Source organism: Engystomops pustulosus, chromosome 5, assembly GCF_040894005.1.
Source record: "Engystomops pustulosus chromosome 5, aEngPut4.maternal, whole genome shotgun sequence".
Lineage (NCBI taxonomy): Eukaryota > Metazoa > Chordata > Amphibia > Anura > Leptodactylidae > Engystomops > Engystomops pustulosus.
In genome coordinates this window covers 211,432,545-211,661,019 of record NC_092415.1, presented here as the reverse complement: position 1 = coordinate 211,661,019, position 228,475 = coordinate 211,432,545, and the positions used below count along the sequence as shown (strand labels likewise).

The following is a 228,475-nucleotide window of genomic DNA, read 5'->3' as shown; positions in this document are numbered from 1 at the left end:
TCTCCGTCCCGCGCCCATCACCCTGCGGCACCGCTCTCCGTCCCGCGCCATCACCCTGCGGCACCGCTCTCCGTCCCGCGCCATCACCCTGCGGCACCGCTCTCCTCCCGCGCCATCACCCTGCGGCACCGCTCTCCGTCCCGCGCCATCACCCTGCGGCACCGCTCTCCGTCCCGCGCCATCACCCTGCGGCACCGCTCTCCGTCCCGCGCCCATCACCCTGCGGCACCGCTCTCCGTCCCGCGCCATCACCCTGCGGCACCGCTCTCCGTCCCGCGCCATCACCCTGCGGCACCGCTCTCCGTCCCGCGCCATCACCCTGCGGCACCGCTCTCCGTCCCGCGCCATCACCCTGCGGCACCGCTCTCCGTCCCGCGCCATCACCCTGCGGCACCGCTCTCCGTCCCGCGCCATCACCCTGCGGCACCGCTCTCCGTCCCGCGCCATCACCCTGCGGCACCGCTCTCCGTCCCGCGCCATCACCCTGCGGCACCGCTCTCCGTCCCGCGCCATCACCCTGCGGCACCGCTCTCCGTCCCGCGCCATCACCCTGCGGCACCGCTCTCCGTCCCGCGCCATCACCCTGCGGCACCGCTCTCCGTCCCGCGCCATCACCCTGCGGCACCGCTCTCCGTCCCGCGCCATCACCCTGCGGCACCGCTCTCCGTCCCGCGCCATCACCCTGCGGCACCGCTCTCCGTCCCGCGCCATCACCCTGCGGCACCGCTCTCCGTCCCGCGCCATCACCCTGCGGCACCGCTCTCCGTCCCGCGCCATCACCCTGCGGCACCGCTCTCCGTCCCGCGCCATCACCCTGCGGCACCGCTCTCCGTCCCGCGCCATCACCCTGCGGCACCGCTCTCCGTCCCGCGCCATCACCCTGCGGCACCGCTCTCCGTCCCGCGCCATCACCCTGCGGCACCGCTCTCCGTCCCGCGCCATCACCCTGCGGCACCGCTCTCCGTCCCGCGCCATCACCCTGCGGCACCGCTCTCCGTCCCGCGCCATCACCCTGCGGCACCGCTCTCCGTCCCGCGCCATCACCCTGCGGCACCGCTCTCCGTCCCGCGCCATCACCCTGCGGCACCGCTCTCCGTCCCGCGCCATCACCCTGCGGCACCGCTCTCCGTCCCGCGCCATCACCCTGCGGCACCGCTCTCCGTCCCGCGCCATCACCCTGCGGCACCGCTCTCCGTCCCGCGCCATCACCCTGCGGCACCGCTCTCCGTCCCGCGCCATCACCCTGCGGCACCGCTCTCCGTCCCGCGCCATCACCCTGCGGCACCGCTCTCCGTCCCGCGCCATCACCTGCGGCACCGCTCTCCGTCCCGCGCCATCACCCTGCGGCACCGCTCTCCGTCCCGCGCCATCACCCTGCGGCACCGCTCTCCGTCCCGCGCCATCACCCTGCGGCACCGCTCTCCGTCCCGCGCCATCACCCTGCGGCACCGCTCTCCGTCCCGCGCCATCACCCTGCGGCACCGCTCTCCGTCCCGCGCCATCACCCTGCGGCACCGCTCTCCGTCCCGCGCCATCACCCTGCGGCACCGCTCTCCGTCCCGCGCCATCACCCTGCGGCACCGCTCTCCGTCCCGCGCCATCACCCTGCGGCACCGCTCTCCGTCCCGCGCCATCACCCTGCGGCACCGCTCTCCGTCCCGCGCCATCACCCTGCGGCACCGCTCTCCGTCCCGCGCCATCACCCTGCGGCACCGCTCTCCGTCCCGCGCCATCACCCTGCGGCACCGCTCTCCGTCCCGCGCCATCACCCTGCGGCACCGCTCTCCGTCCCGCGCCATCACCCTGCGGCACCGCTCTCCGTCCCGCGCCATCACCCTGCGGCACCGCTCTCCGTCCCGCGCCATCACCCTGCGGCACCGCTCTCCGTCCCGCGCCATCACCCTGCGGCACCGCTCTCCGTCCCGCGCCATCACCCTGCGGCACCGCTCTCCGTCCGCGCCATCACCCTGCGGCACCGCTCTCCGTCCCGCGCCATCACCCTGCGGCACCGCTCTCCGTCCCGCGCCATCACCCTGCGGCACCGCTCTCCGTCCCGCGCCATCACCCTGCGGCACCGCTCTCCGTCCGCGCCATCACCCTGCGGCACCGCTCTCCGTCCCGCGCCATCACCCTGCGGCACCGCTCTCCGTCCCGCGCCATCACCCTGCGGCACCGCTCTCCGTCCCGCGCCATCACCCTGCGGCACCGCTCTCCGTCCCGCGCCATCACCCTGCGGCACCGCTCTCCGTCCCGCGCCATCACCCTGCGGCACCGCTCTCCGTCCCGCGCCATCACCCTGCGGCACCGCTCTCCGTCCCGCGCCATCACCCTGCGGCACCGCTCTCCGTCCCGCGCCATCACCCTGCGGCACCGCTCTCCGTCCCGCGCCATCACCCTGCGGCACCGCTCTCCGTCCCGCGCCATCACCCTGCGGCACCGCTCTCCGTCCCGCGCCATCACCCTGCGGCACCGCTCTCCGTCCCGCGCCATCACCCTGCGGCACCGCTCTCCGTCCCGCGCCATCACCCTGCGGCACCGCTCTCCGTCCCGCGCCATCACCCTGCGGCACCGCTCTCCGTCCCGCGCCATCACCCTGCGGCACCGCTCTCCGTCCCGCGCCATCACCCTGCGGCACCGCTCTCCGTCCCGCGCCATCACCCTGCGGCACCGCTCTCCGTCCCGCGCCATCACCCTGCGGCACCGCTCTCCGTCCCGCGCCATCACCCTGCGGCACCGCTCTCCGTCCCGCGCCATCACCCTGCGGCACCGCTCTCCGTCCCGCGCCATCACCCTGCGGCACCGCTCTCCGTCCCGCGCCATCACCCTGCGGCACCGCTCTCCGTCCCGCGCCATCACCCTGCGGCACCGCTCTCCGTCCCGCGCCATCACCCTGCGGCACCGCTCTCCGTCCCGCGCCATCACCCTGCGGCACCGCTCTCCGTCCCGCGCCATCACCCTGCGGCACCGCTCTCCGTCCCGCGCCATCACCCTGCGGCACCGCTCTCCGTCCCGCGCCATCACCCTGCGGCACCGCTCTCCGTCCCGCGCCATCACCCTGCGGCACCGCTCTCCGTCCCGCGCCATCACCCTGCGGCACCGCTCTCCGTCCCGCGCCATCACCCTGCGGCACCGCTCTCCGTCCCGCGCCATCACCCTGCGGCACCGCTCTCCGTCCCGCGCCATCACCCTGCGGCACCGCTCTCCGTCCCGCGCCATCACCCTGCGGCACCGCTCTCCGTCCCGCGCCATCACCCTGCGGCACCGCTCTCCGTCCCGCGCCATCACCCTGCGGCACCGCTCTCCGTCCCGCGCCATCACCCTGCGGCACCGCTCTCCGTCCCGCGCCATCACCCTGCGGCACCGCTCTCCGTCCCGCGCCATCACCCTGCGGCACCGCTCTCCGTCCCGCGCCATCACCCTGCGGCACCGCTCTCCGTCCCGCGCCATCACCCTGCGGCACCGCTCTCCGTCCCGCGCCATCACCCTGCGGCACCGCTCTCCGTCCCGCGCCATCACCCTGCGGCACCGCTCTCCGTCCCGCGCCATCACCCTGCGGCACCGCTCTCCGTCCCGCGCCATCACCCTGCGGCACCGCTCTCCGTCCCGCGCCATCACCCTGCGGCACCGCTCTCCGTCCCGCGCCATCACCCTGCGGCACCGCTCTCCGTCCCGCGCCATCACCCTGCGGCACCGCTCTCCGTCCCGCGCCATCACCCTGCGGCACCGCTCTCCGTCCCGCGCCATCACCCTGCGGCACCGCTCTCCGTCCCGCGCCATCACCCTGCGGCACCGCTCTCCGTCCCGCGCCATCACCCTGCGGCACCGCTCTCCGTCCCGCGCCATCACCCTGCGGCACCGCTCTCCGTCCCGCGCCATCACCCTGCGGCACCGCTCTCCGTCCCGCGCCATCACCCTGCGGCACCGCTCTCCGTCCCGCGCCATCACCCTGCGGCACCGCTCTCCGTCCCGCGCCATCACCCTGCGGCACCGCTCTCCGTCCCGCGCCATCACCCTGCGGCACCGCTCTCCGTCCCGCGCCATCACCCTGCGGCACCGCTCTCCGTCCCGCGCCATCACCCTGCGGCACCGCTCTCCGTCCCGCGCCATCACCCTGCGGCACCGCTCTCCGTCCCGCGCCATCACCCTGCGGCACCGCTCTCCGTCCCGCGCCATCACCCTGCGGCACCGCTCTCCGTCCCGCGCCATCACCCTGCGGCACCGCTCTCCGTCCCGCGCCATCACCCTGCGGCACCGCTCTCCGTCCCGCGCCATCACCCTGCGGCACCGCTCTCCGTCCCGCGCCATCACCCTGCGGCACCGCTCTCCGTCCCGCGCCATCACCCTGCGGCACCGCTCTCCGTCCCGCGCCATCACCCTGCGGCACCGCTCTCCGTCCCGCGCCATCACCCTGCGGCACCGCTCTCCGTCCCGCGCCATCACCCTGCGGCACCGCTCTCCGTCCCGCGCCATCACCCTGCGGCACCGCTCTCCGTCCCGCGCCATCACCCTGCGGCACCGCTCTCCGTCCCGCGCCATCACCCTGCGGCACCGCTCTCCGTCCCGCGCCATCACCCTGCGGCACCGCTCTCCGTCCCGCGCCATCACCCTGCGGCACCGCTCTCCGTCCCGCGCCATCACCCTGCGGCACCGCTCTCCGTCCCGCGCCATCACCCTGCGGCACCGCTCTCCGTCCCGCGCCATCACCCTGCGGCACCGCTCTCCGTCCCGCGCCATCACCCTGCGGCACCGCTCTCCGTCCCGCGCCATCACCCTGCGGCACCGCTCTCCGTCCCGCGCCATCACCCTGCGGCACCGCTCTCCGTCCCGCGCCATCACCCTGCGGCACCGCTCTCCGTCCCGCGCCATCACCCTGCGGCACCGCTCTCCGTCCCGCGCCATCACCCTGCGGCACCGCTCTCCGTCCCGCGCCATCACCCTGCGGCACCGCTCTCCGTCCCGCGCCATCACCCTGCGGCACCGCTCTCCGTCCCGCGCCATCACCCTGCGGCACCGCTCTCCGTCCCGCGCCATCACCCTGCGGCACCGCTCTCCGTCCCGCGCCATCACCCTGCGGCACCGCTCTCCGTCCCGCGCCATCACCCTGCGGCACCGCTCTCCGTCCCGCGCCATCACCCTGCGGCACCGCTCTCCGTCCCGCGCCATCACCCTGCGGCACCGCTCTCCGTCCCGCGCCATCACCCTGCGGCACCGCTCTCCGTCCCGCGCCATCACCCTGCGGCACCGCTCTCCGTCCCGCGCCATCACCCTGCGGCACCGCTCTCCGTCCCGCGCCATCACCCTGCGGCACCGCTCTCCGTCCCGCGCCATCACCCTGCGGCACCGCTCTCCGTCCCGCGCCATCACCCTGCGGCACCGCTCTCCGTCCCGCGCCATCACCCTGCGGCACCGCTCTCCGTCCCGCGCCATCACCCTGCGGCACCGCTCTCCGTCCCGCGCCATCACCCTGCGGCACCGCTCTCCGTCCCGCGCCATCACCCTGCGGCACCGCTCTCCGTCCCGCGCCATCACCCTGCGGCACCGCTCTCCGTCCCGCGCCATCACCCTGCGGCACCGCTCTCCGTCCCGCGCCATCACCCTGCGGCACCGCTCTCCGTCCCGCGCCATCACCCTGCGGCACCGCTCTCCGTCCCGCGCCATCACCCTGCGGCACCGCTCTCCGTCCCGCGCCCATCACCCTGCGGCACCGCTCTCCGTCCCGCGCCATCACCCTGCGGCACCGCTCTCCGTCCCGCGCCATCACCCTGCGGCACCGCTCTCCGTCCCGCGCCATCACCCTGCGGCACCGCTCTCCGTCCCGCGCCATCACCCTGCGGCACCGCTCTCCGTCCCGCGCCATCACCCTGCGGCACCGCTCTCCGTCCCGCGCCATCACCCTGCGGCACCGCTCTCCGTCCCGCGCCATCACCCTGCGGCACCGCTCTCCGTCCCGCGCCATCACCCTGCGGCACCGCTCTCCGTCCCGCGCCATCACCCTGCGGCACCGCTCTCCGTCCCGCGCCATCACCCTGCGGCACCGCTCTCCGTCCCGCGCCATCACCCTGCGGCACCGCTCTCCGTCCCGCGCCATCACCCTGCGGCACCGCTCTCCGTCCCGCGCCATCACCCTGCGGCACCGCTCTCCGTCCCGCGCCATCACCCTGCGGCACCGCTCTCCGTCCCGCGCCATCACCCTGCGGCACCGCTCTCCGTCCCGCGCCATCACCCTGCGGCACCGCTCTCCGTCCCGCGCCATCACCCTGCGGCACCGCTCTCCGTCCCGCGCCATCACCCTGCGGCACCGCTCTCCGTCCCGCGCCATCACCCTGCGGCACCGCTCTCCGTCCCGCGCCATCACCCTGCGGCACCGCTCTCCGTCCCGCGCATCACCCTGCGGCACCGCTCTCCGTCCCGCGCCATCACCCTGCGGCACCGCTCTCCGTCCCGCGCCATCACCCTGCGGCACCGCTCTCCGTCCCGCGCCATCACCCTGCGGCACCGCTCTCCGTCCCGCGCCATCACCCTGCGGCACCGCTCTCCGTCCCGCGCCATCACCCTGCGGCACCGCTCTCCGTCCCGCGCCATCACCCTGCGGCACCGCTCTCCGTCCCGCGCCATCACCCTGCGGCACCGCTCTCCGTCCCGCGCCATCACCCTGCGGCACCGCTCTCCGTCCCGCGCCATCACCCTGCGGCACCGCTCTCCGTCCCGCGCCATCACCCTGCGGCACCGCTCTCCGTCCCGCGCCATCACCCTGCGGCACCGCTCTCCGTCCCGCGCCATCACCCTGCGGCACCGCTCTCCCGTCCCGCGCCATCACCCTGCGGCACCGCTCTCCGTCCCGCGCCATCACCCTGCGGCACCGCTCTCCGTCCCGCGCCATCACCCTGCGGCACCGCTCTCCGTCCCGCGCCATCACCCTGCGGCACCGCTCTCCGTCCCGCGCCATCACCCTGCGGCACCGCTCTCCGTCCCGCGCCATCACCCTGCGGCACCGCTCTCCGTCCCGCGCCATCACCCTGCGGCACCGCTCTCCGTCCCGCGCCATCACCCTGCGGCACCGCTCTCCGTCCCGCGCCATCTCACCCTGCGGCACCGCTCTCCGTCCCGCGCCATCACCCTGCGGCACCGCTCTCCGTCCCGCGCCATCACCCTGCGGCACCGCTCTCCGTCCCGCGCCATCACCCTGCGGCACCGCTCTCCGTCCCGCGCCATCACCCTGCGGCACCGCTCTCCGTCCCGCGCCATCACCCTGCGGCACCGCTCTCCGTCCCGCGCCATCACCCTGCGGCACCGCTCTCCGTCCCGCGCCATCACCCTGCGGCACCGCTCTCCGTCCCGCGCCATCACCCTGCGGCACCGCTCTCCGTCCCGCGCCATCACCCTGCGGCACCGCTCTCCGTCCCGCGCCATCACCCTGCGGCACCGCTCTCCGTCCCGCGCCATCACCCTGCGGCACCGCTCTCCGTCCCGCGCCATCACCCTGCGGCACCGCTCTCCGTCCCGCGCCATCACCCTGCGGCACCGCTCTCCGTCCCGCGCCATCACCCTGCGGCACCGCTCTCCGGTCCCGCGCCATCACCCTGCGGCACCGCTCTCCGTCCCGCGCCATCACCCTGCGGCACCGCTCTCCGTCCCGCGCCATCACCTGCGGCACCGCTCTCTCTTGTTTTTAGTAGTAAGTTTCACAACTATTTAGGCACAATGGAAATATCTTGGTGGCCATTGCAATGGGAAGGTCCTGTTAGGGCCGTAACTATAGGGGTAGCAGCTGCTATGGGGCCCGCAGTGTCAGGGGACCCGGCCACACTAACGATTGTTATATATATACAGTCATGGCCATAAATTTTGACACAATGTCCTATTGTCACATGATGTGTCCTCTGGTCTGTCAGATGTTTATCACATACAGAGATACAAGTGCAATCATATTATGGGGAGCAGAAGCTTTTATTGTCAGGTAGGAGGAGTTACTGCAGCCAGTCAGTATCTGCAGGACCTCTCCTTCTTCTTCAGGACCTCTGCAATTCTCCCCGGCAGCTCTCACTCACCTCCTGCACCAGATCCTGACTGATCGCCGTCCATTCCTGCACTATCACTGCTGCATTCTGTCACAATGTGTTGGGTTTTGTTTGTCCTCCGTCTCCTGATGATTGACCACAAGTTCTCAATGGGATAAGATCTGGGGAGTTTCCAGGCCATGGACCCAGAATCTCTGTGTTCTGTCCCCGGGCCATGGACCCAGAATCTCTGTGTTCTGTTCCCGGAGCCATGGACCCAGAATCTCTGTGTTCTGTTCCCGGAGCCATGGACCCAGAATCTCTGTGTTCTGTCCCCGGGCCATGGACCCAGAATCTCTGTGTTCTGTTCCCGGGCCATGGACCCAGAATCTCTGTGTTCTGTTCCCGGGCCATGGATCCAGAATCTCTGTGTTCTGTTCCCGGAGCCATGGACCCAGAATCTCTGTGTTCTGTTCCCGGAGCCATGGACCCAGAATCTCTGTGTTCTGTTCCCGGAGCCATGGACCCAGAATCTCTGTGTTCTGTTCCCTGAGCCATGGACCCAGAATCTCTGTGTTCTGTTCCCTGAGCCATGGACCCAGAATCTCTGTTCTGTTCCCGGGCCATGGATCCAGAATCTCTGTGTTCTGTTCCCGGGCCATGGAGCCAGAATCTCTGTGTTCTGTTCCCTGCACCATTTAGTTCTCCCCTTTATGGCCGGTGCTCCATCATGCTGGAGGAGGCTCTGCTCATCACCATCTGCTCCTGGAGGGTCGGGAGAAGCAGCTCCTGGAGGACATTCTGCTCCATTCTTTATTCATGGAGGTGTTTTTAGGCGATTTCCCCCCCCCCCCCCCCCCCCACATGAATGGCTGCAGGAGCTTTACAGGTGCAGGAGACAGGACTGGGGGCATCGCTCACCTTGTCTTCTCCCAACAATCGGAAAGGGGATTCATCAGAGACAATGCCTTTCCCCCAGTCCTCAGCGTCCACTCCCTGCACCTCCTGCAGAATATCCGTCTGTCCCCCAGTCCTCAGCGCCCACTCCCTGCACCTCCTGCAGAATATCCGTCTGTCCCCCAGTCCTCAGCGTCCACTCCCTGCACCTCCTGCAGAATATCCGTCTGTCCCCCAGTCCTCAGCGTCCACTCCCTGCACCTCCTGCAGAATATCCGTCTGTCCCTGATGGTTCCTGGAGAGAAGCGGCTTCTGTGCTGCCCTCCTGGACACCAGGCCTTGCTCCAGGAGTCTCCGCAGTGTCACAGTGCCTGCAGATGCCTCACACCTGCTGCTGCCATTCCTGAGCTCTGCGATGCTGGGAGCCCCATCCCCAAGCTGAGACACTTGTAAGAGACGCTCCTGGCGCTTGCTTCTTGGGCTCCTGGAGCCTTTTTGGTGACAATGGATCCTCTCTCCTTGGATTCCTTGATGATGCGATAGATTGGTGACTGAGGTGACATCTTTCTCGCTGCGATACTCTTCCCCGTGGCCAGTTTTGTGCAGTGCAATGATGACTGCACGTGATTCTTTAGAGATAACCATGGTTAACAGAAGAGAAACAATGATGCCAAGCACCAGCCTCCTTGTCCAGGGGTGGGATTGTTACTTAATCCTGACACATTGTCCCAGCCCTGTCCCCATCAGCCCCCGCACCTGTGTTACTGGAGACATCACTGACACCATGTTACCTGCTCCTATTATACTGCCCAGTGGTGATTGTTACTTACACATGACACATTGTCCCCAGCCCTGTCCCCATCAGCCCCCCGCACCTGTGTTACTGGAGACATCACTGACACCATGTTACCTGCTCCTATTATACTGCCCAGTGGTGATTGTTACTTACACATGACACATTGTCCCCAGCCCTGTCCCATCAGCCCCCGCACCTGTGTTACTGGAGACATCACTGACACCATGTTACCTGCTCCTATTATACTGCCCAGTGGTGATTGTTACTTACACATGACACATTGTCCCCAGCCCTGTCCCCATCAGCCCCCGCACCTGTGTTACTGGGGGACATCACTGACACCATGTTACCTGCTCCTATTATACTGCCCAGTGGTGATTGTTACTTACACATGACACATTGTCCCCAGCCCTGTCCCCATCAGCCCCCGCACCTGTGTTACTGGAGACATCACTGACACCATGTTACCTGCTCCTATTATACTGCCCAGTGGTGATTGTTACTTACACATGACACATTGTCCCCAGCCCTGTCCCCATCAGCCCCCGCACCTGTGTTACTGGAGACATCACTGACACCATGGCAGCTGCTCCGCCTAAGGCGCCTGCAATGAAGGTGAAATGTGTTTTTGGGGGAAAAGTTCATTTTCTAGGCAAATACTGACTGTGTAATGAATTGCTGATAAGCTGATCCCTCTTTATAACATTCTGGAGAATATGCAAATTACCATTATAACACCTGATGCCGGAGACTTTGTAACAATTGCCATTTGTATCATTCTCAGAATTTATGGCCAGGACTGTATTTGCTGCACATTGTACAGGGGGCACATTACCCACAGTACAGCTGAGCCTGGGGGACAGCGGGGGCGAGGACTCATGTTTGTGTACAATGTCTATATTTATACATTTTTAAGGGGAAGGGGCCCCCAGGCAGAAGTCTAAGGGCCGCAGCCTCTGCTGGTTATGTCACTGGGTGGAGGGACAATGAGAAGGTCCTGTTGTCCCATGATTGTCCTCGGCCCCGTCTTCTATACTTCCCAGTAAAGTCTTATATCTGCCGCTGTTACTTCCAGATAAAGTCGCCTGAGGACGCGCCCTGTGCGGGACGTGGTGGGTGATGATTGCTCGGCCTTGTCCTCTCCTCATCATCCCCCAGGAAGCTCCTGTTTATGTTGAGGGAGATTAAGGAGCTTGATTGGCATCTTGTGGGATGATGTGAGGCGGCTGCAGATCCTGCTGTCCTTCGGTCGGCTCCTTGCATCCTTGATGCAGTACAGATGTGCGCGGCTTTCATCTGCAGACCTTCATCTGGTGGTGGATGATGTCACCGATTGTCACCACAAAATCAGGGCAGGTAATGGGGTCACCTCATTTATCGGGGACATCACAGGTGACATTTCAGGTCCTTTCCATTCAAGTCATGTGACAGGTTTGGGGGGGGGGGGTGAGACATTTTATATAATACAGCTGATCCTCTACTGCAATGGTCACGATCGCAGAGGTCTCTGATCCCAGCCCAAAATCTCCTAAGTGGTTTACAGCAAAATGGTTCCCTCTGTGCCGATGCGATTATGGGTGAAATATGGAAATGCAGGTGTCCCTTGTGCTCTATATGGGTGTGGTGCAAATGTCAGATATTTGCTGATCCATGGCAATAAAGGGAGCATCCAGGAGGAGTCATGTGTTCATTCCAGAATCCTGGTTGCCTTGGGCCGGGAATAGGTAAGTGATGGCCTCTCCTGTGGCCTAGGGTGGGGAATAGGTAAGTGATGGCCTCTCCTGTGGCCTAGGGTGGGGAATAGGTAAGTGATGGCCTCTCCTGTGGCTTAGGGCAGGGAGTAGGTAAGTGATGGCCTCTCCTGTGGCTTAGGGCAGGGAGTAGGTAAGTGCTGGCCTCCACATTGGCTTAGGGCAAGGAGTAGGTAATTTCCGGCCTCTCCGGTGGCCAAGGGCAAGGAGTAGGTAAGTGCCGGCCTCCCTTGTGGACTAGGACGGGGAGTAGGTAAGAGCCGGCCTCCCTTGTGGACTAGGACGGGGAGTAGGTAAGAGCCGGCCTCCCTGGTAGCTTAGGGCAGGGAGAAGGTAAGAGCCGTCCTCCCTGGTAGCTTAGGGCAGGGAGTAGGTAAGTGCTGGCCTCCCCATTGGCTTAGGGCAAGGAGTAGGTAATTTCTGGCCTCCCCGGTGGCCAAGGGCAAGGAGTAGGTAAGTGTCGGCCTCCCTTGTGGACTAGGACGGGGAGTAGGTAAGAGCCGGCCTCCCTGGTAGCTTAGGGCAGGGAGTAGGTAAGAGCCGGCCACCCTGGTAGCTTAGGGCAGGGAGTAGGTAAGAGCCGGCCACCCTGGTAGCTTAGGGCAGGGAGTAGGTAAGAGCCGGCCTCCCTGGTAGCTTAGGGCAGGGAGTAGGTAAGAGCCGGCCTCCCTGGTAGCTTAGGGCAGGGAGTAGGTAAGAGCCGGCCTTCCTGGTGGCTTAGGGCAGGGAGTAGGTAAGTGTCGGCCTCCCTTGTGGACTAGGACGGGGAGTAGGTAAGAGCCGGCCTCCCTGGTAGCTTAGGGCAGGGAGTAGGTAAGAGCCGGCCTCCCTGGTAGCTTAGGGCAGGGAGTAGGTAAGTGTCGGCCTCCCTGGTAGCTTAGGGCAGGGAGTAGGTAAGAGCCGGCCTTCCTGGTGGCTTAGGGCAGGGAGTAGGTAAGAGCAGCCTCCCCTGTGGCTTAGGGCAGGGAGTGGGTAATTGCCGGTCTCCCCGGCGGCTTATGGCGGGGGATAGGTAAGTGCGGCCTTCCCTGTAACCTAGGGTGGGGAGTAGGTAAGTGCCGCCTTCCCTGTAACCTAGGGTGGGGAGTAGGTAAGTGCCGCCTTCCCTGTAACCTAGGGTGGGGAGTAGGTAAGTGCCGCCTTCCCTGTAACCTAGGGTGGGGAGTAGGTAAGTGCCGCCTTCCCTGTAACCTAGGGTGGTGAGTAGGTAAGTGCGGCCTTCCCTGTAACCTAGGGTGGGGAGTAGGTAAGTGCCGCCTTCCCTGTAACCTAGGGTGGGGAGTAGGTAAGTGCCGCCTTCCCTGTAACCTAGGGTGGGGAGTAGGTAAGTGCCGCCTTCCCTGTAACCTAGGGTGGGGAGTAGGTAAGTGCCGCCTTCCCTGTAACCTAGGGTGGTGAGTAGGTAAGTGCCGCCTTCCCTGTAACCTAGGGTGGTGAGTAGGTAAGTGCCGCCTTCCCTGTAACCTAAGGCGGGGAGTAGGTAAGTGCGGCCTTCCCTGTAACCTAAGGCGGGGAGTAGGTAAGTGCCGCCTTCCCTGTAACCTAAGGCGGGGAGTAGGTAAGTGCCGCCTTCCCTGTAACCTAAGGCGGGGAGTAGGTAAGTGCCGGCCTCCCCACTTAGAAAAAATTTTCTTATTTAAAGATAGAAAATTTGTTCCTTTTTTTAAAGTCACAATTATCAAAACATTTCAGTTTTCGGACACTTTTTTGTGACTGGTGAGTGACGAGGGGTGCAGCTTCATCAATGAGGTCTAAACCCGTGCCGCAAAAATCCAGACAAAACTCATCATTTTTATAGCACTAACTAAAAGGAGGCACAACCCCAACAACCCGGATTCTCTGGTTTGTCTCATCCTGAAGTCTGAAGAACAGACCCCGTAATATCTACTCTGAAGGTCAACACCCACGAATATCTGATCCAGTCCTGTCAATCCTGTCTTATAAAACCCAATCAGGACACTTCATCGAGAAAAAAGTTGCCCAATTGTCCCTATTTTTGATGCGATGTCCCTCTGTAGACAAGAGCAGAGGATTGTGGGCGGCAGACGAGGATTTTTTAGATTGTGAATTTCTTTCTATAGTTTTTGTCATGAAGCTAAGATGCTTGGATCCAGGATTTCCTGGTGAGGTTCTGTAGCCTTGGTCCTTATTTGGTCCAATATTATCCGGGAGGTTTCTTCTTTCTACGAGGGAGAGGATCAGGACATCTGCTTGAACGAGCACCAGGAGCTCAAGACGTAGATTCAGCTCCAATGTATAGAGACTTGTACCTCGGCACAAGGCGGTGGCTGTGCCGTACCTTGTACATGGGACAATATGGTGGTGACCCGCGATGGTCGCTGAACCCTGTGACCCGTCATTGGCTGCTGATGCAGGTGGCAAGTCTTGAGCTAAATAAGAAATAAGAGGATTTCCATCAACATCGTCATCTCCCGAATACCAATAAACTGTGCCGAGCCGACACCTCGACAAGGAAGAAGAAAGACAGGAGCAGGAAGACCTTGGTGGAGATCCCTGTCAGAACATCTCATGGAACATCTCACGGATGTCTAACATCGCCTGATCCCTTACTGATGACCCTACATCACACCCTAGATGGACCTTAGTGGTTTTGCACATCTTTTTTTGCCCGTCCACATAACTTTTTGGCCTCTCACCTAGTTACACCAGTCTCCCTGTTCCTCCTGGATCTTCTGGTTTGGCTCCATATCTCCTATCACGTCTAGAATCCTGTGCCCCGGCCGTGAGACAGGATACATCTGATTTCCTCCTTCGGACCTTTCCTTTTGGTTACCCAGTTTCTGGGGGCTCAGGGGGAGTTCTTTCATCCATCATTCAGTGTTTTTCAGATTGGTGTCCTGACGTGGTGAGCATAGGGTTTGTAACATCTGTCCCCGTTCAGGTTTCTGGGACAGAACATGATGCGCATTCTGTCCTGCTGTAGTCTGAACTCTGTCTTGTTTGTATCCTGGTTGTAACTGATTTTCACCACACCGGTCTGTCTCCTGTCTTTCTAGGCTGCAGACACTTAAAGAGTAACTGCCATATAAAAAAAAGCTTTTGATATGTTGTAGGGTTGGCAATTTAAAGCCCTTCTGCAATTGGATTAGTTACCCGAATCTTGCTCCTTGCTCCTCTATATAGCAGTCTTCCCCCTGCTATCGGCCTCCGTCAGATGGACATTGTGCTCTCTCTCTGTCTCTGTCCTGAAGATGGAGGGAAAATATACACTACCATTCAAAAGTTTGGGACCACCCAGACAATTTTGTGTTTTCCATGAAAACCCATACTTTTATTTTTCAGATTAGTTGTAAAATGAATAGAAAATATCGTCCAGACATTGACAAGGCTTGACAATTTTTTTCATTTGAAATAATAATTTACTTCTTCCATCAGAGAACGTTCCTTTGCTGCAGTTCCAGCATCACTGACCTTTGGCTTTTAGCTAGTGATTTGCAGAGGTCATCTGGAGAAATCCCCCCCCCCCCTTCTTCCAGAAGCTCCTCCCACAAGTTGGATCGGCTTTGATGGGCACTTTTTGCACCATACGGTTATGCTGCTCCCACAACAGCTCAATGGGGCAGAGATCTGGTGACCGGGTCGCTCCATTACAGATAGATACCAGCTGCTGCTTCTTCCCTGAATAGTTCTGCAGAATTTGGAGGCTTTGGGTCATTGTCTTGTTGTAGGATGACATGGGCTCCAATCAGGAGCTGCCCACAGGATACGGCCTGGCGCTGTATAACGGAGTGATAGCCTCCTTATTGCAAATCCCTCCGACCTTGTACACATCTCCCCCAGACTGTCACATGACCTCCGCCGTCACACGACCTCTGCCATTATATGACCTCTGCCGGCACACGACCTCTAACCATTCCCGGATCTCGAGGAATTGCCTCGTGAACAGTCAGTTTTGATGATTAAGTGCTTTACATCTTAATGCTGCGCAGTGTAGCGGTGGGAGATAACGTGGCGGCTCGGCTCCTATTGTACCTTTTCATGTGGGTTTCTTTATTACTGACTCGGAGTTGTCCCCTCTTGTGCCGTGTGCAGTGTATAGACTCCATCAGAGCAGCTCCAAACATGAGGACAAGCAAACTAACACATACAGCAGTGCACAGAGAACACACACGGGGCAGTCCTACCTTCATCAGCTTTCCTGCTCACTCTAGCAGATGTAAGGTAAGTGCATTCCTTCCCCTCTGATCTGTAGTTTCCTTTGGGGATAAGATATTATTATTATTATTATTATTATTATTATTATAGAAACATGAGCTCATAGAAAAAACAAACTACACCGTAAAGCAGCGCAGAGAGAACACACACCGGACCTTTGATTTATGCAGAGTTTATTGAACCTTCAGATCGGCCGAGTATTCACCTGCATCCCGATTCTCTGGACTGTCCGGCAGTGCCGGGGCGAGTGCTCGTTATCCCAGACTCCGCCCACTCATCTGTAGGGGCGGAGCTTCACTACTGAGCATCTGCAAAAAGTGCACCACATCCGTGTACATCCACAACCTGCATTCTTACATCAGGAACAGAACGCACATTTATACAACATTCCATCATTTCCACACAAAATATGGACTTCTATATTTGATCTTCTGACTCTTTCTTGTCTTCTGACTATACATTGGTGTCCTGATTCTGTACTGCATTGTCCTCTTGGTTTTGAGCCGTATTTATCTGTTTGTCACCTACTGCTCAGGGTGGGATGGGCGAGTAGGGACAGCGGGGGGAGGGTGAGAGCTCTCTGTGCGTTTCTGCAGGTCCACGTCTTCTCCTGAGGTCCGGTATTTTTTGGGAATGAGGTCTTCTTCTAGGTCTCCTCTGGATGAAGGTTTCCTGCTCTGGGAATTCAGTCTTCTTGAGGCGTTAGAACTACTAGAAGTCGATCTTTTATGTCTACTCCTAATGCTCCGGCAGATCTTCTCCTATGGAAAGCAGTTTTTTCAGTGGAGGGAAGGTAGAGCTCCATGAGGTTACGGGGGGATTATAGTGACCGGGGAGGGGTCACCACCTGTATAGAGCTGGGTGACGACCCCTCTGATGCCGCCATCACCGCTCCCTTGCATTGGGATCATTGGTTTTAATTACAAACATTCCATAAATATTAATTACAATTAATAAATTAACGAACATCAGAACTGTTCAGATATTTTCCCCTGAATGTCCCTTTTCCAATTGTCCTCCTTTCTGCCGGCAGAGAGGGCGGGGCTTCCCTGGCGGCCATGTTGGTCTGGGCTTTTCATAGCAGGTTCCGCATCCTCCGCGTTTGCTTGTCCACTTTGAGGATGGATCTGTCCGCGGAGCTCGTGATCTCATCCAGCGCCTCGCCCTGGCGCTCCAGCTCATCCTCCGCCTCCAGCGCCATGCTCTTCAGCCTAGTGAGGATCTGCCGAAAATAGCGCATGATTATTGGAGGATATAACCAAGGACCGGACCATATGACATAAAGGGGGGTGGATCATACCACTTCACACACAAAATGATTACAAATGTTTCTCTGTAGCCAAAGATTGTAAAAAATGATACTTTTAGTGGGGGACGTTACTAATTGTTACTAATGGCGGCCGGTGTGTGATGCCCCCGTGCGCGCGGCCGGCCCCGGACATCAGAGGGAGCGCGGCCGGCCCCGGACATCAGAGGGAGCGCGGCCGGCCCCGGACATCAGAGGGAGCGCGGCCGGCCCCGGACATCAGAGGGAGCGCGGCCGGCCCCGGACATCAGAGGGAGCGCGGCCGGCCCCGGACATCAGAGGGAGCGCGGCCGGCCCCGGACATCAGAGGGAGCGCGGCCGACAGCAGATATTAATCAGATAAGAGGTGACGCTTATCTCCCCCGCACCTGTGACTACGACCTTGGATTTTCCGGGTGATTTACGAGGCGACAGGCAGCGGCCGCTCTTTCATCTCTCGCACCTGACGACTGCCGGACATCAGGTCATATGACACAAAGCTCCAAACCCTCTGCATAGAGTAGTGGGATAAAGTACTGCAGTGACCACTAGGGGGAGCTCACCTTGTACTGTGATGTATAGACTACATGCCGTGAGCTCCCCCTAGTGGTGGCTGCCGGCGGCAGCATTTTACCCCACATCGCTGCAGCTCTGGAGCTTTGTACCCGACATACAAAGAACCAGATCTGTCTGTCAAAAATAACTAACATCAGCAGCTGAAAACCATCCGTGTCCTATAGGGCGAAACGGTGGCTCAGCGGTTAGCATTACACGCTAGGAGCACGGTGGCTCAGTGGTTAGCATTACACGCTAGGAGCACGGTGGCTCAGCGGTTAGCATTACACGCTAGGAGCACGGTGGCTCAGTGGTTAGCATTACACGCTAGGAGCGCGGCGGCTTCTGTTTTCTCCAGCTCCTCCGGTTTCCTCCCACACTCCATAACATACTGGTAGGTGTAGGGACTGATCTGGCGGCTCTGTGCAGCGCTGTGGAACCCCTGTACTGCTGGTTATGTCACGCGTTACCTTCCGAAGCTCCTGCACTTCAGTGTCGGTGACCTCATGGTCCTGGGTCATGACCTCGGCTCCTTCAGATCTGACAATGGTGTCCAGGAACCAGGAATCTACAGGAGAAAAAAATAACATGAAAAATAGAAAGCGCCACCTAGTGCAGGCACAGCGACACTGCAGGGAAGAAGCGATTTACAGAAGCTGCAAAGTCACCCAGCTCGCCAGAGACCCTGAACAGTATGAAAGAAATGTGTACTATTTGCAATCACTGCCTCTATCTCTGGCTTGGTCTCAGTCTCTACTGTATATTCAAAAGTTCATACATGAACCAGCAGGATCAGGATGAAAACAGAATAGAGTGCATCAGAAAAAGTGTCCTCCTCCTGTGCAGTCTCTGGGTGCAGTCTCTCTCTGTCTCTGGGTGCAGTCTCTCTCTGTCTCTGGGTGCAGTCTCTCTCTGTCTCTGGGTGCAGTCTCTCTCTGTCTCTGGGTGCAGTCTCTCTCTGTCTCTGGGTGCAGTCTCTCTCTGTCTCTGGGTGCAGTCTCTCTCTGTCTCTGGGTGCAGTCTCTCTCTGTCTCTGGGTGCAGTCTCTCTCTGTCTCTGGGTGCAGTCTCTCTCTGTCTCTGGGTGCAGTCTCTCTCTGTCTCTGGGTGCAGTCTCTCTCTGTCTCTGGGTGCAGTCTCTCTCTGTCTCTGGGTGCAGTCTCTCTCTGTCTCTGGGTGCAGTCTCTCTCTGTCTCTGGGTGCAGTCTCTCTCTGTCTCTGGGTGCAGTCTCTCTCTGTCTCTGGGTGCAGTCTCTCTCTGTCTCTGGGTGCAGTCTCTCTCTGTCTCTGGGTGCAGTCTCTGGGTGCAGTCTCTCTCTGTCTCTGGGTGCAGTCTCTCTCTGTCTCTGGGTGCAGTCTCTGGGTGCAGTCTCTCTATCTCTGGGTGCAGTCTCTCTATCTCTGGGTGCAGTCTCTCTCTGTCTCTGGGTTCAGTCTCTCTCTGTCTCTGGGTGCAGTCTCTCTCTGTCTCTGGGTGCAGTCTCTCTCTGTCTCTGGGTGCAGTCTCTGGGTGCAGTCTCTCTCTGTCTCTGGGTGCAGTCTCTCTCTGTCTCTGGGTGCAGTCTCTCTCTGTCTCTGGGTGCAGTCTCTCTCTGTCTCTGGGTTCAGTCTCTGGGTGCAGTCTCTCTCTATCTCTGGGTGCAGTCTCTCTCTGTCTCTGGGTGCAGTCTCTCTCTGTCTCTGGGTTCAGTCTCTGGGTGCAGTCTCTCTCTATCTCTGGGTGCAGTCTCTGGGTGCAGTCTCTCTCTTTCTCTGGGTGCAGTCTCTCTCTTTCTCTGGGTGCAGTCTCTCTCTTTCTGTCTCTGGGTGCAGTCTCTCTCTTTCTGTCTCTGGGTGCAGTCTCTCTCTTTCTGTCTCTGGGTGCAGTCTCTCTCTTTCTCTCTCTGGGTGCAGTCTCTCTCTTTCTCTCTCTGGGTGCAGTCTCTCTCTTTCTCTCTCTGGGTGCAGTCTCTCTCTTTCTCTCTCTGGGTGCAGTCTCTCTCTTTCTCTCTCTGGGTGCAGTCTCTCTCTTTCTCTCTCTGGGTGCAGTCTCTCTCTTTCTCTCTCTGGGTGCAGTCTCTCTCTTTCTCTCTCTGGGTGCAGTCTCTCTCTTTCTCTCTCTGGGTGCAGTCTCTCTCTTTCTCTCTCTGGGTGCAGTCTCTCTCTCTCTGGGTGCAGTCTCTCTCTCTCTGGGTGCAGTCTCTCTCTCTGTCTCTCTGGGTGCAGTCTCTCTCTCTGTCTCTCTGGGTGCAGTCTCTCTCTCTGTCTCTCTGGGTGCAGTCTCTTTCTCTGGGTGCAGTCTCTGGGTGCAGTCTCTCTCTGTCTCTCTGGGTGCAGTCTCTCTCTGTCTCTCTGGGTGCAGTCTCTCTCTGTCTCTCTGGGTGCAGTCTCCATGATCCCTCATACACGTCACAGCTGATATCACTGTATCCAGAGAGTGATGGACCCCGGGGGCGAGGAGCGGGGCTGCTGGTTATTGGGGTGCAGCTCTGACAACGTGCCCGGCTGTAGTCAGTATTGGGGGCGAGGAGCGGGGCTGCTGGTTATTGGGGTGCAGCTCTGACAACGTGCCCGGCTGTAGTCAGTATTGGGGGCGAGGAGCGGGGCTGCTGGTTATTGGGGTGCAGTTCTGACAACGTGCCCGGCTGTAGTCAGTATTGGGGGCGAGGAGCGGGGCTGCTGGTTATTGGGGTGCAGCTCTGACAACGTGCCCGGCTGTAGTCAGTATTGGGGGCGAGGAGCGGGGCTGCTGGTTATTGGGGTGCAGCTCTGACAACGTGCCCGGCTGTAGTCAGGATTGGGGGCGAGGAGCGGGGCTGCTGGTTATTGGGGTGCAGCTCTGACAACGTGCCCGGCTGTAGTCAGGATTGGGGGCGAGGAGCGGGGCTGCTGGTTATTGGGGCGCAGCTCTGACAACGTGCCCGGCTGTAGTCAGGATTGGGGGCGAGGAGCGGGGCTGCTGGTTATTGGGGCGCAGCTCTGACAATGTGCCCGGCTGTAGTCAGTATTGGGGGCGAGGAGCGGGGCTGCTGGTTATTGGGGCGCAGCTCTGACAACGTGCCCGGCTGTAGTCAGTATTGGGGGCGAGGAGCGGGGCTGCTGGTTATTGGGGCGCAGCTCTGACAACGTGCCCGGCTGTAGTCAGTATTGGGGGCGAGGAGCGGGGCTGCTGGTTATTGGGGTGCAGCTCTGACAACGTGCCCGGCTGTAGCCAGTATTGGGGGCGAGGAGCGGGGCTGCTGGTTATTGGGGTGCAGCTCTGACAACGTGCCCGGCTGTAGTCAGTATTGGGGGCGAGGAGCGGGGCTGCTGGTTATTGGGGTGCAGCTCTGACAACGTGCCCGGCTGTAGTCAGGATTGGGGGCGAGGAGCGGGGCTGCTGGTTATTGGGGTGCAGCTCTGACAACGTGCCCGGCTGTAGTCAGGATTGGGGGCGAGGAGTGGGGCTGCTGGTTATTGGGGTGCAGCTCTGACAATGTGCCCGGCTGTAGTCAGTATTGGGGGCGAGGAGCGGGGCTGCTGGTTATTGGGGCGCAGCTCTGACAACGTGCCCGGCTGTAGTCAGGATTGGGGGCGAGGAGCGGGGCTGCTGGTTATTGGGGCGCAGCTCTGACAACGTGCCCGGCTGTAGTCAGTATTGGGGGCGAGGAGCGGGGCTGCTGGTTATTGGGGCGCAGCTCTGACAACGTGCCCGGCTGTAGTCAGTATTGGGGGCGAGGAGCGGGGCTGCTGGTTATTGGGGTGCAGCTCTGACAACGTGCCCGGCTGTAGTCAGGATTGGGGGCGAGGAGCGGGGCTGCTGGTTATTGGGGTGCAGCTCTGACAACGTGCCCGGCTGTAGTCAGGATTGGGGGCGAGGAGCGGGGCTGCTGGTTATTGGGGTGCAGCTCTGACAACGTGCCCGGCTGTAGTCAGGATTGGGGGCGAGGAGCGGGGCTGCTGGTTATTGGGGCGCAGCTCTGACAACGTGCCCGGCTGTAGTCAGTATTGGGGGCGAGGAGCGGGGCTGCTGGTTATTGGGGCGCAGCTCTGACAACGTGCCCGGCTGTAGTCAGTATTGGGGGCGAGGAGCGGGGCTGCTGGTTATTGGGGCGCAGCTCTGACAACGTGCCCGGCTGTAGTCAGTATTGGGGGCGAGGAGCGGGGCTGCTGGTTATTGGGGCGCAGCTCTGACAACGTGCCCGGCTGTAGTCAGTATTGGGGGCGAGGAGCGGGGCTGCTGGTTATTGGGGCGCAGCTCTGACAACGTGCCCGGCTGTAGTCAGTATTGGGGGCGAGGAGCGGGGCTGCTGGTTATTGGGGCGCAGCTCTGACAACGTGCCCGGCTGTAGTCAGTATTGGGGGCGAGGAGCGGGGCTGCTGGTTATTGGGGCGCAGCTCTGACAACGTGCCCGGCTGTAGTCAGTATTGGGGGCGAGGAGCGGGGCTGCTGGTTATTGGGGCGCAGCTCTGACAACGTGCCCGGCTGTAGTCAGTATTGGGGGCGAGGAGCGGGGCTGCTGGTTATTGGGGTGCAGCTCTGACAACGTGCCCGGCTGTAGTCAGTATTGGGGGCGAGGAGCGGGGCTGCTGGTTATTGGGGTGCAGCTCTGACAACGTGCCCGGCTGTAGTCAGTATTGGGGGCGAGGAGCGGGGCTGCTGGTTATTGGGGTGCAGCTCTGACAACGTGCCCGGCTGTAGTCAGGATTGGGGGCGAGGAGCGGGGCTGCTGGTTATTGGGGTGCAGCTCTGACAACGTGCCCGGCTGTAGTCAGTATTGGGGGCGAGGAGCGGGGCTGCTGGTTATTGGGGTGCAGCTCTGACAACGTGCCCGGCTGTAGCCAGTATTGGGGGCGAGGAGCGGGGCTGCTGGTTATTGGGGTGCAGCTCTGACAACGTGCCCGGCTGTAGTCAGTATTGGGGGCGAGGAGCGGGGCTGCTGGTTATTGGGGTGCAGCTCTGACAACGTGCCCGGCTGTAGTCAGTATTGGGGGCGAGGAGCGGGGCTGCTGGTTATTGGGGTGCAGCTCTGACAACGTGCCCGGCTGTAGTCAGGATTGGGGGAGGGGGATTGCAGACTTGTTACATATTGCTATTATTTATCATGGCTGCAGAGGCGGTGGGGATGAAGGTGTCAGGAGCACAAGGACGCGGCGGTCATTACCGGGAGCGGCAGGTGTGAGGATGAAAGGGCTGTGGCGCTGCGCTGGTTAATGATTGCACTGCAGCCGTCAGCCCTGAAATATTGCTGTAGTTGTTACATTGTAAACTCTTATCCTCTAGTCACATCCAGAGCTGCGGCCCCATACGTCTTCACACCTTTGTCCTGTTTATTGCTGGGCTCTGGGGGGATGGAGTGCTATCCATCCCTCCTCCTGCCCCAGTGCTGGGCTCGCTGGGAGAGCCGCTCAGGGCCGGGGTACATGGAGCTGTGACTATTGGCTGCTGCAGCGGTGACTGGTGCAGGATTTGGGAGGATCGTGACCTACATGTACAGGACACGGGGAGGTCACATATTGTGTTCTGCAGGAGGAAGCTGCATCTCTGCTCATCCTGAGCCGCCTGCTTCATGAACAGAATGCAGATGTATCCAGTGCAGATAATATACAGACATAACAGACCCTCAGCTGTGAGATTACACAGGATGGGATCTTCAGCGGCCGTCACACAGCAGAGGTCGTGTCACCCACCTCCAAGGGCACCCACTGGGGGCTGAACCATCCACACCCAAATCAGATGCAAGAGATGAGAGAATAATACACAAGTGCAGCTCTGGGTGTGACTAGAGTATGAGTGGCATTGTGACTGGGGCTGTGTATGAGGAATAAGATACAGGTGCAGCTCTGGGTGTGACTAGAGTATGAGTGGCATTGTGACTGCGGCTGTGTATGAGGGATAAGATACAGGTGCAGCTCTGGGTGTGACTAGAGTACGAGTGGCATTGTGACTGCGGCTGTGTATGAGGAATAAGATACAGGTGCAGCTTTGGGTGTGACTAGAGTACGAGTGGCATTGTGACTGCGGCTGTGTATGAGGAATAAGATACAGGTGCAGCTTTGGGTGTGACTAGAGTATGAGTGGCATTGTGACTGCGGCTGTGTATGAGGGATAAGATACAGGTGCAGCTCTGGGTGTGACTAGAGTATGAGTGGCATTGTGACTGCGGCAGCTCTGGGTGTGACTAGAGACCTACCTGTCTGCCAGCCTGGACTCTTGTCTTGGGGGGAGGAGCTGTCGCTGTAGCCTGCGGCCTCGGGGGTGAGCTCCACCTTCTTGCTGTACTGCTGCAGCAGCAGTGGCAGGACGTGGGGCAGTCGGGCAGAGATGACCCGGTAGGTGAGGTCGGGTCGCCCGATGTTCCTCTGCCGCACGCTCATCTCATGGCCGCTCAGCACCCGGATGTCGTCCACGTCCTGGCGCTGGTATCGCTGCAGGGGGCGCTGCTCGCAGTCACACACCTCCAGGGCGGACAGCAGGAGGGTCAGGTGACCCGGCCGGAGCGTGGGGTCAGGGTGACGGGAGAAGACGATGGGGATAGTAGTGATGACCGCGTCCCTCACATCCCTCTGGGCCGGCGACTCCTTAGACGCTGATCTCTTCCAGAGACTCCGACTGAACGGCCACCAGGAGGGGGACTCCAGGACCGACAGCATCCTGCAGGGGGACAACACAGGAGCTCACCCAGCTTTCCCAGACTCCTGACAGAGTAACACGTACACATCCCCCTCTCAGGGGTCCACAAAGTGGAGTGACTACCAGTAATACATCACATCACATGTACTCACCCAGCTTTCCCAGACTCCTGAAGGAGTAACACATACACATCCCCCTATCAGGGGTCCAGGAAAGTTCTGTGACTACCAAAATTACATCACTTGTGCTCACCCAGCTTTCCCAGACTTCTGATGAAGTAACACATACACATCCCCCTATCAGCGGCCCAGGAAAGCTGAGTGACTACCAATAATACATTAGATTCCAGAGGGCTTTGCTACCCAGCTTTCCCGGACTCCTGCATGGTAGTTACAGGATGTATTCCCTGATGATGTACATAACCTGATGTGTTAACCCTTCAGGGGTCTGAATTATTAACCCCTTCCCTGGGCCTGGAGTAAACTGTATGAACATGGCGGCCCTGACCCCACACAAGAGAGCTCATCCTGCGCCCCCTGATTCATGAGAGGAAGCGGATGTGTCCTCACCCCTGAGGTCAAGCAAAGCGGATGACATCACACCCAACTTTCCAACGTTACTGAAAGGGAAATGACTGCAGGGATGAGGAGGACAAGGAATGACCACACACTCTGCAGCTCTGGCATTCCAATCATGCACCAGGAGGCTCAGGATGAGTCAGTGATTACAATGATGGGGGTAGTAGTTACCTGTGCACGGTGGCCATGTCCCCCTCTATCTCTGTCAGTCCGGTCATGACGTGGCTCCCCCTGGTGGTGCAGTACCACTGATTACAATGATGGGGGTAGTAGTTACCTGTGCACGGTGGCCATGTCCCCCTCTATCTCTGTCAGTCCGGTCATGACGTGGCTCCCCCTGGCGGTGCAGTACCACTGATTACACTGATGGGGGTAGTAGTTACCTGTGCACGGTGGCCATGTCCCCCTCTATCTCTGTCAGTCCGGTCATGACGTGGCTCCCCCTGGTGGTGCAGTACCACTGATTACAATGATGGGGGTAGTAGTTACCTGTGCACGGTGGCCATGTCCCCCTCTATCTCTGTCAGCCCGCTCATGATGTGGCTCCCCCTGGTGGTGTAGTACCACTGATTACAATGATGGGGGTAGTAGTTACCTGTGCACGGTGGCCATGTCCCCCTCTATCTCTGTCAGCCCGGTCATGATGTGGCTCCCCCTGGTGGTGCAGTACCACTGATTACAATGATGGGGGTAGTAGATACCTGTGCACGGTGGCCATGTCCCCCTCTATCTCTTGTCAGTTCGGTCATGACGTGGCTCCCCCTGGTGGTGCAGTACCACTGATTACAATGATGGGGGTAGTAGTTACCTGTGCACAGTGGCCATGTCCCCCTCTATCTCTGTCAGTTCGGTCATGACGTGGCTCCCCCTGGTGGTGCAGTACCACTGATTACAATGATGGGGGTAGTAGTTACCTGTGCACAGTGGCCATGTCCCCCTCTATCTCTGTCAGTTCGGTCATGACGTGGCTCCCCCTGGTGGTGCAGTACCACTGATTACAATGATGGGGGTAGTAGTTACCTGTGCACAGTGGCCATGTCCCCCTCTATCTTGCTCAGCCAGCTCATGACGTGGCTCCCCCTGGTGGTGCAGTACCACTGATTACAATGATGGGGGTAGTAGTTACCTGTGCACAGTGGCCATGTCCCCCTCTATCTCTGTCAGTCCGGTCATGATGTGGCTCCCCCTGGCGGTGCAGTACCACTGATTACAATGATGGGGGTAGTAGTTACCTGTGCACAGTGGCCATGTCACCCTCTATCTTGCTCAGTCCGGTCATGACGTGGCTCCCCCTGGTGGTGCAGTACCACTGATTACAATGATGGGGGTAGTAGTTACCTGTGCACGGTGGCCATGTCCCCCTCTATCTTGCTTAGTCCGGTCATGATGTGGCTCCCCCTGGTGGTGCAGTACCACTGATTACACTGATGGGGGTAGTAGTTACCTGTCCACAGTGGCCATGTCCCCCTCTATCTTGCTCAGCCAGCTCATGATGTGGCTCCCCCTGGTGGTGCAGTACCACTGATTACAATGATGGGGGTAGTAGTTACCTGTGCACAGTGGCCATGTCCCCCTCTCTCTGTCAGTCCGGTCATGATGAGGCTCCCCCTGGTGGTGCAGTACCACTGATTACAATGATGGGGGTAGTAGTTACCTGTGCACAGTGGCCATGTCCCCCTCTATCTCTGTCAGTCCGGTCATGATGTGGCTCCCCCTGGCGGTGCAGTACCACTGATTACAATGATGGGGGTAGTAGTTACCTGTGCACAGTGGCCATGTCACCCTCTATCTTGCTCAGTCCGGTCATGACGTGGCTCCCCCTGGTGGTGCAGTACCACTGATTACAATGATGGGGGTAGTAGTTACCTGTGCACGGTGGCCATGTCCCCCTCTATCTTGCTTAGTCCGGTCATGATGTGGCTCCCCCTGGTGGTGCAGTACCACTGATTACACTGATGGGGGTAGTAGTTACCTGTCCACAGTGGCCATGTCCCCCTCTATCTTGCTCAGCCAGCTCATGATGTGGCTCCCCCTGGTGGTGCAGTACCACTGATTACACTGATGGGGGTAGTAGTTACCTGTCCACGGTGGCCATGTCCCCCTCTATCTTGCTCAGCCAGCTCATGATGTGGCTCCCCCTGGTGGTGCAGTACCACTGATTACACTGATGGGGGTAGTAGTTACCTGTGCACGGTGGCCATGTCCCCCTCTATCTTGCTCAGCCCGCTCATGGTGTGGCTCCCCCTGGTGGTGCAGTACCACTGATTACAATGATGGGGGTAGTAGTTACCTGTGCACGGTGGCCATGTCCCCCTCTATCTCTGTCAGTCCGGTCATGATGTGGCTCCCCCTGGCGGTGCAGTACCACTGATTACAATGATGGGGGTAGTAGTTACCTGTCCACGGTGGCCATGTCCCTCTCTATCTCTGTCAGTTCGGTCATGATGTGGCTCCCCCTGGTGGTGCAGTACCACTGATTACAATGATGGGGGTAGTAGTTACCTGTGCACAGTGGCCATGTCCCCCTCTATCTCTGTCAGTCCGGTCATGATGTGGCTCCCCCTGGTGGTGCAGTACCACTGATTACAATGATGGGGGTAGTAGTTACCTGTGCACAGTGGCCATGTCCCCCTCTATCTTGCTCAGTCCGGTCATGATGTGGCTCCCCCTGGTGGTGCAGTACCACTGATTACAATGATGGGGGTAGTAGTTACCTGTCCACGGTGGCCATGTCCCACTCTATCTTGCTCAGTCCGGTCATGATGTGGCTCCCCCTGGCGGTGCAGTACCACTGATTACACTGATGGGGGTAGTAGTTACCTGTCCACAGTGGCCATGTCCCCCTCTATCTCTGTCAGTCCGGTCATGATGTGGCTCCCCCTGGTGGTGCAGTACCACTGATTACAATGATGGGGGTAGTAGTTACCTGTCCACGGTGGCCATGTCCCCCTCTATCTTGCTCAGTCCGGTCATGATGTGGCTCCCCCTGGCGGTGCAGTACCACTGATTACACTGATGGGGGTAGTAGTTACCTGTCCACGGTGGCCATGTCCCCCTCTATCTTGCTCAGTCCGGTCATGATGTGGCTCCCCCTGGTGGTGCAGTACCACTGATTACAATGATGGGGGTAGTAGTTACCTGTGCACGGTGGCCATGTCCCCCTCTATCTTGCTCAGTCCGGTCATGATGTGGCTCCCCCTGGCGGTGCAGTACCACTGATTACAATGATGGGGGTAGTAGTTACCTGTGCACAGTGGCCATGTCCCCCTCTATCTCTGTCAGTCCGGTCATGATGTGGCTCCCCCTGGTGGTGCAGTACCACTGATTACAATGATGGGGGGTAGTAGTTACCTGTCCACGGTGGCCATGTCCCCCTCTATCTCTGTCAGTCCGGTCATGATGTGGCTCCCCCTGGTGGTGCAGTACCACTGATTACAATGATGGGGGTAGTAGTTACATGTCCCCCTCTATCTCTGTCAGTTCGGTCATGATGTGGCTCCCCCTGGTGGTGCAGTACCACTGATTACAATGATGGGGGTAGTAGTTACCTGTGCACAGTGGCCATGTCCCCCTCCATCTTGCTCAGTCCGGTCATGATGTGGCTCCCCCTGGTGGTGCAGTACCACTGATTACACTGATGGGGGTAGTAGTTACCTGTCCACGGTGGCCATGTCCCCCTCTATCTTGCTCAGTCCGGTCATGATGTGGCTCCCCCTGGTGGTGCAGTACCACTGATTACAATGATGGGGGTAGTAGTTACCTGTGCACAGTGGCCATGTCCCCCTCTATCTCTGTCAGTCCGGTCATGATGTGGCTCCCCCTGGCGGTGCAGTACCACTGATTACACTGATGGGGGTAGTAGTTACCTGTCCACGGTGGCCATGTCCCCCTCCATCTCTGTCAGTCCGGTCATGATGTGGCTCCCCCTGGTGGTGCAGTACCACTGATTACAATGATGGGGGTAGTAGTTACCTGTGCACGGTGGCCATGTCCCCCTCTATCTTGCTCAGCCCGGTCATGACGTGGCTCCCCCTGGTGGTGCAGTACCACTGATTACAATGATGGGGGTAGTAGTTACCTGTGCACGGTGGCCATGTCCCCCTCTATCTCTGTCAGTCCGGTCATGATGTGGCTCCCTCTGGCGGTGCAGTACCACTGATTACAATGATGGGGGTAGTAGTTACCTGTGCACAGTGGCCATGTCCCCCTCTATCTTGCTCAGTCCGGTCATGATGTGGCTCCCCCTGGTGGTGCAGTACCACTGATTACAATGATGGGGGGTAGTAGTTACCTGTCCACGGTGGCCATGTCCCCCTCTATCTCTGTCAGTCCGGTCATGATGTGGCTCCCCCTGGTAATGCAGTACCACTGATTACACTGATGGGGGTAGTAGTTACATGTCCCCCTCTATCTCTGTCAGTTCGGTCATGATGTGGCTCCCCCTGGTGGTGCAGTACCACTGATTACAATGATGGGGGTAGTAGTTACCTGTGCACAGTGGCCATGTCCCCCTCTATCTTGCTCAGTCCGGTCATGATGTGGCTCCCCCTGGTGGTGCAGTACCACTGATTACACTGATGGGGGTAGTAGTTACCTGTCCACGGTGGCCATGTCCCCCTCTATCTTGCTCAGTCCGGTCATGATGTGGCTCCCCCTGGTGGTGCAGTACCACTGATTACAATGATGGGGGTAGTAGTTACCTGTCCACGGTGGCCATGTCCCTCTCTATCTCTGTCAGTTCGGTCATGATGTGGCTCCCCCTGGTGGTGCAGTACCACTGATTACAATGATGGGGGTAGTAGTTACCTGTCCACGGTGGCCATGTCCCCCTCTATCTCTGTCAGTCCGGTCATGATGTGGCTCCCCCTGGTGGTGCAGTACCACTGATTACAATGATAGGGGTAGTAGTTACCTGTGCACGGTGGCCATGTCCCCCTCTATCTTGCTCAGCCCGCTCATGATGTGGCTCCCCCTGGTGGTGCAGTACCACTGATTACACTGATGGGGGTAGTAGTTACCTGTCCACGGTGGCCATGTCCCCCTCTATCTTGCTCAGTTCGGTCATGATGTGGCTCCCCCTGGTGGTGCAGTACCACTGATTACACTGATGGGGGTAGTAGTTACCTGTCCACGGTGGCCATGTCCCCCTCTATCTTGCTCAGTCCGGTCATGATGTGGCTCCCCCTGGTGGTGCAGTACCACTGATTACAATGATGGGGGTAGTAGTTACCTGTGCACAGTGGCCATGTCCCCCTCTATCTCTGTCAGTCCGGTCATGATGTGGCTCCCCCTGGCGGTGCAGTACCACTGATTACACTGATGGGGGTAGTAGTTACCTGTCCACGGTGGCCATGTCCCCCTCCATCTCTGTCAGTCCGGTCATGATGTGGCTCCCCCTGGTGGTGCAGTACCACTGATTACAATGATGGGGGTAGTAGTTACCTGTGCACGGTGGCCATGTCCCCCTCTATCTTGCTCAGCCCGGTCATGACGTGGCTCCCCCTGGTGGTGCAGTACCACTGATTACAATGATGGGGGTAGTAGTTACCTGTGCACGGTGGCCATGTCCCCCTCTATCTCTGTCAGTCCGGTCATGATGTGGCTCCCCCTGGTGGTGCAGTACCATTGATTACAATGATGGGGGTAGTAGTTACCTGTGCACAGTGGCCATGTCCCCCTCTATCTTGCTCAGTCCGGTCATGATGTGGCTCCCCCTGGCGGTGCAGTACCACTGATTACAATGATGGGGGTAGTAGTTACCTGTGCACGGTGGCCACGTCCCCCTCTATCTTGCTCAGTCCGGTCATGATGTGGCTCCCCCTGGCGGTGCAGTACCATTGATTACAATGATGGGGGTAGTAGTTACCTGTCCACGGTGGCCATGTCCCCCTCTATCTTGCTCAGCCAGCTCATGATGTGGCTCCCCCTGGTGGTGCAGTACCACTGATTACAATGATGGGGGTAGTAGTTACCTGTCCACGGTGGCCATGTCCCCCTCTATCTCTGTCAGCCCACTCATGATGTGGCTCCCCCTGGCGGTGCAGTACCACTGATTACAATGATGGGGGTAGTAGTTACCTGTGCACGGTGGCCATGTCCCCCTCTATCTTGCTCAGTCCGGTCATGATGTGGCTCCCCCTGGTGGTGCAGTACCACTGATTACAATGATGGGGGTAGTAGTTACCTGTCCACGGTGGCCATGTCCCCCTCTATCTTGCTCAGCCCGGTCATGATGTTGCCCAGTTGCTCCCCCTGGTGGTGCAGTACCCGGGTGGTGTCCTCCATGCGATGCTGGGAGCCGGACACGATGCCGATCAGCTCCTTCCCCTTGGAGGTGTTGGGGGGTCCCTCCCCCCGGGGGGACAGCAGCCGCTCCCTCCAGAAGTGCTCCAGGACGCTGTAGACGGAGTTCCTGCTGGGGGCGAGTGAGCTGAACCAGTGCTTGGCTCCGCCCTGCTCCAGTACGGTGATGGAGCTGAAGATGTAGCTGGAGGTCTCCTTCCTGATGTCAGTGATGGAGGAGAGGGGAAGGGTGAGCAGCGCCTCCTCCGCTCCCTCCTCCTGGAAGCGCAGGTGAGTGGTGCTCACTGACAGCCTCCCCGCGCGCCATCGCTTCTCGCTGCTCAGGTAGTAGGAGCCCGGCCAGGTCTGGAGCGCAGGACCTTTACTCATCAGGGTCCAAGATCCTAGAGAAACCAGGGACAGCCGCAGTGTAAAGCAGGGAGGAGCAAGGGATGGACTTCAGATAGCACCGCCCCCCAGCCAGATAGCACCGCCCCCGAGCCAGATAGCACCGCCCCCGAGCCAGATAGCACCGCCCCCGAGCCAGATGGCACCGCCCCCGCGCCAGATAGCACCGCCCCCGCGCCAGATAGCACCGCCCCCGATCCAGGTAGGGGAATCCTCTGTATAGATGTGTGAGGAAGGGGAATCCTCTGTATAGATGTGTGGGGTCGGGGGAATCCTCTGTATAGATGTGTGAGGAAGGGGAATCCTCTGTATAGATGTGTGAGGTCGGGGGAATCCTCTGTATAGATGTGTGGGGTCGGGGAATCCTCTGTATAGATGTGTGAGGTCGGGGAATCCTCTGTATAGATGTGTGGGGTCGGGGGAATCCTCTGTATAGATGTGTGAGGTCAGGAATCCTCTGCATAGATGTGTGTGGTCGGGGAATCCTCTGCATAGATGTGTGAGGTCGGGGAATCCTCTGTATAGATGTGTGAGGTCAGGGAATCCTCTGTATAGATGTGTGGGGTCGGGGGAATCCTCTGTACAGATGTGTGAGGTCGGGGAATCCTCTGTATAGATGTGTGTGGTCGGGGAATCCTCTGTATAGATGTGTGAGGTCAGGGAATCCTCTGTATAGATGTGTGAGGTCGGGGGAATCCTCTGTATAGATGTGTGGGGTCGGGGGAATCCTCTGTACAGATGTGTGAGGTCGGGGAATCCTCTGTATAGATGTGTGGGGTCGGGGAATCCTCTGTATAGATGTGTGGGGTCGGGGAATCCTCTGTATAGATGTGTGGGGTCGGGGAATCCTCTGTATAGATGTGTGGGGTCGGGGAATCCTCTGTATAGATGTGTGTGGTCGGGGAATCCTCTGTATAGATGTGTGGGGTCGGGGAATCCTCTGTATAGATGTGTGGGGTCGGGGAATCCTCTGTATAGATGTGTGAGGTCAGGGAATCCTCCGTATAGATGTGTGAGGTCGGGGAATCCTCTGTATAGATGTGTGGGGTCGGGGAATCCTCTGTATAGATGTGTGGGGTCGGGGAATCCTCTGTATAGATGTGTGGGGTCGGGGGAATCCTCTGTATAGATGTGTGAGGTCGGGGGAATCCTCTGTATAGATGTGTGGGGTCGGGAATCCTCTGTATAGATGTGTGAGGTCGGGGAATCCTCCGTATAGATGTGTGGGGTCGGGGGAATCCTCTGTATAGATGTGTGGGGTCGGGGAATCCTCTGTATAGATGTGTGGGGTCGGGGAATCCTCTGTATAGATGTGTGGGGTCGGGGGAATCCTCTGTATAGATGTGTGGGGTCGGGGAATCCTCTGTATGGATGTGTGAGGTCGGGGAATCCTCTGTATAGATGTGTGGGGTCGGGGAATCCTCTGTATAGATGTGTGGGGTCGGGGGAATCCTCTGTATAGATGTGTGAGGTCGGGGGAATCCTCTGTATAGATGTGTGGGGTCGGGAATCCTCTGTATAGATGTGTGAGGTCGGGGGAATCCTCTGTATAGATGTGTGAGGTCGGGGGAATCCTCTGTATAGATATGTGGGGTCGGGGAATGCTCTCCCCGCTCCTCACACGTGTACGCGCACGCTCTCCCCGCTCCTCACACGTGTACGCGCACGCTCTCCCCTCTCCTCACACGTGTACGCGCACGCTCTCCCCGCTCCTCACACGTGTACGCGCACGCTCTCCCCGCTCCTCACACGTGTACGCGCACGCTCTCCCCGCTCCTCACACGTGTACGCGCACGCTCTCCCCGCTCCTCACACGTGTACACGCACGCTCTCCCCGCTCCTCACACATGTACACGCACGCTCTCCCCGCTCCTCACACATGTACACGCACGCTCTCCCCGCTCCTCATTCATGTACACGCACGCGCACGCTCTCCCCGCTCCTCATTCATGTACACGCACGCGCACGCTCTCCCCGCTCCTCATTCATGTACACGCACGCTCTCCCCGCTCCTCATTCATGTACACGCACGCTCTCCCCGGTCCTCGCAGTTACCTGGTTACAGGTGCGGATACAGATGTCTCTTGCAGTATCCGTGTTGTCAGTGGTCACGTGTTATTACTCATCACATGACCGTGCCATGGGCGGGGCTTCAGGTTTTCCGATGATACAGGAGAAGCAGATCGTGACGTCATCGTATGCACCACGTGACCGGTTTGTGCAGCCTGCAAATGTATCCGCCCGGAAACTGCAGCGCCGCGGAACCGTAAGTGCTTGGAGCGAGACCGGGGACCTGGGGGGAGGACACACAGGAGAGGAGCCCTAAGACATCCAGGGGCCCCTAGAGGACACACAGGATAGGGGCCATAATAATACATCCAGGGGCCACTAGAGGACACACAGGAGAGGGGCCCTAAGACATCCAGGGGCTCCTAGAGGACACACAGGAGAGGGGCCCTAATACATCCAGGGGCCCCTAGAGGACACACAGGAGCGGGGCCCTAAGACATCCAGGGGCCCCTAGAGGACACACAGGAGAGGGGGCATAATACATCCAGGGGCCCCTAGAGGACACACAGGCGAGGGGCCCTAATGCATCCAGGGGCCCCTAGAGGACACACAGGCGAGGGGCCCTAATGCATCCAGGGGCCCCTAGAGGACACACAGGAGAGGGGCCCTAATACATCCAGGGGCCCCTAGAGGACACAGTGGAGAGGGGCCCTAATACATCCAGGGGCCCCTAGAGGACCCACAGGTGAGGGGGCATAATACATCTAGGGGCTCCTAGAGGACACACAGGAGAGGGGCCCTAATACATCCAGGGGCCCCTAGAGGACACACAGGAGAGGGGCCCTGATCTGTAGGGTTTATATGAAGCCCCTGATTATATGGCACGGGGCCCTTCTAATAGCCTGTGGCCCCTGGTGTACAGTGGATGGAGGTAACTTCTGCTATTCTGCAGGTTGTGTCTTATGGCCGGGGAGAAGCCGCTCGTTATTTCCCGGATACGAGACCCTGATGCGTTCAGCTACGATGAATTCTTCCGTAGATTCCTGGTCGCCAACGCTCCGTGTCTCTTCTCCGCGGAATTCTCCCGCTCCTGGCGCAGCCGCCGCTCCTGGGTCACGTCTGATAACAAACCCAACTGGACGCACCTGCTGGAAGTGTACGGTACGTGCTGTGGGGGTCAGTAATCTATAGTAATCACCCGGTGATGTCATCACTGGTCATGGGCGGAGCCATTGCAGGAGAACCGATCCTCACTATGTCATGTGATGTCATCACTGGTCCTGGGCGGAGCCATGGCAGGAGAACCGATCCTCGCTATGTCATGTGATGTCATCACTGGTCCTGGGCGGAGCCATGGCGGGAGAACCGATCCTCACTATGTCATGTGATGTCATCACTGGTCCTGGGCGGAGCCATGGCAGGAGAACCGATCCTCGCTATGTCATGTGATGTCATCACTGGTCCTGGGCGGAGTCATGGCAGGAGAACCGATCCTCACTATGTCATGTGATGTCACTGGTTGTGGGCGGAGCCATGGTGATGTCATTATCCAGTTACCAGCCGTTGATTTTCATACTTGATTCATTTCAGGTGACGCCATTGTTCCCGTGGCAAATTGTGATGTGAAGGAATATAACGCCAACCCCAAAGAGCTCCTCCCCCTGCGAGAATATGTCGCCTACTGGAGGGAATACATTGAGAACGGCCACCGCTCCCCCAGGGGCTGCCTCTACCTGAAGGACTGGCACATGAGGAGGTACAAGGCGACTGTTCTTACACCCCTCCCCCAGGACTCTGCCCCTCCCCGTTCAAGGAGTCCTGTTCCTGTGTGTGCTGTACCTCCCTCCCCCGGGAGTGTCCTGTACCTCCCTCGCAGTAGTCCTGCCCCTCCCCCCGTGTGTGACCTCTGTGTCTCCTCCTCTGTGCAGGGAGTTCTCGGGTCAGGACGTCTATGACCTTCCAGTCTACTTCTCCTCTGATTGGCTGAACGAGTACTGGGACGCCATTGGCAAGGACGACTACCGCTTTGTGTATATGGGCCCCGCGGGCTCCTGGTATGTACAGCGTCATAGGATTTCCTGTTCTTTCTTGTAGTTTGTTACAGTGTATCAGTGCAGGTACATTCACATTGCCCCGCCCTCAGGACGCCTTTCCACGCCGACGTCTTCCGCTCCTATAGTTGGTCGGCAAATATCTGTGGTCGGAAGCGATGGCTGCTGTTCCCGCCCGGTGCAGAGGATCTTCTCCGTGATCCCAGCGGACGCCTTCCATATGACGTGACCGCCCAGTCCCTCCAGAACCACGGCCCCCGACCCATGGAGGTGATCCAGGAGGCCGGGGAGATCATCTTTGTGCCCAGCGGATGGCACCATCAGGTCTACAATCTGGTGAGGACAATCATAAGACACAGAGGAAGCTCCGCACTGCGGAGCTCAAAGGGTTAACTCTGCCCCCATCTTCTAGGAGGACACAATCTCCATCAACCACAACTGGGTGAATGGCTGCAACGTGGCGGCCATGTGGAGCCTCCTGCAGGAGGAGCTGAGCGCTGCACAGAGGGAGGTCAGCGAGTGGAGGACAACTATGGAGGACTGGGACCAGCACTGCCAGGTACTAGACCGCCGGAGGCGCGCAGACTGATCCCAGCCACATGCACACTGACCAATCACAGCTCATTTTTCACAATTTTTGCTAACAGCTTCCGAGTGATGAAAGTTGCATTTCTAATTGGTTACAATGTCATTGTCTATTAGACAATTCATCCTCCCTGACATCTCCCAGATCCGCCCCCGGCCCCCTCTCTGTCCCCCTTTTCTATTGGTCTCTTGTCTCCTGCAGATAATCCTGAGATCCTGCTGCGGCATGGACTACGCTGAGTTCTACACCTTCCTGCAGATCATCGCAGAACACAGGATCCACGCTCTGCAGGGCCCCCAGCTCATGCCCCCGGGGCCCCAACACCTTCTGTACGACCTCAGGAAGATCACAGATGTTCTGCTCCTATTAATGGACAACGAAGATTTCCAAAAACTGGACCCAAAAACATTAAACCCCCGACCCGAAAATCTACTGAGCGCCATCCGGAGGATCACAGAGAGGAAGGAGGAGGAGTAAAGCGGACATGGACCCGACTGTATCACACAGGATGAGATACACGGGAGACTGTATGGCACAGGACGAGATGAGATACACGGGAGACTGTATCGCACAGGACGAGATGAGATACACGGGAAACTGTATCGCACAGGACGAGATGAGATACACGGGAAACTGTATCGCACAGGACGAGATGAGATACACGGGAGACTGTATCGCACAGGACGAGATGAGATACACGGGAGACTGTATCACACAGGACGAGATGAGATACACGGGAGACTGTATCGCACAGGACGAGATGAGATACACGGGAGACTATCGCACAGGACAAGATGAGATACACGGGAGACTGTATCGCACAGGACGAGATGAGATACACGGGAGACTGTATCGCACAGGACGAGATTAGATACACGGGAGACTGTATTGCAAAATGATATAATTAGATACACAGCTCAGCAGTCAGTATCACACAGGGTGGGATTAGATACACAGCTCAGCAGGCTGTATCACACAGGATAGGATTAGATACACAGCTCAGCAGGCTGTATCACACAGGATAGGATTAGATACACAGCTCAGCAGACTGTATCACACAGGATAGGATTAGATACACAGTTCAGCAGGCAGTATCACACAGGATGGGATTAGATACACAGCTCAGCAGTATCACACAGGAGAGGATTAGATACACAGATCAGCAGGCAGTATCACCCAGGAGAGGATTAGATACACAGCTCAGCAGACTGTATGACACAGGATAGGATTAGATACACAGCTCAGCAGACAGTATCACACAGGATAGGATTAGATACACAGCTCAGCAGTCAGTATCACACAGGATAGGATTAGATACACAGCTCAGCAGACAGTATCACACAGGATAGGATTAGATACACAGCTCAGCAGACAGTATCCCACAGGAGAGGATTAGAAACACAGCTCAGCAGTCAGTATCACACAGGACGGGATTAGATACACAGCTCAGCAGTATCACACAGGAGAGGATTGGATACACAGCTCAGCAGACAGTATCACACAGGATGGGATTAGATACACAGCTCAGCAGACAGTATCACACAGGAGAGGATTAGATACACAGCTCAGCAGTCAGTATCACACAGGACGGGATTAGATACACAGCTCAGCAGTATCACACAGGAGAGGATTGGATACACAGCTCAGCAGACAGTATCACACAGGATGGGATTAGATACACAGCTCAGCAGACAGTATCACACAGGATAGGATTAGATACACAGCTCAGCAGACAGTATCACACAGGAGAGGATTAGATACACAGCTCAGCAGACAGTATCACACAGGATGGGAATAGATACACAGCTCAGCAGACAGTATCACACAGGAGAGGATTAGATACACAGCTCAGCAGACAGTATCACACAGGAGAGGATTAGATACACAGCTCAGCAGACAGTATCACACAGGATGGGAATAGATACACAGCTCAGCAGACAGTATCACACAGGAGAGGATTAGATACACAGCTCAGCAGACAGTATCACACAGGAGAGGATTAGATACACAGCTCAGCAGTCAGTATCACACAGGATAGGATTAGATACACAGCTCAGCAGACAGGATTAGATACACAGCTCAGCAGGCAGTATCACACAGGATGGGATTAGATACGCGCTCGGCTCTGCTGTATTTGCATTGAGGTTAGTGGATACCGTATGACGCCCCATGTACAGACACTGAACCAGCAGGGGGCAGCACTGAGACCTCCTGTAGTAAAACTGTGCAGCTCTTGATGTGACTAGAGCAGTGATTTTCAACCTGTGTGCCGCGGCACACTAGTGTGCCGCGACACAAGGTTGAGTGTGCCGCGGGGGAAAGTTGGCTGCCCCGGTGTCGAGCTGCCGCCGCGCCCCCGTATTTCTTCCCCATACTTACCTCCAAGTCCCACGTCGGCGATCCGCCCGTCTTCTGTAGCTCCTGTACCGCGCGGCCCATGTCACGTGACTGACGCGACCTGACGTCAGGTCGCGTCAGTCACGTGACCAGAGGCGCGCGGTGCAGGAGCTACAGAAGGTGAGCGGATCGCCATTAGGAGAGAAGTTACGCGGAAGAAGACATCAAGGGTAAGTATATAGGGTTATTATTTGTATAAGGAAGGTAGCTAGGGTTTTTTTTTTATTAGTAAAGGTAGGCTGGGGCTTTTTATTTGTTAAGGGTGGCCTCTAGGGCCTTTTAATTAGTAAAGGGGGGCCTCTAGGGCCTTTTAATTAGTAAAGGGTGGCCTCTAGGGCCTTTTAATTAGTAAAGGGGGGCCTCTAGGGCCTTTTAATTAGTAAAGGGGGGCCTCTAGGGCCTTTTAATTAGTAAAGGGGGGCCTCTAGGGCCTTTTAATTAGTAAAGGGGGGCCTCTAGGGCCTTTTAATTAGTAAAGGGGGGCCTCTAGGGCCTTTTAATTAGTAAAGGGGGGCCTCTAGGGCCTTTTAATTAGTAAAGGGGGGCCTCTAGGGCCTTTTAATTAGTAAAGGGGGGCCTCTAGGGCCTTTTAATTAGTAAAGGGGGGCCTCTAGGGCCTTTTAATTAGTAAAGGGGGGCCTCTAGGGCCTTTTAATTAGTAAAGGGGGGCCTCTAGGGCCTTTTAATTAGTAAAGGGGGGCCTCTAGGGCCTTTTAATTAGTAAAGGGGGGCCTCTAGGGCCTTTTAATTAGTAAAGGGGGGCCTCTAGGGCCTTTTAATTAGTAAAGGGGGGCCTCTAGGGCCTTTTAATTAGTAAAGGGGGGCCTCTAGGGCCTTTTAATTAGTAAAGGGGGGCCTCTAGGGCCTTTTAATTAGTAAAGGGGGGCCTCTAGGGCCTTTTAATTAGTAAAGGGGGGCCTCTAGGGCCTTTTAATTAGTAAAGGGGGACCTCTAGGGCCTTTTAATTAGTAAAGGGGGGCCTCTAGGGCCTTTTAATTAGTAAAGGGGGGCCTCTAGGGCCTTTTAATTAGTAAAGGGGGGCCTCTAGGGCCTTTTAATTAGTAAAGGGGGGCCTCTAGGGCCTTTTAATTAGTAAAGGGGGGCCTCTAGGGCCTTTTAATTAGTAAAGGGGGGCCTCTAGGGCCTTTTAATTAGTAAAGGGGGGCCTCTAGGGCCTTTTAATTAGTAAAGGGGGGCCTCTAGGGCCTTTTAATTAGTAAAGGGGGGCCTCTAGGGCCTTTTAATTAGTAAAGGGGGGCCTCTAGGGCCTTTTAATTAGTAAAGGGGGGCCTCTAGGGCCTTTTAATTAGTAAAGGGGGGCCTCTAGGGCCTTTTAATTAGTAAAGGGGGGCCTCTAGGGCCTTTTAATTAGTAAAGGGGGGCCTCTAGGGCCTTTTAATTAGTAAAGGGGGGCCTCTAGGGCCTTTTAATTAGTAAAGGGGGGCCTCTAGGGCCTTTTAATTAGTAAAGGGGGGCCTCTAGGGCCTTTTAATTAGTAAAGGGGGAGCTCTAGGGCCTTTTTATTAGTAAAGGGAGGCAGCTAGGGCCTTTTTATTAGTAAAGGGAGGCAGCTAGGGCCTTTTTATTAGTAAAGGGAGGCAGCTAGGGCCTTTTTATTAGTAAAGGGAGGCAGCTAGGGCCTTTTTATTAGTAAAGGGAGGCAGCTAGGGCCTTTTTATTAGTAAAGGGAGGCAGCTAGGGCCTTTTTATTAGTAAAGGGAGGCAGCTAGGGCCTTTTTATTAGTAAAGGGAGGCAGCTAGGGCCTTTTTATTAGTAAAGGGAGGCAGCTAGGGCCTTTTTATTAGTAAAGGGAGGCAGCTAGGGCCTTTTTATTAGTAAAGGGAGGCAGCTAGGGCCTTTTTATTAGTAAAGGGAGGCAGCTAGGGCCTTTTTATTAGTAAAGTGAGGGAGCTAGGGCCTTTTTATTAGTAAAGGGAGGCAGCTAGGGCCTTTTTATTAGTAAAGGGAGGCAGCTAGGGCCTTTTTATTAGTAAAGGGAGGCAGCTAGGGCCTTTTTATTAGTAAAGGGAGGGAGCTAGGGCCTTTTTATTAGTAAAGGGAGGCAGCTAGGGCCTTTTTATTAGTAAAGGGAGGCAGCTAGGGCCTTTTTATTAGTAAAGGGAGGCAGCTAGGGCCTTTTTATTAGTAAAGGGAGGCAGCTAGGGCCTTTTTATTAGTAAAGGGAGGCAGCTAGGGCCTTTTTATTAGTAAAGGGAGGCAGCCAGGGCCTTTTTATTAGTAAAGGGAGGCAGCCAGGGGCTTTTTATTAGTAAAGGGAGGCAGCCAGGGGCTTTTTATTAGTAAAGGGAGGCAGCCAGGGGCTTTTTATTAGTAAAGGGAGGCAGCCAGGGGCTTTTTATTAGTAAAGGGAGGCAGCCAGGGGCTTTTTATTAGTAAAGTGAGGCAGCTAGGGGCTTTTTATTAGTAAAGTGAGGCAGCTAGGGGCTTTTTATTAGTAAAGGGAGGCAGCTAGGGGCTTTTTATTAGTAAAGGGAGGCAGCTAGGGGCTTTTTATTAGTAAAGGGAGGCAGCTAGGGGCTTTTTATTAGTAAAGGGAGGCAGCTAGGGGCTTTTTATTAGTAAAGGGAGGCAGCTAGGGGCTTTTTATTAGTAAAGGGAGGCCTTTTATGACTGTTTTAGTGTCATTTTGTGCTATTTTGGTTGGTGGTGTGCCCCAGGATTTTCTAAGTATAAAAAGTGTGCCGCGGCTCAAAAAAGGTTGAAAATCACTGGACTAGAGGATGGGACGTGACGTCTGACAATGCGGTGGATACTGACGGCAGCTTTAGCTGTGAATGGAAAACTTGACACAAAGTAAGAGAAGCAGATAATCCGGATTATTTACAGATTTATTTAGAAAACTTTTAACCCTTCACACACGTGGGCTCTCTTGTCGCCCCGGCTGTAGTGTGAAGAGAATCTGCTATAAATATGCAACTACATAATAAATAACCCTGCACGACTCTTAAAGGGACATCGGCCACTACCCCTTTAAATATTCTACGTTTGAACATCGGCTTCTCTAAGCAGCACTAAATCCATAGCAATTTTGTTCCGTAGTGTAAGGGTTAATGTGTCACCCGCTCGCCCTGTGCCTCGCTCTGGGTAATCGCTGCAGTTCTCCTCCTGACCCGCAGGTGCTGGCGATTCTGTCTATAGAAGGGTTAAAATGAATTTTCATAATAAATAGAGAAAAAGTTTGGTCTCAATAAAACTGTGGAGTCCCCGTCCTGGCCTGCAGGGGGCGCTGCGGATTTAGCTGCAGTTCTTCTCTTGGTTTTGCTGCAGTTCCATTTCTCACCAGCAGAGGTGCTGTGGACTTTGCAATCCCCTAAAACCATCCTGAAGAAGTGCGTCATCATCGCCAGGAGGAGGGGCTTATTAATAATGAGGGCGGAGACATCTTATTGCTGCTGAAATCATTTGAAAAAACGCACCTCTTCTTTCTGAATGTGCTCGTAACAAGACTGCGGAGACAACAGGAGGTTAGAGATATGTCAGGTAGTCACAGCCCCGCCCCCTGCCTGTATATCCTGTGTGAGAGGTAGTCACAGCCCCGCCCCCTGCCTGTATATCCTGTGTGAGGAGTAGTCACAGCCCCGCCCCCTGCCTGTATATCCTGTGTGAGAGGTAGTCACAGCCCCACCCCCTGCCTGTGTATCCTGTGTGATGCCCCGCCCCTGCCTGTGTATCCGGTGTGATGCCCCGCCCCCTGCCTGTGTATCCGGTGTGATGCCCCGCCCCCTGCCTGTGTATCCGGTGTGGTGCCCCGCCCCCTGCCTGTGTATCCGGTGTGGTGCCCCGCCCCCTGCCTGTATATCCGGTGTGATGCCCCGCCCCCTGCCTGTATATCCAGTGTGATGCCCCGCCCCCTGCCTGTATATCCAGTGTGATGCCCCGCCCCCTGCCTGTATATCCGGTGTGATGCCCCGCCCCCTGCCTGTATATCCGGTGTGATGCCCCGCCCCCTGCCTGTATATCCGGTGTGATGCCCCGCCCCCTGCCTGTATATCCGGTGTGATGCCCCGCCCCCTGCCTGTATATCCAGTGTGATGCCCCGCCCCCTGCCTGTATATCCAGTGTGATGCCCCGCCCCTGCCTGTATATCCTGTGTGATGCCCCGCCCCCTGCCTGTATATCCTGTGTGATGCCCCGCCCCCTGCCTGTGTATCCGGTGTGATGCCCCGCCCCCTGCCTGTATATCCAGTGTGATGCCCCGCCCCCTGCCTGTATATCCTGTAAGATGTCCCGCCCCCTGCCTGTATATCCTGTAAGATGCCCCGCCCCCTGCCTGTATATCCTGTGTGATGCCCCGCCCCCTGCCTGTATATCCTGTGTGATGCCCCGCCCCCTGCCTGTATATCCTGTGTGATGCCCCGCCCCCTGCCTGTATATCCTGTGTGATGCCCCGCCCCCTGCCTGTATATCCTGTGTGAGGCCCCGCCCCCTGCCTATGACATCACGCACCTCCAGCGCTGTTAGCAGGAAGTCATTGATCCCTCCTTGGTTGATGGGATCCATCAGGTCCTGGATAAAGTGGATCTCTGCTCCTAAGTGCTGGATCCTGGGGAAGACACATATAGAGGGGTCAGGGGGGTGTTGTCATGTGATCATTCTTAGCCAATCACAACTTATAAATATGTGATGTGACTGGAGCTGCAGCCCCCTGACCCTGGTGGTCCTGGTGCCAGTTCTGTGTGATCCATTACCTGCCTCTACAGCTCCCCCTGTAGGCCTCAATGATAACCTAGGACCCCCCTGTGTGCACCCTCATAGGACAGCAAAGGTAGGTAGGTGGTCACAGCCCCACCCCCTGCCTGTATATCCTGTGTCACAGACATCCCCTTTAATAGGAATCACATGATCAGTAGGAGCCTCACCCAGCGCGGGACACCACGTATATCAGCAGGGGCAGCAGGTCGTCCATGGGCAGCTTATAGTCCCTACTAAGCACCCGGGACACCGTCTTCTCTATCTCCTGATACGTCTTCAGGATGATCTCCAGCTTCTCCTTCGGGTCCACGGTGGAGCTGAGAAACATGAAAAATGTCACCAACCAGACTGTGCTGGGGTGTCACCTCACACTGCTGTGCTCTGTGCTCTCTGCAGCCAGTGTTATGTATTGTCCCTGGAGGGATGTGTAATCAGACCTCACACTGCTGTGCTCTGTGCCAGTGTTATGTAGTGTCCCTGGAGGGATGTGTAATCAGACCTCACACTGCTGTGCTCTGTGCTCTCTGCAGTCAGTGTTATGTATTATCCCTGGAGAGATGTGTAATCAGACCTCACACTGCTGTGCTCTGTGCCCTCTGCAGCCAGTGTTATGTATTGTCCCTGGAGAGATGTGTAATCAGACCTCACACTGCTGTGCTCTGTGCCCTCTGCAGCCAGTGTTATGTATTGTCCCTGGAGAGATGTATAATCAGACCTCACACTGCTGTGCTCTGTGCTCTCTGCAGCCAGTGTCATGTATTGTCCCTGGAGAGATGTATAATCAGACCTCACACTGCTGTGCTCTGTGCTCTCTGCAGCCAGTGTAATGTATTGTCCCTGGAGAGATGTGTGATTATACCTCACACTGCTGTGCTCTGTGCTCTCTGCAGCCAGTGTTATGTACTGTCCCTGGAGAGATGTGTAATCAGACCTCACACTGCTGTGCTCTGTGCTCTCTGCAGCCAGTGTTATGTATTGTCCCTGGAGAGATGTGTAATCAGACCTCACACTGCTGTGCTCTGTGCTCTCTGCAGCCAGTGTTATGCATTGTCCCTGGAGAGATGTGTAATCAGACCTCACACTGCTGTGCTCTGCACTCTCTGCAGCCAGTGTTATGTATTGTCCCTGGAGGGATGTGTAATCAGACCTCACACTGCTGTGCTCTGTGCTCTCTGCAGCCAGTGTTATGTATTGTCCCTGGAGGGATGTGTAATCAGACCTCACACTGCTGTGCTCTGTGCAGCCAGTGTTATGTATTGTCCCTGGAGAGATGTGTAATCAGACCTCACACTGCTGTGCTCGGTGCTCTCTGCAGCCTGTGTTATGTATTGTCCCTGGAGAGATGTGTAATCAGACCTCACACTGCTGTGCTCTGTGCTCTCTGCAGCCAGTGTTATGTATTGTCCATGGGGAGATGTGTAATCAGACCTCACACTGCTGTGCTCTGTGCTCTCTGCAGCCAGTGTTATGTATTGTACCTGGAGAGATGTGTAATCAGACCTCACACTGCTGTGCTCTGTACTCTCTGCAGCCAGTGCTATGTATTATCCCTGGAGAGATGTGTAATCAGACCTCACACTGCTGTGCTCTGTGCTCTCTGCAGCCAGTGTTATGTATTGTCCCTGGAGATATGTGTAATCAGACCTCACACTGCTGTGCTCTGTGCTCTCTGCAGTCAGTGTTATGTATTATCCCTGGAGAGATGTGTAATCAGACCTCACACTGCTGTGCTCTGTGCCCTCTGCAGCCAGTGTTATGTATTGTCCCTGGAGAGATGTGTAATCAGACCTCACACTGCTGTGCTCTGTGCCCTCTGCAGCCAGTGTTATGTATTGTCCCTGGAGAGATGTATAATCAGACCTCACACTGCTGTGCTCTGTGCTCTCTGCAGCCAGTGTCATGTATTGTCCCTGGAGAGATGTATAATCAGACCTCACACTGCTGTGCTCTGTGCTCTCTGCAGCCAGTGTAATGTATTGTCCCTGGAGAGATGTGTGATTATACCTCACACTGCTGTGCTCTGTGCTCTCTGCAGCCAGTGTTATGTACTGTCCCTGGAGAGATGTGTAATCAGACCTCACACTGCTGTGCTCTGTGCTCTCTGCAGCCAGTGTTATGTATTGTCCCTGGAGAGATGTGTAATCAGACCTCACACTGCTGTGCTCTGTGCTCTCTGCAGCCAGTGTTATGCATTGTCCCTGGAGAGATGTGTAATCAGACCTCACACTGCTGTGCTCTGCACTCTCTGCAGCCAGTGTTATGTATTGTCCCTGGAGGGATGTGTAATCAGACCTCACACTGCTGTGCTCTGTGCTCTCTGCAGCCAGTGTTATGTATTGTCCCTGGAGGGATGTGTAATCAGACCTCACACTGCTGTGCTCTGTGCAGCCAGTGTTATGTATTGTCCCTGGAGAGATGTGTAATCAGACCTCACACTGCTGTGCTCGGTGCTCTCTGCAGCCTGTGTTATGTATTGTCCCTGGAGAGATGTGTAATCAGACCTCACACTGCTGTGCTCTGTGCTCTCTGCAGCCAGTGTTATGTATTGTCCATGGGGAGATGTGTAATCAGACCTCACACTGCTGTGCTCTGTGCTCTCTGCAGCCAGTGTTATGTATTGTACCTGGAGAGATGTGTAATCAGACCTCACACTGCTGTGCTCTGTACTCTCTGCAGCCAGTGCTATGTATTATCCCTGGAGAGATGTGTAATCAGACCTCACACTGCTGTGCTCTGTGCTCTCTGCAGCCAGTGTTATGTATTGTCCCTGGAGATATGTGTAATCAGACCTCACACTGCTGTGCTCTGTGCTCTCTGCAGCCAGTGTTATGTATTGTCCCTGGAGAGATGTGTAATCAGACCTCACACTGCTGTGCTCTGTGCTCTCTGCAGCCTGTGTTATGTATTGTCCCTGGAGAGATGTGTAATCAGACCTCACACTGCTGTGCTCTGTGCTCTCTGCAGCCTGTGTTATGTATTGTCCCTGGAGAGATGTGTAATCAGACCTCACACTGCTGTGCTCTGTGCTCTCTGCAGCCAGTGTTATGTATTGTCCCTGGAGAGATGTGTAATCAGACCTCACACTGCTGTGCTCTGTGCTCTCTGCAGCCAGTGTTATGTATTGTCCCTGGAGAGATGTGTAATCAGGCCTCTGTGTATTTTGTTAGGAGCAGCAGGACTGTGAAATATGAATTTATATTCTGGGATTGTATTGGGGGGGGGGGGGTGTCCTCACACTGCTTTGCTCTGTGCTCTCTGCATTGCACTGCTCCCCAAACTCTGGAACAAGCTGCCATCAGAAAGTGTCTTGTACCAGTTATCACTTTATAACTATGACAGATTGTAACATTGTGTCAGTTCTCTCATAAGTGACAACCAATAGTAACCACAGGTCACAGGGTCACAGAGGATCCGCGAGGTCACGGCACACGAGGTCACGGCTATGTAACAATGGGGTGTAACTTATCCAGAAATCTTCACTTGTACAAGAATTGTCAGGAAATCCCAGTCCATACTTCCCCTTAACAACCCCCCCAACCCCCCCCCCCCCCCACAGGCCACTGGATTAACCCCCGGGCTCCCGAGGCCCCAGGACTTACATGATCTTCTGTAAACACTCAATGGCCGACTGGAAGCATTTGTGTCTCACGATGGAATATCTCTAAGAGGAGAAGAAAAGAGTCACTGAGCAATCATCAGGTTATACTCCAGTCACACCCAGAGCTGCACTCACTATTCTGCATTCACATGTCATCCTCCAGTCATGCCCAGAGCTGCACTCACTATTCTGCATTCACATGTCATCCTCCAGTCACGCCCAGAGCTGCACTCACTATTCTGCATTCACATGTCATCCTCCAGCCACACCCAGAGCTGCACTCACTATTCTGCATTCACATGTCATCCTCCAGCCACACCCAGAGCTGCACTCACTATTCTGCATTCACATGTCATCCTCCAGTCACACCCAGAGCTGCACTCACTATTCTGCATTCACATGTCATCCTCCAGTCACGCCCAGAGCTGCACTCACTATTCTGCATTCACATGTCATCCTCCAGCCACACCCAGAGCTGCACTCACTATTCTGCATTCACATGTCATCCTCCAGTCACACCCAGAGCTGCACTCACTATTCTGCATTCACATGTCATCCTCCAGTCACGCCCAGAGCTGCACTCACTATTCTGCATTCACATGTCATCCTCCAGTCACGCCCAGAGCTGCACTCACTATTCTGCATTCACATGTCATCCTCCAGCCACACCCAGAGCTGCACTCACTATTCTGCATTCACATGTCATCCTCCAGTCACACCCAGAGCTGCACTCACTATTCTGCATTCACATATCATCCTCCAGTCACACCCAGAGCTGCACTCACTATTCTGCATTCACATATCATCCTCCAGTCACACCCAGAGCTGCACTCACTATTCTGCATTCACATGTCATCTTCCAGTCACATCCAGAGCTGCACTCACTATTCTGCATTCACATGTCATCCTCCAGTCACACCCAGAGCTGCACTCACTATTCTGCATTCACATGTCATCCTCCAGTCACACCCAGAGCTGCACTCACTATTCTGCATTCACATATCATCCTCCAGTCACACGCAGAGCTGCACTCACTATTCTGCATTCACATGTCATCCTCCAGTCACATCCAGAGCTGCACTCACTATTCTGCATTCACATGTCATCCTCCAGCCACACCCAGAGCTGCACTCACTATTCTGCATTCACATGTCATCCTCCAGTCATGCCCAGAGCTGCACTCACTATTCTGCATTCACATGTCATCCTCCAGTCATGCCCAGAGCTGCACTCACTATTCTGCATTCACATGTCATCCTCCAGTCACGCCCAGAGCTGCACTCACTATTCTGCATTCACATGTCATCCGCCAGTCACACCCAGAGCTGCACTCACTATTCTGCATTCACATGTCATCCTCCAGTCACACCCAGAGCTGCACTCACTATTCTGCTGTTACATCAAGTCTTATCCTCTAGTTACATACAGAGCTGCACTGACTATTCCTGCTATTCTCTAGTCACATATGAACCCTTCACACTAGGAGGAGATGTAGGAGGGGGGGGGGGGGGTGAATATAATCTCACACCCTGTAATAGTTATTGCCCCGCAGTCCATACCCCAGATCTCACCTTCCTCCGGGGGCGGGGTGTGGGCGGAGCTGCATCCTGCATGGTCAGTGTCCGAGCCTGAGGGCGGGAGAACCGGGGAGGGGCCATCGTTTTTGCCACATAATAATATATTACACTGCAGGAACCAAGCGGGGGAGGGGGGGGACATGCATCCTGGGGTCGGGGGGCACACGCATCCATAGCCTGGGGGCACATGCTGTGATGATGGGGGAGGGGGGCACACGCATCCATAGCCTGGGGGCACATGCTGTGATGATGGGGGAGGGGGGCACACGCATCCATAGCCTGGGGGCACCTGCTGTGATGGGGAACACACGTATCCTCGGGCCAGGGGGCACCTGCTGTGATGGAGGGGGGGAGGGCACCTGCTGTGATGATTGGGGAGGAGGGCACCTGCTGTGATGATTGGGGAGGTGGGCACCTGCTGTGATGATGGGGGAGGGGGGCACCTGCTGTGATGATGGGGGAGGGGGGCACCTGCTGTGATGATGGGGGAGGGGGGCACCTGCTGTGATGATGGGGGAGGGGGGCACCTGCTGTGATGATGGGGGAGGGGGGCACCTGCTGTGATGATTGGGGAGGGGGGCACCTGCTGTGATGGGGAACACACGTATCCTCGGGCCAGGGGGCACCTGCTGTGATGGGGAACACGCGTATCCTCGGGCCAGGGGGCACCTGCTGTGATGGAGGGGGGAGGGCACCTGCTGTGATGATTGGGGAGGAGGGCACCTGCTGTGATGATTGGGGAGGAGGGCACCTGCTGTGATGATTGGGGAGGAGGGCACCTGCTGTGATGATTGGGGAGGGGGGCACCTGCTGTGATGATGGGGGAGGGGGGGCACCTGCTGTGATGATGGGGGAGGGGGGGCACCTGCTGTGATGATGGGGGAGGGGGGCACCTGCTGTGATGATGGGGGAGGGGGGCACCTGCTGTGATGATGGGGGAGGGGGGCACAGCCTAAGGTCAGGGGGGTAGATGCTGAGATATCAGATACAAGGAGGTAGGTACCGCTCCTGCAGATTAGCGGCTTCTGTATTGGCTCCTCCAGAGGCTCCGGCGATGACTGCACTGAGCTATGAATCATTCGCTTGTACTGTGGGGTACGCCTGACTAATTAAGGAAGGTGCCCCTAGACTGGTGGCTGCTCTTTTTAGATTACTCAAGGTTAAGGTCAAGGGCTGGTGGCACTTTAATTAAGGGGTGGGTTATAGCTCATCCACTCCCTACTACCTCATAGTTATTCACGCCTACTGGCGTGAGGTATTTAAGCTGGTGTAAGGGGTGGGTGCTTCCTCTTTGTCACAAGCTTGGCAGAGAAGCGGTCCCGCCCTCCCGCCCTATTTGTGTGTTTGTTTTCTTGTTAATTTATTGTTCTTTTAGTTTCCTCAAGTCACAGCTGGCGGAAAGTGAGCAATGGAGGTGAAGGCTCGGTTGGCCGACTTGGCAGCTGGGAGTCCAGCTGGCATACAGCGGCCGGGCCAATGGAACGAGTTCACAATCAAGTGCCTTCAAGAGTTTAAGAGTTTTTGGAAATTGTTATTTAAAAAATAAAGCTGTGACCAATTTTTATACCCAACAAAAGAAGAGTCTGCGTGTGTTTTATGGTTATTCGTTTGGTAATGTGGTTTAGTATTAAAGGGCCTGAGAGAGTTCATAATGGTTTATTGGGATCCATGACACCCAGTCTTTGGGCTCTCGGCTGTCACTGATCAGGGGTGCGGGGCCCCCCAAGCTGCTGCCAGTGTCACCTGCAGATAGGTGCCCCTCGCTGTACAGAGAGCCCCGGGGCCCCTCTCCTCCCTGTACACAAACCCCCGGGGCCCCTCTCCTCTCCTCCCTGTACAGAGAGCCCCGGGGCCCCTCTCCTCTCCTCCCTGTACAGAGAGCCCCGGGGCCCCTCTCCTCCCTGTACACAAACCCCCGGGGCCCCTCTCCTCTCCTCCCTGTACACAGACCCCCGGGGCCCCTCTCCTCTCCTCTCTGTACACAGAACCCCGGGGCCCCTCTCCTCTCCTCTCTGTACACAGACCCCCGGGGCCCCTCTCCTCCCTGTACACAAACCCCCGGGGCCCCTCTCCTCTCCTCTCTGTACACAGACCCCCGGGGCCCCTCTCCTCCCTGTACACAAACCCCCGGGGCCCCTCTCCTCTCCTCCCTGTACACAGACCCCCGGGGCCCCTCTCCTCCCTGTACACAGAGCCCCGGGGCCCCTCTCCTCCCTGTACACAGACCCCCGGGGCCCCTCTCCTCCCTGTACACAGACCCCCGGGGCCCCTCTCCTCCCTGTACACAGAGCCCCGGGGCCCCTCTCCTCCCTGTACACAGAGCCCCGGGGCCCCTCTCCTCCCTGTACACAGACCCCCGGGGCCCCTCTCCTCCCTGTACACAGACCCCCGGGGCCCCTCTCCTCTCTGTACACAGACCCCCGGGGCCCCTCTCCTCTCTGTACACAGACCCCCGGGGCCCCTCTCCTCTCTGTACACAGACCCCCGGGGCCCCTCTCCTCTCTGTACACAGAGCCCCGGGGCCCCTCTCCTCCCTGTACACAGAGCCCCGGGGCCCCTCTCCTCCCTGTATACAGACCCCCGGGGCCCCTCTCCTCCCTGTACACAGACCCCCGGGGCCCCTCTCCTCCCTGTACACAGACCCCCGGGGCCCCTCTCCTCTCCTCCCTGTACACAGACCCCCGGGGCCCCTCTCCTCTCCTCTCTGTACACAGACCCCGGGGGCCCTCTCCTCCCTGTACACAGACCCCCGGGGCCCCTCTCCTCTCCTCTCTGTACACAGACCCCGGGGGCCCTCTCCTCTCTGTACACAGACCCCCGGGGCCCCTCTCCTCCCTGTACACAGAGCCCCGGGGCCCCTCTCCTCTCTGTACACAGAACCCCGGGGCCCCTCTCCTCTCTGTACACAGACCCCCGGGGCCCCTCTCCTCTCTGTACACAGACCCCCGGGGCCCCTCTCCTCTCTGTACACAGAGCCCCGGGGCCCCTCTCCTCCTGTACACAGACCCCCGGGGCCCTCTCCTCCCTGTACACAGACCCCCGGGGCCCCTCTCCTCTCTGTACACAGACCCCCGGGGCCCCTCTCCTCTCCTCCCTGTACACAGACCCCCGGGGCCCTCTCCTCCCTGTACACAGACCCCCGGGGCCCCTCTCCTCTCCTCCCTGTACAGGGGCCCCTCTCCTCCTGTACACAGAGCCCCGGGGCCCCTCTCCTCCCTGTACACAAGACCCCCGGAGCCCCTCTCCTCTCTGTGCCTGTGAATTATGGCGCCCCCTGAGGGTGACCTGTGTATCTCACCCTGGGGGGGCAAAAACTTGCATTTCTTCTGGCACCTGTGCAGAGCATCGCTGCAGAGTGCAATGTGCTGCAGAGTGCAATGTGCTGCAGAGTGCAATGTGCTGCAGAGTCACATGTATAGACTAAGCTCCACACAACATCACCGCAACCCAAACTGCAAATCACCCGCAAGGAGGAGGAGCCTCTGACCTCACCCCTCTTACCTGATTGGCTGTCAGCTTCACATCCTTCAAGGGCCACAACTGCCTGTAGCAACCAGAGAAGAGAAATTATAATCTATTACTCTCTGTTATCAGCCATTACACCCCGGGGAGAGGAGACTGTACAGGGGGGATACAATCTATTACTCTCTGTTATCAGCCATTACATCCCGGGGAGAGGAGACTGTACAGGGGGATACAATCTATTACTCTCTGTTATCAGCCATTACATCCCGGGGAGAGAGGAGACTGTACAGGGGGATACAATCTATTACTCTCTGTTATCAGCCATTACACCCCGGGGGGAGGAGACTGTACAGGGGGATACAATCTATTACTCTCTGTTATCAGCCATTAAATCCCGGGAGAGGAGACTGTACAGGGGGGGATACAATCTATTACTCTCTGTTATCAGCCATTACACCCCGGGGAGAGGAGACTGTACAGGGGGGGGGGGGATACAATCTATTACCCTCTGTTATCAGCCATTACACCCCGGGGAGAGGAGACTGTACAGGGGGGGATACAATCTATTACTCTCTGTTATCAGCCATTACATCCCGGGGAGAGGAGACTGTACAGGGGGATACCATCTATTACTCTCTGTTATCAGCCATTATACCCCGGGGAGAGGAGACTGTACAGGGGGGATACAATCTATTACTCTCTGTTATCAGCCATTACACCCGGGGAGAGGAGACTGTACAAGGGGGATACAATCTATTACTCTCTGTTATCAGCCATTACACCCCGGGGAGAGGAGACTGTACAGGGGGATACAATCTATTACTCTCTGTTATCAGCCATTACACCCCGGGGAGAGGAGACTGTACAGGGGGATACAATCTATTACTCTCTGTTATCAGCCATTACATCCCGGGGAGAGGAGACTGTACAGGGGGATACAATCTATTACTCTCTGTTATCAGCCATTACATCCCGGGAGAGGAGACTGTACAGGGGGATACAATCTATTACTCTCTGTTATCAGCCATTACATCCCGGGGAGAGGAGACTGTACAGGGGGGGGGGATACAATCTATTACTCTCTGTTATCAGCCATTGCACCCCGGGGAGAGGAGACTGTACAGGGGGGGATACAATCTATTACTCTCTGTTATCAGCCATTACACCCCGGGGAGAGGAGACTGTACAGGGGGGGGATACAATCTATTACTCTCTGTTATCAGCCATTACACCCCGGGGAGAGGAGACTGTACAGGGGGGGGGGATACAATCTATTACTCTCTGTTATCAGCCATTGCACCCCGGGGAGAGGAGACTGTACAGGGGGGATACAATCTATTACTCTCTGTTATCAGCCATTACATCCCGGGGAGAGGAGACTGTACAGGGGGGGATACAATCTATTACTCTCTGTTATCAGCCATTACATCCCGGGAGAGGAGACTGTACAGGGGGGATACAATCTATTACTCTCTGTTATCAGCCATTACATCCCGGGAGAGGAGACTGTACAGGGGGGATACAATCTATTACTCTCTGTTATCAGCCATTACATCCCGGGGAGAGGAGACTGTACAGGGGGGATACAATCTATTACTCTCTGTTATCAGCCATTACATCCCGGGGAGAGGAGACTGTACAGGGGGGATACAATCTATTACTCTCTGTTATCAGCCATTACATCCCGGGGAGAGGAGACTGTACAGGGGGATACAATCTATTACTCTCTGTTATCAGCCATTACATCCCGGGGAGAGGAGACTGTACAGGGGGATACAATCTATTACTCTCTGTTATCAGCCATTACATCCCGGGGAGAGGAGACTCTACAGGGGGGGATACAATCTATTACTCTCTGTTATCAGCCATTACACCCCGGGGAGAGGAGACTGTACAGGGGGGATACAATCTATTACTCTCTGTTATCAGCCATTACATCCCGGGGAGAGGAGACTGTACAGGGGGGGATACAATCTATTACTCTCTGTTATCAGCCATTACATCCCGGGGAGAGGAGACTGTACAGGGGGGGATACAATCTATTACTCTCTGTTATCAGCCATTACACCCCAGGGAGAGGAGACTGTACAGGGGGATACAATCTATTACTCTCTGTTATCAGCCATTACACCCCGGGAGAGGAGACTGTACAGGGGGGGGGGGATACAATCTATTACTCTCTGTTATCCGCCATTACATCCCGGGGAGAGGAGACTGTACAGGGGGATACAATCTATTACTCTCTGTTATCAGCCATTACATCCCGGGAGAGGAGACTGTACAGGGGGGGGATACAATCTATTACTCTCTGTTATCAGCCATTACACCCCGGGGAGAGGAGACTGTACAGGGGGGATACAATCTATTACTCTCTGTTATCAGCCATTACACCCCGGGGAGAGGAGACTGTACAGGGGGGGGGGGATACAATCTATTACTCTCTGTTATCAGCCATTACACCCCGGGGAGAGGAGACTGTACAGGGGGGATACAGTCTATTACTCTCTGTTATCAGCCATTACATCCCGGGGAGAGGAGACTGTACAGGGGGATACAATCTATTTCTCTCTGTTATCAGCCATTACACCCCGGGGAGAGGAGACTGTACAGGGGGGGGGATACAATCTATTACTCTCTGTTATCAGCCATCACACCCCGGGGAGAGGAGACTGTACAGGGGGGGATACAATCTATTACTCTCTGTTATCAGCCATTACACCCCGGGGAGAGGAGACTGTACAGGGGGGGGGATACAATCTATTACTCTCTGTTATCAGCCATTACACCCCGGGGAGAGGAGACTGTACCAGGGGGGATACAATCTATTACTCTCTGTTATCAGCCATTACACCCCGGGGAGAGGAGACTGTACAGGGGGATATAATCTATTACTCTCTGTTATCAGCCATTACATCCCGGGGAGAGGAGACTGTACAGGGGGATACAATCTATTACTCTCTGTTATCAGCCATTACACCCCGGGGAGAGGAGACTGTACAGGGGATACAATCTATTACTCTCTGTTATCAGCCATTACATCCCGGGGAGAGGAGACTGTACAGGGGGGATACAATCTATTACTATCTGTTATCAGCCATTACACCCCGGGGAGAGGAGACTGTACAGGGGGATACAATCTATTACTCTCTGTTATCAGCCATTACATCCCGGGGAGAGGAGACTCTACAGGGGGGGATACAATCTATTACTCTCTGTTATCAGCCATTACACCCCGGGGAGAGGAGACTGTACAGGGGGGGATACAATCTATTACTCTCTGTATCAGCCATTACACCCCGGGGAGAGGAGACTGTACAGGGGGGGATACAATCTATTACTCTCTGTTATCAGCCATTACACCCCGGGGAGAGGAGACTGTACAGGGGGGATACAATCTATTACTCTCTGTTATCAGCCATTACATTCCCGGGGAGAGGAGACTGTACAGGGGGATACAATCTATTACTCTCTGTTATCAGCCATTACATCCCGGGGAGAGGAGACTGTACAGGGGGGATACAATCTATTACTCTCTGTTATCAGCCATTACACCCCGGGGAGAGGGGGGATACAATCTATTACTCTCTGTTATCAGCCATTACACCCCGGGGAGAGGAGACTGTACAGGGGGGGGATACAATCTATTACTCTCTGTTATCAGCCATTACATCCCGGGGAGAGGAGACTGTACAGGGGGGGGATACAATCTATTACTCTCTGTTATCAGCCATTACATCCCGGGGAGAGGAGACTGTACAGGGGGATACAATCTATTACTCTCTGTTATCAGCCATTACATCCCGGGGAGAGGAGACTGTACAGGGGGGGATACAATCTATTACTCTCTGTTTATCAGCCATTACACCCCGGGGAGAGGAGACTGTACAGGGGATACAACTATTACTCTCTGTTATCAGCCATTACATCCCGGGGAGAGGAGACTGTACAGGGGGGATACAATCTATTACTCTCTGTTATCAGCCATTACACCCCGGGGAGAGGAGACTGTACAGGGGATACAATCTATTAATCTCTGTTATCAGCCATTACATCCCGGGGAGAGGAGACTGTACAGGGGGATACAATCTATTAATCTCTGTTATCAGCCATTACATCCGGGGAGAGGAGACTGTACAGGGGGATACAATTCTATTACTCTCTGTTATCAGCCATTACACCCCGGGGAGAGGAGACTGTACAGGGGGGGATACAATCTATTACTCTCTGTTATCAGCCATTACATCCCGGGGAGAGGAGACTGTACAGGGGGGGGATACAATCTATTACTCTCTGTTATCAGCCATTACATCCCGGGGAGAGGAGACTGTACAGGGGGGGGGGGGTACAATTTATTACTCTCTGTTATCAGCCATTACATCCCGGGGAGAGGAGACTGTACAGGGGGGGGGATACAATCTATTACTCTCTGTTATCAGCCATTACACCCCGGGGAGAGGAGACTGTACAGGGGGATACAATCTATTACTCTCTGTTATCAGCCATTACATCCCGGGGAGAGGAGACTGTACAGGGGGGGATACAATCTATTACTCTCTGTTATCAGCCATTACACCCCGGGGAGAGGAGACTGTACAGGGGGGATACAATCTATTACTCTCTGTTATCAGCCATTACATCCCGGGGGGAGGAGACTGTACAGGGGGGGGATACAATCTATTACTCTCTGTTATCAGCCATTACATCCCGACTGTACAGGGGGGATACAATCTATTACTCTCTGTTATCAGCCATTACATCCCGGGGAGAGGAGACTGTACAGGGGGATACAATCTATTACTCTCTGTTATCAGCCATTACACCCCGGGGAGAGGAGACTGTACAGGGGGGGATACAATCTATTACTCTCTGTTATCAGCCATTACACCCCGGGGAGAGGAGACTGTACAGGGGATACAATCTATTACTCTCTGTTATCAGCCATTACACCCGGGGAGAGGAGACTGTACAGGGGGGATACAATCTATTACTCTCTGTTATCAGCCATGTTGTCTGTATACTCACTTCTGTACATCCAGAAACTCCAGCAGTTTGGTGTCGGTCAGGTGCCCCAGGCGCACTATTCCCTGCCAGTAGAGGGCGTCCTCCTGCTCCTGATACAACATGTAGAGCATGAAGAGGTCGGGGTGGAATCGGGGCAGGATTGCGGGGAGGATGACGGTGAACGGGTTCAGGTCCTCACTGAAATATAGAAGTTATACACGGGATATAGAGAGGAGTATCTGCCCCTGCGCCCTTACAGACCCCCCCCCCTCCCCTCCCCCACTGGATAATGTGGATTAATCAGGGGTAGTTTTACCTCATCTCATCATCTGCTCCCCTAGAGAGGTGTTGGATGTTTCTTTCTGATTTCATGGCGAGTATTGCTCTGAGAGAGAGAGAGGATAGACATCACTAACCCCCCCCGCACACCAGGGATTATATCACTAACCCCCCACACACCAGGGACTATATCACTTACCTCCCTTCCCGCACACCAGGGATTATATCCCTACCCCCCCCCCTGCACACCAGAGATTATATCCCTAACCCCCCCCCCCTCCTGCACACCAGGGATTATATCACTAACCCCCCCACACACCAGGGATTATATCACTAACCCCCCCACACACCAGGGATTATATCACTGACCCCCCCCCCCTGCACACCAGGGATTATATCCCTACCCCCCCCCCTGCACACCAGGGATTATATCCCTACCCCCCCCTGCACACCAGGGATTATATCCCTACCCCCCCCCCTGCACACCAGGGATTATATCCCTACCCCCCCCCCCCTGCACACCAGGGATTATATCCCTACCCCCCCCCCCCCTGCACACCAGGGATTATATCCCCCCCCCCCCCCTGCACACCAGGGATTATATCCCCCCCCCCCCCCCTGCACACCAGGGATTATATTCCTAACCCCCCCCCTCCCCCGCACACCAGGGATTATCTCAATAAACCCCCAAATGCACAACAATGGGGATACATCTAGTAGACACCAGGGACACTGCCATTAACCCCCTAGCTGCCAGGCATGGAGACCTGAGGAGCTCCCACAGCTTGCGGCCGTAGTGCAGGACCTCCTCCCGGGCCATGGCCACGAGGTGCAGGTTGGCCCCGAGTCCGGAGTACGTGGCCTGAAACACCAGCAGCAGCAGCTTCAGCACCTTCTTCAGGGGATGATGGGACGTGTCCAGGGCCTGCAATACAGAGAGGAGATCACCGGAGTATAGCCACGGAGGCCCCGCCCACTGCAGGACACGCCCATCTGACCAATTGGGTATCAACTGACATGAATGGGGGAGGAGCCAAACATCCGGGGGAAATGTCCCTTTAAGAGACTTTACCTTCTCCAGGAAACTCGTCAGAGATTGTGACTCCAGACTCAGCGTCTTCAGAACGTCCTCAATCGTCTCCGTGTCCTTCTCACCGCCCCTGAGAACACAAGGGGCGTCACCTCCACGTGCCTGAGCCACAGAGACAGTAACATCCAGCCTCCCCGCCACGTGCCCGAGCCACAGAGATACAAACATCCAGCCTCCCAGCCACGTGCCCGAGCCACAGAGACAGTAACATCCAGCCTCCCCACCACGTGCCCAAGCCACAGAGACAGTAACATCCAGCCTCCCCACCACGTGCCCGAGCCACAGAGATACAAACATCCAGCCTCCCAGCCACGTGCCCGAGCCACAGAGACAGTAACATCCAGCCTCCCCACCACGTGCCCAAGCCACAGAGACCGTAACATCCAGCCTCCCCACCACGTGCCCGAGCCACAGAGACAGTAACATCCAGCCTCCCAGCCACGTGCCCGAGCCACAGAGACCGTAACATCCAGCCTCCCCACCACGTGCCCGAGCCACAGAGACAGTAACATCCAGCCTCCCCACCACGTGCCCGAGCCACAGAGACAGTAACATCCAGCCTCCCCACCACGTGCCCGAGCAACAGAGACAGCAACATCCAGCCTCCCTGCCACGTGCCCGAGCCACAGAGACAGTAACATCCAGCCTCCCTGCCACGTGCCAGAGCCACAGAGACAGTAACATCCAGCCTCCCAGCCACGTGCCCGAGCCACAGAGACCGTAACATCCAGCCTCCCCACCACGTGCCCGAGCCACAGAGACAGTAACATCCAGCCTCCCCACCACGTGCCCGAGCCACAGAGACCGTAACATCCAGCCTCCCCACCACGTGCCCGAGCAACAGAGACAGTAACATCCAGCCTCCCCACCACGTGCCCGAGCCACAGAGACAGTAACATCCAGCCTCCCCACCACGTGCCCATGCCACAGAGACAGTAACATCCAGCCTCCCCGCCACGTGCCCGAGCCACAGAGACAGTAACATCCAGCCTCCCCACCACGTGCCCGAGCCACAGAGACAGTAACATCCAGCCTCCCCACCACGTGCCCGAGCCACAGAGACAGTAACATCCAGCCTCCCCGCCACGTGCCCGAGCCACAGAGATACAAACATCCAGCCTCCCAGCCACGTGCCCGAGCCACAGAGACAGTAACATCCAGCCTCCCCACCACGTGCCCAAGCCACAGAGACAGTAACATCCAGCCTCCCCACCACGTGCCCGAGCCACAGAGATACAAACATCCAGCCTCCCAGCCACGTGCCCGAGCCACAGAGACAGTAACATCCAGCCTCCCCACCACGTGCCCAAGCCACAGAGACCGTAACATCCAGCCTCCCCACCACGTGCCCGAGCCACAGAGACAGTAACATCCAGCCTCCCAGCCACGTGCCCGAGCCACAGAGACCGTAACATCCAGCCTCCCCACCACGTGCCCGAGCCACAGAGACAGTAACATCCAGCCTCCCCACCACGTGCCCGAGCCACAGAGACAGTAACATCCAGCCTCCCCACCACGTGCCCGAGCAACAGAGACAGCAACATCCAGCCTCCCTGCCACGTGCCCGAGCCACAGAGACAGTAACATCCAGCCTCCCTGCCACGTGCCAGAGCCACAGAGACAGTAACATCCAGCCTCCCCACCACGTGCCCGAGCCACAGAGATAGTAACATCCAGCCTCCTCGCCACGTGCCCGAGCCAAAGAGATACTAACATCCAGCCTCCCCCCCACGTGCCCGAGCAACAGAGACAGTAACATCCAGCCTCCCCACCACGTGCCCGAGCCACAGAGACAGTAACATCCAGCCTCCCCACCACGTGCCCGAGCCACAGAGACAGTAACATCCAGCCTCCCCGCCACGTGCCCGAGCCACAGAGACAGTAACATCCAGCCTCCCCGCCACGTGCCCGAGCCACAGAGACAGTAACATCCAGCCTCCCAGCCACGTGCCCGAGCAACAGAGATCCTAACATCCAGCCTCCCAGCCTCGTGCCCGAGCCACAGAGACCGTAACATCCAGCCTCCCCACCACGTGCCCGAGCAACAGAGACAGTAACATCCAGCCTCCCCACCACGTGCCCGAGCCACAGAGACAGTAACATCCAGCCTCCCCACCACGTGCCCATGCCACAGAGACAGTAACATCCAGCCTCCCCGCCACGTGCCCGAGCCACAGAGACAGTAACATCCAGCCTCCCCACCACGTGCCCGAGCCACAGAGACAGTAACATCCAGCCTCCCCACCACGTGCCCGAGCCACAGAGACAGTAACATCCAGCCTCCCCGCCACGTGCCCGAGCCCCAGAGACCGTAACATCCAGCCTCACGGCCACGTGCCCGAGCCCCAGAGACCGTAACATCCAGCCTCACGGCCACGTGCCCGAGCCCCAGAGACCGTAACATCCAGCCTCCCCGCCACGTGCCCGAGCCCCAGAGACCGTAACATCCAGCCTCACGGCCACGTGCCCGAGCCCCAGAGACCGTAACATCCAGCCTCACGGCCACGTGCCCGAGCCACAGAGATACCAACATCCAGCCTCCCCCCCACGTGCCCGAGTAACAGAGACCGTAACATCCAGCCTCACGGCCACGTTCCCGAGCAACAGAGATGCTAACATCCAGCCTACCCGCCATGTGTCCGAGCAACAGAGACAGTAACATCCAGCCTCACGGCCACATGCCCGAGCCACAGAGACAGTAACATCCAGCCTCCCAGCCACGTGCCTGAGCAACAGAGATACTAACATCCAGCCTCCCCGCCACGTGCCCGAGCAACAGAGATACCAACATCCAGCCTCCCCGCCACGTGCCCGAGCAACAGAGATACCAACATCCAGCCTCCCCGCCACGTGCCCGAGCAACAGAGATACCAACATCCAGCCTCCCCGCCACGTGCCTTGTCCCCGCCTCATGCTTGAGCAACAGAGACACTAATTGTATATAGTTATTAGTGTTTTTGTCCTGAAATGCGTCAGTAATAAGTAGATGTAATAACGGAGCAGCGCTTGGCGTCCATGAGGCGCTGCAGGTCCATGGCCGCTTATACATTCTATTCCTCCGCACTATTATACGCTATTATTATCCACTCACCTCTGACAGTACAGATAATCCTGAGACTTCTTCTTGCTGGAGCGGACGTGGAATCCCAGGAACACTTCCTCCATTTCTCTCTTACATCCGGATTCCAGGTAATTGTGGAACTGCTGGAATATTCCCTGCCAGCGCTCCTCCACCGGGAATGAGCCGGAGCCAAACTGACTGCGGGGGAGAGAAGGGACAGAGCGCCCCCTATGGAGGTTATATCAGGAAGACCCTGACCACCAGGCAGAGAAGAGACCATGGATTTACATGGATGGTGGAATCACCACTAGGTGGCGCTGTATAACTGGGATATATCAGTAACCTCCTCACCACTAGGTGGCACTGTATAACTGGGATATATCAGTAACCTCCTCACCACTAGGTGGCGCTGTATAACTGGGATATATCAGTAACCTCCTCACCACTAGGTGGCGCTGTATAACTGGGATATATCAGTAACCTCCTCACCACTAGGTGGCGCTGTATAACTGGGATATATCAGTATTCTCCTCACCACTAGGTGGCGCTGTATAACTGGGATATATCAGTAACCTCCTCACCACTAGGTGGCGCTGTATAACTGGGATATATCAGTAACCTCCTCACCACTAGGTGGCGCTGTATAACTGGGATATATCAGTGATCTCCTCCTCACCACTAGGTGGCGCTGTATAACTGGGATATATCAGTACCCTCCTCACCACTAGGTGGCGCTGTATAACTGGGGTATATCAGTAACCTCCTCCCCACTAGGTGGCGCTGTATAACTGGGATATATCAGTAACCTCCTCACCACTAGGTGGCGCTGTATAACTGGGATATATCAGTAACCTCCTCCCCACTAGGTGGCGCTGTATAACTGGGATATATCAGTAACCTCCTCACCACTAGGTGGCGCTGTATAACTGGGATATATCAGTGATCTCCTCCCCACTAGGTGGCGCTGTATAACTGGTATATATCAGTAACCTCCTCCCCACTAGGTGGCGCTGTATAACTGGTATATATCAGTAACCTCCTCACCACTAGGTGGCGCTGTATAACTGGGATATATCAGTGATCTCCTCCCCACTAGGTGGCGCTGTATAACTGGGATATATCAGTAACCTCCTCACCACTAGGTGGCGCTGTATAACTGGGATATATCAGTGACCTCCTCACCACTAGGTGGCGCTGTATAACTGGGATATATCAGTGATCTCCTCTCCACTAGGTGGCGCTGTATAACTGGGATATATCAGTAACCTCCTCACCACTAGGTGGCGCTGTATAACTGGGATATATCAATGATCTCCTCACCACTAGGTGGCGCTGTATAACTGGGATATATCAGTAACCTCCTCTCCACTAGGTGGCGCTGTATAACTGGGATATATCAGTATTCTCCTCCCCACTAGGTGGCGCCGTATAACTGGGATATATCAGTAACCTCCTCCTCACCACTAGGTGGCGCTGTATAACTGGGGTATATCAGTAACCTCCTCCCCACTAGGTGGCGCTGTATAACTGGGATATATCAGTAACCTCCTCACCACTAGGTGGCGCTGTATAACTGGGATATATCAGTAACCTCCTCCCCACTAGGTGGCGCTGTATAACTGGGATATATCAGTGACCTCCTCACCACTAGGTGGCGCTGTATAACTGGGATATATCAGTGACCTCCTCCCCACTAGGTGGCGCTGTATAACTGGGATATATCAGTAACCTCCTCCCCACTAGGTGGCGCTGTATAACTGGGATATATCAGTAACCTCCTCACCACTAGGTGGCGCTGTATAACTGGTATATATCAGTGATCTCCTCCCCACTAGGTGGCGCTGTATAACTGGGATATATCAGTGACCTCCTCCCCACTAGGTGGCGCTGTATAACTGGGATATATCAGTGACCTCCTCACCACTAGGTGGCGCTGTATAACTGGGATATATCAGTGACCTCCTCACCACTAGGTGGCGCTGTATAACTGGGGTATATCAGTAACCTCCTCCCCACTAGGTGGCGCTGTATAACTGGGATATATCAGTGACCTCCTCCCCACTAGGTGGCGCTGTATAACTGGGATATATCAGTGACCTCCTCCCCACTAGGTGGCGCTGTATAACTGGGATATATCAGTAACCTCCTCACCACTAGGTGGCGCTGTATAACTGGGATATATCAGTAACCTCCTCCCCACTAGGTGGCGCTGTATAACTGGGATATATCAGTATTCTCCTCACCACTAGGTGGCGCTGTATAACTGGGATATATCAGTGATCTCCTCCCCACTAGGTGGCGCTGTATAACGGGGATATATCAGTAACCTCCTCACCACTAGGTGGCGCTGTATAACTGGGATATATCAGTAACCTCCTCACCACTAGGTGGCACTGTATAACTGGGATATATCAGTAACCTCCTCACCACTAGGTGGCGCTGTATAACTGGGATATATCAGTGACCTCCTCACCACTAGGTGGCGCTGTATAACTGGGGTATATCAGTAACCTCCTCACCACTAGGTGGCGCTGTATAACTGGGATATATCAGTAACCTCCTCACCACTAGGTGGCGCTGTATAACTGGGATATATCAGTGACCTCCTCACCACTAGGTGGCGCTGTATAACTGGGATATATCAGTGACCTCCTCACCACTAGGTGGCGCTGTATAACTGGGATATATCAGTGACCTCCTCCCCACTAGGTGGCGCTGTATAACTGGGATATATCAGTAACCTCCTCTCCACTAGGTGGCGCTGTATAACTGGGATATATCAGTATCCTCCTCACCACTAGGTGGCGCTGTATAACTGGGATATATCAGTAACCTCCTCCCCACTAGGTGGCGCTGTATAACTGGGATATATCAGTATTCTCCTCACCACTAGGTGGCGCTGTATAACTGGGATATATCAGTGATCTCCTCCCCACTAGGTGGCGCTGTATAACGGGGATATATCAGTAACCTCCTCACCACTAGGTGGCGCTGTATAACTGGGATATATCAGTAACCTCCTCACCACTAGGTGGCACTGTATAACTGGGATATATCAGTAACCTCCTCACCACTAGGTGGCGCTGTATAACTGGGATATATCAGTGACCTCCTCACCACTAGGTGGCGCTGTATAACTGGGGTATATCAGTAACCTCCTCACCACTAGGTGGCGCTGTATAACTGGGATATATCAGTAACCTCCTCACCACTAGGTGGCGCTGTATAACTGGGATATATCAGTGACCTCCTCACCACTAGGTGGCGCTGTATAACTGGGATATATCAGTGACCTCCTCCCCACTAGGTGGCGCTGTATAACTGGGATATATCAGTAACCTCCTCACCACTAGGTGGCGCTGTATAACTGGGATATATCAGTAACCTCCTCCTCACCACTAGGTGGCGCTGTATAACGGGGATATATCAGTAACCTCCTCCCCACTAGGTGGCGCTGTATAACTGGGATATATCAGTAACCTCCTCACCACTAGGTGGCGCTGTATAACTGGGATATATCAGTAACCTCCTCCCCACTAGGTGGCGCTGTATAACTGGGATATATCAGTAACCTCCTCACCACTAGGTGGCGCCGTATAACTGGTATATATCAGTAATCTCCTCACCACTAGGTGGCGCTGTATAACTGGGATATATCAGTGACCTCCTCACCACTAGGTGGCGCTGTATAACTGGGATATATCAGTAACCTCCTCACCACTAGGTGGCGCTCCACTTACTGATTACTCACAATTTCCTCTGTAGGGTCTCGTCCTGGTGGTCGGTGCTGAGGACCCCCTGGGTCTGGAGGCCGCTGTGCGTCGTCTTATTGAAGGTTCCCACCAGAGTGAAGCCGTTAGAGAAGGTGAGTTTTCCCTGTAAAGAAGAAGAAATATACATTGTGGGAGGGGCATAAGCGAACCCAAACAAGTGTTCATACAGGGCTCCCTGGTTCAGGAGTAGAAATTCAGAACTACAGAGAGGACTAACAGAGAGCAGCCCAAAATAGAAGAGCAAGACACAAACCTTCCCAGATAAGAGACAATCCTCAGTGAACGCGCCCTCGTACAGGGTGTTATCTTCTGTAATCAGGACACCCGGACCCTGGGAGATCAATATACACAGATTATACACCACCACTAGGGGGAGCTCACTACATACACATTATACACCACCACTAGGGGGAGATCACTACATACACATTATACACCACCACTAGGGGGAGATCACTACATACACATTATACACCACCACTAGGAGGAGATCACTACATACACATTATACACCACCACTAGGAGGAGATCACTACATACACATTATACACCACCACTAGGGGGAGATCACTACATACACATTATACACCACCACTAGGGGGAGCTCACTACATACAGATTATACACCACCACTAGGAGGAGATCACTACATACACATTATACCCCACCACTAGGGGGAGCTCACTACATACAGATTATACACCACCACTAGGAGGAGATCACTACATACACATTATACACCACCACTAGGGGGAGATCACTACATACAGATTATACACCACCACTAGGAGGAGATCACTACATACACATTATACACCACCACTAGGAGGAGATCACTGCATACACATTATACACCACCACTAGGGGGAGCTCACTACATACACATTATACACCACCACTAGGGGGAGCTCACTACATACAGATTATACACCACCACTAGGAGGAGATCACTACATACAGATTATACACCACCACTAGGAGGAGATCACTACATACACATTATACACCACCACTAGGGGGAGCTCACTACATACAGATTATACACCACCACTAGGAGGAGATCACTACATACAGATTATACACCACCACTAGGAGGAGATCACTACATACAGATTATACACCACCACTAGGAGGAGATCACTACATACACATTATACACCACCACTAGGAGGAGATCACTGCATACACATTATACACCACCACTAGGGGGAGCTCACTACATACACATTATACACCACCACTAGGGGGAGATCACTACATACACATTATACACCACCACTAGGGGGAGATCACTACATACAGATTATACACCACCACTAGGTGGAGATCACTACATACACATTATACACCACCACTAGGAGGAGATCACTACATACAGATTATACACCACCACTAGGGGGAGATCACTACATACACATTATACACCACCACTAGGAGGAGATCACTACATACACATTATACACCACCACTAGGGGGAGATCACTACATACACATTATACACCACCACTAGGAGGAGATCACTACATACACATTATACACCACCACTAGGAGGAGATCACTACATACACATTATACACCACCACTAGGAGGAGATCACTACATACAGATTATACACCACCACTAGGGGGAGATCACTACATACACATTATACACCACCACTAGGAGGAGATCACTACATACACATTATACACCACCACTAGGGGGAGATCACTACATACACATTATACACCACCACTAGGGGGAGATCACTACATACAGATTATACACCACCACTAGGGGGAGATCACTACATACACATTATACACCACCACTAGGGGGAGATCACTACATACACATTATACACCACCACTAGGAGGAGATCACTACATACAGATTATACACCACCACTAGGGGGAGATCACTACATACAGATTATACACCACCACTAGGGGGAGATCACTACATACACATTATACACCACCACTAGGGGGAGATCACTACATACAGATTATACACCACCACTAGGGGGAGATCACTACATACACATTATACACCACCACTAGGAGGAGATCACTACATACAGATTATACACCACCACTAGGGGGAGATCACTACATACACATTATACACCACCACTAGGGGGAGCTCACTACATACAGATTATACACCACCACTAGGAGGAGATCACTACATACAGATTATACACCACCACTAGGGGGAGCTCACTACATACAGATTATACACCACCACTAGGAGGAGCTCACTACATACACATTATACAGCACCACTAGGAGGAGATCACTACATACACATTATACACCACCACTAGGGGGAGATCACTACATACAGATTATACACCACCGCTAGGGGGAGATCACTACATACAGATTATACACCACCACTAGGGGGAGCTCACTACATACAGATTATACACCACCACTAGGGGGAGATCACTACATACAGATTATACACCACCACTAGGGGGAGATCACTACATACACATTATACACCACCACTAGGAGGAGATCACTACATACACATTATACACCACCACTAGGGGGAGATCACTACATACACATTATACACCATCACTAGGGGGAGATCACTACATACAGATTATACACCACTACTAGGGGGAGATTACTACATACACATTATACACCACCACTAGGGGGAGCTCACTACATACACATTATACACCACCAGTAGGGGGAGATCACTACATACAGATTATACACCACCACTAGGGGGAGATCACTACATACACATTATACACCACCACTAGGGGGAGCTCACTACATACAGATTATACACCACCACTAGGAGGAGATCACTACATACACATTATACACCACCACTAGGGGGAGCTCACTACATACAGATTATACACCACCACTAGGGGGAGATCACTACATACAGATTATACACCACCACTAGGGGGAGATCACTACATACACATTATACACCACCACTAGGGGGAGCTCACTACATACAGATTATACACCACCACTAGGGGGAGATCACTACATACAGATTATACACCACCACTAGGGGGAGATCACTACATACACATTATACACCACTAGGGGGAGCTCACTACATACACATTATACACCACCACTAGGAGGAGATCACTACATACACATTATACACCACCACTAGGGGGAGCTCACTACATACAGATTATACACCACCACTAGGAGGAGATCACTACATACAGATTATACACCACCACTAGGGGGAGATCACTACATACACATTATACACCACCACTAGGAGGAGATCACTACATACACATTATACACCACCACTAGGGGGAGATCACTACATACACATTATACACCACCACTAGGAGGAGATCACTACATACAGATTATACACCACCACTAGGGGGGATCACTACATACAGATTATACACCACCACTAGGAGGAGATCACTACATACAGATTATACACCACCACTAGGGGGAGCTCACTACATACAGCTTATACACCACCACTAGGAGGAGATCATTACATACACATTATACACCACCACTAGGAGGAGATCATTACATACACATTATACACCACCACTAGGAGGAGATCATTACATACACATTATACACCACCACTAGGAGGAGATCACTACATACACATTATACACCACCACTAGGAGGAGATCACTACATACACATTATACACCACCACTAGGAGGAGCTCACTACATACAGATTATACACCACCACTAGGAGGAGATCACTACATACACATTATACACCACCACTAGGGGGAGATCACTACATACACATTATACACCACCACTAGGAGGAGCTCACTACATACACATTATACATCACCACTAGGAGGAGCTCACTACATACACATTATACACCACCACTAGGGGGAGATCACTACATACAGATTATACACCACCACTAGGAGGATATCACTACATACAGATTATACACCACCACTAGGGGGAGATAACTACATACACATTATACACCACCACTAGGGGGAGATCACTACATACAGATTATACACCACCACTAGGAGGATATCACTACATACAGATTATACACCACCACTAGGGGGAGATAACTACATACACATTATACACCACCACTAGGGGGAGATCACTACATACAGATTATACACCACCACTAGGGGGAGCTCACTACATACAGATTATACACCACCACTAGGGGGAGATCACTACATACAGATTATACACCACCACTAGGGGGAGATCACTACATACACATTATACACCACCACTAGGAGGAGATCACTACATACAGATAATACACCACCACTAGGGGGAGCTCACTACATACACATTATACACCACCACTAGGGGGGAGATCACTACATACAAATTATACACCACCACTAGGGGGAGATCACTACATACAGATTATACACCACCACTAGGAGGAGATCACTACATACAGATTATACACCACCACTAGGTGGAGATCACTACATACACATTATACACCACCACTAGGGGGAGATCACTACATACAGATAATACACCACCACTAGGGGGAGCTCACTACATACACATTATACACCACCACTAGGGGGGAGATCACTACATACAGATTATACACCACCACTAGGAGGAGATCACTACATACACATTATACACCACCACTAGGGGGGGATCACTACATACAGATTATACACCACCACTAGGAGGAGATCACTACATACAGATTATACACCACCACTAGGAGGAGATCACTACATACACATTATACATCACCACTAGGAGGAGCTCACTACATACACATTATATACCACCACTAGGGGGAGATCACTACATACACATTATACACCACCACTAGGGGGAGATCACTACATACAGATTATACACCACCACTAGGAGGAGATCACTACATACACATTATACACCACCACTAGGGGGAGATCACTACATACACATTATACACCACCACTAGGAGGAGATCACTACATACAGATTATACACCACCACTAGGGGGAGCTCACTACATACAGATTATACACCACCACTAGGAGGAGATCACTACATACAGATTATACACCACCACTAGGTGGAGATCACTACATACACATTATACACCACCACTAGGGGGAGATCACTACATACACATTATACACCACCACTAGGAGGAGATCACTACATACAGATTATACACCACCACTAGGGGGAGGTCACTACATACACATTATACACCACCACTAGGGGGAGATCACTACATACAGATTATACACCAGCACTAGGGGGAGATCACTACATACACATTATACACCACCACTAGGAGGAGATCACTACATACACATTATACACCACCACTAGGGGGAGATCACTACATACACATTATACACCACCACTAGGGGGAGATCACTACATACACATTATACACCACCACTAGGAGGAGATCACTACATACAGATTATACACCACCACTAGGGGGAGATCACTACATACAGATTATACACCACCACTAGGAGGAGATCACTACATACACATTATACACCACCACTAGGAGGAGATCACTACATACAGATTATACACCACCACTAGGAGGAGATCACTACATACAGATTATACACCACCACTAGGAGGAGATCACTACATACAGATTATACACCACCACTAGGGGGGATCACTACATACAGATTATACACCACCACTAGGGGGAGATCACTACATACACATTATACACCACCACTAGGGGGAGATCACTACATACAGATAATACACCACCACTAGGGGGAGCTCACTACATACACATTATACACCACCACTAGGGGGGAGATCACTACATACAGATTATACACCACCACTAGGAGGAGATCACTACATACAGATTATACACCACCACTAGGGGGAGATCACTACATACAGATTATACACCACCACTAGGGGGAGATCACTACATACACATTATACACCACCACTAGGGGGAGATTACTACATACACATTATACACCACCACTAGGAGGAGATCACTACATACAGATTATACACCACCACTAGGGGGAGGTCACTACATACACATTATACACCACCACTAGGGGGAGATCACTACATACACATTATACATCACCACTAGGGGGAGATCACTACATACATATTGTACACCACCACTAGGAGGAGATCACTACATACACATTATACACCACCACTAGGGGGAGATCACTACATACACATTATACACCACCACTAGGAGGAGATCACTACATACACATTATACATCACCACTAGGGGGAGATCACTACATACATATTGTACACCACCACTAGGAGGAGATCACTACATACACATTATACACCACCACTAGGGGGAGGTCACTACATACACATTATACACCACCACTAGGGGGAGATCACTACATACACATTATACATCACCACTAGGAGGAGATCACTACATACATATTGTACACCACCACTAGGAGGAGATCACTACATACACATTATACACCACCACTAGGGGGAGATCACTACATACACATTATACACCACCACTAGGAGGAGATCACTACATACAGATTATACACCACCACTAGGGGGAGATCACTACATACAGATTATACACCACCACTAGGAGGAGATCACTACATACACATTATACACCACCACTAGGAGGAGATCACTACATACACATTATACACCACCACTAGGAGGAGATCACTACATACAGATTATACACCACCACTAGGAGGAGATCACTACATACACATTATACACCACCACTAGGGGGAGATTACTACATACACATTATACACCACCACTAGGAGGAGATCACTACATACAGATTATACACCACCACTAGGGGGAGATAACTACATACAGATTATACACCACCACTAGGGGGAGATCACTACATACACATTATACACCACCACTAGGGGGAGATCACTACATACACATTATACACCACCACTAGGAGGAGATCACTACATACAGATTATACACCACCACTAGGAGGAGATCACTACATACACATTATACACCACCACTAGGGGAGCTCACTACATACAGATTATACACCACCACTAGGAGGAGATCACTACATACAGATTATACACCACCACTAGGAGGAGATCACTACATACAGATTATACACCACCACTAGGAGGAGATCACTACATACACATTATACACCACCACTAGGAGGAGATCACTACATACACATTATACACCACCACTAGGCGGAGATCACTACATACACATTATACACCACCACTAGGAGGAGATCACTACATACACATTATACACCACCACTAGGAGGAGATCACTACATACACATTATACACCACCACTAGGGGGAGATCACTACAAACACATTATACACCACCACTAGGGGGAGCTCACTACATACAGATTATACACCACCACTAGGAGGAGATCACTACATACAGATTATACACCACCACTAGGGGGAGCTCACTACATACAGATTATATACCACCACTAGGAGGAGCTCACTACATACAGATTATACACCACCACTAGGAGGAGATCACTACATACACATTATACACCACCACTAGGGGGAGATCACTACATACACATTATACACCACCACTAGGAGGAGATCACTACATACACATTATACACCACCACTAGGAGGAGATCACTACATACATATTATACACCACCACTAGGGGGAGATCACTACATACACATTATACACCACCACTAGGGGAAGATCACTACATGCACATTATACACCACCACTAGGGGGAGATCACTACATACAGATTATACACCACCACTAGGGGGAGATCACTACATACACATTATACACCACCACTAGGGGAAGATCACTACATACACATTATACACCACCACTAGGGGAAGATCACTACATACACATTATACACCACCACTAGGGGGAGATCACTACATACACATTATACACCACCACTAGGAGGAGATCACTACATACACATTATACACCACCACTAGGGGGAGATTACTACATACACATTATACACCACCACTAGGGGAAGATCACTACATACACATTATACACCACCACTAGGGGAAGATCACTACATACACATTATACACCACCACTAGGAGGAGATCACTACATACACATTATACACCACCACTAGGGGGAGATTACTACATACACATTATACACCACCACTAGGGGAAGATCACTACATGCACATTATACACCACCACTAGGAGGAGATCACTACATACACATTATACACCACCACTAGGAGGAGATCACTACATACACATTATACACCACCACTAGGGGGAGATCACTACATACACATTATACACCACCACTAGGGGGAGATCACTACATACATATTATACACCACCACTAGGGGGAGATCACTACATACACATTATACACCACCACTAGGGGGAGATCACTACATACATATTATACACCACCACTAGGAGGAGATCACTACATACATATTATACACCACCACTAGGAGGAGATCACTACATACACATTATACACCACCACTAGGAGGAGATCACTACATACAGATTATACACCACCACTAGGAGGAGATCACTACATACACATTATACACCACCACTAGGGGGAGATCACTACATACACATTATACACCACCACTAGGGGGAGATCACTACATACACATTATACACCACCACTAGGGGGAGATCACTACATACACATTATACACCACCACTAGGAGGAGCTCACTACATACAGATTATACACCACCACTAGGAGGAGCTCACTACATACACATTATACACCACCACTAGGAGGAGATCACTACATACACATTATACACCACCACTAGGAGGAGATCACTACATACACATTATACACCACCACTAGGAGGAGATCACTACATACACATTATACACCACCACTAGGGGGAGATCACTACATACACATTATACACCACCACTAGGGGGAGATCACTACATACAGATTATACACCACCACTAGGGGGAGCTCACTACATACACATTATACACCACCACTAGGAGGAGATCACTACATACAGATTATACACCACCACTAGGGGGAGATCACTACATACACATTATACACCACCACTAGGGGGAGATCACTACATACACATTATACACCACCACTAGGAGGAGCTCACTACATACAGATTATACACCACCACTAGGAGGAGCTCACTACATACACATTATACACCACCACTAGGGGGAGATCACTACATACACATTATACACCACCACTAGGGGGAGATCACTACATACAGATTATACACCACCACTAGGGGGAGCTCACTACATACACATTATACACCACCACTAGGAGGAGATCACTACATACAGATTATACACCACCACTAGGGGGAGATCACTACATACACATTATACACCACCACTAGGAGGAGATCACTACATACAGATTATACACCACCACTAGGGGGAGATCACTACATACACATTATACACCACCACTAGGAGAAGATCACTACATACAGATTATACACCACCACTAGGGGGAGATCACTACATACAGATTATACACCACCACTAGGGGGAGCTCACTACATACACATTATACACCACCACTAGGAGGAGATCACTACATACAGATTATACACCACCACTAGGAGGAGATCACTACATACAGATTATACACCACCACTAGGAGGAGATCACTACATACACATTATACACCACCACTAGGAGGAGATCACTACATACACATTATACACCATCACTAGGGGGAGATCACTACATACACATTATACACCACCACTAGGGGGAGATCACTACATACACATTATACACCACCACTAGGAGGAGATCACTACATACACATTATACACCACCACTAGGAGGAGATCACTACATACACATTATACACCACCACTAGGGGGAGATCACTACATACAGATTATACACCACCACTAGGGGGAGATCACTACATACAGATTATACACCACCACTAGGAGGAGATCACTACATACACATTATACACCACCACTAGGGGGAGATCACTACATACACATTATACACCACCACTAGGGGGAGATCACTACATACACATTATACACCACCACTAGGAGGAGATCACTACATACAGATTATACACCACCACTAGGGGGAGATCACTACATACACATTATACACCACCACTAGGGGGAGATCACTACATACACATTATACACCACCACTAGGAGGAGATCACTACATACAGATTATACACCACCACTAGGGGGAGATCACTACATACACATTATACACCACCACTAGGGGGAGATCACTACATACAGATTATACACCACCACTAGGAGAAGGTCACTACATACAGATTATACACCACCACTAGGAGGAGATCACTACATACACATTATACACCACCACTAGGGGGAGATCACTACATACACATTATACACCACCACTAGGAGGAGATCACTACATACAGATTATACACCACCACTAGGGGGAGATCACTACATACAGATTATACACCACCACTAGGGGGAGATCACTACATACACATTATACACCACCACTAGGAGGAGATCACTACATACAGATTATACACCACCACTAGGGGGAGATCACTACATACACATTATACACCACCACTAGGGGGAGGTCACTACATACACATTATACACCACCACTAGGGGGAGATCACTACATACACATTATACACCACCACTAGGAGGAGATCACTACATACAGATTATACACCACCACTAGGGGGAGATCACTACATACAGATTATACACCACCACTAGGAGGAGATCACTACATACACATTATACACCACCACTAGGAGGAGATCACTACATACAGATTATACACCACCACTAGGGGGAGATCACTACATACAGATTATACACCACCACTAGGGGGAGATCACTACATACACATTATACACCACCACTAGGGGGAGGTCACTACATACACATTATACACCACCACTAGGGGGAGATCACTACATACACATTATACACCACCACTAGGAGGAGATCACTACATACAGATTATACACCACCACTAGGGGGAGATCACTACATACAGATTATACACCACCACTAGGAGGAGATCACTACATACTGATTATACACCACCACTAGGAGGAGATTACTACATACAGATTATACAACACCACTAGGGGGAGATCACCACATACAGATTATACACCACCACTAGGGGGAGATCACTACATACATATTATACACCACCACTAGGAGGAGATCACTACATACACATTATACACCACCACTAGTGGGAGATCACTACATACACATTATACACCACCACTAGGAGGAGATCACTACATACACATTATACACCACCACTAGGAGGAGATCACTACATACAGATTATACACCACCACTAGGGGGAGATCACTACATACAGATTATACACCACCACTAGGAGGAGATCACTACATACTGATTATACACCACCACTAGGGGGAGATCACTACATACAGATTATACAACACCACTAGGGGGAGATCACCACATACAGATTATACACCACCACTAGGAGGAGATCACTACATACAGATTATACACCACCACTAGGGGGAGATCACTACATACAGATTATACACCACCACTAGGAGGAGCTCACTACATACAGATTATACACCACCACTAGGGGGAGATCACTACATACACATTATACACCACCACTAGGGGGAGATCACTACATACAGATTATACACCACCACTAGGAGGAGCTCACTACATACACATTATACACCACCACTAGGGGGAGATCACTACATACACATTATACACCACCACTAGGGGGAGATCACTACATACACATTATACACCACCACTAGGGGGAGATCACTACATACAGATTATACACCACCACTAGGAGGAGATCACTACATACAGATTATACACCACCACTAGGAGGAGATCACTACATACAGATTATACACCACCACTAGGGGGAGATCATTACATACAGATTATACACCACCACTAGGGGGAGATCACTACATACACATTATACACCACCACTAGGGGGAGATCACTACATACACATTATACACCACCACTAGGGGGAGATCACTACATACAGATTATACACCACCACTAGGGGGAGATCACTACATACAGATTATACACCACCACTAGGAGGAGATCACTACATACAGATTATACACCACCACTAGGGGGAGATCACTACATACACATTATACACCACCACTAGGGGGAGATCACTACATACACATTATACATCACCACTAGGGGGAGATCACTACATACACATTATACACCACCACTAGGAGGAGATCACTACATACAGATTATACACCACCACTAGGAGGAGATCACTACATACACATTATACACCACCACTAGGAGGAGATCACTACATACACATTATACACCACCACTAGGGGGAGATCACTACATACACATTATACACCACCACTAGGAGGAGATCACTACATACACATTATACACCACCACTAGGGGGAGATCACTACATACACATTATACACCACCACTAGGGGGAGAGCACTACATACAGATTATACACCACCACTAGGAGGAGATCACTACATACAGATTATACATCACCACTAGGAGGAGATCACTACATACACATTATACACCACCACTAGGGGGAGATCACTACATACACATTATACACCACCACTAGGGGGAGAGCACTACATACAGATTATACACCACCACTAGGAGGAGATCACTACATACAGATTATACACCACCACTAGGAGGAGATCACTACATACAGATTATACACCACCACTAGGAGGAGATCTCTACATACAGATTATACACCACCACTAGGAGGAGATCACTACATACAGATTATACACCACCACTAGGGGGAGATCCCTACATACACATTATACACCACCACTAGGAGGAGATCACTACATACACATTATACACCACCACTAGGGGCAGTTACTCCTTCCTTACCACCAGTTTGTTGCTGATGAAGCCCCCCTGGTAACAGGCCCCCGTGTTGTGGAGGACGATGCCGGGGCCGTGCCTCTGGTTCTCCTGCCACATCCCGATGTATCTCTCGCTGCTGCAGGAAGAGAATGACTCTGTTTTTTGTTCTCTAGTCACAGCCAGAGCTGCAGTCTTGTGGGCCCCTTACTTGTCAGACTTCTCCCAGACTCCGTACCCCGACCTCTTGTCCCTCTGCCAGTTTCCCGTGTACTTCCAGGAGGGGCCTGTGGGGGGCGCCTGGTTCTCTAAGACGCCAAATCCGTGCCGCATGTTATCCTTGTAGTAACCCTTATACACCGACTCATCCGCGAACCTGCAGGATACGGAGAGGCCTCACTATACACCCCCCGCCAGGTACAGGGGGCACGGGGGACCCCCCAATACTTACTCACAGATCCCGTACCCCTGGATGGCACCGCTTCTCCAGTGACATTTATAACAATCGTATCGATCACCCGAAGCGTCCGGGATCAGACAAATCCCAAAGCTGCAAGACACGAGCATCACCAGTCATGGGGGGGGGGGGGGGGCAGTGTTATGGGGGATGTGGAGGTCAGTGTTATGGGGGATGTGGGGGTCAGTGTTATGGGGGGATGTGGAGGTCAGTGTTATGGGGGGATGTGGAGGTCAGTGTTATGGGGGGATGTGGGGGTCAGTGTTATGGGGGGATGTGGGGGTCAGTGTTATGAGGGATGTGGGGGTCAGTGTTATGGGGGATGTGGAGGTTAGTGTTATGGGGGGATGTGGGGGTCAGTGTTATGGGGGGATGTGGAGGTCAGTGTTATGGGGGGATGTGGGGGTCAGTGTTATGGGGGGGATGTGGAGGTCAGTGTTATGGGGGGATGTGGAGGTCAGTGTTATGGGGGATGTGGGGGTCAGTGTTATGGGGGGATGTGGGGGTCAGTGTTATGGGGGGGATGTGGAGGTCAGTGTTATGGGGGATGTGGAGGTCAGTGTTATGGGGGATGTGGGGGTCAGTGTTATGGGGGATGTGGAGGTCAGTGTTATGGGGGATGTGGAGGTCAGTGTTATGGGGGATGTGGAGGTCAGTGTTATGGGGGGATGTGGGGGTCAGTGTTATGGGAGGATGTGGAGGTCAGTGTTATGGGGAGGATGTGGGGGTCAGTGTTATGGGGGATGTGGAGGTCAGTGTTATGGTGGGATGTGGGGGTCAGTGTTATGGTGGGATGTGGGGGTCAGTGTTATGGGGGGATGTGGGGGTCAGTGTTATGGGGGGGATGTGGAGGTCAGTGTTATGGGGGATGTGGGGGTCAGTGTTATGGTGGGATGTGGGGGTCAGTGTTATGGTGGGATGTGGGGGTCAGTGTTATGGGGGGATGTGGGGGTCAGTGTTATGGGGGGGATGTGGGGGTCAGTGTTATGGGGGATGTGGGGGTCAGTGTTATGTTGTGGGGGGTCAGTGTTATGGGGGGATGTGGGGGTCAGTGTTATGGGGGGATGTGGAGGTCAGTGTTATGGGGGATGTGGAGGTCAGTGTTATGGGGGGATGTGGAGGTCAGTGTTATGGGGGATGTGGAGGTCAGTGTTATGGGGGGATGTGGGGGTCAGTGTTATGGGGGGATGTGGGGGTCAGTGTTATGGGGGGATGTGGAGGTCAGTGTTATGGGGGATGTGGAGGTCAGTGTTATGGGGGGATGTGGAGGTCAGTGTTATGGGGGGTGTGGAGGTCAGTGTTATGGGGGATGTGGAGGTCAGTGTTATGGGGGGGTATGTGGGGGTCAGTGTTATGGGGGTATGTGGGGGTCAGTGTTATGGGGTATGTGGAGGTCAGTGTTATGGGGGATGTGGAGGTCAGTGTTATGGGGGGATGTGGGGGTCAGTGTTATGGGGAATGTGGGGGTCAGTGTTATGGGGAATGTGGGGGTCAGTGTTATGGGGGGATGTGGGGGTCAGTGTTATGGGGGGATGTGGAGGTCAGTGTTATGGGGGGGATGTGGAGGTCAGTGTTATGGGGGGGATGTGGAGGTCAGTGTTATGGGAGGATGTGGGGGTCAGTGTTATGGGGGATGTGGTGGTCAGTGTTATGGGGGGATGTGGAGGTCAGTGTTATGGGGGATGTGGAGGTCAGTGTTATGGGGGATGTGGGGGTCAGTGTTATGGGGAATGTGGAGGTCAGTGTTATGGGGGGATGTGGGGGGCAGTGTTATGGGGGATGTGGGGGTCAGTGTTATGGGGAATGTGGGGGTCAGTGTTATGGGGGGATGTGGGGGTCAGTGTTATGGGGGGATGTGGAGGTCAGTGTTATGGGGGGGATGTGGAGGTCAGTGTTATGGGGGGGATGTGGGGGTCAGTGTTATGGGGGATGTGGGGGTCAGTGTTATGGGGGGATGTGGGGGTCAGTGTTATGGGGGGATGTGGGGGTCAGTGTTATGGGGGGATGTGGGGGTCAGTGTTATGGGGGATTTGGAGGTCAGTGTTATGGGGGATGTGGGGGTCAGTGTTATGGGGGATGTGGGGGGTCAGTGTTATGGGGGATATGGGGGTCAGTGTTATGGGGGATGTGGAGGTCAGTGTTATGGGGGATGTGGAGGTCAGTGTTATGGGGGATGTGGGGGTCAGTGTTATGGGGGATGTGGAGGTCAGTGTTATGGGGGATGTGGAGGTCAGTGTTATGGGGGATGTGGGGGTCAGTGTTATGGGGGGATGTGGGGGTCAGTGTTATGGGGGGATGTGGGGGTCAGTGTTATGGGGGATGTGGAGGTCAGTGTTATGGGGGGATGTGGGGGTCAGTGTTATGAGGGATGTGGGGGTCAGTGTTATTGGGGATGTGGAGGTCAGTGTTATGGGGGATGTGGAGGTCAGTGTTATGGGGGGATGTGGGGGTCAGTGTTATGGGGGGATGTGGGGGTCAGTGTTATGGGGGGATGTGGGGGTCAGTGTTATGGGGGGATGTGGGGGTCAGTGTTATGGGGGGATGTGGAGGTCAGTGTTATGGGGGATGTGGGGGGTCAGTGTTATGGGGGGATGTGGAGGTCAGTGTTATGGGGGGATGTGGAGGTCAGTGTTATGGGGGGATGTGGGGGTCAGTGTTATGGGGGATGTGGAGGTCAGTGTTATGGGGGGATGTGGAGGTCAGTGTTATGGGGGATGTGGGGGTCAGTGTTATGGGGGATGTGGAGGTCAGTGTTATGGGGGATGTGGAGGTCAGTGTTATGGGGGGATGTGGAGGTCAGTGTTATGGGGGATGTGGGGGCAGTGTTATGGGAGGATGTGGGGGTCAGTGTTATGGGGAATGTGGGGGTCAGTGTTATGGGGAATGTGGGGGTCAGTGTTATGGGGGGATGTGGAGGTCAGTGTTATGGGGGGGATGTGGAGGTCAGTGTTATGGGGGGATGTGGGGGTCAGTGTTATGGGGGATGTGGGGGTCAGTGTTATGGGGGATGTGGAGGTCAGTGTTATGGGGGGATGTGGGGGTCAGTGTTATGGGGGGGATGTGGAGGTCAGTGTTATGGGGGGATGTGGGGGTCAGTGTTATGGGGGATGTGGGGGTCAGTGTTATGGGGGGATGTGGAGGTCAGTGTTATGGGGGGATGTGGGGGTCAGTGTTATGGGGGGATGTGGAGGTCAGTGTTATGGGGGGGATGTGGGGGTCAGTGTTATGGGGGGATGTGGAGGTCAGTGTTATGGGGGGATGTGGGGGTCAGTGTTATGGGGGATGTGGAGGTCAGTGTTATGGGGGGATGTGGAGGTCAGTGTTATGGGGGGGATGTGGAGGTCAGTGTTATGGGGGGGATGTGGGGGTCAGTGTTATGGGGGATGTGGAGGTCAGTGTTATGGGGAATGTGGGGGTCAGTGTTATGGGGAATGTGGGGGTCAGTGTTATGGGGGGATGTGGAGGTCAGTGTTATGGGGGGGATGTGGAGGTCAGTGTTATGGGGGGATGTGGGGGTCAGTGTTATGGGGGATGTGGGGGTCAGTGTTATGGGGGATGTGGGGGGCAGTGTTATGGGGGGATGTGGGGGTCAGTGTTATGGGGGATGTGGGGGTCAGTGTTATGGGGGATGTGGAGGTCAGTGTTATGGGGGGATGTGGAGGTCAGTGTTATGGGGGATGTGGGGGTCAGTGTTATGGGGGATGTGGAGGTCAGTGTTATGGGGGATGTGGGGGTCAGTGTTATGGGGGGGATGTGGGGGTCAGTGTTATGGGGGATGTGGAGGTCAGTGTTATGGGGGGATGTGGGGGTCAGTGTTATGGGGGGATGTGGGGGTCAGTGTTATGGGGGATGTGGGGGTCAGTGTTATGGGGGGATGTGGAGGTCAGTGTTATGGGGGGATGTGGAGGTCAGTGTTATGGGGGGATGTGGGGGTCAGTGTTATGGGGGGATGTGGGGGTCAGTGTTATGGGGGATGTGGGGGTCAGTGTTATGGGGGGATGTGGGGGTCAGTGTTATGGGGGGATGTGGGGGTCAGTGTTATGGGGGGATGTGGGGGTCAGTGTTATGGGGGGATGTGGGGGTCAGTGTTATGGGGGGATGTGGGGGTCAGTGTTATGGGGGGGATGTGGGGGTCAGTGTTATGGGGGGATGTGGGGGTCAGTGTTATGGGGGGATGTGGGGGTCAGTGTTATGGGGGGATGTGGAGGTCAGTGTTATGGGGGCTGTGCGGGTCAGTGTTATGGGGGATGTGGAGGTCAGTGTTATGGGGGATGTGGAGGTCAGTGTTATGGGGGATGTGGAGGTCAGTGTTATGGGGGGATGTGGAGGTCAGTGTTATGGGGGATGTGGGGGTCAGTGTTATGGGGGGATGTGGAGGTCAGTGTTATGGGGGGATGTGGAGGTCAGTGTTATGGGGGGATGTGGAGGTCAGTGTTATGGGGGGATGTGGGGGTCAGTGTTATGGGGGGATGTGGGGGTCAGTGTTATGGGGGATGTGGGGGGTCAGTGTTATGGGGGGATGTGGAGGTCAGTGTTATGGGGGGATGTGGAGGTCAGTGTTATGGGGGATGTGGAGGTCAGTGTTATGGGGGATGTGGAGGTCAGTGTTATGGGGGGATGTGGGGGTCAGTGTTATGGGGGGATGTGGTGGTCAGTGTTATGGGGGGATGTGGTGGTCAGTGTTATGGGGGATGTGGAGGTCAGTGTTATGGGGGATGTGGAGGTCAGTGTTATGGGGGGATGTGGAGGTCAGTGTTATGGGGGATGTGGAGGTCAGTGTTATGGGGGGATGTGGGGGTCAGTGTTATGGGGGATGTGGGGGTCAGTGTTATGGGGGGATGTGGAGGTCAGTGTTATGGGGGGATGTGGAGGTCAGTGTTATGGGGGATGTGGGGGTCAGTGTTATGGGGAGGATGTGGAGGTCAGTGTTATGGGGGATGTGGGGGTCAGTGTTATGGGGGATGTGGAGGTCAGTGTTATGGGGGGATGTGGAGGTCAGTGTTATGGGGAGGATGTGGAGGTCAGTGTTATGGGGGATGTGGAGGTCAGAGTTATGGGGGGATGTGGGGGTCAGTGTTATGGGGGGATGTGGAGGTCAGTGTTATGGGGAGGATGTGGAGGTCAGTGTTATGGGGGGATGTGGAGGTCAGTGTTATGGGGGGATGTGGAGGTCAGTGTTATGGGGGATGTGGAGGTCAGTGTTATGGGGGATGTGGAGGTCAGTGTTATGGGGGATGTGGGGGTCAGTGTTATGGGGGATGTGGAGGTCAGTGTTATGGGGGATGTGGGGGTCAGTGTTATGGGGGATGTGGGGGTCAGTGTTATGGGGGGGGGGATGTGGAGGTCAGTGTTATGGGGGATGTGGGGGTCAGTGTTATGGGGGGATGTGGAGGTCAGTGTTATGGGGGATGTGGGGGTCAGTGTTGTGGGGGTCAGTGTTATGGGGGATGTGGAGGTCAGTGTTATGGGGGGATGTGGAGGTCAGTGTTATGGGGGATGTGGGGGTCAGTGTTGTGGGGGTCAGTGTTATGGGGGATGTGGAGGTCAGTGTTATGGGGGGATGTGGAGGTCAGTGTTATGGGGGGATGTGGAGGTCAGTGTTATGGGGGGGATGTGGAGGTCAGTGTTATGGGGGGGATGTGGGGGTCAGTGTTATGGGGGGATGTGGAGGTCAGTGTTATGGGGGATGTGGGGGTCAGTGTTGTGGGGGTCAGTGTTATGGGGGATGTGGAGGTCAGTGTTATGGGGGGATGTGGAGGTCAGTGTTATGGGGGATGTGGGGGTCAGTGTTATGGGGGATGTGGAGGTCAGTGTTATGGGGGATGTGGGGGTCAGTGTTATGGGGGGGATGTGGGGGTCAGTGTTATGGGGGATGTGGAGGTCAGTGTTATGGGGGGATGTGGGGGTTAGTGTTATGGGGGATGTGGGGGTCAGTGTTATGGGGGATGTGGGGGTCAGTGTTATGGGGGGGGGATGTGGAGGTCAGTGTTATGGGGGATGTGGGGGGGTCAGTGTGTTGCAGCCTCTCACCCGTCTTCTTGTCCATACTTGAAGTCTCCCGTGTAGTTGCGTCCATTCGGCCACCTCAGTGTTCCCCTGTGGGGGAGGGTTTTTAGATTTTTTATATATTATTTGTTATACCAGATTTTGTTAGTAATTTGATGTCCCCGGGATGTGACGAGTAGTGTCCCCCATGACGGCCCCCTGGTGGTCACATTGGTCGTCACCCCCAGGTCGCAGAAGGTCACTCACGTGCCGTGCGGCTTCCCCCAGGACATGTCCCCCTCATACACCGCGTTCCTGAAGCGGCCCTCGCTCCTATACGTGTACGAGCACAGACGCAACGTCGGGGGGTCACTGGATTCTCCCAATCTCCCCCATAAAGGGAAATCCCGTCTCCCCTCCAGACTCTGCCGGATCATCTGGTTCATCTTCCAGGACCACAGCACCTGGAACCGGAGCAGCAGATTGAGCAGTGACTAGAGGATCCAAGGGTAAATCACAGACCGAGCAGAAAACCCGCAACTATTATCCCCACCAAGTCCTGTGCCCCCCATGTGCCCCCCCTGCCCCCCCGTGCCACCCATAGCCCCCCAGCCCCCCCCCCTGTGCCACCAGCTCCTAGCCTCTGCCCAACTCAACCTAACTATGCGCCTGGGACCCTACAATAACCTGTGGAGGAGCAATGTCACCTTATGTTTCGGCTCCTTACAGGAAAAGAAGAATTCGTCCTCCGGAGTCACAACCCGCAACACCAGGCTGAAACAGAGCAATGGGGACAAAGTGATTGTATCCCCCCTGTACAGTCTCCTCTCCCCGGGATGTAATGGCTGATAACAGAGAGTAATAGATTGTATCCCCCCCCTGTACAGTCTCCTCTCCCCGGGATGTAATGGCTGATAACAGAGAGTAATAGATTGTATCCCCCCTGTACAGTCTCCTCTCCCCGGGATGTAATGGCTGATAACAGAGAGTAATAGATTGTATCCCCCTGTACAGTCTCCTCTCCCCGGGATGTAATGGCTGATAACAGAGAGTAATAGATTGTATCCCCCCCTGTACAGTCTCCTCTCCCCGGGATGTAATGGCTGATAACAGAGAGTAATAGATTGTATCCCCCCCTGTACAGTCTCCTCTCCCCGGGATGTAATGGCTGATAACAGAGAGTAATAGACTGTATACCCCCCCCCCCCTGTACAGTCTCCTCTCCCCGGGATGTAATGGCTGATAACAGAGAGTAATAGATTGTATCCCCCCTGTACAGTCTCCTCTCCCCGGGGTGTAATGGCTGATAACAGAGAGTAATAGATTGTATCCCCCTGTACAGTCTCCTCTGCCCGGGATGTAATGGCTGATAACAGAGAGTAATAGATTGTATCCCCCCCCTGTACAGTCTCCTCTCCCCGGGATGTAATGGCTGATAACAGAGAGTAATAGATTGTATCCCCCTGTACAGTCTCCTCTCCCCGGGATGTAATGGCTGATAACAGAGAGTAATAGATTGTATCCCCCTGTATAGTCTCCTCTGCCCGGGATGTAATGGCTGATAACAGAGAGTAATAGATTGTATCCCCCTGTACAGTCTCCTCTGCCCGGGATGTAATGGCTGATAACAGAGAGTAATAGATTGTATCCCCCCCTGTACAGTCTCCTCTCCCCGGGATGTAATGGCTGATAACAGAGAGTAATAGATTGTATCCCCCCTGTACAGTCTCCTCTCCCCGGGATGTAATGGCTGATAACAGAGAGTAATAGACTGTATACCCCCCCCCCCTGTACAGTCTCCTCTCCCCGGGATGTAATGGCTGATAACAGAGAGTAATAGATTGTATCCCCCTGTACAGTCTCCTCTGCACGGGATGTAATGGCTGATAACAGAGAGTAATAGATTGTATCCCCCCCTGTACAGTCTCCTCTCCCCGGGATGTAATGGCTGATAACAGAGAGTAATAGATTGTATCCCCCCCTGTACAGTCTCCTCTCCCCGGGATGTAATGGCTGATAACAGAGAGTAATAGATTGTATCCCCCCTGTACAGTCTCCTCTCCCCGGGGTGTAATGGCTGATAACAGAGAGTAATAGATTGTATCCCCCTTGTACAGTCTCCTCTCCCCGGGATGTAATGGCTGATAACAGAGAGTAATAGATTGTATCCCCCTGTACAGTCTCCTCTCCCCGGGATGTAATGGCTGATAACAGAGAGTAATAGATTGTATCCCCCCTGTACAGTCTCCTCTCCCCGGGATGTAATGGCTGATAACAGAGAGTAATAGATTGTATCCCCCCTGTACAGTCTCCTCTCCCCGGGGTGTAATGGCTGATAACAGAGAGTAATAGATTGTATCCCCCCCTGTACAGTCTCCTCTCCCCGGGGTATAATGGCTGATAACAGAGAGTAATAGATTGTATCCCCCCTGTACAGTCTCCTCTCCCCGGGGTGTAATGGCTGATAACAGAGAGTAATAGATTGTATCCCCCTGTACAGTCTCCTCTCCCCGGGATGTAATGGCTGATAACAGAGAGTAATAGATTGTATCCCCCCCTGTACAGTCTCCTCTCCCCGGGATGTAATGGCTGATAACAGAGAGTAATAGATTGTATCCCCCCTGTACAGTCTCCTCTCCCCGGGATGTAATGGCTGATAACAGAGAGTAATAGATTGTATCCCCACTGTACAGTCTCCTCTCCCCGGGGTGTAATGGCTGATAACAGAGAGTAATAGATTGTATCCCCCCCCTGTACAGTCTCCTCTCCCCGGGATGTAATGGCTGATAACAGAGAGTAATAGATTGTATCCCCCTGTACAGTCTCCTCCCCCCGGGGTATAATGGCTGATAACAGAGAGTAATAGATTGTATCCCCCCCCTGTACAGTCTCCTCTCCCCGGGATGTAATGGCTGATAACAGAGAGTAATAGATTGTATCCCCCCCCCTGTACAGTCTCCTCTCCCCGGGGTGTAATGGCTGATAACAGAGAGTAATAGATTGTATCCCCCCCCTGTACAGTCTCCTCTCCCCGGGATGTAATGGCTGATAACAGAGAGTAATAGATTGTATCCCCCTGTACAGTCTCCTCCCCCCGGGGTATAATGGCTGATAACAGAGAGTAATAGATTGTATCCCCCTGTACAGTCTCCTCTCCCCGGGGTGTAATGGCTGATAACAGAGAGTAATAGATTGTATCCCCCCCCTGTACAGTCTCCTCTCCCCGGGATGTAATGGCTGATAACAGAGAGTAATAGATTGTATCCCCATGTACAGTCTCCTCCCCCCGGGGTATAATGGCTGATAACAGAGAGTAATAGATTGTATCCCCCTGTACAGTCTCCTCTCCCCGGGATGTAATGGCTGATAACAGAGAGTAATAGATTGTATCCTCCCCTGTACAGTCTCCTCTCCCCGGGGTGTAATGGCTGATAACAGAGAGTAATAGATTGTATCCCCCTGTACAGTCTCCTCTCCCCGGGATGTAATGGCTGATAACAGAGAGTAATAGATTGTATCCCCCCCTGTACAGTCTCCTCTCCCCGGGATGTAATGGCTGATAACAGAGAGTAATAGATTGTATCCCCCCCTGTACAGTCTCCTCTCCCCGGGGTGTAATGGCTGATAACAGAGAGTAATAGATTGTATCCCCCCCCCCTGTACAGTCTCCTCTCCCCGGGGTGTAATGGCTGATAACAGAGAGTAATAGATTGTATCCCCCCTGTACAGTCTCCTCTCCCCGGGGTGTAATGGCTGATAACAGAGAGTAATAGATTGCATCCCCCCTGTACAGTCTCCTCCCCCGGGGTATAATGGCTGATAACAGAGAGTAATAGATTGTATCCTCCCCTGTACAGTCTCCTCTCCCCGGGATGTAATGGCTGATAACAGAGAGTAATAGATTGTATCCCCCCTGTACAGTCTCCTCTCCCCGGGGTGTAATGGCTGATAACAGAGAGTAATAGATTGTATCCCCCCCCCCTGTACAGTCTCCTCTCCCCGGGATGTAATGGCTGATAACAGAGAGTAATAGATTGTATCCCCCCTGTACAGTCTCCTCTCCCCGGGATGTAATGGCTGATAACAGAGAGTAATAGATTGTATCCCCCCTGTACAGTCTCCTCTCCCCGGGGTATAATGGCTGATAACAGAGAGTAATAGATTGTATCCCCCCCTGTACAGTCTCCTCTCCCCGGGGTGTAATGGCTGATAACAGAGAGTAATAGATTGTATCCCCCCCTGTACAGTCTCCTCTCCCGGGATGTAATGGCTGATAACAGAGAGTAATAGATTGTATCCCCCTGTACAGTCTCCTCTCCCCGGGATGTAATGGCTGATAACAGAGAGTAATAGATTGTATCCCCCCTGTACAGTCTCCTCTCCCCGGGGTATAATGGCTGATAACAGAGAGTAATAGATTGTATCCCCCCCTGTACAGTCTCCTCTCCCCGGAATGTAATGGCTGATAACAGAGAGTAATAGATTGTATCGCCCCCCCCCCTGTACAGTCTCCTCTCCCCGGGATGTAATGGCTGATAACAGAGAGTAATAGATTGTATCTCCCTGTACAGTCTCCTCTCCCCGGGATGTAATGGCTGATAACAGAGAGTAATAGATTGTATCCCCCCCCCCCTGTACAGTCTCCTCTCCCCGGGATGTAATGGCTGATAACAGAGAGTAATAGATTGTATCCCCCCTGTACAGTCTCCTCTCCCCGGGGTATAATGGCTGATAACAGAGAGTAATAGATTGTATCCCCCCCCTGTACAGTCTCCTCTCCCCGGGATGTAATGGCTGATAACAGAGAGTAATAGATTGTATCCCCCTCCCTGTACAGTCTCCTCTCCCCGGGATGTAATGGCTGATAACAGAGAGTAATAGATTGTATCCCCCCCTGTACAGTCTCCTCTCCCCGGGATGTAATGGCTGATAACAGAGTAATAGATTGTATCCCCCCCCTGTACAGTCTCCTCTCCCCGGGATGTAATGGCTGATAACAGAGAGTAATAGATTGTATCCCCCCCTGTACAGTCTCCTCTCCCCGGAATGTAATGGCTGATAACAGAGAGTAATAGATTGTATCCCCCCCTGTACAGTCTCCTCTCCCCGGGGTGTAATGGCTGATAACAGAGAGTAATAGATTGTATCCCCCCTGTACAGTCTCCTCTCCCTGGGATGTAATGGCTGATAACAGAGAGTAATAGATTGTATCCCCCCCCCTCTGTACAGTCTCCTCTCCCCGGGATGTAATGGCTGATAACAGAGAGTAATAGATTGTATCCCCCCCCTGTACAGTCTCCTCTCCCCGGGGTGTAATGGCTGATAACAGAGAGTAATAGATTGTATCCCCCCCTGTACAGTCTCCTCTCCCCGGGATGTAATGGCTGATAACAGAGAGTAATAGATTGTATCCCCCCCTGTACAGTCTCCTCTCCCCGGGGTGTAATGGCTGATAACAGAGAGTAATAGATTGTATCCCCCCCTGTACAGTCTCCTCTCCCCGGGATGTAATGGCTGATAACAGAGAGTAATAGATTGTATCCCCCCCTGTACAGTCTCCTCTCCCCGGGATGTAATGGCTGATAACAGAGAGTAATAGATTGTATCCCCCCTGTACAGTCTCCTCTCCCCGGGGTATAATGGCTGATAACAGAGAGTAATAGATTGTATCCCCCCTGTACAGTCTCCTCTCCCCGGGGTATAATGGCTGATAACAGAGAGTAATAGATTGTATCCCCCCCCTGTACAGTCTCCTCTCCCCGGGGTGTAATGGCTGATAACAGAGAGTAATAGATTGTATCCCCCCTGTACAGTCTCCTCTCCCCGGGATGTAATGGCTGATAACAGAGAGTAATAGATTGTATCCCCCTGTACAGTCTCCTCTCCCCGGGGTATAATGGCTGATAACAGAGAGTAATAGATTGTATCCTCCTGTACAGTCTCCTCTCCCCGGGATGTAATGGCTGATAACAGAGAGTAATAGATTGTATCCTCCCCTGTACAGTCTCCTCTCCCCGGGGTGTAATGGCTGATAACAGAGAGTAATAGATTGTATCCCCCCTGTACAGTCTCCTCTCCCCGGGGTATAATGGCTGATAACAGAGAGTAATAGATTGTATCCCCCCCCCCCTGTACAGTCTCCTCTCCCCGGGATGTAATGGCTGATAACAGAGAGTAATAGATTGTATCCCCCTGTACAGTCTCCTCTCCCCGGGATGTAATGGCTGATAACAGAGAGTAATAGATTGTATCCCCCCCTGTACAGTCTCCTCTCCCCGGGGTGTAATGGCTGATAACAGAGAGTAATAGATTGTATCCCCCCTGTACAGTCTCCTCTCCCCGGGATGTAATGGCTGATAACAGAGAGTAATAGATTGTATCCCCCTGTACAGTCTCCTCTCCCCGGGATGTAATGGCTGATAACAGAGAGTAATAGATTGTATCCCCCTGTACAGTCTCCTCTCCCCGGGGTATAATGGCTGATAACAGAGAGTAATAGATTGTATCCCCCCCTGTACAGTCTCCTCTCCCCGGGGTATAATGGCTGATAACAGAGAGTAATAGATTGTATCCCCCCCTGTACAGTCTCCTCTCCCCGGGGTGTAATGGCTGATAACAGAGAGTAATAGATTGTATCCCCCCCTGTAGAGTCTCCTCTCCCCGGGGTGTAATGGCTGATAACAGAGAGTAATAGATTGTATCCCCCCCTGTACAGTCTCCTCTCCCCGGGATGTAATGGCTGATAACAGAGAGTAATAGATTGTATCCCCCTGTACAGTCTCCTCTCCCCGGGATGTAATGGCTGATAACAGAGAGTAATAGATTGTATCCTCCCCTGTACAGTCTCCTCTCCCCGGGATGTAATGGCTGATAACAGAGAGTAATAGATTGTATCCCCCCTGTACAGTCTCCTCTCCCCGGGATGTAATGGCTGATAACAGAGAGTAATAGATTGTATCCCCCTGTACAGTCTCCTCTCCCCGGGGTGTAATGGCTGATAACAGAGAGTAATAGATTGTATCCCCCCTGTACAGTCTCCTCTCCCCGGGATGTAATGGCTGATAACAGAGAGTAATAGATTGTATCCCCCCTGTACAGTCTCCTCTCCCCGGGATGTAATGGCTGATAACAGAGAGTAATAGATTGTATCCCCCTGTACAGTCTCCTCTCCCCGGGGTGTAATGGCTGATAACAGAGAGTAATAGATTGTATCCCCCCCCCCCCTGTACAGTCTCCTCTCCCCGGCATGTAATGGCTGATAACAGAGAGTAATAGATTGTATCCCCCCTGTACAGTCTCCTCTCCCCGGGGTGTAATGGCTGATAACAGAGAGTAATAGATTGTATCCCCCCTGTACAGTCTCCTCTCCCCGGGGTGTAATGGCTGATAACAGAGAGTAATAGATTGTATCCCCCCCTGTACAGTCTCCTCTCCCCGGGGTGTAATGGCTGATAACAGAGAGTAATAGATTGTATCCCCCCTGTACAGTCTCCTCTCCCCGGGGTGTAATGGCTGATAACAGAGAGTAATAGATTGTATCCCCCTGTACAGTCTCCTCTCCCCGGGATGTAATGGCTGATAACAGAGAGTAATAGATTGTATCCCCCCCCCTGTACAGTCTCCTCTCCCCGGGGTGTAATGGCTGATAACAGAGAGTAATAGATTGTATCCCCCCTGTACAGTCTCCTCTCCCCGGGGTGTAATGGCTGATAACAGAGAGTAATAGATTGTATCCCCCCCCTGTACAGTCTCCTCTCCCCGGGATGTAATGGCTGATAACAGAGAGTAATAGATTGTATCCCCCTGTACAGTCTCCTCTCCCCGGGATGTAATGGCTGATAACAGAGAGTAATAGATTGTATCCCCCTGTACAGTCTCCTCTCCCCGGGATGTAATGGCTGATAACAGAGAGTAATAGATTGTATCCTCCTGTACAGTCTCCTCTCCCGGGATGTAATGGCTGATAACAGAGAGTAATAGATTGTATCCCCCCCTGTACAGTCTCCTCTCCCCGGGGTGTAATGGCTGATAACAGAGAGTAATAGATTGTATCCCCCTGTACAGTCTCCTCTCCCCGGGGTGTAATGGCTGATAACAGAGAGTAATAGATTGTATCCCCCCCTGTACAGTCTCCTCTCCCCGGGGTGTAATGGCTGATAACAGAGAGTAATAGATTGTATCCCCCTGTACAGTCTCCTCTCCCCGGGGTGTAATGGCTGATAACAGAGAGTAATAGATTGTATCCCCCCCTGTACAGTCTCCTCTCCCCGGGGTGTAATGGCTGATAACAGAGAGTAATAGATTGTGTCTCTTACTTGTTCTCTTCTGATTTCTGATTGGTCGCTGTGTCCATCCATACTGTTTGCAGGTGACAGATATGAGGTTCATTCCCCTTTAAAAACAAGATATTGTTTAGCACTGCAGAGGGTCTGTGACAGTGTATCAGTCAGCGCCGTGTACGGTCCTCTCCTGCGCTGCAGAGGGTCTGTGACAGTGTATCAGTCAGCGCCGTGTACGGTCCTCTCCTGCGCTGCAGAGGGTCTGTGACAGTGTATCAGTCAGCGCCGTGTACGGTCCTCTCCTGCGCTGCAGAGGGTCTGTGACAGTGTATCAGTCAGCGCCGTGTACGGTCCTCTCCTGCGCTGCAGAGGATCTGTGACAGTGTATCAGTCAGCGCCGTGTACGGTCCTCTCCTACGCTGCAGAGGATCTGTGACAGTGTATCAGTCAGCGCCGTGTACGGTCCTCTCCTACGCTGCAGAGGGTCTGTGACAGTGTATCAGTCAGGGCCGTGTACGGTGCTCTCCTGCGCTGCAGAGGGTCTGTGACAGTGTATCAGTCAGGGCCGTGTACGGTCCTCTCCTACGCTGCAGAGGATCTGTGACAGTGTGTCAGTCAGCGCCGTGTGCTGTCCTCTCCTGCGCTGCAGAGGGTCTGTGACAGGGTAACAGTCAGCGCCGTGTACGGTCCTCTCCTGCGCTGCAGAGGGTCTGTGACAGTGTATCAGTCAGCGCTGTGTACGGTGCTCTCCTGCGCTGCAGAGGGTCTGTGACAGTGTATCAGTCAGCGCTGTGTGGCGTCCTCTCCTGCGATGCAGAGGGTCTGTGACAGTGTATCAGTCAGCGCCGTGTACGGTCCTCTCCTGCGCTGCAGAGGGTCTGTGACAGTGTGTCAGTCAGCGCTGTGTACGGTCCTGCGCTGCAGAGGATCTGTGACAGTGTATCAGTCAGCGCTGTGTGGGGTCACCTGCAGGAGGACCAGGACATCGCTGAAGAGCAGCACGCGGTCGTATCTCCCCGGCGTCACCGTCACCAGGACGTTCTTACTGTCTTCCTGTAGTCTCCGGCCCGGGGTGCACAGAGCCGCCTAAAATACAGGGGTACAGGGGGTCAGCACCCCAAGATATCAGGACAGGACCAGCACAGGGGAGGAGCATGAACATGGCTGAGCTATAGGCACCGCATGTACCATACACCCCCTACACGTCTCATATACCCCCTATACATCTCACACACATGTATCATACACCCCCTATACATCTCACACACACATCATATACACATGTATCATACACCCCCTATACATCTCACACACACATCATATACACATGTATCATACACCCCCTATACATCTCACACACACATCATACACATGTATCATACACCCCTATACATCTCACACACACATCATACACACGTATCATACACCCCCTATACATCTCACACACATGTATCATACACCCCCTATACATCTCACACACACATCATACACATGTATCATACACCCCTATACATCTCACACACACATCATACACACATGTATCATACACCCCCTATACATCTCACACACATGTATCATACACCCCCTATACATCTCACACACATCATATACACATGTATCATACACCCCCTATACATCTCACACACACATCATACACACATGTATCATACACCCCCTATACATCTCACACACACATCATATACACATGTATCATACACCCCCTATACATCTCACACACACATCATACCCACATGTATCATACACCCCCTATACATCTCACACACACATCATATACACATGTATCATACACCCCTATACATCTCTACACGCATCATATACACATGTATCATACACCCCCTATACATCTCACACACACATCATATACACATGTATCATACACCCCCTATACATCTCACACACACATCATATACACATGTATCATACACCCCCTATACATCTCACACACACATCATACACATGTATCATACACCCCTATACATCTCACACACACATCATATACACATGTATTATACACCCCCTATACATCACACACACACATCATATACACATGTATCATACACCCCCTATACATCTCACACACACATCATATACACATGTATCATACACCCCCTATACATCTCACACACACATCATACCCACATGTATCATACACCCCCTATACATCTCACACACACATCATATACACATGTATCATACACCCCTATACATCTCACACACACATCATACCCACATGTATCATACACCCCCTATACATCTCACACACACATCATATACACATGTATCATACACCCCCTATACATCTCACACACACATCATATACACATGTATCATACACCCCCTATACATCTCACACACACATCATACCCACATGTATCATACACCCCCTATACATCTCACACACACATCATATACACATGTATCATACACCCCTATACATCTCTACACGCATCATATACACATGTATCATACACCCCCTATACATCTCACACACACATCATATACACATGTATCATACACCCCCTATACATCTCACACACACATCATACCCACATGTATCATACACCCCCTATACATCTCACACACACATCATATACACATGTATCATACACCCCTATACATCTCTACACGCATCATATACACATGTATCATACACCCCCTATACATCTCACACACACATCATATACACATGTATCATACACCCCCTATACATCTCACACACACATCATACCCACATGTATCATACACCCCCTATACATCTCACACACACATCATATACACATGTATCATACACCCCTATACATCTCTACACGCATCATATACACATGTATCATACACCCCCTATACATCTCACACACACATCATATACACATGTATCATACACCCCTATACATCTCTACACGCATCATATACACATGTATCATACACCCCCTATACATCTCACACACACATCATATACACATGTATCATACACCCCCTATACATCTCACACACACATCATACACATGTATCATACACCCCTATACATCTCACACACACATCATATACACATGTATTATACACCCCCCATACATCACACACACATCATATACACATGTATCATACACCCCCCATACATCTCACACACACATCATATACACATGTATCATACACCCCCTATACATCTCACACACACATCATATACACATGTATCATACACCCCCTATACATCTCTACACACATCATATACACATGTATCATACACCCCCTATACATCTCACACACACATCATACACACATGTATCATACACCCCCTATACATCTCACACACACATCATATACACATGTATCATACACCCCCTATACATCTCACACACACATCATATACACATGTATCATACACCCCCTATACATCTCACACACACATCATATACACATGTATCATACACCCCCTATACATCTCACACACACATCATACCCACATGTATCATACACCCCCTATACATCTCACACACACATCATATACACATGTATCATACACCCCTATACATCTCACACACACATCATACCCACATGTATCATACACCCCCTATACATCTCACACACACATCATATACACATGTATCATACACCCCCTATACATCTCTACACACATCATATACACATGTATCATACACCCCCTATACATCTCACACACACATCATACACACATGTATCATACACCCCCTATACATCTCACACACACATCATATACACATGTATCATACACCCCCTATACATCTCACACACACATCATATACACATGTATCATACACCCCCTATACATCTCACACACACATCATATACACATGTATCATACACCCCCTATACATCTCACACACACATCATATACACATGTATCATACACCCCCTATACATCTCACACACACATCATATACACATGTATCATACACCCCCTATACATCTCACACACACATCATATACACATGTATCATACACCCCCTATACATCTCACACACATCATATACACATGTATCATACACCCCCTATACATCTCATACACACATCATACACATGTATCATACACCCCCAATACATCTCACACACACATCATATACATGTATCATACACCCCCTATACATCTCACACACACATCATACACATGTATCATACACCCCCTATACATCTCACACACACACATCATATACACATGTACCATACACCCCCTATACATCTCACACACATCATATACACATGTATCATACACCCCCTATACATCTCACACACACATCATATACACATGTATCATACACCCCCTATACATCTCACACACACATCATATACACATGTATCATACACCCCCTATACATCTCACACACACACATCATATACACATGTATCATACACCCCCTATACATCTCACACACACATCATATACACATGTATCATACATCCCCTATACATCTCACACACACATCATATACACATGTATCATACACCCCCTATACATCTCACACACATCATATACACATGTATCATACACCCCCTATACATCTCACACACACATCATATACACATGTATCATACACCCCCTATACATCTCACACACACATCATATACACATGTATCATACACCCCCTATACATCTCACACACACATCATACACATGTATCATACACCCCCTATACATCTCACACACACATCATACACACATGTATCATACACCCCCTATACATCTCACACACACATCATATACACATGTATCATACACCCCCTATACATCTCACACACACACATCATATACACATGTATCATACACCCCCTATACATCTCACACACACATCATATACACATGTATCATACACCCCCTATACATCTCACACACACATCATATACACATGTATCATACACCCCCTATACACCTCACACACACATCATATACACATGTATCATACACCCCCTATACATCTCATTCACACATCATATACACATGTATCATACACCCCCTATACATCTCACACACACATCATATACACATGTATCATACACCCCCCTATACATCTCACACACACATCATATACACATGTATCATACACCCCCTATACATCTCTACACACATCATATACACATGTATCATACACCCCCTATACATCTCACACACATGTATCATACACCCCCTATACATCTCACACACACACATCATATACACATGTATCATACACCACTATACATCTCACACACATCATATACACATGTATCATACACCCCCTATACACCTTACACACACATCATACACACATGTATCATACACCCCCTATACATCTCACACACATGTATCATACACCCCCTATACATCTCACACACACATCATATACACATGTATCATACACCCCCTATACACCTCACACACACATCATATACACATGTATCATACAACCCCTATACATCTCACACACACATCATATACACATGTATCATACACCCCCTATACATCTCACACACATCATATACACATGTATCATACACCCCCTATACATCTCTACACACATCATATACACATGTATCATACACCCCCTATACATCTCACACACATCATATACACATGTATCATACACCCCCTATACACCTCACACACACATCATATACACATGTATCATACACCCCCTATACATCTCACACACATGTATCATACACCCCCTATACATCTCACACACACATCATATACACATGTATCATACACCCCCTATACATCTCACACACATGTATCATACACCCCCTATACATCTCATACACACATCATATACACATGTATCATACACCCCCTATACATCTCACACACACATCATATACACATGTATCATACACCCCCTATACATCTCACACACACACATCATATACACATGTATCATACACCCCCTATACATCTCATACACATCATATACACATGTATCATACACCCCCTATACATCTCACACACACATCATATACGCATGTATCATACACCCCCTATACATCTCACACACATCATATACACATGTATCATACACCCCCTATACATCTCACACACACATCATATGCACATGTGTCATACACCCCCTATACATCTCACACATCATATGCACATGTATCATACACCCCCTATACATCTCACACACACATCATACACACATGTATCATACACCCCCTATACATCTCATACACACATCATATACACATGTATCATACACCCCCTATACACCTCACACACACATCATATACACATGTATCATACACCCCCTATACATCTCACACACACATCATACACATGTATCATACACCCCCTATACACCTCACACACACACACATCATATACACATGTATCATACAACCCCTATACACCTCACACACACATCATATACACATGTATCATACACCCCCTATACATCACACACACACATCATATACACATGTATCATACAACCCCTATACACCTCACACACACATCATATACACATGTATCATACACCCCCTATACATCTCACACACACATCATATACACATGTATCATACACCCCCTATACATCTCACACACACATCATATGCACATGTATCATACACCCCCTATACATCTCACACACACATCATACACACATGTATCATACACCCCCTATACATCTCATACACACATCATATACACATGTATCATACACCCCCTATACATCTCACACACACATCATACACACATGTATCATACACCCCCTATACATCTCATACACACATCATATACACATGTATCATACACCCCCTATACATCTCACACACACATCATATACACATGTATCATACACCCCCTATACATCTCACACACACATCATATACACATGTATCATACACCCCCTATACATCTCACACACACATCATATACACATGTATCATACACCCCCTATACATCTCACACACACATCATATACACATGTATCATACACCCCCTATACATCTCACACACACATCATATACACATGTATCATACACCCCCTATACATCTCACACACACATCATATACACATGTATCATACACCCCCTATACATCTCACACACACATCATACACATGTATCATACACCCCCTATACATCTCACACACACATCATATACACATGTATCATACACCCCCCATACATCTCACACACACATCATACACACATGTATCATACACCCCCCTATACATCTCACACACACATCATACACACATGTATCATACACCCCCTATACATCTCACACACACATCATATACACATGTATCATACACCCCCTTTACATCTCACACACACATCATATACACATGTATCATACACCCCCTATACATCTCACACACACACATCATATGCACATGTATCATACACCCCCTATACATCTCACACACACATCATATACACATGTACCATACACCCCCTATACATCTCACACACACATCATATGCACATGTATCATACACCCCCTATACATCTCACACACACATCATATACACATGTATCATACACCCCCTATACATCTCACACACACATCATATACACATGTATCATACACCCCCTATACATCTCACACACACATCATATACACATGTACCATACACCCCCTATACACCTCACACACACACATCATATACACATGTATCATACACCCCCTATACATCTCACACACATCATATACACATGTATCATACACCCCCTATACACCTCACACACACATCATACACACATGTATCATACACCCCCTATACATCTCACACACATGTATCATACACCCCCTATACATCTCACACACACATCATATACACATGTATCATACACCCCCTATACACCTCACACACACATCATATACACATGTATCATACAACCCCTATACATCTCACACACACATCATATACACATGTATCATACACCCCCTATACACCTCACACACACATCATATACACATGTATCATACACCCCCTATACATCTCACACACATGTATCATACACCCCCTATACATCTCACACACACATCATATACACATGTATCATACACCCCCTATACATCTCACACACATGTATCATACACCCCCTATACATCTCATACACACATCATATACACATGTATCATACACCCCCTATACATCTCACACACACATCATATACACATGTATCATACACCCCCTATACATCTCACACACACACATCATATACACATGTATCATACACCCCCTATACATCTCACACACATGTATCATACACCCCCTATACATCTCACACACACATCATACACACATGTATCATACACCCCCTATACATCTCACACACACATCATATACACATGTATCATACACCCCCTATACATCTCACACACACATCATATACGCATGTATCATACACCCCCTATACATCTCACACACATCATATACACATGTATCATACACCCCCTATACATCTCACACACACATCATATGCACATGTATCATACACCCCCTATACATCTCACACACACATCATATGCACATGTATCATACACCCCCTATACATCTCATACACACATCATATACACATGTATCATACACCCCCTATACGCCTCACACACACATCATATACACATGTATCATACAACCCCTATACATCTCACACACACATCATATACACATGTATCATACACCCCCTATACACCTCACACACACACACATCATATACACATGTATCATACAACCCCTATACATCTCACACACACATCATATACACATGTATCATACACCCCCTATACACCTCACACACACATCATATACACATGTATCATACACCCCCTATACACCTCACACACACATCATATACACATGTATCATACACCCCCTATACACCTCACACACACATCATATACACATGTATCATACACCCCCTATACATCTCACACACATGTATCATACACCCCCTATACATCTCACACACACATCATATACACATGTATCATACACCCCCTATACATCTCACACACATGTATCATACACCCCCTATACATCTCATACACACATCATATACACATGTATCATACACCCCCTATACATCTCACACACACATCATATACACATGTATCATACACCCCCTATACATCTCACACACACATCATATACACATGTATCATACACCCCCTATACATCTCATACACATCATATACACATGTATCATACACCCCCTATACATCTCACACACACATCATATACACATGTATCATACACCCCCTATACATCTCATACACATCATATACACATGTATCATACACCCCCTATACATCTCACACACACATCATATACACATGTATCATACACCCCCTATACATCTCATACACATCATATACACATGTATCATACACCCCCTATACATCTCACACACACATCATATACACATGTATCATACACCCCCTATACATCTCACACACACATCATATACACATGTATCATACACCCCCTATACATCTCACACACACATCATATACACATGTATCATACACCCCCTATACATCTCACACACACATCATATACGCATGTATCATACACCCCTATACATCTCACACACACATCATATACACATGTATCATACACCCCCTATACATCTCACACACACATCATATACACATGTATCATACACCCCCCTATACATCTCACACACACATCATATACACATGTATCATACACCCCCTATACACCTCATACACACATCATATACACATGTATCATACACCCCCTATACATCTCATTCACACATCATATACACATGTATCATACACCCCCTATACATCTCACACACACATCATATACACATGTATCATACACCCCCTATACATCTCTACACACATCATATACACATGTATCATACACCCCCTATACATCTCACACACACATCATATACACATGTATCATACACCCCCTATACATCTCACACACACATCATATACACATGTATCATACACCCCCTATACATCTCACACACACATCATATGCACATGTACCATACACCCCCTATACATCTCACACACACATCATATACACATGTATCATACACCCCCTATACATCTCACACACACATCATATACACATGTATCATACACCCCCTATACATCTCACACACACATCATATGCACATGTACCATACACCCCCTATACATCTCACACACACATCATACACATGTATCATACACCCCCTATACATCTCACACACACATCATATACACATGTATCATACACCCCCTATACACCTCATACACACATCATATACACATGTAATATACCCCCCCTACACATCTCACACACACATCATATACACATGTATCATACACCCCCTACACATCTCACACACACATCATATACACATGTATCATACACCCCCTATACATCTCACACACACATCATACACACATGTATCATACACCCCCTATACACCTCACACACATCATATACACATGTATCATACACCCCCTATACATCTCACACACACATCATATACACATGTATCATACACCCCCTATACACCTCACACACATGTATCATACACCCCCTATACATCTCACACACACATCATATACACATGTATCATACACCCCCTATACACCTCACACACACATCATATACACATGTATCATACACCCCCTATACATCTCATACACACATCATATACACATGTATCATACACCCCCTATACACCTCACACACACATCATATACACATGTATCATACACCCCCTATACATCTCACACACATCATATACACATGTATCATACACCCCCTATACATCTCACACACACATCATATACACATGTATCATACACCCCTATACATCTCACACACACATCATATACACATGTATCATACACCCCCTATACATCTCACACACACATCATATACACATGTATCATACACCCCCTATACATCTCACACACACATCATATACACATGTATCATACACCCCCTATACATCTCACACACACATCATATACACATGTATCATACACCCCCTATACATCTCACACACATCATATACACATGTATCATACACCCCCTATACATCTCACACACACATCATATACACATGTATCATACACCCCTATACATCTCACACACACATCATATACACATGTATCATACACCCCCTATACATCTCACACACACATCATATACACATGTATCATACACCCCCTATACATCTCACACACACATCATATACACATGTATCATACACCCCCTATACATCTCACACACACATCATATACACATGTATCATACACCCCCTATACATCTCACACACATCATATACACACCACATGTATCATACACCCCTATACATCTCACACACACATCATATACACATGTATCATACACCCCTATACATCTCACACACATCATATACACATGTATCATACACCCCCTATACATCTCACACACACATCATATACACATGTATCATACACCCCCTATACATCTCATACACACACAGCACGTACACGCCTCACACGCGCGCTCCCTACCCCCAGGCGGCCGGACACGGAGCTCCAGAGCATTTTGGTCTGTGTGGCCTCGTCCATCGTCTGACTGATAAACGTCTGTAATCTGACAAACGCAGCGACAGAATCCGTAAGAGACGCGTCCTGTACGAGAGAAACCAAAGGATCAGCTGCAGAGCTGCAGGTGCGTTACAATGTGTTCTGAGCCTCCAGCTACTACTTATCCCATACCTCCCAACTTTTGGGCGAGAGAAAGAGGGGCAAAAAGCCCCTCCCCCTTTTCTAAACCACGCCCATTGCCACACCCACAAGCATAATATAATATTGACCTTGATGATCCCCACATAGAACAATGCCCCTTACTTTTCCTTCAACCCCCCGTGGACCCGTATAATTACACTTAATGCAACTCTGCAACATATAAAACCCCTCTTTAATTTTATCCTCCCTTTATATTTGGTTTTCCACTTTTATTTAATCTCCCAAATTTATACATAATCCTATCTGTACCCCTACCCCCACCCCTCCTCACATGGTGTGGTCCCAGTTCTCTATCCTCCTCATTCTGTGGCCTCCTGTTATCCATCCTCCTCCTGTCCTCCATCCTTCTCCAGTATCCTCCATCCTCCTCCTGTCCTCCATCCTTCTCCAGTATCCTCCTCCTGTGGCCTCCTGTCCTCCATCCTTCTCCAGTATCCTCCATCCTCCTCCTGTCCTCCATCCTTCTCCAGTATCCTCCTCCTGTGGCCTCCTGTCCTCCATCCTTCTCCAGTATCCTCCATCCTCCTCCTGTCTTCCAACCTCCTTCTGTATCCTCCATCCTTCTCCAGTATCCTCCTGTCCTCCATCCTTCTCCAGTATCCTCCATCCTCCTCCTGTATCCTCCTGTCCTCCATCCTTCTCCAGTATCCTCCATCCTCCTCCTGCCCTCCATCCTTCTCCAGTATCCTCCATCCTCCTCCTGTCCTCCATCCTTCTCCAGTATCCTCCTCCTGTGGTCTCCTGTCCTCCATCCTTCTCCAGTATCCTCCATCCTCCTCCTGTCCTCCATCCTCCTCCTGTATCATCCTGTCCTCCATCCTTCTCCAGTATCCTCCATCCTCCTCCTGTCCTCCATCCTTCTCCAGTATCCTCCACCCTCCTCCTGTCCTCTATCCTCCTCCTGCCCTCCATCTCGTCCTGTCCTCCATCCTTCTCCAGTATCCTCCTGTCCTCCATCCTTCTCCAGTATCCTCCATCCTCCTCCTGTATCCTCCTGTCCTCCATCCTTCTCCAGTATCCTCCATCCTCCTCCTGTCCTCCATCCTTCTCCAGTATCCTCAATCCTCCTCCTGTATCCTCCTGTCCTCCATCCTTCTCCAGTATCCTCCATCCTCCTCCTGTCCTCCATCCTCCTCCTGTCCTCCATCCTCCTCCAGTATCCTCCATCCTCCTCCAGTATCCTCCATCCTTCTACAGTATCCTCCATCCTCCTCCCGTATCCTCCTGTCCTCCATCCTTCTCCAGTATCCTCCATCCTCCTCCTGTATCCTCCTCCTGTCCTCTATCCTCCTCCTGTATCCTCCTGTCCTCCATCCTCCTCCTGCCCTCCATCCTCCTCCTGTAGTGTCCTTTCCTCCCTCCTCCTGTAGCCTCCTCCTGTAGCCTACTGTCCTCCATCCTCCTCCTGTGCCCCCCTGTCCTCCATCCTCCTCCTGTGGCCTCCAGCTTCCTCTTGTAGCTCCTGCACCTCCTGTATCTCCCTGTTCTCCATCCTCCTTCTGTAGCTCATGTCCACCATCCTCCTTCTGTAGCTCATGTCCACCATCCTCCTCCTGTGACCTCCATCCTCCTCCTGTGACCTCCATCCTCCTCCTGTGGCCTCCATCCTCCTCCTGCAGCTCCTGTCCTCCAGCCTCTTTCGGTGTCCTCCAGCAACCTCCTCCCGTGTCCCCCAGCAGCCTTCACCTGTCCCCCCAGCAGCCTCCTCCTGTCCCCCAGCAGCCTCCTCCTGTCCCCCAGCAGCCTTCACTGTCCCCCAGAAGCCTCCTCCTGTCCCCCAGCAGCCTCCTCCTGTCCCCCAGCAGCCTCCTCCTGTCCCCCAGCAGCCTTCACTGTCCCCCAGAAGCCTCCTCCTGTCCCCAGCAGCCTCCTCCTGTCCCCCAGCAGCCTCCTCCTGTCCCCCAGCAGCCTCCTCCTGTCCCCCAGTAGCCTCCTCCTGTCCCCCAGTAGCCTCCTCCTGTCCCCCAGTAGCCTCCTCCTGTCCCCCAGCAGCCTCCACTGCCCCCCAGTAGCCTCCACTGCCCCCCAGTAGCCTCCACTGTCCCCCAGTAGCCTCCTCCTGTCCCCCAGCAGCCTTCACTGTCCCCCAGTAGCCTCCTACTGTCCCCCAGTAGCCTCCACTGTCCCCCAGTAGCCTCCACTGTCCCCCAGTAGCCTCCTCCTGTCCCCCAGCAGCCTTCACTGCCCCTCAGTAGCCTCCTCCTGTCCCCCAGTAGCCTCCACTGTCCCCCAGTAGCCTCCTCCTGTCCCCCAGTAGCCTCCTCCTGTCCCCCAGTAGCCTTCACTGTCCCCCAGTAGCCTCCTCCTGTCCCCCAGCAGCCTTCACTGCCCCCCAGTAGCCTCCTCCTGTCCCCCATTAGCCTCCACTGTCCCCCAGTAGCCTCCTCCTGTCCCCCAGTAGCCTTCACTGCCCCCCAGTAGCCTCCTCCTGTCCCCCAGCAGCCTTCAACAGTGCCCTGCAGTGCCTCTTCCTGTAGCCCCCTGTCCTCTCAGGTCCTCTCAGGTTCTTACCTCCTTCTCCCGGGCTCCGACTTGACTCGCGGAGGGGGCGGGGCCAGCCGGGGGCGGAGCTACAGTCTCACATGACTTCATCATGTGAGGAGGTAGCAGGGGCTGGTCCCGCCTCCTCCTGGCTCCGATGCTTCCGCTGCTCTGCAGCTCTTATCTACGGGGCGAGGAGGAGGCGGGACAAAGCGGGGGAGAGGGGGGGGATCCGTGACATTCTCCCAACCGCCCGTGACGCGTGTACAGAGCCCAAAAAACGGGACTGTCACGTCAAAAACGGGACGGTTGGGAGGTATGCTTATCCTAACAGCAGGGGGCGCCGTCACCAGCCACACACTCCTCATACATGCACCTGCAGTGAGGAGCGATCATTCACGTCAGCTTTGGGTGTGACTAGAGTGTAAGGTTATCCGTCAATCCTAGCAGCACTGGGTGTGACTAGAGACACAGCATAATACTGGTGCCATAGTGTGCCAGAAAGCACTACCACTCCCAGCCTCCAGGGGACTACCACTCCCAACTTCCTGCAGCAGGACATTCACTCAATAGGTATTGCAGCTTTGGGTGTGAATGGAGCAGAAGGCATGATGTACCTGTGAGAAGGCTGCGGTCAGCCGGGACAGCAGCAGTGAGTACTGCTGCACCTGATTCCTGAACGGCTCAATGAGGACCCTCTGCAGCATCACATGGGTGGGGGTCTCCGATCGCTCCCCAATCAGCTGCAGGACGAGCTTCTTATTGCCCTTCCAGTAGCTGCTGAAGATAAAAACAGCAAATCTCAGGACGCGTTCACATGACACATGACCATCACTGCTACATTGTATGCAGGAGACTAGGAAAGCTGCGTGGCAGCCCCTGCAGGAGGTGTAACCTCTGCTATTTATGGGTCTGCAAGTCCCGGGCATAAGATCAACCGGTGAGAGGTTCAGTTATATCCCAAATATTATATAATAGTATCCAATCCTTCATTCATTAACTGATCTACCTGGATGCAACACAAAGGGCAAGATCTATCAGTAGCACAATGTCCTCCCCTCATCCTCACAGACTGTAAGCTCTTGTGTCCCCCCCTCATCCTCATAGACTGTAAGCTCTTGTGTCCCCCCCTCATCCTCATCCTCATAGACTGTAAGCTCTTGTGTCACCCCTCATCCTCATAGACTGTAAGCTCTTGTGTCACCATCTCATCATCATAGACTGTAAGCTCTTGTGTCACCCCCTCATCCTCATAGACTGTAAGCTCTTGTGTCACCCCCTCATCCTCATAGACTGTAAGCTCTAGTGCCCCCCCCCTCATCCTCATAGACTGTAAGCTCTTGTGTCACCCCTCATCCTCATAGACTGTAAGCTCTTGTGTCCCCCCCTCATCCTCATAGACTGTAAGCTCTTGTGTCACCCCTCATCCTCATAGACTGTAAGCTCTTGTGTCACCCCTCATCCTCACAGACTGTAAGCTCTTGTGTCCTCCCTCATCCTCATAGACTGTAAGCTCTTGTCACCCCCTCATCCTCATAGACTGTAAGCTCTTGTGTCACCTCCTCATCCTCATAGACTGTAAGCTCTTGTCACCCCCTCATCCTCATAGACTGTAAGCTCTTGTGTTCCCCTCATCCTCATAGACTGTAAGCTCTTGTGTCACCCCTCATCCTCATAGACTGTAAGCTCTTGTTTCACCCCCTCATCCTCATAGACTGTAAGCTCTTGTGTCACCCCCTCATCCTCATAGACTGTAAGCTCTTGTGTTCCCCTCATCCTCATAGACTGTAAGCTCTTGTGTCCTCCTCATCCTCATAGACTGTAAGCTCTTGTGTCACCCCTCATCCTCATAGACTGTAAGCTCTTGTGTCCTCCTCATCCTCATAGACTGTAAGCTCTTGTGTGCCCCCCTCATTCTCATCCTCATAGACTGTAGGCTCTTGTGTCAGCCCTCATCCTCATAGACTGTAAGCTCTTGTGTCACCCATCATCCTCATAGACTGTAAGCTCTTGTGTCCCCCCCTCATCCTCATAGACTGTAAGCTCTTGTGTCACCCCCTCATCCTCATAGACTGTAAGCTCTTGTGTCCCCCCCCCCCTCATCCTCATAGACTGTAAGCTCTTGTGTCACCCCCTCATCCTCATAGACTGTAAGCTCTTGTGCCCCCCCCCCTCATCCTCATAGACTGTAAGCTCTTGTGTCCCCCCCTCATCCTCATAGACTGTAAGCTCTTGTGTCACCCCCTCATCCTCATAGACTGTAAGCTCTTGTGTCCCCCCCTCATCCTTATAGACTGTAAGCTCTTGTGTCCCCCCTCATCCTCATAGACTGTAAGCTCTTGTGTCACCCCCTCATCCTCATAGACTGTAAGCTCTTGTGTCCCCCCTCATCCTCATAGACTGTAAGCTCTTGTGTCACCCCCTCATCCTCATAGACTGTAAGCTCTTGTGTCCCCCCCCCCCTCATCCTCATAGGCTGTAAGCTCTTGTGTCCCCCCTCATCCTCATAGACTGTAAGCTCTTGTGTCCCCCCCCCCTCATCCTCATAGACTGTAAGCTCTTGTGTCCCCCCCTCATCCTCATAGACTGTAAGCTCTTGTGTCACCCCCTCATCCTCATAGACTGTAAGCTCTTGTGTCACCCCCTCATCCTTATAGACTGTAAGCTCTTGTGTCCCCCTTCATCCTCATAGACTGTAAGCTCTTGTGTCCCCCCTCATCCTCATAGACTGTAAGCTCTTGTGTCCCCCCCTCATCCTCATAGACTGTAAGCTCTTGTGTGCCCCCTCATCCTCATAGACTGTAAGCTCTTGTGTCCCCCCTCATCCTCATAGACTGTAAGCTCTAGTGTCACCTCCTCATCCTCATAGACTGTAAGCTCTTGTGTCACCCCCTCATCCTCATAGACTGTAAGCTCTTGTGTCACCCCCTCATCATCATAGACTGTAAGCTCTTGTGTCACCCCCTCATCCTCATAGACTGTAAGCTCTTGTGTCACCCCCTCATCCTCATAGACTGAAAGCTCTTGTGTCCCCCCCTCATCCTCATAGACTGTAAGCTCTTGTGTCCCCCCCTCATCCTCATCCTCATAGACTGTAAGCTCTTGTGTCACCCCCTCATCCTCATAGACTGTAAGCTCTTGTGTCACCCCCTCATCCTCATAGACTGTAAGCTCTAGTGCCCCCCCTCATCCTCATAGACTGTAAGCTCTTGTGTCACCCCTCATCCTCATAGACTGTAAGCTCTTGTGTCACCCCCTCATCCTCATAGACTGTAAGCTCTTGTGTCACCCCCTCATCCTTATAGACTGTAAGCTCTTGTGTCCCCCTTCATCCTCATAGACTGTAAGCTCTTGTGTCCCCCCTCATCCTCATAGACTGTAAGCTCTTGTGTCCCCCCTCATCCTCATAGACTGTAAGCTCTTGTGTCCCCCCTCATCCTCATAGACTGTAAGCTCTTGTGTCCCCCCTCATCCTCATAGACTGTAAGCTCTAGTGTCACCTCCTCATCCTCATAGACTGTAAGCTCTTGTGTCACCCCCTCATCATCATAGACTGTAAGCTCTTGTGTCACCCCCTCATCCTCATAGACTGTAAGCTCTTGTGTCACCCCCTCATCCTCATAGACTGTAAGCTCTTGTGTCCCCCCCTCATCCTCATAGACTGTAAGCTCTTGTGTCCCCCCCTCATCCTCATCCTCATAGACTGTAAGCTCTTGTGTCACCCCCTCATCCTCATAGACTGTAAGCTCTTGTGTCACCCCCTCATCCTCATAGACTGTAAGCTCTAGTGCCCCCCCTCATCCTCATAGACTGTAAGCTCTTGTGTCACCCCTCATCCTCATAGACTGTAAGCTCTTGTGTCACCCCTCATCCTCATAGACTGTAAGCTCTTGTGTCCTCCCTCATCCTCATAGACTGTAAGCTCTTGTGTCCTCCCTCATCCTCATAGACTGTAAGCTCTTGTGTCACCCCTCATCCTCATAGACTGTAAGCTCTTGTGTCACCCCTCATCCTCACAGACTGTAAGCTCTTGTGTCCTCCCTCATCCTCATAGACTGTAAGCTCTTGTCACCCCCTCATCCTCATAGACTGTAAGCTCTTGTGTCCCCCCTCATCCTCATAGACTGGAAGCTCTTGTGTCCCCCCCTCATCCTCATAGACTGTAAGCTCTTGTGTCCCCCCTCATCCTCATAGACTGTAAGCTCTTGTGTCCCCCCTCATCCTCATAGACTGTAAGCTCTAGTGTCACCCCCTCATCCTCATAGACTGTAAGCTCTAGTGTCACCCCCTCATCCTCATAAACTGTAAGCTCTTGTGTCACCCCCTCATCCTCATAGACTGTAAGCTCTTGTGTCACCCCCTCATCCTCATAGACTGTAAGCTCTTGTGTCACCCCCTCATCCTCATAGACTGTAAGCTCTTGTGTCACCCCCTCATCCTCATAGACTGTAAGCTCTTGTGTCCCCCCCCCCTCATCCTCATAGACTGTAAGCTCTTGTGTCACCCCCTCATCCTCATAGACTGTAAGCTCTTGTCCCCCCCCCTCATCCTCATAGACTGTAAGCTCTTGTCCCCCCCCCTCATCCTCATAGACTGTAAGCTCTTGTGTCCCCCCTCATCCTCATAGACTGTAAGCTCTTGTGTCACCCCCTCATCCTCATAGACTGTAAGCTCTTGTGTCCCCCCCCCCCTCATCCTCATAGGCTGTAAGCTCTTGTGTCACCCCCTCATCCTTATAGACTGTAAGCTCTTATGTTCCCCCTCATCCTCATAGACTGTAAGCCCTTGTGCCCCCCCCCCCTCATCCTCATAGACTGTAAGCTCTTGTGTCCCCCCCTCATCCTCATAGACTGTAAGCTCTTGTGTCACCCCCTCATCCTCATAGACTGTAAGCTCTTGTGTCACCCCCTCATCCTTATAGACTGTAAGCTCTTGTGTCCCCCTTCATCCTCATAGACTGTAAGCTCTTGTGTCCCCCCTCATCCTCATAGACTGTAAGCTCTTGTGTCCCCCCTCATCCTCATAGACTGTAAGCTCTAGTGTCACCCCCTCATCCTCATAGACTGTAAGCTCTAGTGTCACCCCCTCATCCTCATAAACTGTAAGCTCTTGTGTCACCCCCTCATCCTCATAGACTGTAAGCTCTTGTGTCACCCCCTCATCCTCATAGACTGTAAGCTCTTGTGTCACCCCCTCATCCTCATAGACTGTAAGCTCTTGTGTCACCCCCTCATCCTCATAGACTGTAAGCTCTTGTGTCACCCCCTCATCCTCATAGACTGTAAGCTCTTGTGTCCCCCCCCCCTCATCCTCATAGACTGTAAGCTCTTGTGTCACCCCCTCATCCTCATAGACTGTAAGCTCTTGTCCCCCCCCCTCATCCTCATAGACTGTAAGCTCTTGTGATCAGGGCCCTCCCCCTATATGGCTGTTACTGATTTGTACCGCGCTATGGAATATGACGGCGCTATAGATGGGTATTAGTAATGGAGGGATTCGGGGGTCTCTCACCTGGATTGTTTCGCCGCTCGCTCACATCCCTTCATCACCAGGAAATCTGTAAATGCTGCGACGTATCTACAGGAGACAGAAGATTCCACAAAATACTCTGCGCTGCTGTGAGCGACATGTGAGACACAACCTAAAGGTTACATTATACATGTGCAAATGTCTGATCCCCTCCTGTGTGATACTGCTGAGCTGTGTATCTAATCCCATCCTGTGTGATACTGACTGCTGAGCTGTGTATCTAATCCTATCCTGTGTGATACAGTCTGCTGAGCTGTGTATCCAATCCTGTCCTGTGTGATACTGCTGAGCTGTGTATCTAATCCCCTCCTGTGTGATACTGCTGAGCTGTGTATCTAATCCTATCCTGTGTGATACTGTCTGCTGAGCTGTGTATCTAATCCTCTCCCGTGTGATACTCCTGAGCTGTGTATCTAATCCTATCCTGTGTGATACTGCTGAGCTGTGTATCTAATCCTCTCCTGTGTGATACTGCTGAGCTGTGTATCTAATCCTATCCTGTGTGATACTGTCTGCTGAGCTGTGTATCTAATCCCATCCTGTGTGATACTGACTGCTGAGCTGTGTATCTAATCCCATCCTGTGTGATACTGACTGCTGAGCTGTGTATCTAATCCCATCCTGTGTGATACTGACTGCTGAGCTGTGTATCTAATCCCATCCTGTGTGATACTGACTGCTGAGCTGTGTATCTAATCCCATCCTGTGTGATACTGACTGCTGAGCTGTGTATCCAATCCTGTCCTGTGTGATACTGCCTGCTGAGCTGTGTATCTAATCCCCTCCTGTGTGATACTGTCTGCTGAGCTGTGTATCTAATCCTCTCCTGTGTGATACTGTCTGCTGAGCTGTGTATCTAATCCTATCCTATGTGATACTGCCTGCTGAGCTGTGTATCTAATCCCATCCTGTGTAATACTGACTGCTGAGCTGTGTATCCAATCCCGTCCTGTGTGATACTGCCTGCTGAGCTGTGTATCTAATCCTCTCCTGTGTGATACTGTCTGCTGAGCTGTGTATCTAATCCTCTCCTGTGTGATACTGTCTGCTGAGCTGTGTATCTAATCCCCTCCTGTGTGATACTGCCTGCTGAGCTGTGTATCTAATCCCCTCCTGTGTGATACTGTCTGCTGAGCTGTGTATCTAATCCTCTCCTGTGTGATACTGCCTGCTGAGCTGTGTGTCTAATCCTCTCCTGTGTGATACTGCTGAGCTGTGTATCTAATCCCCTCCTGTGTGATACTGCTGAGCTGTGTATCCAATCCTCTCCTGTGTGATACTGCTGAGCTGTGTATCCAATCCTCTCCTGTGTGATACTGCTGAGCTGTGTATCTAATCCTCTCCTGTGTGATACTGACTGAGCTGTGTATCTAATCCTATCCTGTGTGATACTGCTGAGCTGTGTAACTAATCCTATCCTGTGTGATACTGTCTGCTGAGCTATGTATCTAATCCTATCCTGTGTGATACTGTCTGCTGTGCTGTGTATCTAACCCCCTCCTGTGTGATACTGTCTGCTGAGCTGTGTATCTAATCCCCTCCTGTGTGATACTGTCTGCTGAGCTGTGTATCTAATCCCCTCCTGTGTGATACTGTCTGCTGAGCTGTGTATCTAATCCTCTCCTGTGTGATACTGTCTGCTGAGCTGTGTATCTAATCCTGTCCTGTGTTATACTGACTGCTGAGCTGTGTATCTAATCCTGTCCTGTGTGATACTGTCTGCTGAGCTGTGTATCCAATCCTCTCCTGTGTGATAATGTCTGCTGAGCTGTGTATCTAATCCTCTCCTGTGTGATACTGACTGCTGAGCTGTATCTAATCCCCTCCTGTGTGATACTGTCTGCTGAGCTGTGTATCTAATCCCCTCCTGTGTGATACTGTCTGCTGAGCTGTGTATCTAATCCTCTCCTGTGTGATACTGTCTGCTGAGCTGTGTATCTAATCCTGTCCTGTGTTATACTGACTGCTGAGCTGTGTATCTAATCCTATCCTGTGTGATACTGCTGAGCTGTGTATCCAATCCTCTCCTGTGTGATACTGCTGAGCTGTGTATCTAATCCTCTCCTGTGTGATACTGCTGAGCTGTGTATCTAATCCCGTCCTGTGTGATACTGCTGAGCTGTGTATCCAATCCTCTCCTGTGTGATACTGCTGAGCTGTGTATCTAATCCTATCCTGTGTGATACTGTCTGCTGAGCTGTGTATCTAATCCTCTCCTGTGTGATACTGCTGAGCTGTGTATCCAATCCTCTCCTGTGTGATACTGCTGAGCTGTGTATCTAATCCTATCCTGTGTGATACTGCCTGCTGAGCTGTGTATCTAATCCTATCCTGTGTGATACTGCTGAGCTGTGTATCCAATCCTGTCCTGTGTGATACTGCTGAGCTGTGTATCTAATCCCGTCCTGTGTGATACTGACTGCTGAGCTGTGTATCTAATCCTATCCTGTGTGATACTGACTGCTGAGCTATGTATCTAATCCTCTCCTGTGTGATACTGCTGAGCCGTGTATCTAATCCTGTCCTGTGTGATACTGACTGAGCTGTGTATCTAATCCTATCCTGTGTGATACTGCTGAGCTGTGTATCTAATCCTATCCTGTGTGATACGGTCTGCTGAGCCGTGTATCTAATCCTGTCCTGTGTGATACTGACTGAGCTGTGTATCTAATCCTATCCTGTGTGATACTGCTGAGCTGTGTATCCAATCCTCTCCTGTGTGATACTGCCTGCTGAGCTGTGTATCTAATCCTCTCCTGTGTGATACTGCTGAGCTGTGTATCTAATCCTCCCCCGTGTGATACGTCCTGGGGGTCACCTGGTGTACGCCTGGAGCAGCGGCGCCTCTTCTGTGATGATGTGAATCTCCTTCATTTCCGCTTCTTCTTTGTGTCTTCTCTTTAGTGTTTGATAATTTTCTGCAGTCACATCCCAGACCCCGAGGAAAGCGACAGAGAGGTTCTGCAGCAGCTGCAGGCAACCTCCCCCCGAGTCATCTGGAGAATAGAGACTGTCATATACAGGGGGCGGGGCTGTGACTACCTCTCACACAGGATATACAGGCAGGGGGCGGGGCTGTGACTACCTCTCACACAGGATATACAGGCAGGGGGCGGGGCTGTGACTACCTCTCACACAGGATATACAGGCAGGGGGCGGGGCTGTGACTACCTCTCACACAGGATATACAGGCAGGGGGCGGGGCTGTGACTACCTCTCACACAGGATATACAGGCAGGGGGCGGGGGCTGTGACTACCCCTCACACAGGATATATAGGCAGGGGGCGGGGCTACCCCTCACACAGGATATACAGGCAGGGGGCGGGGCTGTGACTACCTCTCACACAGGATATACAGGCAGGGGACAGGGCTGTGACTACTCCTCACACAGGATATACAGGCAGGGGACAGGGCTGTGACTACCTCTCACACAGGATATACAGGCAGGGGGCGGGGCTGTGACTACCTCTCACACAGGATATACAGGCAGGGGGCGGGGCTGTGACCACCTCTCACACAGGATATACAGGCAGGGGCGGGGCTGTGACCACCTCTCACACAGGATATACAGGCAGGGGGCGGGGCTGTGACCACCTCTCACACAGGATATACAGGCAGGGGGCGGGGCTGTGACCACCTCTCACACAGGATATACAGGCAGGGGGCGGGGCTGTGACTACCTCTCACACGGGATATACAGGCAGGGGGCGGGGCTGTGACTACCTCTCACACAGGATATATAGGCAGGGGGCGGGGCTGTGACTACCTCTCACACAGGATATACAGGCAGGGGGCGGGGCTGTGACTACCTCTCACACGGGATATACAGGCAGGGGGCGGGGCTCTGACTACTGTGGGTGGGGCTTATCACTTACCTGTGGCCTGTAACATGGGGTTCAGGACGATGCTGTTGATCTGGGACAGGGAGGATAAGAATTCCTCTTCTGATTGGAGGAGACTTTGTCTTTCGGTGCGCAGGAGGTTCTGCAGGGGATTATTATATAACGTTACAGGCGACTCCTGGGCCGGAAGTCAGAACTTTATATCTATAAGCTTTCCTCTTCTGCTCCACTCACACCCAGAGCTGCGGTCAGGAGTATGTGCTGTACATGTTTGGATGCAGCTCTGGATGTGACTAGAGTAAAGCCAATGTAAATCAGGAGGAGGAGGCCATGGAGTCTCCTCCCTCTGAAGGGACATGAGTCGGGGGGGGGGCGGCCGAATATTGAGGAGGGACAAAAGTTTTACAAAAGTTTTACCTTCATGTTGGACTCATCTAGAGGCCTCCTGACCTCCTTACTGGCGGGGTCACGCCGGGCCAGCCTCCGGGACAGTGAGGTGGCGCTGGGCCTGGACATGGCGGAGGGTCCTCGGGTTCAGCATGGGGGGGGGTCAGAAATCCATCCACTGAGGATAGAGAAGAGTAGAAGCAGGAGGTCAGCAGAGGTCGTCACAGTGTAACAGGCACAAGGATCACTAATCCCTGCTTACTATGGAGGTCATGTAATGCTGCTCACTCTGGAGGGAGGAGGAGGTCATGTAATGCTGCTCACTCTGGAGGGAGAGGGAGGTCATGCAATGCTGCTCACTCTGGGGGGGGGGTCATGTAATGCTGCTCACTCTGGAGGGAGAGGGAGGTCATGTAATGCTGCTCACTCTGGGGGGGGGGGGTCATGTAATGCTGCTGCTCACTCTGGAGGGAGAGGGAGGTCATGTAATGCTGCTCACTCTGGAGGGAGAGGGAGGTCATGTAATGCTGCTGCTCACTCTGGAGGGAGAGGGAGGTCATGCAATGCTGCTCACTCTGGAGGGAGAAGGAGGTCATGTAATGCTGCTGCTCACTCTGGAGGGAGAGGGAGGTCATGTAATGCTGCTCACTCTGGAGGGAGGAGGAGGTCATGTAATGCTGCTCACTCTGGAGGGAGGAGGAGGTCATGTAATGCTGCGGCTCACTCTGGAGGGAGGAGGAGGTCATGTAATGCTGCTACTCACTCTGGAGGGAGAGGGAGGTCATGTAATGCTGCTCACTCTGGAGGGAGGAGGAGGTCATGTAATGCTGCTCACTCTGGAGGGAGGAGGAGGTCATGTAATGCTGCGGCTCACTCTGGAGGGAGGAGGAGGTCATGTAATGCTGCGGCTCACTCTGGAGGGAGAGGGAGGTCATGTAATGCTGCTGCTCACTCTGGAGGGAGAGGGAGGTCATGTAATGCTGCTGCTCACTCTGGAGGGAGAGGGAGGTCATGTAATGCTGCTGCTCACTCTGGAGGGAGAGGGAGGTCATGTAATGCTGCTGCTCACTCTGGAGGGAGAGGGAGGTCATGCAATGCTGCTCACTCTGGAGGGAGAAGGAGGTCATGTAATGCTGCTGCTCACTCTGGAGGGAGAGGGAGGTCATGTAATGCTGCTCACTCTGGAGGGAGGAGGAGGTCATGTAATGCTGCGGCTCACTCTGGAGGGAGAGGGAGGTCATGTAATGCTGCTGCTCACTCTGGGGGGGGGGGGTCATGTAATGCTGCTGCTCACTCTGGAGGGAGAGGGAGGTCATGTAATGCTGCTGCTCACTCTGGAGGGAGAGGGAGGTCATGCAATGCTGCTCACTCTGGAGGGAGAAGGAGGTCATGTAATGCTGCTGCTCACTCTGGAGGGAGAGGGAGGTCATGTAATGCTGCTCACTCTGGAGGGGGAGGTCATGTAATGCTGCTGCTCACTCTGGGGGGGGGTCATGTAATGCTGCTGCTCACTCTGGGGGGGGGGTCATGTAATGCTGCTGCTCACTCTGGGGGGGGTCATGTAATGCTGCTGCTCACTCTGGAGGGAGAGGGAGGTCATGTAATGCTGCTCACTCTGGAGGGGGAGGGAGGTCATGTAATGCTGCTGCTCACTCTGGGGGGGGGGTCATGTAATGCTGCTGCTCACTCTGGGGGGAGAGAGAGGGGTAGGCATAGCTTCCAAACAGATGGTGGGACAGTGCCTAAAATTCAAGACTGTACCACCATCCCGCACAGTTGGGAGAATGTCCCATGTGTTTTGGCTCCTGGTCCCCACCCGACTCACTGGAGAGCAAAGCTGAGACCAGGATGTCTGGTGCCTCCACAGCTCTGTGCTGTGCTCTACTGGTTAGAGACGTGTGGAGGTAGGTCCTCCCTTGGGTGGCCCCGCCCCCTCCTCTGTCATTTAAGAACCCAGGGAGAAGAAGCAGGAGTGCTGGCGAACAAGGAAAGGTATTGACAAAGTTTTCATACCCAGGAACAGGGGATGACAGGAGGCCACAATATGAGGAGGATGGAGGACAGGAGGCCACAGTATGAGGAGGATGGAGGACAGGAGGCCACAGTATGAGGAGGAGGGAGGACAGGAGGCCACAGTATGAGGAGGATGGAGGACAGGAGGCCACAGTATGAGGAGGATGGAGGACAGGGGGGCACAGTATGAGGGGGATGGAGGACAGGAGGCCACAGTATGAGGAGGATGGAGGACAGGAGGCCACAGTATGAGGAGGATGGAGGACAGGGGGGCACAGTATGAGGAGGATGGAGGACAGGAGGCCACAGTATGAGGAGGATGGAGGACAGGAGGCCACAGTATGAGGAGGATGGAGGACAGGAGGCCACAGTATGAGGAGGATGGAGGACAGGGGGGCACAGTATGAGGGGGATGGAGGACAGGAGGCCACAGTATGAGGAGGATGGAGGACAGGAGGCCACAGTATGAGGAGGATGGAGGACAGGAGGCCACAGTATGAGGAGGATGGAGGACAGGAGGCCACAGTATGAGGAGGATGGAGGACAGGAGGCCACAGTATGAGGAGGATGGAGGACAGGAGGCCACAGTATGAGGAGGATGGAGGACAGGAGGCCACAGTATGAGGAGGATGGAGGACAGGAGGCCACAGTATGAGGAGGATGGAGGACAGGAGGCCACAGTATGAGGAGGATGGAGGACAGGAGGTCACAGTATGAGGAGGATGGAGGACAGGAGGTCACAGTATGAGGAGGATGGAGGACAGGAGGTCACAGTATGAGGAGGATGGAGGACAGGAGGTCACAGTATGAGGAGGATGGAGGACAGGAGGTCACAGTATGAGGAGGATGGAGGACAGGAGGTCACAGTATGAGGAGGATGGAGGACAGGAGGTCACAGTATGAGGAGGATGGAGGACAGGAGGCCACAGTATGAGGAGGATGGAGGACAGGAGGCCACAGTATGAGGAGGATGGAGGACAGGAGGCCACAGTATGAGGAGGATGGAGGACAGGAGGCCACAGTATGAGGAGGATGGAGGACAGGAGGCCACAGTATGAGGAGGATGGAGGACAGGAGGCCACAGTATGAGGAGGATGGAGGACAGGAGGCCACAGTATGAGGAGGATGGAGGACAGGAGGCCACAGTATGAGGAGGATGGAGGACAGGAGGCCACAGTATGAGGAGGATGGAGGACAGGAGGCCACAGTATGAGGAGGATGGAGGACAGGAGGCCACAGTATGAGGAGGATGGAGGACAGGAGGCCACAGTATGAGGAGGATGGAGGACAGGAGGCCACAGTATGAGGAGGATGGAGGACAGGAGGCCACAGTATGAGGAGGATGGAGGACAGGAGGCCACAGTATGAGGAGGATGGAGGACAGGAGGCCACAGTATGAGGAGGATGGAGGACAGGAGGCCACAGTATGAGGAGGATGGAGGACAGGAGGCCACAGTATGAGGAGGATGGAGGACAGGAGGCCACAGTATGAGGAGGATGGAGGACAGGAGGCCACAGTATGAGGAGGATGGAGGACAGGAGGCCACAGTATGAGGAGGATGGAGGACAGGAGGCCACAGTATGAGGAGGATGGAGGACAGGAGGTCACAGTATGAGGAGGATGGAGGACAGGAGGCCACAGTATGAGGAGGATGGAGGACAGGAGGTCACAGTATGAGGAGGATGGAGGACAGGAGGCCACAGTATGAGGAGGATGGAGGACAGGAGGCCACATTATGGGGAGGATGGAGGACAGGAGGCCACAGTATGGGCAGGATGGAGGACGGGAGGTCACAGTACGAGGAGGATGGAGGACGGGAGGTCACAGTACGAGGGGGATGGAGGACGGGAGGTCACAGTACGAGGGGGATGGAGGACGGGAGGTCACAGTACGAGGGGGATGGAGGACGGGGGGCCACAGTACGAGGGGGATGGAGGACGGGGGGCCACAGTACGAGGGGGATGGAGGACGGGGGGCCACAGTACGAGGGGGATGGAGGACGGGGGGCCACAGTACGAGGGGGATGGAGGACGGGGGGCCACAGTACGAGGGGGACGGAGGACGGGGGGCCACAGTACGAGGGGGACGGAGGACGGGGGGCCACAGTACGAGGGGGACGGAGGACGGGGGGCCACAGTACGAGGGGGACGGAGGACGGGGGGCCACAGTACGAGGGGGACGGAGGACGGGGGGCCACAGTACGAGGGGGACGGAGGACGGGGGGCCACAGTACGAGGGGGACGGAGGACGGGGGGCCACAGTACGAGGGGGACGGAGGACGGGGGGCCACAGTACGAGGGGGACGGAGGACGGGGGGCCACAGTACGAGGGGGACGGAGGACGGGGGGCCACAGTACGAGGGGGACGGAGGACGGGGGGCCACAGTACGAGGGGGACGGAGGACGGGGGGCCACAGTACGAGGGGGACGGAGGACGGGGGGCCACAGTACGAGGGGGATGGAGGACGGGGGGCCACAGTACGAGGGGGATGGAGGACGGGGGGCCACAGTACGAGGGGGATGGAGGACGGGGGGCCACAGTACGAGGGGGATGGAGGACGGGGGGCCACAGTACGAGGGGGATGGAGGACGGGGGGCCACAGTACGAGGGGGATGGAGGACGGGGGGCCACAGTACGAGGGGGATGGAGGACGGGGGGCCACAGTACGAGGGGGATGGAGGACGGGGGGCCACAGTACGAGGGGGATGGAGGACGGGGGGCCACAGTACGAGGGGGATGGAGGACGGGGGGCCACAGTACGAGGGGGATGGAGGACGGGGGGCCACAGTACGAGGGGGATGGAGGACGGGGGGCCACAGTACGAGGGGGATGGAGGACGGGGGGCCACAGTACGAGGGGGATGGAGGACGGGGGGCCACAGTACGAGGGGGATGGAGGACGGGGGGCCACAGTACGAGGGGGATGGAGGACGGGGGGCCACAGTACGAGGGGGATGGAGGACGGGGGGCCACAGTACGAGGGGGATGGAGGACGGGGGGCCACAGTACGAGGGGGATGGAGGACGGGGGGCCACAGTACGAGGGGGATGGAGGACGGGGGGCCACAGTACGAGGGGGATGGAGGACGGGGGGCCACAGTACGAGGGGGATGGAGGACGGGGGGCCACAGTACGAGGGGGATGGAGGACGGGGGGCCACAGTACGAGGGGGATGGAGGACGGGGGGCCACAGTACGAGGGGGATGGAGGACGGGGGGCCACAGTACGAGGGGGATGGAGGACGGGGGGCCACAGTACGAGGGGGATGGAGGACGGGGGGCCACAGTACGAGGGGGATGGAGGACGGGGGGCCACAGTACGAGGGGGATGGAGGACGGGGGGCCACAGTACGAGGGGGATGGAGGACGGGGGGCCACAGTACGAGGGGGATGGAGGACGGGGGGCCACAGTACGAGGGGGATGGAGGACGGGGGGCCACAGTACGAGGGGGATGGAGGACGGGGGGCCACAGTACGAGGGGGATGGAGGACGGGGGGCCACAGTACGAGGGGGATGGAGGACGGGGGGCCACAGTACGAGGGGGATGGAGGACGGGGGGCCACAGTACGAGGGGGATGGAGGACGGGGGGCCACAGTACGAGGGGGATGGAGGACGGGGGGCCACAGTACGAGGGGGATGGAGGACGGGGGGCCACAGTACGAGGGGGATGGAGGACGGGGGGCCACAGTACGAGGGGGATGGAGGACGGGGGGCCACAGTACGAGGGGGATGGAGGACGGGGGGCCACAGTACGAGGGGGATGGAGGACGGGGGGCCACAGTACGAGGGGGATGGAGGACGGGGGGCCACAGTACGAGGGGGATGGAGGACGGGGGGCCACAGTACGAGGGGGATGGAGGACGGGGGGCCACAGTACGAGGGGGATGGAGGACGGGGGGCCACAGTACGAGGGGGATGGAGGACGGGGGGCCACAGTACGAGGGGGATGGAGGACGGGGGGCCCGGCATGTACATTCATTGTGCAGCGCTGTGGTATATGCTGTTGCTATGAATACAGAAGCGATATTATATTAAATATGTTATGTTATATCTTATGACTCTGAGTGGAGGGTGTCCCAGCGCTGCACCAGGGGCTGCACCAATATTATCAGGTGCTACACTCAGCTTCATGGGGAATGGAGGATGTGTCCCTTCTGCGGCTTTTGATCTGCGGTTTCAGGACCTTCACGTGCCCGGAGAACACATGTAGGAGGGTTTCGTGGTTCTCAGCATGAAATTCAGTGGGTAGTTTTTGTGGCCATGGGCCCCCCAGGCAGCTTGGGCCCCGGACTGCCACCCAAACAGGCTACACAATACTCCACTCCTGCCTGTACCCCGCCCCTGCAGCTGACACCCATCCCTTCACCTACGCCCCATCAACTGCTCCAGGGCTGAGATTACAGGGATGACTAATCACTGGCAGGAGAAGACAGGACAAAGATCTCCTCATTTCACATGAAGTCCTGGAGACTTCCCTATAGAGAGAGAGAGAGTCCTATATATCTATATACCAAGGATGAAATGCATCCCATCCCCAGCAATAATGTCCAACCCCCTGGAGCTACGGGCACTGGTTACCCCCTATCCAATATATATGTACACTGCACAGTACTACTACTCCTATCCAATATATATGTACACTGCACAGTACTACTACTCCTATCCTGTATATATGTACACTGCACAGTACTACTACTCCTATCCTGTATATATGGGCACGGCACAGTACTACTACTCCTATCCTGTATATATGTACACTGCACAGTACTACTACTCCTATCCTGTATATATGTACACTGCACAGTACTACTACTCCTATCCTGTATATATGTACACTGCACAGTACTACTACTCCTATCCTGTATATATGGGCACGGCACAGTACTACTACTCCTATCCAATATATATGTACACTGCACAGTACTACTACTCCTATCCTGTATATATGGATACGGCACAGTACTACTACTCCTATCCTGTATATATGGACACAGCACAGTACTACTACTCCTATCCTGTATATATGGGCACAGCACAGTACTACTACTCCTATCCTGTATATATGGGCACAGCACAGTACTATTACTCCTATCCAATATATATGTACACTGCACAGTACTACTACTCCTATCCTGTATATATGGACACAGCACAGTACTACTACTCCTATCCTGTATATATGGGCACAGCACAGTACTACTACTCCTATCCTGTATATATGGGCACAGCACAGTACTACTACTCCTATCCTGTATATATGGGCACTGCACAGTACTACTACTCCTATCCTGTATATATGGACACAGCACAGTACTACTACTCCTATTCTGTATATATGGGCACAGCACAGTACTACTACTCCTATCCTGCATATATGGGCACAGCACAGTACTACTACTCCTATCCTGTATATTTGGACACAGCACAGTACTACTGCTCCTATCCTGTATATATAGGCACAGCACAGTACTACTACTCCTATCCTGTATATATGGGCACAGCACAGTACTACTACTCCTATCCTGTATATATGGGCACAGCACAGTACTACTACTCCTATCCTGTATATATGGGCACAGCACAGTACTACTACTCCTATCCTGTATATATGGACACAGCACATTACTACTACTCCTATCCTGTATATATAGACACAGCGCAGTACTACTACTCCTATCCTGTATATATGGGCACAGCACAGTACTACTACTCCTATCCTGTATATATGGGCACAGCACAGTACTACTACTCCTATCCTGTATATATGGGCACAGCACAGTACTACTACTCCTATCCTGTATATATGAGCACAGCACAGTACTACTACTCCTATCCTGTATATATGAGCACAGTACTACTACTCCTATCCTGTATATATGAGCACAGTACTACTACTCCTATCCTGTATATATGAGCACAGTACTACTACTCCTATCCTGCATATATGAGCACAGTACTACTACTACTATCCTGTATATGTGGGCACAGTACTACTACTCCTATCCTGTATATATGGGCACAGTACTACTACTCCTACCCTGTATATTCTTCTTAGTGACACTTGTGACCATCAATGAGCAGGAAATGTGGCAATAAAGATGTGGAAATGTCAGAGGGGGGGGGGCGGTAGATGATACCCCCCTCTTCTGGCCTCCCCCCTCTTCTGGCCTCCCCCCTCTTCTGGCCTTCCCCCTCTTCTGGCCTTCCCCCTCTTCTGGCCTTCCCCCTCTTCTGGCCCTCCCCCTCTTCTGCCCCCCCCCTCTTCTGGCCCTCCCCCTCTTCTGGCCCTCCCCCTCTTCTGGCCCTCCCCCTCTTCTGGCCCTCCCCCTCTTCTGGCCCTCCCCTCTTCTGGCCCCTCCCCTCTTCTGGCCCCCCCCTCTTCTGGCCCCCCTCTCTTCTGGCCCCCCTCTCTTCTGGCTCCCCCCCTCTTCTGGCTCCCCCCCTCTTCTGGCCTCCCCCCCCCCCCTCTCCTGGCCTCCCCCCCCCCCCTCTCCTGGCCTCCCCCTCCTCTTCTGCCCCCCCCCCTCTTCTGGCCCCTTTGCCTACCTTCACCCTCTGCCTCTGGGTAAGTGTGAGCTGCCGGTACTTCCGGTTTAGTGATTTATGTGCTATTGGGTCCATCTTCCCGGTCCCGGTCCTATTTTGGACGGATTATTCATTTGAAATCATTTTTTCTGGCACATTTTGATTTTGAGGCATATGGAGGAGGGGGGGGGGCATAGGTACTCTGTGTCAGTCCCACTCTCCCCCTGGGACACCTTGGTTCCCCTTATGGTCACACTTCTGTGTATTATTTTGGGATGTTAGGGTTAGTTATTTCTCTGTTTTGGATGATTCTGCATATCTCGGCTTTATTGGTTTTTTTAAACTTGATAAATCTGCCATTGATAACTTAATTATCCGGATGACCCCGCCTCTGCCTGATGACATCACAACATATAACACACCCCCTCCTGTGCTCCCCCCTCCCCCAGCTGTAGCCCCTCCCCCTCTCCTCACTTTTCCTCTTAGTTGATAAAAAGTTTCCTCTCACAACAAACACAAATGCAGAGTGACAGCACGGGGACGACATGGAGACAGCACGGGGACAACACGAGGACACCACGGGGACAGCACGGGGACGACATGGGGACAGCACGGGGACAACATGGAGACAGCACGGGGACAACATGGAGACAGTACGGGGACAGCACGGGGACGACACAAGGACAGCACGGGGACGACACAAGGACAGCACGGGGACAGCACAAGGACAACACGGGGACAACACAAGGACAGCACAAGGACAACACGGGGACAACACAAGGACAGCACGGGGACAACATGGAGACAGCACGGGGACAACACAAGGACAGCATGGGGACAGCACGGGGACAACACAAGGACAGCACGGGGACGACACGGGGGACAGCACGGGGACGACAAGAAGACAGCACGGGGACGACAAGAAGACAGCACGGGGACGACATGGGGACAGCACGGGGACAACATGGAGACAGCACGGGGACAACATGGAGACAGTACGGGGACAGCACGGGGACGACACAAGGACAGCACGGGGACGACACAAGGACAGCACGGGGACAGCACAAGGACAACACGGGGACAACACAAGGACAGCACAAGGACAACACGGGGACAACACAAGGACAGCACGGGGACAACATGGAGACAGCACGGGGACAACACAAGGACAGCATGGGGACAGCACGGGGACAACACAAGGACAGCACGGGGACAGCACGGGGACGACACGGGGGACAGCACGGGGACGACAAGAAGACAGCACGGGGACGACAAGAAGACAGCACGGGGACGACAAGAAGACAGCACGGGGACGACAAGAAGACAGCACGGGGACAACAAGAAGACAGCACGGGGACAACAAGAAGACAGCACGGGGACAACAAGAAGACAGCACGGGGACGACAAGAAGACAGCACGGGGACGACAAGAAGACAGCACGGGGACAACAAGAAGACAGCACGGGGACAACAAGAAGACAGCACGGGGACAACAAGAAGACAGCACGGGGACAACACGGGGGACAGCACGAGGACAACACGGGGACAACACGAGGACAACACGAGGACAACACGGGGACAGCACAAGGACAACACGGGGACAACACAAGGACAGCACGGGGACAGCACAGGGACAACACAAGGACAGCACGGGGACAACATGGAGACAGCACGGGGACAACAGAAGGACAGCACGGGGACAACATGGAGACAGCACGGGGACAACATGGAGACAGCACGGGGACAGCACGGGGACGACACGGGGGACAGCACGGGGACAACAAGAAGACAGCACGGGGACGACAAGAAGACAGCACGGGGACAACAAGAAGACAGCACGGGGACAACACAAGGACGACACGGGAGACAACACGAGGACAACACGGGGACAACACGAGGACAACACGGAGACAGCACGGGGACAACACGGAGACAGCACGGGGACAACACGGAGACAGCACGGGGACAGCACGGGGACAACACGGGGACAACACAAGGACAGCACGGGGACAACATGGAGACAACACGGGGACAACATGGAGACAACACGGGGACAACATGGAGACAGCACGGGGACAACAAGAAGACAGCACGGGGACAACACAAGGACAGCACGGGGACAACACAAGGACAGCACGGGGACAACAAGAAGACGACACGGGGACAACATCGAGACAGCACGGGGACAACAAGAAGACAACACGAGGACGACACGGGGACAACAAGAAGACGACACGGGGACAACATGGAGACAGCACGGGGACGTCAAGAAGACAACACGAGGACGACACGGGGACAGCATGGGGACAACAAGAAGACGACACGGGGACAACAAGAAGACGACACGGGGACAACACGGGGACGATACGGAGACAGCACAGGAACGACACAAGTACGACACGGGGACAACATGGAGACAACACAGGGACAGCACAGGGACGATACGGAGACAACGTGGAAACAACACAAGGACGACACGGGGACTACGCGGAGACGACACAGGGAACAGGGACAACTCCCCCTCCACACCTCGTGCTGCGCTGCCGGCTCACACCCCGCACCCTCCTCCAGGGCCCCGGGGCCGGTGTAAGGTTCCTTGTGTCCTCCACCTGCCGCCTTCTCTCACCTCTTACTGCATTAGATGAGCCTCAGGTCCTGCGGGTGGCAGTAGACACTGCGGTTCTGGAATTCTATTCATAAACCCAACAGAACCAAAGAATCCAGAGAGGAGAGCGGTGGGAATCAGGATGTAGCATGCGGCTGCGCCCCCCCCCCCTGGACTATATTAAGCCGCTGACACAAATAACCGCTCACAAGTGTCATCTAGAATTAGACTCCACACACACAAAGCCCCTCGTCCCCCGCTCTGTATAATGAGGGTCCGCACATCGTGCGCCCAATATTAACAGAAACACGACAAACCGGGGATTATAACCGTATTATACCGCCCAGACTCCTGGACCCATGGAACGAGTGACTGCAAGCATACCCTGCATCCAGATAATACCGCCACATAGTGCTCAAATACTCCCACTATACTGCATCCAGATAATACCGCCACATAGTGCTCAAATACTCCCTCTATACTGCATCCAGATAATACTGTCACGTAGTGCTTGAATACTCCCACTATACTGCATCCAGATAATACCGCCACGTAGTGCTCAAATACTCACTATACTGCATCCAGATAATACTGCCACATAGTGCTCAAATACTCCCCCTATACTGCATCCAGATAATACCGCCACATAGTGCTCAAATACTCCCCCTATACTGCATCCAGATAATACCGCCACGTAGTGCTCAAATACTCCCCCTATACTGCATCCAGATAATACCGCCACGTAGTGCTCAAATACTCCGCCTATACTGCATTCAGATAATACCGCCACATAGTGCTCAAATAATCCCACTATACTGCATCCAGATAATACTGTCACGTAGTGCTTGAATACTCCCACTATACTGCATCCAGATAATACCGCCACGTAGTGCTCAAATACTCACTATACTGCATCCAGATAATACTGCCACATAGTGCTCAAATACTCCCACTATACTGCATCCAGATAATACCACCACATAGTGCTCAAATACTCCCCCTATACTGCATCCAGATAATACCGCCACATAGTGCTCAAATAATCCCACTATACTGCATCCAGATAATACCACCACATAGTGCTCAAATAATCCCACTATACTGCATCCAGATAATACTGCCACATAGTGCTCAAATACTCCCACTACACTGCATCCAGATAATACCACAACGTAGTGCTCAAATACTCCCACTATACTGCATCCAGATAATACTGCCACATAGTGCTCAAATACTCCCACTATACTGCATCCAGATAATACTGCCACCTAGTGCTCAAATACTCCCACTATACTGCATCCAGATAATACTGCCACATAGTGCTCAAATACTCCCACTACACTGCATCCAGATAATACCACAACGTAGTGCTCAAATACTCCCACTATACTGCATCCAGATAATACTGCCACATAGTGCTCAAATACTCCCACTATACTGCATCCAGATAATACCGCCACATAGTGCTCAAATACTCCCACTATACTGCATCCAGATAATACTGACACATAGTGCTCAAATACTCCCACTAAACTGCATCCAGATAATACCGCCACATAGTGCTCAAATATTCCCACTATACTGCATCCAGATAATACCGCCACATAGTGCTCAAATACTCCCTCTATACTGCATCCAGATAATACTGTCACGTAGTGCTTGAATACTCCCACTATACTGCATCCAGATAATACCGCCACGTAGTGCTCAAATACTCACTATACTGCATCCAGATAATACTGCCACATAGTGCTCAAATACTCCCACTATACTGCATCCAGATAATACCACCACATAGTGCTCAAATACTCCCCCTATACTGCATCCAGATAATACCGCCACATAGTGCTCAAATAATCCCACTATACTGCATCCAGATAATACTGTCACGTAGTGCTTGAATACTCCCACTATACTGCATCCAGATAATACCGCCACGTAGTGCTCAAATACTCACTATACTGCATCCAGATAATACTGCCACATAGTGCTCAAATACTCCCACTATACTGCATCCAGATAATACCACCACATAGTGCTCAAATACTCCCCCTATACTGCATCCAGATAATACCGCCACATAGTGCTCAAATAATCCCACTATACTGCATCCAGATAATACCACCACATAGTGCTCAAATAATCCCACTATACTGCATCCAGATAATACTGCCACATAGTGCTCAAATACTCCCACTATACTGCATCCAGATAATACCGCCACATAGTGCTCAAATACTCCCCCTATACTGCATCCAGATAATACCGCCACATAGTGCTCAAATACTCCCCCTATACTGCATCCAGATAATACCGCCACATAGTGCTCAAATAATCCCACTATACTGCATCCAGATAATACCACCACATAGTGCTCAAATAATCCCACTATACTGCATCCAGATAATACTGCCACATAGTGCTCAAATACTCCCACTACACTGCATCCAGATAATACCACAACGTAGTGCTCAAATACTCCCACTATACTGCATCCAGATAATACTGCCACATAGTGCTCAAATACTCCCACTATACTGCATCCAGATAATACTGCCACCTAGTGCTCAAATACTCCCACTATACTGCATCCAGATAATACTGCCACATAGTGCTCAAATACTCCCACTACACTGCATCCAGATAATACCACAACGTAGTGCTCAAATACTCCCACTATACTGCATCCAGATAATACTGCCACATAGTGCTCAAATACTCCCACTATACTGCATCCAGATAATACCGCCACATAGTGCTCAAATACTCCCACTATACTGCATCCAGATAATACTGACACATAGGGGGTCATTTACTAAGGGCCCGATTCGCGTTTTCCCGACGTGTTACCCGAATATTTCCGATTTGCGCCGCTTGTACATGAATTGCCCCGGGTTTTTGGCGCACGCGATCGGATTGTGGCGCATCGGGGCCGGCATGCGCGCGACAGAAATCGGGGGGGCGTGGCCGAACGAAAACCCGACGTATTCGGAAAAACCGCCGCATTTAAAAACCGAAAATGTGTCGCTTGGGGAGCGCTCACCTTCACCTTCTATGGGATGGTGCATTCCGGGGCGCTAAGATTATTTTCGGCGCTGCAGCGCCACCTGGTGGACGGCGGAGGAACTACCATCTTAAATCCCAGCCGGACCCGAATCCTGTGCAGAGAACGCGCCGCTGGATCGCGAATGGGCCGGGTAAGTAAATGTGCCCCATAGTGCTCAAATACTCCCACTAAACTGCATCCAGATAATACCGCCACATAGTGCTCAAATACTCCCACTAAACTGCATCCAGATAATACCGCCACATAGTGCTCAAATACTCCCACTACACTGCATCCAGATAATACCGCCACATAGTGCTCAAATACTCCCACTACACTGCATCAAGATAATACCGCCACGTAGTGCTCAAATACCCCCACTACACTGCATCCAGATAATACCGCTACATAGTGCTCAAATACTCCCACTATACTGCATCCAGATAATACCGCCACATAGTGCTCAAATACTCCCACTATACTGCATCCAGATAATACTGCCACATAGTGCTCAAATACTCCCACTACACTGCATCCAGATAATACCACAACGTAGTGCTCAAATACTCCCACTATACTGCATCCAGATAATACTGCCACATAGTGCTCAAATACTCCCACTATACTGCATCCAGATAATACCGCCACATAGTGCTCAAATACTCCCACTATACTGCATCCAGATAATACTGACACATAGTGCTCAAATACTCCCACTAAACTGCATCCAGATAATACCGCCACATAGTGCTCAAATACTCCCACTAAACTGCATCCAGATAATACCGCCACATAGTGCTCAAATACTCCCACTACACTGCATCCAGATAATACCGCCACATAGTGCTCAAATACTCCCACTACACTGCATCCAGATAATACCGCCACGTAGTGCTCAAATACCCCCACTACACTGCATCCAGATAATACCGCCACATAGTGCTCAAATACTCCCACTATACTGCATCCAGATAATACCGCCACATAGTGCTCAAATACTCCCACTATACTGCATCCAGATAATACCGCCACATAGTGCTCAAATACTCCCACTATACTGCATCCAGATAATACTGACACATAGTGCTCAAATACTCCCACTAAACTGCATCCAGATAATACCGCCACATAGTGCTCAAATACTCCCACTAAACTGCATCCAGATAATACCGCCACATAGTGCTCAAATACTCCCACTACACTGCATCCAGATAATACCGCCACATAGTGCTCAAATACTCCCACTACACTGCATCCAGATAATACCGCCACGTAGTGCTCAAATACCCCCACTACACTGCATCCAGATAATACCGCCACATAGTGCTCAAATACTCCCACTATACTGCATCCAGATAATACCGCCAGGCTGTATCACCATATATTCTCCCACCCCACAGATTTCAGGGGTTTTACCTCTTTTGCCCCGGGGCAGGTCTTGTAGTTTCCTCTGCAGGAGAAGATTCAGTGACCGTCAGTATTTTGCTTTTCTCAGAAATTGTTACATGAAAACTTCTTATAATCTGGGAAAAGGAAACAAATTGTCAGCAGATTCCACCGGATTATGCAACGTCTACAGCCGGACACAGAGTTACCAAATCCATGACATAGCATCAGGTTATACCTCAGAGCTGCACTCACTATTCTGCTGCAAGTGCAGTCACTGTACAGACGTGACATTAATAAAGGGCAGTATTATAGTAGTTATATTCCTGTACATAGGGGGCAGTATTATAGTAGTTATATTCCTGTACATAGGGGGCAGTATTATAGTAGTTATATTCCTGTACATAGGGGGCAGTATTATAGTAGTTATATTCTTGTACATAGGGGGCAGTATTATAGTAGTTATATTTCTGTACATAGGGGCAGTATTATAGTAGTTATATTCTTGTACATAGGGGGCAGTATTATAGTAGTTATATTCTTGTACATAGGAGGCAGTATTATAGTAGTTATATTCTTGTACATAGGGGGCAGTATTATAGTAGTTATATTCTTGTACATAGGGGGCAGTATTATAGTAGTTATATTCCTGTACATAGGGGGCAGTATTATAGTAGTTATATTCTTGTACATAGGGGGCAGTATTATAGTAGTTATATTTCTGTACATAGGGGCAGTATTATAGTAGTTATATTCTTGTACATAGGGGGCAGTATTATAGTAGTTATATTCTTGTACATAGGGGGCAGTATTATAGTAGTTATATTTCTGTACATAGGGGCAGTATTATAGTAGTTATATTCCTGTACATAGGGGGCAGTATTATAGTAGTTATATTCCTGTACATAGGGGGCAGTATTATAGTAGTTATATTCCTGTACATAGGGGGCAGTATTATAGTAGTTATATTCTTGTACATAGGGGGCAGTATTATAGTAGTTATATTCCTGTACATAGGGGGCAGTATTATAGTAGTTATATTCCTGTACATAGGGGGCAGTATTATAGTAGTTATATTCCTGTACATAGGGGCAGTATTATAGTAGTTATATTCCTGTACATAGGGGGCAGTATTATAGTAGTTATATTCTTGTACATAGGAGGCAGTATTATAGTAGTTATATTCCTGTACATAGGGGGCAGTATTATAGTAGTTATATTCTTGTACATAGGGGGCAGTATTATAGTAGTTATATTCTTGTACATAGGAGGCAGTATTATAGTAGTTATATTCCTGTACATAGGGGGCAGTATTATAGTAGTTATATTCTTGTACATAGGGGGCAGTATTATAGTAGTTATATTCTTGTACATAGGGGGCAGTATTATAGTAGTTATATTCCTGTACATAGGGGGCAGTATTATAGTAGTTATATTCTTGTACATAGGGGGCAGTATTATAGTAGGTATATTCCTGTACATAGGGGGCAGTATTATAGTAGTTATATTCCTGTACATAGGGGGCAGTATTATAGTAGTTATATTCCTGTACATAGGGGGCAGTATTATAGTAGTTATATTCTTGTACATAGGGGGCAGTATTATAGTAGTTATATCCCTGTACATAGGGGGCAGTATTATAGGAGTTATATTCCTGTACATAGGGGGTAGTATTATAGTAGTTATATTCCTGTACATAGGGGGCAGTATTATAGTAGTTATATCCCTGTACATAGGGGGCAGTATTATAGGAGTTATATTCCTGTACATAGGGGGCAGTATTATAGTAGTTATATTCTTGTACATAGGGGGCAGTATTATAGTAGTTATATCCCTGTACATAGGGGGCAGTATTATAGTAGTTATATTCTTGTACATAGGGGGCAGTATTATAGTAGTTATATTCCTGTACATAGGGGGCAGTATTATAGTAGTTATATTCTTGTACATAGGGGGCAGTATTATAGTAGTTATATCCCTGTACATAGGGGGCAGTATTATAGGAGTTATATTCCTGTACATAGGGGGCAGTATTATAGTAGTTATATTCTTGTACATAGGGGGCAGTATTATAGTAGTTATATCCCTGTACATAGGGGGCAGTATTATAGTAGTTATATTCTTGTACATAGGGGGCAGTATTATAGTAGTTATATTCCTGTACATAGGGGGCAGTATTATAGTAGTTATATTCCTGTACATAGGGGGCAGTATTATAGTAGTTATATTCTTGTACATAGGGGGCAGTATTATAGTAGTTATATTCCTGTACATAGGGGGCAGTATTATAGTAGTTATATTCCTGTACATAGGGGGCAGTATTATAGTAGTTATATTCTTGTACATAGGCGGCAGTATTATAGTAGTTATATTCCTGTACATAGGGGGCAGTATTATAGTAGTTATATTCTTGTACATAGGGGGCAGTATTATAGGAGTTATATCCCTTGTACAGAAGGATTTACATTTATTTATCATTTTAGTAAAAAAGGGATAACACATCACCATAATCTTACAGTTACATATTCTGAATATATCGTCTGTTCATGGGGTTTCAGGTGTGGACTGTGACATTTCGGAGGTGGCACCTTCCTCTTCAGACGCCTCCAGAACGTTGCGGTCCACACTTGTTCATTGTGGACGATGAATGAAAAGAAGTTTGGTGATTTATTAGCGCTTTATACTGAAATGTGAAATAAATGTGAAGAGTTTTTCTTGCAGATCTTTTTGTGCTGAGGCGCACAGGGGGCGGGCCTCGGCCAGATCGCATAGGCGTTTCCAGAGAAATGCATGTGATTGGGTTATCAATCTCATGCGTTTCCTAGAAAACGCATACGCGATCAGGTCAAGGCCCGCCCCCTGTGCGCCAGAAACGGGTTATAAACGTGACGCTAGCGGAACGAGTGACCACGGCCTGAATGTAGAGTGTCCAGAAAGGCTTCTTACTGTTGTTTTTGAAAAACTAAACAAACTTCACATTCGCTACAATGTTTCATTTACAAACCCTTTTTTTGCTGGACAATTCATTGAGCAGATCTGGTTCATCCAAACCTTGTGTGTTCCCCCAAATGCACGGCTTGTCTCATTCACACCTTCAGTTTTGGGGTATCAATGACGTGCCCCCCCCACCCCTATATTAATGCTTTGTGTTTGGTGGATATACAGTGTTGTATACAGCTGTATACCCCACTCTCCCATCCGCTATGTAGACAATGGTTTCCTACTCTCTATTACAATGGTTTGGTGTCTGCCTCCTACGTTTGCCGCTTGGCTTCGGCTTCTTGCTGATATTAACCATTAGGTGACTGCAGGACACATAATTGCTGACAACTCGCTGTTTGAGCGGCAGCAGTAACTTAATACTTACAATTAATAACTGGTCATGAGTAAAGTTTACGTCCTAGTTCTATGTGATGGTGGGAAAGCTGGGTGGGAAAGCTGGGTGAGGATCAGCACAAGCCCCGTGTAACCTGACATGTTGTATTGTCACCCAACTCTCCTTGACTCATTTATGCTTCAGGAAAGGAGCGGCCTCATGGGGTTGGGAGCGAGTCAGTAAATTTATAACTGAGCACTTTGCTGTAACCTCTCAGGCCACAATCAATTCCTTTTACTGGAATCAACAGAACAAAAGTCACACAAGTGCATGACGGAGCAGAGCAGGTCCAGGTCTCTGGATTAGGGGGGCACCGGACCACCGGCACCGTCATCACTCACTAACCTGGGAGGGAGAAAGGAAACAACAGGCGACATCTCCCTCATCTCCTGTAACACAATTACATTTCACCAATAATAATAAAGATAAACAAAAGAAAACAAATAGATACAAAATAAAAACAACAAACATCTGAATGCAAAAGTGTGTGGGGTCCTGTATGTGATCTATAGAGGTAACGATCTGCGGGGAGTCCTAAAGATGATGTATAGAGGTAACGCTCTGCAGATGGGGGTCCTATACATGACATATAGAGGTAACGCTCTGCAGATGGGGGTCCTATACATGACATATAGAGGTAACGCTCTGCAGATGGGGGTCCTGTATGTGATCTATAGAGGTAACGATCTGCGGGGAGTCCTAAAGATGATGTATAGAGGTAACGCTCTGCAGATGGGGGTCCTATACATGACATATAGAGGTAACGATCTGTGGGGAGTCCTAAAGATGATGTATAGGGGTAATGAGGTGCAGGTGGGGATCTCAGAGATGATGTAAAGAGTTAACGCTCTGCAGATGGGGATCCTATACATGACATATAGAGGTAACGCTCTGCAGATGGGGATCCTATACATGACATATAGAGGTAACGCTCTGCAGATGGGGATCGTATAAGTGACATATAGAGGTAACGCTCTGCAGATGGGGACTGTATAGATGACATATAGAGGTAACGCTCTGCAGGAAGGGGTCCTATAGATGACATATAGAGGTAACGCTCTGCAGATGGGGACTGTATAGATGACATATAGAGGTAACGCTCTGCAGGAAGGGGTCCTATAGATGACATATAGAGGTAACGCTCTGCGGATGGGAATTGTATAGAGGACATATAGAGGTAACGCTCTGCAGATGGGGACTGTATAGATTACATATAGAGGTAACGCTCTGCAGGAAGGGGTCCTATAGATGACATATAGAGGTAACGCTCTGCGGATGGGAATTGTATAGAGGACATATAGAGGTAACGCTCTGCAGATGAGAATTGTATAGAGAATATATAGAGGTAACGCTCTGCAGATGGGGATTGTATAGATGACCTATAGAGGTAACGCTCTGCAGGAAGGGGTCCTATAGATGACCTATAGAGGTAACGCTCTGCAGGAAGGGGTCCTATAGATGACATATAGAGGTAACGCTCTGCAGGTAGGGGTCCTATAGATGACATATAGAGGTAACGCTCTGCAGATGGGGACTGTATAGATTACATATAGAGGTAACGCTCTGCAGGAAGGGGTCCTATAGATGACATATAGAGGTAACGCTCTGCAGATGAGAATTGTATAGAGGACATATAGAGGTAACGCTCTGCAGGAAGGGGTCCTATAGATGACATATAGAGGTAACGCTCTGCAGATGAGAATTGTATAGAGGACATATAGAGGTAACGCTCTGCAGATGGGGACTGTATAGATTACATATAGAGGTAACGCTCTGCAGGAAGGGGTCCTATAGATGACATATAGAGGTAACGCTCTGCAGATGGGGACTGTATAGATGACATATAGAGGTAACGCTCTGCAGATGGGGACTGTATAGATGACATATAGAGGTAACGCTCTGCAGGAAGGGGTCCTATAGATGACATATAGAGGTAACACTCTGCAGGAAGGGGTCCTATAGATGACATATAGAGGTAACGCTCTGCAGGAAGGGGTCCTATAGATGACATATAGAGGTAACGCTCTGCAGATGGGGATTGTATAGATGACCTATAGAGGTAACGCTCTGCAGATGGGAATTTTATAGAGGACATATAGAGGTAACGCTCTGCAGATGGGGACTGTATAGATGACCTATAGAGGTAATGCTCTGCAGGAAGGGGTCCTATAGATGACATATAGAGGTAACGCTCTGCAGGAAGGGGTCCTATAGATGACATATAGAGGTAATGCTCTGCAGATGGGGATTGTATAGATGACCTATAGAGGTAACGCTCTGCAGGAAGGGGTCCTATAGATGACATATAGAGGTAATGCTCTGCAGATGGGGATTGTATAGATGACCTATAGAGGTAACGCTCTGCAGGAAGGGGTCCTATAGATGACATATAGAGGTAACGCTCTGCAGATGGGGATTGTATAGATGACCTATAGAGGTAACGCTCTGCAGAGGCCTGGCATCCATTGGGGGATCAGCAGTTGGGATGTGACATGCTGAGTGCGGCCCCTTACATGCACACACATGACACACACATGACCTTCCTTACCTTTCCTCTTGCCTGGATATATTTCGTGATTAGTTCCCCTGATTATGGATAAGAAGTGAGGGAGATGCGTCCGTGTGACACCACGATCTACCTTTCTCCTTCCTCCTCCTCCTCCTCCTCCAGGTGTTCTGCACTTCTTGTAGTTAAATGTTTCAAGTTCCAACAACTTAACTACTAAGACCATAAACAAGGAAGTTGTGTCATCTCCCAGGGTGCACTGCTCTGCTCACATTCCTGCTGGAGTGGCAGGCAGGGCAGGGTGGTAGCAGGCTGAGGGCAGGCAAGGCAGGGTGGTAGCAGGCAGGGCAGGGTGCCAGGCGTGGTAGCAGGCAGGGCAGGGGGGTAACAGGCAGGGCAGGGTGGCAGCAGGCAGGACAGGGTGATATGCAGGCAGTGCAGGGTGGTAGCAGGCAGGGCAGGGGGGTAGCAGGCTGAGGGCAGGCAGAGCAGGGTGGTAGCAGGCAGGGTAGGGTGGCAGCAGGCAGGGCAGGGTGGTGGCAGGCAGGACAGGGTGATATGCAGGCAGCGCAGGGTGGCAGCAGGCAGGGCAAGGTAGGGTGGCGGCAGGCAGGGTAGGGTGGCGGCAGGCAGGTCAGGGTGGCAGCAGGTGTGGGGCAGGCAGTAGAGAGCAGGCAGGGTGGTAGCAGGTGGGGGGCAGGCAGTAGGGAGCAGGCAGGGTGGCAGCAGGTGGGGGGGGGGCAAGCAGTAGGGGGCAGGCAGTAGGGAGCAGGTGGGGGGCAGGCAGTAGGGAGCAGGCGGGGGGCAGGCAGTAGGGAGCAGGCAGGGTGGTAGCAGGTGGGGGCAGGCAGTAGGGAGCAGGAAGGTGGGGGGCAGGCAGGGTGGCAGCAGGTGGGGGGGCAGCAGGCGAGGGACAGGCAGTAGGGAGCAGGCAGGGTGGCAGCAGGTGGGGGGGCAAGCATTAGGGAGCAGGTGAGGGGCAGGCAGTAGGGAGCAGGCAGGGTGGCAGCAGGCGGGGGGCACGCAGTAGGGAGCAGGTAGGGTGGTAGCAGGTGGGGGGCAGTCAGTAGGGAGCAGTCAGTGTGGCAGCAGGCAGGGGGCAGGCAGTAGGGAGCAGGTGGGGGCAGCAGGTGGACGGGGGGGGGGCAGGCAGGTGGGGGGCAGGCAGGGTGGCAGCAGGTGGGGGGGCAGCAGGCGAGGGGCAGGCAGTAGGGAGCAGGCAGGGTGGCAGCAGGTGGGGGGGGCAAGCAGTAGGGAGCAGGTGGGGGGGCAGCAGGCGAGGGGCAGGCAGGGTGGCAGCAGGCGGGGGGCAGGCAGTAGGGAGCAGGTAGGGTGGTAGCAGGTGGGCGGGGGGGGCAGCAGGTGGGGGGCAGCAGGCGGGGGGCAGGTAGTAGGGAGCAGGTGGGGGCAGCAGGTGGACGGGGGTGGGGCAGCAGGTGGGGGGCAGCAGGCGAGGGGCAGGCAGGGTGGCAGCAGGCGGGGGGCAGGCAGTAGGGAGCAGGTAGGGTGGTAGCAGGTGGGCGGGGGGGGCAGCAGGCGGGGGGCAGCAGGCGGGGGGCAGGTAGTAGGGAGCAGGTGGGGGCAGCAGGTGGACGGGGGTGGGGCAGCAGGTGGGGGGGGGCAGCAGGCGGGGGGCAGGTAGTAGGGAGCAGGTGGGGGCAGCAGGTGGACGGGGGTGGGGCAGCAGGTGGGGGGGGCAGCAGGCAGGCAGAAGACTTGGCAGTCTGACACTTAAGACATTTATAATTAAACTTGACCCTGCGGCTCCTTCCAGATGAGACTCTTAATAACCGGAGCTCCGGGGGTCAGGAATCTCCTCTCCACTCAAAGTCTCCAGGAAATAGAAGATTCTGTTTAACCCTTTCTTATTCATATCTGCTCCTGGGAAAGCTGGATGAGGATTACTATGAAGTATTGGACGAGCTTCCACCTTCCATAGGATTGCAGGACTTCTGGTTGGAAAGTCTGTGATGTATCTGAATGGAGCAGTGATGGTGGATCTATAGACAGGGGGGGGGCAGCAGGGTGCTGGGGGGGGGGGGTCAGGGGTCACTTTGCTGATACAATGTTTCTACAGTTAGTGGATCTTGTGGCCCCAGACTCCCGGTACGTGGCCCTATATTAGTGGAAGCTGCAGCCACCATTCTCCAGTATCACTTGGCACCAGGCTGGGGGGCGCAGCTCCTGGGTCACAGCGCTGGCACCTCGCAGCGCTCTCTACTCTACTATTGGTGTCCTCAGGTGCTGATGATTTAAACCCGTGACAGAGCAGGGACTAATAAGTTACTAAATTGTCATATTGGCACTCGGTGCTATCACTGTCCTATAGGAATGTGGCGCCTCCTTGTGGCAGAACATGATATTACAGTTCCAAGGAATTTGGTTAAGTAACAGAGCAGAAATAGTTAAATATAATTAGCACTGGCAGCCCCTGCTTGTTCACAATCTTTTCATACTGGGACTGACCTGGAGAGGATCAGTGATCGGCATAAACACTTCCCACAATGCACTGCAACATGTACAACAAGGTATCAATGAGATGAGATGATCTTCAGCCTGGGAGCTCCCAGGTCAGCAGCCGGATAATAAGTGGTAATATGTTGGGGGGCAGCTGGGTGCTGGGGCAGTAGGCTGCTGGGGGGGCAGCGTGGTGCTTGGGGGGGCAGCAGGGTGCTGGGGCAGTAGGCTGCTGGGGGGAGGGGGGGGGGGCACCAGGAGTCACATGGTCCAATATTTCCTCTAATTCCAGAACATTCCTCGATTAGGGCAGATTTTTATGATTCCATCCACTTCACAGAAGCCTCCAGATCCCATCAGAGACGAGGCGGAGGCTTCAGCGGAGTCTCATTTCCCGGAGGCGACGCTTTCATGTGGATGATGGCGAGTCGGACGCCGGCGATTACCATAACGACTAATCTGCATCAGGGAGATAAGGACAAGTTATTAATGGAAGGATTCATGTAGGAGATGAGCGATCGCTTTCTATGTGACCCCAAAGGGGAAACCAGACATCACTTACCTCCAACAATCACACACAGAATAGAAGGAGATTAGGAGCGCGGTGCAAGATGTTTCCATGTCCCGCCACAGTGTAACACCCCCCCCCCCCCCAAAGACCCCCACAACATCCAGTCCAGAGCAAACACAATATATCATCACTTATGAACCCCAAATTGTATAATGGTGTCGTGTCTAATTTCCCCTGACCCCAACCCCTCCCCCCACAAGGACTGGCTGGTTTTGTGCCCTTGTATACTTTTTTATTTAGAGGACACAGAAAATATTTGTATTCAGAGTGTTCTATAATATTAAGTCACAGGATAAAATTCACAGAGGTTTCAGTGTGGACAGTTATGAGGATTATATATATTTTAGGAGCACAGTGTGGGAGATGTGATGCTGAAAGCTGAATACAGCAGCAATAAGTCAATGGGGACCAACAGCATCGCACACGTATAGTGAAGACTTTAGGTCCTGTCAGGCAGAACGGGGCCAGGGACCTGCAAACATGATACATACAGATATACATACCCTGTTTCCCCGAAAATAAGACAGCGTCTTATACTAATTTTTGCTCCTTAGGAGGCACTAGGTCTTATTTTTTCATGAACACGAATTTGCATCTATTGGTGAACAAAAAAATCAACTTCTCAAACATCGTTATAACTCTCCAAACTGTGAATTATTTGCATATTTGGCCCCAATATCTCATATTTGGCGCTTTCCTTAAATGACCCCTTCATGTCCATGTAGCTGCTCGTAGCGATGATTTTACTCTGCAAATTCTTGCCCTGTGTCACAACCTATTGGAGCATCTAAAAGATTTACTAATACTAATATACGGCTCGCGGTGAGACGCAGCAATCACTGCCGCTAGGTCTTATATTCGGGGGAGCAGGGTATATACATACATACATGTTCACACTAAGTCCTCATGCACATCAATGTATGGCCATAACCCGGATAAGGAGGTCACCCCTCCCCTCTCCCCAGAAAGCTGAGCGGCTGCGCCATAAAACGGCAAAATATACGACATTTCCTATATTTCACACAGCAGCCGCCCAGCTCCGGTGCAGCGAGACAGCGGGTGCTCAGCACCCCGTGACCGGGTGCCAGAGATGTCTACGGGGGCCAGGCTGAGGCTGCAAATTGTGCGTCCATTAGACATTATCACACCCAGGACCCTCACTGTCCATGGTCCCGGGAGCCATACGTTGGGGCAGATTTACTTACCCGGTCCATTCGCGATCCAGCGGCGCGTTCTCTGCGCTGGATTCGGGTCTTCCGGCGATTCACTAAGGTCGTGCGCCCAATGTCCACCAGGTGTCGCTGCTGCGCTGAAGTCCGTCAGAGTTCACCATCCTATCCTGGGTGCAGGTAAGCGTGTGTCAAGCGACACTTTTTTTTAAAAAAATTACCGCGGCTTTTCCAAATCCGTCGGGTTTTCCAACGGCCCCCTGATTTCCGTCTCGTGCGCAAATCGGTAATAATCGGGAAACCCAACGAAAAATAGCGATTCAGGCCCTTAGTAAATGACCCCCATTGTGTGTCATAGGAAGATTAGATTGTGAGCTCCTGGGGTCAATGATGATGGGAGTGATACATATATTATTAGATGGCTTAGACTGTGAGCTCCTGGGGTCAGGGATGATGGGAGTGATGCATTGTGTGTGATGGGGACATTAGATTGTGAGCTCCTGGGGTCAATGATGATGGGAGTGATACATATATTATTAGATGGCTTAGACTGTGAGCTCCTGGGGTCAGGAATGATGGGAGTGATACCTATATTATTAGATGGCTTAGATTGTGAGCTCCTGGGGTCAGGGATGATGGGAGTGATACATATATTATTAGATGGCTTAGACTGTGAGCTCCTGGGGTCAGGAATGATGGGAGTGATACATATATTATTAGATGGCTTAGACTGTGAGCTCCTGGGGTCAGGAATGATGGGAGTGGTACCTATATTATTAGATGGCTTAGACTGTGAGCTCCTGGGGTCAGGAATGATGGGAGTGATACCTATATTATTAGATGGCTTAGATTGTGAGCTCCTGGGGTCAGGGATGATGGGAGTGATACATATATTATTAGATGGCTTAGACTGTGAGCTCCTGGGGTCAGGAATGATGGGAGTGATACCTGTATTATTAGATGGCTTAGACTGTGAGCTCCTGGGGTCAGGAATGATGGGAGTGATACCTATATTATTAGATGGCTTAGATTGTGAGCTCCTGGGTTCAGGAATGATGGGAGTGGTACCTATATTATTAGATGGCTCAGATTGTGAGCTCCTGGGGTCAGGGATGATGGGAGTGGTACCTATATTATTAGATGGCTTAGATTGTGAGCTCCTGGGTTCAGTCTTCAGTGTATGGATTTTTTGGGCTGCACCTCGGTCCCTCTGGGTCTTTCCAGAACATGTTATCATTCACATGTGGCCTCTGGAGCTTCCCTGCCCCCTCCCAGTGTAAATGACACCAGGCTCATTAATTAATGATCCCCCCGGGAGGTGGCAGAGGCTGCTGGGTGCTCACCAGTCACTGGCTGCAGGCGCCCACCGCCCCCCAGGCTGCTCCCCTGCTGCTGCTGCTGCTGGGGCTGGACACAGGGAAGGAAGATGGCGAGGACCCAGGAGCTGAGGATCCTGCTGCCACATCTGCTCTACATCCTGGCTGTCAGATGTGCACAGGCTCAGATGGTGGAGGTGAGACGAGCTGCAGCACACAGACTGTTACACCCTCACACACCCGGGCTCTTCCTTGTTACATTGTTGCCAGTTTTGTTTTGTTGTTTTTGTAAGAAACTTTCAACAAGGGAATTTTCTCCTGACACATAGTGACAGCCTGTGCTGTGAGCAGTCTGTGTGCACTGTGTGTATAGGAGGATTTCTATCCCCCCTGCTCTAGGATTGGATCTTCTCTGTGTGTGATTGTATATGGAATATTCTATAGGATCCGCTATATGTCTATTGCTATGGAGATTCCTATCACTGATATTATGGATACAAGTTGTAGGGGTTTCAGGGGATTCCCCTTGTCTGTCTTGGGGGATTCTTGATGCTGGGACCCCCTTATCCTGAGCATAGTGAGGTCTGTGTCTGGGATATATAGTAATAGATACAGTATAGGGTCTGTATTCTCTGGGTTTGGGGACTGTTATTTTTGAGATGATGTGACATTTTTATGGAAATATGAGAAACTTCAAGGCTCCACTTCTGCTTTATGGACTGGTGCTTCCTCTGGGGGGCGCTGTGCAGGCAGGTGTTCAGGGTGCTGGACCATCAACCCACAACTACTAGGAGTATCACAAGTTGTCACAATCCTCATCACACCCCCCACCACCCTCACCGGCTTATTGATCTCTCCAGTCATTAATGTCCATCATTTACATTCAGTTGTAATAATCCTAGTTCTGCTATCAGCTGAGGGTTTGTTACTATGTATCCAGTCTAAACAATGCTCACAGTTTGCACCCCAGACTGATGCATTGTAGAATAGTATGTGTCTGACACTGGTTTCATCTCACAGAGCATTGTCTATACTGGATACAATTGTATCAAACCTTCAGCTATTAGAAGCCCCTGCTACGTACACGAATGTTACAATGTAAAAGTCTCACAGAACGTTGTCCAGTCATGATACAGATGTAACCCAGTGATCTGCAGTCCCCTCTATCCCTGACATTCCCCATTATATAGGGGGGTCCGCAGTCCCCTCTATCCCTGACATACCCCATTATATAGGGGGGTCCGCAGTCCCCTCTATCCCTGACATACCCCATTATATAGGGGGGTCCGCAGTCCCCTCTATCCCTGACATACCCCATTATATAGCAGGGTCCACAGTCCCCTCTACTCCTGACATACCCCATTATATAGCGGGGTCCGCAGTCCCCTCTACACCTGACATACCCCATTATATAGGGGGCTCCGCAGTCCCCTCTTCTCCTGACATACCCCATTATATAGTGGGGTCCACAGTCTCCTCTACTCCGGACATACCCCATTATATAGGGGGGTCCGCAGTCCCCTCCACTCCTGACATACCCCATTATATAGGGGGGTCCACAGTCCCTTCTATCCCTGACATACCCCATTATATAGCAGGGTCCGCAGTCCCTTCTATCCCTGGCATACCCCATTATATAGGGGGGTCCGCAGTCCCCTTTACTCCTGACATACCCCATTATATAGGGGGGTCCGCAGTCCCCTCTACTCCTGACATACCCCATTATATAGGGGGTCCACAGTCCCCTCTACTCCTGACATACCCCATTATATAGGGGGTCCACAGTCCCCTCTACTCCTGACATACCCCATTATATAGGGGGGTCCACAGTCCCCTCTACTCCTGACATACCCCATTATATAGGGGGCTCCGCAGTCCCCTCTACTCCTGACATACCCCATTATATAAGGGGGGTCCACAGTCCCCTCTACTCCTGACATACCCCATTATATAGGGGGTCCGCAGTCCCCTTTACTCCTGACATACCCCATTATATAGGGGGGTCCACAGTCCCCTCTACTCCTGTTATACCACATTATATAGGGGGGTCCACAGTCCCCTCTACTCCTGACATACCCCATTATATAGGGGGGTCCGCAGTCCCTTCTATCCCTGACATACCCCATTATATAGGGGGGTCCACAGTCCCTTCTATCCCTAACATACCCCATTATATAGGGGGGTCCGCAGTCCCCTCTACTCCTGACATACCCCATTATATAGGGGGGTCCACAGTCCCTTCTATCCGTGACATACCCCATTATATAGGGGGGTCCGCAGTCCCCTCTACTCCTGACATACCCCATTATATAGGGGGGTCCACAGTCCCCTCCACTCCTGACATATCCCATTATATAGGGGGGTCCACAGTCCCCTCTATCCCTGACATACCCCATTATATAGGGGGGTCTGCAGTCCCCTCTATCCCTGACATACCCCATTATATAGTGGGGTCCACAGTCTCCTTTACTCCTGACATATACCATTATATAGGGGGGTCCACAGTCCCCTCTACTCCTGACATACCCCATTATATAGGGGGGTCCACAGTCCCCTTTACTCCTGACATACCCCATTATATAGGGGGGTCCGCAGTCCCCTCTACTCCTGACATACCCCATTATATAGGGGGGTCCACAGTCCGCTCTACTCCTGACATACCCCATTATATAGGGGGGTCCGCAGTCCCCTTTACTCCTGACATACCCCATTATATAGGGGGGTCCACAGTCCCCTCTACTCCTGACATACCCCATTATATAGGGGGTCCACAGTCCCCTCTACTCCTGACATACCCCATTATATAGGGGGGTCCGCAGTCCCCTCTACTCCTGACATTCCCCATTATATAGGAGGGTCCACAGTCCCCTCTACTCCTGACATTCCCCATTATATAGGAGGGTCCACAGTCCCCTTTACTCCTGACATACCCCATTATATAGGGGGGTCCACAGTCCCCTCTACTCCTGACATACCCCATTATATAGGGGGTCCACAGTCCCCTCTACTCCTGTTATACCCCATTATATAGGGGGGTCCACAGTCCCCTCTACTCCTGACATTCCCCATTATATAGGAGGGTCCACAGTCCCCTCTACTCCTGACATACCCCATTATATAGCGGGGTCCGCAGTCCCATCTACTCCTGACATACCCCATTATATAGGGGGTCCACAGTCCCCTCTACTCCTGACATACCCCATTATATAGGGGGGTCCACAGTCCCCTCTACTCCTGACATACCCCATTATATAGCGGGGTCCGCAGTCCCCTCCACTCCTGACATACCCCATTATATAGGGGGGTCCGCAGTCCCCTCTACTCCTGACATACCCCATTATATAGGGGGGTCCACAGTCCCCTCTACTCCTGACATACCCCATTATATAGGGGGGTCCACAGTCCCCTCTACTCCTGACATACCCCATTATATACCAGGGTCCGCAGTCCCCTCTATCCCTGACATACCCCATTATATAGGGGGGTCCGCAGTCCCCTCTATCCCTGACATACCCCATTATATAGGGGGGTCCGCAGTCCCCTCTATCCCTGACATACCCCATTATATAGGGGGGTCCGCAGTCCCCTCCACTCCTGACATACCCCATTATATAGCGGGGTCCGCAGTCCCCTCTACTCCTGACATACCCCATTATATAGCGGGGTCCGCAGTCCCCTCTACTCCTGACATACCCCATGATATAGGGGGGTCCACAGTCCCCTCTACTCCTGTTATACCACATTATATAGGGGGGTCCACAGTCCCCTCTACTCCTGACATACCCCATTATATAGGGGGGTCCACAGTCCCTTCTATCCCTGACATACCCCATTATATAGGGGGGTCCACAGTCCCCTCTACTCCTGACATACCCCATTATATAGGGGGGTCCACAGTCTCCTCCACTCCTGACATACCCCATTATATAGGGGGCTCCGCAGTCCCCTCTACTCCTGACATACCCCATTATATAGGGGGGTCCACAGTCCCCTCTACTCCTGACATACCCCATTATATAGGGGGGTCCACAGTCCCCTTTACTCCTGACATACCCCATTATATAGCGGGGTCCGCAGTCCCCTCTACTCCTGCTATACCCCATTATATAAGGGGGTCCACAGTCCCCTCTACTCCTGACATACCACATTATATAGGGGGGTCCGCAGTCCCCTCTACTCCTGACATACCACATTATATAAGGGGGTCCACAGTCCCCTCTACTCCTGACATACCACATTATATAGGGGGGTCCACAGTCCCCTCTACTCCTGACATACCCCATTATATAGGGGGGTCCGCAGTCCCCTTTACTCCTGACATACCCCATTATATAGGGGGGTCCGCAGTCCCCTCTACTCCTGACATACCCCATTATATAGGGGGCTCCACAGTCACCTCCACTCCTGACCTACCCCATTATATAGGAGGGTCCGCAGTCCCCTCCACTCCTGACATACCCCATTATATAGGGGGGTCCACATTCCCCTCTACCCCTGACATACCCCATTATATAGGGGGGTCCGCAGTCCCCTCTTCTCCTGACATATCCCATTATATAGGGGGGTCCACAGTCCCCTTTACTCCTGACATACCCCATTATATAGGGGGGTCCACAGTCCCCTCTACTCCTGACATACCCCATTATATAGGGGGGTCCACATTCCCCTCTACTCCTGACATACCCCATTATATAGGGGGGTCCGCAGTCCCCTCTACTCCTGACATACCCCATTATATAGGGGGTCCACAGTCCCTTCTATCCCTGACATACCTCATTATATAGGGGGGTCCACAGTCCCCTCTACTCCTGACATACCCCATTATATAGGGGGGTCTACAGTCCCCTCTACTCCTGACATACCCCATGATATAGGGGGTCCACAGTCTCCTCCACTCCTGACATACCCCATTATATAGCGGGGTCCGCAGTCCCCTCTACTCCTGACATACCCCATTATATAGGGGGCTCCACAGTCCCCTCTACTCCTGACATACCCCATTATATAGGGGGGTCCACAGTCCCCTCCACTCCTGACATATCCCATTATATAGCAGGGTCCGCAGTCCCTTCTATCCCTGGCATACCCCATTATATAGGGGGGTCCACATTCCCCTCTACTCCTGACATACCCCATTATATAGGGGGGTCCACAGTCCCCTCTACTCCTGACATACCCCATTATATAGGGGGGTCCACAGTCCCCTCTACTCCTGACATACCCCATTATATAGGGGGGTCCGCAGTCCCCTCCACTCCTGACATATCCCATTATATAGGGGGGTCCACAGTCCCCTCTACTCCTGACATATCCCATTATATAGGGGGGTCCACAGTCCCCTCTACTCCTGACATATCCCATTATATAGGGGGGTCCACAGTCCCCTCTACTCCTGACATACCCCATTATATAGGGGGGTCCGCAGTCCCCTCTACTCCTGACATACCCCATTATATAGGGGGGTCCACAGTCCCCTCTACTCCTGACATACCCCATTATATAGGGGGGTCCGCAGTCCCCTCTACTCCTGACATATCCCATTATATAGGGGGGTCCACAGTCCCCTCTACTCCTGACATTCCCCATTATATAGCGGGGTCCACAGTCCCCTCCACTCCTGACATACCCCATTATATAGGGGGGTCCGCAGTCCCCTCTACTCCTGACATATCCCATTATATAGGGGGGTCCACAGTCCCCTTTACTCCTGACATACCCCATTATATAGGGGGGTCCACAGTCCCCTCTACTCCTGACATACCCCATTATATAGGGGGGTCCACATTCCCCTCTACTCCTGACATACCCCATTATATAGGGGGGTCCGCAGTCCCCTCTACTCCTGACATACCCCATTATATAGGGGGGTCCACAGTCCCTTCTATCCCTGACATACCCCATTATATAGGGGGGTCCACAGTCCCCTCTACTCCTGACATACCCCATTATATAGGGGGGTGTTGAGATGTGGGGTCTTCTGGCCGTTAAAAAAAAATAAATCTTTACTCAGGCTTCAGGTCCAAAGAAAAGGCTTGCATTTATTTGCACAAAAATAAAATGTACAGAACAAAAATGCTGATAATTCAGGGGATAGATTGCAGCTACCTTGGAACAAGCAGCTCCCCTGTGGTCAGATCAGACACTCTGACCTAGAGACAATCCATGTACACACAGGTGTCATTAAATACCCAACTATTTCCCTTGAGTTTTAAAGGGATACACCCCTGGGTTGCACCTTTAACAACAAACATCACACAAAGATATATTTCTTACTTAATATACATAATGCCACAATACAATATAATACACAATATAAAAATAAAAGGGGAGTTTACAATATACACAAAGTAACCAAAGTTAGAAATGCAAACATAAACCACATGGCTTCAGCTCAGCATCACCTGGCAGTAATCAGATGCAGCTATATAACCCCAGCTCACCCTCTGCTCAGGTTTTGCACACACACAGGTAAGATCAGGTAATGCTGAGTGGTGGCTGCTGAACTGGTTTGTCTGGTGAAACAATAGTGACAGAGACAAAGGTTTGCTGGCCAGCAGGAGGAGAAAAAGAAGAAAAGTTACAAACACACAGAGAAGACAAACAGTTCACCATTCACCCCTCAACATTCCTCCCTGCTTAAGTGGAAGCTTGCCCTTCCACAAAGTAGTTCTCTTGGACTTGGGTACCAAATCGGGATAAGTGATCGGCATTCTTATGCCGACTCCCTGGTTTGTACTGTACCAAGAACCGGTAAGGCTGTAAGCCCAAGTACCAACGTGTTAGACGAGCATTGTTACCCTTCATTGTATTCAACCAAAATAAAGGATGATGGTCAGAAATTAACACAAATTCTTTACCCAATAGATAATAACGTAGACTTTCTATGGCCCATTTTATGGCTAAACATTCCTTTTCTATTGTAGAATAGTTTAGTTCTCTGGGGAACAGTTTTCTGCTAATATACAGAATTGGATGTTCTTCTCCATCCTGCATTTGGCAGAGAACAGCCCCGATACCCCTTTCTGAGGCATCAACCTGGACTTGAAATGGCAGAGTAAAATTCGGGTTATTTAATACAGGTGCACTACACAATTTCTCTTTTAAAGTATTAAATGCTTTTTCACACTCAGGTGTCCATTCCACAAGGTTCTTTTTTGTTTTCTTTGTAAGATCACTTAAAGGGGCGGCTAAATCAGAAAAATTTGGAATAAATCGGCGGTAATAGCCAGCCAGCCCTAAAAATGACCTCACTTCCTTCTTTGTTTTTGGAGTTGGGGCATCCTTTACAGCTGTGATTTTTGAAATTTCTGGTTTAATTTTCCCACCACCTACAATGTATCCAAGATAAGAGGTTTCTTTCTGAGCTATGGTACATTTTGTTGGATTGATTGTAAGTCCAGCTTTAGCCAAGGCTGAGATGACATTTTCCAGATGCAAAAGATGAGACTTCCAATCAGAACTAAAGACAATGACATCATCAAGGTAAGCGGCACAGTATGAGGAGTGTGGTCTGATTACTGTATCCATTAGCCTTTGGAATGTAGCAGGGGCATTATGGAGGCCAAATGGCATACAGGTAAACTGAAACAAGCCCTGTGGGGTGGCAAAAGCTGTTTTTTCACGGGAATTACCTTCAAGTGGTATCTGCCAATAGCCCTTAGTCAGATCAAATGTAGATATATACTGGGCTTTTCCCAAGCTACTTATTAGGTCATCAATATGGGGCATAGGGTAGCTGTCAAATTTTGAGATCTGATTGAGTTTTCTAAAATCAATACAGAATCTAATGTCCCCATTTTTCTTGGGTACAACAACAATGGGGGAGCACCAAGGACTGCAGGATGGTTCAATGACCCCTAATTTTAGCATGTTTTGAACTTCCATGTCCATCACAGGCTTCAGTTTTTCAGGCACCCTGTAGGGTTTCTGACGTATTGGTTTGGCATCACCAGTGTCAATCACATGTTGGACTAACTTGGTGTGACCTGGTGTAGAGACAAAGGTGTGTTCATGCTTCTGCAACAAATGGTCTAAGTCTTTATTCTGGTCATCAGAAAGTTCACTTCCCCTCTGAATATCAGAGACATGAGAACTAACGGGGGACAGAATAGAATAAGCCTGATCAAGAAGATTTGGATGACATTCTGAAAGAATTGTACAGGCCACATTTGGTCTATCAACCCATTTTTTAAGTAGATTGGCATGGAAGATTTTCTTTTCCTGAACCCTGCCAGGCATAAAAATCTCATAATCTACTGGACCAGTTTGACGCAAGACATCAAAGGGTCCCTGCCACTTTGCTAGCAATTTGTTATCAGATGTTGGCAGTAACAGTAGAACCTTATCCCCGGGTATAAAACATTTATCTTTAGCATTTTTATCATACCATTGTTTCATGTGGGATTGTGCATCTGTAACATTGACCTTCACAAACTCTGCTAACTCGGCAAGTTTGTCCCTCATTGAGATGACATACTCCACTAAGGTTTTTTGGTCTGGGCTAGGGTTTTCCCAGTGTTCTTTGATCACATCCAGTGGTCCCCTTGGTCTTCTACCATAGAGTAACTCAAAGGGAGAAAAACCAGTGGATGCCTGTGGAACCTCTCTATAGGCAAACAAAACATATGGGAGCAACTGATCCCATTGTTTTGGATATTGTTCCACAAACTTGCAAAGCATTCTTTTAAGCGTCTGGTTGAAGCGCTCCACCAAGCCATCTGTTTGTGGATGATAGGGAGCAGTTCTTACTGCCTGGATTCCTAAAAGCTGATGGATTTGCTTCATTAAGTTGGACTGAAAATTTGAACCTTGGTCTGTTAGAATTGTGTGAGGAATACCCATCTGACTGAAAAACTTCATCAGTTCCTCTGCAATTCTTTTTGTGGTGATAGTTCTTAAGGGAATAGCCTCTGGATAGCGGGTCATGTAATCACTTATAACTAAAATATATTGGTTACCTTTTTTACTTTTTTCAAGAGGACCAACTATATCCAGAGCTATTCTTTCAAAGGGAGTATCAACCACAGGTACAGGGATCAGCTTACATTTTTTGTTACCTGGGGAAACAAACTGACATTCAGGACAAGAGTCACAAAAACTGGCAACATCTGCATGTACTTTAGGCCAAAAGAATCGAGTTAGTATCCTTGACAGTGTTTTATTCCTACCCAGGTGTCCAGATAGCGGTATACTATGAGATACTTTCAGAATTGACTCCCTGTATTCAGAGGGAACCACAAGTTGCCATACTTTTTCTTTTGTCTTTGGATGCTCACAAACCCTATACAAGAGGTCATTTTTTAAAGTGTACATAGGAAACTGTTTGGGTTCCCCTTCATTTTTAACCTGAGAAAATGCTGAAGCAAGGGTGCCATCTTGTTTTTGTTTAACGGACATATTTTCCCACTTTAGGGATCCTTTTTCTAAGAGAGAATGCGCAGACCGCCATTTCGCACGAGAAAGGCGCATTTCTCTCCTAGAAAGGTGACCTTTGCCACTACCATGGAAAACATCATCGTGCAATGGAAATATGTCACCCAGAGATTCTGCATCAGACACCTTTTTAACTTGAGACCTTGTGGTCACAGCAGAAGTTACACTGTCACTTTTAATCATGCTACAAAAACCAGGTAGGTCTTGGCCCAAAACCACAGGATATGGCAATTTTGGGACAATTCCCATTTCTAAAGACACTTCTACATCAGCTATTTGTATAGGTATCACAGTTTTAGGGTACATCTTTTTATCACCATGCACACAGGTTAGGAACAAATGACCTGTAGTATTAGCAGAGTCCACCAAGTCTGATCTTATCAGAGACTGCTGGCTCCCAGTATCAATCAGGGCAGTCACAGTCTGGGAGTTAACAGTAACAGGTTGTAAATAGTCTCTCACAAGTCCTACACAATTTGCTGCAGACCCTTTAACTTTTTTGCTAGCTATATTGGTACAGTCTTTAGCATAATGTCCAGCTTTACCACAGGCAAAGCAAGTAAGGTCTTTATGCTGACCTTTAGATTTTACAGTCTCATGTTTTGGCTTATCAGTGATAGTATTGAAAGAAGGTCTTACCACACTTGGCTTCTGGACCAGTCCTTTCCTTGCAAGCAGATAATTTTCAGCGAGTGTCACAGCTTGCTCACCACTATCAGGCTGATGTTCCTTTACCCATATTCGCATTGGTGTAGGAAGAACCTCCAGAAACTGTTCAAGGATGATGGTCTCCAACACCTGCTGGACAGTCTTGCCCTCTGGGGGAATCCACTTGGAACATAGTTCACTCAGCTGGGTGTAGGCCTCTCTAGGTCCATCTTTATCTTGGTAACTGTAGGTCCGGAATTTTTGGCGAAAGGTTTCTGTATGTATGTTGTATCGTCTTAAAATTGCAGTTTTGACTTTTTTATAATTTTCAGCGTCATCAGTCCTCATCTGGCTATATGCCTGCTGTGCTTTGCTGGTGAGGAATGGCACTAAATGAAGGACCCATTGATCTTCAGGCCACTTGTTTGCTTGAGCCACTCTTTCAAATACTTTTAGATATGACTCTATATCATCAGTCTCTGTTAGCTTGGTCAGCTTTAATTTTGTGGCAGGAGAAAGATTTTGCTGCATGGCTTGTAGTGCCTGGATAAACTGTTCATCTCTCCTTGCTCTTTCCACCTCTTGTTGCTTGATGTCAATTCTGCGTTGCTCCTCCTCCTTGTCTCGCCTCCATTGCTCTTTTTCACGGTAGAATTTTTCCTCCTCTTTTCTACGTTGATCACTTAACTCTTGGCGCTGGACCAACCATACAAGGAGTTCCTCCATGCTTTTTGGAGCAGTTGCACTCACTGGTGGATCAGTACCAGCTGCAGCGCCCTCCTCTGGAATCACAGGTTTGCATACCTCTGGCTGGGTGCTCTCCATCTCCAATACAGGAACTGCTTTTGCCTTTTGGCGAGATCCTTCTACCAGTTTGGGACGTGCAGATGCTTTAGCGCGCTGCGGTGGTCTAGCAGACTGCGTCGTTATAAACCTCCTGGTACGTCCTGCCATCAGCTGAGTAGTAAACTGTACTTAGTCCAGTACAAACAGCCATCCCACTGCTGCCACCATATGTTGAGATGTGGGGTCTTCTGGCCGTTAAAAAAAAATAAATCTTTACTCAGGCTTCAGGTCCAAAGAAAAGGCTTGCATTTATTTGCACAAAAATAAAATGTACAGAACAAAAATGCTGATAATTCAGGGGATAGATTGCAGCTACCTTGGAACAAGCAGCTCCCCTGTGGTCAGATCAGACACTCTGACCTAGAGACAATCCATGTACACACAGGTGTCATTAAATACCCAACTATTTCCCTTGAGTTTTAAAGGGATACACCCCTGGGTTGCACCTTTAACAACAAACATCACACAAAGATATATTTCTTACTTAATATACATAATGCCACAATACAATATAATACACAATATAAAAATAAAAGGGGAGTTTACAATATACACAAAGTAACCAAAGTTAGAAATGCAAACATAAACCACATGGCTTCAGCTCAGCATCACCTGGCAGTAATCAGATGCAGCTATATAACCCCAGCTCACCCTCTGCTCAGGTTTTGCACACACACAGGTAAGATCAGGTAATGCTGAGTGGTGGCTGCTGAACTGGTTTGTCTGGTGAAACAATAGTGACAGAGACAAAGGTTTGCTGGCCAGCAGGAGGAGAAAAAGAAGAAAAGTTACAAACACACAGAGAAGACAAACAGTTCACCATTCACCCCTCAACAGGGGGTCTACAGTCCCCTCTACTCCTGACATACCCCATGATATAGGGGGTCCACAGTCTCCTCCACTCCTGACATACCCCATTATATAGGGGGGTCCGCAGTCCTGGAGGACATTCTGCTCCATTCTTTATTCATGGAGGTGTTTTTAGGCCGATCCCCTTGGCTGAAAAGCCGCCCCCCCCCCCCCCCCCCCCCACATGAATGGCTGCAGGAGCTTTACAGGTGCAGGAGACAGGACTGGGGGCATCGCTCACCTTGTCTTCTCCCAACAATCGGAAAGGGGATTCATCAGAGACAATGACTTCCCTCCCCCCCAGTCCTCAGCGTCCACTCCCTGCACCTCCTGCAGAATATCCGTCTGTCCCCCAGTCCTCAGCGTCCACTCCCTGCACCTCCTGCAGAATATCCGTCTGTCCCCCAGTCCTCAGCGTCCACTCCCTGCACCTCCTGCAGAATATCCGTCTGTCCCCCAGTCCTCAGCGTCCACTCCCTGCACCTCCTGCAGAATATCCGTCTGTCCCCCAGTCCTCAGCGTCCACTCCCTGCACCTCCTGCAGAATATCCGTCTGTCCCCCAGTCCTCAGCGTCCACTCCCTGCACCTCCTGCAGAATATCCGTCTGTCCCCCAGTCCTCAGCGTCCACTCCCTGCACCTCCTGCAGAATATCCGTCTGTCCCCCAGTACTCAGCGTCCACTCCCTGCACCTCCTGCAGAATATCCGTCTGTCCCCCAGTCCTCAGCGTCCACTCCCTGCACCTCCTGCAGAATATCCGTCTGTCCCCCAGTCCTCAGCGTCCGCTCCCTGCACCTCCTGCAGAATATCCGTATGTCCCCCAGTCCTCAGCATCCACTCCCTGCACCTCCTGCAGAATATCCGTCTGTCCTGATGGTTCCTGGAGAGAAGCGGCTTCTGTGCTGCCCTCCTGGACACCAGGCCTTGCTCCAGGAGTCTCCGCAGTGTCACAGTGCGTGCAGATGCCTCACACCTGCCGCTGCCATTCCTGAGCTCTGCGATGCTGGGAGCCCCATCCCCAAGCTGAGACACTTGTAAGAGACGCTCCTGGCGCTTGCTGGTCCTTCTTGGGCTCCTGGAGCCTTTTTGGTAACAATGGAACCTCTCTCCTTGGATTCCTTGATGATGCGATAGATCGGTGACTGAGGTGACATCTTTCTCGCTGCGATGCTCTTCCCTGTTCGGCCAGTTTTGTGCAGAGCAATGATGACTGCACGTGTTTCTTTAGAGATAACCATGGGTAACAGAAGAGAAACAATGATGCCAAGCACCAGCCTCCTTGTAAAGTGTCCAGGGGTGTGATTGTTACTTAATCCTGACAGATTGATCTCCAGCCCTGTCCTCATCAGCACTCATTTTAAGGCGCCTGCAATGAAGGTGAAATGTGTTTTGGGGGAAAAAGTTCATTTCTAGGCAAATATCGACTTGCTGTAACTTGCAAATAATTAATTGCTGTTAAGCTGATCACTCTTTAGTGCTGTGAGCACTTTCGGGAGGAGTCTGTTGGAGTTAGGGTCTCCGTCCATGCACCAGGATATGTGGGTTGTTTAAAAGGACGTTCAAAGGATGGACTGTGATTATGCTTATGCAAGTTTACAAATACATTTACAAATATGTTAACATACTCACGTTACCTTGCGATCTGAAAATGCAAGCTCTTTGAACTTTATCATAGCAAATATATGGTCAATTTATCGAAAAATGTGAATGTTTTATGAGAAATTATGAAGTAAAAGGAAGACCAGAAAACTTGTGTGGTCAGTTTTGCTCATGGACACTATTCACATGATGTGTCCACAGTGAGCCCCGAGAGTCCCTGTATGCCTGTATCATCGCTATGGGCAGATGCCTCAGTCTGAACGCTACGGCCTCTAAGGCCATCAATAGGTTTGCAGCCTTCACCTAATTCTATCCATTGCCATGGTCCTCTCCCTATATGTGGACTGTCAGATGGCACATCCAGGGGTAGGTTCCTCTCCCTATTCTATCCTGTTTCTGGGCTGTCAGATGGCACAGCCAGGGGTTAGACCACCATCTGCGTTGCAAGGTTTAGAAACGTTTCCGGGGCTTCCCCTTTACCCCAAATCTAATCCCTGAATAAAGCTTTGATCTTGTGGAATCTGGTGAAGGGAATCCATCCGAGGAATAATGAAGATCATACAATAGTGGGGGCGACACGTTCTGCTGCCACTAAGGGTTCGATAGCAATTGCAAATATCAATGGGTATAAGGGGCTGTAATCGGTATGTAAGTAGCCCTCCATACACAAGACCTATCTAGGTCAATCACCTCATAATCCTACTACTGGTATTTGAACATTGTCCAGTCATCTGCCGGGTCTCCATTACACTGCGGAGGAGATGGAGGATGTAGACAGCCATTCTCTGTCGGGTCTCCATTACACTGCGGAGGAGATGGAGGGTGTAGGCAGCCATTCTCTGCCAGGTCTCCATTACACTGCGGAGGAGATGGAGGGTGTAGACAGCCATTCTCTGTCGGGTCTCCATTACACTGCGGAGGAGATGGAGGGTGTAGGCAGCCATTCTCTGCCAGGTCTCCATTACACTGCGGAGGAGATGGAGGGTGTAGGCAGCCATTCTCTGCCCGGGTCTCCATTACACTGCGGAGGAGATGGAGGATGTAGGCAGCCATTCTGTGCCCGGGTCTCCATTACACTGCGGAGGAGATGGAGGATGTAGGCAGCCATTCTGTGCAGGGTCTCCATTACACTGCGGAGGAGATGGAGGATGTAGGCAGCCATTCTCTGCCCGGGTCTCCATTACACTGCGGAGGAGATGGAGGGTGTAGGCAGCCATTCTCTGTCATGTCTCCATTACACTGCGGAGGAGATGGAGGTTGTAGGCAGCCATTCTCTGTCATGTCTCCATTACACTGCGGAGGAGATGGAGGTTGTAGGCAGCCATTCTCTGCCCGGGTCTCCAATACACTGCGGAGGAGATGGAGGATGTAGGCAGCCATTCTCTGCCCGGTCTCCATTACACTGCGGAGGAGATGGAGGGTGTAGGCAGCCATTCTCTGCCCGGTCTCCATTACACTGCGGAGGAGATGGAGGATGTAGGCAGCCATTCTCTGCCCGGTCTCCATTACACTGCGGAGGAGATGGAGGATGTAGGCAGCCATTCTCTGTCATGTCTCCATTACACTGCGGAGGAGATGGAGGATGTAGGCAGCCATTCTCTGTCATGTCTCCATTACACTGCGGAGGAGATGGAGGTTGTAGGCAGCCATTCTCTGTCATGTCTCCATTACACTGCGGAGGAGATGGAGGTTGTAGGCAGCCATTCTCTGCCGGGTCTCCATCACACTGCGGAGGAGATGGAGGTTGTAGGCAGCCATTCTCTGCCCGGGTCTCCATTACACTGCGGAGGAGATGGAGGATGTAGGCAGCCATTCTCTGCCGGGTCTCCATTACACTGCGGAGGAGATGGAGGATGTAGGCAGCCATTCTCTGCCAGGTCTCCATTACACTGCGGAGTTGATGGAGGATGTAGGCAGCCATTCTCTGCCAGGTCTCCATTACACTGCGGAGGAGATGGAGGGTGTAGGCAGCCATTCTCTGCCAGGTCTCCATTACACTGCGGAGGAGATGGAGGATGTAGGCAGCCATTCTCTGTCATGTCTCCATTACACTGCGGAGGAGATGGAGGATGTAGGCAGCCATTCTCTGCCATGTCTCCATTACACTGCGGAGGGGATGGAGGTTGTAGGCAGCCATTCTCTGCCAGGTCTCCATTACACTGCGGAGGAGATGGAGGGTGTAGGCAGCCATTCTCTGCCAGGTCTCCATTACACTGCGGAGGAGATGGAGGATGTAGGCAGCCATTCTCTGTCAGGTCTCCATTACACTGCGGAGGAGATGGAGTATGTAGGCAGCCATTCTCTGTAGGGTCTCCATTACACTGCGGAGGAGATGGAGGATGTAGGCAGCCATTCTCTGCCAGGTCTCCATTACACTGCGGAGGAGATGGAGGATGTAGGGAGCCATTCTCTGCCAGGTCTCCATTACACTGCGGAGGAGATGGAGGATGTAGGCAGCCATTCTCTGTAGGGTCTCCATTACACTGCGGAGGAGATGGAGGATGTAGGGAGCCATTCTCTGCCAGGTCTCCATTACACTGCGGAGGAGATGGAGGGTGTAGGCAGCCATTCTGTGCAGGGTCTCCATTACACTGCGGAGGAGATGGAGGATGTAGGCAGCCATTCTCTGTCATGTCTCCATTACACTGCGGAGGAGATGGAGGTTGTAGGCAGCCATTCTCTGCCAGGTCTCCATTACACTGCGGAGGAGATGGAGGATGTAGGCAGCCATTCTCTGCCATGTCTCCATTACACTGCGGAGGAGATGGAGGATGTAGGCAGCCATTCTCTGTCAGGTCTCCATTACACTGCGGAGGAGATGGAGGATGTAGGCAGCCATTCTCTGCCCGGTCTCCATTACACTGCGGAGGAGATGGAGGGTGTAGACAGCCATTCTCTGCCATGTCTCCATTATACTGCGGAGGAGATGGAGGGTGTAGGCAGCCATTCTCTGTAGGGTCTCCATTACACTGCGGAGGTGATGGAGGTTGTAGGCAGCCATTCTCTGTCAGGTCTCCATTACACTGCGGAGGAGATGGAGGTTGTAGGCAGCCATTCTCTGTCATGTCTCCATTACACTGCGGAGGTGATGGAGGTTGTAGGCAGCCATTCTCTGTCAGGTCTCCATTACACTGCGGAGGAGATGGAGGATGTAGGCAGCCATTCTCTGCCGGGTCTCCATTACACTGCGGAGGAGATGGAGGTTGTAGGCAGCCATTCTCTGTAGGGTCTCCATTACACTGCGGAGGTGATGGAGGTTGTAGGCAGCCATTCTCTGTCAGGTCTCCATTACACTGCGGAGGAGATGGAGGATGTAGGCAGCCATTCTCTGTCATGTCTCCATTACACTGCGGAGGAGATGGAGTATGTAGGCAGCCATTCTCTGCCATGTCTTCATTACACTGCGGAGGAGATGGAGGTTGTAGGCAGCCATTCTCTGTTATGTCTTCATTACACTGCGGAGGAGATGGAGGGTGTAGGCAGCCATTCTCTGCCGGGTCTCCATTACACTGCGGAGGAGATGGAGGATGTAGGCAGCCATTCACTGTCGGGTCTCCATTACACTGCGGAGGAGATGGAGGATGTAGGCAGCCATTCTCTGCCGGGTCTCCATTACACTGCGGAGGAGATGGAGGTTGTAGGCAGCCATTCTCTGCCGGGTCTCCATTACACTGCGGAGGAGATGGAGGATGTAGGCAGCCATTCTCTGCCAGGTCTCCATTACACTGCGGAGGAGATGGAGGATGTAGGGAGCCATTCTCTGTCATGTCTCCATTACACTGCGGAGGAGATGGAGTATGTAGGCAGCCATTCTCTGCCATGTCTTCATTACACTGCGGAGGAGATGGAGGTTGTAGGCAGCCATTCTCTGTTATGTCTTCATTACACTGCGGAGGAGATGGAGGGTGTAGGCAGCCATTCTCTGCCGGGTCTCCATTACACTGCGGAGGAGATGGAGGATGTAGGCAGCCATTCACTGTCGGGTCTCCATTACACTGCGGAGGAGATGGAGGATGTAGGCAGCCATTCTCTGCCGGGTCTCCATTACACTGCGGAGGAGATGGAGGTTGTAGGCAGCCATTCTCTGCCGGGTCTCCATTACACTGCGGAGGAGATGGAGGATGTAGGCAGCCATTCTCTGCCAGGTCTCCATTACACTGCGGAGGAGATGGAGGATGTAGGGAGCCATTCTCTGCCAGGTCTCCATTACACTGCGGAGGAGATGGAGGATGTAGGCAGCCATTCTCTGTCATGTCTCCATTACACTGCGGAGGAGATGGAGTATGTAGGCAGCCATTCTCTGCCATGTCTTCATTACACTGCGGAGGAGATGGAGGTTGTAGGCAGCCATTCTCTGCCATGTCTTCATTACACTGCGGAGGAGATGGAGGTTGTAGGCAGCCATTCTCTGTAGGGTCTCCATTACACTGCGGAGGTGATGGAGGTTGTAGGCAGCCATTCTCTGTCGGGTCTCCATTACACTGCGGAGGAGATGGAGGATGTAGGCAGCCATTCTCTGTCATGTCTCCATTACACTGCGGAGGAGATGGAGGTTGTAGGCAGCCATTCTCTGTCATGTCTCCATTACACTGCGGAGGACATGGAGGATGTAGACAGCCATTCTCTGCCAGGTCTCCATTACACTGCGGAGGAGATGGAGGATGTAGGCAGCCATTCTCTGTCATGTCTCCATTACACTGCGGAGGAGATGGAGGATGTAGACAGCCATTCTCTGCCAGGTCTCCATTACACTGCGGAGGAGATGGAGGATGTAGACAGCCATTCTCTGCCGGGTCTCCATTACACTGCGGAGGAGATGGAGGATGTAGGCAGCCATTCTCTGCCGGGTATCCATTACACTGCGGAGGACATGGAGGATGTAGGCAGCCATTCTCTGCCAGGTCTCCATTATACTGCGGAGGAGGAGATTGAGGGTGTAGGCAGCCATTCTCTGCCGGGTCTCCATTACACTGCGGAGGAGGAGATGGAGGTTGTAGACAGCCATTCTCTGCCGGGTCTCCATTACACTGCGGAGGAGATGGAGGATGTAGGCAGCCATTCTCTGCCAGGTCTCCATTACACTGCGGAGGAGATGGAGGATGTAGGGAGCCATTCTCTGCCAGGTCTCCATTACACTGCGGAGGAGATGGAGGGTGTAGGCAGCCATTCTCTGTCGGGTCTCCATTACACTGCGGAGGAGATGGAGGTTGTAGGCAGCCATTCTCTGCCGGGTCTCCATTACACTGCGGAGGAGATGGAGGATGTAGGCAGCCATTCTCTGCCGGGTCTCCATCACACTGCGGAGGAGATGGAGGTTGTAGGCAGCCATTCTCTGTCAGGTCTCCATTACACTGCGGAGGAGATGGAGGATGTAGGCAGCCATTCTCTGCCGGGTCTCCATTACACTGCGGAGGAGATGGAGGTTGTAGGCAGCCATTCTCTGTAGGGTCTCCATTACACTGCGGAGGTGATGGAGGTTGTAGGCAGCCATTCTCTGTCAGGTCTCCATTACACTGCGGAGGAGATGGAGGATGTAGGCAGCCATTCTCTTCCATGTCTCCATTACACTGCGGAGGAGATGGAGGTTGTAGGCAGCCATTCTCTGCCAGGTCTCCATTACACTGCAGAGGAGATGGAGGGTGTAGGCAGCCATTCTCCATCAGGTCTCCATTACACTGCGGAGGAGATGGGGGTTGTAGGCAGCCATTCTCTGTCGGGTCTCCATTACACTGCGTAGGAGATGGAGGATGTAGGCAGCCATTCTCTGCCGGGTCTCCATTACACTGCGGAGGAGATGGAGGATGTTGGCAGCCATTCTCTGCCGGGTCTCCATTACACTGCGGAGGAGATGGAGGATGTTGGCAGCCATTCTCTGCCGGGTCTCCATTACACTGCGGAGGAGATGGAGGGTGTAGGCAGCCATTCTCTGCCGGGTCTCCATTACACTGCGGAGGAGATGGAGGATGTAGGCAGCCATTCTCTGCCAGGTCTCCATTACACTGCGGAGGAGATGGAGGATGTTGGCAGCCATTCTCTGCCGGGTCTCCATTACACTGCGGAGGAGATGGAGGATGTAGGCAGCCATTCTCTGTCATGTCTCCATTACACTGCGGAGGAGATGGAGGGTGTAGGCAGCCATGCTCTGCCAGGTCTCCATTACACTGCGGAGGTGATGGAGGATGTAGGCAGCCATTCTCTGCCCAGTCTCCATTACACTGCGGAGGAGATGGAGGATGTAGGCAGCCATTCTCTGTCATGTCTCCATTACACTGCGGAGGAGATGGAGGGTGTAGGCAGCCATTCTCTGCCCAGTCTCCATTACACTGCGGAGGAGATGGAGGATGTAGGCAGCCATTCTCTGCCAGGTCTCCATTACACTGCGGAGGAGATGGAGGATGTAGGCAGCCATTCTCTGCCCGGTCTCCATTACACTGCGGAGGAGATGGAGGATGTAGGCAGCCATTCTCTGCCCGGTCTCCATTACACTGCGGAGGAGATGGAGGATGTAGGCAGCCATTCTCTGCCAGGTCTCCATTACACTGCGGAGGAGATGGAGGTTGCAGGCAGCCATTCTCTGCCAGGTCTCCATTACACTGCGGAGGAGATGGAGGATGTAGGCAGCCATTCTCTGCCAGGTCTCCATTACACTGCGGAGGAGATGGAGGATGTAGGCAGCCATTCTCTGCCAGGTCTCCATTACACTGCGGAGGAGATGGAGGATGTAGGCAGCCATTCTCTGCCCGGTCTCCATTACACTGCGGAGGAGATGGAGGATGTAGGCAGCCATTCTCTGCCCGGTCTCCATTACACTGCGGAGGAGATGGAGGATGTAGGCAGCCATTCTCTGCCAGGTCTCCATTACACTGCGGAGGAGATGGAGGTTGCAGGCAGCCATTCTCTGCCAGGTCTCCATTACACTGCGGAGGAGATGGAGGATGTAGGCAGCCATTCTCTGCCAGGTCTCCATTACACTGCGGAGGAGATGGAGGATGTAGGCAGCCATTCTCTGCCAGGTCTCCATTACACTGCGGAGGAGATGGAGGATGTAGGCAGCCATTCTCTGCCAGGTCTCCATTACACTGCGGAGGAGATGGAGGGTGTAGGCAGCCATTCTCTGCCAGGTCTCCATTACACTGCGGAGGAGATGGAGGATGTAGGATGTATGAATAGTGCTCACTGGCTGAGACCTCTTCATACACACTGGGTGTTCGATGCATAATGCAGCAAACACCTATTAATGGTGCTGGCGGCGGCGCGTGATTTCATTGATTAGGGTCATGACAGCCTGGTCTGTATAGACTCCAGGACTTGTCATTTATGAAGGTCCGATACCATATGCCAGTGGCACATTGTGATAGATCCTGTGCAAAAGGGTTAAATTACCCTAGGGGTGTCTCAAGAATTGTAAATTCAAATCACCCCCCTGGAACTGATATAATAAAATCATAAACGTGTTTAGTATCGCCTCTTCCCATGAGTCCCAACCTAGAAATATTTGAAAAACGTTTATTCCATTCTGTGAACCCCGTAATGGAAAATAGGGCCCAAATGTCCACAACCCCACTTTTTTGTCACTTTATGACCCATAAAAATTTTAATAAAAGGCGACCAAAACGTTGTACAGTCCCCAAAATGGTATTAATGTAAATGTCATCTCATAGCGCTCCGCGCACCAAGTATAACAGAGGTATGTCTCCCAGAATGTGGCAAAATGAAGAATTTTTTTTGTCCAAAATATTTACATTTTTTAAAACCTAATAAATTCTATACATTTCATGTCTCTGTGATTGTACGGAGCATAGAATAAAGGGGAGGGGTCATTCCGAGCGCACTGTGAAATCTGCATAAACTGGGCCCAAAAGAAAATGATGCCGATGTCCTATTGTCAATTTTACCGCATTTCTTTCGGCTTACCAGTACACGGCATGGAATATTTAGGAATATTTAGGAATATTGGAATATTTTTGGAATTTTGAAAGTGGGAAGTGAAAAATGGAAATGCAAAAATTAAAAAGGGGCTGGTCGTTAAGGGGTTAAGTCACGTCTGGTAAAATAGAAGCAAAATAGCAGAATATTCTGGCACTGAGGGGGATCCCATTTGGCTCGGGGTTCATGGGAAGTGAAGTATTTAACACTTTAGCTGCCTATACAGACAGCAGTCACAGAGCCCCTGACCTCACACTACATCTTCTGCGCACTCCCGGCTCTGCTGCATGTCCTCCGTCTTCCCGGGCTGAAGTTCTGTGCTGATAGCAGGGCTGGTGTGATGCACCTGCTACTGATGAGTGAAGCTCCCAGCATGTTGTAGCAGCCTGTACCAGAGCTCTATTACTATCTGCCCTGGGGGCAGCCTGAGGACACGGGGTCTGCATGTTCTCTGAGCCGGGGAGTTAATAGGGGAGGTGCCGATGCTGGAGACAGGGAGACAGCACAAGGACGGAAGCGAGACTTGGGGGTTGGACACCGAGGGAAAATCCGGGACATTCTTCCAACTGTACGGGACAGCAGGACAGAGGTGAAAAAACGAAACTGTCCTGCCGAATTCGGGATGTGCCGCTCCCCACTGCCGCTGTCCCACTCCCCGGCCCGGACTCACCTCTCCACGCTCCTGGCTGTTCTCCTGCTGGGCCGTGCTCTCCCACTGCTAGGGCGTGCGCGCCGACTCTTTAAGACTTAAAGGGCCAGCGGCCTCCTGATTGGCTCTTGCTAATCTGCCTCGCCCTTTTATCCGGCACCTCCCTTCACTCCCCACCGGATCTACAGCATCAATTCCTGCTTAGAGAAAGCCCTCCAGTGTTTCCTGTGTTCCTCTGTGTGCCAGCGTTACCAGCATTCCTCCGTGTTTCCTGTGTTCCTCTGTGTGCCAGTGTTACCAGCATTCCTCCGTGTTTCCTGTGTTCCTCTGTGTGCCAGTGTTACCAGCATTCCTCCGTGTTTCCTGTGTTCCTCTGTGTGCCAGTGTTACCAGCATTCCTCTGTGTTTCCTGTGTTCCTCTGTGTGCCAGTGTTACCAGTATTCCTCCGTGTTTCCTGTGTTCCTCTGTGTGCCAGTGTTACCAGCATTCCTCCGTGTTTCCTGTGTTCCTCTGTGTGCCAGTGTTACCAGCATTCCTCCGTGTTTCCTGTGTTCCTCTGTGTGCCAGTGTTACCAGCATTCCTCCGTGTTTCCTGTGTTCCTCTGTGTGCCAGTGTTACCAGCATTCCTCTGTGTTTCCTGTGTTCCTCTGTGTGCCAGTGTTACCAGCATTCCTCCGTGTTTCCTGTGTTCCTCTGTGTGCCAGTGTTACCAGCATTCCTCCGTGTTTCCTGTGTTCCTCTGTGTGCCAGTGTTACCAGCATTCCTCCGTGTTTCCTGTGTTCCTCTGTGTGCCAGTGTTACCAGCATTCCTCAGTGTTTCCTGTGTTCCTCTGTGTGCCAGCGTTACCAGCATTCCTCTGTGTTTCCTGTGTTCCTCTGTGTGCCAGCGTTACCAGCATTCCTCTGTGTTTCCTGTGTTCCTCTGTGTGCCAGTGTTACCAGTATTCCTCCGTGTTTCCTGTGTTCCTCTGTGTGCCAGTGTTACCAGTATTCCTCCGTGTTTCCTGTGTTCCTCTGTGTGCCAGCGTTACCAGTATTCCTCCGTGTTTCCTGTGTTCCTCTGTGTGCCAGCGTTACCAGCATTCCTCCGTGTTTCCTGTGTTCCTCTGTGTGCCAGCGTTACCAGCATTCCTCCGTGTTGCCAGCGTTACCAGCATTCCTCTGTGTTTCCTGTGTTCCTCTGTGTGCCAGCGTTACCAGCATTCCTCTGTGTTTCCTGTGTTCCTCTGTGTGCCAGTGTTACCAGCATTCCTCCGTGTTTCCTGTGTGCCAGTGTTACCAGCATTCCTCCGTGTTTCCTGTGTTCCTCTGTGTGCCAGTGTTACCAGCATTCCTCCGTGTTTCCTGTGTTCCTCTGTGTGCCAGTGTTACCAGCATTCCTCCGTGTTTCCTGTGTTCCTCTGTGTGCCAGCGTTACCAGCATTCCTCCGTGTTTCCTGTGTTCCTCTGTGTGCCAGCGTTACCGGCATTCCTCCGTGTTTCCTGTGTTCCTCTGTGTGCCAGTGTTACCGGCATTCCTCCGTGTTTCCTGTGTTCCTCTGTGTGCCAGTGTTACCAGCATTCCTCCGTGTTTCCTGTGTTCCTCTGTGTGCCAGTGTTACCAGCATTCCTCCGTGTTTCCTGTGTTCCTCTGTGTGCCAGTGTTACCAGTATTCCTCCGTGTTTCCTGTGTTCCTCTGTGTGCCAGTGTTACCAGCATTCCTCCGTGTTTCCTGTGTTCCTCTGTGTGCCAGCGTTACCAGCATTCCTCCGTGTTTCCTGTGTTCCTCTGTGTGCCAGCGTTACCAGCATTCCTCCGTGTTTCCTGTGTGCCAGTGTTACCAGCATTCCTCCGTGTTTCCTGTGTTCCTCTGTGTGCCAGCGTTACCAGCATTCCTCCGTGTTTCCTGTGTTCCTCTGTGTGCCAGTGTTACCAGCATTCCTCCGTGTTTCCTGTGTTCCTCTGTGTGCCAGCATTCCTCCGTGTTTCCTGTGTGCCAGTGTTACCAGCATTCCTCCGTGTTTCCTGTGTTCCTCTGTGTGCCAGCGTTACCAGCATTCCTCCGTGTTTCCTGTGTTCCTCTGTGTGCCAGTGTTACCAGCATTCCTCCGTGTTTCCTGTGTTCCTCTGTGTGCCAGCGTTACCAGCATTCCTCCGTGTTTCCTGTGTTCCTCTGTGTGCCAGTGTTACCAGCATTCCTCCGTGTTTCCTGTGTTCCTCTGTGTGCCAGTGTTACCAGCATTCCTCCGTGTTTCCTGTGTTCCTCTGTGTGCCAGCATTCCTCCGTGTTTCCTGTGTGCCAGTGTTACCAGTATTCCTCCGTGTTTCCTGTGTTCCTCTGTGTGCCAGTGTTACCAGCATTCCTCCGTGTTTCCTGTGTTCCTCTGTGTGCCAGTGTTACCAGCATTCCTCCGTGTTTCCTGTGTTCCTCTGTGTGCCAGTGTTACCAGCATTCCTCCGTGTTTCCTGTGTTCCTCTGTGTGCCAGTGTTACCAGCATTCCTCCGTGTTTCCTGTGTTCCTCTGTGTGCCAGTGTTACCAGCATTCCTCCGTGTTTCCTGTGTTCCTCTGTGTGCCAGCGTTACCAGTATTCCTCCGTGTTTCCTGTGTTCCTCTGTGTGCCAGTGTTACCAGTATTCCTCCGTGTTTCCTGTGTTCCTCTGTGTGCCAGTGTTACCAGCATTCCTCCGTGTTTCCTGTGTTCCTCTGTGTGCCAGTGTTACCAGCATTCCTCCGTGTTTCCTGTGTTCCTCTGTGTGCCAGTGTTACCAGTATTCCTCCGTGTTTCCTGTGTTCCCCTGTGTGCCAGTGTTACCAGTATTCCTCCGTGTTTCCTGCTGTTATCTCAGGTTTGGACTGTTACCTGCATTCCCTGCTGCACTACCTTGGCTGCCACCACGGGCCTCATACCATCTCCAGCGCTGGTCCTGAGGGTCCACAGACTCTTCCAAGAGACTTTCCATCCTCAAGTGTCACATTTATTGTACTAACAACATAACAAGGGGGGATGTGGGGGTCAGTGTTATGGGGGGGATGTGGGGGTCAGTGTTATGGGGGGGATGTGGGGGTCAGTGTTATGGGGGGGATGTGGGGGTCAGTGTTATGGGGGGATGTGGAGGTCAGTGTTATGGGGGGATGTGGAGGTCAGTGTTATGGGGGGATGTGGAGGTCAGTGTTATGGGGGGATGTGGAGGTCAGTGTTATGGGGGGATGTGGGGGTCAGTGTTATGGGGGGGATGTGGAGGTCAGTGTTATGGGGGGGGATGTGGAGGTCAGTGTTATGGGGGGGATGTGGGGGTCAGTGTTATGGGGGGGATGTGGGGGTCAGTGTTATGGGGGGGATGTGGAGGTCAGTGTTATGGGGGATGTGGAGGTCAGTGTTATGGGGGATGTGGGGGTCAGTGTTATGGGGGGATGTGGAGGTCAGTGTTATGGGGGGATGTGGGGGTCAGTGTTATGGGGGGGATGTGGAGGTCAGTGTTATGGGGGATGTGGAGGTCAGTGTTATGGGGGGGGGATGTGGAGGTCAGTGTTATGGGGGATGTGGAGGTCAGTGTTATGGGGGGATGTGGGGGTCAGTGTTATGGGGGGGATGTGGGGGTCAGTGTTATGGGGGGGATGTGGAGGTCAGTGTTATGGGGGATGTGGAGGTCAGTGTTATGGGGGATGTGGAGGTCAGTGTTATGGGGGGATGTGGGGGTCAGTGTTATGGGGGGATGTGGGGGTCAGTGTTATGGGGGGATGTGGGGGTCAGTGTTATGGGGGGATGTGGGGGTCAGTGTTATGGGGGATGTGGGGGTCAGTGTTATGGGGGGATGTGGGGGTCAGTGTTATGGGGGGATGTGGGGGTCAGTGTTATGGGGGATGTGGGGGTCAGTGTTATGGGGGATGTGGAGGTCAGTGTTATGGGGGATGTGGGGGTCAGTGTTATGTGGGGATGTGGGGGTCAGTGTTATGTGGGATGTGGGGGTCAGTGTTATGGGGGATGTGGGGGTCAGTGTTATGGGGGATGTGGAGGTCAGTGTTATGGGGGATGTGGGGGTCAGTGTTATGTGGGGATGTGGAGGTCAGTGTTATGGGGGGATGTGGGGGTCAGTGTTATGGGGGATGTGGGGGTCAGTGTTATGGGGAATGTGGGGGTCAGTGTTATGGGGGGATGTGGAGGTCAGTGTTATGGGGGATGTGGAGGTCAGTGTTATGGGGGGATGTGGGGGTCAGTGTTATGGGGGGATGTGGAGGTCAGTGTTATGGGGGGATGTGGGGGTCAGTGTTATGGGGGGATGTGGAGGTCAGTGTTATGGGGGGATGTGGGGGTCAGTGTTATGGGGGGGATGTGGGGGTCAGTGTTATGGGGGGGATGTGGGGGTCAGTGTTATGGGGGGATGTGGGGGTCAGTGTTATGGGGGGATGTGGGGGTCAGTGTTATGGGGGATGTGGGGGTCAGTGTTATGGGGGATGTGGAGGTCAGTGTTATGGGGGGATGTGGGGGTCAGTGTTATGGGGGATGTGGAGGTCAGTGTTATGGGGGGATGTGGAGGTCAGTGTTATGGGGGATGTGGGGGGCAGTGTTATGGGGGGGGGGCAGTGTTATGGGGGGGATGGGGGGGCAGTGTTATGGGGGGGATGTGGGGGTCAGTGTTATGGGGGGGATGTGGGGGTCAGTGTTATGGGGGATGTGGGGGTCAGTGTTATGGGGGGATGTGGGGGTCAGTGTTATGGGGGATGTGGGGGTCAGTGTTATGGAGGGTGTGGAGGTCAGTGTTATGGGGGATGTGGAGGTCAGTGTTATGGGGGGGGATGTGGAGGTCAGTGTTATGGGGGGATGTGGGGGTCAGTGTTATGGGGGATGTGGGGGTCAGTGTTATGGGGGATGTGGGGGTCAGTGTTATGGGGGGGATGTGGGGGTCAGTGTTATGGGGGATGTGGAGGTCAGTGTTATGGGGGATGTGGGGGTCAGTGTTATGGGGGGGGGGCAGTGTTATGGGGGGGATGTGGGGGTCAGTGTTATGGGGGATGTGGAGGTCAGTGTTATGGGGGATGTGGAGGTCAGTGTTATGGGGGGATGTGGGGGTCAGTGTTATGGGGGGATGTGGGGGTCAGTGTTATGGGGGGATGTGGGGGTCAGTGTTATGGGGGGATGTGGGGGTCAGTGTTATGGGGGGATGTGGGGGTCAGTGTTATGGGGGATGTGGAGGTCAGTGTTATGGGGGGGGATGTGGAGGTCAGTGTTATGGGGGGATGTGGGGGTCAGTGTTGTGGGGGTCAGTGTTATGGGGGATGTGGAGGTCAGTGTTATGGGGGATGTGGGGGTCAGTGTTATGGGGGATGTGGGGGTCAGTGTTATGGGGGGGATGTGGAGGTCAGTGTTATGGGGGGATGTGGAGGTCAGTGTTATGGGGGGATGTGGAGGTCAGTGTTATGGGGGGATGTGGAGGTCAGTGTTATGGGGGGATGTGGGGGTCAGTGTTATGGGGGGATGTGGGGGTCAGTGTTATGGGGGGATGTGGGGGTCAGTGTTATGGGGGGATGTGGGGGTCAGTGTTATGGGGGGATGTGGGGGTCAGTGTTATGGGGGGATGTGGGGGTCAGTGTTATGGGGGGATGTGGAGGTCAGTGTTATGGGGGGATGTGGGGGTCAGTGTTATGGGGGGATGTGGAGGTCACTGTTAATAATCAAAACTAATGTCATCCCCCCTCACCTCCTCCACACTCTCCCATGATGCACTGCACTCGGGAATAAATTAGCCTCCTCATGTTTCCACAATTCTGGGAATATTGCAGATTCTCTTCCCTCCTAAAGAGAACAATCAAAAATAGCAAAAAAACATTTATTACCGTTTGTTTTTACAGAAATGTTATACTGATGTCATTGTCACCAGTCCCTGGAGAAGGGAAGAGAAGCCGGGATCAGGCATAATGGCGCCATCATCTGCTCGCGCTATAGCAGTATTATGGGGGGTGTTATACAGTCAGTGTATGGGGGGGGTGTTATACAGTCAGTGTATGGGGGGGGTGTTATACAGTCAGTGTATGGGGGGGGTGTTATACAGTCAGTGTATGGGGGTGTTATACAGTCAGTGTATGGAGGTGTTATACAGTCAGTGTATGGGAGGTGTTATACAGTCAGTGTATGGGGGGGGTGTTATACAGTCAGTGTATGGGGGGGGTGTTATACAGTCAGTGTATGGGGGGTGTTATACAGTCAGTGTATGGGGGGGGTGTTATACAGTCAGTGTATGGGGGTGTTATACAGTCAGTGTATGGGGAGGTGTTATACAGTCAGTGTATGGGGGGTGTTATACAGTCAGTGTATGGAGGGTGTTATACAGTCAGTGTATGGAGGTGTTATACAGTCAGTGTATGGAGGGTGTTATACAGTCAGTGTATGGGGGTGTTATACAGTCAGTGTATGGAGGTGTTATACAGTCAGTGTATGGGGAGGTGTTATACAGTCAGTGTATGGGGGGTGTTATACAGTCAGTGTATGGGAGGTGTTATACAGTCAGTGTATGGGGGGTGTTATACAGTCAGTGTATGGGGGGTGTTATACAGTCAGTGTATGGGGGGTGTTATACAGTCAGTGTATGGGGGGTGTTATACAGTCAGTGTATGGGGGGTGTTATACAGTCAGTGTATGGAGGTGTTATACAGTCAGTGTATGGGAGGTGTTATACAGTCGGTGTATGGGGGGTGTTATACAGTCGGTGTATGGAGGTGTTATACAGTCAGTGTATGGGGGGTGTTATACAGTCAGTGTATGGAGGTGTTATACAGTCAGTGTATGGGGGTGTGTTATACAGTCAGTGTATGGGGGTGTGATACAGTCAGTGTATGGGAGGTGTTATACAGTCAGTGTATGGAGGTGTTATACAGTCAGTGTATGGGGGTGTTATACAGTCAGTGTATGGAGGTGTTATACAGTCAGTGTATGGAGGTGTTATACAGTCAGTGTATGGGGGGTGTTATACAGTCAGTGTATGGGGGTGTTATACAGTCAGTGTATGGGGGGTGTTATACAGTCAGTGTATGGGGGGTGTTATACAGTCAGTGTATGGGGGTGTTATACAGTCAGTGTATGGAGGTGTTATACAGTCAGTGTATGGAGGTGTTATACAGTCAGTGTATGGGGGGTGTTATACAGTCAGTGTATGGGAGGTGTTATACAGTCAGTGTATGGGGGTGTTATACAGTCAGTGTATGGGGGGGTGTTATACAGTCAGTGTATGGGGGGGTGTTATACAGTCAGTGTATGGGGGGTGTTATACAGTCAGTGTATGGAGGTGTTATACAGTCAGTGTATGGAGGTGTTATACAGTCAGTGTATGGGGGGTGTTATACAGTCAGTGTATGGGGGTGTTATACAGTCAGTGTATGGAGGTGTTATACAGTCAGTGTATGGGGGTGTTATACAGTCAGTGTATGGAGGTGTTATACAGTCAGTGTATGGGGGTGTGTTATACAGTCAGTGTATGGGGGGGTGTTATACAGTCAGTGTATGGGGGTGTGTTATACAGTCAGTGTATGGGGGTGTTATACAGTCAGTGTATGGGAGGTGTTACATACCTCCCAACTTTTCACAAATAGAAAGAGGGACATTAACCACGCCCTTGGCCACACCCCCTAGCCACACCCCCTTCTCGCTGTTCAGTGATTGTTTTCTTTCAAAGCTGAATTTTACAAAGGTGATCACATAATTTTTGAAAGACTCAGAGTGCGGTTACATGTACCACTAGCGCTACATTTACAAACGCAACGCTAGTGTATTGGGCGCGTCTTGGCTCAATCGCATTTGCGTTTCCAATGAAAGCATGTGATCGCTAAGCAATCACATGGAAATGCAAATGAGATGGGGCCGAGGCATTCGCTCATGCGCTAGTGTTACGTGTGTAAACACTACCCTAGTGGTGCGTGTGACCGCACCTCGATGTGTATACATGCAATATGCAATAGTGTCCTCAAGAATGCCCACACGTGCCCATCTGCTTCTTGGCACCATCTGAATGGTGAGCAATAAGCTACATTCACACGATGTATGCCTGCTGTAACGTAGTATGGCGGGCATACACCGGCGCTGGGGAGAGGAGCAGGGGATGAGCACAGCTCCCCCCCGCCGCTCTCCATAGGGATATACAGCGCACGGCCCCGTATCACATAGAAAGATGGGACATATCCTATCTTTCTATGGGCTACTGAACAGTATGGTGCCGCACGTGTGCTGTACCGTAACGCTCCCGTACAGGGCCGTGAGCCCATAGAAGTGTATGGGGGACGTATATCGGCCGTATATATGTCCCCCATACGTTCATGTGAATGCAGCCTCAGTCTGGTGTGGAGTTACAGACATTAGTTTAATCCTGCATCATTAATGGCCCGTTTAATTTTTGCATTTTTCAATCCTGAGCTTTTTATATTTCTCCATGTACAGAGCTGTGTGATGGGATACCAAATTTGTAGGTTTTATAATGTTTTCATACATTTACAAAAATGAATCTTCTGGCGCTAAGAACTTTTTCATACTTCAGTGCACGTGGTTGTGGTTGGGGTCATTGTTTGCGAGATGAGATGCCATTTTCAATGCTACCATTTTTAGGACTGTAAGACCTTTTGATCACTTTTTATTACATCTTTAATATTTTGCAAAATGGCAAAAAAGTGGCATTTTTTGACTTGGACGCTATTTTCCGTTACAGAGTTAAACTCTGGGAATAACTGTTATTATATTTTGATAGATTGGACATTTTCGGACGCGGCAGTACCTAATGTGTTCATGATTTTTACTATTTATTTATATTTATAGGGAAAGAGGTGATTTGAATATTTATGGGCTTTGTTTATTTTATTTTTTTTACAATTTTTCAGATTATCAAGGGTACTTTAACCCTAGGTTGTCTGATTAATCCTACCATATACTGCCATACTACAGTATACTACAGTATGGCAGTATATGGGGATTTTCCCAATCATCTATTACTATGTGTAAATCGCACATTGTAATAGATCGGTTACAATCAGACAGGTGTGGAAATGCTTAGTAACCTGTGAACTTTCAGTCATGAAAGTTCACAGGTTATAGCGAGGGTGCAAGCGCCACTGTCCACCTCTCTTTCATGCCCTCTTGGCATGGAAAAGGTGTGAGGAGCAAAATAATCGCAATGTCTGGAGATTTACAAGGCGTTGCGATTATTTCAGGGCTTGTACATCACAAAACTGACACACAAGCCCTGATAAATGTCTTCTATCATACAGTCACTGACCTTACTCACTGATGGGAGTGGTTGTCCTCCCTGGTCCCTGCTGTGGAGATGGTCAGAGTAGAGGTGGCAGCGATGTGGTCTCTGTCTGTGCTGCCTCCCTCCCCCTCCACAGGTATCAGGAGCTGCAGTGGAGTCTCCTATGGCCGGGTCACCTCTCCTGGAAAGAGGAGGGGGGGGGAACAAGCAGGAGCTGCAGGGGAGTCTCCTATGGCCGGGTCACCTCTCCTGGAAAGAGGAGGAGGGGGAACAAGCAGGAGCTGCAGGTGAGTCTCCTATGGCCGGGTCCTGCTGTTTCCCTGGACGATACCTGCACTGACAGCTCTCACAGGGGGGGAGGGGGAACAAGCAGGAGCTGCAGGGGAGTCTCCTATGGCCGGGTCCTGCTGTGCCCGGTGCTGATACCTGCACTGACTCCGGACACGAGGCTCTCACAGGGGGGAGGGTCCGGCCCGGGGGAGGAGGAGGGGGGAGTGCTGGGAGCTGTCAGCTCACTTCCTTGCAGCCGCGCTGCTCCAGAGCCCGTGTCTCTGCATCTACAGCAGTGTGTCCCGGGACCAGGAGACGGGACTTCGTCTCTCGGTCCGGGACAATGGCAGGAAAAGCGTGAATATCTCTCAACCGCCCGGGGCAGCGGGACATTGGTGTAAAACCGTGAATGTCACGCTGAAACCGGGACGGTTGGGAGGTATGGTGTTATACAGTCAGTGTATGGGGGTGTTATACAGTCAGTGTATAGGGAGGTGTTATACAGTCAGTGTATGGGGGGTGTTATACAGTCAGTGTATGGAGGTGTTATACAGTCAGTGTATGGGGGTGTTATACAGTCAGTGTATGGGGGTGTTATACAGTCAGTGTATGGAGGTGTTATACAGTCAGTGTATGGGGGGTGTTATACAGTCAGTGTATGGGGGTGTTATACAGTCAGTGTATGGGGGGTGTTATACAGTCAGTGTATGGGGGTGTTATACAGTCAGTGTATGGGGGTGTTATACAGTCAGTGTATGGGGGTGTTATACAGTCAGTGTATGGGGGTGTTATACAGTCAGTGTATGGGAGGTGTTATACAGTCAGTGTATGGGGGGTGTTATACAGTCAGTGTATGGGGGTGTTATACAGTCAGTGTATGGGGGTGTTATACAGTCAGTGTATGGGGGGTGTTATACAGTCAGTGTATGGGGGTGTTATACAGTCAGTGTATGGGGGGTGTTATACAGTCAGTGTATGGGGGTGTTATACAGTCAGTGTATGGGGGTGTTATACAGTCAGTGTATGGGGGTGTTATACAGTCAGTGTATGGAGGTGTTATACAGTCAGTGTATGGAGGTGTTATACAGTCAGTGTATGGGGGGTGTTATACAGTCAGTGTATGGGGGGGTGTTATACAGTCAGTGTATGGGGGTGTTATACAGTCAGTGTATGGGGGGTGTTATACAGTCAGTGTATGGGGGGGTGTTATACAGTCGGTGTATGGGAGGTGTTATACAGTCAGTGTATGGAGGTGTTATACAGTCAGTGTATGGAGGTGTTATACAGTCAGTGTATGGGGGGTGTTATACAGTCAGTGTATGGGGGTGTTATACAGTCAGTGTATGGGGGGTGTTATACAGTCAGTGTATGGGGGTGTTATACAGTCAGTGTATGGGGGTGTTATACAGTCAGTGTATGGGGGTGTTATACAGTCAGTGTATGGGGGGGTGTTATACAGTCAGTGTATGGGGGGGTGTTATACAGTCAGTGTATGGGGGGGTGTTATACAGTCAGTGTATGGGGGGGTGTTATACAGTCAGTGTATGGGGGGGTGTTATACAGTCAGTGTATGGGGGGGTGTTATACAGTCAGTGTATGGGGGGTGTTATACAGTCAGTGTATGGGGGGTGTTATACAGTCAGTGTATGGGGAGTGTTATACAGTCAGTGTATGGGGGGTGTTATACAGTCAGTGTATGGGGGGTGTTATACAGTCAGTGTATGGGGGGGTGTTATACAGTCAGTGTATGGGGGGGTGTTATACAGTCAGTGTATGGGGGGGTGTTATACAGTCAGTGTATGGGGGGGTGTTATACAGTCAGTGTATGGGGGGGTGTTATACAGTCAGTGTATGGGGGGGTGTTATACAGTCAGTGTATGGGGGGGTGTTATACAATGTTCTACAGAATAATTATTGTGCCCATCACTTTCTCCTGTATATTACATGCTATGAATTATACACCAGCAGGTGGCGCCAGGAGTCCACATAATCCTCTCTCTGGAGCTGGTGCTATACATTACTCCCCGCGTCTCTATCACAGGGTTAATCTCTGGTTATAATCTGATAATGATTCTGTTTCTCTATAATTGACGTTGATTGATATTGAATGTAGTAGAGATTTAATGTCATCAGGATGTGACCGGAGCCGGAGAACGTCTCATTATTATGTTATTGTGGTGACAGATAGAAGAAAGCAAATAGTATAGTTTTCTATTTCTACCTTCAACCAGCTGGGGGCGCCCTGTAATATCTGATCCTACAGGAGATTACACAGATATGTCAGATGTCACACTGAGCTGGAGATGAAGAGGTTAATGATGAGGGGAACAGAAAGTACAGAAGCTGCCCTCAAATAACATGTACCCCCACAGCCCCCATAACACTGACCCCCACATCCCCCCATAACACTGACCCCCACATCCCCCATAACACTGACCCCCACAGCCCCCATAACACTGACCCCCACAGCCCTCCATAACACTGACCCCCACATCCCCCCATAACACTGACCCCCACATCCCCCCATAACACTGACCCCCACATCCCCCCATAACACTGACCCCCACATCCCCCCATAACACTGACCCCCACAGCCCCCATAACACTGACCCCCACATCCCCCCCATAACACTGACCCCCACATCCCCCATAACACTGACCCCCACAGCCCCCATAACACTGACCTCCACATCCCCCATAACACTGACCTCCACATCCCCCATAACACTGACCCCCACAGCCCCCATAACACTGACCCCCACAGCCCCCATAACACTGACCCCCACAGCCCCCCATAACACTGACCCCCACAGCCCCCCATAACACTGACCCCCACATCCCCCATAACACTGACCTCCACATCCCCCCATAACACTGACCTCCACATCCCCCATAACACTGACCTCCACATCCCCCATAACACTGACCCCCACATACCCCCCATAACACTGACCTCCACATCCCCCCATAACACTGACCTCCACATCCCCCATAACACTGACCTCCACATCCCCCATAACACTGACCCCCACATACCCCCATAACACTGACCCCCACATACCCCATAACACTGACCCCCACAGCCCCCATAACACTGACCTCCACATCCCCCATAACACTGACCTCCACATCCCCCATAACACTGACCTCCACATCCCCCATAACACTGACCTCCACATCCCCCATAACACTGACCCCCACAGCCCCCATAACACTGACCCCCACAGCCCCCATAACACTGACCCCCACATACCCCCCATAACACTGACCCCCACATACCCCCCATAACACTGACCCCCACATACCCCCCATAACACTGACCCCCACATACCCCCCATAACACTGACCTCCACATACCCCCCATAACACTGACCTCCACATCACCCCCCATAACACTGACCCCCACATCCCCCCCCATAACACTGACCTCCACATCCCCCCATAACACTGACCCCCATAACACTGACCCCCACATCCCCCCATAACACTGACCCCCACATCCCCCCATAACACTGACCCCCACATCCCCCCATAACACTGACCCCCACATCCCCCCATAACACTGACCCCCACATCCCCCCATAACACTGACCCCCACATCCCCCCATAACACTGACCCCCACATCCCCCCATAACACTGACCCCCACATCCCCCCATAACACTGACCTCCACATCCCCCATAACACTGACCTCCACATCCCCCATAACACTGACCCCCACATACCCCCATAACACTGACCCCCACATACCCCCCCATAACACTGACCCCCACATACCCCCCCATAACACTGACCCCCACATTCCCCATAACACTGACCTCCACATCCCCCCCCCCCCCATAACACTGACCCCCACATCCCCCATAACACTGACCCCCCGCGGCCCCCCTATGGTCTTGCCCCCCCTATGGTCTTGCCCCCCCCCCCTATGGTCTTGCCCCCCCCCCTCCCCCCACGGTCTTGCCCCCCCTATGGTCTTGCCCCCCCTATGGTCTTGCCCCCCCCTCCCCCCATGGTCTTGCCCCCCCTATGGTCTTGCCCCCCCCCCCTATGGTCTTGCCCCCCCCCCCTATGGTCTTGCCCCCCCCCCCTATGGTCTTGCCCCCCCCCCTATGGTCTTGCCCCCTGCTTCCCGTTGCTTTTATCTCCCACGTTTATTCATTGTTTTGGTTCTTGTTTCAGGCACCAACGGATCCTCCGAAAAAGAAGCCAGACCCGGTGACATCAGAGACGGTGGTGTTCTGGGGGCTGCGGCTCTGGCAGGTCATCGGGGTCTTCGCCATCTTTGTCCTTGCAGTCAGTAAGTCTCGTTCTCCTGAAGTGTCCGAAGCTTCTCCCTGTTCTATCCGAAAACCCAATGCAGTAATTTCCTGGAATGGCCACCAGGGGGCAGTAGTGATGGGCACAGGCAGGTGGAGCTTTATGTGACCCTATGCACTGAGGACGGTCTATCCTGACTGGGGGTAACTGTGTAATACCGCCATACTGTGTAATACCGCCATACTGTGTAATACCGCCATACTGTGTGCACATAACGCGGTCATACTGTGTAATACCGCCATACTGTGTGCACATAACGCGGCCATGCACTGCACACATCACTCTGATACAAAAGCAACACCAAAGTTGTACAAACAGATAATTCACATTGTCTGGGACAGCCCAATGGGTGCACAGCTTAAACGCTACATTACCCGGTCCTGTCGCGATCCCCCCGATCCAGACGGTCCGATGAAGATGAAGTCCGAATCGATTCACGTAGCTCGTGTGCCCGATATCCTGCTGCTTCCACCTTCTTCTTCCTGTTGTATGTGAGTACTGATCTTGCGACACAATTTGAATTTTAAATCCCGTGCGTAGTCCATCGGGATTTGCGACGCATGAAAGTGGGTGCGATTGCGCCAAAATCCAATCGCGTGCACCAAAAACCCCTGTTAAATGCAGTGCAAAACGAAAATGTGGTCCGAGGAGCCTTAGTAAGGGTCAGGAAAGTTTCTGACTTATTAATAAATAGGGAGAGTCCCCGGAAAGTCTCTGGCTCTTGGTCAGGGTATGTGGGCGCAGCCCAACTGGGAGTAAAGTAGCAGCAGAAACTTATATACAATGCAAAGTACCTGTTAGGGGCCACAGCCCATCAGGGAATCATTCCTGCTGCTCTGGACCAAGATTAGGATCCGGGACCAGATCAGGATCCTGTGGGCAAACAGCAGCCGGCGGGGGACACCCGGTGAAAGTTCCAGGAACTGCAGGTACCTCAGCGTCCCCACGGGTCACCTGATATTCAGGGGGAGGATTGCTGTCTTCCAGGATATCGGCCTCTTCAGCGAGTTGCTCAGCAAGGCTTGAGACCATCCATGGGTCTAGCAATAAATAAATGTGAGTCTGCGACAGCTCCACAGCTCCTTCCAGCTCCAAATCTTCCTGGGCCGGGTCATCACCCCACCGGTAGGCAGCTGTTGGATGAGACTCCTCCGATGGACCATCTCCCGCCACTTGCGGCTGGAAAGACGGCTGGGATACTCCCCTGGACCTGCCCCGGCCCATGGATGACCATGGGACCCACACTGCCAATCACGGTAGACTGGGCACTCACGTGGGTCACCGCTAGGGGAGTTGCAGACCAGGAAGAAACGGGAGGTTCCTGCCAGTAGTCCTCCTCACTGAAGTCCTTATGGGCCTCATAGGTCTCCTTCTCTGGATTGTGGATCCGGATTACACCAGCCGCCCAGGGTCCTTTGGGTCTATCCTGCAGGGAGAACTCGATCCACTCCCCGGCCCTCAGGTTTTGGATTCACTCCTGCAGCTCAAGCTTCTTGATGGACTGGCGGGGAATGAAGACCTCCCGTCCAGTGAAACCTTGCTACCGGTCAAAGCAGCAGACTTGGCCTGTGGTCTGGTTACATTGGACCCAGGCGCCCTCCTTCGAATGGCTTGCCACAAACCGATGGGCCTCCTTCTCATGTCTGCATTGTTCAGATCCAGCGTCTCACCTCCGGTGTCGTGGGCCTTCTTTTATGGTGCAGGCTCGGGCTCCACAGGTGGGTAGGCAGGTGCCAGAACCGGAGGAGCAGCGGGAGCGGTGACGGCGTCTTCTGCCGCAGTAGGTCCTGGAAATGGCTCCAGAACAGGAGTTGGGGCCTTCCCACGTGGCACCGGCACGCGGGCCCTGTGCACCAGCATGGTAGCCGGAAGAGGGAGGAGATACCGCCGGGTAGTCCATGAAGCTTCGTCACTGACTGGAGGTAGGTCCTCATGACGGAGGCCTGGGTCATGCTTCAATGCAGCTGGTGTCCCACGAAGGATCTTCGGACTGGCTGGGCAGAGACCACGATGACTGTCTCTAAGGCTTCCAGGAACTCTGATTCCTCGGCAGAGGGTAGAGGTCTAGAACCAGACATGGTGCCGATGACCTCTTTGCTCTAAGTCCACGGAAGTTCTGGCGTTGGGTTGAGGTGTGGCAGGAAGTCCACCTTGTGCCAGAGGGTGGAGTCCTAGTTCCTCCCACCAAGAGCAGCTCTTGGCAGGCTCTATTTCCTTCTGCGCCACAGAGCCAGCAGGCAGGGTTGAGCATGGGCTGAGCTTGGTGAGTCACCTTGATTTCCCGCCAGTGAGGATTTTCTGGAGCTCCTTGCTGCGCCACACAGACTTCCAGAGATTAACTCTTTAGGCGCTGCAGTGCCGGATGTTGCAGAGCTGACAAAGCTCATTAGCAGGGATTATCCGCATGGGTGTTGGAGCAGCCCTAGGTAGCACATGGCAATGCAATACACAGTCTATGTTGTAGATCATAAATCACTTGGGCCTTAACCCGGATGGCAGCAGGGTTAAGCAGCACAGTCTTTATAAATCAACAGTCTGTAGTCGCAGTATAAGGCACAGAAGTAGATATCCTGTTCGTGACGCCACTTGCAACATCCCCTACCAGGGCCTAGCCTTTTCTTGGGGCCTGGAAGCAGCCGGGGGCCAGAATACCGGAGTGGCTGGCAGTTGTGGCTTAGGGTAGCCTGCTGTCACGGTGCTTGGTATGTGGACCGCAGGGCTATCTTACAGCCTGGCAGCGCTCCAGCAGGTGGTGTGTGCAAGAAATATGGAGGGAGAGGCTGATGTACTGGTTCTCCCTGGGGCAACCTGGATGATGGATGAGGAGCCCGTGGTGGTAACAGCTGTATCCAGGGATCAGATGGAGGCAACGTTGTGCAACTCACGGTTCTTTATTGAACAACAGCAGGCAATGGCACTAAATGGTCTCACAGCAGATTTGGATTCTGGTACTGGAGTGGTCACGGGGAGGAGTAAGTAAATGAGCCCCAATGTAGAGGTCGCTCTCCGGATACAATGTAGAGGTCGCTCTCCGGATACAATGTAGAGGTCGCTCTCCGGATACAATGTAGAGGTCGCTCTCCGGATACAATGGGGCAGATTTATCAAGCTGCCCATGGCAACCAATTACAGCTCAGCTTTCATTTTACCAGCGCTCATGAATATCTCAAAGGAGAGCTTTGATTGGTTGCCATGAGCAACTTAGAATATTCTGACTTTTAGACAGCTTGATAAATGTTCTCTCCTGATACACTGTAACAAGTCTTCTCCTCTTCTCCCCGTACAGTTATTACTCTCTGCTGCATCTTTAAGTGTCGCATCCCGAGGACTAAGAAAGAAATTGAGGCTCGCTATGCACAGCGCCAAGCGGGGAAGGACTATGCAGACAAACTGGAGTCAGTCCCCCCACTCAATGAGCTGACCGAGATCCCAGGAGGTAAGTCCTAGAGAAGAACCCAGCACGTGCTCAGGAAATGGGTTACAGTGTTGAAGGGGGGGGGGGGGGGCGTTTCGGGGCAGGTTTTATAAGGGGGGGGGGGGGGCACCTCACTATTTGCACATGAATTAATGAATTAATCTCTAAATGTACAGATCTGCTGTTGTACAGTAGAGACAGAATATTACAGACGTCTTGCTTCATGCTCAGGAGCCGGTTCCTTACTGTAAGAGCTGTGACTCTGTAGAATAGTCTCCTCAGGAGCCGGTTCTGTACTGTAAGAGCTGTGACTCTGTAGAATAGTCTCCTCAGGAGCCGGTTCTGTACTGTAAGAGCTGTGACTCTGTAGAATAGTCTCCTCAGGAGCCGGTTCCTTACTGTAAGAGCTGTGACTCTGTAGAATAGTCACCTCAGGAGCCGGTTCCTTACTGTAAAAGCTGTGACTCTGTAGAATAGTCTCCTCAGGAGCCGGTTCCTTACTGTAAGAGCTGTGATTCTGTAGAATAGTCTCCTCAGGAGCCGGTTCCTTACTGTAAGAGCTGTGATTCTGTAGAATAGTCTCCTCAGGAGCCGGTTCCTTACTGTAAGAGCTGTGATTCTGTAGAATAGTCTCCTCAGGAGCCGGTTCCTTACTGTAAGAGCTGTGACTCTGTAGAATAGTCTCCTCAGGAGCCGGTTCTGCACTGTAAGAGCTGTGACTCTGTAGAATGGTCTCCTCAGGAGCCGGTTCCTTACTGTAAGAGCTGTGACTCTGTAGAATAGTCTCCTCGGGAGCCGGTTCCTTACTGTAAGAGCTGTGACTCTGTAGAATAGTCTCCTCGGGAGCCGGTCCCTTACTGTAAGAGCTGTGACTCTGTAGAATAGTCTCCTCGGGAGCCGGTCCCTTACTGTAAGAGCTGTGACTCTGTAGAATAGTCTCCTCGGGAGCCGGTTCCTTACTGTAAGAGCTGTGACTCTGTAGAATAGTCTCCTCGGGAGCCGGTTCCTTACTGTAAGAGCTGTGACTCTGTAGAATAGTCTCCTCGGGAGCCGGTTCCTTACTGTAAGAGCTGTGACTCTGTAGAATAGTCTCCTCGGGAGCCGGTTCCTTACTGTAAGAGCTGTGACTCTGTAGAATAGTCTCCTCGGGAGCCGGTTCCTTACTGTAAGAGCTGTGACTCTGTAGAATAGTCTCCTCGGGAGCCGGTTCCTTCCTGTAAGAGCTGTGACTCTGTAGAATAGTCTCCTCGGGAGCCGGTTCCTTCCTGTAAGAGCTGTGACTCTGTAGAATAGTCTCCTCGGGAGCCGGTTCCTTACTGTAAGAGCTGTGACTCTGTAGAATAGTCTCCTCGGGAGCCGGTTCCTTACTGTAAGAGCTGTGACTCTGTAGAATAGTCTCCTCACTATTACATATGTGTTGTCTGTTCTATAACCTTCCGGATAATGATGGTGCTGACCTTTTCCTCCATGTGCAGGAGGATCCCCCACCCAGTGATGGCCGCCATATTGTGCTTGTATTGTTTTTATCTACTCATTTATTGGGTTTCTCTCTTGTAGCTCATCTCCATCCTTCTCCACATGAATACATATGAGCCTGTTCCCGGGAGGAGGGTCTCACATGTTTGTCTATATCCATCATCATTGTTACTGTGTGACCCCCTCGTGTCTTGCATCTAGTGTCTTCCCCTCCTCATCATTGGAACCTCCATTGTCACCTGGACTAAACGTGGAGGGATGGGATGGAGCAGGTTGTCATGTGAGTTGCTCACTGAGCATGTAGAGACCGAAGTCTGATGAATGTTGTACAGGAGCCTGAGAAACAGTATGGAGTAGTCCATTAATATTGTTGAAGTTTAGTCAATCAATCTAGTTGCCCATCGATGTAGTTGGAGGCGGGAGTGGCCCATCGATGAAGTTGGAGCTGGGAGTGGCCCATCGATGTGGCTGGAGAGGCGGGAGTGGCCCATCGATGTGGTTGGAGCTGGGAGTGGCCCATCGATGTAGTTGGAGCTGGGAGTGGCCCATCGATGTAGTTGGAGCTGGGAGTGGCCCATCGATGTAGTTGGAGAGGCGGGAGTGGCCCATCGAAGTAGCTGGAGAGGCGGGAGTGGCCCATCGATGTAGCTAGAGAGGCGGGAGTGGCCCATCGATGTAGCTGGAGAGGCGGGAGTGGCCCATCGATGTAGCTGGAGAGGCGGGAGTGGCCCATCGATGTAGCTGGAGAGGCGGGAGTGGCCCATCGATGTAGCTGGAGAGGCGGGAGTGGCCCATCGATGTGGCTGGAGAGGCGGGAGTGGCCCGTCGATGAGGCGGGAGTGGCCCGTCGATGTGGTTGGAGCTGGGAGTGGCCCGTCGATGTGGTTGGAGCTGGGAGTGGCCCATCGATGTAGTTGGAGCTGGGAGTGGCCCATCGATGTAGTTGGAGAGGCGGGAGTGGCCCATCGAAGTAGCTGGAGAGGCGGGAGTGGCCCATCGATGTAGCTGGAGAGGCGGGAGTGGCCCATCGATGTGGCTGGAGAGGCGGGAGTGGCCCGTCGATGAGGCGGGAGTGGCCCGTCGATGTGGCTGGAGCGGCGGGAGTGGCCCGTCGATGTGGCTGGAGCGGCGGGAGTGGCCCGTCGATGTGGCTGGAGAGGCGGGAGTGGCCCGTCGATGTGGCTGGAGAGGCGGGAGTGGCCCGTCGATGTGGCTGGAGAGGCGGGAGTGGCCCGTCGATGTGGCTGGAGAGGCGGGAGTGGCCCGTCGATGTGGCTGGAGAGGCGGGAGTGGCCCGTCGATGTGGCTGGAGAGGCGAGGGTCTCTCATGTGATTGTTTGTGGTTATTTTTCTGCTGTCCATTATGATCTGTCTCTGATTCCATCTTCTCTGTCTTTCTCTGACCTTCTTGTGTCTCTGCTTCTTCTCTGCTTCTCCTTCCTCCAGGTTCCTCTGAAAACCTGAGCACTCTCTCGGGCCAGGTGCAGTCTCGGTCGCACAGGGTCCTGCCTGTCGTCAAGGAAGAAGATGAGATGATCCTTCAAGGAAATCAATGACATCTTCTCCTCTTTCCAGACTCCTGTCATGAACTCTTCAGAAATTTTTCTATCCTTGAATCTTTCTTTCTGGAAATATTGTGGAGATATTAAAATTTGTTGAATGGCTAAAGATCAGTCCTGACACCTCGTCCTATGAGGGGCTTTCTCCTGCTTCTCAGTATGTTCTGTAGCTGTAGGAATAGGTATTTATGACCTCTCCCTGGCATGAAATGGCTGATAACAGAGAGTAATAGATTGTGTGGGATATTGCTCTGGTAAAGTCCAAATCAAGTGTTTTATTCACACTTCTTTGTCAAAACACAAATTCAGCCTCGGCCTGGACACATACAAAATACAAACTAAACCCTGCCCGGCCGAGCACTGCCTAATACAATAACAGCACCGAACTATCCGGGTACCAGGCTGCTGGGCACAAGCTCTTGGCCAGCAGTAATACAGGAGGCACTCAGTTACCTTTGCTGTGTGAACATGGTCCAGCCTTCAGCTCTCCAGGTAGATCCTCTCCTACAGCTTCTGGCCTGCAGACTAAATCAGGCTCCAACGAGGCCTGTGACCCTGCCCCTGTGACCCTGCCCCTGTGACCCTGCCCCTGTGACCCTGCCCCTGTGACCCTGCCTCTGTGGGCTATACAGAAACCCAGGAGCGAAGCCCAGATGGAATAGGAGTCCCACTACCAGCCTGCCCCTACTCCATAATAAGCAGCCCAGCACGGACATTACAGAGGTGTCTATGCTAGCGAGGCCAACACAGACCACACAGACTATTCCTGCTTACTATATGTCTAACACATTAACCCTTGGGTTACTGCAGACAAATCCAGGGCTTTTACCATGTACTTTTATCTGCCTGTAGGACAGATAGCGGTTCTCCCACACGACACCTCTCACTGTGTCACAGTGTATATATATATTACTGTTATGTGTGTGTGTGTGTGTGTGTGTGTGTATATGTACTGTTATGTGTGTGTGTGTGTGTGTGTGTGTGTGTGTATATGTATATACACACACACGTACATACACACACATAACAGTACATATACACACATATATATACATACAATACATAACACTGGCTGCAGAGAGCACAGAGCACAGCAGTGTGAGGTCTGATTACACATCTCTCCAGGGACAATACATAACACTGGCTGCAGAGAGCACAGAGCACAGCAGTGTGAGGTATGATTACACATCTCTCCAGGGACAATACATAACACTGGCTGCAGAGAGCACAGAGCACAGCAGTGTGAGGTGTGATTACACATCTCTCCAGGGACAATACATAACACTGGCTGCAGAGAGCACAGAGCACAGCAGTGTGAGGTGTGATTACACATCTCTCCAGGGACAATACATAACACTGGCTGCAGAGAGCACAGAGCACAGCAGTGTGAGGTCTGATTACACATATCTCCAGGGACAATACATAACACTGGCTGCAGAGAGCACAGAGCACAGCAGTGTGAGGTCTGATTACACATCTCTCCAGGGACAATACATAACACTGGCTGCAGAGAGCACAGAGCACAGCAGTGTGAGGTCTGATTACACATCTCTCCAGGGACAATACATAACACTGGCTGCAGAGAGCACAGAGCACAGCAGTGTGAGGTCTGATTACACATCTCTCCAGGGACAATACATAACACTGGCTGCAGAGAGCACAGAGCACAGCAGTGTGAGGTCTGATTACACATATCTCCAGGGACAATACATAACACTGGCTGCAGAGAGCACAGAGCACAGCAGTGTGAGGTCTGATTACACATATCTCCAGGGACAATACATAACACTGGCTGCAGAGAGCACAGAGCACAGCAGTGTGAGGTCTGATTACACATCTCTCCAGGGACAATACATAACACTGGCTGCAGAGAGCACAGAGCACAGCAGTGTGAGGTCTGATTACACATCTCTCCAGGGACAATACATAACACTGGCTGCAGAGAGCACAGAGCACAGCAGTGTGAGGTCTGATTACACATCTCTCCAGGGACAGTACATAACACTGGCTGCAGAGAGCACAGAGCACAGCAGTGTGAGGTCTGATTACACATCTCTCCAGAGACGATACATAACACTGGCTGCAGAGAGCACAGAGCACAGCAGTGTGAGGTCTGATTACACATCTCTCCAGAGACGATACATAACACTGGCTGCAGGGAGCACAGAGCACAGCAGTGTGAGGACAGGCCTGCAAAGTGTTTGGAGAAGCTATAGCCATGAATTTTCAGGCGTGGACCATTGCATGTGCAACATCCCCTACCGGGGCCTTTTCTTGGGGCCTGGAGACAGCCAGGGCCCAGAATACCGGAGTGGCAGGCAGTTGCGGCCTAGGGCGCGCTGGTGTCCCGGTGCTTGGTGTGGGGAGCGGAGGACTGTTCTACAGCCTGGCAGCTCTCCAGCAGGTGATGTGTGCAAGACATATGGAGGGAGAGGCTATGGTACTGGATCTCCCTGGGGCAACCCCTGAGTGTCTGTAAGATAAGTCCCTGGGTAATGGATGGGGGAGCCCGTGGTGGTAACAGCCATATCCAGGGATCAGACTGAGACAACATTGTGCAAAATAACTCACAGTTCTTTATTGAACAACCGGTAACAGGCAACGGGTCAAAACGGTCAACAGCAGATTCTGGTACTGGAGTGGTCGTGGAGAGGGTCAGGAATAGTGCACCAGCCTGGTAGTAGGTGCTGGGATGGAGCTGTGTTCACACTGTGGAAGCTGCAGCTCTGGATTAGAGTTTCCTGACTCTGGTCCTGGGATTGGTTTCTGTGTCATTACTCAAGGTGTACTGAACACTGTCTCTCTCTTCACTCAGACCATGTGCTCCCCCTGCACAGGGGTTTTATACCCCCCCCCCCCCCTGGTCAGGTGGTGGCTCCTCTCCAATCACACTCCAGTTTACAATACAGCCAACTGATTGGATAACATCTTATGACCATTTAGCTATTGCCTTTCCAGGTAGGACCTACAGCTACTATTACATAAGGACCAGGTTCTAGAACCTTCATAGAGGGCTCGTGACTCCCCCTAACAGCTCCTGACCTGGAGAGGGCGCTATTCGCATCTACCAGCCTGCCTATGTATTGGCCGGGGAGTTGAGTGCCCCCGAGGTAATTGAAAGAGCCGCCCACGGCTCGGCTATGGACTGGATGGGCAGGAAAACCAAAGCTGGCCAGCAGTATATGGCCCCCAGATGGTCCGTGCACACTACAGCATGTAGGGGTGCGGATGGTAAAGGGCACTCTAGGGTAAGTGCTGGATATGTGCAGTGCATGGGAGACAAACCGCCCACGGTCCTGGCTATAGGCACTGGGGTTGGTGTCGGACTGGGAACATAAATGAGGACGGTACAGTTGGTAACTAACGCCCTTAAATCAACTGTTTCTGGAAAGGTCCTGGAATCCACTCCCTGCACCAAGGCCTGAACATTTGTTCAGAAACTCTTCACTTAGGTGGCTTCATCATAAACATGAATGATACGTATAGAACATACGGTTTACCTGCCGTCTGACGGTCTTACCCCAGTGTATGTGTCACTATTTATGTGTATGTGTGTAGGTGTCACTATTTAAACACCCCCGGTCCCCTAAGGACCCGCGGTTTACAGAGGCCACACAATTACTGAGCTCAGGTTTTAGGCGTTCGACACAGTCTTGGCTACATACCTGCAAAGCATAAAGAAAAGGTTATATGCAAACCTATGTAAAGTATTACTACTATGGTTGTGCAAAAACAATAGTCACATTGGCTTTAAAACATTACATAACACTACTTGAAGCAGCGTGGCGACCCCTGGCAGAAAGATAGTAATGTCCATCTTCCTGTGGGAGAAAAAGCAAAAAATGCAAACAGAATGTCCATTTCCTAGAAAGAAAGGCATTAAGTGCAAATAGAATAAACTTTTTCCTTGGGGTAACCGACCATAAGTCTCTCAGAACTCTTGTTGGTAGAGCCCATTCTCTGGGCACAGTCCTTGATGTAGGAAAATGCAGGGCAATAAAAACTTAGGGCCTCCTCCTCAGATGAGGGACACAGTCCTCCTGCGTCAGCAGAGGTGGGTGCTATCATAGCTCAACTGGGGGAAAGTTCAGGAAAGTTTCTGACTTTAATAAATAACTGCAGAGTCCTAGGAGAGTCTCTGGCTTTGGGAGGGGAAATGGGCACAGCCAAACTGGGAGTAGAAAAATAAAGAAAAATATATACAATGAAGTAAGCTTCAGCCCATCAGGGAACTACTACTCACTGTCTGAGTCAGCCATAGGGGTGAGGACCTCAGGGTCTGAGAAATGTACCTGTTTGGGGTTATGTCCCCCGCGCTGGGACAGCTGGTACTCCTGCAGAAGTCTTCCCTCTTGTCCCCCATTGAGACCTCCAGAGTACCTGTTGGGAAATGATCACGGCCTCGTTGTCATCATCCTCTGAGTCAGGCACTGATGATGGAGTCGCAGGTGCCTCAGGTGCGATGAAGCAACAGGTTCAGGACCCAGGTCCAAGGGCAGCAGTACCAGGGAATGCTGCAGGAATGGCGTCTTCTCTGGAGTAGCGCTCACTGGGTTCGAGACAGTCACGAGTGTCAGGAGCGGAGGAAGTGGACCCTCTGAACCACCGCGGACGATGACACAAGCAAACACCTGGGACCAGAATTTAAGTGGCACACAGTCTTCACCAGAGCCGCCGCAAAGCTGGATGGTCTTGCTGCGGCGTGGTACCATCAGGTGATTCCACAGGTATGACTTTGCCTGCCATTCCTGTACCTCGAGGTCAAGGCAGGCAGCAGAAGCAGGAACGGGTCACAACAGGAAATCACAAAGACACAAAGCACGAAGATTTGACATGGTGTGATGGGAGAGGCAGGTTTAAGTAGCCTTCTGGGAAATGGCCAGCGCCAATTAACGGTGCGCTGATCCTTTAAATTTCCTGAAGCCTAAGAGAAGGGGACGCGTGCTCACAGGGCGAGGCTGGGAATCCAGAGCAGGGACAGGTAAGCAGTGCACTAGCGAGTACCGAGGGGCACGGGTGAGACCGCAACCCGCGATATGGGTCACGGGAGGACCCGTGACAGTACCCCCCCTTCAGCCTCCCCTTCTTCTTGGGCTGGATAAATCTCTGCAGGAGATCATGGTCCAGGATATTCTCAGGCTCCCAAGATCTCTCCTCCAGATCCCCTTTACCTCATGGGTGTCGGTGGAGTCAGCCACAGGAACAGGAGGGGGAGAAGTGGTTCAGGATGACAGGCTTGAGCAGGGAGACATGGAAGGAGTTCGGGATGCGCATGGTGGGAGGAAGGCGCAGCTTGTAGGACTCAGGATTGATGCAAGTCAGAACCTCGAAAGGACCCAGGAATCGTGGACTAAGCTTGTACCCAGGAATCTTCAGCCAGATGTAGCTGGAGGACAACCAGACCTTGTCACCAGGAGAGAAGACAGGAGGGGGCCTACGTCTCTTGTCAGCCTGGAGCTTGGTTCGGGCAGAAGCCTGTAACAAGGAAAGGCGAGTCTGCTCCCAGATGGACTTCAGATCTCGTACCAATTCCTCAACAGCAGGAAGGTCCAAGGACACAGGCATTGGAAGAGGAGGGCATGGATGCAGTCCATAATTGATAAAACATGGTGCAGAGCCGGCAGATGCAGGATCCAGGGAGTTATAGGAACACTATGGCAACAGAGTGGACTATTCCTCTTGACGGGAGGAAACAAAATGACCAGGATAGCAGCCCAGAGTCTGGTTCACTCTCTCCACCTGACCATTAGACTATGGGTGATAGGCAGAGGAAAAGTCCAATTTTACCTGGAGCTGGTTGCAGAGGGATCTCCAGAACTTAGACACATATTGAACCCCTCGATCAGACACAATGTGCAGAGGGAGACCATGCTGCCGGAAGATATGTTGAAAGAACAAGCTGGCAAGGCATGGAGCAGACGGAAGACCTGGAAGAGGGACAAAATGGGACATCTTAGAAAACCGGTCCGTCACCGCCAAGATGACGGTATTGTCAGAGGAAGGTGGAAGGTCTGTGACAAAGTCCATAGCCACGTGTGACCTCGGACACTGGATATTGGTAACGGAAGCAAGAGAATAGCCGGTTTCAGGTGGGAAGGCTTATTACTGGCACAGGAAGTGCAGGATCCCACAATATCCCGAACATCTTTGACCAAGTCAGGCCACCTGTAGTAGTGAGAGATGAGGGCCATGGAGCATTGCACCCCAGGGTGCCCAACCTGGCGCGAAGAATGTCCCTAAGACAAAAACCTCTTCCGCAGTGCAGGTCGGACATACGTCTTGCCAGGTGGAAGCTGCCGAAGATCCACCGGAGTGGCTACAACCAATTGTTCCAGAGAGATAATATACTAAGGAACTGGCTCTTCTCCAACTACATTGTAGGCTCATTATTTTCTGCAGGTCAAGAATGGATTAACAAATTGAAGCGTGGGAAGAAAAGTGAACAGCGGGCTTGCCTGAGATTAAGATGTTGTGCTGTCTGGAGATACAAGAGATTTTAATGATCTGTATATACGCAGAGCGGATGGCGAGCTCCCTCCAAAAAAATATTGTCATTCTTCCAGGGCAAGTCTGATGGCTAAATGTTCTCTATCCCCAATAGAGTAATTTCTCTCTGTGGGAGAAAAAGTTTAAGAAAAGAAACACGTGAGTGTTCAGCCCTCAGGCCCTTTCTGGGTGAGCACCGCCCCAGCACCTATGGAGGATGCATCCACCTCATGAAGAAAGGGCTTCTCTGCGTCAGGTCTAGTGAGAACAGGAGCCAAGGCAAAGGCAGACTTTAACTTTGAGAAGGCCTCTTCAGGCGTGGATTGGCCCCCTTCTTGGTTGAGCGCCATGATGGGAAACACCACAGTAGAGTTATGTGGAATAAACTGCCGGTAATAGTTTGCGAAGCTGAGGAACCTCTGGATGGCTCGTAGACCTTCTGGACGCGGCAGAATTGCAGACAGTTTAGCACGATCCATTTGGAGACCTTTGTCGGAAATTATGTAACTGAGGAAAGGAAGGCTTTGTTGGTGGAACTGACACTTCTCCAGCTTGGTGTAGAGACGATTAGCCCGTAGGCGAACAAGAACTTGCCGTATGTGAGACTGGTGGGTCTCAAGGTCTGGGGAGAACACCAAAATGTCGTCTAGATAAACCACGACACAAGTATACAGCAGATCATTTAAGATGTCATTGATGAATTCCTGGAGGACAGCTGGAGCATTACAATGTCCAATGGCATCACAAGATATTAGAAATGTCCATCTCGGGTGTTAAATGCTGTCTTCCGTTTTGTCACCCTTGCTGATCCGGGTGAGGTTGTAGGCCCCACGAAGGTCCAGCTTGGAGAAAATCTTGGAACCACGCAGGCGGTCAAACAGCTCTGTGATCAACTGCAGAGGGTAGCGGTTCTTAACTGTGATCTTGTTAAGTCCGCGATAATCAATGCAAGGACGCAAGGAGCCATCCTTCTTGGTCACAAAAAGGAACCCTGCACCAGCTGGAGAGGAGGACTTACATATAAACCCTCTCTGCAGGTTTTCTTTAACATACTCTGACATGGCAGCGGTCTTGGGTATGGAGAGAGGGCGCACCCAACCCCGGGGAGGAGAGGTACCCAGCATCAGCTCTATAGGGCAGTCGTATGGACGATGTGGCGGCAATGTCTCTGCCTGCTTCTTGGAGAAAACGTCGGCAAAGTCCTGGTAACACATTGGTAGGCCATCCAAAGACTTGGGAATCACTGGTAGAGACGCCACCAAGCTGCGAGACTGACACTCTGGACTCCAATGAAAAACTTCCCCCGTCATCCAGTTGAGAACAGGTGCATGGAGCTGCAGCACCGGAAGACCGGAGAGACGAGGTAGAGCATGGCAGCACGTAGAATGACAGTCTCTCCTTATGCAAAACACCGACCTGCAGGGAATTTGGCTTGGTGCTCGGAGAGGATTTGTCCGCTGACCGATGTGATGACACGAGGCTTCTCGAGAAGGACCACAGGGATGTGATGCCGGAAGACCAAAGTGGCATCCACGAAGTTCCCTGAAGAACCGGAGTCCAAGAAAGCAGAGATCTGGATCTGGTTGCAGGTGCCAATGCTGAGAAGCACATGAATAGTCAGGTGTGGAGAAGCTTTGCTTACACCTAGGGACGCTTCTCCCTAGAACCCTAGGTGCTGGCATTTCCCCCGACGTTGGGGATGGACAGGACAAGAACTAATGAAGTGCTCAGGACTGGAACAAAACAGACAGGGGTCCCCCTGACGTCTTCTGAAACGCTCCTGGGAGAAAAGTCTGGCTGTGTCCACCTGCATAGGCTCGTCTGCAGATGGTATGGCCAGAGGCTGGAGCCAGGTGAGGTAGACGTCGTGGATGGACTTGGGGTTGCTCGTGGCGTAACTCTTAGGCAAACTCCATAAACTGCATGTCAATCCAGGTGGCTAGGGTGATGAGACCACTCAGGGAAGAGGGCAGGTCACAAGCGGTCAAAGCGTCCTTAACGTGAGAAGAGAGTCCCTTTTTGAATGTTGTGGACAGGGCCGCATCATTCCAGGAGAGTTCCAAGGCAGACGAGTTTTCCTGCGCAGCTGAATATGCAGAGGAGGCCCGTGCTGGTTCTTCGAACATGGACCGGAATTCCGCAGAAATGCCGTGTGAGTAGTCATGACCGGATCGTTTCTGTCCTAAAGAGGCGTAGCCCAGGCCAGGGCTTTCTCAGAGGAGACTGATGATAAATGTCACCTTGGATCGCTCCATGACAAATTGAGATGGCATGAGTTCAATGTACAGGGAGCACTGGGTGATCGAACCCCTGCACAGTTTGGGATCCCCATCATACTTCTTGGGCATAGATAGTTGTAGTCTAGGTTCAACTGCAGGCAGGCTAACCCGAGCAGCAGGAGAAGCCGCAGGAGGAGCTTGACGCTGTGGCTGAATTGTAGCTGTAACATGGCGGTGACTTGTCCTAGCTTTTCACCTTCACCTAGCGCAACAATCTGCTGGGACTGCTGGACCATGATGGTGGTAAGATCGGACTGAAAAGGTAGTGGAACCTCAGCGGGATCCATAGCCGGGATCGGGAGTGGTGGATCCTCTGAACCACCGCGGATGATGACACAAGCCAACACCTGGGACCGGAATCTAGTGGCACCCAGTCTTCACCAGAGCCCGCCGCAAAGCAGGATGGACTTGCTGCGGCATGGTGCCACCAGGTCGTTACACAGGCGTGACTTGTCCATGGTGGCAGCCGAGGTCGAGGTACAGGCAGGCAATCTTGTAGTCGGGGGAAAGGCAGGAGGTAAGGATGGGCAGCATGGGATCAGAGTTGGGAACATAGCAATAGGTCAAGCCAAGCAGCAGTGAGGAGCGTAATCAGGAATGGAACCGGTGTCACAACAGGAAATCACAATAATAGTGCAGGGCATCAGACAAAGCTTTCTCCAAAGCATAAGGCACGAAGATCTGGCAAGGTATGAAGATAGAGGCAGGTTCAAACAGCCTTCTGGGAAATGGCCAGCAGCAATTAGCAGTGCGCTGGCCCTTTTAGATTTCCAGAAACCCGCCCTAGGAGAAGGGGGTGCGTGCGCACGTGCCGAGGAGGGGAATCTGGAGCGTGGACAGGAAAGCAGCGTGGGCGCTGCACCAGCAGGAACTGACGGGCACAGGTGAGCCCACGACCCGTGATATGGGTCGCGGGAACACCCATGATAACAAGGTCAATAAAACTGGCGTTGACGAACACAGAGGGTCTCTTGGACTGGTTGTTGGGGTAGGAGGACTTGACACGGGGGTTAGGGATCAAAGACATCTCTTCAGGCGATTCCTGTATACCCGGAGTATTGGACGGTCTCAGCTTGAAATCTCGTAGACTTCAGGTGAGAGACTGTCCCTAACTAGGTATGGCTCACGCTCCCAACACCCATCTAGCTTACTGGTGGGATGTTTGTTCTGTAGCCACACTTGTTCCCCAGGGGCAAGAGGCTCTGCACAGGCATGGTGGTCAAAGTCTCTCTTTATTTTGTCTCGGGCCTCCTCTACCCGTAGATCCACAATTTCCCTGGCATCCACCAGGCGCCTCTGGTGTTCCTGGACCCAATCAGTCTGGGGAAGCAGAGATTGGGAATCAGGGGCTTCCAGGTCCAATACCATATCTGCGGGGAGATGGCCATGTCTCCCGAACATTAGGTAATAGGGAATGTATCCGGTGGAGCAATGGGTGGTATTATAGTACAGGTATACTAGCTCCGGTAGAAGCTTGGCCAGTCAGCTGTTTTTGCAGGGGTCAGAGTTCTCAGAATGTTAATGAGGATCTGGTTAATTTTCTCACAGAGTCCATTACCCTGCGGGTAATCCCTGTGTATCCAGGGATCAGAGGCAACATTGTGCAACTCAACTCACGGTTCTTGAACAACAGGTAGCAGGCAACGGGCCTAAACGGTTAACAGCAGATTCCGGTACTGGAGAGGTCATGGAGAGGGTCCTCAGGAATAAGACACCAGCCTGGTAGTAGATGCTGGGATAATGGAGATGGAGCTGTGTCCAGACTGTGGAAGCTGCAGATCTGGGTTAGAATCTCCTGACTCAGTTCCTGGGATTGGGTTCTGTGACAGCACTGAAGGTGCGCTACACACTGACCCTCTGTTCACTCAGACTCTGCAGACTGGACCAAGACCATGAGCTCCCCCAGCACAGGAGTTTTATACTCCCCATGGTCAGGTGATAGCTCCTCTCCAATCACACTCCCGTTTACAATCCAGCCACATAATTGGATAACATCTTGCACCCATTTAACTATTGCCTTTCCAGGTAGGACCTACAGCTGCTATTACATAAGGACCAGGTTCTAGAACCTTCATAGAGGGCTCACGACTCCCCCTAACAGCTCCTGAGCTGGAGAGGGCGCTATTCGCAACTACCAGGCTGCCTGTGTATTGGCCGGGCTGTTGCACATGGACCCCCCTGTGTAGACTCCTGAATGTTTATTTTTGGGTGTATTCCGTGTCTATTCGGCCTCTGGATATGTCTCGCTGACAGATGTGCCGCGAAATGTCTGGTTTAGGGCCAAGATTCATTAAATTAGTTTATAAAGAAAAATAAGCAAATCTCAACCTAAAAATACTCCCCTGCGGTCAGCGGACGTCCTGCGGGTGTGTTATATTCATCAGATCTTATGACATTCGGGGTGGTGGAGGTGTACAGGTACTATATGGAAGTATTATCAGACATTGTATGGAGAATACAGGTACTATATGGAAGTATTATCAGACATAGTATGGAGAATACAGGTACTATATGGAAGTATTATCAGACATTGTATGGAGAATACAGGTACTATATGGAAGTATTATCAGACATTGTATGGAGAATACAGGTACTATATGGAAGTATTATCAGACATTGTATGGAGAATACAGGTACTATATACTGTGTGGTAGTATTATGAATACACTACTAGACCCTGTGATACTGTGTATGGTACAATATCTGGGATGTGTGGCCCCTGCAGGTTCTGTTTCTGGGGCCATTCAAGAAAATAGCAGCCGACATCTGAGCACAACAAGTGGAAGAACGTGGTCACAATATCTGAGTTGATGTCCCAGGATGCTTTAGGTCGCATTTTGAAACCTCCCCCATCCTGTATCTTGTGCCCCGGGGTCTACTTTGTCCCTGGTCTGGTACCTGGGGTCTCCCTTGTCCCTGGTCTGGTACCTGGGGTCTCCATTGTCCCTGCTCTGGTACCTGGGGTCTCCATTGTCCCTGGTCTGTTACCTGGGGTCTCCCTTGTCCCTGTATCTTGTGCCCCGGGGTCTCCCTTGTCCCTAGTGTGGTACCTGGGGTCTCCATTGTCCCTGGTCTGGTACCTGGGGTCTCCCTTGTCCCTGGTCTGGTACCTGGGGTCTCCCTTGTCCCTAGTGTGGTACCTGGAGTCTCCATTGTCCCTGGTCTGGTACCTGGGGTCTCCCTTGTCCCTGGTCTGGTACCTGGGGTCTCCCTTGTCCCTGGTCTGGTACCTGGGGTCTCCCTTGTCCCTGGTCTGGTACCTGGGGTCTCCATTGTCCCTGGTCTGGTACCTGGGGTCTCCCTTGTCCCTGGTCTGGTACCTGGGGTCTCCCTTGTCCCTGGTCTGGTACCTGGGGTCTCCATTGTCCCTGGTCTGGTACCTGGGGTCTCCCTTGTCCCTGGTCTGGTACCTGGGGTCTCCCTTGTCCCTGGTCTGGTACCTGGGGTCTCCCTTGTCCCTGGTCTGGTACCTGGGGTCTCCCTTGTCCCTGGTCTGGTACCTGGGGTCTCCCTTGTCCCTGGTCTGGTACCTGGGGTCTCCCTTGTCCCTGGTCTGGTAACTGGGGTCTCCATTGTCCCTGGTCTGGTACCTGGGGTCTCCATTGTCCCTGGTCTGGTACCTGGGGTCTCCATTGTCCCTGGTCTGGTACCTGGGGTCTCCATTGTCCCTGGTCTGGTACCTGGGGTCTCCATTGTCCCTGGTCTGGTACCTGGGGTCTCCATTGTCCCTGGTCTGGTACCTGGGGTCTCCCTTGTCCCTGGTCTGCTACCTGGGGTCTCCCTTGTCCCTGGTCTGCTACCTGGGGTCTCCCTGTTTCTGATTCATTGTTGGGGGGTTCCCCAGTAAATAAAATGTACGATAAACATTGTTTATATTATATTTCTTGCTTGTAAATTTTTGATTCTTTGTAAATTCTTCTCTTTCCTTTCGTCTAACAATACAATTTTGTTTCATGTTTCTCCAGCTCCAAAGAAAGAGCCAAAGAAGGAAGAAGTAGCCACAGTGTCTGGGAAAGTAGACGCTGAAGATTCCAAGAAGGGAGGCAAGAAGAAAGAAGGAGAGAAAGGAAAGGAAGAAGCAAAAGACGGAAAGAACAAAGGAGAAGGGAAGGAGGACAAAGATGGCGGAAAGAAGAAGGAAGGAGACAAGGGAGGAGCTGACAAGAAGAGCGGGAAAGACTCTGGTGCTAAGGGGGGAGGAGACTCCAAAGCGGGTGGCAAAGGGGGAGGAGACTCCAAAGCCGGTGGCAAGGGGGGAGGAGACTCCAAAGCCGGTGGCAAGGGGGGAGGAGACTCCAAAGCCGGTGGCAAAGGGGGAGGAGACACCAAAGCTGGTGGTAAAGGGGGAGGAGATGCCAAATCTGGAGGTAAGGGGGGAGAATTGAAGAAACCACCTGCAAAAAAGTAAGGACTACGACCCTAAACTCTGCTGCCAAGTGAGCGTCCGGACTCCATGTTCTCTACCCAGTATTTATCTTCTAGATAATAACTTTGAGTTATTTGGCCAAAGGGTGAAATATTTTTTGTACTGTAAATTTAAGAAAATGAAGATGAAGGGTGAAAATCTTTTCAGCCTTGAATTGTCAACGACTGCGTCGCCAAGAATCACTCATAATGTGCAAAATTAGCGACCAGGGACGGAGGCTTCTGTCTTGGGATTTTTAGGGAAGATGATTTGTAGAAGGTTCTGTAATCCAGAATATAGTTCTAGAGCTGATTTCTGTCTACACGACCATCCATATCTGTATGACCACACCCATATGGGGCACAGAGGTGGCACCTACTCTGGGGATCCTTGGAGGCACCAGGTTAAATGTTTCTGGATGTTCACGCTCCATCAAGCTCTGGGAAATAGACCCCGGTAGCCTCCAAGTGGTCTGACAAAATGACAACGGGCAGTAGATGGGGACATCACACTATGGGGCACACTTACTAAGGGTCCGTCAGGCGCATTTCCTGAATTTTTCTGATTTGTCCTTAATTTCCCCCGGGTTTTTGACGCACGTGATCGGATTGTGGCGCATCGGCGCCGGCTTTCATGCAACAGAAATCGGGGGGTTATGCCGTCAGAAAAATTGACTGATTGGGACAAACCGCAGAATTTAACTTTCAAAACTGTGTTGCAAGATCAGCACTTACATGCAACAGGAATAAGAAGGTGAACTCCTGGGACCTGAGCGGGGAAGCAACACATGAAGGAAATTGGACGCACGATCTTAGTGAATCGCGACAGCTCCGAATCCTCGGCGGACATTCCGGATCAACTGCGTCAACGGAACGGGTAAGTAATAGTGCCCCTATGTGTGTAGTGCACTATGTGCAGGGTCCTGTGTACTATGTGCAGGGTGTGTACTATGTGCAGGGTGTGTACTATGTGCAGGGGGTGTGTACTATGTGCAGTGTCCTGTGTTGTGTGCAGGGGGTGTACTATGTGCAGGGGGTGTGTACTATGTGCAGCCATAGTACACAGCCATACATGGAGCTACAGCCACAGTACACAGCCGTACATGGAGCTACAGCCACAGTACACAGCCGGACATGGAGCTACAGCCACAGTACACAGCCAGACATGGAGCTACAGCCGCAGTACACAGCCACACATGGAGCTACAGCCACAGTACACAACCATACATGGAGCTACAGCCACACATGGAGCTACAGCCACAGTACACAACCATACATGGAGCTACTGCCACAGTACACAGCCATACATGGAGCTACAGCCACAGTACACAACCATACATGGAGCTACAGCCAGAGTACACAGCCACACATGGAGCTACAGCCGCAGTACACAGCCACACATGGAGCTACAGCTACAGTACACAGCCATACACGGAGCTACAGCAGCAGTACACAGCCATACATGGAGCTACAGCCACAGTACACAGCCATACATGGAGCTACAGCCACAGAACACAGCCATACATGGAGCTACAGCCACAGTACACAGCCATACATGGAGCTACAGCCACAGTACACAGCCATACATGGAGCTACAGCCACAGTACACAGCCATACATGGAGCTACAGCCACAGAACACAGCCATACATGGAGCTACAGCCACAGTACACAGCCATACATGGAGCTACAGCCACAGTACACAGCCATACATGGAGCTACAGCCACAGTACACAGCCATACATGGAGCTACAGCCACAGAACACAGCCATACATGGAGCTACAGCCACAGTACACAGCCATACATGGAGCTACAGCCACAGTACACAGCCATACATGGAGCTACAGCCACAGTACACAACCATACATGGAGCTACAGCCACACATGGAGCTACAGCCACAGTACACAACCATACATGGAGCTACAGCCACAGTACACAGCCATACATGGAGCTACAGGCGCAGTACACAGCCACACATGGAGCTACAGCCACAGTACACAGCCATACATGGAGCTACAGCCACAGTACACAGCCATACATGGAGCTACAGGAGCAGTATACAGCCATACATGGAGCTACAGCAGCAGTACACAGCCATACATGGAACTACAGCCACAGTACACAGCCATACATGGAGCTACAGCCACAGTACACAGCCATACATGAAGCTACTGCCACAGTACACAGCCATACATGGTGCTACAGCCGCAGTACACAGCCATACATGGAGCTACAGCCACAGTACACAGCCATACATGGAGCTACAGCCGCAGTACACAGCCATACATGGAGCTACAGCCGCAGTACACAGCCATACATGGAGCTACAGCCGCAGTACACAGCCATACATGGAGCTACAGCCACAGTACACAGCCATACATGGGGAAAAAGCCACAGTACACAGCCATATATGGAGCTACAGCCACAGTACACAGCCATACAGGGAGCTACAGCCACATTACACAGCCATACATGGAGCTTCAGCCACAGTACCCAGCCCTACATGGAGCTACAGCTGCAGTACACAGCCATACAGGGAGCTACAGCCACAGTACACAGTCATACATGTAGCTACAGCTGCAGTACACGGCCATACATGGAGCTACAGACACAGTACACAGTCATTCATGCAGCTACAGCCACAGTACACAGCCATACATGGAGCTACAGCCACAGTACACAGCCATACATGTAGCTACAGCTGCAGTACACGGCCATACATGGAGCTACAGACACAGTACACAGTCATTCATGCAGCTACAGCCACAGTACACAGCCATACATGGAGCTACAGCCACAGTACACAGCCATACATGGAGCTCCAGCCACAGTACACAGCCATACATGGAGCTACATATACAGTACACAGCCATACATGGAGATACAGCCACAGTACACAGCCATACATGGAGCTACATATACAGTACACAGCCATACATGGAGATACAGCCACAGTACACAGCCATACATGGAGCTACAGGAGCAGTACATAGCCATACATGGAGCTACAGCCACAGTACACAGCCATACATGGAGCTACAGGCACAGTACACCGCTTTACATGGAGCTACAACCGCAGTACACAGCCATTCATGGGGCTACAGCAGCAGTACACAGCCATAAATGGAGCTACAGCCACAGAACACAGCCACACATGGAGCTACAGCCGCAGTACACAGCCATACATGCGGTTACAGCCACAGTACACAGCCATACATGGAGCTACAGCCACAGTACACAGCCATACATGGTGCTACAGCCGCAGTACACAGCCATACATGGAGCTACAGCCAGAGTACACAGCCATACATGGAGCTACAGCTACAGTACACAGCCACACACGGAGCTACAGCAGCAGTACACAGCCATACATGGAGCTACAGCCACAGTACACAACCATACATGGAGCTACAGCCACACATGGAGCTACAGCCACAGTACACAGCCATACATGGAGCTACAGCCACAGTACACAGCCGTACATGGAGCTACAGCCACAGTACACAGCCGTACATGGAGCTACAGCCACAGTACACAGCCACACATGGAGCTACAGCCGCAGTACACAACCATACATGGAGCTACTGCCACAGTACACAGCCATACATGGAGCTACAGCCACAGTACACAACCATACATGGAGCTACAGCCAGAGTACACAGCCACACATGGAGCTACAGCCGCAGTACACAGCCACACATGGAGCTACAGCTACAGTACACAGCCATACACGGAGCTACAGCAGCAGTACACAGCCATACATGGAGCTACAGCCACAGTACACAACCATACATGGAGCTACAGCCACACATGGAGCTACAGCCACAGTACACAACCATACATGGAGCTACAGCCACAGTACACAGCCATACATGGAGCTACAGGCGCAGTACACAGCCACACATGGAGCTACAGCCACAGTACACAGCCATACATGGAGCTACAGCCACAGTACACAGCCATACATGGAGCTACAGGAGCAGTATACAGCCATACATGGAGCTACAGGAGCAGTACACAGCCATACATGGAACTACAGCCACAGTACACAGCCATACATGGAGCTACAGCCACAGTACACATCCATACATGAAGCTACTGCCACAGTACACAGCCATACATGGTGCTACAGCCGCAGTACACAGCCATACATGGAGCTACAGCCACAGTACACAGCCATACATGGAGCTACAGCCGCAGTACACAGCCATACATGGAGCTACAGCCACAGTACACAGCCATACATGGAGCTACAGCCGCAGTACACAGCCATACATGGAGCTACAGCCACAGTACACAGCCATACATGGGGAAAAAGCCACAGTACACAGCCATACATGGAGCTACAGCCACAGTACACAGCCATACAGGGAGCTACAGCCACATTACACAGCCATACATGGAGCTTCAGCCACAGTACCCAGCCCTACATGGAGCTACAGCTGCAGTACACAGCCATACAGGGAGCTACAGCCACAGTACACAGTCATACATGTAGCTACAGCTGCAGTACACGGCCATACATGGAGCTACAGACACAGTACACAGTCATTCATGCAGCTACAGCCACAGTACACAGCCATACATGGAGCTACAGCCACAGTACACAGCCATACATGTAGCTACAGCTGCAGTACACGGCCATACATGGAGCTACAGACACAGTACACAGTCATTCATGCAGCTACAGCCACAGTACACAGCCATACATGGAGCTACAGCCACAGTACACAGCCATACATGGAGCTCCAGCCACAGTACACAGCCATACATGGAGCTACATATACAGTACACAGCCATACATGGAGATACAGCCACAGTACACAGCCATACATGGAGCTACAGCCACAGTACACAGCCATACATGGAGCTACAGGAGCAGTACACAGCCATACATGGAGCTACAGGAGCAGTACATAGCCATACATGGAGCTACAGCCACAGTACACAGCCATACATGGAGCTACAGCCACAGTACACAGCCATACATGGAGCTACAGGCACAGTACACCGCTTTACATGGAGCTACAGCCGCAGTACACAGCCATACATGGAACTACAGCAGCAGTACACAGCCATAAATGGAGCTACAGCCACAGAACACAGCCACACATGGAGCTACAGCCGCAGTACACAGCCATACATGCGGTTACAGCCACAGTACACAGCCACACATGGAGCTACAGCCACAGTACACAGCCATACATGGTGCTACAGCCAGAGTACACACCCATACATGGAGCTACAGCCACAGTACACAGCCATACATGGAGCTACAGCCACAGTACACGGCCATACATGGAGCTACAGCAGCAGTACACAGCCATACATGGAGCTACAGCCATAGTACACAGCCATACATGGAGCTACAGCCACAGAACACAGCCACACATGGAGCTACAGCCGCAGTACACAGCCACACATGGAGCTACAGCCAGAGTACACAGCCATACATGGAGCTACAGCCACAGTACACAGCCATACATGGAGCTACAGCTGCAGTACACAGCCATACATGGAGCTACAGCCGCAGGACACAGCCATAAATGGAGCTACAGCAGCAGTACACAGCCATACATGGAGCTACAGGCGCAGTACACAGCCATACATGGGGAAAAAGCCACAGTACACAGCCATACATGGAGCTACAGCAGCAGTACACAGCCATACATGGAGCTACAGCCACAGTACACAGCCATACATGGAGCTACAGCCGCAGTACACAGCCATACATGGAGCTACAGCCACAGTACACAGCCATACATGGAGTTACAGCCACAGTACACAGCCATACATGGAGCTACACAGACTGCACATAGTACAGACTGCACAGGAGGGAGGACACTGCACATAGTACAGACTGCACAGGAGGGAGCACACTGCACATAGTACAGACTGCACAGGAGGGAGGACACTGCACATAGTACAGACTGCACAGGAGATAGGACACTGCACATAGTACAGACTGCACAGGAGGGAGGACACTGCACATAGTACAGACTGCACAGGAGGGAGGACACTGCACATAGTACAGACTGTACAGGAGGAGGACACTGCACATAGTACAGACTGCACAGGAGGGAGGACACTGCACATAGTACAGACTGCACAGGAGAGAGGACACTGCACATAGTACAGACTGCACAGGAGAGAGGACACTGCACATAGTACAGACTGCACAGGAGGGATGACACTGCACATAGTACAGACTGCACAGGAGGGAGGACACTGCACATAGTACAGACTGCACAGGAGGGAGGAGACTGCACATAGTACAGACTGCTCAGGAGGAGGACACTGCACATAGTACAGACTGCACAGGAGGGAGGACACTGCACATAGTACAGACTGCACAGGAGGGAGGACACTGCACATAGTACAGACTGCACAGGAGGGAGGACACTGCACATAGTACAGACTGCACAGGAGGGGGACACTGCATATAGTACAGACTGCACAGGAGGGAGGATACTGCACATAGTACAGACTGCACAGGAGGGAGGACACTGCACATAGTACAGACTGCACAGGAGGAGGATACTGCACATAGTACAGACTGCACAGGAGGAGGATACTGCACATAGTACAGACTGCACAGGAGGGAGGACACTGCACATAGTACAGACTGCACAGGAGAGAAGACACTGCACATAGTACAGACTGCACAGGAGAGAAGACACTGCACATAGTACAGACTGCACAGGAGGGGGGACACTGCACATAGTACAGACTGCACAGGAGGGAGTACATTGCACATAGTACAGACTGCACAGGAGGGAGGACACTGCACATAGTACAGACTGCACAGGAGGGAGGACACTGCACATAGTACAGACTGCACAGGAGGGAGGACACTGCACATAGTACAGACTGCACAGGAGGGAGGACACTGCACATAGTACAGATTGCACAGGAGGAGGATACTGCACATAGTACAGACTGCACAGGAGGAGGATACTGCACATAGTACAGACTGCACAGGAGGGGAGGCCACTGCACATAGTACAGACTGCACAGGAGGGAGGACACTGCACATAGTACAGACTGCACAGGAGGGAGGGCACTGCTCATAGTACAGACTGCACAGGAGGGAGGACACTGCACATAGTACAGACTGCACAGGAGAGAGGACACTGCACATAGTACAGACTGCACAGGAGGGAGGACACTGCACATAGTACAGACTGCACAGGAGGATGATACTGCACATTGTACAGACTGCACAGGAGGGAGGCACTGCACATAGTACAGACTGCACAGGAGGGGAGGACACTGCACACAGTACAGACTGCACAGGAGGGAGGAGACAGCACATAGTACAGACTGCACAGGAGGGAGGACACTGCATATAGTACAGACTGCACAGGAGAGAAGACACTGCACATAGTACAGACTGCACAGGAGAGAAGACACTGCACATAGGACAGACTGCACAGGAGGGAGGACACTGCACATAGGACAGACTGCACAGGAGGGAGGACACTGCACATAGTACAGACTGCACAGGAGGGAGGACACTGCACATAGTACAGACTGCACAGGAGGGAGGACACTGCACATAGTACAGACTGCACAGGAGAGAGGACACTGCACATAGTACAGACTGCACAGGAGGAGGACACTGCACATAGTACAGACTGCACAGGAGGGAGGACACTGCACATAGTACAGACTGCACAGGAGGGAGGACACTGCACATAGTACAGACTGCACAGGAGGGAGGACACTGCACATAGTACAGACTGCACAGGAGGGAGGACACTGCACATAGTACACACTGCACAGGAGGAGGACACTGCACATAGTACAGACTGCACAGGAGGGAGGACACTGCACATAGTACAGACTGCACAGGAGGGAGGACACTGCACATAGTACAGACTGCACAGGAGGGAGGGTCTCGCTGCACAGTCTGGTAGACCCCAGTGTTTAGCCTGGCACATGGTGGTTGGGGGTCCTGTTGCCCCTTCCGTCCCCGTCCCCTCATTGTAATTCCTGTCGTCAGCTGCTGCTCCGATATATTTCACCTCATTTCCGTTCTGCTTAATTATAACCAAGAGAAATAATTTTCTTGCCTCAATTACTTAGAATTTAGTTTTTAATTGGAGAGAATTGAATATTATTCTGGATAATTGAATGTGAGGCAGAATAATCAGAATTCTATACAGTCCGGAGATTAGTCCGACACTACAACTACATCATTCATGGTAATGAGGAGGGGCACAGAGCAACCATAATGCACTGCAACCCTGGAATATCAATCCATATGTCACAGTCCTGCTGCTACTAACAAATGCCTCTCCACAGAGCACAGAGCACAGCAGTGTGAGGTCTGGTTACACTTCTCTCCAGGGATAATACATTACACTGGCTGCAGAGAGCACAGAGCACAGCAGTGTGAGGTCTGATTACACATCTCTCCAGGGATAATACATTACACTGGCTGCAGAGAGCACAGAGCACAGTAGTGTGAGGTCTGATTACACATCTCTCCAGGGACAATCCATAACACTGGCTGCAGAGAGCACAGAGCACAGCAGTGTGAGGTCTGATTACACATCTCTCCAGGGACAATACATAACACTGGCTGCAGAGAGCACAGAGCACAGCAGTGTGAGTAATGATTACACATCTCTCCAGGGATAATACATTACACTGGCTGCAGAGAGCACAGAGCACAGCAGTGTGAGGTCTGATTACACATCTCTCCAGGGACAATGCATAACACTGGCTGCACAGAGCACAGAGCACAGCAGTGTGAGGTCTGATTACACATCTCTCCAGGGACAATACATAACACTGTCTGCAGAGAGCACAGAGCACAGCAGTGTGAGGTCTGATTACACATCTCTCCAGGGACAATACATAACACTTGCTGCAGGGAGCACAGAGCACAACAGTGTGAGGTCTGATTTCACATCTCTCCAGGGACAATACATAACACTTGCTGCAGAGAGCACAGAGCACAGCAGTGTGAGGTCTGATTACACATCTCTCCAGGGACAATACATAACACTTGCTGCAGGGAGCACAGAGCACAGCAGTGTGAGGTCTGATTACACATCTCTCCAGGGATAATACATTACACTGGCTGCAGGGAGCACAGAGCACAGCAGTGTGAGGTCTGATTACACATCTCTCCGGGGACAATACATAACACTGGCTGCAGAGAGCACAGAGCACAGCAGTGTGAGGTCTGATTACACATCTCTCCAGGCACAATACATAACTCTGGCTGCAGAGAGCACAGAGCACAGCAGTGTGAGGTCTGATTACACATCTCTCCAGGGACAATACATAACACTGGCTGCAGAGAGCACAGAGCACAGCAGTGTGAGGTCTGATTACACATCTCTCCAGGGATAATACATAACACTGGCTGCAGAGAGCACAGAGCACAGCAGTGTGAAGTCTGATTACACATCTCTCCAGGGACAATACATAACACTTGCAGCAGAGAACACAGAGCACAGCAGTGTGAGGTATGATTACACATCTCTCCAGGGACAATACATAACACTGGCTGCAGAGAGCACAGAGCACAGCAGTGTGAGGTCTGATTACACATCTCTCCAGGGACAATACATAACACTGGCTGCAGAGAGCATAGAGCACAGCAGTGTGAGGTCTGATTACACATCTCCCCAGGGACAATACATAACACTGGCTGCAGAAAGCACAGAGCACAGCAGTGTGAGGTCTGATTATACATCTCTCCAGGGACAGGACATAACACTGGCTGCAGAGAGCACAGAGCACAGCAGTGTGAGGTCTGATTACACAGCTCTCCAGGGACAATACATAACACTGGCTGCAGAGAGCACAGAGCACAGCAGTGTGAGGTCTGATTACACAGCTCTCCAGGGACAATACATAACACTGGCTGCAGAGAGCACAGAGCACAGCAGTGTGAGGTCTGATTACACATCTCTCCAGGGACAATACATAACACTGGCTGCAGAGAGCACAGAGCACAGCAGTGTGAGGTCTGATTACACATCTCTCCAGGATCAATACATAACACTGGCTGCAGAGAGCACAGAGCACAGAGCACAGCAGTGTGAGGTCTGATTACACATCTCTCCAGGGACAATACATAACACTGGCTGCAGAGAGCACAGAGCACAGCAGTGTGAGGTCTGATTACACATCTCTCCAGGGACAATACATAACACTGGCTGCAGAGAGCACAGAGCACAGCAGTGTGAGGTCTGATTACACATCTCTCCAGGGACAGTACATAACTCTGGCTGCAGAGAGCACAGAGCACAGCAGTGTGAGGTCTGATTACACATCTCTCCAGGGACAGTACATAACACTGGCTGCAGAGAGCACAGAGCACAGCAGTGTGAGGTCTGATTACACATCTCTCCAGGGACAATACATAACACTGGCTGCAGAGAGCACAGAGCACAGCAGAGTGAGGTCTGATTACACATCTCTCCAGGGACAATACATAACACTGGCTGCAGAGAGCACAGAGCACAGCAGTGTGAGGTCTGATTACACATCTCTCCAGGGACAGTACATAACTCTGGCTGCAGAGAGCACAGAGCACAGCAGTGTGAGGTCTGATTACACATCTCTCCAGGGACAATACATAACACTGGCTGCAGAGAGCACAGAGCACAGCAGTGTGAAGTCTGATTACACATCTCTCCAGGGACAATACATAACACTTGCAGCAGAGAACACAGAGCACAGCAGTGTGAGGTATGATTACACATCTCTCCAGGGACAATACATAACACTGGCTGCAGAGAGCACAGAGCACAGCAGTGTGAGGTCTGATTACACATCTCTCCAGGGACAATACATAACACTGGCTGCAGAGAGCACAGAGCACAGCAGTGTGAGGTCTGATTACACATCTCTCCAGGGACAGTACATAACACTGGCTGCAGAGAGCACAGAGCACAGCAGTGTGAGGTCTGATTACACATCTCTCCAGGGACAATACATAACACTGGCTGCAGAGAGCACAGAGCACAACAGTGTGAGGTAAGATTACACATCTCTCCAGGGACAATACATAACACTTGCTGCAGGGAGCACAGAGCACAGCATTGTGAGGTCTGATTACACATCTCTCCAGGGACAATACATAACACTCGCTGCAGAGAGCATAGAGCACAGCAGTGTGAGGTCTGATTACACATCTCCCCAGGGACAATACATAACACTGGCTGCAGAAAGCACAGAGCACAGCAGTGTGAGGTCTGATTATACATCTCTCCAGGGACAGGACATAACACTGGCTGCAGAGAGCACAGAGCACAGCAGTGTGAGGTCTGATTACACATCTCTCCAGGGACAATACATAACACTGGCTGCAGAGAGCACAGAGCACAGCAGTGTGAGGTAAGATTACACATCTCTCCAGGGACAATACATAACACTTGCTGCAGGGAGCACAGACTGCGGACAGACTGGCTGCTGACTTTAAGGTCACATTTGCTGACAGGTTCCCTTTAAGAAACCTGCAGTGTAATGAGGTTGAGTTAAACACTTTGTAGCGGTCTGGGGTCCGGTCTGGCGCTGATGATATATAATTACTCCTCACTGGATCGATTCCTTATATAACGCTGGTGCTGATGGCATCTCGTCCATTAGTGGCGGCTGATCTCAGCACAAAACATAAAAGCCTCGTCCTGACTTGGGGTGAAACCTCTGCCTCCTCCATTATTGGGCTGATTATGTGCAGATTAGTAGCTGGACTCGCTCCGGAGCGGCTGGTACTCGCCATTGATTGATCCTGACAGTAAACCTGCGGCGGGCGAGGATTGTGCAGGAGCCGCCCCTTCACATGGAGAATACGGAGGGTCCTGTAATCATAGCGGTGCTGATGGGGGGGGGACGTCTGCGCCTTCTCCATAGGGAACATCAGAAATGATGGCGGAGATTATGGGCAAAGCATCGAGTGAGGAACACGAGGAAGGAGCAAGAGGAGGACATAGATATCTCTGATCAGGCGTCTTCACACAGTTATTCTCATTGTGCAGATTTTAACCCTTAGTATGAAGCCCCAAACATGAGTAAGACCTTTCCAAATATACCGGCAGCTCCCTCCCCATTCTCACCCACAACTGCAGCTCCCTCCCCATCCTCACCCACAACTGCAGCTCCCTCCCCATTCTCACCCACAACTGCAGCTCCCTCCCCATTCTCACCCACAACTGCAGCTGCATCCCCATTCTCACCCACAACTGCAGCTCCCTCCCCATTCTCACCCACAACTGCAGCTCCCTCCCCATTCTCACCCACAACTGCAGCTCCCTCCCCATCCTCACCCACAACTGCAGCTCCCTCCCCATTCTCACCCACAACTGCAGCTCCCTCCCCATTCTCACCCACAACTGCAGCTGCATCCCCATTCTCACCCACAACTGCAGCTCCCTCCCCATTCTCACCCACAACTGCAGCTCCCTCCCCATTCTCACCCACAACTGCAGCTGCATCCCCATTCTCACCCACAACTGCAGCTGCATCCGCCTCCTCACCCACAAATGCAGCTGCATCCCCCTTTTCCCTGTCTTATCCTAGAAAGGAGAGGATGTCTGTTACACGTCACCTTCATACAGGCAGTTCAGGTCCAGAAGTCCTGCTCCCTCCCCCCCAGCATGTAGTGTGACTGCTACACATGCAGCTGCACCCCCTCCTCCCTGTATAATACTAGGAGTATTAGATATATAAAGTCTATTGTATAACACAGTAAATTCTGTGAGTAGAGTGCATGCTCTGTGGCAGAGAAGCTTTATCTAACCGAAGTCTGAAATAAACTGGACCCTCAGTCACTGTGGAGAAAAGATGTGAGGACTGAGCAGGCACCAGCCCCGGAGATAGGGATCTGCATCCATAACGAATAGATGGAAGCCGTTGTCATGGGGGTCTGGGCAAAGAGAAACAGGACCCTCAGTCATGGGGATCTCATTGCCCTCCAGGAACCTAAAGGATTCTGTGATGAAATGTATATAAAATGTGGACGTATCCCTTTAAGAACCAACTCCAGCTCTGCTACATGTACACGAGAACCTGCTACATGTACACGAGAACCTGTGTGCGTCTGCTACATGTACACGAGAACCTGTGTGCGTCCTCTACATGTACACGAGAACCTGAGTGCATCCGCTACATGTACACGAGAACCTGAGTGCGTCTGCTACATGTACACGAGAACCTGTGTGCGTCTGCTACATGTACACGAGAACCTGTGTGCGTCTGCTACATGTACACGAGAACCTGCGTGCGTCTGCTACATGTACACGAGAACCTGTGTGCGTCTGCTACATGTACACGAGAACCTGTGTGCGTCTGCTACATGTACACGAGAACCTGTGTGCGTCCTCTACATGTACACGAGAACCTGTGTGCGTCTGCTACATGTACACGAGAACCTGTGTGCGTCTGCTACATGTACACGAGAACCTGCGTGCGTCTGCTACATGTACACGAGAACCTGTGTGCGTCCTCTACATGTACACGAGAACCTGTGTGCGTCTGCTACATGTACACGAGAACCTGTGTGCGTCCTCTACATGTACACGAGAACCTGTGTGCGTCTGCTACATGTACACGAGAACCTGTGTGCGTCTGCTGCATGTACACGAGAACCTGTGTGCGTCTGCTACATGTACACGAGAACCTGTGTGCGTCTGCTACATGTACACGAGAACCTGTGTGTGTCTGCTACATGTACACGAGAACCTGCTACATGTACACGAGAACCTGTGTGCATCCGCTACATGTACACGAGAACCTGAGTGCGTCTGCTACATGTACACGAGAACCTGTGTGCGTCTGCTACATGTACACGAGAACCTGTGTGCGTCTGCTACATGTACACGAGAACCTGTGTGCGTCTGCTACATGTACACGAGAACCTGAGTGCGTCCTCTACATGTACACGAGAACAAATTTTTCTCAAATTCTTCCCCTATAAAGTGAATCTCATTATTGACCAATAATAAAGCGAGATTAGGGAAAAGTGACGGAACGTTCAGGGCACAGAAAGTAACAGCTTGTACAAGGTCCGGGCTCCACATTGGGGCAAATTTGCTTACGCGGTCCTGTCGCGATCCCCGATTCGGACGGTCCGACGAAGATGAAGTCTGGTTCGATTTACGTAGCTCGTGCGCCCGTGTTCCTCCATCCGTTGCTTCCCTGCCGCGGTCTGCCGGAGTTCACCTCTGCGGCGCGGATCGGAAATCGCCGGAATATCCCATCAGAGTGCGACCGCGGAGCCCTTAGTAAATGAGCCCCATTGTTGTATGAAACTAAACGTTCCAGATAATATTATTATAATGTGCAGGAAATGGAGGGGTTTATATAATCCCTGGTCAGGTGGTAGCTCTCCTCCAATCAGCTTCTAGCTTGTTTTACAAGAACATCATTGGACAGTAACATCTCACGGTGTTAACTCTTGCCTTACCAGGAGGTGGCTACAGCTGCAATCACTTAGTTCTCTAATCCCTAGAGACCTCTTAGAGAGGGGATCAGACTCCCTAACAGCTCCTGACATGGAAAGGGCTACATTCGCAACTACCACCTTGCCCATGCATTGGCAGGGGTGTTGCATACCCTGTGGTAATTGAATGAGCCGCCCACGGCTCAGCTATGGACTGGTTGAGACTATAGGCGGGAGCTGGCAGCATTACACAGCCTCCAGATGGTCCGTGCACACTACAGCATGTAGGGGTGGAGGTAATAAAGTAGGGTAAGTGCTGGATATGTGCAGTGTAAGGGAGACAAACTGCCCACGGTCCTGGCTACAGGCACTGTGCTGCACCGTACCGCTCCCGTAGGTCGCCATGAGCCCATAGAAGTGTATGGGGGACATACATCGGCCGTATATACGTCCCCCATACATGTGTGTGAATGCAGCCTAAGTACATAATTGAGGACTGTACAGTTGGTCGCTAAAGCCCTTAAACTAAATGTTTTCTCTGGAAAGGTGTCATGTCCTGTAATCCACTCCCTGCACCAAGGCCCGAAATTTGTCCGAAGACTCATCACCTGAGTGTCATAATCATAAACATATATAGTACATACAGTGCTCATGGTTTACCTGCCATCTGACGGCCTTACCCTAATGTGCGACGTCTACAGGTTACTGCTTAGATACCCCCGGCCCCCTAAAGACCCGCGGTTTACAGAGGCCACACAAGTACTGAGCTCAGATTTTAGGCATAAGCCTGCAGGATTTGAAATAAGTACAAAGACGGCCGAAACAGTCCTTATATGCATATGTAGCATCAATAGCAATATATATATTTATAGAGAGAGAGAGAGAGTTCTTTTCACCTGAAAGAGAAGGCAAAATATTGCTGGCAATAGATAGGAACATGATAAATGTCCATTTCCTACAAGGGAAGTCTTAAATTGCATATAAATAAACTTTTTCCTCAAAGTGTACCGGCTATCAGTCTCTCAGAGAGCTCAGCTACATAGGAGTCCATCCTCTGGCCACAGTGCTTTGAAGAAGAAGTTGTTGCTCTGCAGTCAGCAGAGAGGGGAGCTTTCAAAGCACAACTGGGGAGAAGTCCAGCAATGTCTCTGGCTTATTAATAAATATAGAAAGAGGAGACTAGGAGAGTCTCTGGCTCTGTAAGGGGTTATGGGCTCAGCCCAACTGGGAGAAAAAAACTAAATTATATTTACACAAAATAGCAGTGCCTGCTATGGGCTACAGCCCATCAGGGGATTACTCTTACTGTTCTGGAACAATAACTGCAGCATGGATATCATCAGCCTGGATGGAGGCAGCAGTGTTGGGATCTGTCACGTGGAGACTTCTGGTGGTGGACAAATCACTTGGGCCTTAACCCGGATGGCAACACAGTCTGTAGTGCCAGTATAAGACACAGAAGTAGATATCCTGTTCGTGACGCCACTTGCAACATCCACTTGCAACACCCTAACCCAGAATACCGGAGTGGCTGGCGGTTGCGGCCTAGGCACGCTGATGTCACGGTGCTTGGTATGGGAACTGGGGGGCTGTCCTACAGCCTGGCAGCTCTCCAGCAGGTGGTGTGTGCAGGAAATATGAAGGGAGAGGCTGATGTACTGATTCTCCTTGGGGCAATCCCTGGGTGTCTGTAAGATAGGTCCCTGGGTAATGGATCGGGAGCCCGTGGTGGTAACAGCTGTATTCAGGGATCAGACGGAGGCAACGTTGTGCAAAATAACTCACGGTTCTTTATTGAACGGCAGGCAACGGCCAAACCATAACAGCAGATTCTCCCGCTGGAAGAGTCATGGAGAGCCGGTCCACAGGAAAGAACATCATTGGACAGTAACATCTCACAGTGTTAACTCTTGCCTTACCAGGCAGTGGCTACAGCTGCAATCACTAAGTTCCTCATTGTAGGATCCCTCCAGTCCTTCTTGCCAACTGTGTGCTGAGGCAATGTCCTGAGTACTCACAGAGAGGGCTATGAGTGCCACCTCTGCCATAGATCCGACACCACTGCCACCTCTGCCATATATCAGCCACCCCTGCCACCTGTGCCATATATCTGCCACCTCTTCCACCTGTGCCATATATCTGCCACCTCTTCCACCTGTGCCATATATCTGCCACCTCTCCCACCAGTGCCATAGATTCGCCACCACTACAATGCAAGAGAAGAATTCACAAAGTAACCAGGGGCTTATTAAAGGGGTATTACAAGTTTAGTCCAAGGGATGGTCTCTACTCCTTTACAGCCTCATGAACTGAAAACAGGTGGGTAAAAGAAAACGCATCTGGAAAACTTCCCTCAGGCGCTCGGTTCCGCATGTGAGTGCACGACTTCATCCGCAATCTAATTCTGTGTTAATTGAATTGCATCCCAGATGTAAAGTTACTGTGGGGGAAATTATGGGCGGGGGTGTCTGGTGCAGCCGCAGAGACGCGCCGCAACCATCTGCACTGCAGGCGTCGCTCCTCCCCACAGATCACTTTAAATAACTTTCCTGTTTGTTCATTTCTTCGGCCGCTGATTCTGCAGATTCTGGACGGCAATGTGCGCCATAAATCAGCAGAATTTGCAGCGTTGGTGTCGTGACCTCAGCAGCAGCGGCGCTCTCTAGAATAAACGGTAATTACGCTTCAGCGACGTTCTAAAAATATGTGATATTCAATGTGCGGCGTATAATGGAGTCACTGGGATGAGGCACCGGAGAGCGCAGCCTCCGCTGGGGGACCGGCTCTAAGAGTAGTGAGTGCAGGGAGAGGTGCGGAGGGACCACGGCTGTTACCAATCATTATCAGGGAACATCAGTAAACAATCCAAGTAAAAGTGAAACATTGAATACGGTCACATTGAAAAGTGTCACAATTTTCTGTCACCCATCATGAAAACTGTAGCCTTTCTCATCCCACCAGAGTGCTTGCAGATCCAGAAGTGCTCGGACTTCCTCCACCACACAGATTTACTATAACTACTCAGCCCCTTCTTGTATTTCTATCAATCACTTCTCCTTTTTCTGCATATCCTCTTTTAACTTCTCCATATTCTTCACTTTCTTCTCCATCTTTTTCACCTTCTCCTCCGTCTACTCCTTCTCCTCCTTTTTTCATCTACTTTACCTTCTCTTCTGTCGACCTCATATCCTTCTCCTCAATCTCCTTCTCATAATCCACTTGTTTACTTTTTTTTTTTCTTCCCCATCTTCTTTACCTTTTCATCGGTCCAATCATTCTCCTTCTTCTTCATTTACTTCCCCTTCTCCACCACCCACTCTTTCCTCTCTATCTATTCCTTCTCCTCCGTACATTCATTCTACATTAACAATATCTTCTCCTCCATCTACTTGTTATTCTTCTTCTCCATTGTTAGGCACCAGGGATAGTGGACCCACTGGACCACAGCGGATGATGATGTAAGTTGACGCCATGGACCGGAATCTAAGTGGCAGCCGGTTTTCACCAGAGCCCGTTGCAAAGCCTGCTGTGGCATGGTACGACCAGGTCGATCCACAACTTTTCTGCGGTGGCAGCCAGGGCGGGGTACACAGACGTTAGGCAGAATCGTTGTCGGGGACAGGCAGGAGGTCAGGACGGGCAGCACAGGATCTCGGGAATGAAACAACAGGTCAGGGCAGGCGGAATAGGATCAGAGTCAAATATGGACCCGGGGTCACAACAAGAAATCACACTAAGAACACAGGACATCAGGGAACAAGCTTTTTTAATGGCATTAAGCACGAAGATCCAGCAGGGTGTGTAGGGAGAGGCTGGTTTATAAAGGATTCTGGGAAATTGCCAGCACCAATTAAGTGCACGGGTGACGGATCAGAGACAGGAGTGGGGAAAGGTAAGTTACAGCTGCAGAGCGCTGGGGCACAGAGCGGGGCAATGGTGAGCCCGCGTCCCCCGTCCATCTACTTCACCTTTTCATCTGTCCACTCATTCTCCTTCTTCATCTAATTTATCTTCATCTCCATCTACACCTTCTTCTTCTACATATACTTTACCTTCTCCAGTCCACTTGTTATACTTCTTCATCTACTTCTCCTAATCATCCGACTTGTTATCCTTCTTCATCTACTTCCCCTTTTTCTCCCTCCACTTCCCATTCTCCTCTCTCCACTCCGTATTCATCTCCATCTACTCTACCTTCTCCTCTCTCCACTCCGTATTCATCTCCATCTACTCTACCTTCTCCTCTGTCCTCTCCGTATTCATCTCCATCTACTCTAACTTCTCCTCTGTCCTCTCCGTATTCATCTCCATCTACTCTACCTTCTCCTCTGTCCTCTCCGTATTCATCTCCATCTACTCTACCTTCTCCTCTGTCCTCTCCTCATTCATCTCCATCTACTCTACCTTCTCCTCTGTCCTCTCCGTATTCATATCCATCTACTCTACCTTCTCCTCTGTCCTCTCCGTGTTCATCTCCATCTACTCTACCTTCTCCTCTGTCCTCTGCGTATTCATCTCCATCTACTCTACCTTCTCCTCTGTCCTCTCCGTGTTCATCTCCATCTACTCTACCTTCTCCTGTGTCCTCTCCTCATTCATCTCCATCTACTCTACCTTCTCCTCTGTCCTCTCCGTATTCATCTCCATCTACTCTACCTTCTCCTCTCTCCACTCCGTATTCATCTCCATCTATTCTACCTTCTCCTCTGTCCTCTCCGTGTTCATCTCCATCTACTCTACCTTCTCCTCTGTCCTCTCCGTATTCATCTCCATCTACTCTACCTTCTCCTCTGTCCTCTCCGTATTCATCTCCATCTACTCTACCTTCTCCTCTGTCCTCTCCGTATTCATCTCCATCTACTCTACCTTCTCCTCTGTCCTCTCCTCATTCATCTCCATCTACTCTACCTTCTCCTCTGTCCTCTCCGTATTCATATCCATCTACTCTACCTTCTCCTCTGTCCTCTCCGTGTTCATCTCCATCTACTCTACCTTCTCCTCTGTCCTCTCCGTATTCATCTCCATCTACTCTAGCTTCTCCTCTGTCCTCTCCGTATTCATCTCCATCTACTCTACCTTCTCCTCTGTCCTCTCCGTATTCATCTCCATCTACTCTACCTTCTCCTCTGTCCTCTCCGTATTCATCTCCATCTACTCTACCTTCTCCTCTGTCCTCTCCGTATTCATCTCCATCTACTCTACCTTCTCCTCTGTCCTCTCCGTGTTCATCTCCATCTACTCTACCTTCTCCTCTGTCCTCTCCGTATTCATCTCCATCTACTCTACCTTCTCCTCTGTCCTCTCCGTATTCATCTCCATCTACTCTACCTTCTCCTCTGTCCTCTCCGTGTTCATCTCCATCTACTCTACCTTCTCCTCTGTCCTCTCCGTATTCATCTCCATCTACTCTACCTTCTCCTCTGTCCTCTCCGTGTTCATCTCCATCTACTCTACCTTCTCCTCTGTCCTCTCCGTGTTCATCTCCATCTACTCTACCTTCTCCTCTGTCCTCTCCGTATTCATCTCCATCTACTCTACCTTCTCCTCTGTCCTCTCCGTATTCATCTCCATCTACTCTACCTTCTCCTCTGTCCTCTCCGTATTCATCTCCATCTACTCTACCTTCTCCTCTCTCCACTCCGTATTCATCTCCATCTACTCTACCTTCTCCTCTGTCCTCTCCGTGTTCATCTCCATCTACTCTACCTTCTCCTCTGTCCTCTCCGTATTCATATCCATCTACTCTAGCTTCTCCTCTGTCCTCTCCTTATTCATTTCCATCTACTCTACCTTCTCCTCTGTCCTCTCCTCATTCATCTCCATCTACTCTACCTTCTCCTCTGTCCTCTCCGTGTTCATCTCCATCTACTCTACCTTCTCCTCTGTCCTCTCCGTATTCATCTCCATCTACTCTACCTTCTCCTCTGTCCTCTCCGTATTCATCTCCATCTACTCTACCTTCTCCTCTCTCCACTCCGTATTCATCTCCATCTACTCTACCTTCTCCTCTGTCCTCTCCGTGTTCATCTCCATCTACTCTACCTTCTCCTCTGTCCTCTCCGTATTCATATCCATCTACTCTAGCTTCTCCTCTGTCCTCTCCGTATTCATCTCCATCTACTCTACCTTCTCCTCTGTCCTCTCCGTATTCATCTCCATCTACTCTACCTTCTCCTCTGTCCACCCCGAATTCATCTCCATCTACTCTACCTTCTCCTCTCTCCACTCCGTATTCATCTCCATCTACTCTACCTTCTCCTCTGTCCTCTCCGTATTCATCTCCATCTACTCTACCTTCTCCTCTGTCCTCTCCGTGTTCATCTCCATCTACTCTACCTTCTCCTCTGTCCTCTCCTTATTCATCTCCATCTACTCTACCTTCTCCTCTGTCCTCTCCGTGTTCATCTCCATCTACTCTACCTTCTCCTCTGTCCTTTCCTTATTCATCTCCATCTACTCTACCTTCTCCTCTGTCCTCTCCTTATTTATCTCCATCTACTCTACCTTCTCCTCTCTCCACTCCGTATTCATCTCCATCTACTTTACCTTCTACTCTCTCCACTCCGTATTCATCTCCATCTACTCTACCTTCTCCTCTGTCCTCTCCGTATTCATCTCCATCTACTCTACCTTCTCCTCTGTCCTCTCCGTATTCATCTCCATCTACTCTACCTTCTCCTCTGTCCTTTCCTTATTCATCTCCATCTACTCTACCTTCTCCTCTCTCCACTCCGTATTCATCTCCATCTACTCTACCTTCTCCTCTCTCCACTCCGTATTCATCTCCATCTACTCTAGCTTCTCCTCTGTCCTCTCCTCATTCATCTCCATCTACTCTACCTTCTCCTCTGTCCACTCCGTATTCATCTCCATCTACTCTAGCTTCTCCTCTGTCCTCTCCTTATTCATCTCCATCTACTCTACCTTCTCCTCTGTCCTCTCCGTATTCATCTCCATCTACTCTACCTTCTCCTCTGTCCACCCCGAATTCATCTCCATCTACTCTACCTTCTCCTCTCTCCACTCCGTATTCATCTCCATCTACTCTACCTTCTCCTCTCTCCACTCCGTATTCATCTCCATCTACTCTACCTTCTCCTCTCTCCACTCCGTATTCATCTCCATCTACTCTAGCTTCTCCTCTGTCCTCTCCTCATTCATCTCCATCTACTCTACCTTCTCCTCTGTCCTCTCCGTATTCATCTCCATCTACTCTACCTTCTCCTCTGTCCTCTCTGTATTCATCTCCATCTACTCTACCTTCTCCTCTGTCCTCTCCGTATTCATCTCCATCTACTTTACCTTCTACTCTGTCCTCTCCGTATTCATCTCCATCTACTCTACCTTCTCCTCTCTCCACTCCGTATTCATCTCCATCTACTCTACCTTCTCCTCTCTCCACTCCGTATTCATCTCCATCTACTCTACCTTCTCCTCTGTCCTCTCCTCATTCATCTCCATCTACTCTACCTTCTCCTCTGTCCTCTCCGTATTCATCTCCATCTACTCTACCTTCTCCTCTCTCCACTCCGTATTCATCTCCATCTACTCTAGCTTCTCCTCTCTCCACTCCGTATTCATCTCCATCTACTCTACCTTCTCCTCTGTCCTCTCTGTATTCATCTCCATCTACTTTACCTTCTACTCTGTCCTCTCCTTATTCATCTCCATCTACTCTACCTTCTCCTCTGTCCACTTGCTAGCCTCCTTCTCCATCTACTTCACCATCTACTCCTTCCACTCCTCCTTCTCCATTTACTTCACCGTCTACTCCTTCCACTCCTTATTCTCCATCTACTTCACCTTCTTCTTCATCCATTCCTTCTTCTCCACCTCCCTGACCTTCTCCTCTGTCCACTTTTTCTCCTTCTTCCCTATCCATTTCCTTCTTCTTTGCCCACTACTTCTTATCTATCTACTTCACCGACTTCTCTTTCCACTCCTTATTCTACATCTTCTTCACCTTTTCATTGGTCCACTCATTCTCCATCTACTTCACATTCTCCTCCGTACACTCTTTCATTTACATTATCTTCTCCTCCATCTACTTGTTTTTCTTCTCCATATACTTCACCTTTTCATCTGTCCACACATTCTCCTTCTCCTTCATCTAATTCACCTTCTCCTCCATTTACACCTTTTTATTCTACATATACTTTACCTTCTCCAGTCCACTTGTTATACTTCTTCTTCATCTACTTCTTATTATCCACTTGTTTTCCTTCTTCTCCATCTACTTCACCTTCTTCTTCATCCACTCCTTCTTCTCCACCTACCTGACCTTTTCCTCTGTCCACTTTTTCTCCTCCTCTATCCATGTCACCTTCTTCACCTTCTGAACTTCTTTTCTTCTGTTCTTTCTCCTTGTTCTTCGTTGTTTTCTCCTTGTTCTTTCTTTTCCTTCTTCAGAACCTAAAGATCTCTAAACTTTCATCTTCTTTTTGTCTCATTCCCTTTTCCATCCTGTTCTTCTCCTTCTTTCTGTTCTCATTCTATTGAAAACCTTTATAATCATTTTTATATTTCCTTGTATTTTATCGCTCCTATTCCCGCTGATTTATCAAAACATTTTTCCTTCCTTTAATCTTTGCATCTTCTCCCCTGTCTCTCACCACGACCCCCTCACATGATGACCTTTTGGGAGTATCATACAATGACTCCCCCTCCCCGGTGCTAATTGCTGCACTTTGATCAATGAGAGGAGGGTGGGGGGAAGGTCTGACGTGTTCACACGATGTACACGGCTATGAACAACACGATTACAATGTCAGATAGAGAACCGTAAAATGTCAACCTGAAATAAGCATGTGCTGCCACACTGCACAGCGGATGCGTCTGATCCCTGTCGGATGAGCTCTGACCTTTCATACTAATCACTGTAGACACCGGCTCTGGTCTCATCAAGCTTCAGGTTTAATGATAGGATATACAGTGTAAACGGAGAAGCCGCCGAGTGCCGGAGGATTCATTGTCAGGTATCAATATGACACAAAATCTCACTGTAAAATATGAATAATCTGCTGAAAGAAGCAAATCTCGATCCCCGTACAACACTTACAGGTTACAGATATTAATGCACCTGCCATTCCCGAGATCCCCCGAGTAATGGAGAAGACGCCCATCAATCAGAAGATTAATACTGATGGCGGAAGAAATGAATTACACTCATCATCATAGCTCCCAGTGTATGAGGTGTAGTCACAGAGCACCCAGAGCCCTGAGCACTGCTGGCTATGATAGAAAGGTGTCAGGACACACAGGACATGGCAGCTCTCTGTGTATGGGGGATGTAGTCACAGAGGTCAGAGCGCCCATGCTGACCCCTGACCACTGCTGGCTATGATAGAAAGGTGTCAGGACACACAGGACATGGCAGCTCGCTGTGTATGGGGGGTGTAGTCACAGAGGGGTCAGAGCACCCATGCTGACCCCTGACCACTGCTGGCTATGATAGAAAGGTGTCAGGACACACAGGACAGGGCAGCTCGCTGTGTATGGGGGGTGTAGTCACAGAGGGGTCAGAACGCCCATGCTGACCCCTGACCACTGCTGGCTATGATAGAAAGGTGTCAGGACACACAGGACATGGCAGCTCGCTGTGCATGGGGGGTGTAGTCACAGAGAGGTCAGAGCGCCCATGCTGACCCCTGACCACTGCTGGCTATGATAGAAAGGTGTCAGGACACACAGGACATGGCAGCTCGCTGTGTATGGGGGGTGTAGTCACAGAGGGGTCAGAGCTCCCATGCTGACCCCTGACCACTGCTGGCTATGATAGAAAGGTGTCAGGACACAGGACATGGCAGCTCGCTGTGTATGGGGGGTGTAGTCACAGAGGGGTCAGAACGCCCATGCTGACCCCTGACCACTGCTGGCTATGATAGAAAGGTGTCAGGACACACAGGACATGGCAGCTCGCTGTGCATGGGGGGTGTAGTCACAGAGAGGTCAGAGCGCCCATGCTGACCCCTGACCACTGCTGGCTATGATAGAAAGGTGTCAGGACACACAGGACATGGCAGCTCGCTGTGTATGGGGGGTGTAGTCACAGAGGGGTCAGAGCTCCCATGCTGACCCCTGACCACTGCTGGCTATGATAGAAAGGTGTCAGGACACACAGGACATGGCAGCTCGCTGTGTATGGGGGTGTAGTCACAGAGGGGTCAGAGCGCCCATGCTGACCCCTGCTGGCTATGATAGAAAGGTGTCAGGACACACAGGACATGGCAGCTCCCTGTGTATGGGTGGTGTAGTCACAGAGGGGTCAGAGCGCCCATGCTGACCCCTGCTGGCTATGATAGAAAGGTGTCAGGACACACAGGACATGGCAGCTCGCTGTGTATGGGGGGGGTGTAGTCACAGAGGGGTCAGAGCACCCATGCTGACCCCTGACCACTGCTGGCTATGATAGAAAGGTGTCAGGACACACAGGACATGGCAGCTCGCTGTGTATGGGGGGTGTAGTCACAGAGGGGTCAGAGCACCCATGCTGACCCCTGACCACTGCTGGCTATGATAGAAAGATGTCAGGACACACAGGACATGGCAGCTGGCTGTGTATGGGGGGTGTAGTCACAGAGGGGTCAGAGCGTCCTCCATGCTGACCCCTGACCACTGCTGGCTATGATAGAAAGGTGTCAGGACACACAGGACATGGCAGCTGGCTGTGTATGGGGGGTGTAGTCACAGAGGGGTCAGAGCGCCCATGCTGACCCCTGACCACTGCTGGCTATGATAGAAAGGTGTCAGGACACACAGGACATGGCAGCTCGCTGTGTATGGGGGGTGTAGTCACAGAGGGGTCAGAGCGCCCATGCTGACCCCTGACCACTGCTGGCTATGATAGAAAGGTGTCAGGACACACAGGACATGGCAGCTCGCTGTGTATGGGGGTGTAGTCACAGAGGGGTCAGAGCACCCATGCTGACCCCTGACCACTGCTGGCTATGATAGAAAGGTGTCAGGACACACAGGACATGGCAGCTCGCTGTGTATGGGGGGTGTAGTCACAGAGGGGTCAGAGCGCCCATGCTGACCCCTGACCACTGCTGGCTATGATAGAAAGGTGTCAGGACACACAGGACATGGCAGCTCCCTGTGTATGGGGGGTGTAGTCACAGAGGGGTCAGAGCACCCATGCTGACCCCTGACCACTGCTGGCTATGATAGAAAGGTGTCAGGACACACAGGACAGGGCAGCTCGCTGTGTATGGGGGGTGTAGTCACAGAGGGGTCAGAACGCCCATGCTGACCCCTGACCACTGCTGGCTATGATAGAAAGGTGTCAGGACACACAGGACATGGCAGCTCGCTGTGCATGGGGGGTGTAGTCACAGAGAGGTCAGAGCGCCCATGCTGACCCCTGACCACTGCTGGCTATGATAGAAAGGTGTCAGGACACACAGGACATGGCAGCTGGCTGTGTATGGGGGGTGTAGTCACAGAGGGGTCAGAGCGTCCTCCATGCTGACCCCTGACCACTGCTGGCTATGATAGAAAGGTGTCAGGACACACAGGACATGGCAGCTGGCTGTGTATGGGGGGTGTAGTCACAGAGGGGTCAGAGCGCCCATGCTGACCCCTGACCACTGCTGGCTATGATAGAAAGGTGTCAGGACACACAGGACATGGCAGCTCCCTGTGTATGGGGGTGTAGTCACAGAGGGGTCAGAGCGCCCATGCTGACCCCTGAGCACTGCTGGCTATGATAGAAAGGTGTCAGGACACACAGGACATGGCAGCTCGCTGTGTATGGGGGGTGTAGTCACAGAGGGGTCAGAGCGCCCATGCTGACCCCTGACCACTGCTGGCTATGATAGAAAGGTGTCAGGACACACAGGACAGTGCAGCTCCCGGTGTATGGGGGGTGTAGTCACAGAGGGGTCAGAGCGCCCATGCTGACCCCTGACCACTGCTGGCTATGATAGAAAGGTGTCAGGACACAGGACATGGCAGCTCGCTGTGTATGGGGGGTGTAGTCACAGAGGGGTCAGAGCGCCCATGCTGACCCCTGACCACTGCTGGCTATGATAGAAAGGTGTCAGGACACACAGGACATGGCAGCTCGCTGTGTATGGGGGGGTGTAGTCACAGAGGGGTCAGAGCACCCATGCTGACCCCTGACCACTGCTGGCTATGATAGAAAGGTGTCAGGACACACAGGACATGGCAGCTCGCTGTGTATGGGGGGTGTAGTCACAGAGGGGTCAGAGCGCCCATGCTGACCCCTGACCACTGCTGGCTATGATAGAAAGGTGTCAGGACACACAGGACATGGCAGCTCGCTGTGTATGGGGGGTGTAGTCACAGAGGGGTCAGAGCGCCCATGCTGACCCCTGACCACTGCTGGCTATGATAGAAAGGTGTCAGGACACACAGGACATGGCAGCTCACTGTGTATGGGGGGTGTAGTCACAGAGGGGTCAGAGCACCCATGCTGACCCCTGACCACTGCTGGCTATGATAGAAAGGTGTCAGGACACACAGGACATGGCAGCTCACTGTGTATGGGGGGTGTAGTCACAGAGGGGTCAGAGCGCCCATGCTGACCCCTGAACACTGCTGGCTATGATAGAAAGGTGTCAGGACACACAGGACATGGCAGCTCGCTGTGTATGGGGAGTGTAGTCACAGAGGGGTCAGAGCGCCCATGCTGACCCCTGACCACTGCTGGCTATGATAGAAAGGTGTCAGGACACACAGGACATGGCAGCTCGCTGTGTATGGGGGTGTAGTCACAGAGAGGTCAGAGCGCCCATGCTGACCCCTGACAACTGCTGGCTATGATAGAAAGGTGTCAGGACACACAGGACATGGCAGCTCGCTGTGTATGGGGGGTGTAGTCACAGAGGGGTCAGAGCGCCCATGCTGACCCCTGACCACTGCTGGCTGTGATAGAAAGGTGTCAGGACACACAGGACATGGCAGCTCGCTGTGTATGGAGATGTAGTCACAGAGGGGTCAGAGCACCCATGCTGACCCCTGACAACTGCTGGCTATGATAGAAAGGTGTCAGGACACACAGGACATGGCAGCTCGCTGTGTATGGGGGGTGTAGTCACAGAGGGGTCAGAGCACCCATGCTGACCCCTGACAACTGCTGGCTATGATAGAAAGGTGTCAGGACACACAGGACATGGCAGCTCGCTGTGTATGGGGGGGTGTAGTCACAGAGGGGTCAGAGCGCCCATGCTGCCCCCTGACCACTGCTGGCTATGATAGGAAGGTGTCAGGACACACAGGACATGGCAGCTCGCTGTGTATGGGGGGTGTAGTCACAGAGGGGTCAGAGCACCCATGCTGACCCCTGACCACTGCTGGCTATGATAGAAAGGTGTCAGGACACACAGGACCTGGCAGCTCGCTGTGTATGGGGGGTGTAGTCACAGAGGGGTCAGAGCGCCCATGCTGACCCCTGACCACTGCTGGCTATGATAGAAAGGTGTCAGGACACAGGACATGGCACCTCGCTGTGTATGGGGGGTGTAGTCACAGAGGGGTCAGAGCGCCCATGCTGACCCCTGACCACTGCTGGCTATGATAGAAAGGTGTCAGGACACACAGGACATGGCAGCTCGCTGTGCATGGGGGGTGTAGTCACAGAGAGGTCAGAGCGCCCATGCTGACCCCTGACCACTGCTGGCTATGATAGAAAGGTGTCAGGACACACAGGACATGGCAGCTCGCTGTGTATGGGGGGTGTAGTCACAGAGGGGTCAGAGCGCCCATGCTGACCCCTGACCACTGCCGGCTATGATAGAAAGGTGTCAGGACACACAGGACATGGCAGCTCCCTGTGTATGGGGGTGTAGTCACAGAGGGGTCAGAGCGCCCATGCTGACCCCTGACCACTGCTGGCTATGATAGAAAGGTGTCAGGACACACAGGACATGGCAGCTCGCTGTGTATGGGGGGTGTAGTCACAGAGAGGTCAGAGCACCCATGCTGACCCCTGACTACTGCTGGCTATGATAGAAAGGTGTCAGGACACACAGGACATGGCAGCTCGCTGTGTATGGGGGGTGTAGTCACAGAGGGGTCAGAGCGCCCATGGAGAGCCCTGAACACTGCTGGCTATGATAGAAAGGTGTCAGGACACACAGGACATGGCAGCTCGCTGTGTATGGGGGTGTAGTCACAGAGGGGTCAGTGCGCCCATGCTGACCCCTGACCACTGCTGGCTATGATAGAAAGGTGTCAGGACACACAGGACATGGCAGCTCGCTGTGTATGGGGAGTGTAGTCACAGAGGGATCAGAGCACCCATGCTGACCCCTGACCACTGCTGGCTATGATAGAAAGGTGTCAGGACACACAGGACATGGCAGCTCGCTGTGTGTGGCGGTGTAGTCACAGAGGGGTCAGAGCGCCCATGCTGACCCCTGACCACTGCTGGCTATGATAGAAAGGTGTCAGGACACAGGACATGGCAGCTCGCTGTGTATGGGGGGGTGTAGTCACAGAGGGGTCAGAGCACCCATGCTGACCCCTGACCACTGCTGGCTATGATAGAAAGGTGTCAGGACACAGGACATGGCAGCTCGCTGTGTATGGGGGGTGTAGTCACAGAGGGGTCAGAGCACCCATGCTGACCCCTGACCACTGCTGGCTATGATAGAAAGGTGTCAGGACACACAGGACATGGCAGCTCGCTGTGTATGGGGGGTGTAGTCACAGAGGGGTCAGAGCGCCCATGCTGACCCCTGACCACTGCTGGCTATGATAGAAAGGTGTCAGGACACACAGGACATGGCAGCTCGCTGTGTATGGGGGGTGTAGTCACAGAGGGGTCAGAGCGCCCATGCTAACCCCTGACCACTGCTGGCTATGATAGAAAAGTGTCAGGACACACAGGACATGGCAGCTCGCTGTGTATGGGGGGGTGTAGTCACAGAGGGGTCAGAGCGCCCATGCTGACCCCTGACCCCTGCTGGCTATGATAGAAAGGTGTCAGGACACACAGGACATGGCAGCTCGCTGTGTATGGGGGGTGTAGTCACAGAGAGGTCAGAGCGCCCATGCTGACCCCTGACCACTGCTGGCTATGATAGAAAGGTGTCAGGACACACAAGACATGGCAGCTCGCTGTGTATGGGGGGTGTAGTCACAGAGGGGTCAGAGCGCCCATGCTGACCCCTGACCACTGCTGGCTATGATAGAAAGGTGTCAGGACACACAGGACATGGCAGCTCGCTGTGTATGGGGGGTGTAGTCACAGAGAGGTCAGAGCCCCCATGC

General features: G+C 52.0%; 4 protein-coding genes and 1 long non-coding RNA gene across 16 annotated transcripts; 3 read left to right on the top strand and 2 right to left on the bottom strand.

Moving 5' to 3' along the window:
- Nucleotides 1-14,008: 14,008 nt before the first annotated feature.
- Nucleotides 14,009-33,517, bottom strand: SNAP47 (synaptosome associated protein 47). 2 transcript variants are annotated; one of them, XM_072154554.1, is made up of 5 exons: nt 33,372-33,517; nt 30,811-31,312; nt 23,609-24,069; nt 17,928-18,025; nt 14,009-15,658 (listed from the first exon to the last, which is right to left on the bottom strand). In XM_072154554.1, exons 2-5 carry the CDS (start codon nt 31,296-31,298, stop codon nt 15,605-15,607), a joined length of 1,101 nt encoding a protein of 366 aa, XP_072010655.1. In that variant the 5' UTR covers nt 31,299-31,312; nt 33,372-33,517; the 3' UTR covers nt 14,009-15,604. The 2 variants fall into 2 exon arrangements, with proteins under 2 accessions (XP_072010655.1, XP_072010654.1); XM_072154553.1 differs by lacking the exon at nt 14,009-15,658 and adding an exon at nt 15,672-16,839.
- LOC140133886 (uncharacterized) lies at nt 15,496-15,919 on the top strand. The gene is made up of 2 exons (XR_011855956.1): nt 15,496-15,623; nt 15,708-15,919. It is a non-coding gene; the product is annotated as an uncharacterized lncRNA (long non-coding RNA).
- JMJD4 (jumonji domain containing 4) lies at nt 33,312-37,798 on the top strand. 2 transcript variants are annotated; one of them, XM_072154550.1, is made up of 7 exons: nt 33,312-33,582; nt 34,279-34,487; nt 34,917-35,082; nt 35,255-35,380; nt 35,470-35,713; nt 35,790-35,936; nt 36,165-37,798. In XM_072154550.1, exons 1-7 carry the CDS (start codon nt 33,515-33,517, stop codon nt 36,438-36,440), a joined length of 1,236 nt encoding a protein of 411 aa, XP_072010651.1. In that variant the 5' UTR covers nt 33,312-33,514; the 3' UTR covers nt 36,441-37,798. The 2 variants fall into 2 exon arrangements, with proteins under 2 accessions (XP_072010651.1, XP_072010652.1); XM_072154551.1 differs by lacking the exon at nt 33,312-33,582 and adding an exon at nt 33,590-34,071.
- A 3,394-nt stretch (nt 37,799-41,192) lies between these two features.
- On the bottom strand, nt 41,193-138,209 carry ALS2CL (ALS2 C-terminal like). 9 transcript variants are annotated; one of them, XM_072154537.1, is made up of 30 exons: nt 137,993-138,209; nt 135,790-135,833; nt 132,099-132,205; nt 116,525-116,672; nt 116,141-116,249; nt 115,083-115,260; nt 112,247-112,312; nt 107,353-107,515; nt 104,018-104,137; nt 93,469-93,588; nt 92,539-92,615; nt 84,931-84,997; nt 84,491-84,687; nt 84,269-84,334; nt 78,233-78,331; nt 77,993-78,157; nt 77,809-77,920; nt 65,172-65,249; nt 64,897-65,021; nt 61,176-61,343; nt 58,067-58,154; nt 57,762-57,919; nt 57,032-57,100; nt 56,737-56,913; nt 51,751-51,793; nt 48,244-48,300; nt 46,674-46,735; nt 43,242-43,391; nt 42,829-42,925; nt 41,193-41,828 (listed from the first exon to the last, which is right to left on the bottom strand). In XM_072154537.1, the coding sequence occupies exons 4-30, from the start codon at nt 116,621-116,623 to the stop codon at nt 41,781-41,783; spliced, it is 2,958 nt and encodes a 985-aa protein (XP_072010638.1). In that variant the 5' UTR covers nt 116,624-116,672; nt 132,099-132,205; nt 135,790-135,833; nt 137,993-138,209; the 3' UTR covers nt 41,193-41,780. The 9 variants fall into 9 exon arrangements, with proteins under 9 accessions (XP_072010638.1, XP_072010637.1, XP_072010643.1 ...); XM_072154536.1 differs by lacking the exon at nt 135,790-135,833; XM_072154542.1 differs by lacking the exon at nt 135,790-135,833 and having other exon boundaries at nt 107,353-107,512.
- A 5,156-nt stretch (nt 138,210-143,365) lies between these two features.
- Nucleotides 143,366-199,108, top strand: LOC140133885 (transmembrane inner ear expressed protein-like). Of its 2 annotated transcripts, none has more exons than XM_072154563.1 (4): nt 143,366-143,660; nt 179,078-179,195; nt 182,502-182,651; nt 198,396-199,108. In XM_072154563.1, exons 1-4 carry the CDS (start codon nt 143,574-143,576, stop codon nt 198,836-198,838), a joined length of 798 nt encoding a protein of 265 aa, XP_072010664.1. In that variant the 5' UTR covers nt 143,366-143,573; the 3' UTR covers nt 198,839-199,108. The 2 variants fall into 2 exon arrangements, with proteins under 2 accessions (XP_072010664.1, XP_072010665.1); XM_072154564.1 differs by lacking the exon at nt 198,396-199,108 and adding an exon at nt 185,553-185,770 and having other exon boundaries at nt 143,378-143,660.
- The last annotated feature ends 29,367 nt before the right edge of the window (nt 199,109-228,475 follow it).

Excerpts from the sequence above, each read along its gene's own strand:
- SNAP47 (XM_072154553.1), bottom strand. The coding sequence starts at position 31,298 with ATGAGTAAAGGTCCTGCGCTCCAGACCTGGCCGGGCTCCTACTACCTG. Across the intron at positions 18,026-23,608 it reads GAGTCCAGGCTGGCAGACAG|ATTCCTGGTTCCTGGACACC; the intron begins GTAGGTCTCTAG and ends TTTCTCCTGTAG. Across the intron at positions 16,840-17,927 it reads AAGTGCAGGAGCTTCGGAAG|ATCCTCACTAGGCTGAAGAG; the intron begins GTAACGCGTGAC and ends TATTTTCGGCAG.
- JMJD4 (XM_072154550.1), top strand. The coding sequence starts at position 33,515 with ATGCACCACGTGACCGGTTTGTGCAGCCTGCAAATGTATCCGCCCGGA. Across the intron at positions 35,083-35,254 it reads AAGGACTGGCACATGAGGAG|GGAGTTCTCGGGTCAGGACG; the intron begins GTACAAGGCGAC and ends TCCTCTGTGCAG. Across the intron at positions 35,381-35,469 it reads ATGGGCCCCGCGGGCTCCTG|GACGCCTTTCCACGCCGACG; the intron begins GTATGTACAGCG and ends CCCCGCCCTCAG.
- ALS2CL (XM_072154537.1), bottom strand. The coding sequence starts at position 116,623 with ATGTCCAGGCCCAGCGCCACCTCACTGTCCCGGAGGCTGGCCCGGCGT. Across the intron at positions 77,921-77,992 it reads GTCTGGGAGAAGTCTGACAA|CAGCGAGAGATACATCGGGA; the intron begins GTAAGGGGCCCA and ends CTCTTCCTGCAG. Across the intron at positions 48,301-51,750 it reads TGAAGCTGACAGCCAATCAG|GCTCGGACACTGACCATGCA; the intron begins GTAAGAGGGGTG and ends TCCCGCCCTCAG.
- LOC140133885 (XM_072154563.1), top strand. The coding sequence starts at position 143,574 with ATGGCGAGGACCCAGGAGCTGAGGATCCTGCTGCCACATCTGCTCTAC. Across the intron at positions 143,661-179,077 it reads CACAGGCTCAGATGGTGGAG|GCACCAACGGATCCTCCGAA; the intron begins GTGAGACGAGCT and ends TTCTTGTTTCAG. Across the intron at positions 179,196-182,501 it reads CATCTTTGTCCTTGCAGTCA|TTATTACTCTCTGCTGCATC; the intron begins GTAAGTCTCGTT and ends CTCCCCGTACAG.